The 257,616-nt window shown below is 43.0% G+C and overlaps 2 protein-coding genes across 2 annotated transcripts; both read left to right on the plus strand.

The window, feature by feature from the left end:
• Positions 1-575: 575 nt before the first annotated feature.
• On the plus strand, positions 576-29,798 carry TM9SF2 (transmembrane 9 superfamily member 2). The gene is made up of 17 exons (XM_050906543.1): positions 576-753; positions 5,104-5,171; positions 6,311-6,404; positions 7,124-7,251; positions 11,654-11,783; positions 13,383-13,507; positions 14,396-14,507; positions 17,039-17,118; positions 17,212-17,320; positions 17,444-17,576; positions 17,822-17,941; positions 20,129-20,186; positions 20,840-20,999; positions 22,492-22,643; positions 23,684-23,795; positions 24,417-24,588; positions 28,679-29,798. The coding sequence occupies exons 1-17, from the start codon at positions 625-627 to the stop codon at positions 28,744-28,746; spliced, it is 1,950 nt and encodes a 649-aa protein (XP_050762500.1). The 5' UTR covers positions 576-624; the 3' UTR covers positions 28,747-29,798.
• A 22,519-nt stretch (positions 29,799-52,317) lies between these two features.
• On the plus strand, positions 52,318-234,025 carry CLYBL (citramalyl-CoA lyase). The gene is made up of 8 exons (XM_050903881.1): positions 52,318-52,379; positions 144,647-144,836; positions 204,633-204,821; positions 208,348-208,449; positions 210,272-210,365; positions 211,743-211,910; positions 217,044-217,168; positions 233,426-234,025. The coding sequence occupies exons 1-8, from the start codon at positions 52,318-52,320 to the stop codon at positions 233,519-233,521; spliced, it is 1,026 nt and encodes a 341-aa protein (XP_050759838.1). The 3' UTR covers positions 233,522-234,025.
• Positions 234,026-257,616: the final 23,591 nt, after the last annotated feature.

Here is a 257,616-nt window from a genome sequence, read left to right on the forward strand (position 1 = left end):
GTCCATAGCGAAACCCTTGAGAATTAAAAGAAAAGTACAAAATATATTTTAAAAAGAGCAAGGACCGCTGAACAGCCGCGAAGCCAGCGCAGCCTGACCGGGAGCGGGGCCAGGCCTCGCCGGGACCCCCAGGCGGGGCTCCCAGACGGCCGCTGGGCGCCGCTCCCATCGCCCGTGGACATTCCTCCGTCGTTCCTCGGCGGCCAGGGCGGGCACTCCCGCTCCCGGGGAGGGCCGGGACCGGTGGTGAAGGGGAGGGCCGGGCCGGGCCGGGCCGGCCGCGGTGGCTCACCCCTCCCGCGCCGCTCCCGGCGGAGGGCGCCGCGCTGCCATGGCAACCGGGGCAGGCGGGGCGCTACCCCGGAAGCGAACGGGCCGGGCCCGGCCCGGCTCGTCGCGTGCGCCGGCCCCCGCCCCCTCGCGCTCCTTCAGGCGGTCCGCGCGGGGTGACGTGTCGCGCGCGCGAGAAGCCGGAAGTGGCGGCCGGCAGGGCGGGGGGAGACGAAGCCGCGACCGTTGCCGCCGCGGGCGCGCGCGAGAGGCGCCCAGGGACCCTCTCCCGCCCCGCCCCGGCTCGCGCCGCCGCCGCTCCTCCGCGCCCCCACCCCCCCCCGCCGCCCCGCCATGGCTGTGCGGCGGCTCCTCATCGCCGCGGCGCTGGCGGCGGCCGCGCCCCCCGCCGCCGCCTTCTACCTGCCGGGCCTGGCGCCCGTCAACTTCTGCGAGGCTGGCAAGGAGAAGCCCGAGTGCAGGGTGAGCCTGAGGGGGGCCGGGGCCCGCCGCGCTGAGGGGAGGCCTCGGCGCCGCCCGCGCCCCTGAGGCCCAGGTTGCTGCGCGGCCTGACTCTTACCCTTCTGCTGTGGGGCTTGTGTGGGGTTTTGGGAGGTTTTTGTTTGTTTGTTTGTTTTTTCCCCGGAGGGTTTGTAGCTGCCTCGTTGTAACGTACCAAACGTCCCCGGCGGCCCAGGGGCCGTTGTTCAGGGACTTTGAGCGTGTTTCAGTTCCCGCTGTAATCGTCCATGGTAAAGTGTCCGCGGTCCCTCGCAGGGAGGGAAAGAGCTATCAGTTCATCTCGTGAGTTTACGGTCACGTTGCGGAAATAGGAAGCCCCGGCCGCTTATCTCTCGGGCCCTTTTAAATACTTGTTGGAAAGTCGCAGAAAGTAAGAAGTGCAGTGGCAGGTCGTGCCGGGGATGTGTGTGATTCTTTGCAGGAGTGAGCAGCTGATGGCTGCAAGCAGATATAAAATCAAGGCAAGCATGCGGTGATGCTTTCCTTGCTGTGTCTTCCTGGCTGCAAGAATCTGAAGTGTAGGGGCTTCTAGGCCTCAGAGTCTCAAGTGAAGCTTAAACTTATTTTCATGCCTACATAAGTGACAAGCAAAGTTCACATAACCAAATTACTTGTATGTAAGGATGTTGGCTCGTAGGGGGTCTGTACTTAAAATAGTCTTTGCTCCTTTGGGTGAGCTTTAGAAGTTGTTTGCCACTGCTGTGATGGAAATTACACCAGACTGTGCGTTAAGACTTGAATGAGAAAGTTCAAGACCAATCGCTTTTATGATCCATTGTCTTACTGCTGTTGAAAGTGGCTATCTCACATTTCCTGATCTCTCAGCTTCTGTATTACATGAAACACTGGTCCATGATTCTTCAGAATAAGAGTCTATTTAAAATGTATGCTTTTGGTAAATACCTTGCACTGACTTTATCCGTTTGCTGTCATGAATCAGTAGAGCAGGTAATAAGCCAAACGTGTAATGAAGGCGTTGTTGCTATAAATGTCTTTTCCCTTCTTTAAGTGTATTGTTCCATTCAGACCAGCCAAGTCTTGTGCCTAACACATAGCTGTGGATTTTTTCATTCTTGTTTCCGTGCTGCTTCTGTTGTAGTAGTAAAACATTCTGTGGACATTCTTTTATGGGATCACAGAAATGGTGTTTGGAAGTGACCTCAGGAGATCACATAGTTCAACCTCATGCTTGAAGCACGACTGTTGCCAACACTAGATCAGCTCAGCTCTACCCTTATTTAAGCAAGCCTTGAAAACATCCAAGCATGGAGCATCCGTCACCTCCCTGGGTGGCCTGTTACAGTGCTGCACTACCCTCTTAAGGAATTTTTTTTCTTCATATACAGGCTAAGACTTTCAAGCTGCAGTTTGTAGTTTTTTCACATCATCCCTAAAAAACATTGCTATGTTTGAATTATTCCTGTTTTAAGCTAGGATTGTGGCAGAAAGATTTTTTTTTTTTTTTTTTTAAGTCAAGTAAACCAGATTGCCTACTGTCTTTTGTAACCAACCTGAGACACTTATGGGGTGATCTTTCTCAGATCTCTGTATTTTTTTTCCTCATATAGTGTGTATAAAATGTTTGTCTCCTTATCCTGAGAGTTTATCATTTTGTAAATGTGAAGTGAGATACTTAGGTAATGTAAATCTACCACCAGTGGCTAGCTGAACATTTTAGGATAACCTCAACAGGTGTATGATTGCAGAGTCTCATTCTGAATTTAGCCACCTCATATTCCTCTACCTCGTGCCAGCCAGTTTATGTTCTAAGTGAGACGTAGGCATATGGAGAAGTCTAAATCACTCTTGACATCTAATTCTCTCCATGTAGTCTGATCCTTGATGAGGAGAAACAATATGTGATCAGATAATTGCTATATCATAATATTTACATAAGTGGGTAAAACTAAGCTTCCCTGGACAACCTTAATTTTTTTGCATATTCTCGCAGAGTTCTTACAATTGTCACTGTTGATTATGATGTCAGTAATAATATTGAATTTTCCTCTGCCTTGAGGATTTAGACCCACAGACTAGATCTCTGAATGGTACTATTTGTCTGTTATAATCTCTGTGGATCTCCTGTCCTGTATTGGTGAGATGGGATGGGATGGGATGTTGTTAGTGGGGCACATAGCTAGCAGCACACAGAATGGTGAGACTCATGACTTCCCACCTTCCCCCAAGCTGTCTGCTAATCTGCTTGGGCAAACTCAGTTTGGCTACTATTACTGTTTCTGGTTGGAATATCGTCAGAAATGGAATGTGATCTGTGCAGACTTAAATAGTAACTCTTGCCGGAACATTAAGAATCCTTACTCAGTTTAAAAAAAATACTGATGGCTCCGAAGGGGACTTGCTGTTGTATAAGAAATGATTTATCAAAGATGCTGATCTGCAGTAATGCATATGCTTCTTATGGAAAACTGGAGCATTCAGGTAAATCCTCCTCCTCCAATGAAAAATAGCTAATCTAAGGCTGTGGTTCTGTGACCAGCTGAGGCAGTCTAATTCCTTGCTGCTGGAAGTGAGAGATTTCATTCCTGTCTTCCTCTGGGCAATGTGTTCCTGGCCTCTGTATTGTCCCAGCTGTGTTACTTGTTAAATCCTTTTTTGAGCTTATTAACATGGCAGGAAACTATCCAGCTTTTTGCCAGACTAGTTTTTTTGCTGCGTTAGTGAGTTGAAGTGGCTTACAGAATTATGACAAGCGTGCACTACCCAGAGGTAAGCAGCAGGTCTGCATGGCTTAGGGCAGAGGAGGGAGGAGCAGTAAGGTGTGTCCTCACTTAGTGAGTCAGCCTGACAGCTCACAGCTGCCTACCTCTGATGGAACTGCATCCTGACTTGCACACGGACAACTACAGTGTATCAGTAAAACACAGTACCTGACTGAAGTGTCTGAGCTACAGATATGTGTGAACAATTCCATCTTTTCTTCTTTTTTTTTTTTTCCTCCAGAACTTCTTGGTTTGGCTAATCTTGAGTGAATTTTCATAGGGAGGATAAGCTCTCTTGTTGAGTCATGGTGAGAAAATAGATGGCTTGCTGTTGAAAGGGGGAGGTCTTGTTCCTGAAATCACTCACCTTCCTTTTGCTGTCTTCAGCTCTTGTCTGATTGCACAGTAAGACAGTTCAACTTGCTATGCTGCTAAAAACTGCTCTTTTAAAAATTTTTTGGGGTCTTTTGCTGTCTTAGCCAGTTGAATTGGTTTACTGTGCAAGCAGATAACTGCCAAAACCAGTGTAAGGTAAACAGTTGAAATGCATTGGGGCTGTGGAACTAGAATAAGGGAGGGGATTTTGAGACTAAGAGGGAAGAGTGGGAGACCTCCCTTTCTGTAGCAGCAGGCTACCCCATCTGTAATTAATGTGTATAGACCAAGCTAGTCTGAAACCACAGCAGACTGAATTTCAGGTTCTTACTCAAGGGTTGCTAGAGTTATTGCTAAACTTTTATAAGAAGGTGAATGTGGATATCCTTGCCTTTTCTTTGGAAAGAGCTTCTGTTCAAACTTAAAACAGTGTATCAGTCTGAATACATTGTTTAAATCCTCATAGTTCAGTTTTCAGTTGCTACGTAGATAAAATTGTGGAGCAGCTTAATTATAGGGAGAAGGACTGATCTCATCCGTACTTTCATTCGTGTTCTTTTAAGACTTTTATTACACAGAAGTTGTGGTGATGGCTAATATGGCTTTGACTTGGTACATTAAACTAAAACACTGGCAACTGTGGTAATTATATTATTCTTGTGCATGATTTCTTGCTGTCTTGTAGTTTGAATGGTTATGTGTCCTGGTTTCGCCTGGGATAGAGTTAATTTTCTTCTTAGTACCTGGTACAGTGTGTTTTGGATTTAGTGTGAGAATAATGTTGATAACACGCTGATGTTGTTGCTAAGTAGCGCTTATCTTAAGCCAAGGATTTTTCAGTTTCCCATGCTCTGCCAGCAAGCAGGTGGAGAAGAAGCTGGGAGGGAGCATAGCCAGGACAGCTGACCCGCACGAGCCAAAGGGATATTCCATAATATAGAACGTCATGCTCAGCTGGGGTTAAACCACAACATTATGTTAGCCTTAAAGTGGTTTTGTCATGTGGTCACTGTTTTTGTGATGGTTAGATAGTTTTTTACTTATGCTCTCAGCAGATACAGTTCATTACACAAGATTCTGCGTTCCAAGATGTATAATAACACAAATCTTACATTTTCAGCTTTCCTTTACCTTATTCACACAAAGCTATATATATATATCTGTCAGAATTGAAGAAGTGCTTTAATATAACTGCTGATTATCTCCACTCTTTCAGTCTGGAATCGAGCTGTTTGTGAACAGGCTTGACTCTGTAGAGTCTGTCCTTCCCTATGAATATACTGCGTAAGTATATTATACTGTTTATGTCATTTTAGTTGTCAGTTCTTCCAAAAAAATTAATTTAATTTATCTTAAAGTATTATTTACATCTTGCTATAGCAGTTTGCCAGTGAGGAATGTCTGTCTATTTTGCTAACATAAGTTTATAAATACAGAATTTTCAACGAGCAGATGGATGCATACGTTGCTTCCTTCTTCTCTGTTGTCTTTGCTCACACTTTAGAAGTAGTGCATGGATTCGTAGGACCTCATGTAAGTCGAATCACTGCTTTAGAGTAACTTACGGTTAAAATGGGGGGGGGGGGTATATATATAATACTTACTCTTCTGCATTAGTTGTCATTTTATAGATCAAAGTATTACTGCTGTCTTTAGTAGCCTATAGCCAGATGAGTTAAAGTGGTAATGAGGTGTGAAATTCCCATCAATTATCTTAATGAGGTGTTAAATGTTTTCTTGGTACACATCATAGGAGTGCACAAAATATATCAGTGCCTGGTACAACTATGTGAAGTTGTTGCTTCAAAGAATATTTTGACTGTTAATATTTAAGAGGTTAAGCACTAGTTACGTCTACACTTTAATGAACACAAATGTGATATACTTGAAATTAGGCTGGAAAAACTTGGGGATGTGCTATTAAATGTGTTGGTGAATAAAACTGCAATAACCTTTTTATTTAATAGTGCTTGTTGTAAAGAAGCTGTCTGTATATGGGGGGGGGTGGGGGGGTGGTTTTTTTTTTGCTTTTATTATTCCCCCCGGCCAAGAATCTGGCCTGCATGCTTTTTTTCTCTGAGCTGTCATGAAACTGTATGTGAAGGTTTAATTCTTGGCTAAAATCCCTGTTCAAGTAGGAAACTTCTAATTACTTAAGGAAGCTTTTATGCTACCATGTTTAATATAAACTGAGTTCTGAAATAGCTGATTAAGAGATTTGATTGTTGGTTTTGTTTTTTTCAAAATGGGACTGTGATTTTCACACTTTGCTTTGCAGGTTCAACGAAGAAACTGTTATATAGAAGGAAAGCTGTATAGTTCCTGTACTTGTGATGAAGTTGTTGATTTGGGAGCACTGTTTGAGGTCTAATATTTGCAGCTGAGAATATTTTATTAACTTTTGTATCTTTTCTCTAATTCAGGTTTGATTTTTGTCAAGCGGAAGGAAAGAAGCGTCCCTCTGAAAACCTTGGCCAAGTATTGTTTGGAGAGAGGATAGAACCGTCTCCTTACAGGGTTTGTTCTCTGACAAGGGGTGTTCGTTAATACGTACGTTCAAATATAACCAAAGGAGATCAGAATCTTGAAGATCCCCTTCACAAGGGCTTTATCTCAAAGAGCTTCAAAATCTGAAATTCCACATAATAGAAATCTGTCAATTAACCTGATTGTAACTATGCACCTTGAATCATGAAGCTGTAGCCTGAAATGCCGTGGAGGTTGTCTTCTCTCTTTGGAACCTGCCAAAACCTGATTCTTGCTCCTCAGCTGTCCCCTTGTTAGGGGGAGTTGAGTACTCTTATTTCTTGGAACCAGATCTGAAAATACCGCAGCTGTAAAATGAAAGAATTAGAAATGGTGTTAGCTAGCTTGTCTTTTCTGGTGACTGAAGCTCTCGCCTTCTGTCCTACATGTAGTAGGAGAGAAAGTTATCAATTGAATCTGCCTGGGACAGCATTGCAGCTGTGAGGTCAAATGACTTGTCTGGTAAATCATTGTGGAAAACAAGTTTTAATCGGTAACAAGGAGGTCTTAGTGTAGTGTTCATACAGTAAGCACAGGAGGGTTTTACAGCACACCCTCTGGAGGGTTAATATAGATAGTCTTGGTAATCTGTTAGGTGTTTTTATTATAATAGTATAGGCAATTATGAATGCATAGGGGAAACTTGTTAAATACTGAAATGACAAAGTTTGTTACTACCTTTTTGCTCATATGTCTTTCATTTTTCTTAGTTCACATTCAACAAGAAGGAGACATGTAAATCTGTTTGTACAAAAACATATGATACCACAAAGCCAGAAGATAAACAGAAATTAGACTTTTTGAAAAAAAGTATGCTACTGAATTACCAACATCATTGGTAAGTTGATATCAAAATTCATAGATTGATTAGTCTAGTATGTTGGTGATAATTTAGTTTATCATTTTGTATTTGCCAGTTAATACAGATTGAACACTAGGTATTTGCATTGAATCTATTCCACTTCTGTTCTTGCAAAAGCTGTTATATTGTTTGTTGTCTTCATAAAAAAATTCCTTCACTTGAAGGGTAAGCACCAGGTATAATGGAAATGAGTCTGTTTCCAAACATAAAGCTTTGTGTGTTTTTTGTGCTGCCTGTGTGCTCACTGTAAAATACTGCTGTTTCTTTGCATCTGTAAATGTAGAAGTTAATCCTGCCTTAGCTTGAGAAGAGTCTTAAGGGACCTTCATTCTGTTGGTATGTCATCTTTGTTTTCCTCGAGAGCCTTTGCACTGCCCGTCAAATGTTGTGTCCAGGAGATAGGATCAACGGTTCTGAAAGAGTGTTATGCACAGTTTGTTTCTCTTATAGGATATGGAAGTGAAAAGTGGCCAATGAAAATTAATTAATGAAATAATTTTGAGGAACGCGTGAACACTTGGTCCTTTCCTATTCTCTGAGTCCCTCTGTAACCACCTGAGTCGTCTTGGAGCATGCTGGGGCTCTGTTTCTGCTTGGACATTGAGGTCCTCTTACGATGGGCATTAAGGATGGGGCAAGGCTGAATGTGTACACTGAATCTCATGCTGATTTTCAATTAGGATGTAGCCATGCTCTGCACCCCACATCCAAGAGCTGGGAAATGTTTATCAGCAGGCTCCGTCTTGACATCGGAAATACTCAGCCACGCTATTGGTGTTTGTACAGCGCTTTGTATGTTGGTATGCTGTGCTAACAGCAGCCTTTGGGTGCAAGGGTAGAAGGAACAACTTGGGCATGAAGTTGTCAGTTCCTGTGGCACGTCTTTGCAAGTAATATATGAGCGTAATTGACCGATGTTGTCCATATGGTTCCAAACATGTGCTCCCTGCTTCATGGAAACAAACATTTCAGTCTTCATCTAATTAGATTAAAACTTTCTGGATGTATAAGTAAAAATGTAGGTGAAATGTTGAATGTTGCCACTGTCATTAAATGTTTTTCTGTAATGTCATATTCCATTTCTTCAGTTTTGAAACAGCCACCCATGCTGGAAAGGCAATGAGTGCATTTTCTACTGCTCTTGGGAACCGATATGGGATATCCCTTTTAGGGATAAACTATGGCTCACTGATGTAAATCTTTCTGGGAACCTCTTGAAAATTAGTGTAGTTGGAAGTTGATAGATTAGGTCAGAAGGCTTCACAGGCGATAGCCATATGTTCATGTAGGTGAACCAGGAAGTAATAAAGAAACCCTGAAAGGTACAGCTACTTTTGCAGGGATTGAAAGTGTATATGCCTAATGCTGAAATAAGTAGAGCTTCAAACATGCTGGATTTGGTTATATTCCTATTAAATACTGCATATATTTATAATATTTACACCACTTTGAATTTCAGTGATGCATGTTGGTCTGGCATAAAGCTTCAGCTTTAAAAGTTTGTGTATGTTTTGGTGTATAAATGAAAAATAGTTTCCCAAGGCTATGATCCTATCACTCTTTGAAAGAAATTAATTTTTTTTAGGAAAGCCCAAAACTTAAGCTGACAGAAACTGAAACAGAACTGTGTAAAACTAATCACACAGAAAAGTACTTTAAACTGTTTTTTTCCCCTTAAATTGTTTTACAAATATACTTAGTGTATTTAAGTATATTTTTTAGCCTGTACAGCTAACTTGATAGGACTGTTCAGATTTTAGTAAGATGTAGTTCTGTTTTTCAGTGTGAAAACTTCCCTTTAAATTTAGGGTACTTCTTATATTCTTAGTTCTTTTAATAGTACTTCTACTTTTTTTTTTTTTTTTTTTTTTTTGCTAGGCCCACTGCCCTAAAACTTTAGAACCAGTGGCATGAAGAATCCCTGTTTATGTCTGTATGGTAATGATAGCCCTCCTCAGCCACAGCTTCACAAAGTGGAAGTGGCTGGATTTTGTGATGAATGATGCATGGTCCAGGAGTATGGTACAGGGGTATGTTGTACAGGGATCAGCAAGGTAGCATGAGGATTTAACAGAGGTTTATTATCCAGCTTCAATTTATCATAAAATTCCTGGGGAACACAGATGGTGCAAAGTACTTGTAAGGTTTTAAAAGCCACTTAATAAGATTAGAAATTGACATACTGAATTGGACTCAACAGCTATACTGATATCTTGGCTGACAATGTTCATCACCAGATGTTCTTGAGAGACATATAAGAACACTGTTGTATAGCATATTTGCCCCACATGTATAATCTCTTCAAGTCATTTTAAATTTGAAGATTAACTGTGAAAAATTATTTGCTGCTTAAACTATCAGTTTGTTTCAGCATTGCTGCTTGAAGGCAGCTCAGTATGTCTTTGCTGCAGAAGATGCAAGGGAAAGCCTAATGCTTCACCTGCTTTTGATTATGAAATTAAAATACTAACAAAAGCAAGAGGTATCTCTAGCATATATTGTGGAGGTAAAGTTCCAAATATGGTCCAAGTGTAACAAATCTGCGTCTGGAATAACTCCTAATTAGCAACTTCATTGTACCCTGTAGTAGCATGGTGAGGTGAGTAGGATCTGGTTGCTGCTGCTGCTGCTTGCAACTATGATAGTCTTTGGAATCTCCTGAGAACCTGGAAACTGTGTTTTTTGGAGGGCCTGTCTTCACCTCTTCCACTGAGTCAATATGAGCCAAGAACATTGCTTCTTATTTCTGCCTGGTAGCTAATGGTAGGGATAATACAGATCGCTTTATGTTGTGTGAACAAAGGCAGCACATACCGTTCTTTTTACCCCCATCTATTGATGCACTTTAAAAAATAGTGCTACTTTAGAGACTGTTACAATACGCAACAGACTAAATAATGCTTTGGTTTTGTTGTCTGAGGTCATATTTCCTGTGTTTAATTAGGTATTTAAAAGTACCTAATGAGGTATTATCAGGTATCTGTTAACATTAATAGCCTAGTGGTTATAATGATGAGACGTTTAATTGTAAAGGATATTCAGTAGCTTGAGAAGTTTTAAAAAAAGACATGTGGTGTTAACTTGCAGTGGGATGTCCTTTTTTTGGTCTAGTGATGTACAAAAAGTGGCCGTTGTCTCATGTCTTCATGTGTGAAGTTTATTAACAGATCTTTAAAAACATACCTTGGAGCAATTAATGTTGCCCTAAGGACAGCTACTGAATTTTAAGTCTTCTTTGAATGACTTTCTTTTGGGATTTATCTTTCAACTAGTTAAAACAGTTCATAACATAAACAGGTTTGTTTGGGGGGTTGGGGGGGGGTTATAGTAGTCCCTTTTACAAAGGGACAGATCACCATGTTGGGTACCTTTCTCTATGTTTAAAAGTATATTTTTGGTTTTGACATTTGTACTGTTTGTAGCATGTTGGATACTGTTTCTATCTTACTGTCTAATAATTTTCTGCAATTCCTCATGGGAGTGTGGGGTTCCTCCACACATTTTTCATTGAAACTGAACTATAAACCTACTGGGCTCAGGACTTTTAGGTAATATGAATATGAATCTTGTGAGGCAATAATATAAAAGCAGCAGGTAGACAATGGAGGGAGGTTTGAAAATTATTACTTTCCCATGTAGTGGCTTACAATTTTTTGCTCATGTAAACCATCTAGTTAAAATATTCCATACTCTCAAGGAACTACAACTGAGGTCAATGGTCAGGAACTCACCTAAATAGCAAAAAAAAAAAAAACAAACCCCAAACAAAAAAACTCCCTTGCACTTCAGCTTTAATGCAAAATAAAAGTTTAGAGAGTGCCATGAAAAATGTATTTTGCAATGGAATGAGAAAGCTGGAGAATTAATAATATGTGTGTGTAGGCAACTTTTTTTGTTTTGTGTTTTGTCTTAAACTTGAAATTATCAAGTTCATTTTAGCTGGTTTAGTGGATGATTTTGGCCATTTTTAAAGACAAAATAATGAAATGTTAAATTGTTATGACTTTGGAGTGGGAGAGTTTTATGTATTGAGCTATATTTGTAAGGGGACTATAGAAACCAGTCCAGTGAATAGAATGTTTTGGTGGTCACAGAGTAAGCCTCCTATTTCCAAGCCACCTTCTGAAGAAATAGATTGATTTTTTTAAATATTTTTTTTCTAAAAAAGATAAAGTTTCAGTTGAAGAGCTACATGCTTATTTGGAAATGGGATTGGCAGTCAGTGCAATTCCATGGGTTAAGATCTGAAAGAAGTATTATTCTTGTAGATAATCTTCCAATAATGAATGTAGCAAAGTTAGATTAATATTAATCTGGTTTTGTTTCCATTACACTGTGTATTTTGAAAGATTGTGAAGTGTCACTACGCTTTTTACAGGATTGTGGACAACATGCCTGTGACCTGGTGTTATGATGTTGAAGACAGCCAGAGGTTCTGCAATCCTGGTTTTCCTATTGGCTGTTATATTACAGAAGATGGCCGTCCAAAAGATGCCTGTGTTATTAATGTATGTTTATGCAATTATTTTTTTTTAATATCCCCTTTTTACTAATTTAAAGACTGGCATTTCTCCTATGTCATGTTTCTACGGTGAGTCCTCACTATCTTAAGAACCTTGTTGCCTAAAACTAGGTGTTTTGATGTCTCTGCAAGTACCACAGTTTGTAAGCCTCATCTACGCCTAAGAACTTTGTCTCTTCTGTTGCATAATACAAAAGGGCTCTAGAAGATAGAGAGAGGAGAGGAACGTGCATAGCATTTAGTACATGTAAGGGGTGAAGGAGAAGAAAAACATGTCATCCTTCATTGCCTAAGAAGTCTAAGTATTTGCAGGCTTGGACTTTACTTTTTTGTGGGATAGAAGTGTTTTCATGGAAGCAGGTTTGCATAGAAATGTTTGTACCTCTGCATGGAAATGAATACTTCTTGAAGGATTGCTTTCCCTAAAACTGTGTAGGCTAATGGAAGAAGGCAGACGTAAGATTTCTGAGTGAACAAAGTTTCTCCTGTGAGAGACAGATCTATTGGATTAAGTGATGGAGGTCCAGATAAATGCACTGTAAGAATTATGGAGATAAGAATGCAATAGAAAGTCCAGGATGTCTTTAGATTACCGCAGACCTCTTCCATGGAGAGGTTGCTGAGAACCTGGAAGAGGGTTTTGGTTTTATCAAAATGGTTAGTTTTACTTAATGGATCTTACCAAAGATGACAGTTTCTGCAGTTTCTAATTTTGTTTCCTTGCCTCCATAATGAATTGGTTTCAGAGGCTCCATATGAATGGATGCATTTATGATCAAATACGTAATCTGGCAGTGTTCTTTTAATCTTGTTTAAATATTTGTTTTTAATAAAAGGAGAATAACCTTTGAAGGCGTAACTGAAGGACTGCAGAAGAACACTTTGTTTATAGAAATATTCTTATAATTAGGGTGCTTTGTAGAAAGGGGTGGGGATAGAACCTGAAGAAGTACTAATTGAACTTCAGTAGATATAATGCTTGTGATTTAACATCATCTTTAACTGAGTAAATTCCAAGCTGATGTTTCCCTTCACCTGAGATTTGTATTCAGCATTCTTGGCTGCTGCTTGCAGTTCATCCCTGTGCATCTTTGGTTTCAAATGTCAAGGTGGTTTTGTCACAGAGAGTAGTTATTTGCATTGTTTGTCTTGGAATGTTCTGTTTAATCGATGAAAAATATACACGTTGTTTTAAAATAGCTGATGCTTATGAAACGCTTCTGATATGAAAGTTGTCCCATAGTTATCTATTCAGTTTGCTACTTCAATTAAATAAATGGGACATCTTCAGTTACCAAAATATTTTAATAAATATATTTATAAATACTTTTTATATTTAAATACATTTTTCTACTTTTCAACTGTAGTAAGACAGTTCTTAGCATTAACTTTTCTAGTTTGTCTTTTTAACGCAAGGCTTTAATGCAAAGACTTTACTATCTTTGTATTCCTAGAATCCTGCATTCATCTTGTAGAACTTCTTGACGGAAAAACTGTACACAGTCTAAAATTCTGTTGTGTAAGCTTCTGCCTAAGGCTTTTAGATGTCTTTTTGATTGTTTAACATCATCTTTTAACATTGCAGTCAGAATTTCATGAAAAAGATACTTTTTATATCTTCAACCATGTTGACATAAAAATATATTACCATGTCGTGGAAAATGAAGCTCTGGGAGCAAGACTAGTTGCTGCTAAACTTGAACCAAAAAGGTTAGTACTCGGAAGTAACTTGTCATCAAATAGTGGTCCATCCCAAGATACTTGCTTTGATTTGGGAACCTGTTGCTAGTCAGAAATGTTTTCAGATATGTGACCTGTAGATTAGCTTTCCTCTTGATTGATGTAGTGTAACGTAGGACAGTCTAACATAAATCTGTTCTGAATTCGATAGATCTTTGTGCACTATTTCCTATTTGGGCCAAAAAAAGATATGATAAAACCTGGAAGTGGTGTGTATTCAGTGAAGCAACCCTCATTTCCCTACTGGGGAACATTTTGTCTTGTGACAAAATAGGCCACCAGTGCCTGATGCAGGAGTAATCGGGGTGCAACATTTGATGTCTTCAGCAATCGGGATTTGAATGGAATCATTTGACAAATATACTCGTCAGTTGTTCTGGTGTCTGTGTGGCTTTTGCACGACTGATGTCTGTTTTATTATTTCTTAGCATCTTGTCTTTCCTTTCTTTTGTATTCTTGGTATAACTGAGCTTGTTGCATTGTTGGTCCAGCATCATGATGAAAGTATTTTTTTCTGACAGAAGTTAGTAATTCTGTTGTTGTAACTTTTTGAGTGTTTTGGAGGTTCTTAGCGGTACTCAGAGTTCTTTAATTTTTGGTGCTCTGCTCTAAAGACTCTGTTCTCTATAGTTTTCTTTTTAGAAGAGACAACTTTTGTTTAAAAAGTTCAAGTATCAAAAAGTCCTGTGCTTATGATATATTCCTTATGAGTTCTGAAATTTATGAGCCATTAAGAACGATTTTTATATTTAAGGGAAGAATCCTGGATGAAACTGATGCTTTTGTAAGATAAATGAATTCTTTCTTAAGAGTGTTGTCAGTGAAGCAGCTTTCATTCTGTGTTTTTTCTTCCTGCAGTTACAAGCATACTCATCCAGACAACCCTGATTGCTCAGGAGTACCTATGGATATAAGTAATAAGGCTAACGGAGAAGTCAAAATAGCTTACACATACTCTGTTTCTTTTCACGTGAGTACCAAGCTTTCTTTAGTAGTTAACTCTTAAAATCATGCATTAATACTTCAAATTATAAAGATGGACAACTAAAATTATCCCAAGTAAAATTGTGGGTTTAAAACTTTATTTGAACTGGAATGTCAGAGATGGCTTGGGATTTAACCACACACTTTACAATTTTGCATACCACCCCCCCCACACTGAATGTGAAATGCATATGTGTTTTTTAAAGAATCACACTTTCCATGTTTACCTAGGTTGTCTGGTAGATTATTTTTCAATCCAAGCTCTTAAGCCTGAGAATTTGTGTGTTTCAGCAAATCACTGTTGTAGTTAGGTTGAAGCTGATCATTTTCTGCTCTCCTGCTGCAAGAGCTTTCTTCTCTCCAAGGTCTTCTTCTCATGGAAATCTGCAAAAGAGTAGGACGCTGGTATTCTTTGTTCCTCTATTCTCTATTTAAAAGCAATATATCAGGCAGCTGCAGGGAACAGTGATACTTGAATATGTCTCATTCTGGTGACAAGCAAGAGTTTTTTTTTTTTTTTTTTTTTAAATGGAGTTTGCTGGACAAACTGTTTTCTAAAGTTTCCCACTCTTTCCCAAACTGTTTCCCTATTAGTCTAAGACCTCAAAATGCAAGTGACTTGCTAAAAAGAGTGCAGATTATAGCTAACTGGATTTCTTGACTCCATGTGTATTGAGGGAATAGCTCACACACAGCAGTTCATTTTTTCAACCTCAATAATTCTGTGATTCTTCTGGATATGAAGGAGTCTACTTTTTTTTTTGTCATTATGGACTTTAATCAAAATCTTGGCAATTAATAGATTTAAAAAATAGCAATAAGGCAATTTTTATTTTTGTTTAACCTTTCTCTTGTTCTGATTGCAAGGTCAGTGGTCTCTTTCAAAATGATAGGCCATTGCTATATCAAGGCTGTTCATATATCTTTCTTAATTCTAGACTTACAGCCTGCTGTAGGATTCAGTTCAACTGTGGTGAAATGGAGACTAAATAGTTGATCTTTAAAGTTAGTTGGAGGGTAGCATTGAGTTAGGGTGTGGGATCCATTGCCACTGTCATAAGAACTACACAGTAAAGCACTGGTCTTACAATATCATTACATTGCCACAGTTTCTCAGGCATGAACCCCTTTTATCTCTTATAAGCTGTTATAGCAGTGTTTGTAGAATTACCATGATCATTCTTTAGTAATGTACTGGATTACATGGTAAAGTTCAAAATACAATAAATAGTATAAGAAAAATATTCAGAAATGGTTATATTATGTATGACTTAATTGTATTTTGAGAAATTACATCAGTTATGATGCTGAAATTAATTTGTATACTGAAAAGTACTTCTGTAAACCTGTGAGAAGTTAGTAATTAAGAATGACCTTAGCTTCACGCTATTATATTGTTTCTCTTTAAAAAATTACATGCCCAACTGTGTGTGTGTGTTACTGTCCTGTGCACAATGTTACATCACATGGAGGTCGTCTTCTGAAATTCCATCAGGTTGGCAGATCGGGTCATGTCAGGAAGACAGAAAAAAGGCATTGTAGGTATGGGGGAAAATGCAATTCTATCCTAGAATCGTTGATACTGGTTTAGAAACTTGTTGCTTGCTTTGAGACCTAGTTGTATTATCTCAGTGAACTAGATATTTGATCTTGGCTAAATTTTTTAACTCGCTTTTTTTCGTATTTTCAAAACCTGGCTTTACTGGAAAGCACTCTTGTATGTTATAAATTACTGAAATAACATCCTGTCAGAAAGACACCAGGCCATTTTTATTAATTGATACTAGTGTTTATGGTTTGTTTAACAGCAATCTTCAGGTTGATCAGCACTGTTTATTCCTTTTTTCATGTTTATTCTGCAAAATAAAACAAAGAAATGCTCTTTTTGAAGTGTTTCTGATCAATGAATGTTCAGTCTGAATAAGTATAATCCGTTCGAATGCCTGAAGGAATAATTTGTTTCCCTCTACTAACAATGTAAGTTCTGTAGTATTGTCTCCCCATCTGTCTTGCAGGATAAGCTCAACGTAATTGGATTGTAGTTGGTACTGAAACGAGGTTGTATGAAAGCAAAGGATAATTTGGACAGAGCACTTACCTAGAAAGTGGAATATTACGCTGGAGACTATATAGCAGAGCTTAGTTTCTCAATGTCTGTGGTGTTGACTGACATATGCTAAAAAATGCATGTTCTTTTATTATTCTGCTAGTTATTCAAATTCCAGATGAATTAATTGTAATTCGTGAAAGGAGGAAGCACAATTAAATTAATTTGATAGGCCTTTATGTCTTAAGAAGACATGGGTGTTCAATACTATTCAGAAAATATTTTGGTTTAGATTCTATGGTCAAATCTTAGGTTTGGTTTTAGGTAGCTATTATTAAACTTCCCTTTGAGGCATGCAACGTGAAATTTCCAATTTGTTATGAGATTTGATTGCTTTGCATGACCATCAACTTGTAAATTTACAAGTTGGATACTGACTGTATCTGAAAGTGATGTGTTTACTCTTTCAGGAAGAAAAAAGTATAAGGTGGGCATCAAGATGGGATTATATTTTGGAATCCATGCCTCACACTCACATTCAATGGTTTAGGTGAGAAGAAAGTTTGTCTTCAAGTGTACTGTACTGAAGCGTTTACATTCCAATTTGAATGATGATTTTTTTTTTCCCCCCCTTCAAATTCAGTATTATGAATTCCTTGGTGATTGTCCTCTTTCTGTCTGGAATGGTAGCTATGATTATGTTGAGGACACTGCATAAAGACATTGCAAGATACAATCAGATGGATTCCACTGTAAGTCTAAAATATACCTCCTAAAATTTATTTGGAATGTAGTTTTTTCAGCAAAATGTATTTCTCTAACAGGCTATTTAAATGGCAATCTACTGTATTAAAATAGGTGTATTTCCTTTACAGGAAGATGCTCAAGAAGAATTTGGCTGGAAACTGGTTCATGGTGATATTTTCAGGCCCCCAAGAAAAGGAATGCTGTTGTCCGTTTTTCTAGGCTCTGGCACACAGATCTTAATAATGACTTTTGTTACCCTGTGTAAGTAATAAAGTGGGGAGCAGTTAGTTGAGTACAGATGATTTTTCACTGTTAATTGCATGGTACTAGCAAAAATAGCAGTATAGTTTTTGTCTAGAAATTTCTTAAAAGTCTTAAGGTTAGAAACAGCTGAGCTGATATAGTAGACATGTAACTTAGTATACACAGATTTTAACATAACTGATGTACTGGCTTTAAGTCAAATGTATAGTTACTTTCTAAAATTGTGCATCTCTGCTTCATAGTTTTTGCTTGCCTGGGATTTTTGTCACCTGCTAACCGGGGAGCTCTAATGACCTGTGCTGTAGTTTTGTGGGTACTGCTTGGAACTCCAGCCGGTTATGTTGCTGCCAGATTCTACAAATGTGAGTAAAAGTTATTTAAAATGACAAGGCTTAAGTTCATTAAAGTAAATTATCATCACAGAAATGATTTCTATTTTGCAATACTGTTTGTAGTTTCCCTCAGGGCAAGTTGGAGAAATGTACTTACCTTAACAACAGAAAACACATACAGAACACTGACATGGTTACATTGGTTTTGATGTGATCATGCCTAAAGAACCTGAGTTGCTCTTGCTGCTGCGTATTTACGAATTGGGAAGCAAACTCCATTTTACTAGTACTAAGCTCATTACATCAGACAGTTTTGTACTTCTGTTTCCTATGGGCGGGGGGGGGCGGTGTTAACTTGTATTTAGTTTCAGCCATCGATGTTGCTTGGTAACTTCCCCCCCCCCGCCCCCAAATCATGAACCTCTGTTCTTGCATGCCTGAGATTTGTCACCTCTTTTTAGCTAGTTCCTAGGTCTTTGAGAGAATGGTGCTTATCAGGCAGGGGCGCAGGGGGAAGGATTATTAGGTGTTCTGTAGTTGCAGAAATCAACCCAGTGGTGTTTGGGTACCTGACAGTAGTTAGTTGATACTGTTTTCCTTCACTGATGCCAGCTAGCTATTGTTTCAAGGCCTGCCTGCCAACCTCAAATGGTTTGCCTCTGTACCCTCTGGTTTATTTTAAGGTGAAGCATGCCATTCCGCATACAGCTTGTTTTAATTACCTCACTCAAGGTAAAAGACTCTTTATGACTGACTGAGCTGGATCTTTTGAACTATTTTAGTTCTGAACATACAGGGCTAGAGAAGGAGTTTATTTCTGAACTTCAGCCTGGCAGTAGGCTTGGAGTTCTTTCTTCTAACCATTTTGTAATTTTCATGTGGGGAGAACCATTGGGGAAGGAGGGTTTGTATTTTCTAAGGAGTTTTTCCATAATGGTAGTGATGTGATAGTGAATTATTCCTGTTCCTAATCTTCAAGCCAATTAGACTTAAATGGAAGGAGACTTTAGGACTAAGAGCATAATTGAGGACAGAATTATTCTTTATATCATGCTGTATATTATGTATTTTGAAGGATACTTTGAGTGTATTGATGGTAAATTGAATCCTGTATCTTTGGTGGAGATGTAGCTAATAATAATTACATTTCATATTATGCTTATTGGGAATCATTTAGTTGATACTTGAATATTGTGTTTAACTACTAAGACAGTGAGTGGCTGATCCAGAGATATTCTTGTTATAACATGAGGTGGTCCGTACCCTGTATAGAGCATGTAAACATGAATGTTTCTCCTTATAGTATACAAATAAAGGGATGTGATACATAAACCAAAATGCAACTGAAATGAATATCCAGTTCTAAAACGTTTTTTTTATTTTTTCAACATTGCATTTAAAAAGTGAAACCTGAGTTGAAATTAAATGGTTAATCTTAATAACCGGTGCCATGTTCTACCAAGATTTTATGAAGAAATAGAAACTTAATTAAAATCACTCTAACAATAATCACTTCTGACTCTTGAGGTAGAGAAGCATGTCATTATGGCAGTGCTCCGATGAAATTGTCAGCTTCACTGAATTCCAGCAGGATATTTTCATTTGGAAGTATGCTGACTAGAATTTTTATCAGTGTAGTGCAAATTCATAAAGATTTTCTTAATAAAGCTATCTTTGGTCTTTTGGTATCACCACTCCTTAATGCTGTTAAGACTCAAGAAAGCATCACTACTTCCTGTAAGCGTGTTAGTCCTGACTTTCCTATAAGATTTGTAGAAACAATTATTTCAAGAAAACTGTTAAGCTTGCTTTTCACATATTTATGTATTTTTTCCTACTTGAAACCTGCAGTCAAACGCTAGAAAGCTTAAACTTCTTAATCACTCCAGGTTTAAACTGTTTTTTTAAAGACTTAAAAGTAGTGCAAATCTGCTTCCTCCTTTTAGCAGATAGAGTGGTCAGAGACCCAGTTTATTTAGTTGGATACTTTTCCTGACCTTGGTCTGAGGCTTTTCTTTGCTTTGAAGCTCTGTGATTAAGCAATACGATGAGGAAATTCAGTTTTATTACTGAAGAATTAGTTTACTGTTTTAAATTTGGGCATGATAGCACATTATTTGAGTATTTGCAAGCTAAGTATAACAGGCAAATGGACTGGAAAATTAATAGTTGTGAGCTTAATGCATGTTTTGATGACTGTCAAATGTTTTAATACAGCATTTGGAGGAGAGAAATGGAAAACAAATGTCCTGCTGACATCATTCCTTTGTCCTGGGTAAGTTGAGAATATCGCCACGATTAAAAGAATTAAATTGCTTCTTTGATATGCATAGCTAATTTTTAAGTTTCAGCTATACAATTAAATCTTATTACATCGTCCCTTTATTCCAGAAGCTACAAGAATATCACGGCGCTTTTGACAGAGATGAATATGTTAATGGCATATCAACCTTAGATTTTTTTTTTTTAGTAAGCATTTGTTTACTCTCACCACATGAAAAGGTTGATTAAGAAAGAGCATTATGATAGTAGTAAGTTTTAGACAGGCACACTTTTTCATTGCTTTCTTTTACTCTCTAGGCTGTTTCTCTGACCACACTGTAGTTGGTCTTATATAGTGTCATATACTGTATAACCACTGTGATAAATTTTTCTACTTAATCACAGCAAGCAGTCTTACCCTGAAGTGTAGTTAAGACAAGCGTATATGTGAAATTGCTTAGTTGGAACGTCGGCTCCTGCTGGAGTTCAGTCCCACTAGATTAATAAAGAATTGCTTGTTTGACCTCTTCATTTTGATATTTTGTGTGTGTCATTTGGTTTTAACAGAGATTTACACTAAAATCTTAATACAGTGCTATTGTTTTGTTAACATTATTAAATATTGAGGAGTATTTCTGTGCTTTAAGTGTGTTATGTATTTTTCAGAATTGTATTTGCAGATTTTTTTATCATGAACCTCATTCTCTGGGGAGAAGGCTCTTCAGCAGCTATTCCGTTTGGTACTTTGGTTGCTATTTTGGCACTCTGGTTTTGCATATCTGTACCGCTGACGTTTATTGGTGCCTATTTTGGTTTTAAGAAAAATGTAAGTGGTTTTGAGAAATTGTTTTGTAAGTGTGTGTATACATATATATTTTTCGCTGTACAGACTATGACTGAGGTAGCACCTAAGCTAGTTGCATTGTCAGCTCCAGTTCCGTTCAGTTACTTTAGAGCTGCATTAGATATCCAGTCTTGGGATTCCAAGACTTTGATATTCAGTTGGTTGTTGGTGGTGATATTTCTCCACAATGATTAGGTTTATCATTGTATTTAATTGAGTGACTGCTCCAGGTAAAGCAGTGATTTGGGCATTTTTATTTTAATTAGCATCTCTTTCATTACTAAAAAAATTAGTTGGCCCAGCCAAGCATAAGGGAAAGCAACTTAGGCATTTCTGGTTTTCCCCCATGTTTTTTCTTCCTGTCTGCCCTCTACACTGAGGATATTTTCTGATCAAATTGCTAGAATTCTTGTGCAATCTCTTTGCATAAGTGTTCTGTAGATGGTTATCACTGCTTGACAGACATTAATTGGGATTTACTCCTAAACTGATCAATTTTACTTATTTATATGAGGGCTCTGTAACACTGGTGACCAAACCTTCTTAAATAATGAAATCGGTTCTTCTCTTCTTGCTTAAAAAGTGGTTTACTGTGCCCCACAAACTTAAAGATCTATAGGTTCAGATATTTTTGTGGGTTTTTTTCCTGTAGAGGAAGCCAGAGTTCCAGCTCTCTGTAGCTCTCATGGAATACCTTCAGAGAATATTTAAGTATCTTAGAAGGCACTTTTTAAGTCGATTGTAGTTATACCATTTTTCTTAACCAGAATTCAGTGTATTTTTGTGATAACCATGTTGAAATTCCAGCAAACCGCCCTGCATTGTACAGAGGCAGTTCCTTTAAGAAAGGATTTGATAAACTATAAGGCAACGTGACAGGTGTCACAAATACGTTAAAATCAAATCAGAAAGCAAGTCCCTAGCAAGTATCTATTGATGGTCTTGATGTAATCTTTACGAAAGGGAAAAGATGGCAAAGTATGCATTTTTCTGCCTTAAATTTTTTTCTCCCACCATACTGATCTATTCATGCATCTTAAATTAGGATTTAATTGCCAGATTGAATCCTCTCAGTTTGTAAGTTTACCCTAATGTGATTCTTGGAGTAAATCCTGAAAAACAATGTACAGGGATTTTTAGAAGGGGAAGAAAGAGTCTGCACCACCTCTACCCGCCAGCTGAAAAGTGAGAAATCAGCTCAGGCTCTATAACAGATCATAGATGGGTAATCGTGAAAAGGGAAGTCCAAAATATCTGTTGCTATGTTTTCAATAAGAGCTGTCTTTTAGTTTGTTTGCCTAGCAAATGTTGGTAGCTAGGCTGGTAGCGAAAGCAGATGTAGTAGTAGTTGGGTATGCGCATGCTGAAAACAAATAGTAGACTTTTGCTACCACTCATTTCAAAAAGAAAGCAAAAAGGTGGCGCTGTAATTTGACATGTTATTTATTTAGCATTTTCTTATTTTTGTTTAAAGGCTATTGAACACCCTGTTCGCACAAATCAAATTCCTCGTCAGATTCCTGAACAATCATTCTATACAAAGCCATTACCTGGCATTATCATGGGAGGGATTCTGCCTTTTGGATGTATCTTTATACAGTTGTTCTTTATTCTCAATAGTATTTGGTAAGTTAACTACAATCTCTTTGACTTTTCTCTGTCATAAAAGGTGGTCATTTCTTTGTGAAAGTTTTTCTTCAAGAGATGCTTTGACTGATTTGTGGTGATACAGGGTTACCAGAATACTGGTTCAATAAAAATTTAAATGTTAACATCTTGTTAATGTTTTGTGGTTTAGAAGATATTCAGTGCCTGTTTTGCTTGTCGAGGTGTATAGAGAAGTGGCTGTGATATGCTTAGCAATTTACAGCTGACCTACAATATTCAAATAGCTAGTTTTCTCATGCTACTTCTCTGACTTCACATGGAAGTGGCTCTGAAGCTGACATGGCATATAACTTGGGAGTTGTAAGTATATTAAAATTGACTTGAGGGTTTTTTGGTAGTTTTTGGGCTAGAAAAGTGTTACTACTCCTGGGGAAAAAAAAAGAAACAAAACCAAATTTTGTGAAATCTTTATGAAGGCACCAGAGAGTAATTGTTTTCAAAAATAAAGCACCAAAGACTAGTCCAGTGTAACTGAATTCTGATGTGAGCTCATAGCACACTGACAAACTAATCTACTGTGAGGGATTTGTCTTCCTTCTGGCACAATTTAGGTATTGGATCTCGTTAAACTGTTTCTGAACCTTGAATAGGTGTCTCTACCCAACGTAGACAGCTACAGCATTTGACATTTCTTGTTATTTTGCAGCTCTGCCTCTTTGATTGAAATGTGAGGTGAAATCCAAGTTCTGCTGAAGTCAGTGGAAGAGGTCATGTTGACTTCACTAGAACTGTAATTTCATTCATTATGTCTAGTCAGTTCTTTCCCTAAAATCCCAACCAGGACCATGCTTTGGGCTTGCTTTCTCACTGTTATCAGACCGAGCTGCCAAGGCTCCTATTCTTCAGAAAACAAGTTAGCCAATTGTATGGCCACACAACTGACAGTACCTCAGTAGGAAGGGGAATACTTAAGGTGAAGGTGATATTACTGCATATGAAGAAATAATATTAGCACAGTGTCCATCTTAATTTTTTTTTTTTTAAACTCCCTTTTATAGGTCTCACCAGATGTATTACATGTTTGGCTTCCTGTTTCTGGTATTCATTATTTTGGTTATTACATGTTCTGAGGCTACAATATTGCTCTGCTACTTCCATCTATGTGCAGAGGTAAGAAATATTCTTCAGTATTCGTACTTGATATTGTTTTAAGGATGCCTCCAAAAAATGTTAAGGCTTTTGTAATTGGAAATAAGTATTTCAGAATTCAACATAAACACCGTTACTAGATGTCCTTAAACCATGTCTTTAAAAAGTGAAGCAGAAGTGAAGCAGGCTACTTTTGGCAAAACTTGTAACAAATATTAAAACACTGCACTGAGTACCATTGGGTCAGATATCTCATCTTTAGAGTGACTCCCTGTTTTCTGAAGATGCTAAACTAATCCATTAACTTTGTTCAATCAAAGTCCATTTTGGACATGCCCAACCTTGGGGGAAAAAAAATCTGTGGCTGCCAATAGTAGGTCTGGCTTATTTGGGTTTTTAGATTTTTGCCTATTTTATATTGATCTTTAGGTTTCTTATCTCTATTTGTGAATGGTGTAGTTAAAGCAATGTTGATTATATATAGGTTTTTTCCTGTAGATAAAAACCATAAAAACTCACTTTTGGATAAAGTGATAATAGAAAAAGTAGCTCTGCATTCACTAATAGGGTCAGTGTGTTAGAGGCGTATGGAATATTACTCACGTTTTGTTTTTTTTTTTTTCTTTTCCCCACCCCTTGTAGGATTATCACTGGCAGTGGCGTTCATTTCTCACTAGTGGTTTCACTGCAGTTTATTTCCTAATATATGCAATACATTATTTTTTTTCTAAACTGCAAATCACAGGAACAGCTAGCACCATTTTATATTTTGGTTATACCATGATTATGGTTTTGATCTTCTTCCTTTTCACAGGTAAGTATATTGAACCTTAATTTTAAATTTTGAGTCTACGTTTAGCTTTACACAGTAGAATCCTTTGATTCTTGATCCTTTGAAAGACATCATATGTCTTTGATTTTTTTCCAGGTAGTTGTGTAGCATTTTGCAACTCTGTGATCACAAATTTTAGTGAAAGAGATTAAGTGAGGATGAGGCAAAACTACTGCTAATGTGAGATGTGGCATATAATTAGGTCTTCAAATATGACACCTTTAAACACGATAAATACTTCTCCAGGTTTCATTCCTGTGTTAGCCGTGTGACAAACTTGATTTTTTAAATTAGTTGTCTTTGGAGAAACACACTTCAAATCACACACAATCAAGTATAAAGTTACAATGTCAATTAAGGAAGAAATTTCAGCTTTTGTGGAATAGGAGGAAGGAAGAGACAGGAGTAAAAGTTCACAGAGAATACTTCCTTTTTTTTTTTTTTCTCCCCCCTTCCATTTGCTCTCTTCTGGAATTTCTTCACCTTCTTTCCCAATTGCATTGAAGTGGCAGACAGAATTTCTTAACCATTTTTTTATGCAGTCCTGTCAGAACCTTGTCATCTTTATTGTGAGCTTTTGGAGAAGCACCTGTCTTAGGTGCTGCATTTCAATTTCCTCTTCAGTAAGTGAGATGAGGTCACAAAATCTTCCTTTGTCATCTTCAGTACTAAGAAGGAATCTTCAGTCAGACACACATATCCCTTGTTTAGGGTGGAAGAATGGCAGTGAAAATGCAAGAAGTCTCCTTTCAAACTCTCATGCAAGCAGGCAGCAACTGCCAGCTCCTCAAAAATCTTAAAAATACTAAATTCTGTTCCAGCAGAATGTAATCTGTCTTTGTGGACTTTACCCTACAGAGCAGTATTTTTGAAACTATTTTGAACTGATTGATGCTTTAAATTTCAAGCTCCACATTTATGATGAAGTGTAATGATTCCTAAGGCTTTGATATGTATACAGCTATACAGGCTATATTTTGAGGCCTCCGAGAACACAAATGGCTTGTCATCAGAGCTTTTAATACAGATCTCACTATAAGTGGAATTTTCATTTCCACTTAACATAGGAGAACAAAAAAAATCTAGTGGGAAAAGAACTGACACTTGAGAATGGTGTCCATTTTAAGTGTAACTGAATGTTAATGTCAAAGACATTGCCACTTCAGCTTAGGAAATACTGAAGCTGTTTGTGCACCACGGCTGAATGCAGATGATGATGAACAGGAGCAAGAGCCTGCAAGGAGTTTCTTGGGTCATTGCCTGTTAAAAGGAGGGAATGGGACTTAAGTACGTTATATAATCTCTTTGAAAAGTGATCAAGCTGTGTTCCAAAAGTGGTTAGTTTTATCTTCCATCCTTCTTTTTAAGTCAGTCTAATGTGTTTTGGCATTGCTTGCGGATATTTTGTAATTTGCACATCATCTCTACTTTTATTTATATTTTGTGTACTGGTTAGCGAGTCATTCTGAATGCATAGATCAGAGATTCTGCCTCCCTTTCTCACTCCGTCTTATTTCTCACCCTGCCTTTCTCTTAACCTTTAGTTCTGATCTGGGTTTACTAATAGTCTCATGAATTTAAGAATGCATGGTAGTTCAACTAGAAATGAATGTGTACTGCTGTATGTAGATCAATTTTAAATGCGGTGCAAGCTTACAAAGTAGCATGAAAAAATAATTAGGCCTTACATAAGTGTAAGGTCAATTAATTTAGTTTCACTAGCTTTTCCAACAGATATTCGGCATGTCTGCCTTTAATAGTAAACAGTTTTGGCCAAAACCAGAGTTGTCTTTACCCTGTCTCCTTTGTTCAGTCTGTTTACTTTGGATGCATGCAGTAATTCTGGAGTGCACACATTCAATATAAAGGGGATTTACAGTAAATTTTCTCTCCTGAGACTTGGCTTAGCTGCCCTTCTGCACCTAAGGTACCCATATAATTTCCATCTTTTGCCCTTATTCTTTCAAGTCAGTCATGTCGCATGACACTGTCTAGAGGCGTTAAAATGTGTCCCGTGCGTCCCCCTTTTCCTTTGCTCACACATTCACTTTCAGTTGACCAATCGGCTGTGCAGTGCCTGCCAGCAAATTTGGGGAGTCCTTTTCAGGGTAGGTTCACAAGCACACAAAGAAGAGGTGGTTTACTCTCCGACCCCTTAAGATGCTTTCTGTGGTAGTCATTTGTATGTAATTGAGGCAGTGGAGATGCGAGTTATGCTGTGCAACTTGAACTAAGTTTTCAGAGTTTGTATGCTTTTGTTTTTTGAAATTTTCAGTTTCTATATTGAAATTAGGGGAGAATACATGTGAAGTTAACCAAACGGTTAGAACTTTGAAACATCATATGCTTAACGATTTTTTTATCTACTTCCCACAAGATTAAGTGCAAATTATCCTTTAATTTGAGGGCATAGTCCTGTTTCTTAAGATTTAAGAAGAATTTTGTCCATTTAGGTTGATATGCATTCCAAGGTGAATATGTTCAGTTCTCTGAGATTTACTGAAGTGCTTTGAGATAAGGTTTTACAGAAAAAGTTAGAAGCAGGGTAAAGGGATAGGCAGTTCTCCAGTTTCTTAAACGAAAAAGCATATTAGCAATTTAGCAAAAACTGTTCCTAAAGCCAACTGACTTCCTATGTCAGGATGATAAAGAAGCTAAAAAGAAAAAATCGTAATTGTTGTATCAAAACTATTCTGCTGCTTACTCATCTGGTAAAAATTGTCAGTATCAGGAAGGGTTTTGACGGTGCCCTGCTGCTATGTCAGTGCAACACATGCTTCAGGCACTTGCATCCATACTGCATTCCAGGTCATTGATCAGACTCAGCAGGCAAAATACCGGGAGCTACATGACAAATCTTTGATTCACAGCTGGGACCACAACTACGTATCATAGTAAATGAGTCAGTTAAACATCAGTAGTTTAGCAAGCGTGAAGGAAAAAAAAAAATTACTGTGATATCATTCATGGTTCCTTCCAAGCTTGTATAGTGAATGAGTTAGCACACAACTTTCGTTGTGCCTCTTATCAGATCTAAAATAAAGGCTGTTTTTTTCTTTAAAGAACTTACTTGGCTCTTGCATAAGTTAAGGCTGTGATTTTAGAAAAGGTACTCAGGCAAAAATCAGATAATCTTCAGGGCTTTTTTCCTGCCCTAGTTTTTGTGGGAAACGAAGGTTCCTGTAACAGGTGTTCTGAGCTGCTGAGTCCATTATCGTTCTGATTGAGGCTGCATTTTGAAGTAATACAGTTAGATTAACAAAGCCCAACCGTATTAACTACTTTGCATTCAAAAGAATATTTTTGTTAAAAACTTCTGTTGGAGTTTCACAAAGAGAAGGGGTGGAGCTATTTTTCTTCAGCTAAAAGGCTTAAAGTTATCAGGGAAACAGTCTTCGTCCTTAAATTTCAGTTCAGGTTTGCTTATACCTTTTGACTGCCTTAAGTATTTCAGAAGTGTTTATTTTTAAGGTATGTAACACATGTTTTCAATAGGAAGTACAAGTTGTGTAGTGACGACACTGTGGTTTGAAATTTTTATGAAGTTGATTTACGCAGAAATAAATTACGCAGAAATTTACGTAGTGCTCTAATTTTCCAAGACCTTAAAGTATAACTAAGAAACGGGAACTCCTTTTGATGCTGTCAATCTAATTGGTTTATTAAATATAATAACAAATTCTGACTAGCTGAGCAGATCATGTGAAGCGTGTGACTAGTCACTGAAGAAGGGTGAAATGGAGCAATGTGAAGGAGTTGGACTGGGGAATAATGAAACAACAAAGCACAAATATGTAGGAAGAGAAATAACACAGAAACAGCTTAAAACAAGAGTCTTCCACATGATCAGCTCTATGATTGTGAAAGTAATGAGATAACTTTATATAGTAGTTGATGCCTATAAAGACCAGGTACTATCTGTAACTTTCCATTATCTGTTCTGATGGATGTACTGAGGACTAAAGACAGCAGATTGCATATACATATGTCCTGATTTATGAACTACAGATAGAAATTCGTGTCTCCTGTGTCAGTTTTCCTAATGTGTAAGTTTTTTGTTTTTTGTTTTTAGGGACAATTGGATTCTTTGCATGCTTTTGGTTTGTAACCAAAATATACAGCGTGGTGAAAGTTGACTGAAGAAACCAATGTAAAGAATTAACACAGAAGAGGTTTAATCTTCATTAACGTAACTTAAAGAAGTGGTCTAGTTGATGAACTTGAGCTTTATCAGAAGTATTGGCTTCCTGTTCTTTGAGAATGATACTGAATATGCAGCTGCCCCAAACAGTTTTTCCACTAACACGTTTGTATTGTGACTTAACGACCTGTTTTCATTCAGGTCTTAATGAAGATCAGAGTTACAGTATTTATGCATTTGTAAATACAACTATACTTTAAAAGAAATGTTAAATTCTAATGGCAGAGTAGAAGTGGCTGTATTACACGACTTAATGATACTTCTGATCAAAGTACACCTGTAAATAGTTTTTTCTAGCTTGGTAGGTGGGATGAATTATTTTTCTTTGAGGGAAATGAGAACTTTTTATTATGCTAACTTTGAAGGATGACTCTTAAGAAGTGTTGCTTTTAGTTTGGATGTGATTTTTATTTTTTACTGGTGTTACGTCCATAAATATTCTGATTTCTGTGACTTCATTAGTTTCGGTGTTCTTGGCCTTTTAAACTATGTGCCTCTCAGTCCTTGAATTTATAAATTCATAATCTAATAAATATTGTAAAAATGTCTTCAGTGGCTTATTACATATTACAGGTTCATAAAAATATGTAAATACAATTATATTGAAGACGGATGCTTAAAGATTGCATAGAGTATTTTATGGCATTTTCTATGGTTTAATGTATATTGACACACTCTTAGATCTGCAAGAAATGTTACTTGTGCTACATGGCTATAACACGGAAATGTGATTGTGGCGCATGAGAATTAAATTATACACACATTTAACAAAACCACTCTGCAGCATTAATCCAGTCCTTAACCCAGATGTGTTTTCAGAGATTGCTATGGAATTGTCAGTATGTTGAGAAGATCTTACAATGCATGAGTCAGCATTCTCTGCTGATCTTGCTTTTAAAAGATGTCGATGATGCATATTCTATACGGCAACCATTGCTGATTGTACTTAATGTAGGTTAAAAAATAAAAGAAAACTACTATTTTTGCCTTATATTAAGAGACTAATGTTGATTTTGGATGACTAGCATTAAACCTATATTTGATTTTTTTGAAAATGGAGTATTTTGATCATGTCTTGTTCGGTAATTTTAGACTCGTAACACAATCTGGCTTTTGCCATGTTTTCACAAGCCTGATAAAATTTTATTTAAAATTAAACTTCATGTACCCATTGCCATTCATAAGGTTGGGGTTTTTTATTCTTAGCGGTTTATTTTTCTAAAAGACCTTAACCTAATGATGCTTGAATACTGAATCCAATAAAAATATCTTTGGTTAAGGTAACTTGTCATTATTAACCTCCTAAAAGTTGGCATGTAAAAAGGCTTCCGGTGACGTTTCCTCAATTGCTGTGCTCCGCAACCCCTCCCAGCTGAACCGCACCACTGGCGTGCTCTGCCTGTCCCCAACCACAGCTCTGCTCAGATGTTGTGGACAGGTTTGTTCTTGTGCCCCTCCCCACATGCAGTCGCTAGGAAATGCTAGCGATTTCAGATAACTCTTCCATGTTTTATGTTCAAAACAGGAAAAGGGTGAGTGTGGTAAGCGTTTGTTCTTTACTAATGCAGTGAGCTGTAGTGTGACTCTTGATTTACATTTTTAAAAGTATAAAATTGAATATTCTTAATCGCCCTGGGTTTGTGATCACCTACCGTATGTATAGTCACTGCTCAAAATCATCAGTAGTTATTACACAAATGGGAATGCTTAGTTTGAGAAACATGAATCAGTTGTCTGTTATTGAAACATGAATATAATAGGTGCTCCAGAATTTCAGTGTAGTGATATGAAAACAGATTTTTGTGATGTATTTACAACTGCTGTTTAAAAATCAGATGCATAGAAGTGAGATGTAGCCACTGTGGTACGTATATGGGTTTGAAACTGATGGGTGTATTTCCCTGTTTGGTTGGGGTTTTTTTCCTACAAACTAGTTGACAAGTCATGGCAGCTTCTCAAGTATCTTATTTTCACCTTTAAAGGCAGTTTGTGAAGTGTGTCATTATCTTCTGGAATCTAAACCTACTGCATACACAATTTTTCAAGCAGCCTTGCCTTGTAATAATTGCAGCTGTTCTGGAATTTGAAATGGTTCGGTTTCAGTGGGCGGTACGTGAGACAATCCAGAAAGTTTAATACATCCCACATTTTACAGAAGAGCTATTCTAAAGTTGTCCCCTCCCTTGAAACCCGTTATTGCCTCAGATAATTTTAAAAGTTTTTCTAGTATTTAGGCTTCTGGTGTGTGTTAGGGCATCCAGATGTTCTGCTGTGGACCATATCTGTTCTTCAGATCTCTTGGGAGGCCTGGGTTTTTGTCTAAGCTTTCAAAATACTGGCCTCTTCCAAAATCTTTCTATACTACCAGGTATTTTCTTAAAATGCACTTATTGCATGGATGTCTGAGAAAATGTAAATTAATAGGGAGGTTAAGAGGTAGGAACAAATTGCTGAGCTGCATGAAGACAGAGCAAATTTAGACAAAATACAACACTTCAGACGGGTGTCAGGTTTTTTTGGTGGCTGGTAAATAATTTAAAAACTGGTTCTTCAGAGTCTGAAAAAAGTGACCATCATTGCCAAATTTAGTCTGAAAGTAATCCTCAGTCCAAATCATGTTTTGAAAACATGATATGGGAGTTAGTGGTTTGGTTTTCTTTCTCTAAGAAAGAAGAAATAAAAAAGCAGCCTTACGGCAAGCTGTATCTCATGGCAAGCTACCTGGTCCATCTTTAGCCTGGTAGCTTCACTTCGTACTGAAATGCTTAGCTGTGTTTGAACAGCCATAAAAGTTCTTAGACTTCTTTGCTGTCATACAGATCGCGCGTGCCCTCAGCTGCTTTGCTGGAGTCTTGCAACCATATCACAAATATTAGTTGACTGTGAGCTGTCCATTGACATGGATGATACCTTCACATTTTTTGGGCCATTTTCCAGGTAAAAAGCAGTGAGGGATGAGTGGGATAGGCTGAGGTCGTTAGTGCAATCTCTCCTGCTTACCTTTCTCCCATTTTGCAGTGTTGCTGAGGATTGCTTGAAACCAGATTTCCTTATGTTTCAACCCTCTGTCATTCCCATGAGTGCAAAGAGCAGCGATGACCCTACCTAGCTCTTGCAAATAGCACAATCCTTTTGTATTTGAAAACTCAGCTGCCCAGAAGGTGTGTGGTTACGGGTGTGATGCAGGTGTAGCACCAAGCACAAAGGCGCGGGCAGCATTGTGGAAGCTGGAGGTGTATTCCCACGTTTCTGTAACGCCGCTTCCTGTCCCTTTGTCCTGGTTTCGGCTGGGACAGAGTTAACTTTCTTTTTAGTAGCTGGTACAGTGGTGTGTTTTGGATTTAGTGTGAAGCCCCCCCTTTGGGGCTTGAGACATTCAGAGTGATGGTGTCACACAGAGGTCCATCAATATTTGCGGATGGCGGAGAAAGCCTGTCCTGTGTGGGATGGTGCGAAGAGGTAGGTGAGCTGTCTGGTTGTTGGATACTGAGGTGGACAGAAGGTAACTAGAGTTTCTCTGCGATTGCCTGAAAAATGCTTTAAGTGGGTACTTTAGTCCTGTCATGGGTGGTACCTGTATTTTCTTCAGGAAAAGTAAGTCTGGAAGAGAAGTGAGGAATAGAGGGCAGAGCAGGATGGAATTCGGCAGGCGTCTGAGGTGCTTAGAGTTATACTGATCTGAATAACCGGTTTGAAGGGACAGGAAACATAAATCAAGTCCTGTTTGAACTGACGTGCAAATCAATGTGAAATGTTGTGGATGAGAAATGCTGTTTTACTAATCATAGAATCAATCATAGAATGGTTTGGGTTGGAAGGGACCTTAAAGGTCATCCAACCCCCCTGCCATGGGCAGGGACACCTTCCGCTAGATGAGGTTGCTCAAAGCCCCATCCAACCTGGCCTTGAACACTTCCAGGGAGGAGGCATCCACAACCTCTCTGGGCAACCTGTTCCAGTGGCTCACCACCCTCACAGTGAAGAACTTCTTCCTTATATCTAATCTAAATCTACCCTCTTTCAGTTTAAAGCCATTACCCCTTGTCCTGTCACTACATGCCCTTGTAAAAAGTCCCTCTCTGGCTTTCTTGTAGGCTCCCATTAGGTACTGGAAGGCTGCTGTAAGGGCTCCCCAGAGCCTTCTCTTCTCCAGGCTGAACAACCCCAACTCTCTCAGCCTGTCTTCATAGGGGACGTGCTCCAGCCCTCTGATCATCTTTGTGGCCCTCCTCTGGACTTGCTCCAACAGGTCTATGTCCTTCTTATGTTGGGGGCCCCAGGGCTGAACGCAGTACTCCAAGTGGGGTCTCACTAGTAAAGGCAAAAATACCAATCTCTAAATTAAGAAAAGTAGGCTGGACAACATCTGTACTTCAGGCAAGGCAGGGGAGGAGTGAGAGACCTTGAAAGGGAATGGTTTTGGTGTATCTGACTTTGGTCAGTAGAGTGTGAAATCGTGGCCAAGTATTTCTGCAAAGCTTTGTGGGATTGCAGGGAAGGGGTTGCCGTAGCTAATCCTGACTATGTTAGCAGTGCACAAGAAGTAAAAACTGAGGTTGCTCGGTGAATTATTGTTACTCAGCTGATAGAGTTCTTGAGTTTCACAGGTAAGGAATAAATTGCATGTAATCTTGTAATGGAAGTATGGTAAATCCTTAACAGCTGGTAGAAGTTTTTGGGTTTGGTGATTGATAAAACATTGTCCTGAACATCTTTTCTCTTTTTTCTTTTTTTTTTCTTCTTTTTTTTAATTGAATGTTACTGCAATGTTGGGTTTAGTTTTCCTGCTCCAGGAATGTATGAGCTAGAACTTTGATAAGCTTAGCTGGTGTGGGACACACGTGACCATGACTTTATGCCATGACGTTCTCCATGCCATCCTCTTTCTGTGCCTTACCGGTTTGGACAACAGCTTCATTTCTGGGGGCAGCTGTATCTCCAGCTCCAAGAGCACATCACAACTAAGTATTTTCTTAAAGGAAAGAAGATTACTTGTGCAGAGATGTTCTAGTCTTCTCCCAGATATACTGTTTCCTACAATTCACCTCTAATTTCATTTTTTTTATTCTCAGTATCCTGCTGTTTCTCCTTATGCCAGACAGTTAATAGCGATCTGCTTATTTATGTATCTCCATAAATCTGACTCCTGAAATATTTCTCCTATTACCTCATATATTGACTTTGGGTACATGCGCATACACAAGCGTATGACACTTCAGACTAAAGCACAAATCTTCAGGGACTACTGAGAGACTTAATTTATCGGTTGATTATTGTATAGCTGCCATCATGCACTTTCTTCCTTCTTATTTGAAACATCTGGAACTCACTGTTGATGAGATGAGAGCTTGTAAATCAGATGTGCCAGAAGATTACAAATGAAACCTGTCACACCTGGGTGGTGGCACATTCTTGCCGCTTCACAGGATTCCGGCACTTTCAATGAAAAGGCAGTTTAAATTCTTCCTTCCCTCAGAGGTATTTTAGCATCACCTGCTGGCCACAGCACGTATAAACTTGTGAAGTGCAGGAGCAGAGTTAAGGGGATGATAGGAAGGTTTTACCAAAGTACTCTACTGGAGGGGCTTATTCTTGACATTGCATCTTTAGATATGTATGCTCATTTCAAAGTTTCTGGAAGTAGGCAGCCAAAAATCAAGGCAAAGAACAACAACAGTAATTATACAAATAATTTATCAGTGAAGATGCTAAAAATGTGTCTCCTGCGTCTAGTATGGGCACATGGCTAGCAAGGGTCCTTTAGAATGAACTATATTTCAGATAGACAGCCTTGCTTTATAAGGATGAGTTGTTCTTACTCAGGTACCCACTCTGATACCTTCAAACAGTTTTTCTAAGTTCACTAAAAAAGGGGTGCTTCAGAGGGGGCCCCACAGCGTGTCCTGAAAGGCTGGCCAGCCTGGGCGGTGAGACAGGCTGGAGGCTGTGTCCCAGCTTCATACTTTCAATAGTGTATGCTATTGATAGTATTTTCAATGTATTGATATATTGATAATACTTTCAATAGTCCGCGTTTTTGAACAGTTCGGCGCGACCATTGTTTTGCTACTGCTGTTGCGAGATTTACTTTGGCTTGTGTGGTGGTTTTGTGGGGGGGTTTTTTTGGTTTTTTGTTGGTTTGGTTTGGGTTTTTTTTCATTGATTGTATCAAGTCAAGAAGACAGTAGATTTAATTTTCTTCTCTATGTTGGGGAAATTCTTACGGCAGAGAAAAGATTCTTCCTGATATTTTTCCCAACTTCCCATGACTCTCTTGATTTGTTCACAATTACCTATTCAGCTGAGGTACGTAAAATCATACAATAAGCTACGACAATGTGAGGAAGAAGTGGTGCACGTGGTGACCTCCCAACAGGGCAGAGACATGCACATACACAGTCCGGCCTCTGCTTCCCCTCAGCGTCGCTGAAGACGAGCGAGCTTCTTGTTCGCTGGAGGACGGTGAAGCCAGGTGGGCCGTGTTCTGCTCCCGCCTGTTGCGTGCCCTAGGAATGAGTCGCTCTGGGATATTACCGAGGAAGTCAAGTCGGTAGGCTGGTGCGGAGGCCTGTTCTCTCCATTCGTGGCCCAAGGATACAAGAAGCAGTAGGGTTGTGACATTTCTTCTCCAGCCTTGCTTAGGAGCTACAACAAGGAGCAATCAGAAGGTCAGATCTGTTTCCTGCTTCTTTCTGCAGGTTCTCACAAGGAGTCCTAACCCCTCTTCCCCTGGAAACTGCTCGTCTCTGCCCATGGCGGCAAGGCTAGCGAGACAGCTGAGAAGAAATGGATGTTTTGTTCTGTCGCCCTTTTCCTGCTGTCTCCAGGCCATAGTGACAGCAACAGAGCTAAATCACACAATTATGCGTGTTCTCCTGCTGCATGATGTCGGATCAGTGCAGCCTCGAGGCAGGTGGAGGGCAAGGCAAAGGGAAGCAGCGGGTGGCCTTAAATTTACTGTTTATCCCAGAAAGCAGGGTGACCATAGTAACTCTGGACAAAAATTGCAGAGAGGAAGAAGGAGGCTTCCTTCCCTTCGAGAAGGACAATATCCAGACCCAGGGGGGCAGAGCCCAAACAAAGAATTGATTAACGTACCAGGAAAATGCTGGTTTATTAAACCCAAGTCTTTTCTGTCAGTCTTACCAGTTTCAAGCAGGTTTTTTTGCTGGAAGAGACATAGATGCAGAACAGAATTTCTGAAGAGGGCAAGACAGGCAGACAAATTTAGGCAGATTAGGAATGTGACTCTAAATCCCCAGAGATTTTCTTGACCAGTGGATTATTTTAGGGTTAATATGTTTATCTTTCTGTCTTTCAAAACAGCTTTACTGACAGAGGTTTGTGAAGACCATTGCTGCATAGAATGGGACAGAACTTGAAATCCCGGTGTTTTGTTGGACAGGACACCATCTCCTGTCCCCCTCATCCCTGACACTTCAGAGGATTGCTGGTAAAATAACCTGAGCAATCCGTCTGCCATGTAATTTGATGCAGAAATACACTTCTACATGCTCAAGAGGAGTCCCAGTGCACAATGTCCAAAGAAACAAATACCCAGCAGGAGCCCCTGCAGACAGAGACAGTCTGATGGGCCATCTCTGTGCGGAACCGGGAAGGGAAAATTGTAGCCTTGGAGTCCTCAGTGAAAACACTGCCAAAGAAAAAGGGGATAAATAGGAAACAGAAATTGCATGAAAAATGTTAGAGTTCTAGGGCTGCAAATAGATGACAGCGAAGACAAACACTCCCTCTTGCGCTTTTAATCAACTTTGAATCTCGCAGTCTGAGCAAATACAGAGAATGCTGCAACACTACTAGATAGCAGAAATCCATCTAAGTCAGGGCCAGTCACACCAAAAGAAGTTCATGGACAAACAAATAAATATGCTCTTAGGAAGTTTACCAGAGTCAGTAAAAGACCTCTATTTACTGCAGTTAAGCTCCAAAGGAAAATCTGAGCTGGCTGGAATGAAAGGGAAAAGGAACTGGGATAATTTCAAAACTTAAGATGACGCAAAGTTTAAATTGTATTAAAATCATTTTATTGGTGCAAAGGATTTATTGAATGTTTTTGTTGCATTTCGGTAAATTTATTGGGAATATCAAGGAATTATGCATTTCTGGAAAGTCACGATGCAGAAGCTGATGTTAAAGAAGTTTGTTCTTGTTAACGGGATCAAAAACATAGGACAGAGCGTAAGAAGAAAAGTGCTGTCATAACCCAGCTTGGGCAGGACCACCGTGCAGCGCTGACCCTCCAGTACCTCCAGTCACGGGCACGCTGTTACACAGCTCTGTTGCCTCCTTGAGTTACAGATCCTTGAAGACAGTAAAGAGCCTGAGATCATCCCCTCAGCCCTACCAAGCTCTGCTCTTCTGTGAGGCTGCAATCTGGCCATGTTTCAGACTTTCAGGACCCTTTTGGCCTTCTCTCTCCTTCAGCCCCTCCTTGGGCGCAACGGCAGCAAACGTCCTGCCCCCAGCGTCCCCACCAGCGCAGAGCGGGCCTCCCGCACTTTGCTGCTCCCTAAAACTCACAAACGCCGGGCTTGATGCTTCTACTAGGTGTCACGTGTAGAAACACCGGTTTTATTTCAGGGGCCGAGCTTATGCTTGCGAAGCAGCCAAGGCCAACCGGTCCCCAGCTCCACCCGCGGCAGGTGTTGGCCACAGCTCTCCGCAAGGTACCAAGCTGGCCGGAGCGCAGTAGGCCAGCCTGTCTTGGGAAAGGCCAGGCTTCCCAGACGTAGCACAAGGCAGAGGGCCCGGTTTGGTATGGACGTGTTCCAGCCCTTCACGTTTGTTTGTGTGGGTGCAAACACATATTTCTTCCTTTTATTTTTTTAAGACAGCTTCAGGGCAGTAGCTGCGTATTGATGAGTGGAGGCACAGCAAGAAGCAGGTGTTTGCCACCGCATCTTGCCGGCAGTGGCAACATCCACAGCAGGGGTCAAAGAGATTGGATAGGGCTAAGAAATTAGAGAGTAACAACTATAACCCACCCCTTTCATTACAGCTTTGGGCAATTTGTTCCATCATCTCACTGCCTGCCCTGAGAGCAGTTTTGTGGGGGTTTTTTTGTTGGGTTTTTTTTTTTCCCCTCCCCGTTAGCTGTTGCTTATTGTCACAGAAACTCCCAGAGCTGCCTGCCAAAGTTCTGGCAAGAACCTGCAGGTCAGTGTTAATAATTGACACCTAGTGGTCTTTGGGAAGCAGCGTGGAAGTCTGTAGTAAAGGATCACGGATTGGTGTCATCCAATTGGTAACATTACCGACTAAATTTTGAAAGTTTGGCATTTTTGAGGGGCCAGGTTTATTCCTGTAGATGAATGCTGACAAGATTTTTACACGTGGAAGAGATTGAATTCATACTATGGCCGCCAAGTGTAGCAGTCACATTTTCAACTATTCTGTTAAAAACCGAGCAACTAAAGGCTGCTCCTAAATATCCCAATGCCACGATGGTTAATCAGGCCAACCGTTGTTATCTGGGAGATATACAGGTGGCTGCCATAGTAGCTGTCACTCACAGCAGCACTAAGTATAAATCACAGCATTAAAATAACAAACAGAAGAGGAAAGCTGGGCTGCAGAAGGATTATCCTGGGTCCTGTCCGTACTGAAAACACCACATGACCTTCTTCACGAAACGGTAGCCAAAGAAAATCACTTGGTTGCATGGCAGTGCGCGTTCCCCTGGTGAAACTCTGGAAGGCAGCCTCTTCTCAAAAATACTCCTGCTAGGGATTTTTCTTGTACGCTTAGCGCACAGATTTCTCTTGGAAGTTTACTTCAGTATTTCTGAAGATGATCTTTTTTGGAAGACTGTGTGCTTCCACTATGGATAATAATGGCTTTCAGTGTGGTATATGGTATACATCTACTGGCCAAAATTATTTGTAATTTTTACTTTCAGTTTAACTTAGGTTTAATTGTCTCGATTTAAGCCTCTTGCGCGCTAACAGTAAGCTGCTTTTGTTTTTACTTTGGATCCAATAATTTTAATGTTTCGTCCATATGGCAGTGGGTTTTCGAAGGAAAAAACAAGGTCTGAGACGGAGTTAGTTGAATGGATTGAAATTAGGAAAGTGAAACTAAAAACATAAATAGGAAATACCAGGCTAATGTGACATATATGTAGGGAATTCCTGCATGATATAAACATATTCAAAAATTTGACAAAATTTTTCACGTCTTATGTTCAGCCCTTCTGTATCTACAGTGGATTCGCTACGCCTTCAGCAGCAGCTGGATAAGCAGCACAGCTACTCCTCTGGGGTGAATGCTAGAGAATAACACTTATAAAATACATTTCAGTGATTCTAAACAATGAATTACACCTCCTTGTCAAAAGTATTTTTGTCAAGCGTAACTGGGCTGTGGGCTTATTCTGTGAGTGTGGTGTACTTTGTTAGCCAAGTTTCCTTTATAGTCAGTTGGATTATTAGCATCAGGGAGAAATACAGGTCTGCTGATCCAGTTTTTTAGTCCAGTAGGTATATTGGTAAATATTCTCCCTTTGAGAATATTTAACCATTTGTTAAATTGGTAAAATCAATGTTGCTTTACCTGGAGTCTGAAATCTGGGTCCTCTTCCAGTTGTGGCTGTGTCCTGTGAGGCCAGGCTGGGGGGCTTCACTCCCAAAGGTGGTACATCAGAGACTATATTGCTGTTAGGTCTGCAGGCTGCAATGTTCATGAGACCACCCCGAACTCATTTCATTTCAAACACTCTAGGTTAGCCAAGATCTCCTACTTAAACCAGCTGATTTCAACTAAAGACCTTTGGGAGCAATCGGATGATCCTTTCTCTCGAGTCACCGGGCAGTTCAGGAGGTCCTGCAGGTAGCAGGAGGTCCTTTATAACCACAACTGATGCAAATCCACCTGAAACAGAGTCTCTGCGTTGCTTTAGTTAAAGCACAACTCTCTTTTCCCTGTAAAGGAGATGTGAGATACAGGAGGTGGCTAGCTGGCACGTTTCTGCATCTGCTAGCATTCCTCTACTTGCATTTAAGTTGTAGGTCGCTCTCCACAGCTAGGCTCTAAAGTGGGAAGTTTTTCAGTCCTTGGCTGATCCAAAAGTAGCCCAAATTTTTAAGAGAACAAATTTCCTGCCATGCGATAGCCATATGGAGATCTCTGTGAAACAATTGATGATTCTGGTCTAGTTGATGACAGAAAAAGCTTACATGTCGTTAAAATCGTTGCAACAACCACTACTTCTCGTGCCACGCCAGTCACAAAACTGAAGGTTAAATGGAAAGTGTATTTCCAATACACTCCTGTAATGTCGGTCGCTGTGAGGCTACTTGAGATGCGGGGGCTGTGTGTACCTGTTGGGCATGATAAACGTGGATGACAAAGTCAGCAGTCGCTTCAATTCAGGATCTGGGACTGGCACTAAATTTACATCCGCTTTGTCCACGCGGAGGTCTTTGGGGAGCTCCCGGCCTGATTCTGCTGTGGCGCGCGGCACTGAGCAGAGATGAGTCAGTGAGGGGGCTACCTGGCATTTTTACCTCTCCAGCCCAATGAAACGAACACAAAAAAACCAATTCTAATTCATGCAAAGAGGAGAAAGGTAAATTTAGTCTTTAAAATCCTAGCCAAGACAGAACATGGCATGCAAAGCACTTCTGTGCATTTGCAAGGGGTTCCAGGTTTTCCCAGGGGCCGGAGCCCACTTGCGAACCTGCGTGAAGCCTGAGGGAGTTCTGCTGCCAGCAGTAACAGTCTGTGCTTAAGGACAGGGGTATAACGTAATTATGTCCCACTATTCATCTGATGAAGAGTCTCTGTTTCTTGCTGGGATGCACGGGTACCCAGGTTATGTGAGGAAAGCAAAATCATTTCACTTGATGTTTCACGCGTCAAAAACATTATGAAATCTTATCACACTTGCCAAATCCTTTTCTTCTCTTTATAAAAATGAGAAAATGTCCTCATTGAAGTGATGTGAGACACTAGCCTTTGGATGTTTAATGGTCTTTGGAAAACTATTTTATTTTGAGATACACTGCTTTCTGACATGACAGACAGCAGTAGCATCTAAATGATGTTTATAAACAGTCTATAAACAGAATAATATATTCAGAGTATGCACTGTATTCAGAACACGTATTCTTACCTTCTTGATCTCAGCAAATTTACTGGCTGAGAAAATCTTATCGGAAATCAGTGAAAGCTCTATTTTCTGGTTTTCTTTTTCTACTTTTTTTCCTTTTGGCATTAAAGGATAATGTACTACGTACAGTCTTTTATATAGGGACTTCAGAAATGTTAAAAAATGATGGAAAGTCTGTTAAAGTGGTAGGTGGGCAGGCTAGATTTAACTTCTCTAAGACTTCTTTAAATGTTTCTTTCATTTATTATTATAATGGAGTGTAACTTCTGAAGCTAGCAGCAATCTAATCCAAATTGCTAGTACCACAGGGCTAAGTTACAAAAGACTTTTTAACTGAGGAGAAGTAAAAGCTAAGTTGTACAAACCTTTAGTTTAGGATTAGATAAAAACTGGACACTCCTTAAATGTTGCCTCACAGAGAGCTGTGCAGGGAAGTTGATTCATCAAAGTTCACCAGCTTTTTTCTAGGTGTTTTCCCCTCCAGTTTCCCGGTGCCGATTCCCCAGTTCTTTGGCCACAACTGCTCTTTCAGAGCTGCACTGAAAGGCTGCCAAAGGTCTTTCTTTTCTTTCACATTGATTCAGGTGACACTTCTTAGAATATGAAGGTTTCCCAGTCCCCGCTGCACCACCCTGGGCACGAGCATCATTGCCTACAATAGTCTTCCCACTCGCACGCTGCCAAAGCGACACCTTTGTGGATGCCTTGTGCCGACTCCATTTGCTGTGCCCTTCTGCATGGGGTTTTATAAGCTTCTTACAAACCATGGCATCGTATGTTCAGGGGCTGTACAGATGTAGGAAGTGGACCTGAAAACTAACAGAAACGATCAGCTGACGGATAGTCCATGGACGAGAAACCTCCAGCACAGGCACGCTTGCAGAAGGAGTTTAATTTGCTTGATATGGAAGTGTCTGAACCTCCGTTCAGAAATATACAAACTCTTCTGTAAAGTACAATAGGGAGCTGGACTAGCAACAACAGGATTTAAAAAAAAACCCAAACAACTAAAAGTGGGATTAGAAACAATTTTTTAAATATGACTTGCAGTATAACTGAAATTTGGTACAAACACGTTACACCTTGGGAAAAAATGGCTCTGTTCTACTTACCTTTTAGTAAATATCATACAATTTCTATACACAATATTTTTCTTTTCATGTTGGCACTTCGCTACTGAAATTTTACTTTGCCTACTAGTTCGCTTGAAAACAAGTGTCAACCAGAGTTCAGCTCTCCGTTATACAGAGCGAGCTTTAAAGACAGCGATCTGTGGCAGGCACACAAACAAACCCAAGGGTCTCAGCCTTTTAAACAAACCCATTTCCCTCCCCCTTCCAGCCAGTAAACAGCTTCTGGCTGCAGATTTGGTCCTTTATAGAAGAGATTTTTAAGATGCCAGCTGACCTGTCCAGCAGCCTGGTAATCCTCAAATCATCTGCTCGCCATGCTCATGTGGAGATGTCACCGAAAAGGCTTGTTGACAACCTTCTGTTGCATTAAAGATAAGTCTGTAAAACTGCCACTATCTTACTCAGTTCAACTTTAGCACACGGTTGAATAAAACTTCCCCTTCTGACAAATTCAGAAAGACTGTTGACAGAAGAAAATTGTATGGAAAAAATACTTCTGGTTTCCAGTTCGCTTTGGGTTAGATTAAATTGACACTGATCTATATAACAGCTTGCGAACTCTTTTTAAAAAAAAAAATACTTGACAAGTTATTGTTTTGGAAGTCTGAATACCCTCTCCATGCACATTCTCATACAATGCATTTTAAATCATCTAAATACCATATTTTATATTAGTATGAAGTTAAAATATTTTGATTAGTAACAGATTTATGTCAGTTATTCTGTTTTTACTTTTTCACACAAAGTGATTAGTTTATTCTCAGGTCTTAACAAGAACTCGTATGGCAAAAAGGCAGTAATTTAGTGATCAAATACAAACTGCGATATTATAAGCATCTATGAATCCTTCAATCAATTTTTGCATTGAGTAATAAATACTAATCTCAGCTAAACTGTTTTGTTACATATACAGCATGCTCTGATCCCAAACAACTCCTTAATCCACTATTTTAATAATAGTCTATGGATTAAGGGATCTATACTGTATACTGACACAATGTATTGAGTTCAGGTTCTATAGATGAACATTTCTGTGATCCATTTTAATGGCATACAAGCCATCATAGTATTATAGCGTCAACAGCCTGCAGATTATCTACTGGCTTTCAAAGCATCCTGCAGCAAAGCAAGTTTAATGAACCTCCATAAAGGTGAAAACACTATCAAATCTATGGGGAGAGAGGACTTTGAAATAAAAGCGTAGAGCATATAAATACCAACAAGTGTTTGTATATAATCAGCTATAAGATACACAGAATGTTTTGAGTTTTGAAATCTGTCAAAATAACAATGTTAAGAAGGGCAGTCTGCTTTCTTGGCCCCCTCCTCATCTACACGTGCATCACATTTTTCTCCTAGCATCCTCATTTGCCTCTCACAACTTGCCAGTATTTCATGTAGGAAACCCATCACGATGGATTTTACTTTTTTTAAAATAAATTTGCTCCAAGTAGCTCCATGTCTGTTATATTCCTGCTTCTGAACTATAGCATCGCCTGCCTCTCGTTAAGTAAAACCGCCGGCGCACTGGCAGCAGAGGCTCTGCAGCATCACGTAAGGTAGGGAAGCGTCCCCACTGCCCACCTTCGCCCGGCACCCACGCTAAATGTTTAAGGCTCTTTTTCCCGAGCTCTGCCTGTAGTCGGGGAAAGGACGCGCTCCTGCAGACAGCAGTTCAGGTAAGAGTTGTCGTCGCTCCGAGGTGCCCTCTTCTCCTTGAGCGTGGAAGGTGTCGAGCGGGATGAGCCCCGGCAGGCTGGAGTCAGTGCCCATACACAGCACCGCATCGCCCGGGAGCGGCATCAGCGCCGCTCGCAGGCCCCGCTCTGGGGGAGAGCGCTGGGACTCCCTCTCCCCAGCGGCAGAGCGGGCACCGCGTTAGCAAGCCCAAGGTAACGCACGTCGGGGAGAGCATCCTGAACCGTTCCCCTGCGTCGTTCATCACTAAGTGACTGGCTAACCCTCAGGAAACGGCCCCGCTCCAGTCCAGTGAAAACATCTGCTCAATGCCGAGCACCAAATGAAACGTGGGGATGTATAGGGAATGAAGAAGAAAACCAATACTGAAAGCACACCCCTTTTTGTCATAGATCACCTGCTCCCACCTGGAGGACTGGCAAGCACATCTCTCTGCTTCAAATCCTCTTACAAACTGTTTTCCAGTTGTTTCCCCTTTTTTTTCCCCCTCCAATTTCTCCCAGCCAGTGTATAGAGCACACAGAGTGTGTGCTGCTTCCTGGCATGAAAATATTTTGAGTTTTCTGAATTCCAGTAGCCACTTTTCAGTAATCTTCTCCCAAAGTTGCACAGTATGTAACAGCATCCAAATTGGATGGCAACAAATTCACTGTAATGTCCTCCTGTTGTCTGAAAACAGGCCTCCCATTCTTGATATCACTTATCCAGCATTTTCTTCGATTTATGGCTGGACCTGTTCTCGTAGCTTCTACTCCCTGCAGCTTCACCTCAGCTACTGGTCCTTCATTTTTCCAGATGTTTCTCCCTTTTTTGACTTTCTTGTTCCATCTGTTGGTGATGCTCGCCAACAGCTCCCCTGGGGAAGGAAAGGGTTTGATTTCAAAGGCGGAGAACCGGACTTAGACAAGCAACCTCTAAAGAGCATCTCTGGCGAGGAGGTTGGGACAGGCAAGGGGTATTTACCTTTCCTGAGGAGCTTCCTGTGATCTGCGGAGGATCCGTGGAGGATCTGTGTGCATAAGGCTGCGGAGTTCCCCTGGTTCAATAGGATGGTGGTAGCAGGGGCTCTCTGCCCTCCCCAGGAGGAGGAAGCGACTGCCCGAGCTGTGCTTTTGAGGTGGTTGAGAAAGGGAAGCTGGGGTGCTTCAGGCCCTTCAAGACTGCAGAGAAAGCTTTTCTTGACAAAACGATCCCGTCTCAATATGCCAGGGCTATTCAATCCATTTTCACCAAAATCCACTTTCCATCATGCTAAATGCATAGGCTCCAGATGACATACTCTACATGGATTTATGGTGGATTAAAACACTATGCACTGCTGGGATATGACACGCACTGCAATTCTGTTAAACATAACGGTGAATAGACATTGGAAAATTCATTTTTCACCCATGAAAGCTATTCAGTGTTTGCTGGCTTATTTCTAGTCTTACATCAATACAGTTTTGGGGGAGGTTCCCCAAGATGTTCTTGTTGCTGGAAAGCAGGTTCTTCCTTGGGCTCTCCTCCTCCTATGGGAGGAGCCAAATTGTCCCAGCAGCTTCCCAGGCCCAGCTGCGTCCCTGCACGCTGTTGGCTCTGTGTGGAGCAGCGGGCCAGGACAGTTCTCCCAGAAGATGGGCACACCCGTAACAGCCAGGAGCTGCGGGCAACATTAGGCTGAGCACACGTGGCCCTGGCACCTGCTCCACCGGGGAGCCAGGTGCTACCACGCACCTCACAGCCTCAGCGGCGGTGGAGGACGGGGGTCCTGCCTGGCACGGGAACACAGAGTCCAGCTCAGCCTTCCAGACTATCAGTAAGAAATACGAGGTCTCAGGCAAGGAGGCTGGCAGTACCATGGGCTCCTTTCGGTGGCCTGCCCGTAGATGTCCAGTGCCACCTGAGATGCTCCTAGTGCATCTTGAACAGCTGCTGGGGCTCAAGAAGGGTCTGAGTCCTGTGACGTATCTGCTGCCTGGTGCAGATGTTTCACATGGGACTTAAGGGCTTATATTTAAGTGTCTGCATTGAGCTCTCCATGGATGTCACACCTTGTGTGAGGCCCAGGCATTATTTATGGTAGCCTGGACCCAAGGAAAAGTTTGCTGTCTCAGGCTGTGTCTACGCTACCAGTAGGTCCAAAGCAGTGTGGTTTCAAAGTAAAATCCACCACTGCACTTATTGTGCCCTGGGTTGGTTCTCAAAGCATCTGTGAAATTCAGGAATTGGATGCCTTTTGAAGGAAACTGAGCCAGAAGCTGTGCTCCAGTGCCTCCTGGGGACACCAGGGTCCAGTGTCTAGGGCAGGGTTGAGCTGCACCATCATGAGGTCTCCTAACACAGATGTGCCAACAGGAGATGGCTCTTGCACCATCAGGAACTCCCGGAACACTCTGAAATAGTTCTTGCACTATATACGGGGCAAGTGTGCCGCCCTATTAGCCTTTGACTGCACAAAGTCCTCAGCACTTTATGACTCCCATCCACCTTTCTTCTGGCTCAAAATCCTTTCTCTTCCTTTCCTTGCCATTGCTTAGCCACCTATATTTCTACCACCATTTCTATTATCTCCTTAATCCACTGTCCAGGCCAAGTCAACCCCATCACTCCTCCAGAAAAGCCAGTGAGTCCCAACCAAGGTCCCTTAGGAGATGTCACTGCTGGTCACTGTGCTGTGAGGTCGAAGGCAGCTTCTCAATGGCCAGACAATCCATGGTGGTGCTGTGGAGGTGCTAACCTCCTGGCTGCTACTGGGTCCGAGAGGGCCACATAAAACCAAAGGTGGTGAAGGCAGTGTTCTTCAAGAGTCAGGACACCAGCTGGGTTAGGGGGCCAGAAGTGGCCTGGCAGGCATGCTCCTGTTGCAGAAGCTTGAAGAGATCTTCTGACAGGAGTGTTCCACCAGCCCCAGGGATGGCCACGTGGCAGTGTCTGGAGGGGAACACATCCTCCCATCCTGCTTTTGCAGGAGACCCGAGGAGGGACAACTGGCACCGCAGCCTGCGAAGAGGGCCTCTGTGTGCCCTGCAGAAGGGGCTGGGGATGCAGGGGTGTGCTCTGTGCTCGCAGGGCTGGCACCAGCAGGAGCCAGAAGGAGTGAGAGGCCTCACACAGCCAGTGTCAGCGTGGGCAGAGCTCTGCTGGCACGCGTGGCACAAGGCAGGCAAGAGGCCAGCACAGGCTTCCTGGGGTGCTTGCGGCGGGGAGCAGAGGTTTAGCACCTTCCCTGCGTGCCTTCGTTCTGCAAGCCTGGAAACACAAACGCAGTTTGTAGGGGAGACCAAACACTGCCCATTGCTAGCAGCCAGAGTCTGAATAAAAGACCGACAATGCCCTTCGTCTTCTCTGTGCCGTTAAGCTAGAGCTGGAAAGTATGGGATAAAGACGTGTAACCTGAGGGAACGCCGTGAGCTGTTTGGTGGCGCAGGAGGCACTGCAGGAGAAGGCTCCCACCAGGCGACGAGTGCTCTTGGAGCCATGAGGGAGGCAGCTGAGGCACTCCGCGACTCCCGCAAACGCTTGGCCAGGTAGGCGGCCAGGCCCGAAGCAGTATGTTCACCACAGAGGCACTTTAACACCGCTGGCCAGCAAAAATGAGTGCCTGAGGGACAGGCCCGAAGCGACTACGCTGTAAGCCCGGGAAACACCCGAGAAAGGGTTAAGTCATAGGGAGGGGCCTAGTGTCACGTCCCTTGATTTGACTGATGGATGCCTCGACCACTCCTGGAGCTGGGGTGAGAGAAGATTCCAGAAGTGGGAGGAGGAAGCCCGGGAGGAGGCCTGGTGACTGACGGGTGTCTCAGCCACTCCTGGAGCTGGGGCGAGGGAAGGTTCCAGAAGTCCAGGGCCTAGGGCTAATAAGTAGGGGCGCGAGCCCCACGTTGGGACTCTCCACGCTGAACACTTCCAGCTGGTGGCTTCAGCGCTGGATCCAGGATTGGTGAGATCTTTCTCTCTTTCTCTCCCCCACCCCCGAAGTTGTTAACGTAAGGCTTACCTTGATTTTGTGCAAAGCCGTATAGCTTAGGTATACATATATTTTGTGCATGGGCCAATGCTTACAGAATACTTGTTTTACGGAAGTTTCTCAAGTTTTGCATTAAAGTTGATGTTTTTGTACAGACTTTGACTGTTGTCTCACCTTAGCCCAAACCGAGGGGATTTGTGAATCTGAGTCGCTCCCCCTTCCCACAGGTGGGGTGTGACAAGAGGCACAGAAATCTCAGCGAGGTTGGTGCCAACAGTTATTTATTTCCCGTTTTTGCACAATGAGCTGAGGAGGACATCCTTTTGTGTTCACGATACCAAGAGGAAGGCACGACATCCTTGCCTGTTACAATGCTCATTTCTCTCTTGAAAATTAAAGTAAATGAGTGTCAAGGGGACACTGAAGTGCAATAGCTTCAGGCAGCAACACAAGTCTTTTTTTCTACTCAGACTTCACTAAAAGATTATTTATTTTTATCAGTATGGCTCATTAATAGTTCTACAGTACTTCTGTTCTATACTGCTGCTTTTTCCCTTTCTCATGCAAAAATACCTGCTTTAGTCACTAATCATACCATTAAGATATCATTAAAGAATTAGAAAATGAGTGTAGAACAACAACAACCATATCTTCTTCCAGAATACTTGGTTTGATCTTTCATAGCAACCTTATGCTTTCAACATCTCAGAAGATACTAGACCACCATTACAAAAAAGGTGTTTGAAATACAACAATTGGAAAAAAAAGCGTACATTAAATGTATGTTGTAGCATGTACATAAGGAAGACTGGTAGGCAGTTATCTTTTTTAGACATTTTTGTCTAGTCCATTAAAATTGCTAAATGATTTTTAACAGCACAGTCTGAGTCATTCGATCTTCATGATTTGTTTTCTATCTGAGAAGTTGCAGGATTGCTCTCTCCGGTTAATTTCCGTGTGTAGTTATCACATGTTCAGCTGAAACATTTGTGCAGATGAGGTTCTGCAAGGAGACACAAAAACCAATAGCACCAACAAAAGTATCGTAATATGACTACCAGCCCCAGCTGAGCTCAGTGACCCTTTTCTCCACGTACTCTTCACATACATATGGCTCCAAGGGTCTTAGCCCCAGAGATACTGCTGCTGTAAGACTCACGTCCTCCTAAGCACCTGGGTGCTGAACTCTTGAGGATATCAGTGGGAGTTAGGCTCATAAATACTTTCTGAGCATCCTGGAAAATGTTACGTTGGCTTAATCCAATTAATGGAAAACACAGCATCTTTAAAAGGCTTCCAGTTTTAAAAGGGCAAGACAGATGAACAGTACTTTTCCTGGAATACAGAAGGGAAAAGACAGTAATGAGATTTAATTGATGTCCCTGTGTTCCTATGGTCATTTACAAGTTGAAGGGGCACATGTCATTTGGAAATGAGCAGGCCAGGCTCCCCCAGGCTTTCCGATGCTGGTTTATGCAAAACCTACGCTCAGCTACCAGTGCTGAAAAAAGGGTGTTTGGACTTCTGACAAAACCTGAAAGCTGCTCTGCACGCGGTGGTGACGGCTGTTCCGCTGTCACCACGGTGTCCTGCCTCCACATCATGCTGCAGCACTAAATGCTATTGCTGCAAGGAGATCTGCATTTCAGGGGGGTTGCCGCTGGCTGGCTGTAGCCCTGCTGTCACGCTCTCCAGGCTGGCATGGGGAGCTGTGGAGAGACAATGGCCAAGAGGGTCTGTCAGGGGCCATGCATCTCTCTTTCCTTCCTCACTGCTGGCCAGCCTCATCAGCAAAGTGGGGAAGGAGAGCATTTTGTGCGCCTGGGAGTCTCTGAGTCGGAAAGGGAAAAGACAAGAGAGGTGCCAGGAAGGAAATCCCCTGTCCCTAGGAGGTCAGAGAAGGACAGGAGACAAGTCCCAGGCTCTCCACCACCACCTTGTGCTGTATTGTCCCTCATGAGAGGAGTTCCCCAAGGAGATAAGATTGGCAGGAGGAGAGGGCGAAGGGAGGCGGGCATCAGTGATAGGAAGGAGAAGGAAGAGCCTCTGCCACACGGTTCACTGGACCTATGCTGAAAAGGGTTAATGCTATCATACTACTGGTGATACCAGGAAATGTTTCTTTGTTATCACGTTATGTCAGATTCAAGTGGTATCACCCATGACTAGCACGCAAGATTACAGAGGGGAGGCAAGTTGAGCGCAGGTCACTTTCATGCTTCAGCACAGCTCTTCAAAACAGAACATTTCATTTTGCTAGGAGGGGAAAGTCACGCTTGCTGACACCACTTCCCCAGTAAAGTGATGCTAAGCCAGGCTGGAAAATTTCTACACAGCCCTCTGACAAAGAAAAGCAAATGGCGTGTGTTAAGGGAGAAGCCGCTGCCCAAGCACTTGCACACCACCCAAGACTTTAACTGCTCGGACCGGAGTCCCTTCACAGCGGGCAACTCCAGTGAGCCGATGGGTGCCCCTTTCGACTCCTCACACATGCTCACCCTCAGGCACTTCTTCCCTCAGGCTTGACCCTAGGTTCCCCGAAGCAGAATCTTTAAGCAAGGCCTTCAAAATAAAAAGTGTTGTTTATTCTCTCTATGGTGCACCAATTCAGACAGCTCGAGCTGGGCGCCTCCGGAGATGGACCCCAAACACTAAAATCCCTGGGCAATTATACCCTTGCAATCTAAATTCCTGCCCCTCACACCATAGTCTGGTCCAATGCTAATATTTGGGTCTGGGGTCATCTTCCCTCTCATTGGGTCATTTTTCTCATCTCTGGGCAGGTTCTTTCTCTTTCCTGGTTTTTTTTTTTTGGGGGGGGGGGGGGGTGTTTGTTTTTGGTTTTTTGTTTGGGTTTTTTTTGTTGGTTTGGTTTTTTTTAGGCTAGTTGTTATGATGTCTCCTTTTCCTGGCTCAAACTGGCTCTGGGGCTTCCCAAATCATCTTCTTCCTCCAATCAGGGAATAGGTCAATGTTAAGCAAAAGCATTAAGCAAGGTATGAATTCTGCTTTATCGTGAATGACTACTTTTAAGCAGCTAAACAAAGTCCTTAAAGCCCTCCAAAACATATTAACAGCCTCCATAACTCATATACATTCCTGTGCTATTATAGCCTCACAATCTTATCCCATTATTGCCATGCGCTGTTTGTCTCCTTCGGGTGTGGTCTGCATGCCCATGTAGCTCAGCTTTGCCACCTTCCATAGCAGTGTTGGGGAAAGAACCAGGTTACACAGCAAACCTCAACGACACTAGAAAATAAAAAAGCTCTTCCATGAGGACTTGAGCTTGACCTACGTGGATGTGAGCCCAGGCCATCCGAGGAGTGGGGGCACTGGTTTGGGGTGTTGTTTCATTGTCCTTCTCCTGATTCTATAAAAGCTGTTGAAACCGAATATCTTGGGGTTCTCTCTCTCGTGGCCAGGCTTGGTCCAAAATGGGCACCGTGTTCAGTGGTGGGAGGGCAGGGATGGGAGATGACAGGACAGATAGGTGGCACGATCCAAGCTCTTGTCCTTGGGAAACCTGGCTGAAATACCCATGCTATTGGAGGAGCTTGCTGGGATTATGCTTTGTGGCTACTGCAGCACGTTCCAGCAGTATGGCAAGGAAAAATACATTCTCGGTCTAGCTTTGTACTGATGGAAAATAGAAGATCAGCAGAATTCCTGCTCCATTTTCAGGACCCTTCCCTTCTCGGTTTTGTTTCCTTCCTGCCCCCTCCCCTGCTACTTCATATGTTACCTTTGGCCTCGGCTCCTTATCCTCTGCAAGAATGAACTATTTCCACTTGTGGCAGTTACTTCCACACTGAGGTGTGCGGAGCAGAAGCATCCCAGCCAGAATTGACCCCTGAAGTTGGAGGCACCTGTGCCAAAAGCCTCTGCTGCAGCAGTGGGCCTGGCCCACCGCTGAGGTTCAGTCAGCATTTCCCCAAGGACGCGCTGACTCTAGCAGCCTCACCGCAAATACACCCCAACTGTCTTATGTTTTGCTATGCCCGTGTGTATACCGAGGTGTACACCAGCACCCGGCTGGCTGAAGCTGTGCTGCTGCGATGGCTGTACTGGTACAGGCACCGCTGCGGGGGAAGGGGAACGGACGACGCTGGCGGGTGCGGTTTTGGCCGAGGAGCAGCTGGCCCCCTCGCATGCGCCATCCCTGGCGGGTTTCGGGCAGGCTGAGGCAGGTGCGAGCCCACCTCCCCTTCGGGCCAGCTGGCTCGGAGGAGCCTGGCTGGCTGGCGGGGGAGCTGCGCCTTCCCCGCGGGCAGGGGTCTGTCCTGGCGCAGCAGAGAGAGGGGGAAGGGAACCGCCACCCGGAGCCGCTGAGGCGACCCGCCCCGAGGCGCGCAGGCCCGGGGCTGCCGCCGGGAGCGACTCGCGCCCAGCGACCGGGCCGGGCACCGCGCCCCGCGGAACGGCCAGTAACGGCCGTGAGGACGTAAGGCTCTTCCCTCGGACACGTGGGGGGCGTGGCGCCGGGCACGCCTCCTGCCCCGTTCCTACCAATCAGCACCGTGGGGAGGAGGGGCGCGGCGGCGGGGAACGCCGCCGCCCCAGCCAATGGGCCGTGGGGGGCGGGGCCGAGGCAGTGATGATGGCGGCGGCAGCGGCGTGGGTCTTCTGGCGGGCTGGGCTGCGCCTGGGGAGGCGGAGACTGTGAGTGACGCGAGCGCCGCGCGCGGGGGGGGCGGGACCAACGGACCCCCGGCGCCGCCCCCCCCTCCCCGCTGGAAACCGCGCTCGGGGGTCTCCCGCTGCCTTCCCGCCGTGTGTCCGCCCCCCCCCCCCCCCCCCCGGCCGTGGCGCCCGGGCCGGCGGGAGGGGCGGGCAGCGGGGCCCGAGCGGCGGGTCTCCGGCGGCAGGCCGGGCCGGGGGGTGCGGCGGGTGGCGGGGACCCCCGCAGCCGGAGCGGCTGGGGGCAAGGCCGCCGCGTCGTGCCGGAGCTGGCGTGGGCCCGGCGGGCGGCGAGCCCCAGGCTGCCTGCGGGAGAGGCTGCGGGGGCCGGGCAGGGCCGAGGCGCCTCCGCCGTGCGCCAGCGGGGGAGAAACCGCGGCTCCCTGGCTCTGCCGCTTCCTTGCCTGGCTGAGCCAGGCGGCAGCCGGGGGAACCTCTCAGGGGCGAGCCCCGGCCTTTCCTTCCCGCCGTCGGGCAGCCGCCGGCCCCCGCTCTGTGCCGCCCCGTGAGGGCCGCTGATAACACACCACGCTTGGGCACAAAGAGCGCGAAAACAGAAATTACTTTCTTCCAGTTACCGCAAAATCGCCTCTGCCCGGCTGTCTGCTTTGGTACAGCTCCTACGTGGGGAGCGACCTGGGTCTTCCCCATTGCTGCGCTGAGCCTCTGACCTAGCGGGATCCTCACAGCCGCTGTGCCCCATCTCCTGCAGGGGGAAAGCGGGGCGGGCAAGAGGGGCTGGATCCGCACCGTGGGCTTTCCTCTTTTTAAGAGAATACCGTGTTGCCTTCTCTATTGATAAACCACCCTAGATGGAGCTGAGCATAGGTCGTGATGTGGGCAGAATCGGGGCTGTCAGGAGCCCTGTCGGCATCCCTCGTCCTGGGCTTGGGGAGGCCCTTGTGAGTGCAGAGGGGTGGTGTGTCCCCACACCCCTGCCACGGCGGTGGCTGGACAAGGGAGGGTTATGTAGGCAACGTATGGCCACTTGTAAAGGGACCAAGAGCACCAGGCGCTTTCCCACAGGTGGCTGAATAGCTGTCAGGGCATGGACTTTGGGCAGGATGCTGGGAAAAGCTCCACTGTAAATACTCGATCCCCATGCAGGCCAGTTTGCAGAACTGGGCTCTGAGTGACATATGCTATCTAAGATGAGGGCTCCACCGCACCTCTCTCCTGGACATCTGTGTGATTTTTATGCCCAGCTTTCTGCCTGCAGGTGCATGCCTGCATATTACCTGCGGGCAGAGAATGACTTCTGCCAGAGTGATTGATTGTTGGGTCGGTGCTGATTTAAGGGAGGTTTTCAACAGCACTTCTAGAAGGAGAGCAGATTTTTTTAGTACTGATATTAGGCAGGCAATCAAGTGTTAATTCATTTCAATATTTAAAGCTTTAAACTCTTGCAGTCTCTGCTGAGACCATGACACTGTAAATATTTTATAGTTGACTGACAAAAGAGTATGCAGTCTGTAATAACTGTAACATAGATGTCACCATGAACACGCAATATTGATGCTGGCATTCTTGGGGAACCTCAGGGACAGCTGGACTGCTTTGTGCTGTGCTAGAGGCAGTGTGAAGAGCCCATAAAATCCACGTCGGTCTTTCTTGCCCACAGTAACACTGTCCTGCATAGCACTCAGGGTCGTTTTTCCAGCCTACTTCCTTCAGCTTACTTTTACAGCCTGTTTCTGGGGAAGATGCATGCATATACGTGCCTTTTTTTTTCCCTTTCCTCCCCTCCCCCTCCATATTGGTGCAGAATCGTAAATGCTATGCCTTGCTATTTCTGGTCATCAGGAATTTTGAATATGTACACTGTGGGGAGAAGAGGAGTCTACACAGTGTGAAGGCAATCAGACGATTGCATTTATATGTGCATAGCACCCGTTCAGGGCTGGGAGACAAGGCTGACCGCACACCCGCGGTGAGGCTGCTCTCTTCCAGCTGTGGTCAGAAAGGGCTTCCTTGGCTGGTGCTGCCACGGGATGGGATGTGGCTGCCGAGCAGCCCAGCCCCCTCGCTTGGCTCCCAGGAGACGTGATGGCCTCTCTGCTCTGGGAACTGCCTGCCCCTTGTCATCAGTGCTGCTGTGGAGCCCGAGAGGCCACCGTGCAGGTGGAGACCACAGAATTTGGGGCATCCAAGCGGGCAGAGACCAGAGCAGGATGAGGCATGAGGAGTCCTTGCTCACCTTTGAGCTGGGCAGCCACGTAGCCGTGTGCAGTGGGGGGAGAAAATACAGGGATGACTTCAAATGTCAGCAATCGATGCACGTGTTGGTTGGATTTAATTAGCAGCTCCCTGGTCTTTAGCAGGAGTTGGCAGGTGCGGCTGGGTCCAGACTCTGGTGCCTGTGTCCCACAGCACTTGCCACGCTGTCGGGCTGGGACCCTAATTACAGCAGGTACCTCCGATGCGGTGCGGCTGCCTTTCCAGCTGCCGCCATCCTCGCTTCACGTGGATGTCGCTGCCCCTGCGAAGCCACCATGCAGTGCTGCCATGAGAATGTGGATGGACTATTTGTGTCATTAGCAGGCAGGCGAAACCTATGGTACCCGGAGCTGGTTTTCCTTACTTGTGACGTTCCAGAGCCTTTTAGGCTTTCCCTGCCTGTGAAATATTCTTGTCTTGTTGGAAAAAGTTAAAAAAAACTCTCCTTCCAGCTGTTTTTTAATAACAAATGCAGCTGTTCTTTCTGTTGTTGTCAAGAGCTTCAAATGTGCTTTTAAAGACGATGTTGCAGTAAAGCATTGACTGTAAAAACTTTCTTGCTGACAGATCTTTGTGAAGGGTTCTCTCTTTGCTTGATGATTATGCTGTAAGAGAAGAGCATTGCACACGTAAGCACAATCACGTGTTTGCCCTCAGCTAGCCGAGTGTACGTCTGCTTCACCCATGTACGAGAGGGTTTTTTACGTGTATTTATTTACATGGCATATTCCAGGCAGATCTATACCCATGTGCCCATAGCAAGTCAATCAAAAGCGGCATGGTTGAGCTCACATCTCAGTGGAGCACTGCAGAGTATGGAATATACTGTGTGGGCACCAGCACGCCTGCTAGGAACAAAGGAGCCTGAGAAGAGTAATAACCCCGTGTCAGATCTTGTTCAGGGACTGCGCCTACGTCATCTAAAATTTCTAGTATTGGGAGTTTTTTCTCTCATCTCCGATTGCCATCTTCCCTTCCAGGAATCCACCACTGCTCTGCCTTGTGTTTCACACTCCAAGTTTGTGTCCACTTGGCAAATTAGTGATGATATTGTTTTTCGTGGATTGGACACTGGAGGGTGCTAATGCAATGGGAGCTGAAATTGTTCTAGCAAATTAAAGGGTTCCCCTTTGTTAGTTGTGAAATAGTTTTATTCTTTGTTGCAGTGTTTAAATGGAAAGACATAAATCATGGTCCTTAGCAGTAGCTGATCCTGCTCGGAGTGTGTAGAGCTATAAACAAGAATATCAATAAAGTGTTAAGTCTGTGAGGGATTTCTTTCCTGAACCTCTATCAAAAATATCACTCATTTTATGTTCTACACATTTTTAAGTGTGCCTTTTGAGATTATGGCCTCGGGGTGAAATTTATTTGAAAGCGTGACTTTCTAGTGATAAAAACACTTTATCTGGCAGAACTGTTGAGCCGTATCTGCAGAATCTGCTTTTCTACAAGGTCACTTTGGTTCACCTAAACGAATGTTGTCGTGTGGCTGGCGAGGCGAGAACCTGATAGCGGCTCATGTTGGGGAGGGAGGGGACACCCTGAACATGGCTAATTGAGTCCCCGGCGTTGCAGTCCTCTCTCTGGGGATGGACCTGACGGAGCCTCAGTTTGCCTTGCAACCACCATCACTGGGCCACGCGCGAGGGAGCATGCAGGATGGGGCCTTTCGTCAGCCGTCGCTGCTAGGTCAGGCGAAGCACGTTACAAAGCTGAGCGTTAGCTCTGGTGTTTCAAATTCAGACGTTTTTGGCAAGTTAAAGTTACATTGGGAAGTCTTACGCCAAAGGAGGTATTACCTGTCCGCAGTGCTCCAGCTTTCTGCTGAACCAGGTCTCCGCTCTCCTCTGCCCTTGGCAGAAAGACACGGGGCCGACATAAGCTCCCTGTTGTGCACTCTGGCAACTCCATACTCGGCATTAAGGACTGTAGAACTACTGCCTGAGCCAGTTCTCATCCTGGCAGCAGCAGAGGTATGGTGCTGGCTAATTAATGCTAATGAGAAGCAGGGTGCAAAGCTGAGCATGTCCAGCTAATCACCACTGGCACCCCAACTAGTCTGCTTAAAGCTAACGCGGTTCTGGACAGTCCTGCCTGGTCCTGTACCTGCCTTTGCGGACCTGTTAGCCAAATAAAAGCTGGTATTCATAAAATGTGTGAGCAAAACAGAACTGGGTACAAATACACTTTCCTTAGAAGTCTTTCTTGTTCGGTATGAGTGGCAAATGAGTTACTCCTCTGTCTCGTTCCCCTTTGCAGATGAATTGGGCTGTCCCCTCCTGGAAAACGTTGTTACCTTGCTGTGTTATATTGGTCAGGTTTTGTTCTCTCCCAGGTGTTGCAGTTTGCTTACACACAGCTGGTTTAATTTTTCTTTCTTTTAAAAATACGCATGATTTTTCTCTGAATTCCTCCTTGAACTGAATATGTGTATGAGCATGGAGAAAGACCCCGGGGATAAGGAAACCAGAATCCCCTGCTGTCCTGGTCTGGTACTGGTTGAGACCTGCTGTTCACCTTGCAAACAGGTGCACGGCCAGTTTCACAGCAAAGTTGCTTGGCTGTTTATTGGAAGCAGCAGAAATGTGTCCAGCTGAAAATTTACACTTCTTTGGCAAAAAGAGTTTTAGTAGCTTACCAGAATAGGGTTATAAGGGGATGTGAGCAGAAAAGCTTTTTAAAAATCATTGTAATAAGTAGTGGTACTGAAGACAGTCTACTTAAGAGGAGATACTGTAGTCTAAGCACACGAAAAAAGATCTGGTTGACAGTGTATTCGTCTTGTTTACCAGCTTTTAAGAGAAGACTGCTTCTTCCATCGCACCTCCATGCTTATGAGCAGGGAGCCAGGGTACGCCTCCTGGTGTCATTTCAAGAACCAACGTGCTAGCCGTGGTGCCAAAAGGATTTGCAGTTGTGCATTTTATGTAGGCGGTGTCCTAATTTATCCCGGGAGACCTTTTTCCGGGAGAGAGGGTTAACGGACCTTCCACCAAACCCGCTTGATTGTGTTGAGTTTAAGTGCCGCCAACTGCAGGATGCCATCTTGAGGCCCAACGCCACCCCTGCTCCATGGCCCTGCGTGGGGAAGGAGGGCGCTTGTTCCCTTGGAGGATGCTCGGTGCCTTCCGGTGTTGAGCCTTCACACGCTTGTGCAGTATTTCTTGGCTACTCATAAAGGCTGGGTGAGTGGGGTCTCTGGGGTTTTCATGCCTTTTGGGGAGATGGGGCTGCCGTACTTGAAGTCTCTTCTCTTAAGAGTCATTCTGACAGGTAAAAGCCTCTTGATGCTAAGAGCTTTGTAGGGTTTCTGCTGATGAACCCCAGTGTGGTATTTGCTTGTGTCCTCTGCACATCAGGTGGGCTCCCAGTGGTGGCCTCTCCCGGACCCCTTTCTCACGCCTCCCTGAGCTCTGAGCCCCCTTGTTTGGAAAGGGGAAATACTCAATTTTGCCCTTATTTTGTCAGCCAGGCTGTGCATGGAGGTATTTTTCCAGCCGCTGCCCTATTCACGCTTCCCTCTCCCACCCCGCGAGGCCATGGAGCACAGCAGGTCTGCAGAACTTTGACTGCAAGTGGGTCTGGAGGTCAACTGCGTGATTACTGAGCCCCCGGGTGTTGAACAAGTCCCCTTCGTAATTTTTCCCGTATTTTCTCATAGGTGCTGTATTTACCTCTCAAGTCTCCCTGTGCGCTTTAAGTCTCCTAGCATCATTGGTGTAAATAGGATTTGCCTGTCCCTGTGAAACGGGCATTGCTGTGGCTGCCTGCCTTGCCTTCTCCAGCCCTTTGTGGGCTGGGGTTGACCAGTTGTCATGGGCTGAGCGGCCAAACCTGCTTTCTTCTCTGCCATTTTAATTAAAAATGGTTGGCATCAGGGGCTCTGCAGCAATGAAAGGGAAATGACGAAACTTTGAAGAATTTGGGGCATAAAGTTGATCTCTAAATTTTAATGTACTCATTGCACTTAAACAGTTGATACATTTTATTATTGAGCTTTCAGGTGACCTAATTTCCCTTAGTACTGTACATTTAGCTTTATACATCTGCACCTAATTTGTAAAAAAGGACTTAATGAGAAACTTCAAACAGTTTAAATGTCAATTACAAAGAAAGCGAGGTTTTAAAGTTCCAGTAATCTGTCCATATTGGTCATCGAAACATGATCCCAGGTGGACGTTAATTCAAGACAGATGGCATTCCAAAGGCACAATTACAAAGAGCTTATATATTTTCAACACTAACAAGCTGTCACGCTATGTTGTAGCTACACTTCCAATACTGTATAACCACAATTGCCGCTTTATCTGCTGTGGACTCGGTAATAAAGGGTTTGATTCCCCACTCTTGATATTGTCAGTGGGATTTTTGGGGGGGTGAACTGGAGAGTGGGGATAGTTAGTGTGAATATCTTTCATTTGCTCAGTCTGTTGGGTGGGGGGTTTGTGTTTGTGTTTATGGGTTTTTTAAGTTGGTGAAATGCTCTTCAAAGAAAGGAGGGGAAATACTGAATATGGGCATAGGAAGACTAGCTCATCGCAGACATATTTCTATTTCCTGGCAGCATTAATTAACTTTAGTCTTATCAGCTGCTGGGCAATTGCTATGATGATTTGTTAAAACCCCCAACATCCTGGATGTTTTCAGTTAAAAAGTCATCTGAAAGCCTTTGGAGTAATGCACGTGTTACTTGGAAGACTGAAGTCCAAGGGATTGATAGTGACTTGACTTGCAGTGGTGTAAAGGGGCAGCAGCTCGGCTACAGCCAGGCAGGAGTGCTACACCCTGTGTAAAAGGTGGTTTGAATTATTATTTTTAGGTTTCTGAAAGTATTCTTAAGCCCAGAGGAGGGGCTGCGCAAAGCAGGGTCAAGGTAGGACTTCATTAGGCTGAAGCATCAACATGTGATGTAGTTGATCTAGTTGAAGATGTCCCTGCTTATTGCAGGGGGGTTGGACTAGATGACCTTTAAAGGTCCCTTCCAACCCAAACCATTCTATGATTCGATGTGGTAGATGGCAAGGTTTGTTGTAGAAGGATGACCTTTGGTATCTAGTTAGTAGTTGAGGTGGGCGGTGATCTGCGTAACTGAACAATGAAACATAATTGGGCATAATTTCCATTGATTTTTTTGTTTGTTTCTTGAAACCAGGTCATGAAAAAGCAAGACTTGCACTGCTATGACTAGACAATGTTTTAATAGGCTTTAAAAATTCTGCGCTATTAGAAGCACGATTAATAATGCTCCACAGGAAGGTTTTTAAGCTCCTATGGGCACGTGTATCCTCTAAAGAGGTACTGAGAATGAAGAGCTTGTTTCTGCTAATTTATCTACCTTTCACTGGAAAGTGGAGAAGAAAGCAGAAAGGCTAAGATGCTTCATCCTTGGAAGGTGGGAATTAAATGGTGAGGTTGTGCTCTTTAATTTTTTTTTTGTCATTAATGAATGTTGTAAATGTGTTTTTTGAAAGCATCTTACCCGGCTTCCTTTTTGGGGGCGATGCAAGTGCTATTTGAAATATGCAGCTCACCAACAAGCGAATTGGACTCCTGAGCCACTGTGGTGGTTTAACCCCAGCCGGCAACTAAGCCCCACACAGCTCCTCGCTTGCTCCCCCCTGGTGGGATGGGGGAGAGAATCGGAAGGGTAAAAGTGAGAAAACCCGTGGGTTGAGATAAAGACAGTTTAATAGGGAAAGCAAAAGCTGCGCACGCAAGCAAAGCAAAACAAGGAATTCATTCACCGCTTCCCATCGGCAGGCAGGTGTTCAGCCATCTCCAGGAAAGCAGGGCTCCATCACACGTAACGGTTACTTGGGAAGACAAACGCCATCACTCCGAGCATCCCCCACTTCCTTCTTCTTCCCCCAGCTTTATATGCTGAGCATGACATCATATGGTATGGCATATCCCTTTGGTCAGCTGGGGTCAGCTGTCCCGGCTGTGTCCCCTCCCAGCTTCTTGTGCACCCCCAGCCTGCTCGCTGGTGGGGTGGTGTGAGGAACAGAAAAGGCCTTGACTCTGTGTAAGCACTGCTCAGCAGTAACAAAAACATCCCTGTGTTATCAACACTGTTTCCAGCACAAATCCAAAACACAGCCCCATACTAGCTACTATGAAGAAAATTAACTCTACCCCAGCCAAAACCAGCACAGCCACACTTGAAACAAAATGCCAATTTTACCTACAGTTTTACTAGGTTTCCTGGTTTATGCAGTGGCATTTGAATGGCCTCTAGTAATTGTTTTTAGCAGAAGAAAAAAAAAAATTCAAACAAAAATGAAAAACAGAACCCAAAGCTCATTAGCACTGTATTTGGCATGCCATGAATCGTTAAATCTTTATATAAATGCAGAAGTAATTTGTAACAAACAAAATCTTGTCTTTTTTTGGAAAGACTTCTTTTGAATTTTTGTTCGGACTGCTGAGGTACAGTGTTTTCCAAACGTTGGATGTTACTACCAGAATAGGGGAGGAACCAATTCATGTTTTAATTAAATATGATGTATAATTCTTGAGTGTCAGACATACTTAATGGTGATAAGTGAATAAAATGAGGTGGAAAACAAAAGACAATAAATAAATGCTTAGATAGGGGGGTTTTACCTAACTTTTTTAACCTAATTTTGATGTTAGTGTGTGTTGCTCTCAAGTGGTTTCCCCTTGGATTTTTCCAGTGCTTATCAGGGTAATATACTGCGGTCTTTTTATTTAGATCAGGCTTCGCTTTGAGAGTTAACTTATTGTTCAAGCCCAAGTGGGAAACTTTCTTGCACCTGGAAAATTAGGAGAGCAAAAGCAAGAGACATGTCCGCATCCTTTCCCTGGTGGTTCTTCACCTGCAAATTTGAACTGCAGCGGTAATAAAAGTTTTGTGGACCTCATTTTATGTGAGATCATTAAGCGACAGGAGAATTCAGGACTAGCTGCCCTTCATAATTCAGGACACTGAAAGGTGCCATTTATAAGCTCAAAGTGCCTGCAGGAAGGCAAAACAGGCTTGTAAAACCCGCACTCCAAACCCTGAAAGGGAACCGGTTTGTACTGCTGGTTGCAGCCTTGAAGTGGCAAAATTGCAAAGGTGGTGGGGACTGGGTTTAAAAAAAATGGAAAAACACCTGCCTCTAACAGTTAATGTAATAGCCTGGGTTTTCACACTTCTTGTGTTGATACCTCTTTTGTCCAAAAACCCCCCAAAACGTCCTGGGCAATGATCCCAGTAAAAACCTTATCAGTTGTACTGCCCAGCTGTTGGGCTTATTATCTTTCCTACTGTAGCCCACTGTTTTGCTGAGCTGCTAATTTGGCTATAAAATAAGTTTCTCCTGACTTTTTAATAATATTTTGCAACCGGTGACCTTTGCCCATTATGTGGGCCAGGCATTTTGTAGGGAGAGCTCTTGCCTCCTTATGGCTTGAGAAGGAGTAGCAGTGTGCGCAACACTTGAGAGGTCTTCAACAAAGTGGGTGATATGCCAGCATATCCAGTCTTCATAAAAGTGATTGTTACAGCTATAAACAAGCAATGTAATCTGCTAAATTCACAATACGCTGCAGCTTTATGGACCTAGAAAGCCTGAAAGGCACTAGAGTGGCAGCCCAAGGAAATGTTGAGTCCAGCATTCATTCTCAGAGCAGATACTGCTTTCCTTACGTGCGCCCCTGTTACTCCTCAAATGAGAGTTGGACGAATCATTTTTAAGTTTATGACCAAAATGTAGCAATTGCTACCTCGAAATGAGGCATCCGTATCTGTAATCTTAAATGGCTGGGGCTGAACTCTTCTAGTCCAGCCAACATAAGCCAACTATTCATGGCCTCATTAACGTCCCGTGACTGAAGTTACTTGGGTGCCAGTTTGCACCATCAGAGCCTAAATTCCAGTGAAGACAAGAGCCGACTGCACGTCAAGTCTGCCTGCAGCGTCTTTGCTTTATTAATCTGTATTAGTTCAATACCTGCATGTTTATGCACACTGATTTCAGCAGCAACTGGCTATATGGCACGGTGTCCAAATGGTCATCCCTCTGTACATCAATCACATAGGAGCTAGGGAAGTGGCTGCACTTCAGTAGTGTATTGGTATTATTCCGTTTTCTGACACTGCTTTTGTTGCCTAGATTGACGTGCTCGGGGCCCCAAACACTGCACTGAGTTTAGTATGACCCCAGGGCCTTTGCAGAGTCGACTGCAGGACTCAAACCTTTATATCCACTATTAAAAGGCAGTTATGTGACTGTTTATGTTAGAGCCAGGTGCTTTGTTGCCTGTGGACATGCTGTTACTTGACAAAATTTTTTTTTTTTTCCTTTATGGTCAAAATGTGATAAATGTACTTACCTGAGTACCTTACTCTTCGCAAATGGTCTGGTTGCCTTCAGCAACCACTCGAATTTCTGTGGGAGGACGGGAGTCAGGGTTTTCCAGCTCTCTGTACAGATGTGTCTGTGGCAGCATTCCTGTTACTTCTGTATTTTCTTTGTGAAGGACATACAGTTTCTAGATGGCGTGTTGTCAATATATTTTTAATGACATTTTTTGTGGTATTTTTCATTTAAGTTCACTAATTTGTAGTGCATTTTTAGTTTTTGTGGGTTGATTTATTTAGGCTTTATATATGAATGCATGCTTTGCGGGCTTATTGCATTAAACATTCGCTTATTTCTTGTTAAATCTGTAGCAATACTAAAGCACTGAAGGTGCTTTGGGTTGGGTCACTACTAAATAGTGACTTCAGCATACTGGAAGTATAAAATCTGTTTTCTTACTGACTTTTTCTTTGAGAAGTTGATAGATGTGAAAACCATTTAACAGTTGGTTTTTTTCCTTTCCTGTTAAACTAAGCTACTGAGGAAATCTTCCTACTGCTACACACTGCAATATGTCAGAAACACCGTTATGTTATAGTTGCATCATTATCTAAAGGAAAAATTGAGTGTGGGTTTGAAGTCGACAAGTGATGAAAGTAGCCCTGAGGTTGTCAATTAGAAAGCCAAGGCCTGGAATTGATAAGTTAATGGCCAGTTCCCTTCACGCCCCCTCACTTTGGTGCCTGCTCCCGCCTCGCCCCGCAGCAGCTTTACTGCTCAGAACATAAAGAAAAGGCTCCTGTTGGTTTGGGTCCCAGAATTTCTCTCACTGATATGATTCACTTAAATTCTTGGCTGGTTGCAATGTTCTTAGTATGGACAGATAGTTAAACAGGGAGAAATGAGATGCAGCAGACAGAAAATACAATCTCAAAATGATGACCCCTTTTTGTCTTTTATTATTTATTCTTTGTTTAAATGTTGAACCGTTAACACTGTTGTTTCAGACCATCCTCCTGCAGTACACACAGCAAATTTAGCAGCAGTGCATAATTTAACTTCTACCGTATGTTTGTTTGCAGGTTTTAAAACCTAAAATTTAATGGCAGCCAGTTGGAACCCATGTGTTCCTGTTAAAGGCGGAGGGCAACACGTGCGGTTTTTCCTGAAGGGAGATACTGGTTACCGAAGTTTATGATATAATGTAATATAATACATAGCGTTTCTATTTCACTTGGGTAGGAGGGAACTAACATGTTGCCGTTTCTCCTAAGGAACACATGGGTTTAGATAAATAGGTAAATTATGGAAATAACAAACAGGATTTATTCAGATTTTAATCATTCTTGGTGTGCTGTGTTGTGAGAACAACAGTAACCTTATGAAAAGAGCTTAAAGTAGTATTAGAAGTAGAATATAATTCAAACAGGCATTGTGCAAAGCAAAACATGTAATTCATCTTCAGTTTTTGAAAACTTTATGTACAGTGTGAGTTTTTAGGGCTTGTAAAAGGTTGCAGATGGGCACCCCCTCCACAGCCTGAGGTTTTCTGCTCGTGGCACAGCTGCTTCAGTGACAATGGAAATTCAAGATTTTTTCCACATAGCCCTGTCTCAACCTAGAGCAGATGAGTATGAGCATGAGAAGGCAACTTAATTTGTAAGCACGTTCAGGTTTTTGACCTTTCTGGTGGTTTCACTGTAACCGGCAAACATCTGTTGAATAATAGAAAAATTGCAGTTGCTACTTACCTGCCACAATCAAATGAAACAGGGAGCTGTGAGCATGGACTGCTGCTCTGCAGTCCCTCTCTCCTCCAGCCAGATTTCAAAACATGAAGTAAATCTTATTCTAGCTTAATTCACAGGAAGAGAGATGCGACATCGTATTAAACAATTCAGCATTGGATGGCGCTCTCTCCGCCTGACGTGCTAGCTGTGCCCAAGACCCACGCGGCAGAGCTTTTCCAGTGCTTCACTGGAGGTTCAGTGCACAAGAGGTAGTACATGATTTTCCAAAAGCAGGTGTTCCTTCTGTTCTTGAGATAGATGTCTCCTAGTACCCATAAATAATGAAAATATACAATGACACTTCTAATGAGAGGTTTTGTTTTCTTACACATTGTGACTTCGGTGTTTCTAGTGCTACAGGATAGATAACCTCCTGTGGTGGCCTGTTGCAAGAGAGGTTATCTCAAGATGAAGTAAGAGCATTGTATCTAGTTTAGCCTGACCTGTTCAGGTATCACACCTACCAGAAAGCATAATTCTGGGGTATCCTCCTAAGTTGATCCTTTCCTTGGATTGCAGTTTTGTCTTTGCAGGAATCTTCTGTAGTTATTTTTTGAATGAGGTTCTGAAAGTTAATGGTGTTGGGTCAGCAAAGCTCATCTTCCAGGGGGATAGTCATCTCTTTCTGGACTTTTCTTCTCTTAATCTCTTTCATACACTTATATACCTGTCGGCCCTGCAGGGCTGTTGTGCAAAGTACATTCACATACCATATGGAAGCCAGTCAGCCAAATTTCGGTGGAGCCAGTCACTGCTCTGCAAAAGGCAGACTGATACCAAAAATATCCATCTCTTTCAGTGGGTTGCTGCAGGACGTTGGTCTGTGCTCTTCTGGGTTTTCTTCCCCTCCCCTTTTGTTTTTGCTGTTGGTTAACCTCATTTTCTCACCCATGGTAGTATTTCAGTCTGAGAGTCCCTCTCTTCCATGTGTTTCATTACTTTTGTCATGCCTTAAGTACATCCACATCTTTCAGTGTGGATGCAAATTTGACTTGTGTGCTGTCAGCTCACCAGTTTACACTAGTTACTTCCATACTTCCACAGCCCATGAAGCGCAGAGGTGCTAAACAGTGCCCATCTTAGGGTGAAGGCTGTGGCACTCTACAGAGAGGTTATAGGTTGAATTGGTCTTTTTCCCCCTTTCCCTTCCTAAGGAGGAAGAGCCTCATTTTAGGAGGAAAAGTTTCTTTCTTCCCAGCAAGGCTGCGTCCACATAAACTCTTCAGCTCTCTAGAAGTTTGGTTGCATTGGATCACTTCCATCTGAAGGTACAAAACCATAGTGTCGAGCTTTTGATGCTATAGAGCTTTCTAAGGCTAAAAAATCAAAGGGACTCCTTTCCACCCACATACTTTACCTTTTCTGACAAATACAGCCTGAGCAGTGCTCCTTCCTTCCCACATGAGCGTTCTCAAGCCTGAAGCTCCTGCCCCGCTTCATGTTCATCTGTCCTCAGAAAAATGTTGGAAAGAAATTAAAATTATTTACCAAAAAGTGTTGTGGCATTTCCTAATTTTTTTCATTCCGATATGGAATCTTAAAATAGGGAAAAGCTTGTCTAGATTCAGTAATTTGAAATGTTTGGAATGGATAAAAACCTGTCTTATACACTAGAAATAAAAAGAAAAAAAAAAAGAAAGGAAAACCCAGTGCTTGCACAAAGGCATGTTTGGAGTGGGAAAGTTGACTTGGCATTTCCAGGTTTTTAATTTCTAAAACAAAATCGAAGTCCACTGTTGTCTTTATGCAGTCAAGATAGATCTCCTTTGAGTATATCTGAAATGATACAGAGTTCAGTTAAGTCAACTTTGTCTTTAAGGTCGATGTCATCATCTAAAACAGGTTGTCATCCTGCAGGAACTCAGCACTGATGTTTCTGAACAAGATAAACCAGAAAATGAATATGCTATCAAAGGACTGCATTTCTTTGGGCAGCTGTGGGGGTATTTTATCAGCTTCTTTGACCACTTTTGCCTGGAAAATGATCTATTAACTTTAAAACACAACTGAGAAATGGCAGAATCTAGAAAAGAAAAATGAAGACATGATGGTTTAGGTTTGTTATTGTAATCTGTGACTGTATAAAATCACATATTCGTTATGCAATGGTAGTGGCAAAATTAAATTATTTCGAACCAAATGTAAACTTGTTGGGGGAAACCTGCAACAGTTTTGGGCCTTTCTGGTACTGTAGACCTCAAAGATGTTCGGAGGCCTTGACTTCAGAGACTGAAATATTCACCCCTCCCTGATGCATCTGTTGCAATGCATGACAGGGTCTGCTGTGTGGAGAGGGATGGCTGCAGGATGTCTTCACTCCACAACCATGAAGGGAGTTAGTCTAGAAGAGAAAGACATTGAAGATTTTTAACACTTTAGACACTTCCAGTTTCTTTTTCAGACCACTTTCAGCCTGTTCTACAACTGATAAAAATATTTATTTTCTGGCATTTTTATATAAAATATTTGAGATGTAGATCTTGCTGCTTTTTGCCACTAGTAATGGTAATGCTGATGCATTCCTCCATTAAGAAAAAATAATTCTGGAACTAAATGATAAGCAAAGAGCTGAACCCTGAGTCGATGAGATGGCAAAAACTTAGTGATCAAGAAATAAATAACAAAAACAGTTTTCAAAATTTATGCTGAGTGTATTTCTTCTTAAAAATACATCTATTAGTATTGTGCCAAGGCCTAAGCTTACTGTAATCTGCTCAAATCATAAAAAATAATAAACAAAATAGAAACAATGCTTCCAGGTTGTGGGTCAGACCATTCAACTGATGAAAGTCACTGCCTAAACTCTGGAAACCTGAAGTGTTTGAAGTACTGAGTTGGCTTTTGAGATCAGTAGTCTCTTCTGCAAGTACCAAGAGAGTATTTTCTTCAATATATTCAATTAGCTCAGTTACATGACTAATTTATTCAAACTTGACCAATTGGGAGTTGAAAGAAGCAGAAAAGCTTGTTCTTCTCTACCAATCTGTGAATAAAAGCTAATTATGGGAGGATTAGATTTGCTAATACTACAATATTGAAGGATATTATGACCAAATACTAGATTGGTGCTAAGTCTAGCTAATACAGAGTTATTTTAATAGATCAATTTTTAAATCAATCACAATTTTCTTTAGAAGTCTAGCCTCTTTAAGACAGTGCTATGCAACTGATAAACTGTCTCGCTACATTTTAAGTTGCATTCCAGTTTCCATCCAAAGAAACATAAATTGTAAGTAAACACAAAGGGATCAGCTAGTAAATAAGACTTGTGCCATACATGATTTTCTAACAAAAACAGTAAAATTAATCTGAAAAAATGTATAATGAGGTATAGAAAAGCTTAAATATATATCAGCAGAGCTACTCTATCCTTCTGGCTAGCAATAAGAACTGCCAAATTTAGTGTAAAAGCTATATTTAGTTACAAAGCAACATACTTTAGTGGTTACAAACTGAGAATTAACCTTTCTCCAAGAAAATAACTAAGATGTTTAAATGGGAAAACAAGATTCAAATTAATTATTTAACTCAAGGTTTCCCGCTTGGTAGTTTAACTCGTTATTTTAAAATAAGTGGCTTAAAAGATTTCATCCTGCTGAAAGTCATCGATATCTGAGGTACCTACGAGTGAACATAAACATAAGTGCAAACTTGACATAAGGATCCAGAAATTCAGCCAAGAATGTGATGTCAAGAAAATGGGAATACAAAATTTTCAGTCCTGTCCATAAACATTTGGTATATGGGACACCCCACAATGAAATTTAATTATCTCTTCTGCTGATAGGATCACGAGAGAAACGTTGCTTCGGGCACCAGCAGAATGAGATATGGAGGACAGGATGGAAAGTGTCTCGGTCATCGCGTCTTTGCTACAAAGACACCGGGTCCTGCTGCCATTGGTCCTTGGTGTCTCAAACTTTGAGACAGACACCATCATGGTTCCTCTCCATCTGCTGGTCGCATCGGAAGCTGTTCCTGTAAATGCTAATTTATAATGTTTCATCAAATTGCTTTGAAAAAACACTGCTTTCTGTTGCTGACTATTTAAAAGATCAATTTGGCAGTGGTTAGGCTGCCCATTTTTTATAGCTGTTCCCCCACAAGCGGAGTCTGTGAACGGTGCTGAGTTTCCAAGAGGTGGTCCTTCTCCAGTAGCTTACTTGACAGCATGGCTGGCTGGCTCTTCCTCGCCTCCTAGCCGGGATGAATGACCAGGGCAACAGAGACAAGTGCTTGGTGCAGTGCTGCCAGACCAAGAAGCAAATCTTGGGGTGCTCCAGCGCTGTGCTGTTTGTGCACCTGCTGCTGTGTGCCTGGCTCGACCTTGGTGGGTAGCTTCTTTAGGTTTTAACCTCCCATGAACATGGGCTCCTCATCTTCAGCAGGTCCATACGCCAGCTGTGTAACTTAGAAGTAGCCTATTAGTAAGTAGAAAAGGAATTTATGGCTAGAAATTTTGCTGGGTATAATGGCCTGTTTCCCCAGCTCCCCCTTTTCCCCACAGTTATTTCCCAAGGTATCCCTGTATGTTTTGTCTATGTGTCCTGAGCCTCCGGGAGCCTCCTGCTAATCACTTCTCTCGTTGACGAGCCCAGAAGAGGATTTTCTTAACTGGCCGCCCAGCTCGCTGCCCACTGCTGGAGGCACGGGGATGTAGCAATGAGGGGTACGTAACAGATGAAAAACCTAGATGGTGGCGTTCCCCTCCCCAAAACTATTAACATGAACAGCCTACGGGTGCACCCCAGCCTCCGTTCCTCTCTGCGTGATCTGCCGTCTCCCTCATCAGGCTCTGGGGTCCACAACCCTGCTTGGGCATTCACCGTGAGAGCGATGAGGCTTTATGTGTTTATTGAACTATAACAGCCCGTGTAAAGGATGCTGAGGTAAAGGCTGCATGTTACCTGCCCTGTGTGTCTGCCTGGGGTCCAGATTTTTAAATATGCTATTTCTTTGTAGTCCTTTTCAAGTAAAAATCCAGGTTTTGCCATCTCTCCCTCATGTGCATCCACCATGAAAGATGAGCACAGTATACAGGTTTTTCCAGACCAATTTTCAGGACAACTTGGACCTTTTTTTTCTGTGATGTTTCTAAAACTGGCAGCAGCAGAACTTTTTTTTAAGCCTGCATACGCTGCAAGGAGTATTTTAAAATAAAGATTTTTTTTTTTTTTTTAAATCTTTAAGCGTGTTTAATGCTTGTATAGTGTGCCAGATTTTAATTACAGTTGGCATTTATAAGTGTGGTGCTGGCAATGGCAACCATATTGCTGAAAAAAGGCATAAATTTTGACACTGGCAATATGGGAACCCAGCATATGAGACTGTAAACCTCATTGCTTTCTGTTTTAATATACTAGTTTAAGGGAAGAACTTTTAACAGTTAATATTTAACTAGAATGTTTAGGGTTCGATATAAAGTTGTTCTAATTTCAAACTATTTAGTAATTTAGGTCCTATCAAAGATTGGCTTAGGTAATAACTTTCTATTAAACAGCCTTTAAATAAGCATGCTTAAAGTAGGGAAAATAAGATGCTTCATTACAAGAAATGAGGTTGGCATCTACCAGGTTTTCCATTAAGTTCCAGGTCACAGACAAATAAAGGAAGTATGTTAGGAAAAAAAACCTTTTTAAAAATAATTAGGGAGATGTCTGTTTTGTTCACCAGATGGAAAATCAGTAGTTGTGGGTGGTCTGTGCTGGATGGGGCATCTCACAATTGGCAGAACTATGCCTTTAACTTTTAAAGTCCTGGGACAAAATGTGAAAGTAATTGACTGTTCAGAATGCGCTCTCTCTGGATACCTAGCATGCTTTTAAAACCAAGATTTGGTGAGTTTCTGACTTTTTTTCCCTAAGAATGCTCAAGCTGTTGTGTCTAGTATTAGGCCAATTGGGTATATTTTTGGTAGCTGTTTAGTGAGGCTGTTGTCTTTCGTGCTTACGCCTGTGTGTGCCTGGACTTGCATGCACACAACTGAATTGCCACAGCTTTACAATTCTCCATTAGCATGTTGTGTACATGGTTTTCATAATATTGTCAGTATTTGCTGTGTTCAGGATGTACATAAACTGTTGGTTAACATAATTTGTTTCTTTCCTCTAGTTCATTCCAGTTTAAGGAATTTAAATCTATCAATTTGCCAATATACTAAAGAAACAAAGTTGCAACCTTATTTTCGCAAACAAGAAGAAAATTCCTGTTTTAAAATAATTCAGGGGTTTGCAAAAGTATTTAAAATCCATAGTATTCTTTTTTTTTTAAATCTGAATAAATAAATCCAAATGTCCATGTGTGAATAGTACGTGTACACATATGCATATTAAATACAGTCATTTAAGAATGTGTTAGAATCTTCTTGGTGCAGTTTGTAACTTTGCTTGCTGTTCCAGGACTGATGCTTTCTAATTGCCAGATTAATTTGAGAAAACAGTATTTCGAATGTGGAAGACAAGTTAGAAAATGTTTGTATTCGTGTTAAGAATAACAGATTTTATTATCTGAACTGCAATAAGAATGTGTGCTGTTCAGCGGTGACCTCTCAAAGAATGAGGCAGAACCCATTTATGGCATAGGAGGCAATTGCTTTATATTTACCTTACTTTACAGACAATTTTTTTGCAGTTATCTATATGAATGGTCACAGAGAATTGTATGCATGTGTTATATCTATATTGTAGCTTGTGTTAAACCGATCCCCACACTTGTTATATAGAAGCATTCTTGAAGATAAGTGAGGCACTCAACTTAGTGCCTTCTTTGTAAAATCCCTTTTGCTATGCATGACATGTACTCTGTATTTTTTTCCTTGCAGTAAATTATAAAGCTTTTTTCTTTCCATGAATCTCCTTCCAAGAAAACACATACAGCCTAATGACACTCGCCTTGAGAACCATGCATTGCCTCCACTACAAAGCCGTGTTTTCATTGAAGAGATAATTATAATATGGTTTAATGTTCTTGTCAACCCTGAAACACTGTCCCTAAAGAGTGCTATTCTGGAGGATATCTTTTTGAAGAGAGTTGAATGTAGCTAAGAAAACATACATATAGCCACACACTTTTCTGATAAACCAAGACTGATTTTTAATACAATATGTGCTCTCTGAAAAGAATTATACGTTTTCTAAGGTGTTAATTTAGAGCTGCATCTTCCTCCAGATTTCACTGTTAAAATATAGAAAGTTTGCTTTGATTTATTTATTTTGCTGTCTTTTCCCCCCCTCCAATTATATTATTTATAGACTTTAAATCTATACAAGGACATAAATTCATAATAATAATTAAAATGCTTTTAACGTGCTTTGAGGCACAGACTTCAAATGAGTAAAAAAAGCCCCAACTGGAACACAAATGGTTCTTCCCAGGCAACAAACATGCTTGGCTGTTGATATGCTGTAATTTTCTGCTTTACTTAGTAAAAACAGCAATTACTTAGTTGTTCCATATCCCCCCCCAGCACAGATGCTACTCAGTCTGTCCATTTTCTGAGCGCCGAGCAGGCTGCGTGGATGCGCGTGCATGCGTTCTAATGTGACGCAAGTCAAGTTTTCCCCTTGCATGCTGTACTGTTAACAGCGTTTATTTGCCACTGCTGCCAGTTTACCACCAGCGCAAGACAATGGTGTGCTGGAAGCGGCTGCGGCCGTGAGAGTCTCGCTTAGCAGTCTCTCCTGCCGACGGCAAACGTTTCCAGGTGCAGCTTTGCAAAGCACCAAGCTGACCTTACAAACCAGTGCGAGGACAGATAAAAGCCGGACGGTCACGCCGGTTAAGATTGCACCCCAGTTGAACAAACCTTTAACATCGTTTTCGCTGTATTGTCTTTCGTGGCGGTCTGGTGGTTGTGAACAGTGTCTGGTGCTGCTAAAAGCTACGTAGTCTGAAGCAAAAAGCCTTCGAGGGAAATGAAATCACAAGCTGGTTGAAGGCAATGCAAAATTCTCCTTGGCTTCAGGCCATCTGGGATTTCCCTGTTGGGTTTCAAAGCCCAGTTAAAGGCTGGTAAGTAAGAAAAATGTGGTTATCTGCCGCTCCACAAAAAGTACATATGACCAAAAAAAAAACCCCTGAAAACCTAAGGACATCACAACCCTTTCACTGCTTGTACGGCGAGCGTGAGACTGTTAGCGTATACAAGGAATTGTGTGGCTCAGCACAATGCAACCTGACTGCTGAATCGGGTGCTTGGGATCTTGAATTTAATACCTAATTATTTTTAAGAGCTACCGTTAAATGAGGAATATGAGTAAATATGTTAATTAATTGAAAGGCATTTTATTAAGTATTTAATTAGTATAATTCTGGAGAGGTAGTATAAAAGAAGCACAAGACCTGGCAAAAGTATATCATTTGAATCTTCATTACAGTCATCTCATCATTAGCAATCCATTTGCTTGCTCTGAAGTCAATTGGATTTTTTTTTTCTTCTTTGAGGAGGAATTACAAAGCAAGGCCTTAAATTAGTATTATGAATAATCTCTCGAGAGAAACTTTTCACTGCAAAAACTTCCTCAACAGGCAAGTGTTAAAACGTTTCTGGTGCTGCACAGTTTAAAAATATCCTTGAGATTTTTCCCCTCAGGTTTATATATTCAAGCTAGATAGCCACCGTTCAAAGAATAAGCAAGTGTTTCTGGTGGAATTAACATTTTATAGTCATGTCAAGTATGTTTTGGTTCCCCTACCATTTTCCTTTTGTTTTGTAGTGGAAGGAAAAAATAGCCTAAAAATACAAAGTCGTAGTTAATGAACATAGATGCTAAGTGGCATTAAAAGAAATTAAAAATGCCAGTTTCCCATTGCCCCTTCTTTTCATATCTTTGAATTTGTTACTACAAACATTATTTTTAGAGTTTATTTTCCTTTAACAAGATATGCTGTGTTCCTACCTAATCTTTTTTATGCAACTCAGCACCTAACATTTTGATGGGTATTTCTTAACTTAAATATTGAGTTTGGGGTTGTTTGGTTTTTTCCCCTAAATTACCCCTTTTCTTTTTTGCACAAATAACTCATTGTGGGATTAAATATATTACAAAAACATATAGGACTTTCCCAATAGCTGAATATACATCAGTTTTGTAATTACATTTCTTCATTTTTTTCAGGCTATATATTCGATTTATTAAAAAAGCTGTTTTATTTTAGCTATGATGATGTCACGTATAAATCCATTGCCACATTAGATGCTGCTATGATCACAGCTAAGGCTCAGTGGTCTTTGTCCGACAGACAGGTATCTTTGCTGTTGTATGTCCTCACAAATTTCCCTGAGAAAGACTGTGTGGAGGCATACTTCCAGACGGCCCGTTTTGTGCAGTCCTCCTCCCGCTGCCCAGAGGCACGCTTGTCAAGGCAAATGTTCCTGCTCCACTCTTAACACATCCTTAATATTGCACTCTCCTTTTCCATGTAATTTTGCAGATAAGGAATTGTTAAGCTCTAAATACTCTCGGTGTTTGTTTAAAACCAACTTGATTTTTAACACCTAGTTTTGTGTTTGGTGGCGCTTGATTTCCAGTTTCCACGTCCAAATGTTGAGATGGAGAGAGCAGCTGCATGGGAGGCTGTATTGTTGCGTGTTGATGACTAAATCTTGTTTAAGAAGGTAAATACACTCTTTGACCTCATTTCCTCTGGAAATTCCCATTGGCTGCATATTATTGCCATGGGATATAAATTGATTCACTAGTATTTTCTTGCCTTTTAAAAGACTGGAGCAAAATTTTGCTGAAGTTCTCTTTTGATAATTTTATTATTAACCTTGTTTTCTTTTATGATACTGGCATTCATTCAGCCTCTGTATTTCCCTGCACACTGCATTCTTGTCAGCCTTTTCTCATAAGAGGAGACTGCAAAGACATGCAGCAGCTCAAGACAGCCTCATTAAGGCTGGAAAGTAAAATGTTCAGGAGTTAGGAAATGTCAGAATTAAGATAGCTGATGCAATCGAAGTTCAGCCTGGTTATGTTTGCGTGGTAGCGTAGTCTTTTAATTTCAGGATCATACATGGGTTTTTCCACAGGACCCCTGCCTCAGTAAGTGAACAGGATGGACGATGCTGAGTTAATGAGCAGTTATTCAATATTTTGTTTTCTCCTAATTTTTCAATGTGTAGCTCTAGGCCTTATTTACTGCACACTATTGAAACCCTGCTGTGAAGACAGAATTGTTAATTTCCTCATGAGCTTTTCTATGGCACTTACTGCTATAAATATTTGAATGCTTAACAAACATTAATTAATTTATCTTCAGAAAACCCTCATGATGAAAAGGGCTGGTATTACTGCTGTTTTACAAATAGGGAGCTGAGGCATCGGGAGATGAGCGTGATGAATGTCCCATAAATTTGGGTGCTCGGTTGTCAGCTTACAGTTAAGGAGGTAAAGATCTGTATTTCAGCATTCAGTTTTGAGGCACCTTGCCATCAGAGCTGAAAAGCAGCACTAGGTTAGATAAATAGGCTTTCTCTACTGTTACTAGAAGAGCTAGTGAGGTGAGCTGTGCAGGGAGCACTAATACCATTTATTGCACTAACAGCTTTTATGTGGGGAAAAAACCAGAAGCCTTGGCCATGCAAATCCTCTTCACCTGCACTCTTTTACTTTTGAATGTCTGAATAATTTTGTGTGCCAAGTAGAAACTTCTGAAGAGACCCACGGAACATCATGGCTGCGACTTCACTACACTTGAGAAGAGCTGGAAATACATAGAAGATACAGTGAGCAGGGAATCACCTAAACCTAGACAAGGGGAAATACTACAGAATACTATTCCTTAAATCACAGCCTTTTCATAGATTTAGCATCCTTACTGAGGGTTTCAGGAAAGTGCTTTCTTCCACTCAAGATTCAGAGCTCTTAGCTCTTCAATAGAGTCACTTATCTAAGCTCTTGCTTCCAAAGGCATTTTGGAATTTGATTTAATTAGGTAGGACCCTTCCAGAAGAGTACAGAAACAAAAATGTTGACAGGAGTGTCCTCTTATTTTAGAAATTGTTCTGTGATAAAAAGCAATGGCATCAGTTCTTTATTTTTCAAGCCTATATTTCCAAAACGCTGCTTTAACAAGTAATGGGTTAAACTATGACTTTCTAGATGAATAGGTAGAGGCATTCACTTGGTAGAGGGCAGACCCAGTTCCTGTCCTTGCTCCAGTTAGTTATCCAAGTAATTGGTATTAATCAAGTATTGGTTAAAGTAAGAAGGTAGTTTTTAGATGAGTCTTTATAGACTGGCATCAAAGGTCATGCCTGGGCTTGTTTGTATCCTCTCCCTCAGATCCAGTGAATGTGTAACTGTATGCCAACTGGCACTGCTTCTGCAGTGTGTCCCCAGGTAAGGGCAAGACCTTAAAAAACCTTAAAATGAACACACAAACAAATAAACAAAAAACCTCTCAGATTCCTACAGACAATAATCTTCCTTATCCAGTCATGATTCAGGTGTCTATCCCATAAAACATCTCTGCAGGAATATATTATTGAAGACAGTTTCATAAGCTGTGTGCTCTGAGGGCTGAATTTGGATTACACAGAAACGTCAACTTGGCTATTTCCTAACTTTCTGTTAGTTTGCCTCGCAGTCTTAGCAGTAGTATTTTAATGTGGTTTTCACAGATTGCTAAGAGAACGTTTTAGCCTGAAATGATACTGGACCCCACGTGGTTTTTCAGCATGGCTTGTGAGCTGGAGAACACCAAGCCACGGTGGGCAACGTGCAAGTAGTACTGCAATATTGCACTTACCAATATGCATATGGCACCAAGGTATTAGGCGCTGATGCAGTGTCGGTGTCTTCTGTGCAGGCGTTATGCCTGCTCGGTGTGGCCTGGTGTCACTGAGCCGCTGCCCTTGCCACCTTTGTCCCCGGAGCACGGTTGGTGCCTGGCACCATCTGTGGGGAGGGAAGGGGCTGCGCTCCTTCCCCAGCAAAGGGCCAGGGCAGACAGGCGGGAGCCTTGTCCTCATGGGGGGGTGGTCAGAAAACTGGACTGCAGGGGGTGGAAGGAAAATGGGGATCGTAGTGCCCTTAGGGCCACTTTCTGCCACAGCCTTTCGTCACAACGTGAGTGATTATGAACCCCCAGTACGAGCAGGTCACAGAAGCCACAGCCTGCTGAAGTCCCACTGACTTCCTGTCTAACAATCAAATTATAGTTGGTGGTACTATGATACTTTTTCTGGTTTTTTGGGGGGAATCTCTGCAACTAAAGATGCCCCGGTGCATCAGGGGCCATTGCAGGAGATGTGATGCTTTCTGCTGCAGCTCTGTCTTGTCCTCTCTCTTCCTCAGTGCATTGTTTCAGTCCCATTCCCCTTCTGAGGCTTCTCATTTACTTCTGCACTCTTGCCAGGCGTAGACTAGCTTTCCTCTTAGGGCTCAGCATTTGGGGGAAGATTTTGAGGAATACATAAGCAAAACGCCTTCTTCCCACGTTTTCCCAGAACTGCTGGTAGCCACCGTCATGGGGCAAGAGGTTTGGGGTCTGTACCTGAGCCATACCGTGGAGCTCCCTCCAGGGGACGGGGTACTGCACGGTCTGGTCTGACCAAGGGCTGCAAGTGGAAGGAGCACAGCAAAACATTTAGATTATTACCATCTTAAATGAAACACATCTTCCCTGCCTATGTTGAATTGCAGTTTTTCAGAGGTTTTAACTTGGCTAAATTTGGGTGATTTCTAATGAGCATGACAAAAGACAGACATAAAATACAAGACTCCCAGTCCTCCTTGCTAAGTTGGAAGTAATTTGAAAAGGAACATTTTTGAAGGTCTTGGTAATTTCAATATGCAGAAGAACCTCACTCTTTGAAATCACCTGTTACTACTGTAAAGTTCCCAGAACTTCAGCCTGAAGCGGACACATAGCACAGACAATTCTTGTCCCTGCTGTCGGCAGAATTGTGTGCAACTGAAAACGAGGGGTATCTGGCAAGTTAGTAATAGGCCACAACGTGATCCTACTGTAGATAGTCTACTTCCATGAGGGAAGCCGAATGTGGAGAATGATGTTGCTGTGTTAATGGAGAAACAAAACCTTCTGCAGGGTTCATGGAGAAAAATGGGTACTTTTCCAGTCTGCTTAGGCTGCAAATTCCAGAAATTTAGAAGAAAAGAATGAATCCAAGCTATAGGCAAGCAGAGATCCCTCTCCAGTGCTCAGGTGCAGAGCTAACTAACTGTGGAGGTTTGAGTTTTTTGTTAACAAAAAGACCAACGTTGCTAATGCAGACCCCCTGCTATTGGAACACCAGAAGTGTTGGACTAACAAATTAGCACACAGGAAATCTGCAATTGCAGAAAAACTCGGGTCTCGTGATTGTAGCAATTGTTTACATCTTTCTACAGCAAAAAGGCTGTTTAATCGTGTTAAATTACAACCTTGTGTTCAGATAGTGGGCGCTCACATTATTGTCTTTGTGAAGATGAGTTGTCACTTCTCTGATCTAGGTTGCTCTCACAACAAAGAGGCAGTAAAGCTTTCTGTTTGAAATAGAAGAAATAGAAGAATTTCTTTTGGTGCTAGGCTGTGCAAGTTTCCCTTGTACGAGCCCTAAAGTTTAGCCTTTACTAATTGGTACTGAAATGAAAATTAATCAGTGTGAGGGAAGGGAATTCACAGCTGAATTCTAATTGTTGCAGAGAAAGTAAGCAAAACTGTGCTTGGGCTGCGCGAAAGCATGGCATAGGAGTGAAATGCTTAGCTCGAGCTTGTTAACTGGAACTGATGTCCCGAAACAGCTCTGTGTGTTTGCTCTTACCAGCAGCTGGTAGCTAGGTCGTAGCTGTGCATTTTGGAGCCAGCCATGCTGGTTGAGAATGGCACCGCTCACTGGCTCACTGCCGCTCCAGGAGAGGCGATTGCTCCCGTAGGTCTGCCTCGGAGAAGTTCGATACGCGCTAATGGGGCTCATTGTGCCTGGAGCGAGGTCGGGGGCACTCATGCAACCCCTTTCCACCAGCGTGGTTGCGAAGGCAATTGCATCCGGCCCGTGGGTGATCCCAGGCACCCCAGGTTGATGCCATCTCAGGTTAGGTTCAGAAGAGGACATCTGCCTGCAGCCTTCAATCACCGACAGTAGTAGCTGTCCTGCTGGCAGAGGTTTTATGGCTGCTGCTTAGCACAGTGCTCCCTGGAAAGCATTTCATGTTCCTCTTTTCCCTCTCCCTAGCTGAACTGCATAGGCTTTCTTCCCACATGGGTACTCAGTCAATGGAAACAGATATCTAATCAATTGAATAAAAGTGGGTTTTTTCCGTATTCTCCGTGAAGAATAAATTCATCCACTGGCTGATGTGCTACATCTCTACTAAGTTCCTGTTCAGATAACATTAGAGCCGGTTGAAAAATGTAAAGCAAAATATCCAGAGTTCTGGAAAATGACGCTTTTTTCCTCGATATTTCTGTTGTTTAAAGAAAAATTAACAACGTTTTGTTTTCTTTTTCTTTCTTTCCTCACTCTTTCTTTCTCTTACCCTTCTCTTCTTTTCCTTTTTCTAGTTTGCCTTTGTGAAAATAGAGGGCCAGTAAAACAAAAAGAGTAGATCAGGCTGTGCCCATATTCTTTGCCTTCCGATTTTGACTGAAATAGCGAAATGTCAAAGCTTTGACAGTGGTTTTTTTATTAACTCTCTAATACAAAAAAAATTGAACCAGCTCTAGTGAGCAATGGCTTCACAGTACTCTGGGCAGTTGTTTGTAAGCAGCAGTAAGTGGCGATGAAATTCTGTAGCGGCGGTACGTAGGCTTGTATCCTTCTGGTTTGTGTAGAGGTCATGGGGAAACATGCTGCTCAACTCGTACCCCCTGTGCTATGTGGAATTACTGTTATCGCCAACTTTGGCTGTTTCTGTAAGGAGCAAAATCAACCACAACTGAACCTGTACAGAGCAAGAAAAGATCATGCCTTTTGCAATCTCTTTTCTGATAGACTTGTAAGGATTTGATTTGAATTAGCAAATGGTGATAAATGCCGCCTTTTACAAAAGTCTTTTTTAAAGGACTTATAAAAACTTGAAAATCTGGTGGCAAAAATACAGGTGTCCATCTGATTCTTCAGCATACGCTCACTTCCTCTCTTGTTCTGCTCCGGAACCGTGGCACTGTCTTTGCCCTGCAAAAGTCCCGTAGAGGAACTTAGGCGGGAGAAAACAAGAAAAGCTGACCTTGATAAAAGCTATACTTGGCAATTATCTTTGGCAATGCTAAAGTCTATTAACCGTTGATTTTTTTCAGTAAAAAGTAGAAATTAAATGCTACTGTGCCCATTGGAAGCTTTTTCCAAAGGAAGAGTTACTGATGAGCTATTCTTTCATGACTGTGCTGGTTTCTCCAAATAACAACATCGCCGTGTGTTTTTCTCAAAGTGAGTGTAATTTGCATAGCATGCTTTTGGGGGTTTCTGCTGCCGCCGAAGCTAATTTAATACTCATTAAAGTACTGAGCAAGTCTAATCCAAAGCCTTATAGGCCTTCAATGCAGGCCCATAAAATGTGCAGATTTGCACTTGCCGGGCAGCTCCAGGGGAAGCGTGCTGTGGGAAGAGGGGGTTGGTGTGCATCCTGCTATCACAGAGCTGCCACTACATCGTGAGAAGTTTGGAGAAGATTCCCATCACCACGGGCAGAGGCATATATGCTCTGGTAGCAATCCTACCTCCCGGAGCTGCAAATGGAGCTAGGGGCCAGCTCCAATTATGATTATCCCGTCCCAGTGGGCTGCCCGAGCCATGCGACTGATCCTGTCATCCCACGAGGGACAGCTGGCGTGGGCTGGTGTGACGCCGCAGCTGCCCTTCACCTTGTGCCCGCAGAGGTGCTGGGCTGCTAAGCTGTGCCACCCACCAGCCCTGCTTCTTGGGAGGGGGGCCCAACGCTTGCTCGCCCCCCTGACATTTCCATCTCGTGTGGAGTCTCTCTGCAACGGGTGAAATCATGGCGCTGCCACCAGTTTCCGTGGGGCCGAGGTTTTATCCAGCCTGTTGTAGGTGCCAAGCAACCCAGCTGCCGGTGCTGACACCGGGGCTCAGGTGACCCTCTGCCAGTGCAAGTCAGGAGGTGGCACGTGTGCCATGTGGGCGAAGCCACGCGCCTGGGCGATGCCAGCTGTGGCTTCTCCTGGTGGCGCAGAGCCACTGGGGCTGAGCGCTGCTGGGGGCATGCAGGGGCCGCGACTGCCATTGCCTACCCCAGTGACCTCCCTGCTGGCAGCTGCGATGCTGGTCCCTCTTTTGGCTCAGGTGTGCGCCCCAAACCCGGAGAAGTGTGAAATAGGACATGGCAGCGCTACAAACACCTGCGCAGCTGCGCGGGGGCGAGAGGCGGCCGGTGGCTGCTCCTCCTGGCTCCTGCCACTCCAGCTCCTCAGCGGTGGCGGGCTCGCTCCCGACAGGGCACGTACCCTGTCCTGCAACCCACCCGCACCTTCGGGGTTGTCTTCTTACAACTCACGTCCCGCTGGTTGTTTTCCTGGCCGAAAAATGGGGGTGGCCACAGCGGTCTTCTTGCGGGCATGCCGGATGGGTTTGGCCCTTCGCCCCACTGGTGACAGTGCCCAGCCTGGCTGCCTCGTCTCTCCACTGCTGGCAGCCAGCCCTGGCACTGCTTTGCTTTCTTCCTCCATGAGGCGGCTCTCTCAAGCAGCTGTTCTTGCCAGGGGGAATATGTTGTCCATCCATCCATCCACCCAGGCATGTAGACGACTGGTGAGCGGGGTGATGGTGGAACCAGGTTGCTGATCCAGATCCATCCCGTTCCCCACAGTGGGCGCAGGGGCAGTTAGGGCAGCGTTTCAATGGGCGTCGCAGCTGCGGAGGCTGAGCCCCCCGTGGGGCCACAGGGGGGGAGGAGGAGGAGACCCTGGGGGCCTCCGTGGGGGGACAGGCGTGGTCCGGTCCCTCTCTGGCTGGGAGAGGGGGCAAGCGGCCCTGCGCTGTACGCGGGGGAGGTAAAACTGCGCCGTCCCACCGCTCCCACGGGCTTCCCGCGTGGGCTCGGCCCTCCTCGCGTAGAGCCCCACGAAGGCAGCGGGCGCTGTGCCGGCTGCTGGCGGCCCCGCGCGCGGAAGGTCGGTCGCCTCCTTCCCCTAACGCGACGTGCCCCCGCCGGCTCCCGCCAGCCCGGAGGGAAAACCCGGCCAGCAGCAGGAGCGGGAACCTCCAAACCCCGCCGCGGCCGCGGCCTACCCGGGCCCGGCCCGGCCCAACGCCCGCCGCAGCCCACGGGCGCGGAGAGCCGGCCCCGCTCGGCCGGGCGGGGGCGCCGCTAGATGGCAGTGCTGCCCCGGCGGAGCGGCGCGGGGCGGGGCCGGTAGGGGGCGGTGCGAGGGGCGGGGGTAACGGCTGGGGGGCGCGGGGGGGCACCGCGAGCGCCCGCCTCCGGTTCCCCCCCCCCAGCCGCGCCGGGGTGGCGCCGCGCACCTGCAGCCGCGGCGGGCAGTGGCGTGGCGGCCGTGCTGGCGGCGTGCCCTGCCCTCGCAGGACGGACACCGGCCTGCCTTCGCCTCTTCGGCCGCAGAGCCCTCCGGGAGCCGGCCGGTGCTTCCCGGCTCTCCGCTCACCCCGCGGGAGCTGCCCCCATCCCCAGGTGCAGCCCCGCGCGGCGGGTCCTACTGCCACTGTGCCAGACAGAATGTGTAAATATATAAAAATGTACCGTCGTAGATATGTTTATAGATTGTATTATCCTTTAAACACATGCCTGCACAGTTAATTTCTTCTTTGATCCCAGAAGCTTCTTCCATCACTTTAATGCTATTTTCTAGGGATAACTGCCACAAATACTTCACTTTTTATAGAGCCTTTATTGTGAAACATAGATAAATTGTTGCCAGCTAGTCATATAAATGGCAACGGTTTAGTACCTTTTACAACCAGCTAGGAAAACATTAATACCAAGAGTGTTCCCAGCCTGCTTGATGAAGAAGCAGAGACAAAATGTCAAGTGATACTATCTAAAAGCCATAGGCCTAAATCTCTCATGCTATAAATCTAAACACTGCCATTTAATCCAAAGGAGTTACACCCGTTTATTACAACAGAGAATAGAGCTGGAGAATTTTAAATGTGACCGCAGTCACATAATATTCAGGAAATTCCTAATTTTCTATTGGAAAGGAAGGAACGAGTCTCTTTCAACCATCTTCTCCGTGAAATGACGGCTGGTTGTCTGAGGGAGCCCTGCTTCTGCTGCTTGGTGAGATGTTCGGAGCCTACGTGCAAGAGTGATTCATCTCTGCGCTTCTTAGTTGAGATAACAGCATTGCAAACCCGGCTGTTAAGGTTAACCTGTACACTGCATAAGGACAACAGATGGAAATTCTGGTTTAGAGCCACTGCAAAAAATAAAAACATGTTCCAAAGGGAAAAGGAGCTTGTATTTCTGTGTTTGAACCTTTGATCTTCGTTCACATCTGAAGGGAAGAGTAGACCTTTTGCTGAAGACACATGGTTTTGCATCTGTGAAAACACAGCTGTATAGAGCAAAACAAAACTGGCGCAAAACACAATGGTTTTGCTGTGTCAGTTTAGCTGCTGGCGTTAAAATGCTTTAGAAATAGTGGGGGTTTTGAAGAACCTTTCAGAAAGTCTCTGTCTTGACACAATTGTTTGTTGAGATTTTACTCTGTGGATTTTAAAGTTCGTCAGTGATCAAGAGACAGCTGCTACCTAAATATTTAAAGCGAACTCATGGGAAAGTCTGGCATTCCCTCAACAATCCTATTTTAACAGTTTTCTAAAAAAATATAAATGAAAGCATAAAAAATTACAGGAAAATCCACGCTGGCAAAATAACCTCGATTCAGAGAAAAAATAATCCATGTATCATTAATGCTGTAATTCTTAATGGTGTACGTGCGATATACAGCTATTTCATGATGACATACTGCCTTCCCGGAGTTGCCCCAACGCTCCCCCTGAAAGTAAAGGGATGTCGCCCGGTGCCCTCAGTCGCATCGTTTTGCATCTGAGCGTGATGGCAAAGCTGCTCTCCGATGCCTGCCTGTTGTCTCCTGTCTCCCCACATTTGCAGCGACACATCGCCGTCCCAGCAGTGTCCCCAGCAGCCCCGCTGCCTCACTGCATAGCCCAGCACCTACCTGTCGTCCCCCCCCAGCGCCTACCTGTGTCCCCCCCCAGCACTGCCACTCGCTCACTTATATCAGGACCCTGGCAGTGGTATTCGTTTTCTGCCTTAAATCCCTACTCGCTCCAGTTAGTTTATTACGAAAGATAAAGAGAGGAGCTAGAAATGAGGAAGGCTAAATGCGCAAATGCAAAATTATTTCTTTAAGTAGAAAGAAGTATTCTTTTATTTCTTAACCGCCCGATTCCTTCTTGGGCAGGGAGGGAATGTGACTCCGTTTTTTAATTCTTGACATCAGCACAACAGTGCTTTGCTCTTAAAATTTATCCGTCCTGGAGCCTTACAATGAATTTTCAAATGTGTTTGGGTTCCTAAACATACAGCTGGCGCTTAATGGGATTTTCAAAAGAGCATAAGCAGGTTAGCCATCCTCCCATCCATTGAAATCGGTGGGATTTAGGTACCTATCTTGCTCAGTTGCTTCTGAAAATCCTGCCAGGTGCCTGTCTGCATCTTCAGTTGCCCTGGAAAATCTGGTCCCCATCTATCCCCGTGACCCCCCCGCTCCCACCAGTATTTGTCTCCCGTCTGTCTCCCACACTCTGGCCTGTATTGATGCCGGAGTCTCCTCCTTTGTAGTTCCTAACACCAGGGAGATCCCTCTCCTTTCTCTCTACCAAACTGGCTCTTCAGCTGGTTAAAGGCTCAGTTGAGCAGCTATGAGCGTGCCCAGATTTTTCAAATTGGTTTGCCTCTCCTCCTAATGATTTTTAATTCTTTCTTGGTGGTGTTTTGACTGTGTAAAGCATTTGGGGTTAAAAGACTCGGTGCAAACGGGTATGAATGTGAGGGGAGCGCCCTGTTCCGTCTCTCCTTTAGGTTTTGTGTGTCTCTAGGCTGAATGCAAGGAGATGGGGAATTAATTTCCTGATCAGCCTGTCTCTCCCCGTCCCCTGGAACGGTAAAGTGGTCAATGGGGTTTATATTTAAAAGTTGAGAAAATTAGTATTTTAATTTCTGGCTCGACCACGGATGGGGGTGACTCGCTGGGTCTCCTTGTGCAAGCAGTTCCCCATCCGTAAAACGGATCCCCGCATCTCCGTTTGTTTGCATGGGTATGGAGCACGGGTAATTAATTAGTGTTTGTGCAGCCCTTTGAAAATCCTCAGACAGAAGGTGCTAGAAGATGCTGGGGGTTGGCCTGGGGCTGAAGAGGCTCACCCCGGAGCCCGGCCGCCCTTGGTGCCCCACAGGGCGAGGACGCGAGCTGCAGAGGCAGAGAGCTGCTGGCCAGTTCCTTTTGCCAGAGATATTTTCCGTTTTCTTTGGGGGAAAACAAATTGGAAAGGGAGTTACCGGTGCGCGCGCCTCCCTCGCCGCGCGCGCGTTGCCTCCTCCTTTCCCCAGGAATAACAACAGCTTTATTAGCAAGCTGACCAAAAAAAAGAGAGAGAGAGAGAGAGAGAGAGAATTGAAATATTAATAATAATAATAGTCTGGGTAACGGAGAGACAACTCTCGTCTCTGCCTCATGCAGAAAGTTTCCTCTTTGAAGTGGTTGCTTCCCTCCTCGCCCGCCGGGAGGGAAGGGGGAACAATTGTCGAGATGTAAAGCCAGCCAGGAATGCTGAGCTGATGGCTTTCCTGCCTGCCCCCTGCCTGCCCCCTGCCCGCACCCCTGCCTGCCCATATCCTTGCCTGCCCCTACCTGCCCCCACATCCCTGCCTGCCCCCTGCACGCGTTCCTCTCTGCCCCTGCCTGCACCCTGCCTGCCGCTGCCCGCATCCTTGCCTGCCCCATCCACATCTCTGCCTGCTCCTTCCCTACCCCCTGCAAGCACACTGCCCACACCCCTGCCTGCCACTGCCCAAACCCCTGCCTGCCCCCATCCACAGCTCTGCCTGCCACTGCCCACATCCCTGCCGGCACCCCTCACCTCCCCTTGCCCGCATCCCTGCCCACTTCCCAGCCTGCCCCCTTGCCTTCCCCAGCCCTCACCCTTGCCCGCACCCTTGCCTGGCCCCTGCCCGCACCCCTGCCCGCCGCTGCCCGTCGGGGTGGGGGTGTTCGGGGCGGCCAGCCCGGGGCTGCATTTTGCGGCGGGGTCGGTGGGTGTCACTAGAGCCCCTGGTTTCCCCGCCCGGTGGCGGCGCGGGGCGCGGCGGGCTCGGCCGCCCCTCGCGTGGCGTGGGCCCCGCCGCCCCGAGGGGTGGGGGAGGGGTGTTACCCTCGAGGGGTGAAGACCCCCACCCCACGTAGCGTCCAAAAAAGAGACGTTTCCATATAGACGCATCAAGCGTGGGAGAGGGTTTTAAAGGGTTGGGTGGTTTGGTTTTTTTGTTTTACCGAGGGGGTTGTCGAGGTTTTTCCCCGCGTGGGGAGGATACCCCCTCTTTTTCTGAGCGTGGCGGGCGCCCTCCAACTTGGGCTGCAAAACCGGCTGCTTGGAAAGGGCGCGATTCCCGTCACGCTCCTGTAGCAGCTATAGAAATGCCACCGGTAACAGAGGAAAAGGGATTTTTTCCCCCTCGAAGTGCGGCTGTGTAGGTGTGTAGGTGTCTGCCTGCCATCGGCAGCGAGGGCCACAAATATTTACATTTGGCTTAAGATCATCAGTGAACATGAGCGAGAGGACTCCTCGCCTGGCTTTGACCAGCGAGTGAGGCGGCTATAAATGGATATTTGTTCTTTTAAAAAATATACACTTGAACCATTTTTTTCCCATGAAGTTTCTTGCATATCTCACGGGTACGGTTTCTTCGACGTCCAGGATTATTTTCCTGGAGGATTATGATTTCTCCCTCTCCTTTTCCTTAAGAAAAAAAAAAAAACAACAAAGACAAATACTTTTAAACATCTTCCAATGTTATGGGCTATCCACATTTTGCAATGTATTCCCAGTAATTTGCAACTTTTGAAAGCCGGGCATTGTTTCTCTCAACTTATTGAAATGCACAGATATGTTAAATGGGGGAGGGGGGGGCAGGAACCCCAACCCTAATGACTTCTGTTTCGCTGCATATGCAAAGAGAGGGCAGCTTGACTCTTCCCTCAGCGTTTGTTAGTCACATCCTCTTGGCCATTGTTTTGGTGTTTGTGCTAGGAATCCAATTTATTTAATGGTAAAGAGCCAGGGGTGGGTTTGGGTTTTTTTATTCCACTCATTCTGAGCTGATCTGAGAAAGTAGAAAAAAATATTAGCCATGCCAAGGGGCAGCTCCCAAAGGGAGCTCCACTCGCCTTATGGGAGGGATGAGGATCTTCCAAGTGACCGGATACAGAATATATAGCGCTGTTACACTTTTTAAGTAATTTTTGGTTGTGTGTTTAATTTTTGAAGGTCTTAAAACCCGTCCAGTGGATAGGTGGAGAAAACTTGCCCGTTATTTCAGACGCTGGGCTGCACATACAGTACTTCTCTCCTTTGCATAAACCTTAGGAGGTGGTCCCCCGGCTGCTGTAGGTTGCCTATTTCTTGAAAATCCTATCCCAAGTCCCCCAGAAAAGCTGTTTATAGCAACAGGCCTATTTCCAATGTCAAGACCGGGGGTGGGGGGGGAGGACAGGGAACATCGTTTTCAAATTAGGAAATTATTTTTTTTAGGGAAACAGAAACAAATAGGCTCCTTGTGAGAAAGGTGTGAGCTGCCTAAATTGAGAAACCGTCCTGCCTTTGAAAGCTCCCAAGTCCCAAAATGATTTTATTAAAAAGGACATCGAGGACCAAATTTCTGACGTTGTTATGGCAACAGAAATAGTTGGGTGGCAACGTGGGTATCCAGAACATCAAGATTGTAAGAAACCAGCAAAATAAGCACTGTGTTGTATTTGGAAAAACAAATTGAATGGTGGTGGCCAAGTCTTACACTTCTTTAATTCAGTGCAATCCCCATTTTCATTTGTCCAGCCATGCCGACGGTGCCTTAACGAAGGTGCCAGCAAGGCATTGCAATATTTATTGCCTTTAAATGCGACCTGAGATTTGAGATTGTTGTTTTTGCCGTTGACATACCAGAAGAAGGATGTTTCCCTGTGTTTCATATTTACTCCTTCTTCAGTGCCTCCAACTTTTTTTTTTGCTGCCTTTCTCTAGCGACACGTGCTCCAATCCCTTTTTGTCCCTGCGCTCCCTACCTCGCCTGCCGCAGGACCGTCAGCAGTCCCCCCGTAAAAACAGCTGAACGTGCTCCTCTTAAACCTCTGCAATATTAAAATTTCACCACTGCTTTCATTTTGCTCTAGTTGAGGGAGCCCTGAAACCGCAGCCCCATCTCCCCTAGTTTAGAAACAGCCAAAGTATTTGGGAAGCTTGCAGGTCCCTACTGTAACACGCTTCAGGGAGCTTTTGTACAGCAGCCGAACGGGATGAATTTGCCAAGTTTCAAATTTCAGGGGCAGGCAAGACATTTGTAAGTCGGTGTTTTTGTTATTCTGGAAAAGTTCTTTGATTTGCAGGCTTTTTTTTTTTTTTTTTTTTTAACCTTACCTTTAATAAAAAGGAGATGGAGTGTGACATTAAGCAATTTTACAGCATTAGCAGCTTTGGGCTGTAAACAAAGACAAACGAATCCCGCTTACTTTCAGTCTCTGAAGTTTGCTGTCAGTTGGTCCTAAACTGGGGACTCGATCCTACGGGATGTTATTCAAGCAAAACACGGCTTGAAGTCTCGGAGAGTTGTGCCTGAGTAAGTACCCTGGAATCAGCCCCTCTGCCTGCTGAAAAAGAGAAGTGCTGGTTATCTCCCTTTAAAGATCTTTTCTGCGGCTGTACACTTCATCCTAACGCTTTTGATTTGCTTTGAGATTGCCTTGCTAAGACAGCGTTCTTGATGCAAAAGCTGGAAAGCAAAAGAGAAATCAATGTTTTTTGACTAAGGCTGGTTTTTTCTTTGTTAGATTTTTTTTTTACTTTAAAAAGTCTCCTCCTCCAAATAAAACCAAAAAACCTTTTATCGAAGCATCTGATTTTAATTTGATGTGATTTTTGTTTCGAGGTTCCTGAAAAAATTAAAACATAGTCCCCCAACGTTTCAAGCTTCAATTTTCAGCATTTTACAATGTAAGATTACTTGACATTATTTAATTGGACATGAGGGTGTAATACAGGAATTTCCGTTATGTGATGGATTAATTGTTTTCCTAATACTTTAAAGGCTGAGATCCAAACATTTTTCCATTCTATTGCAAAATTAACTGCAATAAATCTGTCAGACCCAATTATTCATTTAAAACATTCCACACTGATTAAATCTGCACATTTGCCTGCGTGCGAGTGCGAGCGAGGGAGAGGAGGTGTGCGTGGAGGGGGGACTCCAGGTTTACTCCCTCTCCTTCTCAAAACGGCGGCAGTGTTAGAAACGAGTCCTTTAAATTTAACCTGGAAAACGTGATTAGCTAAATAGTGTAACGAGAGGATGAAGCATACGTGGACTCACATCCCTGAGCCTCCCTACCGTCCCTCCTCCTCGCTGCCAGGTCCGGACAGGCAGATGCGTCACGTTTGGACATTTGATGTGATTGAAAAGATCATATTTTACTTTGGGGGGGGGGTGTTTGAGGGGTTTTTTGTTTTTTCTTTAGTTTGTTGATATTTTCAAAGTCTCTAAACAAAGTCAGATGTGTTAACAGTCTTATTAACAATGTTAAAATGGAATTAACAGCTTGTGGATACCTCCGGAGTACAATAGCATGTCAGCCTACCCTGCCCCCTTATAAATCGCGTCCCGCTGTCTTTCTTTTGTTTCGTGCCCAATCAGCAAACTAAAGTTTTGTTGAGGCAGAAGGGCAGTTCAAGTGTCCCTGCTCCGGCGGAGGGAGAAGTGGCGGCGGGGTTTCTCCTTGGCCCCGGCGAGGCCCCCGCGCGAGTGGGGAGAGGGACCGACCCCCAAACCTGCAGGCAGGGCTTTGCTGACCCGCCTGCCTCCCTGACCTCTGCCGTGCTGTTTTGTCAGTTTAAAAGGCTTTGCCGAGGTTGTAGTTTACTTTTATGGGCCTTTCAGCGCGGCTACAAAAGCTTTTGTTTATTTAAGATGTAGCGCGGTTCAGATTTCTATTAATCTTCATATAACTTCGGTGGCTTCGCTGCTTCCATAAAGGTTCGTCGCCGAAATGGTGCTGCGCCTGGTCTTAGGCAGCCAACATCGGCTGGGTAATTACAGTGAGTTTGGGGTATTTCAGAAATTATTTGCCTCTGAGAGTGGAAATTAGCACCAACACATGCTGTTGTTTAACTCTGTTTCACCATAATTTGGGTTCTGTGCTAAAGACAGACTTTTATTTTACCTTTTACTCCCTCAAGGTTACTTCTTGCAGTCAAACTCTTTAGAAACATCACCCAGCTGATTTCAGTGTTAAATGCAAAATGAAGATTTAATGAGATCTGATTTTTTTCATGTGGCTAGAATCACCCAGGCTTAATCTGCATAGAAAATTTATGTAAAACGAGAGGCATTCCCCATAAGGAAAACGCTTATATGTTTTGCTTTCTGGTAATTATATTTTTACTTCTTTCATCCGGTAGTCTCCAAGTATTTACAATTCCTCCTAGACGTGCGTGGCACTACCAGGCAGACACGCATTTCAAGCCCTTTTATCGGTCAAAAAACTGCAAGACACAGGCAGGTTGCCGTTCGCCCAAGGACTGCAAAACAGTTGCCAGCCCAAAATAAGAGAAAGCCGTCCCTTTTGTAGGGGGCCGCAGGCCCCACGTGCTCCCGGCCAGCCCCGCACGCTGCCCCAGCGCCGCCCGTCCCACCCCGCTCCGGCTCCCTGGCCCCGCAGCCGCCCGCCGGACTCGGAAAGCACCCACTGGAGATGTGCCAGCCCACGGTGACGCTCCACAACGGGCAGTCTCCGTGCCCAAAGGCTGCTATCCGGTGCAATGGTTTTGTCTCTGGCAGCCCCATGTGCCGTGCCCTGTCTGAAATAATTTGGCCGAGCTGGGCTACGCTCTTCCCCCGTTTTCCTCGTGCTCCCTGGTGTTGGCTCCTGCTGTGTCCCCACGTGCATCTCGCAGCCCAAGGTGCTTTGCTTTTGCTTTCCGTGGGGGTAGCAGAGGGATTTTTGGTTTCCAGCATCGGAACCACGGCCGGACTGCCTGCCCCGCTGTGGCACCTGGCCCCGCTTCCCTCAGTCCCCTCCGGTGTGCAGACATCTCTCAAACCCCGGCCTAAAACCCTGCTGATCTCCCTTCCCTTCAGTTTACACAGCTGTTCTGTAAGCGGAGAAGATGATCTCAAATGCAGTGCAAACTGATCAGTAGCCCGTAGGCCGTTTGACTCCACGCCGGTGCACGCCGAGCACGGCTCGCCCTCGCCCCAACAACATAACACGAAAACGTTTCCCCTTTCTGAGGATTGTGTCCCCAAGAAGGTGTGTGGTGATGAGGATTAAGTTCAATTCATTATTTTCTTACCTAACTGGTACAAAAACTTTCTCACAGGGCAACTTGTACCAGTTTTGCACATATAAAAACCAGTATCTAGTCTTAATAATGAAAGAACCAGCGTGATAAAGACTAAATTATAGAGGGATAAAATGTGTGTTATAGTATATATATATAATGTTCACTTTACCATGTTGTGAAAATATTATATTTAATAGGCCATCCAATAATATTCTAGTAATTCAGCTTATTTTAAATGCTCAGTGCCTATTTTTACACTACAAAGGTTTTACATCACTTCAAAATTCTACAGATAAAAAGATATATTTTCATCTTATTTTCAAGCTTACAAAACTGATGAACAAAGAAAAATTTGTAACCAGGTGCTGGTTTATTTATAGAGAAAAAAATAAATGCCCATGTTTGGGAAGTGTATTCATTTTTATGCAACATCTGCTGAGAGAACAAACATGTCTTTTGTCTGACTACTAGGAAATTCATAAACAGAGGTAGTGTTTGCTAGGAAAATAGTTTTTGTTGATGGAAAATTTGGATTACAACAATTATGTCAATACTTTGCATTTGTTGTCATCTTCCAGAAATAGGGCATCTCAAAGCGCCGCAGATAAGCAGTCTTCCCAGGAAGGGTGTGTAGGGATGCTGAGGCGAGCTCCGCCGGTCACCATTGGCAATCCCCATCACCTGGGGTATAGCCCGGGCGGGCTCAATTACATATACAGTGCTTCTGTTATTATTCCTGTAAATCTCGTTTATTTTAGTAGCGGATCGATGGCAATGGAGGAGCCCGCGTGCAGCGTCTGAGGAGCACGGAGTAGTAGGGCAGTCCTCGCCGGCTTAACCTTTACTGGGCCCCAGAGCCCAGCCGTCGGAGGTGCTGAGACCTTCCCGGCGGAGCGGCTTCGGCGGAGCGGCGGCTGCCTGCCGCTTGCCAGCTTCAGGCCCTGACGTGGTTTTGTTTCACAGCGGCTTGCTCTCGTGTGCTAGTTTTCCAGATTCCTTGACCTATGCTTTCATTTCTGTGATTATGCAGAGATCATCTTCCTGCTAGACATCTACTGAAAGAAGAGTTAAGAAAAATCACATTTTCCCCTTTTTATTTCTATTCTTTATAATTTGTAGCAAATTCCTATAAGAGATTTGTATTTCATGGAAAACAGTGCGGTCTGTTTACTTTTAACGTACGTCAGTTTTGTATATGGAGCTATGTGGAAATTCATTATATGTACCGTCTTCTTGGTGAGCTCTCGGTAATGCCCACAGGAGTTGCATGAGTTTTCTGAAAGGAGAGCCCCAGAAACTACACAGCAAATTAAAAAAAAAGGAAGGAATAAGCAAGCTTAGTGCCGCTGACTTAAAAGCAATTTTAAGTGAGAGAATGTATTATCTATTTGCTCATCCATTTGGGTCCAAGTAATTCTTCTACAAAAATGTTGAGCAGAAATTGAAGTATAAGAGCGGAGCAGAGCCAAAGAAGTGTTACGTTATGAATCCAGAAAAATGTACCCACATATTCCTTATTACAAATGCAAAGAGATCTATTGATGGTAAAATCAAGATACTGCAAAAAATCTTTCCGGGATTAGGCCTTGATACAAATGTGTCTATTTGAAAGCAGCTATCATATTATACGGTATGATGCTATCTTTTATTTAAGTCTAAAACTAGTAACTTGTACTTTTTGGACGTATTTCCCGCTAATATGTCTGGGGAGCTTCTTCCTGCTGTTGGAGGTAGGCAGGATGGGAAGGCGGACTCAGTTTTAGTGAAGAGTGGCAATGCGAGGGAGGCAGCGGTCACTCGTTGGCTGGAGCAGAGAATGGGGCAGATTCAAACCCCTTGGAGAAGCCCCTTCCCCAAGACCTCGGAAAAGGCCCACCGATTTCCATGGCAATCTTTCCATTGCCCTTATCTGCAGGAAAATCGAGCGCGTGGCTTTGGGGCAGGAGGACAGTGTGGCTTTGACGGGTGCCAATTTTGGGTTTTCTGTTCCTTCGGGTGAGCTGCATACGGGCTGGGCCAGCGTCGGGGCTGGGGTATGTGCCAAGGGCAGAAGTTGCCGAGGACGGAACGTCCGATCTTTCCTGCACAGCAAAAAGAGGTGCCTTGACACAGAAAGCACCATCCTAAGTGGTGGGGCACAAACACGTTTGAGAACCAGACGTCGTCCACGCGTCCGCCCGCCTGGTGCTCAGCCGGGTGAAGGGAGGCACTCGGACCAAACTTAAAAACTCCTGGGGACTTCACCAGAGTATTGCTGGGGTTCACCTCTAAACTTAAACCCCACCTGGCTAAGCTTTTCTGAGGCAAATAGTTGTGTTCATATTCTGTGTTCATCTGTCTTGGATGATTTATTTATTTACCTTTTCCGTGCCAGGCAAGTTTTATTGAAGACATCCTGCAGGTTAACTAGTTGCAGGCAACTTTAGTTTGAGTGGCTTCTGCCCTTGGAGGGAGGTGCAGCGAGGTGGCCGGAGGGAGGTCTGTTGGGAGCCAAGGAGGCTGCATTTCATCCCCAGGCAGAGCTGCCGCGGGGTGGGTGCAGGTGAGCGGTGGCTTGGGGAAGGAGCTAAGGGAGACTGTGGGTGCCAGAAAGGGACTTTGGCTTCCCCAAATCAACTGAAGAGTCATATCACATCGATTCTTTACTAGCACGATATTTTTATGAACACATACTCATACTAGAAATGCCATCTCAAAATGTTTGATCTATGTAGGTATACCTTTATAGAGATTTTTCCATAGAGGTATAATACAGTAATAATTTATGTAAAAGGCATGAGATGCATTTTGAAGATGTAGTGCCTTTAATTCTATATGTTTTCCTATTGCAAGCTGATTTTTAAATTGGGAAACTTGGGAAAACCTTGTAAATGAGGCTGCCGGTTTATTTATTTATTTGTTTCGTTTCAGCTGAGACAGATGGGATTCTCGGATCATGCACTGTTAAGCCTTCCTTTGGAATTCTCGCCAGTGTGGCCACAGAGCCCAGATGGTGCTTAAATCTGTCATTTTTTAACAACCCGACTTTCTTAATTTTATATCCAAACACATTGAGCATTCGAAGTGATTAATTACTGTCCAGATATGTCTGTGCTGCAGCAATTTACTCGTGTGTGCCAAAGATCATTTCGTTCTGGAGTAGGTAGTTTGGTAAGGGCTGAGCGGATGGTGAGAGACTCACCAGCAGATAGTTTACGTTGGAGGTAGCAGCGCGGTGCTGCTTGTATTGTCCTCCCACAGCAGAGGCTTAGCAAAAAGTTTCCATAAGTAAAACAGAATTTTGGTGCATGTTGATATTTTATAGCTTCCGTGGGGGATTTTCACTATTGCCATATAAGCTTCAGTCTCACCAAATCTTCCATTTCCCATCAAAAGGGGATTTTTGGTGCCTGACAAATACCAACATTATCTTTTCAGGATTTTAAGTCCGGACACTAGTGGCATGGCCAAGATTATAACGGCCAAGTATTTAGTAAGAGAAGGCTGAAAGGTTGTCTTCAAGAAGCAGACCTTGCTCCAGAGGTTTCGAGAATTAAATGATCAAATTACTGTAATTCTTCAGAATCAGATGTTTCTCTGGTGGCTTCTCCTCAATTTTTATTTTAAAGTGGTCATTCTTCTGGAAGAGTTTAAATATTATTTGCAAGTCCAACACTTGCATTAATTTTCGTCTTTGCAGCAGGCTGCTATCAATTCCTCGATTTTTGGAAATCTGGGAAGAAGTGATGCTGCATGGTCTGTGCAGCTCTAGCTCTAGCTTTGCTGCAGACATCAATATAGCCCGTCAAAATCCTTGAACCTCTGCTGCTGTTCCCTTTGACCAAGCACCATTAGACAACCATCTGAAGGTTATTTTTGGATGTTACTGCATATTGTTTATTTGGTTACGTGGGTTTGGTGCAGGTGGAAGTGCAGCTTTCAAAAAAACGGGAGAACTGGGAGCTTCTTCCAGTGTGCCTGGAGTCAACCAGGGTTTCTAGGGCTTTCCCGCACTTTGCGAAGGAATTGTAGTGCTCGTGCTATGTTAAACACTGGCAAAGCAGATGTTTAACCCTTTCTGTTACTGGGAGACATTTGGTTGCATCAGGCTGTGTCGCTCCTTCTTCATACTGTCTTTATACCTTGTACAGTCTTAATTGTTAGCACCACTGTTTTCGTGTTTCACCCATCATGCACACCACCGCTGAGGACCAATTCATGAGAAATAAAAAAACAAAGTTGCTCAAGACTGATTTGCACTTATCTGAGGAGTAGAAATTTAGCAGTGATGAATTTTTGTTCTTCCTAAAAACCTAGAGAAAGAACTATTCCTCGCCATATTAACGCACTTTAAAAGGGAAATTTACTTCTGGGAAAGAGACCTTTTTTTTCTCCCATTTTCCTGGAATCTGCATGGAATCAGATAAGTATACGTAATCAAATAATCAGACACCACTGGCCAAACGTGTGGTAGAAGGTTTTAAGGAGTACCTTCTACTAAAATGAAAATGTGCTGACTATGAAACACAGGCAGTATTCAAAGACTTGAATAGCCAAAGTGTAATGTTCGAAGGAGTGACTTCTACAGTGGTAAGACTTAGCTAGATTTTATTGTTTCATTGAAAATAAGTCTCCTACTAGCTGCAGAACAGCACATGCTTGGAACTTTTGCTAATATATATATAGGTATTCATAAACTGAATTTAGACAAACACATGTATAAAGTGAATTTGCACCTATAATAAAGTGAGTGTATTATATTCATATTGATAAACGTGTGTGTGTGTGAGTGTATAATCAGTCTGAATGTTCCCATTCTGAGATATACTGTAGTTTCTATTATTTAACGCACTGCTGTAGAAGGCTTTTATTCCGAAAGCACTACATCTTGGTCCAGACTTTTACCTTGTTACATTTCAGTTGAATTTAATTACTGTTAGTAATTACTGACTGGCGGTCACTGTTGCAAAATTGATAATTAATATTAAACAGCTAATGTACAGGATTAAAAAAAGAAATGCTCTTTTGAGGAGCGAGGTGCCTCAGCACCAAAGCCCAGTGCTGCGTCCCAGCGTTGCTTCTGGAGCAGTGAACATCACCTCTTTCACATCCAAATTTTCCTCCCTGCTTATAACACAGTCTAGGAGGTCTTACAGTAATTATATGAAGTTGCAGCAGTGCTTTGACGTTTGCTTTTGGTTTATGATTTATAAGGCAGGAGAAGGCTGAACGGGCTCTGGTTTTTAGGAGGAGAGATTTATTGGCTTTCTGGGGCAGGGAGTTCAAGTTACTGTGTGTTTCCTCACTCTCTTACTGGTGATATTGGTATCTGGCATGACATTTTTCAGACAGGCTAAGAGTGCTATAGTTAGGAAGGATTTTTTGTGTCCTTTCTGGTTTGTACTCTACCATGTACTAAGAGGTGCGTTCGATGACACCTTCAATAGCATTGAAGTGTTCAGTTAATTTTTATGTAAGTTATGAAACCTGAAGTTTATATAAAAAGAACTGATAAGCCCTTAACCTGACCCCCACTATAAAAAATAACCACTATGCATTGTTAGTATTAGATTAGAATAATCCCGGTTAGTATTTAAATTTTTTTTTTTCTTTGATAAATAATTCAGCTTGGTAGCAACTCTATAAGCTGTTAATAACAAGCATCATAAGTTTCCATTAAAGTGGGTCCCAGTGGTGTGGTGGGAGTTTATCCCTTCACTAAGGAGGTTCGGTTCTCTCCTCAGCTTGCTCCTGGGTATCATAATACCTAAGTTTCAGTAGCCCATTAAATGCCTGTACTAAGCATCAGCAGTTACTTCTGCACCTCCTAGATGCCCCTAAAACGTAATAATCAGAGTTTCTTAGACAATGAAAGTGACAGTTTGGTGGCCTTTTTCACTCTCTTTTATTAAATACAAATACAGGCAAATTTACATCTGTAGCTTCAACTCTGTTTTGTCCTTCCTATATAAAGCACAATGCCTTATATTCCATGGGAAAGTCCCGGTTCTGATTCCCTTTATTTCCAGGTAGATATAGAAAATGATGCTACCAGGTTTGCACTATTCACGATACTTCAGGGCAGTTTCACCCGGGAGGAAATTACTGCTGTTCACACATTAATATTGTATGTTTGGTTTTGGCACAGAAATTACTTGGAATATCTCTATGCCATCTTCCTTAAATCTTCAGCCAGAGAGTGACCTGGCACTGCTCACCACCTTTTGACACTTCAGATGCCTGAGGGTGTCTTCTCCTTGGAGTCTACCCCTCGGGAAGTCCAGGGGTTTGATCTGACTACTCAGAATATAGAAATCCTTTTGATGAGCAGAAGTTAGACCAGGTTATCTAATCAAAAACCCAAAACACAATCAAAAGGATGAAACTCCCAAGATCCCAGTTCCTATCCACCTTTAAAAAAGAGCCCACTTCATCTGACTTCAAATCTATCGCCTTTTATCTTAGTTGTTTCCAGCGCTGAAGGACTTTCTTCCTAGCAAAATCTGTGTTGTTAGGCTAGGGTTCCCATTTTCACCAGTCCTCTGTCATGCAGGATATAAAACTTTAATAGGAAAGACTGCGAAACAAGTTGCTTTTTTCTGCAGCTTACCTTTGTCGTGGGGTCAAAACTTGACGAGGAGAAAGGGTACCCACCCTTAGTAGGGCTCCTCTCTCCTTCCTCCGGGAGCACTTCTTCCCAACACCCCAAATGCTGGACTCTTCGGGATGCTGCTCTAATCGCAAAAAAGCTGTCTTTCACAAGTAAGTCTTTTTAACCTCTTCCTAATGAGTTCCCAAGTGCTTTTTGGCCATAGATATTAAAGCTTGTGTGTTTGCGATTTCCCTGGCAAGCTGCCGTTCGTAAAGAGGATATAGTGTTTTCTTGGTCCTTTGCCCAAAGTAATTTTGCAAGGAACTGTAACTGCATTTAGTACATGTCATTCATTGGAGAGAAGTCATTGTAATTGCATTTGATCACAATCAGTTTATGGCTCTTTTATCATGTTTTCATGCTGCATATCTACTCAAACATCATAGCAAAACTTAATGGCTACTGTTTTACTTCTGCGTAAAAACATTTTATGGCCTTTTTGTGCAGCAGACATCAGGTTTCAATCACCGTTGCCCCATAGAGAGAGAAAAAAGTTGGACGAAGAACTATCAAAAGTCCTTAACCACATAAAATTTTATTTCAGGTCAACTTCCCATAAAAGATATTAAATGTATTTTGTGGTTTATTCTGCACGTTAACAATTTTAGAGGAGCTGCAATATTTTGGGGGAAGCAGTATGAAAGGGGGAAGTTAATTCACAGAAGATGTTTTACATTTGGGGTAGTTTTCTTTTGTAAAAGGATGGATTTGGATGTGGAAGGGGTGGCTGGAGAGTGCCGTAGTCGCATTCTCGGAGCAGCTTTAAAAGCTCACTCTTGCCTCCACAGAATTCAGATTTCTGATCTTCTGCTGAGCCTTTTTAATCATTGCTTTAAATTTTTGATATTCCATTCATAAAACTCAGCACAATTCATGTGCCTTAAATTATATCTTTTGCTGCCTGAGCACTGCCGAAGTTCCCAGCTGAAAAGTTTAATTAAAAGGGAAACTTTGACATGCTGCTGAGAAGATTAGTTCACATTAGAATGGCAAGATAAAAGAAAATTTACTTCTAATCTAATTAACACCAATTAAAAGATGTAAAAGAATTTGCATCGGCCAATTGTTAATTATGCATCAATTTGCCTTTCCTGTGACAAAAAAAGCAAAACGTGACCCGTTTTGTTTTAGGATACCTATAGTGTGATAATATTGCCACAGTCATTTTTCATGCGAATTGGCTAAGATGGTAACACTTACTTCACGTCATCCCGGTGCTTTGGTTTGTGCTCAAGATTTTAGTGGAAGGTTATTTCAGCTTAATTGGTCTGTAACTTCAGAACTGTGTGTAGGGATGATGCAAATGCAAATTAAAATTCCGGTTTTACAGAAACCTAGTGTGTGTATATATATGCTTCATCTCCTTAAATGTATGTACATAATAGTTTGGAGGTGTTAGAAGGATATGCCTGGCCACTTTTAAGTGTGTGTGTGTATTTACACAAGCTTATATTTATTTTGATTCACGGGGTTTTTTTAGATTATATCTGGGATTATCTGGTAATAAATATGGTTTTATTCCACGTGCCTTGACTGCGCTTTTATGCGGGATGTCATATTTCAGGAGAACTGGTGTGGCTTGTGAGCTTCTCAGTTTGCTTCCAGGTGGAAGGCTCAAGATATTTCATCGCTGTATGGTAGGCACTTGCTGCGAGTTTAAAACGTTCTTTATTTTTTTAATGTGCATTTGCTTTTTTCTAATTTTGCTTTTGCAGATCTAAAATTTAAACATGAGATGTTTGGTTCAGTATAAAGAAAGGACCCAGGCAAGACTATGCTGTCTACATTCTGTTAAGCACTTTATTTTTATTGAGGTTATCATATTACTAGATGAGTATAAGATAAGTATATATAATATATACTCAGTATGTAAGTATTGTATATACATATATAAATACGTATATACTGTATATAAGAGTATATAAGTAGATGAGTTATATATAAATACCCTTTTTTTGGTAACACTACCAAATGAACAATTAGTTTATGATGTTGATTGCTGCTTGTGCCCTCAATAACCTGAAGATAAATTTAATACAACTTTCCTGAATTCATGTTTACTTTATACTCTTTTTTAACTCTTTTACTCACGGTCTATCTGTACAGTGGATAGTGTAGATATGATTTGCCTTCAGTGTGACAAGACTAATGGGGTTATGAAGATGTCAGAGCTCTGAAAAGCAAGAAGGTTGCATATTTCTGGTAACCAACTACAGAGGAAAGGAGATGCGTGCTTGGGTCTGAAAGAGCAGTTATGTCAACCCACTTTAGGAAAACGATATGAAAATGGAATTTTATGGCCAAGTTGTTTATTATGGGGACAAAAGAGGACAGGGAACATGTCGAAGGGAATAGAAATATTTGTGTTACAGTATTGCTTGAAATCAAATGGCATAGAGTTGTAACAATGTCTTAATTAAGAATTGCCCTGAATTTGCTCATAATATCAAAAAAACTCTAAGTAATCCTTTACTACTGTAAAAATGTGTCAAGTAACTCTTCTGTATGTCTTCTTATTCATGTTATGCCTTGCTGTGCTGTTCTTTACAGTTTAGATTGCCTTTCGTGAAAAGCATCACGAAGGTTCTTTCTAAAGGAAACAAACCAAGAGCTAGAACATTAAGAGTACATTATATATTTGACCAATCACTTTTATAAAGTCTGATGCAAGTCTTCAATCTGAGATCCTTAGAGAATGCTTTAGTTTTTAATATTTCTATGACCTTCTCCAGGGGACTGAGAAATTACTCTGAAGTATCAAAGTGGTGCATGGAGTTTTAGCTGTGTGATTCCCATTAAAGTCAGTAGGAGCCAGGTAGCTAAAACTCAACACAACTATGAAAACATACTTCTTGTGCAGTGTTAAGTAGTAAAGCAATTCTGTGACATGGCTGTGACATTTTACTGCATTTCCTGGCTTTATAGATCCACTCAAGGCTTGTATTTTTACTGGAGTTTTACTGTTCAGTGAAAATAATAAAGGAATATTCAAAAGCAGGTGTAGGCTATTCTAGTAAAAGGCACAGCTGTTGGGAAAAGCTGATGGCTTACATATATTTTTAATGTAAAATGGCAAAATCCGTTTTGCAAACTCTGAGCTGATCACCTGCGTGCTGGTCGTTCTGTTAGCAGTTGTTTGAGGTGCCTGAAAATACTTTTGTGTACTCTCAGCCCAGGGCCAAAATCAGCGCTCGGTGACCAGCGGTGCTGGCAGGCGATGGGGATTTCTCAGCTCAGCCATGCTCCCGTCCAAGGAGGAAGATGAGCCAGTGCTTCCCAGAGGTACTGACAGGCAAAGCAGCCATCTAGAAGAGAAGCCTGATCTAATTAATACAATTTCTTTCCATCTGAAATACCTCTACATTTGGCAGATGTATCTACAGAATGGGCATCCAGTCTTTGAACCTCAGCAAAGGCAGAGGGATGGGGGGGGGGGGGGGGGGGGGGCTATTTTTTTTTAATATCAGGGTTGTGGGAACCTCTAAGAGGGCAAAATGTTTTTACTTGATGTTGTTTCACCTATGGACCGGGAAGACAAGACTTTCAGTGGGAACTCCAACCATTTGTATTTAGGGTTTGCCCTGAGGATTTGTGCTGGATAGGTCTCCAAGAAATCTGTCACCATATCTTAATCAGACATCATCACCAGCTTCCAACGGCGTGCCTTTACTTTCAGCTCATGGCAGTAAGATTTTTAGTTTTGACTGTCAAAGATCTCCGTATATTGCATTTTATATGAGCTTCTGATTATACTCCAAACCCTGCTGCAATAAGTTTTACCCTGTACAAAACCTATATATATTCTTTTGTGTTGACCATGATAATCTGCCCTACATGTTTTCTAGCAAAGGCAACCCATAAAATCAGAGATGTTAGTCATCCTCATTAACTACCTTTCAGCTCTTCTGGATTTGTTGCTCTTGATACGTTCTAGCTATAGTGTCTGTCTGACTGAGAACAGCTGTTTTTTACAGAAAACCTCTGGTCCCGCCAAATTTACACCAAATAAGTAGCCTGGAATGTGAAAAGATAGTGTCTTCTGCAGACAGCTAATTAATTTCTTTTTGAATGACAGCTAAGTTTCTGTATCAGGTATTCTGAAAGAGTGTGGGAAGTCTGATTTATGATGTTGAGGGAGGAGAAAATTCAATAGTGTCTCTGTTCAGTTATGTCCTAAGGTACAATTACATAGAGGCTTGATCCTAAATTATAAAACCCAATTGCCCTTTTCTAAGCGAAAAGCCTATGCTTATGTTTTTTTGGCTCTGGAGGTGCATGCAGAAATCCGTAGGGTTGTCATACACCAGGGACCAGTTAGAAATAATTGATAATACAGTGGAGTATTAACGATGCTTGAGAAACGAGACCATCACAATCTTTAAGCAAAAATCAATTCCGAGTTTTCCTGCCGAGGTCATCTTTTCTTTGTCCAGTACTTCACAAGAAGAGCAAGCGTTGAGAGGAGCTGGCAATCAGAGCTTCATTCATCTCCTCAAACTTGGGCTTTGTCCAGGCTGGCTTTTGTCCAGTTTGAAGTACCTTTGGAACCAGAACGTCTCCTTTGCATCCTTCTGCCCCAAACCAAAACATCCTCTAAAAAAGTCACAACACAATCAACTTGTTAAGCGTCTATGAAGTTTAATTTACACCAATCTAAGATAAGAAGCCAGGTGTTCTATTCATCTTGCCTAAAATCAGAAAGGAGGATTTAAAGCTTCCAGATCTTGCACTTCACAACAATGTCCAGTAGCCATCTGATGATCTGGACAGCCTTCCAATGGCATTCCTACCTGGGCCTGCCGTGCCCTCCCGAGCAAGGACCAGAGCTGTCTACCAGTGCTGCTGGCTGGGATGTGCTCCTCGATGCAGTATTAGCTCACAGGTGTAGCTTCTGAGAGGAGTCCTCCAAGTTGCAAGAGATGGGTAGAATACCTGATGAGTATTGTCACAAAATGTTGTTGAGGAAATAAACTTATAGCTATCCTATCTGTTTCATAGGCAGCACTGAAAAATCAAAACCAATTACTCCAGAATTCTGGGGCCTGAGTTCATCTCTAACTGACATTACATGCTAAGAAGCCTACAATACTCAAAAGATAAACCTAGCCATTGATATCTGACTACAGCTCCTAGATATGGCCAATGACATGCTGACATTTACATTTTCACTCAAAAATTGTGAAATGCACATAATGCATCACATTACCTCAATAATCCTGCAACTTTTATGCAGCTAGGAAAGTATATTTACAGTGTTCAAGTTCTAGCGTATCACATTTTATAGCATCAAGTGTTTCATCATTAACATGATCATTTCAGTTTTTCTCAAGCTGACTGAGAAATTTCCAGAATTAAATAACATGGAAAGATAGCAGGTAGTGTCCATGGACTAACCTACCCTTAATCCCCAAATTTTTATTGTGTGAGTCTCAGCGCAGTTTGCCAGGAGCTCAAGTGCTAAACAGGGTTGTCAGAGAAAAGTAATGGTAATTCATCTTTAATGTGGGCATATAGTTCCCAGAAGCTACAGGCTTCAGCATATAAAATGACCCAAAGCACAGGCTGCAGAGATAAAAAATCTGTATCAAAGAGGAGTTTTGCTGCACTTCTGTTTCGAAACAGAACGCTGCATTTGGAATTTGTAGCGTTGACTTCCTTGGGTCCATAATTTATATGAATTAGATTTCCTAAGCTGCTTTGATTTTTTTTTTTTAAGTACCATTTTCACACCTTTTGAGAAGGCCATATTTATGAAATACTGACCTGTACTATAGGATCCAGGCACAAGGCCAAGGACTTGCTCTGTTTTCCTCCTCTGCTATCCCATACTGACCTGTTGGGAAATGTATAGTGATATTTATTGCTGTATGACAATAGAGTAACGTTTCTCATGCGGTTAATCCAAAACTATGTTTCTCTACGTGTATGCATGTGCATCTGTATTTGCATATTTAATTCAATTACTAGAAAATTCTTGTAAAATTGAAAAAAACTTGCCCTTGATTTGCGATACGTAGCAAACGTGTCTGAATAACAGAAGAAATAATAGTATCATTACATTAGCTTTATTAGACTTTTCAGGTTTAAAGATGTAAATAGGTTATGATTTTATTTAATAGATTATGATTTTATTATTTATTTCTCTTTAATTAAGAAATATTTTGAAGTGTGCAGAGATTGAATCGGATTTTCATTACATACCTGGTCAGGGACCGGGCTAAATGATTCTTTAAACAGTTTGGAAAGAAAAATGCTCATTGAAGACTTGTTAAGTCGTGTGAGAATATGCATTAAATGCTTATCTCTCCTGTGGGTATGTAGGTATCAGCTACTTGGTTTACTGTGTGAGGTTTAATGCTTTTCTTCTAATTTCTAATGAACTTTACCACCAGACTACTTGATCATGACTAAGCCTATGAACAATGCAAATGGAATTGCCCCCTGATGGTGAGGAATGGGGCCCAGATGGCCCTTAAAAGGTGATAATTAGGAAATATAGCATATCTGAGTAGCTAGAAAGAGAGAAATACATTGAAGACAGTCAATCTGTTTGAAGCAATGGTCTTTTCCTTAATTATATAGATTTTCATTTAGGGCTGCTTTAAAGTAAATTTTCCCAGAAAATTTTATTTGCAACTGGAAACTAGAAACCACTGATTCTGCTTCTCACTGTTTTAAATTCCCTGTGGAACCTTTTCTTCTCATGTTGTCTTCAAAATATGAGTGACAGGCTTGCTGTATATGTTGTGGCAGTATTTTGGGTTGTAGGTATTCTGCTGCAAAATGGCAACAAGATGAGAAGCACCAGAGATAGATATCGGTATGTTGTAAAATATGTGTATTACCAGAAGTCAACTGTAAACTGTACTGGATGAGGATTTGCTTGCTTCTAGAAAGATTTGTCACTGTTTTGAGCGTTTCATTGCCTTTTGGGGGTTTCATAAAGCTCAGACTTTTATTTCTCTATTTAACTTTATAACTTTATTAGAACACTGCAATTTGGAAATATATTGTTGCTTTATATTATAGCTCAGATGCTAATGAAATAGTAGCACAGGTCATTTAAGGCTTTCCATTGTAGCTCTCCTTTTACAGCTGCCTTAGGAAACGAGGTTTTATGTTGATTGTATTTGCTGTGTTGTGAGAAAAATGCTGGTGGGGAAGGGACATCCATATTGCTAGCTTCTGGGAGGATATTATAGGGAAAAGAGACAACTTGCTGGTAATTAATTAATTTTTAATGGTATTAATTTTGTAAACTCAGTAAACTCTGTACCTGGGAGTGATGTGACTCATGCACCTATCATAATTTCAGAGGACAGGTAGACAGATATAAAGATAGAGGTATATAACAGGTAGGTGCATATCAAGTACTAATTTTTTGAACATGAAATCTTCACTTGAATTCCAGAGTCAAATGCAAGCCTGTGACAAGTATTTAGCAGTAAAATCTGTTGGGATGGCCTGCTTGCCTCAAGCTTACATCTGATTCACCATGTCAGAAATAATTCTCCAAAACAGAGGTGTATCTTGCAGACTGTGTTTTGTTGCTGTGGGAGAGGACAGACTTGCTGACAAAGTAGGGAAGGTCCTCCAGGAGGATTGTTTTGTCCCCTAAAATATATGATTTTGTCTCATATTCTGTCCCTTAGGAAACAGTACCGTGTTCTGACCCTGTCACATTGAAATGGAAATACAGGGCTCAGCAGTCACTGTCCTGCCGGGGCCCAAATCGTCATCGCCTGTGTTAACCTCCACCTTATGTTATGTATTGTCCTCTGTTTCTAAATGCATTTTCCTCAGCTTCTCGTTGGCTGAATTGGGATCATCAAAAGGTCAAGTTTCTAGATCTTGAAGTATCAATGCAGTACTGGTTTCTCTTCTGCTGGAGCATCCTCTTCTTACAAGGAACCAAAAAACAGTGCTAAAGGAAAGCCAGCCTACTGAGAGGAAAGCTACAGGAAAAAATATTTTTTCCACAATTTCTTTTGATTTTCTTTCTTCCAAGTGTAAGATACTGCAATGCATAGAATGATACCTATAGTGGGTTATCACTTCTATGTCTAGAAGTCTTATTACAGTAAGTAAAAATATTTCCAAGACTTTGAATATACTTGTAACACCTTGTTTGATGATACAGATCATATTAAATGGTAGTATTAATATGAAGTGTAATTAAAAAATAGTCTTCGTTGTCAGTTTGCTATAGGTTAATCTGAGATTGTTATAATACATCCATAAGTTGTTCCTCAGACTGATAGCAGTTTGAGCTCCCAGATATTTTTTTTTTTAAATTAAGAGTTTTGAAGCATGAAAACAAAGTTTGTGAAACTATTTCACATTTTTTAGGAGAGTTTTAAAACTATTAGAAATTAAGTAGAAAATAATGTAAGTTGTTAAGAACAGCTCTGGCTGGCAGTACTTAAATTCAAATGAATACAGTTTTAGGAGATGTGACTGCTGAAGTGGCAAAAAAGTACCAGCTGTAAGTGTGTGTAGGGGTGGAAACAGTAAATAAACACAGCAGATTTTGTCTTCCCCACCTCACACATCACAGCATACTGTAAATAAAAGTATAACTTCAGCAAGGCCTGTGGGATTCGCCACATGCCTGACCCAGGAGTGGTCCGGACGCAGACCTCGCCGACCAGAGTCCGTGTCTACAGCCAGATCCAGCGTGCGATTAAGAGCCGTCATGGTGAGAATTACCCATGGCCCTCACATAATTTAGACGATTTTGTGAGTGGTGCAATAGCACTGCACATTTGGATAAAAGCAGTTTAGCAAACACATTAAAGTTCTGCTTCTTTATCCCGATCATGACAAGTTCTCCACATGCTCAGCTTTACGCCCATCCGAATCAACCAGCACAGCCAAGTGGATGGAGTTAAAGATGTGTAAACGGACAGCAAAGGAGACAGGCAGTTGACGTCTGCATGTAAGAAGCTGGTTGCCTGTTTGTCAGTTCCAGAAGCGACTTCCATTTGACAAGTCACGTGCGTATCTTCCAGGAGGCTCCCACCTTTCCTTCCTTCTGTGCGCCTGTCCTGCCTACTCCGGGCAGCTGTGCCCCCTTCCCTGCCCTAAGGGGAGGCTTTGCTGCCACCCCGTTACATCTCCCAAGTCTCCCGAGTGCTGCATTTCTTTTTGTTCTGGCTGTTGTAAGCCAAATAAGCAAATCTCATCTGCTAGGCATGATTGCGCTGCTTCCCAGCATTTCAGTAGGGTCGACATTTTGGGCTCCCTTCTGCTTTGAATGGAATAGTTGGGTTTATTCCACGGCTCTTTTGCAGTTGGTTTGAAAAAAAGAGAGACTTACTGATATTAATGTTGGTTGTTATCAAAAAGAGTGGTTTTAGTCTCTCTGTCCATCCCAGCCTACCAAAAACCTTCCAGAACATTCCATATTCTGTCATTTTACAAGCAATTTATTGCAAGTTTAATTTTACATGGCAGGAAGGAGAAGACAGAGGTGGAGGGTTACTGCATGGAACTCTGATGCGATTCAGTATGCTTGTTCTGTTTATTATAATTGATTGAGAATGGTTAAAGTACCTAACAGCTGCCCACTATATTGTACTGATATTTATGTGGTACTTTTATATTCTGTCTGAAACCATAAGCACAAAGGGTTTCTAAAGAATTAATATAAAACTTGCTTGTAAAATTCCAAGGTTTATAGCATGATTCCTTCAGTGCAGACCTGTTTGGTTTATGTGGGTGGACTTAACTCTGCGCGATCCTTTTCTGTGCTTCTCTCACACAGAAAAACTCCAGGTTTTGAAAAGTTTAAAACTTTTTGTCTTACGGAGACAAGCCTACTATCTTTTTGTAAGGAAGTTATTTTTAAAGTAGGTGACACGTATACATGGAAGATTAATGTGGCATAGATATCCTGAAGTACTTTAAATCACTTGGGTAACCAGTGGCAAATTTTCCCTAGCACTTGAAACCTTTTGTTTAGGATTAACTCTTTAGTAGTTTGCTTCTTTTCCCTTTCAAACAGACAGCCTAAGGCTTGATCCAGGAGACGATGCCAGTGCAAACTGGCTCAGGACCATCCTTCCCCTTTATTCAGTGACCACGCTTGCCATGAGGTGGGCCTCTTCTGATATTTTCTCCAAAGCTAAATTTATGGTTTCATGTGTTTTACACCCAACCTTGGGTTTGTGGCTCCTGGTTTCCCGCTTCTGGTTGGGGTAAGCCACAAGCCCTTTATTTCATCGTGAGCCTGTGACCATTGCAAGGCTTCATACCATCTCTACCCAACCGCATTGGCCTGTCATCAAAGGGGCACAATATGCTGGGGGAAAACCTGCAGCTCTTTCTAGGTGCTGGCAAACCTGAATGTCTCAAACACATCCTCTGGAGTCTCTCCCACTACTACTGTGGTCAATTCTCCAATTTCAGTGACTTCCCGGAAGCCACCGTATTTCAGTCCCATAAATAACATTATCCTACTGCCGCCTTCTGCTCTGCACATATACTGATCGTTAACCGGGAGCATGCAAAAGCTGAGAACGGTTGGGATAAACTGAAGGGATCGGGGGAAAGAGAGCAAGCGTGTTAGTCCTGAGCGGGTGGCTTTGCTAAGGGCAAAGGAGCTGTGATGTGAATTTTGTCTGAGTCCCTTCTGACTGCAGGAGGTGGTGGGGCTATCCTGGCCATCTGCACCTCCGGGGAGGCTGGTCTTTCCCCAGCCCGCAGCCTCTTGGGACTTGCCGTGCCTTCAGGCTTGGTGTTCAGCCGTGGAAGACCTTGCAACAGGCAGGCCGCACCTGCCCCATGACAAACCGAGCCTGGCTGGGGAGCAAGTGTGCTTGGAGCCACATTAGCTGTGCATGGCACTGACCATTAGTCCTACCTGGTGCTGTAGCCCTGCTTAGTTGCCCTGCCTCAGTGTTGTGCCTACTGGAGCACCTGAGTCTCTAGTCTCCTTCTTGAATGAGGTTTTAATGAATCCCCACCTGAAACATTAAAACCCACAAGGTTTTAACATGTATAATAATAATGCTAAGAGTATTCTGGTTTTGAACTGTGAGGTTCCCGCATTTCCAAGCTTTTCTCTGCAGTCAGCCGGTCTTGAGATTTACCCTCTTTTAAAAATCGTCATGTAGGTCTATGACTCTCAGAAAGGAAGTGTGAACAAAAGACAGCATACCATGTTTTATAATGCTGATAAATCCCAAGGGCACAGTTAGCATACTGAATGTTGACAAAAAGGAGAAGAGGCAAATGCCCCTATGAGTATGGTTATTTGTGCCCGTGTTTTCTTTTCATGGGCTGGATTTAGCTTTAATGAACGCGTCAGTGTGCCAGGAGCATCAGAGGCGCTCCCTGCCTCTTCCCACCCCTCCCACCCCCGGTCCGGATGTTATTACACAATGTTAAGCATATTCTTTCCTGGACATTTGCAAAAGAATAGGAAGATTACCTTATTTTCATGTCTATAGCCTGCATCACAGATAACTTGTGCCCTGTTAGAAGTACTTATACTTGAAAATAAGGCTGTAGTTAATCTGCACCTGCACAAAACGTGTATTAAATAAAAAGGCAGAAGCAGGGTGGGATTAGAGAGAGGAAGAACTAATTGTTCACAAAGAAGGAGCTCTTGGGCGGGTGGAAGAAGAGTAAGCTCCCCATCACATGCATTCTCCTTATTTTGTTTTGGTTTGTATTTGAACAGCTAACCCGTGGATTGCATACATGAAAATAGGAGAGTAGGAATTCACACTTCGGGAAAGGAGCAAAGCTGCCTGCTTTAACACTGTGCTCCGTAGTGGGATATAAGGATTGTCTTCACTTTGCAAAGCAGTTTTGAGTTCAGGTAGCTAATATACATCTGCTGCGCTCAGGTAAAAACACAGTGAAGACCAGGCACTTGGGTTTTGTTCTGAGGTCACACCCCGACTCCGCATGGAGCTAACCTCCTGATAAAAATGAAGTACCTAGCTTCCACTGTCTTTCTACCTGCCAATATCTGCCATGCACAAGTTATTCCAGTGGAAAAAAAAAAAAAAAAGCTGCTTTTTTATCAGGGAGAAGCCTGAGGCGGTGGAATCCTCAGCCTTACAAAAATATAAATGACCAGACTTTGATTCCTGCAGAAGGTTTAAGGCTGATTATTTTAAGAACCGTTGAAACCTGAAGCCGCAGCCCTCTGATTACAGTCCTAGTCTGTATTTGACATAGTGCAGTAATGATTTCTAACATCTATTTTAGTTTGGATTTAGAGAGAGAGAGGCAACCTACATTGAAGTATATTACCATGCTCTGACTTGTGAGCATTGTGTAGGAGGTTTAAGTCAGATTATTTTAAGAACTCAACAAGCCTGAAACAGCATTTTTATGATTATAGCTTTTTTTCCCCCCATCCTTTCCACCCAGAGCAGTAGTGAATTCTAACATCTCTTTTAGCTGGCTTTAGAGCCAGAGCCAGCCTACACTGAATTGGCCTCTTTTGATGCTACAGTATTGACTGAGGGGAGGGACAGATGGAACAAAAATCCTAATTGCCCAAACTTACAATAGGTTCCCAGCAGCAGCCATCACAAAAGAAATGTTAATGCAGTAAAAGGTAAATGGAAGGAAGCTAAACCCAACTTGTGGACAATTCAAAACCTACATCAATTTATTTTAAACTGCTTCCTGCAGTTTGTGAACACCTTCCTTGTCATAGTAGAATTATATTTGTTTTAACATTAGTCACTGCTCTGCAGAAGTCTTACCATGCTTCTGCAATTTGTAAAGTAAACTGGAAAATGTTGTCTGGCATGAGGAACAAATGACTTCCTATGGTCCGGGGCCAATGCTCTTGAAGTTATTTGTTGCAAATGGTCAACTTCCCTTGCATAGTCTTTGCAGCTGCAGCTGAACGCTATCTTTTCTAGCAGTGAGAGTTGAGGGTATCTGCAAGCACAACAGATGGCAGTAGTATTTTGATGCTTCAGCCATGAAATGAGGGGGCAAAATGTCATTCTCCATCCATCCATCCATCCATCCCACAACAATTCTGTTAACATGTCATTCATCAAATTTATATTTGCCATGTTTTCTGTTCCATTTCATTTTCTGATGCCCTTACCTATGTCTGCCTTTTAAAATGCAGCTCCTGTGGATGATGTTGCAATTAATTAAGAGCATGCTGTAAACTGAAAAGTGCTTTGCAAGAAGCCTGTGTCCCTGTTCCATGCTGTGAAAAGCTCCCGCTCATTAAACAGATTTTAAGAGTTAGTTTCTTTGGCTGACCATCACTACTTTTTCTAATAATGGGTACAGCTGAGCATTTTTTTGCTGGTTCTTAGACTTCCAAACTAGGCATTAATTCAAGATATGACTTTAACATGCTTTTTGCCAGAGTGTAAAGAATTTCTAATCACAGAGGAAGCCCCCTTGTGTTAGATCAAATATTTACTATTTGGGAAGATGATCCATCCTCTAAAGAGACATCAGTCATAACTAATTAATATGTAATTTTCTTAACTTTTGTTTGGGATGATTTTCATAGGCTGTTTGGAGTCCACTATTCTATGGTTGATGGATACCTACAATTACACTCTTAGGAGAAGCAAATAAAACCGTCCCTTAAAATTAAAGTAAGGTGGGAACTGGTCCACATTTAGCACAGAAGATTTTAATTTTTTCCACCCTTTTAATCAAAATCATTAACAGTAAGTTTATAAGGACCCTGCTTGGAAACTAAATCCCGCCATGACTGGCTCAGTACCTTACTGAATTTGGCAGTCAGATTCCTCCCCTTGCCTTCTCATGACTGCACATGTCACACCAGCAAAGTCTCTCACATGGACAAGAGCTGCAAAGGACAAAGTCGTCGGCCAGTGGGCAAGGAAGAAGAAAATGATTTATGCAATTGCGCATTTTAATCAGAAACTTTCTTAGCTGCTATACATACAACTTAAAGGACTCTGCCATCATGATAGTCTTAGAAAGAAAAATACACCTCTCAGATGCAACTGTATTTGTCCAGCCGTGGGGTCATGTTCAGTGACATGGTTGGTGTCTCCCCACTCCTCTGCACCCAGGAGGAGGCAGTCAGAGTCTCGGAGATGAAGCAAGAGATGCCTTCGCCTTTGCTGGTTATTAATGCGAGCGTGCTTACATGGACACACACATCTGACAATCTGTGATGCTTTTATTGCACAAAAAAACCCAAAGTTATCTATATGGTTTGACATCATTCCTGCATTTTCTGGAAAAAAACATGGAAGTTCCGAGTGCAGAAGTCTGACACAGGGTTGTCCTCTAGGGCTTACCTGTGGGTGCCTCGTCAATAGTAAAAGTGCTAAGTAATGAAGCTTCTAGAAATTCCCGCAGAAAACCATGCTGCAGTTCCCTGCAGGGCTCCCTCCCTCCCGAGGTGCTGAGGTGCAGTTGGCGTTTGACGCTCTTGCTTTCACCTTGTTACTTCTAAAGCTCTTCCCCAAAAAGCCCCCCTCCACCCACATTACAAAATTGCTGTTCATTTTCACCCAGAAACCTTTGATGGGACCGCGGTCAGTCGCCACGTCCAACATTTGTCACCATCGCTTTTGTTCTCGTGAACCTTTAGGTTTCCCTCTCCATCCACGGCACGGCCTCAAGCGGGGTGGATGGAGGGGTGCAGCTGCCAGCTCCCCCCATCCCATCCCCTCATGCAGCTCCAGTTGGGTTCAGCAGGATTTAACCTTTAATTATAAAGTGCTCTTTCCCACCTCTGCCTGATTATTAACCCCTTCTTTGCCTGGCACATGCACCACCAGTGGGAACACTGTGAAAATGCCTACCTGGGGTCCCTGGGGAGACACACCTGGTGCAGAATAGCGGAGGGGTCGTTAGCAGAAATGAGGCCCCATCTCGCCTCCTCCCATTTCCCTTTCTGCCTCCTTTTCCAGGTGACAAGTTTTGTAGAGAAACTTGGGTTTTGTGAGCCCAATTATTTCCATCCTGCAGCCGTCCACTACCGCAGGGTGCTCGGTTTCAGTGCCTGGCAGCGGTGTCGCTCGCTGGTCCCCTCCACGGTAACAATTCAAGGTCTGTATGTTTAGTTATAAAAGTCAAAGGTTAAGTGATTTGGGAATAAAATGTCATTTAATGCGACAGAAGCGCGACAGAACTGAACCCACTGATGCTTGCGTTACTCCTGGGGTTTTCTTTTCGCTTGCAGGCTTGGTGTTAAGTAATTTTATTAACTGAGGAGGGGGAAACATATTATTCGCTAACATTTTTATCCTCGTTGCAAAATTTATTGCGTGTTGCTTCGTAAGGATTTGAAAGTGGTGCGTTTGGGAAGGCAATGAAAGTAAAAATAGAGCATGGGTTTTTTTTTTCTTTTGGAGGTGTTATTTAAAACATTGTATGATTAGTCAAAAAGATTAATTGTTGCTTGTGGCTAAGCAGATGATAAATTTTAAAATGATATTATTACAGTGTGTCAGCATAAAAGCTCTGTGTCCCAAGTGTGTCGCCTTTTTATGTTTCTGTTGACAAGGTTCACGTTTTATAGCACACTACCAGAAAGTGTTGACACATATTCAGATCACTGATTAAATGTTTTAAAAACGTGCCACTCAGAAACTAACCCTGATGGTCTTGGAGACAGGCATTTTAGGAGTCTGAATGCATTTCCCTTCATCAGTTAGGCTGTAGCACAGTGAGCAGTATTAATTAACAAATTTTTTTTTTTTTTTTTTTAATTTTGGTACATTACTATTTTAAGAACAGAGCTATTTATAAAATATTTTCAGGCACATATTTTTTTGGTTGTCTTCAATATGGTTTAAAAATTGAATGTTAAGTAGTTACTCAGAAAGATACTTAGGCACTGAAATGGGGAAAAAAATAATCTTTCTCATGTAGGATTTTGTGGAGGTGTTTTTCTGTTTGGAGTTTCTTTTGCTTTTGCTCATTGTTAACACTTTGATCTGTCTGTCTTGAGACCATCGGATGACGGTAAAAAGTAGCAGTCAATGTGTCTGTAATTTCAAGCTGGAGATGCTCTCCTTATTTTGGAGATTTCACTCATGACTTTGTTCCAAGTCCTGCATTCGGATCTGCCACCTCAGACGTTTTCTCCTGCATGGAGTTGCGTGGAGGTGGGCAAGCTCCACTCAGGCCCACAGTTCAGGTTCAGGCTTGCTCCACGGCTTTTTATTGCCTGGTCTCACAGGTTGCTCAGCAGTTCCCATTCCCACTACTTTCACAGAAGGGCTGCTTCTTCCCGCAGAAGAGTCAGAGGATAAAAAGCAAAACCAGTCCTGAAAGCACAGGTTGGGACCCAGACATTTCCTCTCCCAGCCCTGCTCACTTTTGCAAATTCAGGCTTCTTTGTAGTTTCTGCCCCCATCTATTTTCTGTTCGGAAACCAAGTGGCCTGTTCGCAGGGATAACCCTGGGTGTATTATTGCTTGGCTGCAAAAGTCCCTCTTGTGGGTCGTCGTGCTTTTGAGTCTCCTGAACCTGAGCCTAGCACGAGAACCCCAGCTCTTGCTCTGGGCAGTAGCTGGTGGGTAGCTTCTTCACCGCCTAGCCTTCAAAAGAAAATAATTAACCCTCATTAGAAGAACGTTACTTTTCATTGGAGATATGCTGTGAAGCTCAACTTACTATTTTCTACTGGGTTGGGGTTTTTTTTTTTTAGAGAGAAGGTGTTACTGAAATATGAAACATGCCATCTATTAGTGTCTTTTCTCAGCATTTGCAACTCCAGCTTGTCCTGAATGGAGCCGTAGTATTTCTGGAGTGAAAAGTTTAGTCAAGTAAGAATATCTGGTTGACAAATTATCTTGCTATTTCATGGGATAGAAATGTTTAAAACACAGTGAACATATCTTTAATTATCTCATCTCTTGGTTCACTGGTAGATTTTATTGTGCCTATTGTTGTCCATCACACTCTATTCATATTATGAGTGCCATCTGTATTCTGTTTCCTTGTCTTGCAATACAACTATTCAGAGATATTTTTATTCTGGAAAACACTACTAAAATTTTGTGCAAATGAGGAAGCTGACTAGCTGAGTGGAGAAGGAATTTTTCATTGCACTATTTAAAGCCTTTGCATACTTCGTTTCCAAAAGATAATTCATCATGAAAAAAAGGTGGGGCTTCAACTTCAGTTTCTAGTGAAAACTCCCTATAAACATTTTTAAATAAAAAATTTTTGAAAGGCGACTTCCTCCCATCTTTAAGAATTGAAATAACCTGTTGTGGGGGAGATAAGATCTGTTCCCACATCTGTAAGACCTGGAAGGCATCAAATATATGCTCAAGTAGAGCAGATGAAAGAGTCCTGTCATCTCCCTTCTGCTCTTGTGGTGATGTTGACCCACTTCTCATTTTCCTTCCATGTTACGCCACTGAGGAGCACTTTTCTAGTGGCTGGACTGTGAAACAAACCCGGCCGTGGGGCCGCGGTGGAGTCACACGTGCAGCAAGTCCCTCTGGCCACCACCTCACCCAGGAGCCACCCTTCTTGTTTTGCTCCTGCCCTCTTGGGGCTGCCACCCTTCTGCTTGTCCTCTCTGCCAGCAGGAAAGGTGCTACAGCTCATACAACACAGGGTGGTAGGTGTGTGTTAAAGAGAGAGAAGTCATGATTTTCCTCAGGAAGGTAGTTCAGCCCATCCCTGAGACAGCGGTGATGAACTGTCCCGTGGGGAGCTGCCTCTTTCTCCACAGACTGCCTAAAGGAAAGAGATAACTCGCGTAGGCTCGAGACCTGATATTTAGTTGACTAAAGAATTTTAAAAGGCAGACAAGCGAAATCCTGGCTCCGTTAAGTCAGTGACTTTTTTATTTCATTGAATTCAGTAGTGCCGAGGTAATTCACCCCGAGTGCTCTGGAAAATCATGCTCTGGCAGTCAGGTAAATGGCCGAGCATGGGGCACCTGGAGCTGAACCTCCCGTTCGGTGAAGTCACACGAGCAACACAGAAATGCTGGATCGGTGGCCTCAGCTTGGGGTTTTCCAAGATAAACAAGAAAGCATTACCTCAATATTTGCTTAATTTATATTTTTTGAAAAATGAAATACCTTCTGAACAGTAACAAATGGAGCCATCACAGCACTAACAGACATGAAAATGCATCCATCGCTCCACTTACACTACAGAAAAGCCTGCACCCAAACTCCCAGTTGGGTATTATTTCCTGGATTTACTACAAAAAGAACAATGCATGTTTATTAAAAACAGAGTGGCTTTTAGCAGCAGCAGTAGCGCCGCGCACAATACACCAAAGCACAACGGGGGCCTTCTCCCAGCAATTGATGTGGAGAAGACCTTTGGCAGAGCAATATGGAAATTCGCATTCAGTGGCTTGATTAATTTGGAGTTTGGAAGCCACCTTCCCGAGATGGATGACAGTGGCTTATTAAATAAATAAATAAGGAGCAAGCTGAAGTCGCGCCGGCGTTATAGCATCAGATTTATGTCATCTGCACAGGCAGAAAAGGCCTTTGTCGCCGCTATTGTTCGGCCTGTCAGCGGAGGCCTTGGCAGCGGCCTTTTGTCAGGGCTTGTGTCGGGGGTAATAACGGGGAGATGACGGCGGTTGGTCCGTTTGATGTAACCCGGTTTTATGGACGCCAGAGTTGGCATCCGCACACGCGGGAGGAAGAAAATAAGCGTGCCGGGGCGCCGGGCCTGTCTGCCGTCAGCTCCACTCTCCAACGGCCGGACGGGGGAGATGCCGGACGGGGTCCCTGGGGCTCTGCTTCGGCACGGGTCAGCCCACAGCCTTGGGCTGTCACCTGGGGAGTTGAAGGGGGGGGAAAGGCTAACAGCGAGCGGCGTCCCTCGGGACGGCAGGTTGTGCCTGCTCCCAGGCGCCGCAGCTCCCTCCTTGCCCTGAACGTGACTCCGGGGCTCGGGAGCCTGCACGGGTCCTGCGCGAATATCGGAAGCAAGTGGCAGGGTTTGGGGTACGTGTGCCTAAAACTATCTGGAAGTAATTAAGAGCTGTCTGGTACAAATCAGAATAACATGGTATATAATAGTCATCTGGCACACTCAGGGTAGAAGCAGATAGGAATGTTAGAAAAAAAACCCTAACTGCTGCACCACAAGTTATTATATGACATTTTTAGAGGGATGAAGGGACCCTAATTTCACATCTTTTTAGGGGAAACAATCTGCGATCCCTGTGGTTTTTACTAAGATCTTTGTACTTCTTTTCAATTTGATGTTTTTTTGTCTTATCCTAAGAAGTAGAAGACTTAAAAAAGCAAAATTTTATTTGGAGTGCTGTGTGATTCATTTTCTCTACAGAAACATAAAAAAGGTTTATATTGTTTGCGTGGAAGTCACCTAGTTCTTCCACATTAAATATGAAAAGTAGATAGATCACCACAAGTCATCAAAAAATGTGAGCACACCAACCTGAAGATGGGAGATAAAAAAGCAGACTATCAGTTTGCGGCCGACTCTAAGAACAACCCACTTTATTATGCCACAAAACCAATATTGTTGCATAAAAGTTAAAGAATATTTGGCACACATTGAGAGTACCCGTCCAGTCTTAGCTCTGTGGCCGCAGAAGAGTTTGCATGAGGACTGAACAGTTGCCATTAACACTGGAGGTCTCAATGTCCGATTTGCAAGCAGAATGTGAAAGTCATTTAAACTCCACTAATGCAGAATTGAATAGGAATTTATTATAAAGACTTCTTGAACTGTTTTTCCTACTTTGGCCTTTCTTCAGAGGCGGGTAATTAAAAGTGAACTGAGTTTGACACCAGTGAACTAAGTAACCCAATGAGAAAGACTCTTCATCTAGAAGCTTTCTTTTTTTGGTGGGGGCAGGGGGTTAGTTAGAACAAAGTCATCAAGTTTCCTACTTACTTGTTTTGGGAGTAAACTTTATACAAATACAAATCTTACGGTACACAAGTAAAAGACCCACAGTATTAAAAAAACCAACCAAACAAACAAAAATAACCCTGGACAAACCTCTTATCGTAGTGCATCTCATGTCGCTACTAACTACATGCTAAAGAGATTTGCCAGGGTGGAATTACAGCACAGGAGTTTGCTTTAAACTGCACTGGGCAGAATTTAATCTCATTTGTATAATACAAAATCTGTAAAGATACTGGTCATTATTCTGGGTTATGCCCGAATTTCAGTGTTTTTGGAAACAGGGGTGTTAATTCTTTGTGTGTGCATGTAATAGAGAAAAGTGTTTTCTTGAACCAACTTAGTCCCTCTGAAATGGGAGGGACAGCTGAATGTAGAAAAGAAATACATTTTACCGGTTTCAAAAAAGTTAGTACTGTCTCATTAGCTAGATGTATACTCCAGCTGGGCCACTTTGCATGAGGATGCCAGAACAATGTTTGATAAGGTCAGTGATGTTATTAAGATTGCATGGTATTGATTTGGTAAGAACTGAGATCTGTAATAAAGTATTTTCATTTAAGAAACTGCACATTCTGTTCACCTTTATGTGACTGACTGAGTTCAGTGTAAGCAATGCCAATTTGCTTTGAAAAACTGTGTAGATTGATAAGACAGAACTGCTGTGGTAAGCTAAGAAGGTCCATACTACATGAAACATTTAAAGTATAAGGGCTAAACACTATAGGTAGCCATACACATCAATTTAGCCTAAGTCTTGTAAATTCACGTTACATATCTATAACTTTGGAATGTATTTTCGTAGTATTACATAGAAAACATCCTTGCAAGACTTTCGATTAACTCCTGCACACACACCATCGGCTTCTTAAACTGGTTGATGGTTGCCTTGGCGCAGTGAGGAGTTTGTTGGCAACTTCAGTGGGCACAAGTTTTCATGCGCAGTAACCTTCTAGAAACAGAAAATCCTGTTTCCAAAAGGTTGTCTTCACTTCTGTGTGACTTCAGTTGGTGAATTGAGAGCTATGGATGTTTCAAAAGAAGCAGACCTCATTTTGCAGGATTTATCTACCCTAATTTACCCATGTCAAAAAAAACCCCGAAACAACAACCAACCCCAAAATTGTGTGTGAAGCATCCTTCTGCTGTACGTGGTGTGACTTCTCGTTATCTCTGGAGCTATTCTTTCATGTCCTCAGTTGTGAGTGTAAATTAATGTTAGACAATGTCTTTAGGTAGTATTCAAAGTGTTTGAAAGAAATTATGGCATATATCAAATGTAGGGCAACCTATTATGGTTTGGACTGACAGAAAATAATACACTAAAAAGCTGGAATGCTTCTTGGGGTGAAAAAAAGCACATATTTTCACCTGGCAAAAGCATCAAGAAAACTTTCTAACCCTCTCAAATATTACTCATCCACCATCACTGTGAACATGAATATAGGCCAGACAGTACTTCTGCTTACCAATATAACTGTTCAATACCTGCACACGTTAGAGATTTTGTTTGGTTTTAGCAGGCTTTGGATATACCATTGTGTGAAAGCCTTGTGATTATCATTGATTTTGCCATGCATTCTCACAGGTAGAAAATGTATTTAAACAAGATGCTTCTCTTTAAATGTGTCCCAGAGGTTAGCTAATGGCATTTATTTTTTTTGCTATTCAGTCATGGAAATCAATGGGATTTTTATCAGAGCAGTGTTTTATCAGGAATGGTGGGTAAGTGGGTTTCTGAAATGTTCTCCTTTGATAAAATGTTCATTTTTGTTTTCTGCTCTGATACTAACTATATGTCTCTGGTGTCTTTCCATCAGTCTTTTCAAATCTGCTTTTTTCTGCCTATTTGACTGCATTTCCTTTTATACTGTTTGATTCTGTAGGATTTACTCCTTTCTTGTTTGCTTGTTCATAGTAAATAATTCCAGTTGTGTTTGTTGGGGGAGGGCAAGTATTTTTAGGCGAGGATCTGGTCCCCCAGGTACTGAGATCACCATTTTAGTTAAAGCCTGAATACTCAAGCAGCCCTTAGAGTGCAGTCTGACATATATCCCAGGAAACTGAGTTAGCCTCGCTAGTCGGATGCAAAAACGGAGCAAGGCTGTTACCTTGGCGTTTCCTTTGTAGTTCCCTGCACCCCTCTCATCTAGCCAATTTGACTGAATTTTATTAGGAAGACAAATTTAGCACCTACTAATTGGTATTAAAATGTTTTTGGTAAAACTGTATTACACGTCCGTGATGTTAAGGGACTAGAGGCAAAATTAGATTCCAAAACTCCTATTTGACCCATACATTGAGATACCTGAAGACCCAAACAACCAAAAATTCATGGAGACCAATGTCTGAGGAAGCAATGACTGCTGTAGGTGTGTAAGCTGACTAGTAAAATATAACTCCAAATCAGAAAGCTGTGGTTAAAACAATATACTTAGAGATCCTTCTACCACTGTTTTGTAATGTGCTGAAGTGTCTTTTTCTTATTTCTGAGCTACGTTTCTGGATCCTAACCGGATCTTCCAAAAGAGAATGAAAAAGAGAGAAAATCTTTACGGAGTTTGCCCTGACCTATAAAAGCACTGCTCTGCAGGAGTTACAAATGGCTTTTTGGCTAAGTTCAGCAGCTGAAAGGGCCTCTACTTGTTTTGTCTCCAGCTCTGACAATAGCCGTGGAGAAGAATGTCTTCTTTAAAAGTTCTGGGGATCAAGCTGAACCTTCAGCTGCCAGAGTTTCGGCTCTCCTCTTCCCTGCCCCCCCCCTCCCCCCCCCCCAAAGTATGTTAAAGGGCCTAATCCTGCTTCCATTGAAATCGATGTAACTTTGTCTCTTTTCAGTGGTTTTTTTGGTAGGCTCCTCTTTTGGGCTGCTGGAAGTATGTTTTATGCTTTAAGGTTAAAACCAGGTTTCATATTTTACAGTACAATATAAAAACATCTAAGGAAAGGAGACAAGATTTCACTTCTGAAAAAAATGTTCGAGTTTGACCATAAGCAGTAGGAAGTTGGTGTTTTCTGCACAGTCGCGGATGGTGTGAGCTTTCCCATTCTTGTTTGCAAGCTTCTGTATCAGGGCTACGGGCAGCTGTCCCCCAGCACTCAGGATCCAGCACCAGCAGGCTTTCTGGAGTCAGGTAAGTAAAGCAGTTATTCCAAGAAATAGCTGAGCTGTCAGCAGGTCTCCTTAGTTATTTCTTAAAAAAGTAGTGCTTTGGTGCCCACCGTCTTTCCGATATTCCAGTGCTACCCTGCCTGCCCGGGCAGTGAGAGCTGGGCTCAGTCCCACCATCACCCTGAGCAGGTTCAAACACGCCACTCCAAAAATGCCCAAGTCGTCTGGCCGTTTGCTGGTTTGGTGGAGGATCCCCTATTCCTCCTGTTGAAGCTGAGCAAGAAAGAAGTACCAATGGCTTTTTATATGGCCAAAATGTACGTATGCCTCAGCCTTCCCCAAAACAGCTGGTATCCTGGAGAGCAGGATCTCTCAGACAGTGTGGGCAATAGGGGGGACCCAGGCTCCCTTTCCCTGGGACACGCTCATATACACAGTGGCCTGCCCCTCCTTTTGTCAAGCTATGTTTTAGGACAAAGAAGTGCCTGTGAGGGGACTCATCCTGGACTGGAGATGTTCTGCAGTGGGGTGGGGGCCCATCAGAGCACACTTTGTTTCTCCATCCCTGGTCCTCACAAAATGCTGCTGAGGGTGGAGGACACTGCAATACAATACGAAGGGTTAAAAGCCTCCTTAATTGCAATTATCTTAAATTGCTAAGACAGAATCCTTGTGATGTAGCTGTAGCTTTTAAAGTGCAAGTTGTTCGGGTAACTTCTACAGTCAGTAAAGTGAGAGAGGCACATCTGGAGGGCAGGTCCCGCAACCCAAAGATACCAAGCTTGCTTGCTAGATGACTTGTTCTTTGGAAATATCTGATTCTCTTGGTTGATAGTAGGGCTCACCTACACAAGTAATGTTTTAGATTACCAGTGTGAGGTGGGATGAAATCTACTTCTGAATTGGGAAATCATTTAAACTGAAAAAGTAGTGATGCCACTGAAAAGCTGGCAGTCCCGAAGCAGCTGGGGAAGCAGAAAAATCATTCTGCAGCCAAAATAAGTCTCGTGGTTAGCTGATGGAAAAAAGAAAGAATGATCCTGAAAGATGTGGATTTCCAAAGGACTATATCTCTGAATACGTACCTGTGAGCTTGTAGAACTGTTACAAAAATACATTATGTTTTGCAGAGGAATGTAAAATGGGCATCAAATTGACAAAATCAGATTAAAGACAATTTGGAGAGAATTATTACAAGATAGTAATGCCATTCTTGCTTTTCATTATTTGTATTTTCCATATGGAAAGGACAAGCAGGTATCTTCAGTTTAGCAGCTTCTGGTTTTTAGCTTAAAGGAGGAAAAGGACACATAGAGACTTCCAAGAGACTTACCCTGTAGCAAAAACCATTTTGAGCAGAGGCTATGTTTGAAGGATACAATGCAATGTCACGTAGAAATGCTTAAATTACTTCTGAGTGAGCTAGCTCAGGAAGTCGGAGCAACGTAATTGCATTAAGTGCTCTACTCAAGCTAATGTTTCCTTCTGCCTGTACCAGGACAGCTTTGATATGTCTGATGGCATTACATTAGGTGTGTCGACTTGCCTAATGCACAGAGTAATGCGCAGTGCCTAACTAACGGGAAGACCAACACAGGTGCCATGAAAAGAAGCAACTCAGTGCTTCTGACACTGTGTTATTAAACTCACTTTCCTACAGCAGAGAAACATCACGTGTGTGTTTGCGGGTGCTATATAAAATCTATATAATCTATTTCATATAAAGTCAGGCATAAAGTAGGGCCTTGGAGTAGGATTAAATCTGAAAGAAAAAGGAACAAAAGTGGGATCATTTGGCCTCCTAAGGCCCTTAAGGGAACAGAAAACGAGTTTAACAATGAGATGATTGTAGCTCCAAGTTGTCTCCTCGGCATGACACCGTTGTGGGGCTCCCTCATGTACCTACGAGCCGGGGGATTTGCCTGCGCGCCCCGCTGAAGGCAGCCGTGGGTGCGCCCGGCGCCACTCCGAAATCACAGCTCACCGGGATAAAATGGAGAGCGGCGCATTTCTTTAAGGGTAGAGAAGCCCAGAGGATAATGGAGTCATTTAACTGCCTCGCCTGGCTTGATGTATGAAGGTGGATTCACGAGTAGTTCCCATAACATTTTGCTGGTGGTTTAATCATTACCAAGAGAAAAGCCTAAAGAATGCAGAGAACAGGACACTGCGCTTGTGGGGTTTTTTGGGGGGTGGTGTTTTCTTCTGTATTTAAGAAATGCGTGTCTTTGATGAGATATGGCTGCAGGCTACCATTTTACATTTTATGTCGGCTACCTTTTGTCAGCGGCTCATTATTGATGCTGTATTCTGTTTTAATTCACACTTCTCTGCTAATCAATTACAGCATTTATCCATTAATCAGGTATTCTGACAGGGTCAATAACTGCTTTGCAGTTTTGTGGGATGTTGCGCGTTATCAAGCAAGTAGCAACAGTCGGTGAATTAGTTTAGCACGGCGTTGTTTTCGCAGGCTGGTGGACGTTCAGGGGAGTAAACACCTAGTGAGGCTTCTGGCAACTACTCGGCTTTTTGGATTCCTTGTCAAAAACCTCATCTGTTTGCAAAATTCATCCTCACTGGTGGGTGTGCGAGAGCGTGTGCATGAATGCGTGCGCTCACGCATGTGAGCCTGCCTGCACCCATGTGTGCCTGCCTTCCCCCATCTGTGTGTGTACAAATAGACGTAGGTACCCTATAGTCTAAATATCTACCTTATAAAACGTACCAGTTCAGCTCTATGGCTTGTAACAGCTATACTGGTGGTAAATCATCACAAGCATTAAAGGGTTTTTTTCATTTTAGCAAGTGGTGTAGATAACAGAGGGGGCAACATTTAATTGGACAGTTACAGTTTTGGTAGTTAAGTTACCGTCTATAATGATGGTAACAGGTTTCAATTATCTTTTTTATGACAGATGTACCAACATTTAATTGTTTCTCGTCAAGTGTGGAAAGAAAAGACACTTCTGTAGATTTTTCAATTCTTCTACATGTCACTTAGCTGTCTGCACCATTGTTTGAGCTCCTTTCTCTCATCCTTTTTGCAGCAATGAGTTGTGTCATTCCCTCATGATCAGCACTTTTGTTGTCTTTGTTTTTTGCTGTACCTCAGAAGTCCATCTTTTCTTTCATCTCCTTCCCATTCATGCATGAGGGAACAGTTGTGCTCTGTTGTGGGGATGTTCCGCTGGATTTCAAACAGTAGGGTTTCTTTTTATTCTCTTCTAAGTAGTACAATGGGGCTGAATGTCTGTTGCAGAATGCACACACTAATATGCCAGGTTATTTGGTTTCTAAGAAGTCAATAAAAATGCTACATTTAGGTTCAGTACTTGGCTTGCTTTTTTTTGCTGTTTGCCTTTCGGTCTTCAGTTATAAATCTGTTTGTTTGTTTCTGGTCATAAAATATAATCCTCGATATTAAATCCAAGCGTGGAATCAACAAACACTTGGGAAAAAATGTTACTGGCGATGGAGTATTTTCACACTTGCCGATTTGGCAGACTCTGTCTTCCCTGATAAGGAAGGGAAAACTGCCGCCAAATCTAATTAATGGGGTCTATAACAGGGAACGAGAGAGAGGGAGAACGGGACGGGGGGCAGATGCGATCATGAGTTCATCTTGGCAAAACTTTATTGTTTCTTGGAGACTTAGCTAGTCTTTGCATTTAAGAAAAGGTAGCTTTAGTCGATTTCATTTTTAAGGACTTTTTTTTTTTGCTTGTGCAAGTATTTAGTTTATAAACACTCGTTCAAAAGCCATTTGAACAGCAAAAGGCTAAAGACATAAAAAACTAGAGATATCTTCAGACACTTTGTTCTCATATTCAGGAACAATCTTCAAAATCCTTCTTAATGAGGTCATAAAAGAAAAAAAATTGAACAAGTGGTACTTGTGTACCTCTCTAGGATGTGTCATTGGGGTCACTTGCCACTAGGTTATCCTATTTAAAAAGGGATTGGGATAGTTCAATCAAGCATTGCATTAAGAGAGAGACTTTGATTAATTCCTTCTCTTCTCTATTGTGCTATAGATAATTTCAGTAAATTTGTGATACTTTCTTCTTAGTCAGTGTTGAGGCTTAACGTTCTCGATGCGTCATGCTGAGTATTAGCATTTATTGGGCCTATTTGGCTCTAGTAAAGAGGAGTGTAGGCTGCAGACAGCCCTCTAATCTTTGACAAGTGAGGCCATTCTTTCAACATTACCGTTATCTCAGGTCATAGAGAGAAAGTGTTCTCTTACAGGTTTGCTGCAGGAACAAATATGGCATGTAAAGGAAGGGGAAGAAGAAAAAGTAAGTAGGCTGATGATTTATTGCAGATTTCTTTTCGGAAAAAATAGAGGTGACTTTTACGGAGAAAATTACTGTCTCGAATAACTTGTTCGTTTTCTGACACAATGGGAGAGAAGTAAAGAAAGGCAAAGCTGAGCTGTGTTACTAACTTGCGCCGTGGCTGGAGACTTGAAATGCAGCAGAAATGCAACTCAGAACCCAGCTGCGATTGCATTATTTCTATACCTCGTGAAACCTAACTTTTATTTTAAAAAGTTATTGGGTTTGGTGGGAAATTTCCTTTTTCATTTAATTCTCATTTTTTAAAAAAAAGGAAAAAAACCCTAAAAGGACCTGTTCTGACAATAAAGAAATTGCGTTACATCCTATTTCTCAACTAAACATGCACTTTTTTCCCTTTAAACGTAGGTCTTTAGGATTTGCATGATATGTCTTTTATTCATTGTAAAAAATTTCTCTCTTTATGTTGTTTGGTGTAATCTCCCTTCTCTTCACTGGCTCATTTTGAAAACGTGTGTGATAGTCGCTCCGGAGACTCAAGGCCCTGTTGGGTATACACATATTTAGGCGCTCTTTAAAAAGTGGATTTTTGACCTGATAGACCGTAACGGCTCCCAGGGAGCCACTATGGTCATTGTGTAAATCCTTCTTAGTTTTCGGTTTACTCACTTGATATACCGTAACGGCTCTTAGGGCCGTTATGGTCTATTGTGGTAATCCAGCTGCTGCACATGCGCGTGAAGCTTTTGTGCCTAAAAAATGCTCGGGAAGTTTTGCTGGGAGTGTAGCGGGCACATCCAGAATTGCTTCCTTTCTAGTGGTGGGGGAGGTGGTGAAATGGCTGGAGGAAAAAGCAGTGGCTCTTCTTCCTTTCCCTCTGGCAGCAGCCAAAAACACTGGGGCGCCTAAAAGGCTATCAACCTGCCAAAAAGTATATTAAAAAAAAAATCAAACCTCACTACTGTTGGATGCTCAAAATATCATCTGGAAAGACTGATTTGAATCAAAATGTTCACAAGTGTGAAACAGCTGATTTTTATTTATGCATTTGTTTAATGTATGTCTAAGATGTGTGTCAGGCTTCTGCCCAGTGGGACTTTTGACAACTGAGTTATTGATCCTTGAAAACGGGGAGTTGTAAGTGAAAGGCTGATATAGTCGTAACTATAGCAACACTGTCAGTATTCCTGTAATTATTAACTTTTTTTAAATAAAAAAATTAAGAAGCTTTTTCTTTTCTTAAAGAAACCTTTATTGCAAACTGATGGTGCCACCATGGAGATGCGATACGTTGAAAACAATGCGTGTCAATTAGTTACTAAAATAATTAAAGTACTGGGAAAGTATGGAAAAAGAACTAACCATCGTTTGCTTGTATGAATAAGGCCTATTGCTTCAAACTGTTCCTACGAGCCAGTGATGGCAGACAGGTTTAGCCATCACTTTGTGCTGCGTAAAGCTGATGGAAGGCTACATTTTCATGACTTGTGCAACTTTTCATGCCGTGCTGCCTTGAGAGAGCAATGTTTGTACTGAGGCTACAGGCAGAGATTCAGACATTTATTTGGAGTTAATTCTCCGGTGTACGGGGCAGAGTGATTTAACTGTGCAGTACGCGTGCCTGCTCTCAGCACAGAGAGCGGCAGCGTCTCCCACAGATGCAGTTTTACGTGGGCTTCATGGCAGAGAGCACTACAGGATGCCCAGGACTCGACGTGATGCCACCGGGCTGTCAGAGCCACACTAGCCTATGCTACACCCTCCCTCTGCTAAGAGTTGCCAGAGGTTGCAGGTCCTTATCCTGGCACGATGCTAAGGGCATGTAAGACGTATCTCCTTTGTGCCACTTCGGCCGCTTCCCATGCTTTTCTCCCAAGTCTTGCTCCATAGTGGCCATCAGCCGAGGTGGCGCAGGTGGAGCACTTTCAGAAAATGCTGCTGCTGTTCTGGAGTAACCCTTCACCCCCATGGGGACACGGCCAAAGCACTGACCTTCTCGTCCGAGTATGGTTTTCCAGGACTCTATGTGTGCATGTGTTGCGGGGGGAATCAAGAGGGGAGGGAAAGACTGTCGTACTTCAGCAGGATCTCCTGAGCAGCAGACTGCTCGCAGAACCCTGCTACGGTTTTCTAGAGACTTGACAAGTCGCTAAAGCTTTTATTATTGGTCTAGAGTTTGTTTGCATTTTTTAATCCACCTTCTAACAGGGATAAGAAATGCCCATTATGTATAAAATGTGTGCACCTTAATATTAAACGTGAGCACAGCAAGTATTTAATACTGCCACAAATGGCAGCAAGTCCTCCGTTGTCTTATTCCTTAGAATCCAAACTATTGATAGTACTATATTTAATCGAGTTCTTTAATTGCTTCTGTTAAACAATCAGTTGCTAAGCTTTCCTTAGCCAGGTTTTAGATAATGGCTTTTGTTTTTGCTTAGCCATCTGTCTGTGTATTAATTGTCCTTTTCCTCTAGCATCCACCCATAATTTTGGCAAACTGGTTCCCGAGGTTGGTCTAAATTCCTTTTGCCTTATTTTCTATTGTTGGACACCGTTACCTTTAGCATTTCACACATTTAATGGATGCAGTTCTGGCTACTGAAGGGAAGTTCAGTCACTCGCACTGCATCGCAGGGAGCTGAAGTTACTTTATTTTTGTGCAACGTTAAGTGCTGGCAAAACAATGTAGAGGCCTAAATTAAAATGATCACTGGTGTGCGGGAAATCAGCGTGTAGGGCAAGTAAAAACATTTTTCTGCTTTGTCTGCGAAGTGAGGTGACAGGTCACAGTTAGAGGGTTTCAGAAGAACTTCTGCTGGGGTCAGCATCGAAGTTCCCATTTCATTTCCTTTCTGTGTGCTGAACCACTATTTGTTCTGTGTGGTTTACACAGCTTCTTCCCCAGTCTTTGACTGGAAGTCTCCTGAACCAGGCCCTAATTCAGGAAGGTGCTTAGTCAAGTGATATTATTAGAGTGCTCAGACTCTTCACATTGTGCTCAGCTCCTTGGCTGAATCAGGATCCCGCTGTCTCCTTTTTGCTTCCTCCTCCTCCCCTGTACTCCCCATCCTTGACTCCCCTTTCCACTGCTTCATCCTCAAAGACTTATGCCAGGCTACCCTTGTTTTCCTTAAGTGATGCAGCTGGCTGCCCTGAGTTAATACGTTTTCTCTGTCTCTGATGCTGCGTCAAGAGATTTCTCAGTCCCTGCTTTTCATTGATGCTTCCCTCACCAAAATCTCCACTGACCTTGTCCTCTTCTTTTTTTTTTAAATTACATCCTCACCTTACTCTTTTAATCTTGCTTTTGACCTTGTTTTCTTCTGGCTTTCTAAGTGAATACCTACCGTGACTCCCCTTTTGCATCCCTAGTTGATGGTTTGGTTTCTGTTTCACAGTCTTACCTCCTGTCCTTGTCTGTCTCTCCCACAGTCCTCCCCAGTCCTCCCTGATCTTCTCCCATGGTGGCTCAGTTAGGGTCACGTCCTGGCACTGTCTGCCTCGCCACTTGCACAAAACCCGTTCCTCCCTTTGGTGCCCAGGGGCCATCTCACCGAGACCCTATGCATTTATCACCCCTCTCCTGGCCGACTGGGCCACCCTGCCTTGCTGGGTGCTGGCTGTCCAGGATCGCCTCTCTTGCTTTGACTCACCTATAGAGCTGCCCGTTGCATGTCACTGGCTTCAGATTTCGTGTCTGTGCTGCCTAGGTCCTGGGTTTTCCTCACCTCATCCCTCTGCCAGACCTGGCTTCTTGCAGCCTACAGTTCCCCTTTTATTCTCTTCCTCCCATAGATGCTTTTTAAGCTTCTTCCTTACTGGCCCTCAAACGTGAGCAGTCTTACCGAAGTCCTCCATCGTCCCTGCATTCAGAGCCACCCTAATACTCCTTGTGCTAGGTTAAATGTTGGTTTGTTGGTTGCTGGTTTCCAAGCAATGGAAAAGGTGTATAGAGTAATAAAAAACCATTTTGAATCAAGAGGTACACACATCTAGTTGAGTAACAGAGTAATCAACATACTGCAGCCGCCTGAAGCCTTATTTGTCTCTCTAGGCTCTTGTATCTTCACTTCTCCATAATTCAATCCATTCTGGTCTAGAACCTGTCTTCTGTTCACTTTCTTCATGATAGGCAGTATTTTTGCAGAGGTTAGAAAATAATAAAACAGAGTATTTTAAGACTAGTATATCTAAAAACACATAAAACAACTACTGGTTATTTATTTTTCAAACTAATATAAGCTCCTGAGGCATGAATAAATGTACCTACTGATATTTATAATATCCTTTTTGTGGATCAAAATCTAGCAACATCCTTGAAATGCTCAAGTTAGCAGACATGACTGTTATCATGATGAGAAAACAATTTGCATTATGTCTGCTTAGGACAGGAACAGAAGCAACATATCTTTAAAAGACCCCAAAACATAACCATGTATGTTGAAAGGAAAAGCACGGTTTCAGGCCAGACTGTACCAGGTTTCTTTTTATTTTGAGTGTTCTGAATGCTGGGACTTATCTTGTAGAGCATCAGGTATGTCCAGCAATGGAACATTTCCTCTGAAGAAGTAGTTGTTGTAATATATAGTGAAAGAAATTATTTAAATACAGCACGAGCACTGGCAGTGGTGGTAATTACCTTTCAGCTATTCCAAAGCTATACAAAACAGCCTAAATACATATCCATTCAGGTTCAGGTATCTAAGATGGCCGTGGAAGTCTTCCCAGGGACATGTCTCTTCACTGTTTCCACAGGGAACTTGAGTCTGTTTTGCAAAGGGCTCAGCTGTGGTTTTCACAGCCAGCCTGGGCACAGGAACCGTGCAGCCTTGGGAGCAGGGTGGAGAACAGCTTGTAGAATCATTTAGATTGGAAAAGACCCTTAAGGTCATCATGATGAGGGAATGCCCACTGTTGTCCTGCTGCTCCTCAAAAGGTAAGAAAGAAATGAGTTATTTCCCCCCCCCCACTTTTGCAGTGCAGTTTAGTGCCTCTGGCTAGCACTGTAAACGGCTATTTTAGCCAAAAAGTTGTCTTTCTTCCCACCTATTAATGTATAGTGGTAGAGTATTGATGAAACAGCCCCTAAATTCCCTCCTTGCCCTCCAAAATAATCTGAGCAGGGACAGTGAAGGGAGGATATGAGATTGTTCTCTTATTTTTTTATGGCTAAAAATGCTGAGCTCCAAGAGATGAAATGGAAGGTGTGTCACTTGTGTGAAATAGCATGTTGCTTGCTTTGTTCTGGCAGGCATTTGGCAAAGATAGGAAGCAGTAACACTGGGAGCAGAGCTGCTTTGGCTCACTGAGACATGTCTTCAGTCTACAGCAGCTGTAAATCTGCAGGGTCACACCTGTACTTGCAAGATACATAGGATGCCCACAATGTGTGGATGCAAAGTGTGTGATGCAAAGACCACAAGTGTTGCAAAAGCAAGGCACTGTCATTGGTAACAAATGGTGGAACAACCTTCAGTCTAGTGTATGTGGGGTCCTGGGAAGACTTCCTATTTCATTGGAGAATTCCCACTCTAATGCCATTGCTGGAGATGCAGGAAAAGGCAGTTTATTCCAGCAAATTATGAGGAAAATTTGAGACTCAAAGTTGTGGAAAAAACAGTTTTATTACTTCTTGGATTTATGGAAGATAATTCTTTTTGCCACTTTCCATCGTTATGTGCTACTGTTGTACTGTGCCACATTGGGTCTTTTTATATGCATACATGTGTACATATATGCACATTTATATATGCACATTTATAGGTGCATAAATAAATAAATTGTATATGTAGATATATATACAGGCACATAAATATAAGCATGCACACATACAAATAAATGTTCACCTCTGACTATCGTGGTTGCAAGCCAAAAGAAAATCTTACCTTTAAGAGTGGGGATATTGTACTGTCTGTCCAGCATCTCACATTTTGTTCTTGCTGGCCCCCAGAGCTAGTGAGGTGGTTATTTTGCATTTTCTCCTTTAAACTCAAATGACCCAAAAAAGGAGGAAAGACTTTGCCTGCTGGATGTTTTGTGGAGAAGAGAGTGGATATGCCACAATTTTTTCCCCGCGCATCTGATGCTAGTCTCTGACAACAAATCTTGCTGGTACTGAGACACTAGCTCAACTAAACTCTTGTTCAGGAAGATAAAAATTGAAACGTCCATGACATTCTTCCTATCAACAAGGAAACAGATGATGACGAACAAGGGGCGATGTGAGACTAAAACTGATGCTTTGAACCATCCAAATTCCATATATATAATCTCAATTTTGAGAGAGGTACTTCGTTTCTTAATATTAGTACAGATTACTGACATGCTCTGCAGAATTAAAACATATCTCAATGATATTAGTTCACCTTTGTACTGAAGTATATCTAAAATGATACCCGAACAAAAAAAGTAGGCAGATACAGTAATGGAATATTTTTCTCTTTATCCAGTACAGGATAAAATTATCTCATTTCCTTAAGTCTGAACCAGTATTCATGACAGAGTTTGTTAAAGAAGACTTTTAAAGGAAAACCAAGTGATGCCTTTACGTATTTTCACAGGGAGTTTTTTCCACAAGGTTATATATCAGTAAGTTCAAAGAGTCTATATGTTGTTCAGTTTTTATACAGATGTGCAGTGCTATAACAGTTACTTAGAGAAACACAGCTGCTCATTTAAATGTCATAAAAACTGTTATATGGAGGTAGACCTAATCCTATTTCTCCTCATAGCTTTTATTTTCATGTAATCCAGGACTTTTGCTTATCTATTATATATCATCATTATGAACTAAAAACCATTTTCTTTATTTGTGCAGGTTGCAAGGGAGGCAGTGTATTTTTCTTCTTCACTTATTTTTAAATAAATATTGAACAGCTTGTGTCAAGAATTTAGAGAAAAAAAGTCCTCACTCTTAAACTGGGGCAGTCTGGAAGAATTTCTTCTTCACGGCACTCCCGAGCGAGCTGTGTGCTTGGCGACCCCTTCTCCTGCCTTCCTCTTCCCTTCCCTCTCAGCCATGTCCAACTCTTCCGTCCCCACTAGGCAGCCATCAGGGACAGGGCTGTTTTCTAAAATTTGGTTTTAAGGGAGGGGGACCGATGATGATGATGCATGTTGCAATGCAGTGAGGTAGGAAAACCACAATTAACGAAACTGAGGTGTTTGGGGGAAAAGGGGCATCCTGTGAAACAAGGCCGTTGGGGAGGAGAGCAACTTTGACTCTTGAACTTTACCTGAGTTTCAGTTGGCTTTTTCGTGTGTTCACCAGCCATGGTAAATATATGCTGTAGCAAGTGTAACCACACAAGTAATCTCACCTGGGAAATACAGATAAGAAACTCCCACAGAGCGTGTAATAAGAGCACTTGCACTGGCACTTGCACAGAGCAAGGCCTGTCAGGTGCTCTCAGTGCCCCAAAAGGGGCTGCTAGCTGGCAATTTGACTTTTTTTGCAAAAATAAAATCATATTGTTTTGCAGAGAAGTTGATTTTCACCCCGTCTCTCTTCCACTCTTTATGATGATGATTTTTTAAAGTGCCCACATCAGTGACTGACTGGCCATCAAATGGGATGGGACTTACTAGGTGGGGGATCTGCAGTGGGGACCTGGGAGCCATGGTTTTATGACTGGTTTCTAAGTCTCCTGGGATGTAGCAAAGCCAATCTGAAGAGTTCTGTGAAAATGTTTAGGTAATTAAATTATGAAAGTAGCTTAGAAATGGGTTTTTCTATAGCAGGCTTCTGCATTTAGTATTAAAATTTCCTCCATCACACGTTCATATATCTGCCCTGGTAGGTCCAGCACCTTTATGGTCTTTGAGCTTGCCGACACAGCAAAGTCCATCCTCGGTAAGACGGGCTGTGATGATATGGCCAATGTGTGCCTCCAAATGAGTTCCCCGCCATGAGGTGGGGTTCGTCTCCTCCAAGTGTGCTCACCTCCTCAAGGTGCTTAATGAACTGCCTGAGTCAGGAGGAGGGTTATGGCTGAATCCCGCCATGGAAGGTGCACCTGGGGCTTTGACCACATGCCCCAAATATGCACCCATGGGGGCGGCGGGACCCGACCCACCACCAGCTCAGTAGGGTGAGGGGTTTGTCCCTTTCAGGGTAGCGCCGTGCAAAGGCTTATCACTCACTGAGGGGAACTCGGCGGCTAGAGAGGTGCTGAGCCTGGAGAGGCTGGTGGGCGCTAAATTTACCATTTTTAGTTTTCTGACCTTACCAAGGAGACGATTTTGGACGGCTGCTCCTGAGTTGGGGATTGGCATGCCTGTTTCCATGTAATAAAAATATCCTTCAGCTGCCTGTGTGGAAGATCAAAATGAATTGACAACTGTCACCTTTTTTATCATTAGTTTCACAATATTTGGTATTTCATTTAAGCCTGGCTTCCTAAAATCTCACCTTTTTTTTTTTCCTTTTAAAGAAAATTTCTGGCTTTGACTGTTGCAAGGAAAAGCTTGAAAATACAAAGCCAGGGACACAAGAACCAGAAAATATTATTTCCTTGTGCACTTAAAAACGTTGCAATTTTTAATGCATCATGTTGTTCATGATTTTTTGAATTCTTGGTGTTGTTAGCAAACAAAAAATGGATAGGTTTTTTTTAAAGAGATGTATGGAATAATGGGCAGATGCAAGATAACTACTGAAGAAAACCTAAGTGTTTCATCATCATCTGTACAAAAGCAGTAATAATGTTAATTCTTGTAACATACTGAAAAAGGCAGAAGAAAAAGGAAATTATATTATTGGATAATAAAGCTTTGCCAGGTGTTTATTTACTGCAGATGAAGAAAGTTCTACAGTCTCCATAAGGTTGTTTAATCCCACCACTGCTACCAGTTTTGCATGTTTTAACTTTGGATAATTGAACAGGGAGATAGTTAAAGGCATGAAAATGTAGAAGTCGGAATTTTGGGACATTCCCTGCTACTTTTGAAATTAATAAAATAAGATCTGGTTTTCAGCTGATTTCATTCTCCAAGGAAATAGGGCTGGGCTTATTATTGTTACTACCACAACTATCATAGAAAGATTCCTACATTTTGCTAACATTGAGTAGTGATAGGAGCATAGAAAATTCATTTGATCTTATATAATGTTTTCATGGTTAATGAGATTTACATATGACATTTTTGTATGATTAAAAGTACTGGAATTTCATTGCAGTAGGCATTAACTCCTGTGATTGAAGTTAAGGGAGATTTTTTTTTTTATAGCTAATCAACTATATTTAACTGCCTCTGGGGCATTTTAAGAAAATGTTATACTGTACTTAACGAACATTATACTACAAGTAAGAGTGATATTCCTGTAATTAAAACAGTCTGGGTATTGCTTAATGAATGTTTTTCTTATCTTAATGTATAGGCAGTAAGGATTCATGTAGTTGCCTTTATTAACTTGTGGAGTTAGTTAAAAAGCTGGTTAAAACAGTAAGTCCATATCAGGTCAATATAAAATGCTTATGTAGGGATTTCATTGCTCTTATAAATCTGACTAGTTAAAAAATAAACACAGATGCTTGTTTGTGCCATCCCGAGCCATACTGCAGGGTAGTGTTTCTGCCTGTAGACATTTCTAAAGTTAAGTGTTGCCTGGAGCACTGTGGGATTTGCAAGCATTCTTCTTTATCATCCGTTTTGGAAATATTTTAAAATTTCCACCAGGCTTGTCTTCAAAAGCAGAGAGCAGTTGGTTTTCAATTAGTGTAGCTACACTTGCTGTTGAACTAATAGCATTGTGCATTCGTTCTTTTTTCTGTCATATTGCATTAGCTTTGATGTAATTACAACGTTTTATTTTTTTTAATGTAATTGCAGTGCATTTTAGTTTTATAGTTCCGTTCTTCAGCGTTTTCATATTTACTAATTGCTTGCTAAATTGTTCTTCACTGCTCAGTTATTTGCACAGAAACCATTCTGAATAAGTTCAGTTTAATACAGAACAATTCTTCTACATAATCTTCTACAAAATAATGCTTGGCTAATCATAAATCATATTTTTGCTTTTAATCTTATTCTGAAAATACCATGCAGTTTTTTTTTTTCCCCAGCTGAGATCGAGCATCTTTATATTGTTTAAAAGATATTCACCAGCTGGATTGCATCTGCATGCATCTAAGTCTCAATTTTGAACAAGTCTCTGTGCCAAAACCTGAAAATAGCAGGTTGGCCCATGTATAGGCTAAGAACACATGGAAATGGAACAGTTTCATAATCCAAAATTAATCTCCAGTCCTGCAGGCACTTAAGCACATGGTTAATTTTAAGTGTTTGACTAGTCCTTTTGATTTCTCTGGGCTAAGCACATGCTCGAGTGGGTTTACAGGAGCAATCTCAAAGTGCAGAGAAGACTGCAATATTGTTTTGTTTTTCCTAAGTAGTAAAAATGTCTGTGCTTTATTTAGTAGCATAATTTACATACATTTCTAAGTACAGGAATCATCGAGCTGTTTGTGCTTTGGCTAAGTGTAGACTGCCGTAAATTGCAAATCAAGATAAAATACGGCCTATTTAGTGAAAAATTCTCAGAAGTATGATGGGAACCTCAGTTTGTAAAATGTCCCCACCACAACCAAAATTACAAAGAAGACAATTTGTCATAAAAAATCAGAAATTCTGAAAAACCTGAAGTGGGTGACAAATTTCTTCTTTCTTATGACTTCTGCAGCACCAGTATATTGACACTCGATTCATTTCCTTCTGCTAAATATTCTCAGGCACATCTTTAGTGTAATTTTATTTTAACTCAGATGTAACTCAGAACTGATTTTAAGGACTGTACTGTTTTCTTTCACGCTGTGCAGATATGGATATCTAACCTGCATAGGCTCTGGTGAACATAGTGGCTCTGTGTTACAGCAAGGTCATTTAACAGGCAGGAATGGCACTTTATTGATTCTGACTTTATCAAGTGCCTGTTTGTTATTTTACATATAACTCATTAGCAGCCTGCTCCTAAACTGCTTGGGAGGCTGTGGGTCTTTGGGACTCAGACTGTAATCACAGTAATTAGCACTGAATTTTCGAATCCTGGTCTTGATCTTGACCTTGCAGCATTTAGCCAACACGCACACAGCTGGACCAGGGGCGGGAGCTGCAAGAGCTCAGTGGTGGGGATGCTCCCTGTATCCTGGTGTGGGCACCAGGGAAGAGAGGGGAGCGGGGAAGAAAAGGGGGGAAAAGCATGTTCAGTGAGAAAAGAAACTCTGTCCAAACATTGTTATCAATTTTTGTGTATGTGTACATAGAGACATGGGTGGGTGCAGAGTCGGTGTGTGCGAAAACGATGGGGCAGAATTAGTAGGAAGGGAAGTGCCCAACGGTGAGCCGGAGGGGAGAATTGGAAGAGGCAAGGGTGGTTTTGCGGTGACATAAAGAATCTCCTCAAAGTTCAGCTTTTCTGCAGAGGCCACCAATGTGGGTCTGACTCCCACGTTTGACTTGCATAAAGTGCAACCATTACAGATTGGTGGGTTTTATATATTCACTTCTTAAGACAGAGTTTGGCATGCCATGCTTCAGGACAGCTTGGTGGTGATATGTGCCTGATCCTCCTCCTGAACTGGAAGATGCTTGACCCCAGAAGCCATGCTTTTTCCTTTGTGTTGCACAGCCCTAATCACACTTGGTGCATATTGGTTTGTGCACAGCAGTGATAAACCAAAACAAATCATACATCGATGTCATACATCCCAAGTAATCTCTTCTTAACTTCTCAATGCACATTTTAAAAAAGGCTAATTTTATATGTAGTCCTTTCTAAACCTCTCAATATGGTATTGAATCTTCATCTTTATTGTGGATGTTTTTGTTATTTAAAATGTGTTGTAATTTTCTGTCACAGCTGCTAGTTGCAATTCTGTAAAAAATACGTACTGCAAGAGCTTCTGTTGGGAAAATGTATAGCTAAACAAAAGTTTACAAAATCTCTTTACAGTGTTGTAGATTTAAAAAATGCAACATAGAAATAGCATTAGTTAAATACATGAAAGCGCTTAAAATTTACTTATAGAAATTAAAACTTCAAAACTGTTTATATTTAGTGTTTATGTTTACATATCTTTATATTTAGGAAAACAGAGAAATGAATTGTTATCTTAACTACACCTTCCTTTGGTTAATGTGGCAAAGTGAATGTGTCACAGACAGAGTGCTTTTCCCTTGCCATGCAGTGATGTGGGTTTGATTAAGCAGCAGAAAGCATCCCAAGGAGCCAGAAACTTTGCTAATGGTAAAATCAAAGTGAGGCGCAGCTCAGCTCAGGAGTACTTTATGGGCATGACAAGTTATTCAGAGTTATCCACACGGTAAGGAAGGGAGCGAACCCTCAACTGTATGTCACGTATCTTAAAGCTCCCCAAGACAGGACACCAATTAACCTTGGATGATAGCAAACACACACACACACCGGCTGCCCGAGAGAAGCAGCCTGTTGCCATTAGCAGGAAGCAGCAGCCCTTGTCACCCTGAGCCATTATTTAAACCTCTTTAAAAATTCCCTTGTTAAGTCAAAGAACCATAGCACTCTCCTCTTCCTCACAAACAGACTATTTTTGCTGCCGTGAAAAGAGGAGACATTAGTAATATGAGAAGCCAGTGGTCCTTTTATTTTTATCCTCGCTGTCTAATTTGGCCATTTTGAACGGAGAAGAAAAAAATGTCTGATCTTCAGTCAAAGCAATTCAAGGCATGGTGGAGCTCAGAGTGAACCAAAACAACAGGGTCAAATGTAGTTGAAAGAACATGGTGGGGTAAATAAAAGGTCTTATTTTTTTTTTACATTTTGTGCTGGTGGAAGAAGAAAGTTTGGTTAACTATTTAACCTATGATAGCCTTTTATCATTTTATGGCTTAGGGGTCTATGATTTTAAGCCTTTGTCAGGAAGTTCCTGGTTTGTATTCTATATTTTCTCTGGTGTCCAGTTATATGACTTACATCGATTTACTGGAGATAGGAAAAAATTATAAATAGCAGCCAAAGATACATATTTTTCCTAAAATGACTTGCCAGCAATTTTGGATTTGGTTCTCTGTTTCCATTTAAACCCTAAACTGCTTTCTTCCATTCACACTTCTCTGCGTTGTGATTTTTTTTATCAGCGGGTCTCTCCATCCCCATTTGGTTCGCCTCTCTATTTTTTTGGCTATAATGCGATGTGCCCTATCAGTTGGAGCAAGCGCTTGCTAAAGGTCACTTGGAAGCCCCCTTTTCATTTCTCCCCGCTACAGTTTTTCCAGCAGGCAACCGCTCTCAGGAGAGCGACCCCCTCCAATCTGTCCCTTTTGATATCCAAAGCTGGTTGCTACAGGGGTTAAATTTCTTAATTCACTCAGTTTTTGTGAGCACTTCTTCAGCCCACTACGCTCGGTCCCCGTGGCTGGGTGCAGACCGCTTGTCTCCCTAAAGGTGCTGTGGAAGTGTTAGGGTTTATTCTTTCACCTTCTCCAAATTTGAGGAACGGGGGCCGATTTTATACCTGTATAACTCCCATCAGCTTCAGAGGAATTAATCTCCACGTTACATCAGTGTGAGATTGTATCAGCCTTATGGGAGGAAGTTTAAAATCAGACAAAGCCTCTTGCAGGGAGCTTTGACTGGTAAGGAAAGCTGCTTGTCAAAAGATCTCAAACCATGAGAGCTGGTGGCTTCTGCCTGCCCTGGCAAGGGGTTAGGTTTGGGGGGTTTCTTAATTAGTTTTTGGAAGGTCAGGGAAATGACCATAGTGGGTCTGGAACAAAGGAAGAAATCAAAATGTAAAGCAGAGTGTTTGATATGTTGATAACCCCCCAGTTTTAATTTTAGCATAATTGGATCAGGGTTAGTGGCAGTTGTTAGGTAAAGTACCTTCGGGAAGTTCTGGCTTTATTCAGAAGTAAATATCATAGTCCTTCTCTTTTAACCTAAGTCTTTTTCTTTTTTTTGCCCCAAAGAAGAACTGCTCAGTTTACCTCGGATTTATTTCCACTAGGAGAGCGCTAAGATTTCGGGGACCTGTATTCTGATGGTAAAGCTTGTGACATGAGCTTTTGTTTTCCATGCAAGGAAACGTTAGCATTTTTTCACATGTTAACTTTTTAACAATTGCGAGGAATTTATTTTCCTTGAAAACTGCCGTCCTTTTCTTTTTCCTCCTCTTTTCTCTCTTCTTGATATTTTTATTTCCCTTTTATATGGAGACTTGTAGATTTTGTCACTTCAAACGTTAGCTGTTCCTCCTCTTTTCTTTCGCTTTACAATACACACTAGGAGATTTTTTTTTTTGCATATTCCTCCCCTTTCTCTGTGAGATATTGTAGTTGACCAAATTTAAAACACTACAGTATTTAGCATCCCTGCAGTGCCATTTTAAGTATTTGGACCTGGAAAATGCCCCAAGCAATAACTACCTGAATTGCTTTTAATTACACAATATAGCTGCATCATTTTACTTCAGATTCTTTTTGATTGATGCTGTAAGGCAATTGTAACCATGGATGATGGGATTAAGTGCCTCTTGAAGTGACTTTAGCTTCTTGTGGGAACAAAGGGAAAGAAGAGAACACTTAGTCCCTTTTTGAGTGAACAGCCTTTTTTCACTTGCTATATAAAGAAATACAATTAACAAACATTATCCCCAGAGGTGAATTGAAATGTACATGCGGACAATAACCGCTCTTGACTGCAATTAGACATATATGATCCGAGGTATTTTGGCCATTCATTAGTGCTAATTGTTTGAGAAACAAGCCCACAGAACAAATGATTAAAATGTTAGTGCCATAACCAGGATTATTAGCATGTGTGATAAAATGCATGCGCCGCAGCTGTACCAATAAAACTCTCCAGCGAGTCGCTTTGATTCGACAAATACTCAGCTCGGCTGCAAGCCCTTCGTATTTGCACAGGGCCTGCTGATGTTTATAACAAACAACTTATATCTTCTTTTCTTAATTAGAAAGAATTACTATGCAAATTGCGGGGCTTTGTAATTTCGTAGAAGTTTCCTTTGTCTTTGGTGGATTATTTGTGTGTGGTTGTGAGCTACTCCCTAGTAAATTCGACGTAGGAAAACCATTACTCTGGGGGTTTTTTTGCACACATCAGAGAAATAATTTGTAGGAGATTTTGCTGCATTAGCCGGGTCATGTTCAGTGGGGTCTTAGGTCTTGGGTCACTTCTGTCCTTCCGCCACAGCACCACAGATATCCAGGACTGTGGTTGGTACGCAGTTACATGCACACAGGTCAGAAATACACATTGTGGAAGTTATCCCGCTTTCTTAATGGTTTTAGTCAAATGCCTAAAAATGCTTTTTGGAAACACTTTGCCAACACTGTGCCAAGGATTGTAGAAGGAGAGATTTGGCCTGTCGAGCAATGGATATTTTTCCATGCATTAGGCAGATCACGGTGTGGCGTCTCTTCCAAGGATGATTTGATCTAGCAAATAAACAGGGAACAGAGGCACGGGTTAAAGTGCTGATCCTGAAAATCGCTTGTGGGAGTACTTTACTTTGTGAGCTATACATTGTTGGCTCCGATGAGACTGCGCAGGTGTGTGCAGTTCAGTATATGTGCGAGTATGAGCAACGCTGGAATGTGAAAATGCAGTTTACAGCAGGGAAATGTGTATAATTTGGGGTAATTTCACTGGTTGCAGTCACACTGTATGGCTGCCATTGCAAAGTGCAATGTCTCTTAGTAATCAAAAAGGTTTTGTTTTCTCCTTCCTGAGGATGAACTGTTTGCTCTTGGGTGAAACGGTTCTCAGAGGATCACAAGTAACTTTAACTTGCCAGCTACTTTTACATATTTGATGAAGACTTTAGTAGAGTGTTATGTTTGCTGAAGAAATTTAGTTTCATTTCCAAGACCCAAGAGCATTCAGCGTGCTGCTAGATGTTCTGAATGAAAATATGCTGCTGTAAAACAATTTAATGAGCATTACCCAATAGCCTAGTCCTTGTTTTAACTTACAGTGCTTAAAGGAAGAAACATTGTCTTAGCAAATTCACTTGGCTTATGTCCATGTGTTTAGTTTAAAGCATAGTCAAGCTTAGTTTGAATCATTAAAATACTTGCAGTCAGGAAACATATGTAAGATTTTCTTCCTCTTTATGGCATGGGGTTAACAATATAATTGAGATTGCAGTGCTGTGTGGGGTTTTTTGTCCTAAAAAAGTAACTGCTGGGGATGTTTTTATTCTATGAAAATAACAGCAGTCGAGATAATCAGGATAGTGTTTCCTACCAGAGTAGCTAACTGCGCATATGCATAGCACCCTGGGCCTTGCCACTGTTCTAAAAACATCTATAGTCAAATGGATTTCTTAATAAATCCACTTCTTCCTCTACATTTCATTTTATTGTAGAACACAAAATATGACTATGCAAGGAAAATGCACAGTGAGAACAGAAGATGATTTTTTTAAGCATATATGTCAAAATAATAGCATATGAAAACATTTACTGCAGTCACACCTAAGCATACTTGTTGAAAACTCTTATTTTACATGTACATTTCTAGAGCTCTTTGTTTTGAAAGGAGAAGGATGCTGTGTTGGTTCACTGACACCAGTTTCTCCTGTGCATCTTTTTTCCTGGCCATACCTCTTGAAAAAATTATTGCTTCTTCAACTTGCTAAAATGTTCCATAAGACTAATAATTTGACACATTGAAAGTATATTTTTATAATAATCTGTGTCCTGAGAAACCTGTGTTTTAGGCCTGCATGGCTACAAAGTTGATTAGCTGAGGAGGAGATACCAGTAGTCACCAGGCGATAATATTTCTGACATTAAGCCTATTAGGTGATGGTATTTTAATGGATTAAATCTACCACTTCTCTGGAGTCAGGCGGTCTGCTGGGGAAGCCATACTGCTCCCCCATCTAAACGAAAGTTCATAGACCTCAATGGTGACACCTGACTAAACCTGATCTGTAGGCAACGACGGTTTTACCTACACGATACTACACGCCGTTGTGCGTGGTATGCAGAGCAGAGCTGCCTTCGTGGGGCTTGCAGCAGTGAGAGGGAAACCGGCTGGTCAAACAGCCCTTGGTTCAATGACAGCCCAGAAGAAATCCTGGGAAACATGTGTGACAGGAGATACATCTCATCTCAGCATGCTCTGAGATTATGGTGTTAGCCACGTCTATCAGGTTTCTGGCGGGTTGGAGGGTTGGTGAGAAGCAGTCATTAAGGGTGCTTCAGGGGCTGCTTGGCTCTAGGCTGGAGTTAACTATTAATGGGCTGAGCTCTTTGACTCCTTTGTGCCTTTGGGAACTACAGGGTTGAAGCCATCAGAGAAAGAGAATAGAAACTAATCACTTTTGTCCCCTCATATATGTTTAGTGAAGGACTGCAGGCTTCTTTACTGACCTCTGTGTCACACTGAAAAAAGACCCTCCTCTTTCCATTTGAGATAAACCACTCTTCCACCTCCTCCTTGCTCTCCCAAAGTGTACTACTGCAAGAAAATGGGATTAAGTGGATTTAACCAGCAGCCACTTGAGTTGCCACGAGTTGTGTTACCATCCCCACTTCAACAGGAGGCAGGGGACATGAAGTGGTTTGTGGGAGAGGGGCAAAGAGGGTACTTAGGAGAGACTCAGTGGATCTCAGTTGCATATCTCCTTCCAGGTGTTGTGAGGACCTCCACCACCTAAGTCTTGAAGCTGTTGCAGTTAGAGATGAAGAAGATTTATTAACAAGGGTAGCACTGGCACTTGTAATAAAATAACGTGTCATCTCTGTTTAACAGCAAAGCTGCCCCATTTCTTAGGCTGAATTAAGCATTACCAGGCATATTACAAAGAAGAGTCTGGCAGCAGGTTTTTGTGGGCTCATAAAGTGGGTCCACCCAGGACATGCAGAGACACAGCAGAGGAGATGGTGGAATAATTGTCCTTTTCAATTTAGTTTACTGAGATAAAATGTGATAAAAGCTTTCTTCATATTTTTAACCCAAGACTTACATTCCGCTTTTAGGGTGCACACTCCAGGGGAAGAGAGGGTTCTTCAACAGGGTTAGCTTAGAAAGGCAAGTATCGTAGTGGTCTGTCAGCGGCACACCATGTTGGCTCTGATTTAGATTGACTGAACTCATTTCTAAGTGTTTGAGAGGGTTAGCCATGTTCAGTTTGAAGAAAACCCACGTGCGCGTGTAGCCATGTGTCATCCAAGTGTAGCAACTTGGGAAGCATTATTAAGAGGGCCACAGGAAAATGCATGGGTCCCTGACATGATGCGATAATGACATGTTCAGCATGGTGCTAGAAAAGCTTTGCATTATTCAAAGTGCTGAATAATATACATGATAATGCATAATGGTGTTATATGGTAGGATTATTTTGTGGCATAAGTGACTTGTGCTCTGAGTATGAAGGCAAATTGTATTATTTTGTCCTCATTTTTGATGTAGCAGAATAGGCCTGGGGGGTACAGCGTGAAATGGGGAGGAACAGGAGCAGGCAAGGGGTTTTTTTTGGAAGGCCATGAAACACAGTGGCACCCTCTGCAATTTATTTCTCTGTGCTTCTAATTATGGAGCAAAGCAAGCTCCCTACTGCACGCGAGGGTAGCCTCCCCCGGCAGCCCCACTGCCTCCAAGTGCACCAACCCGGCTCGCGCGCGGGGTGGGTTAGCTGGTCCCTCACCGGCAGTACTGGCACGGGGTGGAGACTGCCACAAACCTGATGCCTATGGGCCATATGGATGCCACCCACTCAAGCCATGTGGCACCACAGGCTCACACCTGCAGTAAAGTGTGATGCACAAAGCATTTATAAATTTTAAAAGGCACCGCAGCCAACAACCTGCTGATGATGCTGGTGGGTTTATGAGCTGTGTCGATGGAAGTCTGTGCTGTGGATCTGAAGGTCTGAAGGCTTCTGAGAGGACATGTTGGGATTAGTGAGGTTCCACGTTACATGGGGTTTTCGTTCCTGTTTTCCTCATTTCCCCCTCCATCCATTTTGCTTATTTAAAATTTGCATGCAAATACGTTTGTTGATATAATGCTAAGGTTGCAAAATCAACGTCGCAAACCCATGTTTGTTTTAACCAACAGCCCTGCTTCATTCACAGCATGCTGTCCAGCTCCTGGAGCACACGTGGCAGATAGCGGCCTCCTCCCTAAAGCAGTCTTGATCCGTTCCCAGCACAGCCTCCATCCTATGGAGGAGTCTAATGACAGGGGAAAAAACAACCACCACCCTTTGGTATTTAATACTTGCCACAGTGCACAGAACGGGCAGCGTAGTTAAGGCTGCACAGATAACCTCAGCACTGGCAGTTCTTCAGTTCTGAGTGTTTAAGTTTGCAACTTCTGTTGAACATAATGGTTTTGGAGTTTTATATGGTAATTAACTGTAATACTGGTATCTCCCTACCTTGGCTCTTCCTAAGGAAAAAAAAAACATAAATAACCCAAACCCAGCTACTATCTAGGTAGGAATGTTTCCCTTTTAAAATACAGTCAAGTATTCTTTACAGCATTGTAGCCAAGAGTCTAATTTCAACAATATCCTTTACAGGGTGGATTCCTCCCTGCCAGCTGGTGTTCCTAAGCTTAGTTATCGCTTTGCATCATCTCACAAGTACGTTCCCAGGCGAGCTGTGCTGTATGTACCAGCGGATGATGAAAAGAAGATACGAAAAATCCCGTCACTAAATGTAGATTGTGCGGTGCTGGACTGTGAAGATGGTGTGGCTCTGAACAGAAAGGTAATTAAAAATTATCTGTGTGATACAATCAGCACTAAAGAGAATGTGTGGAAAAACATTGCCTTTGCCTCGGGGAAGTGACAACCAGAGAGACAAAGATAAATCTTAAGATACACAAAGTAATGTAACAGTGATAGGCTTTGTGAAGGCGTTGGGAAAATCTGCTTACCCAGAACTGAAAGAGATCCCATGTGAGTAAGTAGAGAGGGAGTTCTGAAGGAATACAGAGCTGGGCATAAGCTCTCGTCACAGAAGAGTGGGAGATACTGTTATTATTGCTGCATATTTCTTATAGGAGAGGAGGAAATGGACTGTGAGAAGCAAAGCAGGAAAGGAAGGGTTAGTTCAGAATCACCAGGTGGGGTTTTGTTGTTGAAATGAAAGCATTTTCAGATTGTGAGCGAAACGGCGTGGGTTTGGGTTTGAGCCTTGGGGTGTTTAGAAAGATTTACTTACTGAGCTTTTTGGAAGAAATGCTGTTAGGGGTGTTTCTGAAGGAAGAAGTTAGAACCTGAGTGTACCAGGGTTTGGAGGGCGATTTAGATTGAAGGAGCTGCAAGAAAGCAGGGATGGAGAGCAGAGTGGGAGATAGATGTAGATGTGTCAAGTACCAGTGCCAAGTTTTCACTGACACTGAATTGTGAAAGGAGAGTGATCTAGCATGCATTCAGTTTTGCTTGCAAGCAGATTTTTTAAATATATGAAAATAACCATTTTAAAGTGTTTCACATCTTAGAATCATAGAATCATTTAGGCTGGAAAAGACCTTTAAGATCATTAAGTCCAACCGTAAACCTAACAGTGCCAAGTCCACCATTTTAAACAATGTGTATGAGAAACCGGTGTAAATGTTTCCTAGTGAAATGTAAGTTTGCCATCACATCATTTTCGTGTTTGTCAGTTTTCCTATCCATGTCACAGTGCTTCAACCTACCGAAAACAGTGTTTAGGGTTTGAGTATGAATGTGTTGTCCAGGAAGTTATGAAAATAGGCTTGAAAATTTTCCCGTGTCATCTGTCATGGTTTAACCCCAGCCAGCAGCCAAGCACCACACAGCCGCTCCCTCACTGCCCCCCCGCCCCGCCCAGTAGGATGGGGAGGAGAATCGGGGAAAAAAGGTAAAACTCACGGGTTAAGAACGGTTTAATAACTAAAGTAAAATACAATACTAACGATAATAATAATAATGAAATATAATAATAATAATAATAATAATAATAATAGTAATGAAAAGGAATATAACCAAAAAAAGGGGAAAAAAAAGAAAATACAACTCAAGGGAAAAAAACAGTGATGCACAATGCAGTTGCTCACCACCCGCTGACCGATGCCCAAGCAGCGATCCGCCCCTCCCGGCCAACTCCCCTGTTTATATACTGAGCATGACGTTCTACAGTATGGAATATCCCTTTGGCTAGTTTGGGTCAGCTGTCCTGGCTACACTCCCTCCCAGCTTCTTGTACACCTGCTTGCTGGCAGAGCATGGGAAACTGAAAAATCCATAACTTGGGATAAGCGCTACTTAGCAACAACTAAACCATCATCATGTTATCAACACTATTCTCACACTAAATCCAAAACACAGCACTGTACCAGCTACTAAGAAGAAAATTAACTCTATCCCAGCCAAAAACAGGACACATCTCAAAAATGTGGATGAAATTTTATTTCTTTCTGTTTCTTGGGAGTTAATGCTTTCCAGAAGGACTCTCTTGGATAGTGCTCTCTTTAACCTGCAGCTCTTTACAGGTACGTTGGAAAGAAAAAAGGTTACAGAGGTTGCGTATATCTATTTTATTTCTGAAAAGTGAAAATAGCATTGCTGAATGTTCATATGTACTGCTGAAGACAGTTGGAAAACATTTTCCAGTGGCTAAAATTCTGTGTGGAAGACTAAGATTATATCTGCTGTCACAGTGAATTAGTATTGTTTAGGTCATATTTGGGAGGCTGCTGCTGTAAGATGACACAAGACGCAATTGTGTATTAAACTGTAGTATTTTTAGGTGCAGCTTAATTATATCAAACAATTTATAGCAGAAGCATCTATTTGTAACAGAGTATGACAGCAAAACAAAATTTGATGATCAAGGTGACAAAGTTGATAGTAGTAATTTCTAAAGGGTGGTAAAATTCTAGCTCTGTTGAAGTGCAGGGGAGTTATGCCACTGGGTATAAGATTTCAAAGAAATTAGGGGGAAAATCTGTAATAGGAACTTGAGACGACAGATGAGCCCCTGACTGTTTAAATGCAAAAAGGAAGCAGACAGGAGGTAGAAGTGGGGACAGGCTACCAAAAAGCAACACAGAGTGTGGTCCAGGCACATAGGGGCACAATGAGGAAGGTCAAAGCTTGGCTGGAATCAAAACTGGTGAGGGATGAGCAGGACAACAAGAATGGCTACTACGAGTGCATAAGCAGCAAAAATGAGAAGGAAAACCAGAGAAAGTGTGGACCCACTGCTCCATGAAGCCTCAGGCTTTACTGTCAGAGTCTGCTCTCAGGCATCCTAGGTTGTCTCCTAGAAGCAAAACTTGGGGGAGGGAGGTAGCAGCCACAATAGGGGAGGATGGAGTTAGGGTCTGTTTAAATAAGCTGGTCCATGGGGCCAGACAGGACACGCTGGAGGCTGCTGAGGGAGCTGGCTAGTGTCATCCTGAAGCTGCTGTCTGTCATCACTGAAAGGTTGTGGTGGCTGGAGGAGGTTCCTGATGCCTGTTAAGAAAGGCAAATGTTACAGCCATCATCAGAAAGGGTAAGAGTGAAGAACTATGGGCCCATCAACCTTAAGTTAGTCTCCTGGAAAGTGATGGTGCTGATTCTCATGGAAGGTATTTTAGGACCTAGCCAAGGACCTAGCCAGAATGGACCGATCAGGAGCAAATTGTGCCTGCCAAATCTGATTGCCGTCTCTGAATAAATTACTGTCTTTGACTATGAGAGCTGAATAGATGTTGTCTACCTTGGATTTAGCAAGGCTTTTGACATGGTCTCCTGTAATATCCTGGTCATCAGCCCGAGAAAAAATTGACTGGTTGGATAGACTATAGGGTAGATGGCCATTTCGCAGGAATCGGGTGGTCCATGCTGTGTGCTATTTTGCTGCTGGGGCCAATACCATTTAACTTCTTCAGGAGCAACCTGGTTGATGGGATGGAGTGCACTCTCACCAGGTTCATGATGAAACCAAACTGGGGTACAGTTGATATGCTGGAGGGCACAGCAGCTCTTCTGATGGGGCTTTACAGTTGGAGGAACAACTTGACAGAAATGTAATAAAGTCCAACAAAAGTAAACACAAACTCCCAGTACCGGGCTGGGATAACCCCACGCACCAGTACAGGCTGGGGCTGTGACTCCCTGGGGGCACTTCTGCCAAAAAGGCCCTGGGTGCTGTTTTACAACAAGCTGAACGGGATCAGCGGTGTGCCCTTGCAGCAAAGGTGGCCGACCACCTCCAGGGCTGTGCTGGCACGGGTGCAGCCAGCAGGTCCCAGAAAGGGGTCCCTCTGCTGCCCTTGGCTTTTGAGGGTCTGCTTGTGGGGTGCCCGTGCCCAGCTGTGGGCCCCAGGACAAGAGAGAGAGTAACCAACGGGAGGGAGCCCAGGAAGGGCCACCAAGGGGGTCATGGCAGAGGAGGAGAGGCTGAGGAGCTGGGTTTGTTCATCCTGGAGACGAGACGGCTGAGTTGGGCCTTGATGGAGGCTTTGCTGCCTGAGGGGAGCTGGATGGATGGCAGAGCCAGAGTCTTCTGCGAGGAGCTCAGCAACAGGGCAAGAGCAATGGCCACAGGTTGCATGAGGGGAGATGCTGACTGGAGACAAGGGAAGAAGGTCTTCCCCGTGCAGGTGGTCAGACACTGGAAGAGGTTGTCCAGAGCGGTGGTGCATCCTCCATCTGTGGGGGTATTCAAGCCTTGGCTGGATGAAGCCTTGAGCAACCTGGTGTAGAGCAGTAGTTAGCCCTGCTTTGAGGAGGCGGATGGACAAGGTGGTCTCCTGAGGTCCCTTCCAACCTGAATTAGACTGTGTGATTGCATGATCTAGTAGCAAAGCGTAATTTAAAGTGATTGGAAGATTGAATTTCATTTTTAAATCTGCCACCGATACTCAGGAAGACTTTGAGACTTAGGTTCTGTGAATGTGAAGCTGAAATTATTACTGCTCTTGCAGCTTAATTTATTAATGTTTATGAGGTGTTCGGAGACTTTGTGTGAAAGATATGTCAAGAACATGCATTGAAGTACAGTATTCAGTGGCCTGTTGCAAATGGGTCATCTCAAACTGAGGAAAAAAAACCACTGGGAAACACAGCAACACTGAGTCTGTCCTTTAGTCATTATTCTTAAAACAAATAGTACTGATGAATTTGACTAATTATTGCCATGTTTTATATCATTAAAAATGCTAATTATGGATTTTCTTGAAGCTGCTGCAGAAATGTTGGGGTTTGGGAAAATCAGGACCTGGTTGAAGGTTCACAGTGCCTTGGGCCAAACTTCTCTGTCCACAGAAGGGCTTCACTTGCATCAAGTCCGAGCAGCAAGTTTGAACCACATCTTAACAAGTCTATTTTAACAAGATGCTGTGTGGTTTTTATTAGGATTAAGTTAGATTTGGAGACATCAAGAATCTGGAATGTCAGCAGCTCCATTTGGTTGCTCATTTAGAGGTGTCGTGGTTTAACCCCAGCTGGCAACTAAGCACCACACAGCAGCTTGCTCACTCCCCCCACCCAGTGGGATAGGGGAGAGAATCGGGGGGGGGGTGGGTGGGTGGGGGGAACCTCGTGGGATGAGATAAAGACAGTTTAATAGGACAGAAAGGAAGAAAAATAATGATAATAATAATAATATGGCAATAGTAATACTAAAAGAATTAGAATATACAAAACAAGTGATGCACAATGCAATTGCTCACCACTCGCCGACTGATGCCCGGTTAGTTCCTGAGCAGCGATCTGCCCCTCCCGGCCAACTTCCCCCAGTTTATATACTGGGCATGACGTCATATGGTATGGAATAGTTCTTTGGCCAGTTTGGGTCAGCTGTCCTGGCTGTGTCCCCTCCCAACTTCTTGTGCCCCTCCAGCCTTCTTGCTGACTGGGCATGAGAAGCTGAACAATCCTTGACTTAGTATAAACACTACTTAGCAACAACTAAAACCATCAGTGTGTTATCAACATTACTCTCATACTAAATCCAGAACATAACACTATACCAGCTACTAGGAAGAAAATTAACTCTATCCCAGCTGAAACCAGGACAAGAGGGAAACGAGGAAAATGAGCTTCCTATAACTGAAACTGATAACATTTGCAAAACTGCATCTGGTTGCAGTAGCTGCTTTTGAAGCTGCAGTCATAAATTAAAAATCTTTAACTATTTTCTATACAATATTTTCTCTCAAAGGAATTTTGGAAGATACCCTCCCCTGTGCCCTCCCCCCACAATTATGTTTTGTAATGGCTCACAGAGAGCACCAGAAGAGGGGAGCACATACCCATACCCATACCCTAATCTGCATACCATTTTGGTGCCTGCATTTCTTACCTTCAAGAGCTACAGCACTGACCATGATTTCAGGTATTATCTGTTGACTTCTTCTTTTCAATCTTTTTTTCTAGTTGATATTTTGACTAAATCAGAAAAAAAACCTTGCAGCAAGAAGTTCACAAGGAGAAATTTCTTAGCGTATTTTCTGAGGGGAACCAGTGGGAAGAAATGGCTAAAAAGCAAAGTTATAGTATGCTGAATACTAAGCCTGCAAGTAGGGTGAGAGCTGATCCTGGCGTGAGTAGGACACGTGGGGCTTTTGCAACCCGTTTGGGACTGGACAGAGCTGTAGGAAGTCTTCAAAAATTCAGAATAGGGAAGATGACAGGAAGATATCCCAGTGTTGCTGAAAATTTCAGTCTTCTTTTACAAAGTTAGCTTTAGTCTTGCTGAACATAGCCTACTAGTCATGCTGACCTCAAATCCTAATTGGGGCTCCACACACTGTTTTTAGAGGTTCAAATGCATAATGTCACACGGTGTGGGCTGTCAGCTGCTTCTCCAGGTGTCTGACTCTGTAAGACATTGGGAATTTCTATGACAGAAATTTAGTTTTTGGTTGGGGGGAGAATTGAATACTGCTAAAGGGAAATCACTTTCCCTGAGCTACAATTCACAGATGAAGATAGGAGCTCTTCCCCACTGACATAGATGTAAAATTTCTCCAGTGTTGCTATACGTTTTAAAGAAATTACTCAGAATGGCTTACTTGGTGATATTATTAAGTGAACAGTTCAAATAGAAATTCTAAAACTATAGAATTAGAAGTAATACAGATTGCAGTGTTGATATGTTGCAAATGCGTCACACTGTAGAGATTTTTTGTGAAATGGTACAAAAATAGCCTGTATTTATTTTAGCTCTTCGCAGGAGAAGGCCTGAATATTCTATCATTTTAATTGTAAAAAAGAAAAAGATAAAAAAGATGGCTGCATCAACGTGCTTGACCAAGTCATATAAGCCAGTAAGCTGAATTGCATGTTATGCCATTGAGAGGTCTCTGTGTAGGAGCTGAGTTGTCTGAATATATCTCGAGAGCTCTCAGCCAAACCAGCACTCCCTGGTGTAGCTTTCTCTGTACAGCGGCATTACTCACCGTGCTTCCATGCCAGGTGAACCTATTATCAGGTGGAAAAGTTTCCTCCTTCTGTTGGAGAAAGGAAGATTTCCATGCCGATGCTTTCATTTTCCAAGGGCAGAGTGGGCTGAGATTTCGTTGTTAGTTCCCATGGGTCTTGTAAGTTACCACCCTTACAAGAGAGTTTTCTAGAACAGCATTTTTTCCAGCAGGATCCTGTCTTCAGTCCTGCTATTCTTCAGAGCATCCAGGAGGTGTTAGCTGCCAGGTCAGCCTAGCAAAAGACCAGTTGGAGCTGCTACTGTAGTGTTTATGCCTCTTTCTGAGTCCTTGACAAGAGTTTCAGAGCATTTTGATGCCTCCAAACCGGTGCTATTAGTGGCTTTATCTTCACTGAGGTCAGTAGGATGGTTTTGAAAAATTGGGATATACGGCACCTTACTCTCTAGCTCTCTTTAGTGTGCCATCAGGCCAGGCAGGGCACAGTCCCTTCTGCCAAAGATGACCTTTGAAAATTATCTCAGGCAAATTTTGAAGGGGCTAGGATTCGGCCTTTTCTTTCCATGGGGAATGCCAGTGTTATAATTAAGAAGCAAAACAAAACCCCATGTTCCCCCTCGTCACATTTTTTGTATCATCAGAGGTGTAAAAGCAATCCCTTGGAGTATACATATGGCTGAGAAACATCTGTGCTGTCCTCTGACATGAAACACTTGAAAATAGGAAGTTTTATTGTTGTTCCTCTGGAACTAAATAGATCTCATTCATCCAATAAAAGTTATTGATATTCAGGGCTGCATTGTGAAACTATGTAGGACTGATTACGGTTTAAGTTGCTAAGCCCTTTTTGCTGTGACTCGTGACTGTATCACTTTGTCTCTTCTGGAAAGAAGTTGCTCTCTCCTCCAGCACTTGAGCAAGAGAAGCTGGGGAAGAGGAAGCCTCAGCTCTGTCCTTTCCTCACATCCCTTCCTCAAGAGGGGAAACGGCAGCCCCTGAGCCTCTTCTGTTCTCCCTGCTCCCCTCAGCAGCGAGGGGAAGTTCGGTTGGCCTAAGAGGATGGATAGGGAAGGACCCGTTTTGCTTATCCGCAGCATGGCCTCTTAGGGTCATAGCATAAATTTGTTCCTACTTAATATCTTGTAGCCACTTAAAAGATCATCGCTGTGCTGTGCCACGGAAGAAAAAAAAATTCAATTAATTCTTTTGAATCGTCTGTTTTTAAAAATAGGATTAAAGCCTGACCACTTTTCAAACTGTTCCATTATGAATAACGCATACGTAAGAGATGACTCTGGGTTCATTACAGTTAAGAGCAGATCATCCGCATACATGCTGATTTAATGGAGATTTCTCCCCATGAGAATGCCTCCTCCATCTCTCTAGTGATCTGATCCTGGGGTCAGAACAAACAGCACGCCAGTGAGAGAGCATCCTTGCCTACCATTTTTCCCCTAATCTGAGGCCTTCTGACCTTTTTATTCCTTATCACTGATGAGAAGAGGCTCTTGCATATAAAATAACACTTCAACTAAATTTGGGGGTGGAGATAAATACATAAAATGGGTCAGCGTGGTATACCAAAAAAATCCTAGGCTTTCCTTATTGAAATGCATTTCTTTATTGATCTTATTGAAGGCTTTTACAGTATCAGTGGAAAAAAGCGGCAGTTGGTTTCCGTAAATCTCTAGCTACTTCAATTAAAATCAACAGTTTTCCTGTATTATGTGATGATAATCTTTTTTTTTAATAAAGCCAAGTTGGTTAGGATTTGTCAATGCTGCAGATATTTCTCTAGGCTCATAGTGAGAATGTTAGCTAGTACTTCATAGGCACAGTTGCATGAAACATTGATAACTAGGTTATTTTACCAGGTCTTTGCTTTATTTATAATAAATTAGTACTGTACCTAATTGTATTCTTCCTACAGGGAGAAGGCTTGCTGATAAAGTGTGTAGAGAATGATTAAACATACACAGGCGCATAGTAGGGTGACTTCTCTTCAAAAGATGCACAAAATTAAAATGGGAATGCTGCTTTCCCCGGTGGCTTGCCATTATTAAAATTCTCAGTAGCATGGGAAATTTCTTCTGTAGGAATTGGGGAGTCCAAAAGTCTCTCTGGTTTATTGTAGGGAAGCTGAACTGTACAGTGAAACTCTGCAAGGCCTTTTTGATCCTTGAAGAGTTCTGATGAATATACATTTTTATGAAAGTTGTAAAGTGTTTTCATTTCCTTATTAATCCCACCATGGTCCTGGAAGAACTGCCACTCCTGAGTGGTAACTGTGACAATAAAAGTTTTTGTTCCTATTGTTTTACTCTACAAGCCAATCATCTTCCTTACATAAAGATTTGAGGATTCATAAGGACAATCACAATATTCAGCAATTTTCTTCTTAATGAGCTCAGTAATGCCTGTGTCTCTTCGAGCAGAGCCTTTGAATTGCCAGTTATTTCTTTTCCACTGATTCAGATGTATCCAATTAAGTTTGACTTGGTCATGTTCTGATATAACTATTACTGCTGACAGAATGGTGTCTAGAAACTTAGGGAAAATGTCTTGGCGCAGTATTAACAGGGATTTCAGGCAGGAATACATTAATAGACCTGGGAAAATGTTTTAAAACATATGGTTAATGTTTGTATGGACTTGGAATTCACAGTACTTCAACTCTTCATGTGTAGTCCACTGTCCGCAGGCACATCAGCACACCTGGGTACTGAAGGCTAATTGCAGGACTAGAAATCATGTATAGCTACACATTTCTGGACCAGTTTTCAATATTTCATCTGTTTTCATAGCAGGAAGGACCTGGCTGCACAGCCATTGAGCATCTAACTCTTAGTTTGAAGGGAGCCGTTGAGTTTCAAGTGTGCTACAGAAAATCAAGTCAATACAAAAAGTTCAGTATACACGTGTAGCTTAGAAACAATCTGTTGGATCAAATTTGGGCAGACTTTTTTTTGTATGCAGAGCCATGTGTTGGGTTGTGTTGTCAGGGCTGCAGTGGTACTGGGAGTGAGGAAAACATAAAGGTACTGCCCAGATCACAGTCACAGTCACAGGGGTTCTCAGCACTCAACACTATTTGCTCCAGGTCTCCTTTGCTTTTTTGCTGGCCATGAGCAGGCAGAGGAATATGTTTGTATGTCCACGTTTCTATTGCAATTAATCTTGAAACCTAGTCTTGAACCTAAGACTCCATTGTGCTTATAACCGGTAGTCCACCCTGCTTATTCTTCCACATTGCAAGGGCCACATTTTGAAAACAGAGAGGCAGGCCAAGCATGAGGAAACCCACAGACCCCATTAACAGGGACATGGATCAGAAAGCAGTAGGACACACAGAGAATACAGCACTTGCCCTCTTTGATAAACTTTTCTACCAGGTATCTCTACAGGCACAGTCAAGGTAGTGGTCTAGTGGACCTTTGGTCTGATTTATGTAAGATAGGTAGGTAAGGAAAGGTGGAAATGCATGGTACTTTTCCCAGTGCCTTGGTGCCATCAAAGCTGGACCTGTCCCAGGATGGTGAGGATTGGGGGGAACCTTAGAGATACTCAGAAGATTATGGGCAAAATCTGTGGTTTATTTTACCAAACTGTTTAAAAATGACCTGTTTGCCTGGGGTTTAGTAGTATTATTAGGTAGCAAAACAAGGAAGTGTGGCGGGATGCTGGGTAAGAGAAAAGAATTTTTTTATGTCAGACGGAGGAACAGCATAGCCGTACACATGGAAGTTGCAGATGAGGGTGAGGATGTGTGTGGTCATGGCTAGGCTTGGGAATCTTGGCAGGTGTCAGCTGAAAGCATGATATTTAACCTCTGTGCCTTTGGTTTCATCTATTATTCTTCTGGAGACCAGAAAAAAGGATCCTAGCACTCAGTGGTGGGAGCTAAACCACCACTACCTATGTGGAAGCCTCATTTCCTTCCACTGTATGTCCAGTTAGCAATACTTAATGATGCTGCAGATTCTGCAGTCCTTATTCAGATAACATTTCACGATGGATTAAGGACATTTGTGTCTAAATGAGTAACTCAGGATTAAGCCCTTCAGGAGTTTGAGCTTCTTCCTCCTATACACCACTACATATTGAACTGAAGGCATGTGTGCTGTGCTAGTTGCAGTACACACCATTCCCAAAATAAGCATAGAACCATCTAAAAACAGCCTTTTATTTCCACCACGAACTAAGCCCATGCCATGATGTCCCTTCAACTTAGAGTGGCATAATTTATCTCTGTTCAACAGAAGACAAAGCACATGGATTGTGATTGCCTAAAGCCCTGTTTTTTACATATTCTGTGAACGACTTTCTTCTCTGAATTGTGAAAAGACTGTATGTTAAACAGTGCTTTATACACCAAAAGAATACACTTGCATGGAACAGGCTGGTACCCAAAATAGCTACAAAAACACATCTCTGGCTTACCGAAACTGGAGAGCATCCAGAGCCATGAATTCATTGCGCACTCACATACCAGAATAGAACACAATACGCAACTCTCGTGATTTTTCTAGTCCCTCTCATAAAAGCCATAATAAACAGGGACAGAGCGTTAGGAAGTACATGCATTTGTTTACTCACATCTAAACCTGCATAGCTCTGCTGGCTATGTAGTATGCAGCAGGCTCCAGGGGCACAAAAGCTCTTAATGTGTCCCCAGGTTGCACATTGCCATGCCCAGAGTTTGGACTTCCAACCAAGGAATTCTTTTGCAAAGAAGCAAAAAAATGCCGATTTTTTTTGCTTCATTTCAGGTAAGTCAAAACATCTACCCGCATTTGAAAGCTGCTGTTTTGGCAGTGTTTTTTATGTATGTATGGAGCATGTGCAGTTGTTAGCACATCTAAATGCATTGACCAAAGTATATTGTATATCTGTCTCCAAAGACAAATGCATACATCTGCAAATCCAGCACACTACAGATTTGGATGTTAATGTAAACTGCTCTGCTGAGGTTGCCCATCTTTCCTTTTGGCTGTGAATATCACAAGAGAGATTATGATCTGTCTTCTTGTTTATCAATAAGGAAAGGGATAAGCTGACTGTGGAGTCTGATCAGCACTTTGCAACTTTTCTGAAAGGATAAATAAAATCTTAGTGTTTTCTGAGTTTTGACTACAATTTCTATCTTTAAAGCAGCTTGGTTGCTCTGAGATTGCTGTTTCAACTCTTGAATGGCTGCATAACATAGTGCTGTCTACTGTGGATCACTTTAATAGCTCTTTTTGCTATCCTTCTTTCACTGCAGTGCGTTAGGGCTACCCTCTCCAGAACAATGTACTTGCCAGTTATTTCAAGATTGGGAGAAAAGAATTGTAAATTTTTTTTTTTTCATTTCTGATCACTGAGCTCCAGAAGACCATAAATCCTTGTGGTGTTCCTCATTTGGGAGCAAATGGTTGTAAAGATCCTGGCTGTTCATTTTAGGATGATTATAAACCATGGCTTGCTCATTCTTTCCTCCTTACTTGTTACAGTCTCTTACTAGATTGCCTCAAAATAGCTGCTCCTATGCCAAGCCTGAGATAACTTCATCTTCTAAGGTTTTACAATGCAATTGTGTGTTAAAAGGGGATATGTTGAACAAATTGGTATTTTCTTCCAGCTTAGCCAGGTTATTTGGTTTAAAATGGTTCCATTTTAAACTTTGATTCCACACAGACCCAATCTTCCACTCGTTAACCAATTATTTTTAAATAGAATAATTATAGATCATAATTTAGTATGCATTTTCTTGAGAAAAAGGGCAAATTAATACATGTAAACATGGGTGAATCTATTTAAATAAACTGTCCACAAAATCCTTACAATATGTAAACAACATTTGTTATGCCTTGGAGATAGCATGTGATTGGACTCTTGAGACCCTGTTTATCCTACTAAACAGTTTCTTTTGTAACTTCAAACGGAATTTTATATATTTATGGCAATAGCAGGGTGTTAAGTGTAGCTAGACAGAAATTATACCTCAGCTATTTAGTTAATGCCAATAGGGATTAAATTAGATTTTATAGCTGTTAGTAGAAGTCTGTTTTGTAGCTAACAAGTGGGATTTTTAAATCCTGGAAAGCATAATCCTATTATAAAACTGGCAGCTGAATTAACATTATCTAGGAAGCAAGTCTTCACGGATTAACATTTTTTGACATTAACAAAGGAAAACTAATGCTACAGGGATATTAGATGCTTTTCCCAAAAGTGGGAAAAAAAGGAAAGTGAATATAGGACAAGATAAATGGCACAAATACTGCAGGAAGGAAAAATGGAGTGAAATATGCATGAGAAATGAAATCTGGGAGTGGCCATGTTCTGCCTCAAATATGAAAGAAATACACTGGGTAGGAAAAGGCTCTACAATTGGTAATTCATACGTTAGCCCATGCATTGATTTATATGTGCCTTGTGACTAATTCACAGTTATCCAACACGAGTATGGGATAGCCACGAAGGCCTTCTCCTGTCCTGAGGGCTGAGGTCTTTGCATTCCAGCTAGATGCTATAGGAGCCAAAGACTGGCAGCACTGCGGAAGAAAGACTCGTCCCTTTACTGAACAGACCCATAAAGCAGTTCCGCAAAGACCCTGATGAAGTTCTCCTTACATACCTTGAAGGACAGTTATGGGACAACTGCTGTAGGCAGCAGTGCAGGAGATGAGTGGGTCACTGAACTTGCTTGTCTTGCAATGTCTTATTCTAGGCATTGATAGACTAAATAGCTATAAGGGTATATGCCATGTCATATTTCAATTAAAAAATCTTTGTCCCATCAGAGTTGCAGAGCAAACCTTTTATTACTTAAAATTCTGAAGTATGCGTCTCCTGTAAATTATTTTAAAAGCTCTGTGTTTAAAATCTGAGCCCTTATTCACAGCTGCAGCATTGAAATAATGAAAGTAGTATTTTGTAGGAGGGTTAAGAGGAATCCACTTGATAAACTTACCAGTCACAAAAACATGCTGAACGATTTCTTCCATATTTTGCAACATCATATTCAGTGTTGTTGATCCAGTACAGATTTTACTGTAACAGTATCTGTTGGCTGCCATCTCGTCTCACAAATTTCTTCCTTCTTATCAAATAGAGAATTTGATGAGAGCTAAACTGAAACAATTTGTTCTAACTTTGCCTTCCAACTTCCCAGTTTCTTGGTTCAAGTAAAGCAGAACGAGATCTGAGTCACTGTCAGACTGGGGTTTTGTTATCAGAGATTTAACTGTGGCTTTGCAAACCTAATACATGGCTTTGCAGGTTGATTCTTGGTTTGGTGCTTTTGAAATGCTGCATTTTTCCTCCTTGTGGGTTGCTACTTTAACCATTATTACTTACTGGCTTACATTTTTGCCAAGCATCTTTTCTGCCAGAGCATGTGTGTATAGCAGTCATTGCTGTGGTTAAATCCGTTATGAGGTGTGTGGCTGTGACTGCCTTAAGGGCTTTCTTGAATCATGGTTGTGTAGCATAGACTTTACCTTGCAAAGTATATAACAGCACCTAAGCTGTGGAAATAGTGTGAAATTTCTAAGTTGCCAAACTGTCCTCCTCTGAAGTTAGTGCCATGAGGAAGAACCTTGGCACCATTATGTCAGTGGGAAAATTCACACCATTTGGCATCAACAGGACCAAGATTTATCCCCTGTTGTGTGCACATTGCAACAACAATAATGAACGCTAGTGGGAACTGGAAATAGGTGCTTGCCCTCTGTTGTGGCTCTTTTTCAAAAATCTGTCCCCCAAATGCTTTTTTTAAAATTATTTTTCTGTATGTAGAAGTATGCAACAGTCTATAAGCCTGGTGCTTTAAAGCACACAGGTATCTTTTAGCCATTGCCACAGCCCTCTGAGGTGCTGGGCACCTTTGGAGAAATGGGAGTAGAATGTGCCTGTGATTTCTCACATCAGGAAGGACATGAATTTGATGTCTCCCAGAAGCGCATGGTCCTTAGATAAAGGACCTATCTTTCCTTTCCCCTTAAGTAATGAGCAATCCTATAGCATTTTAGAGTTTGTTTCCAGTTTTGCTGTCTGGGTTGGAAAATATATAGATTTGGCCCATAAGACTTGGGTTGTTTTTAAAATGTTTGGCTAGCTCCTCAGCTTGTGTAAATAGGTTTATCTCTTCATTTTTCATACAGTGACACAGCAGGTGAAGCAGTTCTCAAATGAGAATTAAAGAAAGATTATGTGAGAGGAGAGCGTTATATGACCAGGGAGTTCCATCCACATTACCTGGCTGGACACTCATCATCTGCCTCCAGTCTCTGGAATAGAGAGATGGAGATGCGAGGGAGCAACGTGGTTACTGAGCAGAGCACCTTTCACCCTCCAGATGACCCTGCGCCTGCTATGACCGGCTGCTGCTTGACTGTGAAAGAGCTCACTGAACGGGGAGGGAGGGATGAGGGATGCTTGGCTCTGCCACCCGCTGCTCTTGCATCCGAGTATGTGTTTTTCTAGAGTAGTTACTTTGTAGAAGCTTGTTCAGGGCCAGCATGTGGAAAACAGCAGCAGCAGCGCCTGGGCATTGCCAGTCAGGGCACCTGACCTCAGAATCTGGCTTTATGTTGTCAAATTTGCCTGTCATCGGTGAGGTGCAATGGAAGTGCCGAGAAGAAAAAGAAATGCCCAGAAATGTGATGGCGGGTCGTGGGTTTCAGTGCTTGAGGCTGCTACAAATAGCCCTGCACACACATGCTCGATTTTGTAGCTGGGGGGAATTCACTCACTGAGCAACCTCTGACTAGCACTTGATGTGACTTGACAGAAACTAGCAGAAAGAGCAACTGGCTCTTAGCCTGTGAGGGCGATCCCGATCCCCGGTCAGCAGGCATCACCTCTTCCTATATCCATCTCTTCATAGAGGTGTATTTGGTGCTACATAGCAAAGTGCTGCGTGGCTCATGCCCTCCTGGGGATGATGTTCCCTGCAGGAAAAGCAATGACGCTTTGCCGTAAGAGCAGCCAGCGGGCCGAAGAGGTCTCAGAGACTTCCCCTTTCTTTTGCTGTTGAAGCTCTGAGCTTTCTCTGTGCTGCTAAGGGAGAGCAGACCCACAAGGACCACCTTTTCAGGCCATATGGTCTTGGCAAGCAACCTCCTGACTGGAGTCAAAACATACAATGCATATTGTGCATATTTAAGATGCACCTCTGAGCACTGAAGACCAGGTAGTAGCAGAGAGGGCATCTCTGTGAGCTGGCTGTGGCACACTGCATCTGGAGCTGGAGGTAAGAAGGCTCTTCTTCAATATGGTCCAGGAGTTGGTAAGTTGGTAATTTGGACAGGGTGTGAGGAAATGCTAGTGAAGCAAATGAGACCCCTCTGAGGGACAGTGGCACAAAGCAGCAGCTTCTCCACTCAAAGAAGTCTTGCCTGGGCTTTCACCCAAGGCTGCCTATAGGCTCTTTTTTGACTCTCGCTGTTCAAGAAAAGAGGACTTGTGCTAGCTTTTAAATGGGCAAGTTACATGCAGGAAGCTCCCGACTCGTCAGCCGCTGACCTTTTCACACCCAGAACTCAGCAAGTGCTTAGTAAAGTAAATGTATAGTAAATCTGCCATGGCTATCAAGCCTGATTCCTTGAATGAAGCAGAGCATTTATTGAACTGTGTCTTTTTTTTGTTCTACTGATAAATGTATCTGGCAGGGGAAACTAGACCTCCATTTGGGATCATTTGTTGGAGGGTTTTCTGGGGTAACAAGTATTGAGCTGGAGGAGCTGTCGTCATCTAGTTCAGTCCTCTGATCTGAAGCAGGATGAAGCCTTTCCAAAGCACCCCGATGGATGTTTCTGTAACCAGTTGTAGAGAGTGTCCACAGATGTCTCTGGTCCCCCTAATGTCTACTCATGATTTTCTAATAATTTAACTTAAATATTACTTTCGGCAAATGAGATGGATTTTGTTGTCCATGACCACTTACAGAAAGAAAAGCAGAAACCTGTAACCCTCTCCTATAAAACATTATTCTGTGTATTGAATTGTTATTAATGTCTCCTAGAGATTTTCTCTTTTTAGTGAAAGTGACTGCATATTCTTCAGCTTTTTCTAACAGGAGGTGCCTGAACATCTTACCAGTCTTCTTGTAAGCTTGTGGACTCGCTCCAATCTTTTTTCATTTCTGGTCCCCGAAACTGGATATTTCAACTGAGCTTTTATAAATGCAACATAAAACAGTGCAATTACTTCCTATTTTATTATATATGATGTTCCTGTTAATATATTTCCAGAATTGGCTTTGTCTTTTTCGTAATAACACTGCATTGGTGGCACTCATTCACTTCAACCTACTACTCTTAGTGCATTTTCAGCTTTGTTTCTGCCTCTATGTCTCTGTCTCATATGTGGTATTGTTCTATCTTTTTCACTTTTTACTGTCTATCCAGTCTGAGAATGTCTTTGCCTGTCCCTCCAAATGACAAGTCTCTGAAGATACTGAAAATCTAATCTCTCTTGTACTACCCAAGTTGTTAATGAAAATACTGAAATTATGCCCCTTCACCTCCAGGAGAGGTGCTCAGTTGAATACTGGCTGCTACTTTTTGAAGGTACATTTCCACATTAGCACATTTCCTTTGAGGTTGTTACGTGCCGCAGTGTCGAAAGCTTTCTCACATCTGGACCGCCCTCCACAGTTTCTCAACACCTCTCTTGAAGTAGGTGGCCAAAGCTGGAGATCGTACTCCAGGTGCAGCTTCACCAGTGCTGAGTAAAAGGGGACAATAACCTCCTTAGCCTTCTGGCCATTCTCCTCCTAATGTAGTCCAGTGTGCAGTTTGCCTTGTTTGCAATGAGAGCACACCGTTCCCTGGCTGGCCCTCATTCAGGTTGCCACCCACCAAAGCCCCAGGCCCCTTTCAGCAGGCACAATCTGTAGCCTGTCACCTTCGGCCAGGCAGACGTGTGGGGTTATCCAGTTCCCACTGCACAACTCCTTGCTTCTCCTTGCTGAATTTCCTGGTGCTCCTGCTGGCCTAGTCCTCGAGTTTCTCATGGTGCCTCTGGACTGAAACTCTACCGGTCATGTCCCTCTAGTTTGGTGTCACTGGAAAATTTGCTCAGGGCTCATTCTGTGTCGTCACTGAGGTTGATGCAGAAGACGCTGGATAAAATTGGCCCTAGTATCAAAGCCTGGGGTTCTCCACTTGTTACCAGCTGCCAACTAGTCATTGAGCCATGGATCCTTCAATCTTAGCTGTCCAGCCAGTTTTCAACGCATCTAATAGTCCATTCTTCTAGCCCATATTTTCTCAACTTCCAGATGAAAATGCTATGCCTTCTGAAGTCAGAGTGTAATTACATCTGCTGCTTTCTCTTTGTCCATGCAGACATTTTGTCATAAAAGACCATCAGATTGGTCAGGCAGAGATGTCCTCCTCCTATCTCCAACTCACACAGACATCCATTTTCTTCCCTCATTTTGTTGTCTGTGGTTATCGTGATATCGTGATTGCAACCTGTTCTGTCCTCTTTTCTTCTTTACCCAGCTAGAATCAATAGACTTAATGAACAAGAGACTTTATTCTTACTTCATTATATAGCTTCATAGTGTCAGGTGTTTTGAGGTGTCCTTAGCATTGGAGCATATTATACTTTCTGATCATTAAAATTTTAGTTGCCTTGAGTTGACTTTAGACACCTGCACCTGAGAATGCAATTCCCAGCCACACTGCTAATCCCTGCATGTGCTCTTAAGTGCTTGGAGGTCTGCTTTTGTGCATACTCAGAAATGCTTCTGTCCTCTTCTGGCAGTTTGTTGTCTCTCTCATGCCAAGGCTATCAGAAAGATATGTTCTGTCTGAGGCCCTTGAGCAGATGGGATCAAAACTTGCCTAGCAAACTCTGACAGGAGACACATGCAAAGCACAGAAGCGATGGCCTTTCTATTTAAAAATTGCTAGGATAGGAAAGGAGAAATAATGGTCATATCCATGGTGGCATGGGTAACAGGCTCACTATGAGCTGATGGATCAGGGTCAGAGGGGAAGCCAGAACGGGAGAATGTCATGGTGGTGCCTGACCAAGGAGAGACCATGGACAAAGATTTCTTTAAACAACTGAAAGATATATCTCAAATTCCTTCTGACTCTCATGGAGGACTTTAACCATGCCAGCATCTACTGAGAGGACAGTGTGATGGGACACAAGCAGTCCACATTTCTGGAGTGCATGGAAGACAATTTTTTGACGCAAGTGCTGAACAAACTAACTAGGGGAGATGCTTTGCTGGACTCCTGAATGAGAATAAACTGTCAGTCAACAGCAGCCTTGACTGCAGGAGCTGTCAAATGCTGGAGTTTACAATCCTGAAGGCAGTGAGGAAGGCAAGGACACAAGACTTCAGCTGGTAGGCAGCTCTGATCCCATGTTAGGCTGCCCCTGCAGGTAAGGGAGCTCATAAGGGCTGGTCAGACTTCAGTGATAACCTGCTCAAGATGCAAGAAAATCATCTGAAGGGCAGAAGAACAGGCAGGCATGGCAGGAGGCCAGCTTGCTGAGCAGGAAACTCTTGATTTAACTCAAATGCAAAAAGGAAGAACACAGGAAATGGAAGCAGGAATGGGCTACCAAGGAGGAATAGAGAAATATTACCTGGGCATGTAAGGACAGAATGAGGAAGGTCAAAGCCTGGCTGGAGTCAAAACTGGTGAGGGACCTAGAGGGCAACCACAAAGGTTTCAACACTTTTATCAGCAACATAAGAAAGACCAGGGAAAACGCGGGTCAACTACTGAGTGGTGGCCTTTGTTTGCAGGACATATAAGGCTGAGATATTCAGTACTTTCTTTGCCTCAGGCTTTACAGTCAGAGCATGCTCTCAGACCTCCTCGTCATGTCCATGTGTCTAGAAGCAAAACCTGGGGGAGAGAAGTGTTATATGCAGTAGAGGATGGAGTTAGGGTCTATTTAAATAAGCTGGTCCATGGGACCAGCCAGAACACACTGGAAGCTGCTGAGGGAGCTGGCTAGTGTCATCCTGAAGCTGCTGTCTGTCATCACTGAAAGGTTGTGGTGGCTGGAGGAGGTTCCTGATGCCTGGAGAAAGGCAAATGTTACAGCCATCATCAGAAAGGGTAAGAGTAAGGAACTGTGGGCCCATCAGCTTCATGGTAGTCTCCAGGAAAGTGATGGTGCTGATTCTCATGGAAGGTATTTCAAGGTACCTAAGGACCTAGCCAGAATGGACTGACAGGAGCAAATTACGCCTGACAAACCTGATTGGCCTTCTCTTTTGAGAAGACTGGCAGTTTGGATAAGGGGAGAGCAATGGATGTCTTTTACCTTTAAATTAGTAAGGCTTTTGACATAGTGTCCCATGATATCCTGGTAGCCAGCTGGAGGAGAAATGGACCATATAGGCAGACTGCCTGGACTCTAGAGCTCAAAGAATAGTGCTGAGTAGATCAGAGCCTAACTGGTGCTTGGTTAAAAGTGGCGTTTTGCAGATATTGTGTAAAATTTTAATTTGCAGCGTGGGTGATTGCATGGAGCGCATGCTCAGCAGGTTTGCAGGTGATACCACTTTGCAGGGGAATGACTGGACAGCAGGACTGCCCCTTAGAGGAACTTCTACGATCTGGAGGAAGGGGCGGGCAAGATCAAAAGCAAAGTCCCAGCACCAGGCTGGGATAACCCCACGCACCAGTACAGGCTGGGGCTGTGACTCCCTGGGGGCACTTCTGCCAAAAAGGCCCTGGGTGCTGTTTTGCAACAAGCTGAACGGGATCAGCGGTGTGCCCTTGCAGCAAAGGTGGCCGACCACCTCCAGGGCTGTGCTGGCACGGGTGCAGCCAGCAGGTCCCAGAAAGGGGTCCCTCTGCTGCCCTTGGCTTTTGAGGGTCTGCTTGTGGGGTGCCCGTGCCCAGCTGTGGGCCCCAGGACAAGAGAGAGAGTAACCAACGGGAGGGAGCCCAGGAAGGGCCACCAAGGTGGTCATGGCAGAGGAGGAGAGGCTGAGGAGCTGGGTTTGTTCATCCTGGAGACGAGACGGCTGAGTTGGGCCTTGATGGAGGCTTTGCTGCCTGAGGGGAGCTGGATGGATGGCAGAGCCAGAGTCTTCTGCGAGGAGCTCAGCAACAGGGCAAGAGCAATGGCCACAGGTTGCATGAGGGGAGATGCTGACTGGAGACAAGGGAAGAACATCTTCCCCGTGCAGGTGGTCAGACACTGGAAGAGGCTGTCCAGAGCGGTGGTGCATCCTCCATCTGTGGGGGTATTCAAGCCTTGGCTGGATGAAGCCTTGAGCAACCTGGTGTAGAGCAGTAGTTAGCCCTGCTTTGAGGAGGCGGATGGACAAGGTGGTCTCCTGAGGTCCCTTCCAACCTGAATTAGACTGTGTGATTGCATGACTTTCCTAGTGGTTAGAAAACTTGTCCAGGAAGCAGGGAGCAGAGGTCTATTTGTCCTTAGCTGGCGTGACAACAGTACCCTGCTTGCTAAATAGAACTCTGATCTGTATGCACGCCCCTCTGTGGTAGAGACATCCTCCACCTTGCTTTAAATAAGTAGATATTAACTGGGCCAGAGACCGAATCTAGGCCTGAAGCTGACTTTCTAGCTCAGTGATTAGAGCATGAACCTAAGACAAGAGAGACCTGGATTTCTATCTGTGCTCCAGGGAGAGCTTATACATTTTAGCCTGTGGCTTTTTTTCAAACATCACAGTGCATGTGTCCCTGTGTGGTTCTAGTCCTAGTTTACTAATCTAATCAAGAAATCAGATCCTCAACAGGCATGAAACTGGTACCATCGAAGGTACCGGTATACTACCAGGGAAATTTTCATTTATGCTTTTTCTTAACAGCCTGCCACCTCCATGAGCAGCTCTTTCTGTTTAAAAACATTGAAACAATTCACATAGTTTTTACTGCTTTTCTAGTTATAAGTGGAAAATTATATATTTTACTTACAACTGCTGACAGCTATTTTTGCCCTCCCTCTCTACTCTTCCCTCACCTGTTGCAGTTTGAAAAACAATTCAAGCCAGTTCCTCCTTTTGTTGGAAGTGCCTGGATAGAGACTGCAAGGGTCAGGACAAGAAAAAACCAATGTGTTAGAGGTTGCTGAATCCAGCAGCCCATTAGAGCCAGTTCCACCATCAGTGACGCTGAGCAAGTGTTCCCAATAGGCACATGCGTGCACGTATTTACATATATATGTGTGTATATACATATGTATATATACTTTCTGACTGTACTAAATAAACTGAGTGGCTGGCCACTCGATTCAGCACAGTCAGACAGTACTGACTTTACCAGCACTCACGTAAACACAGCACTCATACAAACATGGACAGCATGATGGGCAAATCCTGTTCCCAGTCCTGCATACACTCTCTCTGTATAGTAGTATACATATACACACAGTGTCTTTATAATATATGTCTCTATACACACATGATACAGACCAGCCATATCTGACCTTAGACAGTCAGTATGTCCTGTAGCTGGCCCCAGATCCCCTGATCTCCTCAGTTTCTATCCCCTGGACCTATGAAGCATGGAGGTTCATGGCCCCACTGCAGTTGCTGTTAGTCAGACTTCTTTTCATTAAACACACACATGCACACGCACACACACTGGAGCATTCCTGTAGCTGGCCCCAGATCCCATTAACAGTTCAACTTATTATTAGCCTGAGAATTACCACTTCTTATTGCCCATAGCCATATATATTGTTAGTAAATTAAAGGCAAGGCTTCTCAAAGTCAGAGATTAACGGTAAGAAACTTGCTGTCAGTGTTTTTTTCAATAGGAGTTGGGTGTTAAACTGTTATTCCAAACCCTGTTTATCTACAGATGTAGCTATGAAATGAACAGCTGTAAGTGTGATGTGCTTGAGTGTCCTATAGAGTTAGGAAGGAAACTTCACAGAACTGATATATGTTTTATTTGCGATTAAAAATACAAAGCACTGTATCACTTGGCTGCATTGACCCACATGTGAGGGTCTGTACGTGCAGCATGTTTTACCGATCCTTTTGTAGAAGGTGGAGGAGGAGGAGCAGCTCAACTGGGTTAAGCACAGTAGATGGTATAGATAGGAGCTTCTGGCTACCCTGCTGCTCTTGCAGTTGATGAGCTGTTTTCAGTAATTATGCATTTCCATCAGGGGTGCAATGGTTATCACCTCTGGTAATGAGATTACTCCCATTTCATACAAGTGTAATGTTCTGCCGGTTCCCTTTTGGCACTTTACACGTTTCCTTGACTCGCGCTCTCAACGCTTGCCGAGGTTGCTCACCATATTCTCTCCTATGGACTCACCGAACTGTGTAAATGGGTTCCCCAGCATTTGTCAGTCTCGTGGTAGCAACCTATAGGCATGCCAAGGTAGCCTCACAGCACGTACAGTAAAGAGCTTGCTTTGCAGTAACTGCAGTGAACTAGTTCAATTTTTTTTTGTTGCCTTTTTTTCCAAGTAGCTGCAGTAGGCTGTCACAGAATGGGAATTACATGTTTTTCACTTATGTGAGGCATCTCTGTAACCCATGACATAGCATCCCAAAACCCCCAGGACATGGTTTTGCATCCCATTCACCACAGAAGGAAAACCAGATAAGGCACTATCCTTTCATTACAATATTGAAAAACTTGCAAACTTTGCCGGGATTCCCTAAACGCAGAGTACTCCTTCCCCAAAGCACTGTTAAAAATCATTATTGCCAATTATAGGACAAGCCAGAGAAGTGGATGCTGGTGTTGCATCTGACTTATACAAATAAATTGTCCGTTCTTCTGGTGCTGAGTAATTACCCTGGAAATTTCTTAAACGGGAAGAAAGAGAGATACCCCGATAAAGAACAAATAAATCATTGAAGAAGATACAAAATTGTAATGCACGCTTCTGGAGCTTAACAAAGAGGAAAGAGCGCGCAGTGAAACATTACACTGCATGGAGCTGCAGATTCCAGGCATTCCTTTTGATGGAGCCTCTGAAGGAAGGATAGAGGCTGTGTACCCCTTTTGAGACAGCTTTACAGGTCACAGATCTGGCCTAAACAAAAGTATTTTTTTCTAAACTACTCCTTTCATTTTCCTCCTCCTCATGTCAGGACTCCAGCAGAGTTTTGTAAGCAGTCCGAGGGCCGTCCTGGCAGCATCTACCTCCCTGCCTCTGGGGACCGATTCCAGGTCATAGATCAGAGGGAAGGTATACTTCATAGAGTGCCTTGGCGCAAGCACACCTCCTTTCATAGTTATTTTTTTTTTCCTTCCAGAGTGTGGCATGAAAAGGGCAACACTGTAGGCTACCAATCAACCACCTCCTTAAAATAAACCCCATCGTCACAGTATCTTTCATGTAGACATCCCAGGGAGTAAGCTGCGTGGTGCAAAGAAGGGCATCTGGTTTTCACCCTGTTCTGGAAATCGAGTGAGTACATAAATGCAGTTTTTGCCAAGAAATATAAATGCAAGTGCTTGAGCGGCAGCCTTGGAGCGCAGAGACATCCTTGACTCTCCATGTGGTTCCAGGAGCCATGTGACAAGTTCCTTTAATGCTTTTTCCCATTAAAATTAATCCAAGATCCCAAAAGATAAGCTATGAAATTCCCCTTATGTGTGAAGCTGCCAGATTTCCAAAGGGAAAGACTCTGGTCAGGAGACCAGAAAACAATGCTACCTCTGCAGAAAACCTCTCCTATTGCTTCAGAAAAAGGTCTTCATCCTGAAGGTGCTGCTAAAACCAAGTGCTTCCGAGCAATCGTGTTTAGGGGGAAAGAGATTAAAGGTGCCTTCTTTAGGAACAGGAGGGCCCGAGCCTCCCACGCCAAGAGGAGGCACAAAGGAGCTGTCAGACGAAGCCTGCCGCTCAAGGGAACGGTCTCCTCCCTTCCTGCTTTTCCATATATCCTTTCTTGCCCACGGCCCTTGTTTTCAACGTGCTAAAATGAGACAGGGTGGTGCTCAATCCACTTGCTTTCTTTGGGCTTTAGAGAGTCAGGCTTTTGGAGGCTGGGCACCAGCTGTGAAGTTAAATTGATAAGATCTACATTTCAACAGAATAAGACATATAATTCACCCTTGAAAAGTCAGAAGCCTTATTTCTGAGAAACTACTACTTAAGAGAAGATTTGACTATGCTTTTTAATTCAGTCTAATCTACCCAGTCTAATTATATGCTCATTTCTACTCTAGTTTAGAAGAACAGTAATATAAAAAATCATACAAAATTTGGAATCTTTTTCAGCATTGCATGAGGTCACTAAGCTTGGGTCATGTAAGTGCTGTGAAGGCAACACCATGGAGTTTTCATTGAAAGGGTTTGATAAGGGACTTATATTGTTGCAGAGGGAAGCACACTTGGAAAATCTCTCTATTGAACTTGTTACTTCATGTAAAGCGGTAGCTGCAATAATAAGAAAAAAATCACATCTAATTTCCTGGAAAAGTGGGAAGTGGAAAGAACATATTTTAATAGCAGTCATATTATTAACTCTTTGAGATTCCAGTATATTCCAGTGATCTCTAAACACAGCTGTACAGTACAAGTGCCAGTGCTGGCACAAGGAGCATCTGAGAAAGTTCCCCGTTGTGCCAAGACTGTGACATTGCGTTCTGCTGGAGATCTCTTTGGCTCCGTTTCATGCATACCTAGCAGATTTAGCAGATTGTGAAAATGAATGTTTTCCATTCTCATGGCTGATTTTTGCATGCATCTGTTCACTCATCTAAACCTTAGTTACATGCTGCTATGAGAATGAAAGGCTGTAATTTTTTCCTTGGAAATTGGGATTGTTTCATGCACCACAATTTCTGCTTAAGGATCCTGCACAGAAATTGTGAAACACTTGTCTTACTAATGTCTTAGAAAAAATCGTAGCTACAGGGATGTATTTTTCTCTCCTTCTACATGCATATCTGGGCTTCATGTTGTAGGAATTATGTGCATAAATCAAGAGAAAAGTACTCCCCCTAGAATGGAAAATACCTGTTGGCAGGTACCAAAAGATAAATATTTAAACATGGCATTTGCATATGACATTAATAAACCCACACTGATTATGTCACAAATTCTGTATTGTAATTCATGATGCTTACTTCATGTAGTAGGTTGCAAGTTACTGTGAGTGCTCAGAGTTTGCCAAATTGTTTGAATATTGTAGCTGTGCTGTATTACAGGGCTTACACAGGCATTTATATGCTGAATATTCCTCTTTTTATTTTTTGGAAAAAAAATGGTCTGGCAATTAGCTCAATACAATAAGCTTGAATAGGGTCATGAAAGAAAACTGATGTATGTGACACTCGAGAATTAACAATGTTTATACTCTCACTTTTTAAAAATTAAATTTCTGGCATGTTAGCTTTTTATGCAGTAATTTCACTGTAAGTGTTTACCATTCTAAATATCCTTTAATATGAATTTTTTCCATGAAGGAGGGGTTTAAATGGCTTAACCACATTCTTACAAGACATCTAGGCAAAGACAAAGGCTGAGATTCAGATGACTCTCAGCCCACCCAACCCCTGCAATGTTTCTAGTAAATAGCACACATCGCTTGGTTTTTTCAAAATTATTTGTGCTCTGCAGATTTGTATTCCCTTTGTTGCAGAAACGTACTTTTCTGAGCCTTGTCCCTGTGCCACCAAAATTAATATGCACCATCTAAAAGGTAAAGACAAGGATACAAAGGCAAAAAAGCCATCAGCAGAAGCATTGGGCCCCACAGTACTCTTAAAACATTTGCTTCTTGTGCATCCAAAGCACCCATTAAACCTTTATATCACTCTTCAGAGACTGTCATTTCTTTTTCCACAGCATAAAGTTTACTGGTTCTTCTCTTTTCTAAGGCACTCTCTTTGCTGAGTAGTCACACAAAAGGAACAGAGCTAAAAAGTGAGTCACATTAGTCATGCTGCGTAAGGTCCAGTGAAGTGGATTTCCAATTATTGCTAATTTATTCAAGGGTAAATTGTTGCACTGCGAGGGGGCTAGCAGTAGGGGTGGGTGCAGAGCCACGCCGGCCCAGCAGGCGCCCGGCGGGGCACATCATGCAAAGGCTGTCATGGTTGCTGCATCTCCCAGGGGCTGGCTTCAAAATGCACGCACGCACGTGGAGGGGTCGCTCCGCCGTCTCACAGAAGGAAGAAAGAAAGGTTGGGTTTCGTTGTCCCCTTGCTCCTCTGTGCGCTCTCTGGGGACCCTGGTTGCACGCAGGAGCTGAACTAGACCTGAGCGTTCCCGGTCAGAGGAACGTCGGGTCTGCCCTTGTGGCTGGGTCCTACCAGGGGCTGGAGCCTGGTGCTTCTCATGTGAGTATGGGGTGCTTCCCGCTCATCTGTTTCACCTGAACTGCATTTCCCTTCTGGTTTGGGGCTATTTTGTGGAGGGGAAACAGAGCACCGTGGCCCAAGGCTACCACGTGGCAATGCTGCAGGCAGCCTGCAGGGCCCTGAAAGGTCTCAGGCTGAGCCTCTACTGCCCCACGTGCTTGGCTGGGCCCAGCCACAGAGACACAGGAGAAAGCTTGGCCGTCTGCAACTGTGTGCTTTAACTGGCACTTTGTAGTTCAGGGAGCTCGTAGTCGAGCCCTTCCCTCCTGCCTTGTGCCCATACATAGTGTTGCTCCTTTAGCTTTGTCATCAGCGTGAGTTTCAAACCACTGCACATCTGGCACTGCTCAGCTCTCCATTATCTTCTCTCCAACATCCATGGCTCCAGTGAGGACGTGTAGAAGAATTTGTATTTCATTTTGAAGACCCCGTCCTCTGCAAGCTAGTACATATGCTAGCCATGTTCTGGCAAGGCAGGATAGGGATGTCCCCACTCACCTCATGGAGCAACTAACCAATGCTTTTTTAATGCAACTGGAAAGCTTACATGTGTGGTCTTCTTAGCTAGCATGATCAGATCACTGGATAAAGACACTGTTGCAATTAATAGATATATAGCCTTGTGGTTGAGAACAGCTGGTTTGGTTTTAGTGGCAAGCAGTGTGTTTCTGGCTGGGCAATGTAGCTGACCATGGGAGCCAAGTCCATCTGGGCCCTTCCCCAAGGGCCACTCTCCCTGCTATGACTAAAGGGTATTTCCCCGTCGAGCTTGCCAGCCTTTCTCTGCAAAGGAGGTAGCTACTAATTTTTACATGCTGTGTCATAGTGAACCTTTGGGGACCTTCTAAAAATCTGAGGATATTTTCAATGGAGTTTAGACACACTGCTTTAAAAGTCTCATTTAGCCCATCCAAACCTCTAAGTCAGAGACACTTAAAGTATTGTTTCATAGCAATTTCCTCTGCTCGGTGATCACAGTGGTACTCGCAGAGCCAGAAAGGCTGTATTTTCCTTCTGGGCAAGGAAGAAATACAGTAAAACAGGTGGGGTTTGGTGCTTTACAGGTTGGAAGTAATCCTGCTGTCTCTTGCACTATTAATTTAAAATTTGCATTCTGTTGAATTCAAAGGAAAATGAGAACGTGTTTCTTCAAGGAAATGAAGTGTGCTTAGACTTTTAAGACCCCGCACACTAGGTAATAAATAGCAACAGTAAGAAAAAACAGTCTTATTTTTACCAATTCCTATCTAAGTTATGATGCTTTGCAAAATTTTCCTGCACATTTTTAATATGTGTGTGCAAAATTGTTGTGGAATTGCAGGTGCTGGATTTGGGCAGAAGGTTGTAAAGTGTTTACATTTGTGAAGGTTTTGTTAAACTGGAATGCTACTGTATTCTCCGCTTATCTAATATTTTACATAATGGAGATGTAAGTTTGCTTGCCTTTCTCTTTTTTTTCCATTATAAAATGTAAGAGCTGAGTAGCAATTAGAAATGGTGATTTTCTTTTGGCAACTAAAAACTGTTAATAGTCGGAAAGTTATGTTTGCGGCATAGATTGCTAATAAAATTCGCCTCTTCCTGCCAAAATCAGAGAGTCCAATTTTCGACATCTCCACGGTCTCTCTCTCTGCACGAGCCATTCGCACCGAACTGGCTGCACTTCTGGCTGTTTTGCTCATGCCCTCTGTCAAAAAATATTTTCTGCATCTCTAATTTCATCAAGGTATGCTTGACTGCGAGCATCAGCATCGCCGAGCATTAGTGTTTAATTCAAAATTCGCTGCGTCTGTGGCTGCGGCAGCCAAACAACTGAAATATCAGTGAGGAACCAGACCACCGAGGTGCCGTGGTTTGTTGGCGTGTTTGTGTGATTAGATGGGAAACTTCGCTCTTGTGCGACTGCCCGTGCTTCAGCAGTGTTCCATTGAGCATACAGCGTCCGTTTCTAATATTCACATCAGCAAAGGCCTATATGTAAAAAGTCTCCATTCGATTGTTGAATAGCTTTTATAGAGGCATGTGCCATATTTTCAGAAATAAAAAATACCCTTTTTTCTTCCCCCATTAGTCATAGCAACACATTTTTAAATAGCAGTCTGCAGTGATAATTATATCATCTGTGCAATTTCTAAGGTATTTCTTACACTGAGACACAGTCAGCAGTGTTAAGGCTTTAGGAGTCCTCAAGTCAGACGTGGGTAGGATGGCAAAGGTTGTAAAGAGCTAAGACTTGAAGAAAATAGATGGAAAAAAATTGAAATGTCCGCCTGCCTCTTAAATATGGGTTGGTTTTAGGAACATCAGTTGTTTTTGAAATGAAGCTGTATCATTCATGTTTGATGTGCCCTCACTTTCACTGTTGATTGTGATCTACCTTGGACATACTGATGGTGCTGTGATTATCTCCTGCCCTGGCTATTTTATTATCCTTGTTTTATTGTCCTGCTCCGACAGTTCTTCTTGAGCACTGGTACACCAGGAGAGGTAGATGCCCAGGATATCAAGTAAGTGACACTAAAGCACTGCGCTTCTAACTGAGGTTGCCTTTGGACGTGCTGTTGTACAGTGGAGGGGCACGGGTTGGGAGTGGGCAGCTGCCGGGACCCTCGGAGGTGTGGGGTACAGCTGGGCTGGTGTGGCCCAGCATAGAAAACAGGCTAGTGAACTCAGTTCACATTGTGTGTAAATCCAACCATTGCTGATCTTCCCCTGAATATATTTAGCGAGGGAATTGGGTTTAGTGGGTGATTGTTTTGAATGATGAGCTGTTCATTACATCTGTTTTCCTTGACTGCTGATGTGAAATAATTGACAGATGAAATGTGAGAGGATAATTTCATGTTTCACACCAGTGACTCCATTTTATTTGGTACCCTTCTCACATGATTGGGAAAGACTAGTGTCATATGAATCCTTTGCCCAACTGAATGGTGAATCAGCAGGTCAATGATGAGGTCATACCAAGACCTCCCGAAAAGCTCTTTGTTGTTGTTTTGGTTTGGTTGGGTTTTGTGTAGGCTTCTGAATAGGTTTTGTGATGCAGCATGCACTTTAAGTACTTGTCCCTCGGTTCAGATTTATTCCTGGTTGGCACTGTCAAAGATTTTAACTCTCTGACAGCAACGATCCTCGATGGCAGTCCCTTTTCTGGCAGGTTTAGCAGAGTCACCAGTGGTTGATCGGACATGGACACTGGCCTGTGCTTTCAGTCCAGGGATAATATCTTTGTCTTGGGGCTGAACAGTGCTTGCATGAGCTTGTGTGATACCTTGTTAGGGAAAACAGGGCGCCTGGGCTCTGCCTGCATCAGGCAAACCTAGTAAATCATGGGATTTAATCAGAAGGGAAGGGCCAGACACAGGCGAAACAAAACCTGTGGTGGGTTTTATCCTGGTAGACAGGCCTGAAACATCCTTAACTGCTTGCTTTGCTTCTCCAGTAGCTTCAGATGCCACTGGCTCATAGCAGAGGGCAGCCCTGTGTGCTATGAAATCAAATGACTGATCCAAACCACAGCAGGTACTTATGGTGGAAATGAGACCTTAGTCACCATGAATGGCTCCCCAGTGCAGTCACCAGCACTCACAGGCTGGTGCCGGGGGAGGAGTTTGCAAAGCAAAGCAAAGGTGCAGAAATCCTTCCCCTTTCTCCACTACAGGTTGGAAATTAATATTTGCGTTGTAATCCTAAAGCTGTGCAGCGGTCTATAAAATAGAGTTTGTCCCATGTCTGTCCGGTTACACTTGACACTGAAAAGATAACAGCATTTCCTCCTGCCGCCCCCACAACGGGAGAGGGTGGGGGGCTCAGAGTGCGGCTGCTAACGTGAGCACAACGTTGGCGACAGCATCCTGGCATTCAGAGTGCTAATCGTTTCCATATTTCTGAGGTGCCTGTTGGTAGGGTTTTCTGATACATGGATGCTCTGGGAATAGAGCCGATTTCTAACTTACAGAGGGCTCCGCACGATACCCCCCTTGCAAACTCCTAGCACAAGATAAATAATTGTTTTGCGCTTCTGCTTCCTATCAATGGTACTATTCTTGCGACCATTCCCAGCCCCAATGCTCGGTCTCCCGGCCAGCAGGTGCGGGAAGCTCAGCGAGGGTGGTCCAGGCTCGGCGTGCTCTGCGAGAGTGTATCCTGTGTTTCTCAGTAACAGCCTCTCCAACCGGCGGATGAGCCCCAGAGGGAGTCCTAGACAGTCCTGCATTGGGCAGAAGAAGTTGGCAGCAACACAGGGCCTCAAGGATGGAGTTTGTAAAGCCGGGGAAAAGTCCCCTCCTGTGGCGCGATGCTCCGTGCCAAGGCCATCATCCTTCCAGCCAAGGAGGGCTGGATGTGTCTCCCGTAAGAGCCTGTCAGCCCCTTTCATTAGGCAGCCGGAGGGGCTGCCGCTGAGTGATGCACGGCACCTCCTTCTACCCCGCGCGCGCTCCCCGCCAGCCGGGGGAACAAGAGGCCAGGATTAGAAATCAAACTCCAGGTTTTCTGCATGACTGTGCAGGTCATGTTAGCATTAGACTCCTTTTTTTTTTTTTTTTTTTTAAATAAATATTATCTATTTGTTTTTTCCCAGCATCGGTGGTTTTGTTCTCGCCCCCCTGTCCCCACCCTCCCCCCCTCCACCAGAGGCGTGGGTACACAGGGGATTGTTCTGTGCCGAGCAGAGGCCTGGATGTGAGTTTTGGGGTTTTGTCCGTCTCATTACAGCGAATGCATCACCTGCATGACTCAGTCATTCTTCGGCTGCCTGGGGAGAGAGGCCTTCAAGAGCAGTTGCAACAATAATCCTGTCTCATTATGGCACATGGCACTGCTGCTGTGAAAGTAGGCAAGCTAGCAGATCTCCTTCTTAGAAAATACCAGTCTAGCCGTGCGGAAAAACTACCTTCTATTACTGGGTAGTCAACGCTATGTTGTGGACTTCTGTAGAAGGGGTAATTTCAATCACAGTAATTAAAATGAAAAAGTGATGCCAGGACAGTGCAATACCATTTTGCTTCGTCTAATATCTATCGTGGAAAAAGAAATTACAAAAATCTCTGTTGATAAAAAAAATAAAATCAAACCAGATTTTGCAGCCTGGGGGAAGATTAAATATTTGTAAAAAGCAAATGTGCAAAACTGTTGTATTTCTCTGCAGTTGTCTGATGATTTTTCCCCCTGCATTTGGGGAAACATGCTCAAACTGGATGCATTCAGTGGGCCTTACTTTAAGTCACTAGCTCGGTTCACCACTGTCGCGGTCTGCCATGCTCTTCCAAACCACAGCCCGTTCTCTGGAGTTTCCTTCATGCCTGTGCTTCTTCTGGTGAACTTCCACCCTTCAAGTACAAGGGCTGGGATAGGTTTAGGTAAAGGTTTGGTAAATCTGCTCTGTAAGGAAGAGCTGCAAACTGTCACTGGAAGCTCTTCCTATAAATCCATCTCTTCCTGTAAATCGATAGGATAAGTATAGTCGATAAATCCATCTAGGACCACTGGGAGCTGTACCCCCCTGTTACAGTCTTTGTCCTGCTATAGCCACCATCATGGGGCAGTGTAAAGCTGCTCCCCTCTGCCTGCCCTGCGGCCCCGGCTTCCCCGGCGGCTTTCCCCTTTGCTCACTCCTGGGGCACAGCTGAGGAGCTCCCCAGGGCTGTGCGGGGTCCTCTGTATGGGGTCCTCCCGGAGCCGGAGTTCGGCTTGCTCCCACTGCCGCGTGGGGGCCGGAACGGCACCGCCGTATTTTAGAGGATTCACTGCAGGAACCTCCTCCTGAACAGCAGATGTCCTTGCCAAAGAAGGGTAGTCAAGCTTATGTTTTCTGTAAGAAAGATGTTTCCTGAATGATTAGATTTTTTTTCTCCAACTCTCTGTATTAAAATATTGAAAAAAAGGAGAAAATAGTACTTCACGCATGTGGCTGTGTAGTTTAAATATAATTAAAGGGAAACTAGTCTTTTTTTCTTCCGCTAAAGAGTTGCATTTATACATTTTAATACGAAGATATGCTCAGTAGGGAGCAGGAGCCTATCGTTGGCTCCTACTGCAGGCAACACAAACTGCAAATCTAAAAGAAAGGGCTACGGCACAGAAAGGAGGAAGCGAATTTTAGATGCAGAGGGAGAATACAAGTATTTAGACCATAACTGTAGCTATAAAGCTAGAGATAAAAGGCTTTTTCCTTTATATTTTCTTTTTATTGTTTTTTATAGTGCAGTACAATACAAACATTACAACCTGGCTGACTCCTGCAGAGATGCCAGGCACTAGCATCGTGTCCAAAAATTAGCTTTATACATATGCTAAATTAAAGATTGGCAGCCGCAGCAGCACAAATCCCATATTGGCAGCAGTTTGCAAATCCCACGTTGGCAGTCTTCTCCACATGAAAGAAGAGAGGAAATACAAAGGGCAAAAAGCCCAAGAGACTTTCTCTAGCGAATAGCAGTGAGTGGAACATAGAAACTATCTGCAGGGAAAAAAAATCTCCAAATTACTGAAGATAAAAGAATAAAGCTGAATCTGTGATGAGCTCAAACAAGGGCCCATTTACACCTTTTGGAGAAAGAGCCATTAGTAAGCAAACGTTATTTTGGTGGGAAGGGTGGGAGTCCGGTGCTGGGCAGAGGACGGCACTAGCCCCCATGGGGGCTGGAACCAAGGGGGCTGGGTTCTCCTCTGACAGTTGTGTAAAGCTCCATTTAAATCTCTTAAATTAGACTGGTGCTAAATATATTGGACCTAAAGCATATAGGGTTATTTGAGTTCTCCTTTACAAATTGTATATTTTGATCTATCTGCAGAAAAAAAAAAATTTAATTGTATTTTTTATGAACCAATCAAAATTGTCATTGCTTTTAATTCATTAATCTGAACGTCCATATTTTCATGTTACTTCTGTTTATAACTGCATTCAGAGTGCGTTTTACAACAACAAGTAGTTTCTCTTACATGTGTGGTTGGCAGCAGTTCCTTCTAGGTCTGCCCGGTCGGGATGGATTCCTTAGCTCCTTCAACCTACCCACCTATGTTATTTTGGCTGGCGTTGCTTCCTTCTTGAGAAGTTACTGCATCTGGTACTTTACCATGAGCAGTAAATCCTTCCAATGCTTTGACTTGCCTGGATTTTAGAAGTCACACATCCCGTTTTCAGGATAGATACCTGGACTTGAACCAAGATATGCAGTAGTAAGTGGCTGTGTGAAGGTAAAAAAAAAGGAAGAGCCACAAGTTAAGAGAAATCACCTAATAGTTCTAATGCTTGGCTCTATCAAAAGGTGGGTCCCAAGATGGATGTGCAGAGAAGTAGAATTTGAATTTTTCCAGAGCTTTTGGTTTTGTTTAGTCTTTAAGTCCCTATAAGCAGTGAAGTATTTCATGATCTTCCAAACCCAAATCTTTGCTCTAGAACAAGACATGATTTTTTTTTCCTTCCCCAGAAAGGAATTTGCAGTGAATCAGAGCAGCAAATGATAGAGGTTTAATTCCTTTCCATCTGCATGCCACCTGTCAGATCTCACCACTCCTGTAGCCAACTCCTTCCCAAGCCAATCAGTCCCAGGCCGGCGCTGCAGGATCTAATGCACTGCTGAGTCAGTGGATGCAGTTCCAGATCAGGCACCTCTGCTGAGCAGGGCAGGGCACGTGGGACAGTGTTTTTGCCAGTGTGGGACACAGGTCTGGTGCACGGCATCCCCTGCCCTGTTGCATTTGGCTTGCCCACCCCCTGCAGTGTGGGGCACTGGCCACCACATCAGATAACCTGCCAGAGAAACTCTGTGCCATTTTCAGGATGCCATTTGCTTTTCAGCAGCTCACAAGCTGCAGAAGCATGTGCTGGGGGACAGCAAAGACCCTACAAGTGGGAGCAGGGTTGGGCTTGGAGTCCCCAGCCTCAAGTACCATCTCCTGTGCTGTCCAGACCATGCACAGGGAGAGGCTGCAGGTGGAGCTGGGCTTACAGAGCACTCCAGTGTCTGTCCTGCAGGAGGGGACAAGGACAGGAGGTCCAGCAGCAGCACAGCGAGGGCTCAGCAGCAGAGCAAAAGCTGCAGGATGAGAAGGACCACGTTCGTAGCTGATGAACCCCCTCACAAAGGGGGAACAAAAACACTGCCATGGCCACCTGGAAGCTGGTGATTGCTCAGCTTTCTCTGCTACGCTACCAAACATTCAGGGCTGCAAAGTGAAAGCCAGCAAAGCTCTTGGCCCTCACTTCCCACAGGTAATAGACACATGGGTTGTCAAAGCAGTCTTTGCTTGCATTGGGCTTTCCAGCTGCATCAAGAGATGGGATCTAAAGGCTGGACATGGGATTTTAAGGAGGAGAAAGTGTTGTTCCTGTATTATTCATTAGCTGACCTCTGCTAATCATGTCCTGGACAAAGGCCCTTGCGTTTTCCACTGAGGCACCCACTGAAGCCTGGCTGTGCTCCACACTCATGGTGGCTTTCTCTGCCAAGTCTGATTTTGCACATTCATTCTGTTGAGTCTTCTCTCACCACTACAGCCCTGGTTTTGTTCCCAGGCTTTCTCTAGAGCCTGTAGGACCAGCTGTGTCCTTGAGTTGTCTGGTTTTGGCTGTGGATGCCAAGATGCTTCAAACAAGAAAAATTATCAAGTGGCATGTTCCAAGCAAATCAAAAAGCAGCTCTGTTTTACGCAATGCATAGTTAGGCTTTTTTCCCTTTCGATAGTGTGGAAATGAACATCAGTCCAAAAAGCAACAGAGCATATTCATGAAAGAATCCAATCAAGGACTACTAAACACAAAGACACTGCCTCTCATTCCAGGGATCCCTGATCCAGTGTAGGTAGAAGGGGAAAGTTATTTTCTTCATACTCCTGGGAACAGAGAATTTTTGACAGCTTCAGTGGAAGATGAATGGATCAAGACCAGCTTCCAAAATACAAGAGAGTGAGGAGAGGGTGCTTAGACTGACTTTTTGGTGATCACTCCGGCCATTTGAAGGCACTACACAGATTGGAGGATGTGACTTGGATCCATGCTATTCTAGGCTGATGAATGCGCATCTTCACGCAGGCCAAGCGTACCCTTATTCCATGATTGCATACTGTGCCTGCAGTGCATTAAACCATAAGAGCAGAGATCTGCTCAGGTTTCTCTGGAAAACCTTGCTGTGCTGGGAATCCCTTTTGTTATCTGAAGTTCAGGTTTGATTTTCATAAATCCTGATGCATTAGATGAACTTCAGAGGATGATCTGTAATTATGTATGGGCTTTGCTGTATGAAATTCTTGGCTCTCACAAAGTCAATACCATGTGATTCATGACCATTAATCCTAGGGAGGGCAAGCCCATAAGGAGAAAGGCCTTAGACCCTGGAAAGTTTAGACCTAGGGCCAGGGCCAGGGCTGTTTGGGAGTATGCAAGGCTGAGACAGCTATGTAGGTGTGTGTATGTGTGTGTGAGAGAACAGAGCTGCAAAAAGTTACCTTTTTGCCCAATGCTTCTCAACATGCCCAGAAAAAACGTGAAACAAGGGCCTCCAAACATTGCTTTCACTCTGAGGGACATGGAAGTCAAGCCAATTTCTGGATATCTTGGGAAACCAATGCTTTAAAGACGTTCCCTCCAGTCATCTCTTCTCCATCTATGGTGTGGTCATTAACCTCTTCTGGAAAGAACTGAGTTGTCCTCAGTCAAAGGATGACTGTTTCTCCAGGGAACCTCCTGTTGCATTTGCAGTTGTGTCTGTGTCCTTGTTTGAATGCAGGCAAGCTCCTTGTAGTGCTGACCTTGAATTTCCGTCATTGCCCTTGACCATTTCATAGGCTTAGCTCAGAGCTTTCCCTTGACTGTCTACTGCTCCAGTGTCCTAAAGTATCCACATGGCATGTGCATGGCAATGTCCTCAGCTCCCCCTGGTTGCCCCTGCGTGGCTGCTGCCTTCACAACCCAAGCGCATTCAGTGCCCTGACCAAATGCTGGTGTTCCCCGGGAATAACACTATCAGCACACAGTCTCCATCGTGTTTGGCTGGGGCCACCAGTTCAGCCCCGACACTGGTGATCAGCAGCACTGTGCTACTGTTTGGTGTGGTTGACTTGGGCTGTGGTGTCTTGGGAGCAGTTGAGTCGGTTCAGGTGTTTTGCAGTGGGCAAAAAAAGGTCAAAGTTAAGCCAACTTCCTTATGAATCATCATGGCTCCGCACATAAGGGAGGGCAACCACATCCAAGGGACAACCAGGTAGCTTTGGAGGACTGGGAGTGGAAAGAGGATAAGAAGGGACCTATGAAAAGCCCATGGTTAGTTGAGGGAAGTCCAGTCATTTTTATGCACATCCACAGCCTCTGATCTGGGCTAAAGTTACCCTTCCAGAAAGTATGAACAGCCTTCACCTGGCAGAGGGACCTTACGCTGTGTCAGTGCTTCGCATCATGTGGTCAAAATTATTTTAAAATCTTGGATTAGGTGCTTTAACCATGAGACACACTTTCCCACTGACAACAGCTTTATTTTTTGTAACTTCTTCATAGTACGTATCCAAAATGCTAGTGATACTTCTCTTTTACTGCGTTCAAGCACTTACACTTTCAGTGGAGTGTTAACATGCTTAAATTATTTGTACATGCCTTGTGTCTTAATTACAGTTAAGCCAAACAATACCTATTTATCTCTTTTCATCTCCTTTTTACTTTGCTCCTTCTTGCTTCCGTACAAACCTATTTCTATTTATTATGGTCTCTCTGATGACAAAGTGCCCAGAATTAGAAATAAAGACTGGCAGTACTGTTGTTGCCGAGCTGCACAGAGATGGAGGTGACACGATACAGCTCCATTGGCTGTTTTTTTACTACTGCACAGTCGCATAGCACATCCCTTTCTCATTTGCCGTCCCTGGTTAGCCACACTGCCACTTCGGCTTTGTCTTTCTCACTGACGGTCCGTGGCTTTGAATTTTGTTTTTATCCTTAGCTCTTTTGTATTTAGTTCTCATCCTTGTGCACTGCTTTTGATTTTTTTTCATGTTAGGGTCGCTAGAAAATTTTTATTGGACTGATGTTCACGTTTTCTTCAAGACCATCAGCATAGATGCAAATTAGGAAAAAAAAAATCCAACAGGAGTACCCTGGACATTTTTCTTAGCTTGATCTGATTATTTTATTGTTTATTTCAGCTTATGATCTGCTTAACAATCTTTTCCAGCAACACACCTTTTTCCCCTTGAACATTAACTTTGAGCGCTCAGGTCTCAGAGGTAAAATATATAAATTGCACTGAAATTATGAGAAAGTCTTGAACAGTAAAATGCTGCTATAATACATAATGGTTTGAATTGTCCTCCTGACTCCGCTGCATTATTTTCCTCATATTATATCACAATGGCATGAGCACATATATCAAAAAGCTGAAACGAGTTGGAATCGTGACCGTCTGCTCCTCCCCCATGTCCTGTCAGTTTCTTCATCCCAGATTAGTGTCTGTTGGCTTGGGAAGCAAAGAGGAAGCAGATGGACCACAAAATGAGATTCTGTAACCTTCTTACCCAATAGATCTGCTTTCTGCGTGTATTCAGACATATTTACTTACTGTAGTGACAATTATCAGTTTTATTTCTTTTAAGAAAACCAAACAACTTCAGCTCAGTATGAAAGAGAGCAAACTAAATTGTCTTCTGGCACCGTTACCATCCATATAATTTTAAATCAATTAGGAGTTATGTGGCTGGATTCCAATCTGTGTTATACCTGAATATGCCCATTAAATCCATAGACATGCTTAGGTATAAGGGGACAGACACAGTACGTACAGTCTGTGGACTCTAGATATATATAACTAAGATACATATATATAACTAGATATATATATATATAACTCAGAGAATACTCTATGTTATTGTTCATAACACAGGTCGGAAGAGCACAGTTATTTATTTCCTGGGATATTTTGTTTGAATATACTATTTGGATGGCCAGATGAAGCATCTTTTTACGTGCAAATGAAGGGAGTTGGATACAAAAGTAACCAAATAATAATAATTACAAAGCTTCAAAATGCATCAAATAAAGAATTCAGTTTATTCAGAAACTTGCATGTTTCCTATGCCTTCTTTGAGACACACCCATTCAGAGCACTGGATGTATTTTAAATGAGAGGAAATAAATGTAGTTGGCTAGTGCTTGGTTAAGGTATAGCTGTGAATGAAACCATCTCCCTGCTCGTAGCCATGCAACGTGTCGGTATAACCATACATTGAGCTCATCCTGAAGATCCACTGTTAGTGTGATATTCTTATAGCAGCAAAAGTCTGTGGTTAGACCTTTCATATTAGCAAAACATTGTGTGTCTTATCTGGGATAGGAGCCACCAGCCCCGAAAACACTGAGGTGAGACTCATCTTGCCTGTTGTAGCTCTCTGGGAAGAAGGTGCTCCGTCTCAACTAGCTGCCGAGGCTCCCTGCATATTCAGCCAAGGGAGCTGGGTGCCTCCAAAGAACAAATCATCTCTATGCCTTAGGCAGCTAGTCTAGGAAAAGATAAATCTCCTTCCAGATATACTGACCTCTCACTATTGACTGTAAAAAAACTCTAGGAAAAAAATTAGAGCAGACACCTAACTTTTAGATGACTCAGGCTGGATGCGAGGCATCTAAATATATTGTGACAGTGTATTTGGCCAAATACATTGTGACAAGCTCCTGTACTAAAAAAAAGTGCCTTCACTCTCATGCTGAGCAAATGGGACTTGTCCAACAAGTATATGGCATACATATGGCCACGCACTGGAAACACTGGGTGTCTTCCTTAGGAGGAGAAAGGAACATGTTAAACCTAGCGATTAGGACCTGGAGTTTTAGGAGTTTTAGGTAAAGGGGAAAATAAAACCGAGAGGTAGAGACTCTGTGTACAAGAATTGCCTGGCTGCCTTCTATGCGCGAGTGCATTGCCAAGAGCTGCAGGTGTTCAATCAGACTGCTTTTATTTGAGGTGCCCAACGTGGATTTTGAAACCACCACGTAGGCAACCCGGCTTTAAAATTGACCTTAATTTCTTCTAATTGCATGTCTTGTTCTTCATTATTTTTCTTGTTAGAGACAGAATTTTGAAAGGCGATTCACTAGTGCAGCTATTTTTGACTCATCGCTGACTTTGTCTTACTTCGTGTTATTTAATGGGTTCCAGTGGCCATATGCTGCGGAGAATCCTGGAACAAAGTGAGTAAACTGGGAGGCATTGCTCGGAAGGATAAATTTCACAGTTGGAAACACACTTAATACTAAGCCTTCTAACCAGTTTTTCCAGAAATCGCAAGCTTGATTGCCATGATATCTGAACATGGCATTAGCTACTCTAATGAGGAAAATAATTGATATGCTATGGAAATTAGGTCTAATTAGATCTTGTTAAGATAAATATCTCAGTTCAGCTGAAAACTTGAAGAGATACATTTTGCAGCATTCCAGATTATAAATATGACCCTTGTTCTTCACCCCCCTCTGCGTCTTGGGTTACTACTGGTAGAAGTGAATGTGAAAAGCCTCCTTATCAGAATCACTGCAGTCTGTACCCACTTGACACAGAATAAGTGACAAAGATGCTAGATAGTTTAAATCTTAGATAGCTTAAAACCCATTTATTTTTTACATCAGCTTTACACAAAGCTCCTAATTTCAGAACCATGCAACAAAATGTCTCCTGCCTATTCATTTTCTTCAATTAAAGAAATACGTTAATGTTTATATATTTTCAGGTCCACAGCAAACAATGCTCTTCAGTGCTCTTTAATGCTGTTTTCAGTGACTTTAGAACAACGAGTATACTGTATTATATCAATAGCATTTTGATGGAGGGCAAACATTGAATGTAAACTATAACAAAATCAAAGTTCCTTTTAAATTTTAAAGGACAAAGAAGAAAAAAATCCCAAAAATATATAAGGTGGGCCATCCTGAAGGTGACTAGACTTTGTTAGTATTTAGACTGGGCAGATGACTTACACCTAGACATATACTTTGCAAGGTGCTGCCAAGCAATGGGCCAAACTCATCTTCCCCTGTCACTGGTGGAGTTGCCATGGGACTCAAAGCAGGATGAAACCTTATTGGCAGCTGCCTCGTTTTCTTACAGCTTGCACAAAACACAGATCCAAAATCTTTACTGTCCCGATGGGCTTGAGTTTCCAGCTTGCACACTGACACTCCTTTGGCAGTGCAAAAGAGAAGGGAATCAACGTTCTTGAATAATTTTAGCTTGATATTTTCTCATTTTCACAGAATAAGCTATTTAAAGTGAACCCTTTAAAAGTCTGCCTTCAGATGTTAATTTTTCAGAGCCCCTGAGCTAATGACCTACAAGCCCTAAAACCACTGTATGCATCCTGTAACATCACAGGCCATTTTAAAAACGTAACATGTTAAGGAGCCAATTTCCGTTATTTCCTGCAATTCCTTTGCCGTCAGCCTGGCAGAGATGGCAGCTTTAGCCAGCTGCTCCCATTCCCTGCAGCCGCCAGCTTGCCTTCTGGGGAGCGGGGTGTACTGGGGGGTGACTCTGCAGAGCGGTGGGGACGACTCCTTGGTGCCTCAGTGCCGCTGGGAGCCCAGAGGCATCAGGACAGCACAGGGGACCAGCCTGGGCCAGGGGGATTTGTCCATGAGGACCACCACTCCAGGAGACAGATCCGCCAAGTGGTCCCTGCAAGGATGAGAGTCTGATGGCAGAAGGCACAAAAGCTTCTTCTAGGCAAATCCAGTCCCTCTGGGAAAAAAAAAAAATCCCATCTATATGTCCTATTCTTGGCAAGTCTTGAGCAAGGGGAAAGGTGAATGATCTGATGTTTGCAGTCATGGTTCCTGACAGCTTTTCAATGTCTCTGTGTCTTGATAAATACATACCTCTGTCCACTGACATTTTTTCTTACAAACTGAGTGTGGGGGAAACTGTGGCAAGCTAGTGTAAAATTTCCCTGGATGAAGGAGAATAACAAGTGAGTAAAACAAGATGACTCTTCCTATGACCTTTAAATATTAATAAATTAAATATCCATTTGCATTACTCATTTTCTATTATTAATATATTTCTCTTCTTTTATTCTTGGTCTGTCTGGTCATTACCACTATTCTGCATCTTCCATTTCAGAAAATACTTACAAGCATTGTGAAGATTCCCAAGCCCTCCATGTATAGATGTACATACACAGTCACTGGATGAGATACCATGCAGACCAGCAGCAGATGTATGTAGATTTCTTCAGTGGGAGGCTATTGCAATGATTTCACTATTTAAGTCACACAGCACTAAGGCAGCAGTTGTTTTTTCTTAAAAAATCTATTTACTCCTTTTGTGACAAACCTAATGATTGCAGAAATGAGGAATCAGCCTGCAAACAGTCCAAATTTAAATAAAATCACCCCCACACTCGACTATAACAGTGGCAGATGGACAGAGGAAGAAAGTGTATATAGTCATATTTTTTGCCATTATAGTATAGACCCTTTCAGATTGCAGCAAGCAACTTGCCATCTGCAAATCTGAGTCTTTCCTTTTCTGCTGAGGCACTGATTCAAGAATCATGATTTCTGAAGTTTGAGTTAAAGTATTAAGTGGTTTATCTCTCATTTTAAAGGCATACTGATCTCATGATTTTACTTCAAACACATGGGAAAGGCATCCTGAAAATTTCCCCCGGAGTTTTCCTTAAGACAAAACCCAAAGCCACTGGCTTACACTTAGGTATGCGGTGAGGTAATGGGTTGCGCACATGAATAGCTTTTTGTCAAATAGTCTCTTATTGCTGTTGTTCTCACGGCTTTTGTTTGGTTTACTCTATGGGGAAATGATTTGCTCTATGCCTACATGATAAGTAGATCACACTGAGCACCTTCCTTACTGCAGTACACATACTCAACGGCAGCAATGGGTGTTTGGTTTTAACGTTGCCCCTCTGAAGAGATAAGAATCTGATCACCACATAAATGTCATTGATTTTTAAGGGCCAGATCTTCATGTAAACGGCCGCTGATTTAGTGGGAGTGTCAGTTTAATACAGATTTGCAAACAAAATCTGGGCACATTTAAAAAAACCCTCAGTGTGTCAACCCACTGTTGTTTTCCACAGTTTTATCTGACCGTAAGTTTGTGTAGTGATGCTGAGGATGTGACCATCACAGAGCTCAGACAAACATACGCAAGTTGCAGCCTAGCAGGGTTTCTGATGCTTTCACATTATGGGCAGGGAGTTACTTAATCTAAGGGTCAGGACTCTCACACAGGTTTAACATTTTTTTCCCCTCTGTGTAGCCAGCAGTAACCAAAAAAATCTCCTTTAGGGATGAAAGCCTATTTTGAACTTGTTTAAGAAGAAGAGGATGCAATTCAATTCTGGCAATTTCCTTTCAAGAGGTGCTGCAGTATGCATTGCATCGCAATATTTCTAAGTTTCACCAAATCAGGGTCGCTCTCTGCGAGGCAGAAAGAGGAAAGGTTTCTTTTGTTAATCGCACATGCAAGAGCCATGTACAAAATAAAGTATTAAATACAGTAATTACAGTAATTTTTGTTAGAATATTTCTACACAATAAACCTGTGGCTTTAAAAACTCTACCAGAAGCAAAAGAAAAACAATCTGTAATGAAAAAATTGAAATCAGAAGCCACTAATAACACTAAAGGGAGCCCAGAAGCCAAATTAATGTTTCTACAAAGAAATACTTTCCTACACCAGGCAAATTCCTAGTAAGACTCTTACCTGGGTCTTTATATATAGGATTCAGATTTCATTTTGAAGCATGCTTTTTACAAACTGTTTAGTGTTCATATGTCATTACCACTGTTGGGCCAGATTGCACCTGGCATCGATATAAACAAAGCTTTGGCAAGAATTCTTTCCTTTGGGATGGAGACATCTGATTTTCAAGCTGAAAACATGTCAGTGTTGCAAGACACTCCAAATAGCCTGTTTTACCAGTGCAGTAAATTAACCCGCCTGGTGTAGTGTTAAATGCTTTACAAACATCGACTGAAGGCGAGGGAGGGAAACAGCAAAAAACAAACAAAAACATTTCAATAACTTGTTTGACTAGGAGCAGTGAAAAAAGTACAAGCAAAGCTCGAAGGGAGGGGGAGATCCTTGGGAGACAGGACAGCAGAAGAACAAATTTTCAGAATTTTGTCCTGTATTCAACCCAGAGAGCGTGCCACGGCATGGGAAGACACAGAAGGAGCAGAACGAGTTATATAGATGATAGAAGAGGCATCTTCATTTGAAAAACAGATTAGGATAACAGCAAACAGTGACTCTAACCCATCATTGCCTTGTCTACAGGAGGAAGGCTTTTTGAAAGCTATTACATGCAAGAGGTTCGCCTTTAATGCCGCAGACCACTGGTGGACAAAGACTACGTAGGCAAAACAGAGGATAAAATATTAGGCTATCCCCCTTGCTTCCCCATTGTTCAGGATGAAACAGCTGAGCTGAACTTCTGGGCACGCAGAATTGGCTGAGTGAAAGCTCTCGTCGCTAGATCGTGCATTTGTGCTAAGCCTGAATGGTCTAGAGGACAATGGGGTTCAACCTGCCTGTGGCTCTACAGCGATTCTGCAATATAGATGTGAAACTAGAATAGCCGGAAAGTAGGTCCACATGCGTATGGAGTCGAACAGCGACCTGTCCTGAGAAACACAGGCGGAAGCAGTGTTCTTAAATATATATATTTATATAGCTGTTAGACTGAAGTCATTTTGCTACTCTCGTCTTGCTATTTTAATTATCCTGATAGCCGTCTATTTACAAACATGCATGTAAGTGGGCTAGAATAATTAATTAATATTCATAAGCATTCATAAAACGTGACAAAGTTTATGTTAGGGGGGATGATAATTCCCAAGAGGATTACATTTGTGTTAAGTGTAGATTTATATTAGTAAAATTCAGCATGATTGATTCTTGCTTGGCCAGCGATAGAGGACTTAGCGTCCATACTGGCAGAGATTATATCTGGTCAACAGGAAAGGAAAACTGGCCAAGAAACTGCCAACACAGAATCTGAAGCTGTGAAACCTGGTCAAGAAGAAAGAAAGCCAAATAAGCAACAGATGAAAAATTATCTTAAAGCAAAGATCAAATTACTCAGTTGGAAATGAGAATTGTATTGGAAAAGGTGATGCTGAGAGCATGAAGGGACATAGGAATTTTTTTAAAAATAATATTAATAAATAAACTGGAGTGCTGGATACCAGTAATTTTTTTTAAATGGACCTTAACATTTTTCAAAAGTAAAAAAAGAAGTAGACAGTTTTAATATGCTCGAAGACTTCTGACAAAGAGTAGAGAGGACTTCTAAACCTTGCGAATCATTTGGAAGAGAATGCCAGAGGTCTCAGTACACGAGAGCCGTGGACTTACTGGGGAGAGCCCAGCGAGAGGCTGCAAAGGTGATGAAGGGACTGGAGCATCTCCCCTATGAGGAGAGGCTGAGAGAGCTGGGACTGTTCAGCCTGGAGAAGAGAAGGCTCAGGGGGGGTGGGAGCTCATCGATGTATATGAATACCTGAAGGGAGGGTGCAAAGAGAACAGAGCCAGGCTCTCTCAGTGGTGCCCAGTGACAGGACCAGAGGCAATGGGCACAAACTGAAACACAGGAGGTTCCCTCTGAACATCAGGAAACGCTTTTTACTATGAGGGTGACCGAGCACTGGCACAGGTTGCCCAGGGAGGTTGTGGAGTCTCCATCCTTGGAGATATTAAAAAGCTGTCTGGACACGGTCCTGGCAACCAGCTCTGAGTGGCCCTGCTTGAGCAAGGGGGTTGGACAAGACGACCTCCAGAGGTCCCTTCCAACCTCAGCCATCCTGTGATTCTGTGACTCTGTCTGAAGCCCACTGGGGAAGGTGATAGATCAAATGAGGAACCAGAAAAGAAAGAGACTTTGGTAAGGTACACACTTTAGAACAGTTTTCTGGTACTGTTGTACCTGGTACAGCACCTTCAGACGTTGGAGTGGTCCAGTGGGCTCAAGAGGGACAACAGACTTGTTCCTGCACCTGTGCTGCAGAAACCTACAGCGTCTAAAGAGGAGACTTCCTAGGAAGTTTATTGATGATTGCATGCCAAACGAAAGGGTGGGGAGAGAAATGGGCAGGGAACTCACCGAACAGCACTGATGTCACTGTGTATTTTGCCCTCAGAAAATAAGTGAAGTTCTCTAGATGTAGAGCAAACCCTTGACAAGCGGTGTGAGGACCACTTTGGACTGTACTGGCCACAGCCCCATCCCAAGTGAAAGCAAAGACACCTTAACTAGGAAAGGACCTGAACGACCTGCTGTATCCAGCAGCATAACCACACACCAGCGCAAGCGCCACAAACACGCTAGCAGGGATGATGCCTCGGTGCCCAGCTGGAATGAGAAAATGGAGCCAGGGAGCTTCCGGAGGTTGCAGGGGCAGCTGCCAGATGGACACGATGCTCGGTGGCAGGCTGGCAGCAGAGGGAACAGCCGCTGCCAAGGAAAGGGAAGGGAGCATCACCTGCGTCCCACCAGGGTTAACCTGCACCTGATGCAGGTGATGGGAGTGGGGATTCTGGCTGGAGAAGACGTCTCTGAGCACTTTGGGGGAAAAACTACCTTCTGTTCTCCATACGAAACACATTATTACTGGGGCAATCAAAAAGTGTAAACAGGTTTAGCAAGTAAAACAGAACAGTTTCCCTTAAAAAGTGTTCGTTAGGTAAGTAGGACACGTTTTCATGAATCTCTTTTGGCAGTCCTTCATTCAGATCAAGGGGATTCATATCAAGTCAAAGGGATGAAAAAATTGCTAAATACATATTTAGTCCAGACAGTTACACAACAATAAAGCAAGCTGGGCAAAAATGTGAGAAAAAAAAAAATGTGAGCAAAAATGGCAATTTAATGGGTGTCAAACTTGTGAATACTGAATTCCATTTTATCACTGTTGTTTTAAAATTAATATGATAAAAACAAAGCAGCAGTACTGTATGAATGCAATTATACTGCTGTAAAATCCTGATTGTCTATGAAGTTCATTCACACAGGAAAATAAATTATACTGCTAGCAGCATTTTGGCGAACAGATGCGTGCCAAAGCTTTGCATCAGTTTGATGTTATTGGTGTCAACTAAATTCAAAGTAGTTAAATTGGTACAAAGGCAGGGTCCAGGCTGGCTCCAGCATTTATTATATGTGTTAATAAATGGTCTAAAGCTGAACCCATCTTATTAGTCTTTTATTGACATTACATTTGGCAGAGTCATTGTCCAAAAAATGAGAAAATACCTGACATGTAAAGAATTTGAGCTCAAAGCCTGACAGACTGCTGCAAGTCTTCTACAGGCCACCCAACCAGGAGCACCAAGCAGATGAGGCCCTCTCTAGACAGACAGGAGCAGCCTCAGTTCACAAGCCCTGGTCCTCATGAGGGACTTCAACCACCTCAATATCTGTTGGAGGGACAACACAGTGGGGCGTAAGCAATCCAGGAGGTTCCTGGAATGCGTTGATGATTCCTTCTCCAAATGATAGAGGAGCCAATGAGGAGAGGTACTATGCTGGACCTTTTTCTCACCAATAAGGAGGGGCTGGTGGGGAATGTGAAGCTCAAGGGCAGCCTTGGCTGCAGTGACCATGAAATGGTGGAGTTCAAGATCCTTAGGGCAGCGAGGAGGGCGCACAGCAAACTCACTACCCTGGGCTTCAGGAGAGCGGACTTTGGCCTCTTCAGGGATCTGCTTGGTAGAGTACCATGGGATACAGCCCTGGAGGGAAGAGGGGCCCAAGAAAACTGGTTAATATTCAAGGTTCACCTCCTCCAAACTCAGGAGCGATGCATCCCAACAAAGAGAAAGTCAGGCAAAAATGCCAGGAGGCCTGCATGGATGAACAAGGAGCTCCTGGACAAATGCAAACACAAAAAGGAAGCCTACAGAGGGTGGAAGCAAGGACAGGTAGCCTGGGAGGAATACAGAGAAATTGTCTGAGCAGCCAGGGATCAGGTTAGGTAAGCTAAAGCCCTGATAGAATTAAATCTGGCCAGGGACGTCAAGGGCAACAAAAAAAGCTTCTATAGATACGTCAGTGATAAAAGGAAGACTAGGGAAAATGTGGGGCCTCTCCGGAAGGAAATGGGAGACCTGGTTACCCAAGACATGGAGAAAGCTGAGGTACCCAACGACTTTTTTGCCTCAGTCTTCACCAGCAAGTGCTCCAGCCTCACCTCCCAAGTCACAGAAGGCAAAGGCAGGGACTGGGAGAATGAAGAACCACCCACTGTAGGAGAAGATCAGGTTCGAGACCATCTAAGGAACCTGAAGGTGCACAAGTCCATGGGACCTGATGAGATGCATCCGCGGGTCCTGAGGGAACTGGCAGATGAAGTGGCTAAGCCACTATCCATATTTGGGAAGTCGTGGCAGTCCGGGGAAGGTCCACTGACTGGAAAAGGGAAAACATAACCCCCATTTTTAAAAAGGGGAAAAAGGAAGACCCAGGGAACTACAGGCCAGTCAGTCTCACCTCTGTGCCCGGCAAGATCATGGAGCAGATCCTCCTGGAAACTGTGCTAAGGCATATGGAAAATAAGGAGGTGATTGGTGACAGCCAACATGGCTTCACTAAGGGCAAATCATGCCTGATAAATTTGGTGGCCTTCTACGATGGAGTTACAGTGTTGGTGGATAAGGGAAGATCAACTGACATCATCTACCTGGACTTGTGCAAAGCATTTGACACTGTCCAGCATGACATCCTTGTCTCTAAATTGGAGAGACAGATTTGACAGATGGACCACTTGGTGGATAAGGAATTGGCTGGACGGTCGCACTCAAAGAGTTGCTGTCAATGGCTCGATGTCCGAGTGGAGACCAGTGACGAGTGGCATTCCTCAGGGGTCGGTATTGGGACTGGTGCTGTTGAACATCTTTGTCAGTGACATAGACAGTGGGATTGAGTGCATCCTCAGCAAGTTTGCCGACGACACCAAGGTGTGTGGTGTGGTCAGCATGCTGGAGGGAAGGGATGCCATCCAGAGGGACCTTGACAGGCTTGAGAGGTGGGCCTGTGCAAACCTCATGAAGTTCAACAAGGCCAAGTGCAAGGTCCTGCACATGGGTCATGGCAATCCCAAGCACAAAGACAGGCTGGGTGGAGAATGGATTGAGAGCAGCCCTGCAGAGAAGGACTTGGCGGTGTTGGTTGACAAGAAGCTCAACATGACCTGGCAATGTGCATTTGCAGCCCAGAAAGCCAACTGCATCCTGGGCTGCATCAACAGAAGCATGACCAGCAGGTCGAGGGAGGTGATTCTCCCCCTCTACTCCACTCTCGTGAGACCCCACCTGGAGTACTGTGTTCAGCTCTGGGGCCCCCAGTGTAAGAAAGACATGGACCTGCTCGAGCAGGTCCAGAGGAGGGCCACAAAGATGGTCAGGGGGCTGGAGCACCTCCCCTGTGAAGACAGGCTGAGAGAGTTGGGGTTGTTCAGCCTGGAGAAGAGAAGGCTCTGGGGAGCCCTTATAGCAGCTTTCCAGTACTTAAAGGGGGCCTACAGAAAAGATGGGGAGGGACTCTTTATCAGGGAGTGTAGTGATAGGATAAGGGGTAACAGTTTTAAACTGAAAGAGGGTAGGTTTAGATTAGATGTAAGGAAGAAATTCTTTACTGTGAGGGTGGTGAGGCACTGGAACAGGTTGCCCAGAGAAGTTGTGGATGTCCCATCCCTGGAAGTGTTCAAGGCCAGGTTGGATGGGGCTTTGAGCAACCTGATCTAGTGGAAGGTGTCCCTGCCCATGGCAGGGGGGTTGGAACTAGATGTTCTTTAAGGTCGCTTCCAACCCAAACCATTCTATGATTCTGTAAGTGGATGAAATCCATGTCGGATTTGGACTTGGACGGATCTAAGACTAGGTAATGAAAACACAGGTGAAGGAGCCCGCATGTTCAGGCGTGGAAGAATGTTATGAAGGGAGCAACCTAAGTGAAGGCAAAAGTTGTTTTAGTCAAGTAATCAATGATTTAACAAGGTGCCCTGCTTCCAGATGCCCCAGTCGGTTATGCTGAGGTAACATTATGGGTAAGTATGTATGGATGTAAGAATGGGGGCTCATAGTGATGGTTGTTACAGGATGCAGGCATTTGCTTGAATCCTACCTGCTACTCTTCTCATTAGCAGAAAACAAGTGAAATGATGGGTGCTTAGTTGGTTGGCTCTGGTGGAAAAAACAAAAACAGCTGAAGAAGTTCCTCTTTGCATGTTGCCCTTCCTAGCTGCTTATTGTCATCCTTTGCAACCCCATTGCTTGCAGTGATGCAGTTGTTTGTATGGCCGTGCTGTAAACGGGACTGCTGAAATGGTCTGGGGTAAAAAAAATCCTGCTGTCCCACCCAGAAATAAAATAAACCTGAGTTTTTCTAATGTAATTGCTTCAGTGATCCAGTTTGCATCTTGGCTCGAGAAACAGTTGCATTGGAAATGCTTGCATGGGGAAAAAGTGGGGCATGGAGTGGGAATAAGCAGAAGAGGGTAGGAACTGCTTAGATCTTGCAGAAATAAACATACAGCGATTTATCTTATCCTGTTATTGGGGAATATGCACCAACCTTAGTTTAAACTTCGCAGATATTCCAGAAGCCCCACTAAGGAGCACCTTCTCGGTCAGTCTAGCATTTAAAAATAATTGATTTCATCAGAAAAAAATACAGTTGAAGAAAAGCTTAGGGAAAGAAATGTCACAAGTTCCAATAATTTGTTCCACTGCAATCAGGAATATCTAAATGAGGAACTTAAAAAGGTTTTGAAAAACACCAATAAACAATTACGATTTCTTCTCTACATGCATATAAAGATGTGTATTATATTGTACCAGTACAATACATCTATCAGTGATGTACAAATACCAAACTACAGCCATAGGATTGACACAGGAGATTTGACCTAGAAAATAACCACCTCCTCAGTTCCCACTTGCAAACTGGAGAAAAATCTCAGTTCCTTTAACACCAATCATAGGTCTAGGCAGGGAAGAATTCACATTGTCACGTTTGGTTTAGACCACAGAAAACAAGTGAAGTAATTTCTAAAAGGTCCTTACTCCTTGCCATGAATACATGAGTCATGGAGTTAATCTTATTTTATGTGAGGGCTCAGTCTCTGCCTCAGCTAGTCACTGCCAATGCGGGGACATGCGGGACATGACATTCTGGTGCTGTTTCCCCTCTCCCACTTCAAGGGTGTGGGGGTGGAAAGAAGGGGGTGCAGTTGCTTTTGTACTGCTGCCCGTCCCTCAGAGACTCTGCCAAGAGGGAACAGCTAGCTGTAATGGGCTCCGCCACGTCATTAGGAGCATCTGAGAAAACGTTGCCTACAGGAGGTGCTAAAACCTGCATTTGGGGTGGAGTGGGATGTTTGGGTTCCTTGACTCACCCCAGGCACCCATCCAAGTGGGATCTCTATTAGAAGGAAGCCCTTCTCCTAGAGAAAGAAGGATTCTTCTGGCAAAATCCAGCATAGTGAGGTGGGTCTTTGTTAACATAAGCACTGGCTGAGAAATGCATGTATAAAAGAAGTCTGCTTTGCAGGAAGGCAAGAGTTGTGTCAATCTAGTGCGAAGCTTGTTAGATCAAAGTTTCCTGTGTTGAACATCTCCTAACATTATTCTCCCATGGAAGTAATTACTGCAATTACAGGCTACTTCTACAATGCTAAATGCATCTGATCCAAGGAGAGATCCCTGGTGCCCTCGCCTAGTGGGGCAGAGGGGCTCGTGTCCACATTGCACAGGGGCAAAGCTCTAGAGCAGACTGACTGCAGTGACTGATTGTTTTTCTGGGTGGTTCTTCTTCAGTTCCAGCAGCTGAAATAATATGAGCAGCATGCCATATCAACGTGGGGGTTTTTAACCTTTAGCTGAGCATTTGTGTTGCATGCCCTGGGGCGTGGCAAGATGGCAGTTGTGAGTGTTTGAAGGTACACAGGCCTTGCTGGAGCAGCGTCACAGGACTGAGCAGGGTGGAGGCAGCTGAAGTTGGTGCAGTCCTGCCCATACTGCTGTTTGGGCGTGATGCCTGGAGAAATCCATCTCTAAAACCACATCTGTGTTTTGGTTTGGAGGAAATAGATGATTCACTCCCCCAAAGGAGAGTCTGGATGTAAATGAGCAGTTGTGCCTTGTGGGCAGTTGGGGCCCAAGACCTTCAGGTGAAGCTGGGAGCTGTTATCTGATGGTATAGATTTTCTCAGAGGGTCTATAAACAGAAATAGATACGAATGACATGATCTCACAAGGGCAGGACTACATGAGATAATCTCTGCTTTAAAAAACTGCCTTTGAGATGAGAAGGTTTAAGAAGTCCTCTTCTGGATGGCGCAAGAACCCAGCTGGTGGGAGGACTTCCTGGGGGGCCTTGCTCAGCGTAAGACGCCTGAGTGACCCGTTAGTGTCATAAACCCATTGCATGGAAGCACATGCACCTACAAGGTGACACCACTTAACTTTAAAAAGTAGGTTGAAAATGAAGAGGTGAGAGCTTTTTTGCACAAGTACAATTTTACTGCGGACATGACCTGTAAACGCTTGGACTTAGGGAATTCTGTGGGATTTTGATCACATTACAGAATATTAATTTGCTAATTTACCAATGCAGATAAAGCACTTCACGAGAACTGAGATAAGAGCTGTTAATCAGTATTTGTACAATACCAAAAAACATGTACAGTTGTTCCAAGTTTTCTCTTTGAAACACTTAGTTTTATTGAGACTGCAGGTAGACTGGGAAAAGTTTCTTCCAGAAAAGAGGAAGGATGAAGGAAGCCATGGCACAGCTGACCTGATTTTTCTGAATGCCTTCTTCATTCCTAGGGGCTTCTGAGCAGCTTGGGGCAGATGCTGGCTCCTTCAGTACAAGCAGGCGTAAGCCTCTGGCCAGTTGTTTTCTTTCTAATAAACTTTTATTTGCCTTTAGCTTGTTTTTAACTTTCCACACTGTTTAATGTTTACCTCGTTTGGCTTTAATTATTTTTTTCAAAAAATTTATTAAATAATTGAGGCAGTAATTAAATGGCGCTTCTGATGGTACCCATTTGCAGATCTTCAAAACGTTTGATCCATATCTCATTTAGAATCACCACACCTGAAATCAGCTGCTGAACAGGGATTGATAGTTTGCTAAAGCAGATGTACTTTTGACGGACAGCAATGTATTTCATTATCAGTGTTAACAAAAAGATACATTTATAGAAATAAAAAATGGATGCCTAAATGTACACATTTTCCATAATAATTTATTATATCGTGCCAAGTAAATATACCTTAAACTAGAATATTTTAAAATAAAAAATAAGCATAACATACAGTTAAGTTCATGTGCCAGATGAAAGAAATGTATAGCCTTTTTTTTTTAATTCATACATCAGATTGAGTATTTTGTGGTCTCGTTTCATTATGCAGCAGCTCATTCGGACTGTCCAGGAAGACTAATTGACACTAATGCTTCTAAAGAATTTTCATTTGTGATGCTAATCTGTCACAAAACCAAAAGCATCCTCAGAAAGCCAGGGAAAAAAGTAAAGAGACTACATCTTGCAGCCAGCTTAAATTAGTGTTAGCTTGATTTGTCTTAATTGAAAGGTTGTTTACATCTCTTTTGTAAGTGTTTATAAAAGTTGGCAGACAGAAGAATAGCTGCCTACGTACATGAACAAAATTTTCTTTTATTGAAGCTGTTGTATATAGTACTGTCATAAAAAAACCTTTTGAAATATTTCTGTACACATAGTCTTAAGGTATAAGCCTGTCTCTGTGTTTATGTATACACACACACAACATGCTGTATTATTTTTGCTGCTGAGATATTTATGCTAAGTCCTCATATTACGTGAATATTTCTATGTGCCAATTCATTCTAGCCGTCTACTGGCCTCTGTTTAAATTTCTATGAGATACATGCACGTTGGAAAAAATATCTTAAACACAACTTGTGAAAATGTCTTGCTCTTGCACTAATATATACGTCCTCAGATACCCCAGCTCAGCAGAAAGGTAGTGCTTACATAGCTGAGCACCCCTAAAGCTTTATTGGGATTCCTGAGCCCTGGGTCCTGGAGTGCCGGCTGGGTGGACCTCGGGTTCTTGTTCCCTGGCTCCCCACGTTCACAGCATCTCAAGACAGGCCATCACCCGATCATCATATATGGAAATTGCCCAACTCTGGTGATGTTGGATAGACCCCACCTAATATCTTCAGGATCCACATTGTCCACACTGGTAGAGGGAGGGAGAAGCTTGCTAAGCTTACATGGCAGCAAGCAGCTCTCAGCTATTCATAAACAGCTTTAATAGATCTTGTCCTTTAAAAATACAGGATAAATATTGTTGATATTCCTATTCCTGATGCATTCCTAGACCTTAAATGAAACTTCTAGGAAAGTGGGCAAAGAAATTAAGATTCCTCAGCAGAGCATAATTAAATTGCAGCTTAGTTCATAATGCTGACCACCGAAGTTTGCTTCATTTTAGTGTTGCTAGACCATGTACTGCATGTAAAGACAATTAGCAGAGCAGAGAGAAAAGCAGCAGATGCTAGAGATGCACAGAGTTAGATGACTCATTATGTCATGAAGAATCTCTCTTTCAGAAAAGTGAAAAGATTGGTATAAAAAAAGAAAAGGCTTGAATAGACCAAATAATTATTAAAGAAAGAATTTGAAGATTTCAGGAAAGAGTAGTGGAAAAATCAGAATCTTGCAGTGCTCTAAAACATGTGTTCACCTGAACTGCAGAGGAGAAACACGGACGTACACGATGGAGACCCTATTCTCCCTCCTCCTCCCCACTCCTGCCCCTTCTTTCCTTTAGGATTACATGGTGGGTTTGGCGTGTTCCCTGTTGAACCAAAAGAAAATGTGTTTTAAAACTTCCTAAGTCTTTAAAAACTCCTCAACTTATTATCTGCTCGAAGATAACTATAAGAAAGGATTTAATAACAGCTTCCTGAAGGCTTTGCAATATATGCGTATTTTACAGCAGTTTTTCAGTCTAACAAGACTAACTAGAAATAAGTATTTGCCATTTCAAAGATTTATTGTCACAAGTACCTGATGCATGTAAGATAGAAGGCAGGTCTCGTGAACCAAGCACCTCCTGTTCTCAGAAACACTCTGCTCCGCGCTTACAGTTCTCTTTGTTTCCTTAAAAACAAATGTAATTTGTCTTTTCTCTTGCCAATCTCATCTATGAATTTGAAACTACATGATGTATCATTCTGTATGGCATCACTTCACTGACAGAGAATTAAGCATGTAAAAAATGTCAGGCTTTCCCTCTGTAGAAACTCAATTTTGCCCAAAAACCGCTGTGAGTATATAATATACATGCACTTCTGCAAAATCTTATTTCAGAGACGCATTCGTAGGGTATGCACTAATATAAGCGACAAAAGATTCAGCAATGTCAAGTCCTGTAAACAAACCACTCCAGGGAAGTAACATTAACACATAATTGTATGTTTTTACCATGTCAGACCTGTCACAAAAAATAACTTGAATTGTGATTATAGTAATTAATTTTTCCTCTGCCATTTGAAACATGCAAACTTATTATGGCAATGAGGATGATAGATTCTGGCCTGCCATTTTAGCGCATCATATATTTACATTTCTATATGAAGAATTATTACCAAAAGATGTTAACAGGATGAGATCTATACATAAACATATCTTTAAGTATACCCACTATCTTTACATTAAGACCTGAAGGTCTTGAGAAAAAAAAAGGGGGTAAAACTAGGCAAGAAAGATAAAGCAAAACAGAGATTTTGTCCCCAAAATCAGGCAGGTCTAGAAATCACAGTGCTGGAAAACTGGTTTGTGGGGTATCGTACCAGTTTGAAAAGAAAGAAGAAAACGTCATTTTTCCGTCTGCTGTTGCAGTCCCCAAAATTCTGTTAATCTGACCATCTTTGCTTCATTATTGCTGTATTAACACTGTGTCCAGGGTGAGTGGGTGGCTGAGCTTCCAGCTCTGCGGCATTCCTTCTGTTTCGAGGTGGAAATTTCTATGTCTTGACATATAGCTTAAAGAAAAAAAGGGGGGGAAAAAAGAAAAGAAGGAAAGAAGGAAAGGTACTGATTCAGCTGGTAGGAGACTATGATAACACTGTTACCAAAGGCACCTATTTAGGTACGCTTATAGTGTGTAGTTTTATGAATAAGCCCGAGGGGCTCCTTCTTCACCGCCACCCCCTTCCCCGAGTCTCGCGCTCTGCCTGCCTGATCCCATCCGACAGTAGAGCTGATACCGCACTAATCCCCGCAAGTTTGGGACTAATGAACTAACTGCTGGGCTGCCGCCACGGAGCTTGGTCCCAAACTATACTGTACTTCACACTCGATTTATTCTCCAGATGGCGAGACTGCGCAGCCCCGCCGCGAGGGACCACCTCTTCCACTGGAGTGTAAAAGTGGACGGATGTTGTTTTCTTTGCAGATTTGATAATTCAGAGCTAGGAACTCATGAGGATGGTTAGTTATTAGGTTTAATGGGTGCCAATCGAGCCGGCAACATGCGTATTCCTGTCTTTAATTTCAGTGTCTGTGTGTCTGGGTGGTGGTGGATTTGTCGGCGATGCTGCGTCACTGAAACCTTTATCTTCTCCAGTTGGCGTAGCTGCGTGTGGTAATGAACATCTTCCCGTGTCCTCCTCAGAGTCAAACAGAAGGCGTGCTAAAGTAGCCACCCTGACCAACGTTTTTTTTCCCAGTGGGTTTTCCAGCACGGGTTGCAAATTTAGCGTATTTTAATAATATCACTGTTTACCATGAAGCTCTCTGTTGTCTTTCTCTCTTGTTCAGTTTGATAAAGAACCCAAGCCACATGGGACCCAATGGGGATACCACCATCCCAAGCTGCCTGGGAATGGAATCGTTTACTTAACGATCAAGTTTATTTCTTTATCAGCTATTCATTCATGCCAGAGTATTATTCAATGTTGTAGTTCTTGTGTGAAGAACAGGGTAAATCATTTCTTTCACCGTTCCTTAAAAATTCTAGTTTGACCGTTCTTGGCAGGGACTTTACATAGTGTTTGGAAAACATGTTTATTCTTGCATCTACTACTATAAAGACATTGTTGTATCAAGGACTACTTTTTTCTCTACTGCTACAATGTTGAAGTAGTTTACCTAGCTTGAAATTTTAGCTTTTGCATGGATCCTACAATAAGAATATCATCTACCTTTCCCTGCATAATGAGGCAGGAAGGGCTCTCCCTTTCCTCCCTGTTTTTAGTACATTTAGTCAGAGGTTTTAGTACATTTTTTTATTTACCCATGAAATGTTTTATTGGAAGCCTGGGTAGGGACCTGATACACCCCACTAACATCAATGGGATTTTCTCCGTTGTAGGAAGGATAGGCACTGAGTCAGCCCCCTCACGAGCTCTGACTTTGGCAGCCAGGTCCTCTCAGTTTGTCTCACAATTAAAAATGTAAATTGAGTCCTGATGTGGAAACTGTAGTGACTAGAAGTATTTTATCATGGAAAGGAAACGTTTCCATTCCTGGGGTATCTAGACAGACATCTAAAACGTAGTGGTTCTAAGAAAATGCATCAATTCTCAACCCAACAGATGGCATGGGTGTGTTAACTAACATAGCAACATATTTTCTATTAAAATATGGGAAAAAACAACAACCCCCTCCCCATGTTTGTTGGTTGGTATAAATTCAGTGAAGTTGTTGGTTATTTTTGGGATACGTACCAGAGGGCTGCACATTTAGTTTATGTAAATTGATAACAGCAACAGCCTGTTAATAAGTGTTTTGTATGGAAATATACCTAGAAAGACACGATCTGTCTTTTTTGGGAAGGGAGTTTGCAGCCTGGGGAGAAAAATAGCTAATGAGATGGTCTACTGCTCATTATTATAATCTGAAAAGAATCATAACGAATTAGGCTGTAAGTTTGCTAGAGATGTGCCTTCAGTTGGAATTGGATGCTGCCTTAGTGGATAATTTGGGGAGATCTTTCTTTTGCAAATTGGATCAGTGTGTGCTGAAACAGTGATAACCTGACTTTAATTAAAAGCATAAATTGGTTTGGAGCGTGTTTTTAAGCTACCATTCTGCATCATATCCAGGAACTTTCAGCCCAGCCCTAGAAACCCATTACCCCTGGTTGGAGAAGGAAAACGTAGGGGATTTGTAATAGCCAGTATTGGCATCATATGGTTCGGTTTACCTAATTCGGAAGAACCATTTCAGACGGCTGTGCGCTGGAGCTGTCTTCCAGCTGGACGTGTTTGTAGTAAACTGCATGCATCTTTGTGTGGCTTTCCTAATGGCCCCAGTCAGAGTCCATTCACAGCAGTTCGAACGTTTCGGGTTGTATTTTCCAGAGATTACCTCTGAACGTGCCCCTTGATCGCAGCACAGGGATGTGTACATGTGCGCCTTGTTCCCGTCTGTCCGATTAACGGGCATATGCTCCCAGCCTTCGGAGAAGCACAGCTAGTAGCCCCAAGCTGAAGGCTGTTTGCTTCAGATTTCATTAACTTTCTGCTTCATTATTCCTTCCTTTTAACCAGTTAGAGCCATCACTTGCTTTTCTCTAAACTTACCCTAATTATCGGGGGTCCCAGCCCTGTAAATCAGTACACTGCAGAGCTGTCTTAAACTGGCCTGGGAGACCCTGTTCTGATCGGACCTGACAACTGTAAGCTACTGTTCCCTCACACTGTTTAACTCAGACCACATTGGGAAACCGCCTCTGCCCCTCTCGCCGGCAGAGATTTGCATCCGTCTGGTTTAAATCTACTGTCATGTGCTGTCTTGCTGATTGGTATTAGGCTGGATATTAACTTTGATGATTTTTTTTTATTTTTTCCCCTTGACTTTGCCTGTTTTCTTGAAAAGCATCTCTATTCAGCGACTGCATATTGTTAAAGTCGTTCCTGAACCTCCGTGAGTCAGGAGCTTTAAAGTTTTATTGGCCCATAAAAACTCTTCACAAATGAAATGACTTTTGATAAGTGTGCATTTTGACAATGCAAATTTGTTAGGGGCTGTTGGCGAGTAGAAGGAATTTGGGGTTGAAACTGCAGTTGGTAGAAAGCAGGGAGCCCAGCGCCCTCCTTCCCCACCCCCCGCTTCTTCTCCAGGCCAAGAAATGCATTTCATTTCAGAAAAGCATGCAAGTATTCTTCATGCAAATCAACTATTAAACAGATTTGTAAATTTACATTCACAAAAATAGCAAACGTCCATGGGAAGCACGTGTCTTTGGAGATCTTATTTTGTGCCAGCAGGAGAATAGCTTTTTGTGTGGTTCAAGAAAAATCTTCAAGTTATTTTGGTGTTGTTTTCACATGCGAGTTGTGAACTCTACCACGGGCTTTAATACACTTTGGATACATTGAGAAAAGGAAGATTTATATAGCAAAACCAAAGAAGTATATGTACATCTGTGCTTACTGACATCCAGGCAATATAGAGATGAATTACAAAAATGAATTGTTTTATGCAAATTTAATAACATGCAGTTGTGAGTGCAGACGGTTAGTGTAACACGTTGTGGTTAGTATAAAGATTTGTGTTTGTTAGACACGTTCAGCACTAGTGGACACAAAAGTCTTGTTTTCTACAAGTGGTGGTGTAGAAATACTTCGACATAAACCCCAAGCATTTAATTTACCAGTTATAAAGAAACAAGGAAGGTAAAATTGCGAGGTGCTGGTGATGACTGCTTCAATAAAAGTCCAAGAGTGACAGACATTTTAGGGACACCAATATACTGGCTGTCTAGCTTTTTCCCCACGTCGTTTCAACAAGTTTTCTGCTCAGTGCACTTTTCTGTCAATAGAAAATATGCTTTCTCTTTCTTTCTTGTACCTCTCAACTCACATATATTGTAGAGAGAAGCAAGAGTGACCGTTGTGAAAACCCTTGAAGAGTTTGACTTTGGCCATGCCGAAAAGTGTGTTAGGATAAATTCTGTGTCCAGCGGTCTTGCAGAAGAAGATCTAGAGGTGCTTTTGCAGTCCAAGACCCTTCCTTCAAGCATGATGCTGCCAAAGGTTGAAAATGTTGAAGAAATAAGATGGGTGAGTACCAACAACACAGTAGCTTTTGACTGAAGCTGTTGGGCCAAGTTCACACAGGCATAGAGATGAATACTCTGAGTTGTGAGGAAGGCTGCAAATACCATATAATGTTGTTGCTTGGCTAAGGTAATGGGGAAATGCATCCATTTAAATGTGTGTAAGATGTGCTGTATAAAAAGCATACGTGGAACACCTTGCATTTATAAAGAAAACCAGGTTTATTTCTCCCACAGTTAACGAAGAACCAATATTGATGTCAGAGTATTATCAAAAATAGAAGCATAAGTATCTGACTCTTCTCTAACTATCCTAACAAGCAAAATGAATGTCTCTGTCCGCGAGCCTTAGTTACATGCATTGTAAGCAGGAGATGGGGAAACCATGTTAGCGACATATGAAAAAATGGGTTGGGGGGGAAGGTCACTCCTTGGGGCAACTGGAGGAACAAACAGGAAGCTTTTAACTAGTGTTTTTAATTAGCACAGATATTATTTCCTGAACAGTTCTCTATTTCTTCCTTTTTAATTGCTGACAGGTGTGTTTGTGTTTCACGACTGACTTTTCAGCCAATAAAAACCTGAAATGTAAATGGTTGGCATGTCAAATTACTTAAGAAAACTTTGAAATAGGCCTAATTATGCTATAATTGTTTTAATTGTCAAGAAAGGGGGACGTTTGTTTAGATATACCATTATTGCTGTAACATGCCAGTAAAGGAATAATGCTTAATTATTCACTTCTATATTTTTGCAAACCGCTAGCCGAGCAACTAGCACGCGTGCAAGCTGTGATGAAAGGCAGGCAGACGTATTAGCATCTATTTTAATCTCAGCATCTAACCTTGATCAAACCATTGAGATCGGGCCTGAGCGTACAACTGAGCAAATACGTTGGGTACGTGACGAGCCCCATCCATTCTGTGGCTCTGCCCCTTCGGCCTCCACCTCTCGCGATGGAAGGTACACCGTCCCCTTCCACCAACATTTAATTAAATTAACTGGAGTATACCTCTCAGGGTTTACAGCCGTGTAAGTGTTAGACGTAACTTGTCAGTAATGAATATTCATGCTTCCAAAATGGCAGGGCCCTTGCTGCCACCAAGTAGGTTTTGCGGGGAGGTGGGATGCGGGGGCTCATTGTCCCCTCATCCCCTTCCACCTTCCCTCTCGCTAACTTTGATTTCCGTCATGGAAAACAAGCCAGCCCCAACAACTTCTGCCTCATGGTCCGCCTTTTGCTTCCCTCTCACTTTGCCTAACCTTTGCACACAAAGAGCGCGCTCTGCTTAACGCCGCTGCCTTCTTTTCCCAATCCTCCCAAAATTCACTCCGGCATGATTTTTCAGCCTCCCAGAAGCTGTTTACTCCCCCCCCCACATGCCCCCCCCCCCCCCCCAATTTTATTTATGTGCAGCAGAAAACCTGGAGGCTGATGCACAACTAAAAGATGGGCTTACTTGTTTTCTTTTGTGTGAGAATCTCTTGCTTTCCTTTTGTCCCTAGTGTGGGTACTTGTTTGACTGGCATGGCTTATTGGACTATAACAAGCGTAACTCTCCCTCCTTTGTGGCGGGACAATTCTCCCACAAATCCCGACCAGTGTGCATTCTTCCCGACACACTATTGGGTGTGCACTGGAATTGAAAGAATTGCTGAGGCCTTGCTACTTCATCCCCTCCCCAAGCTTTGTGGGTTTTTTTTCCCTCCGCCTTCTTTTTTTTTTTTCCCCTTTTCTCCCTGAAATGAACACTTTACCGGGCCGGAAACATTTAATCGTCTCCTTTTGAAAAAAAAAAAAAAAAAATTAATTGAAACTTCTCTACTCGTTACCTTTTGTATTGGTGCTTATTGCAAATTTTTTAAAAGGGAGAGGAAGGGAGACAATATTTCATTAAATGTGCTTTTTTTTTCATTTACCTTCAAAACAAAAGATAGCAAAAATCCCAGGAGTGTGACTTCTAAAATATTTTTTTAAAAAAAGAAGAGCTCTGCTGCTTTAACTTGCACCTAAAATATAAACACAGTAGCGCTTTTTACTTTTTTTTGCTTAAGAAATAAAAATCAGATAGAAGTCTTAAGAATATATGCTAATACCATTATATTACCTCATTTTCTGCATTTGCCTGGATGAAGTTCAGTGTTCTGTCACTATAGTACCTGCCATACTGTACACTCACACGTGTGAATTGCATTGATTATTTTTTTTTTCTCCTTGCACATTTTTGGGTGGAATTCTCTTCTCCAAAGAAAAGTTACTGAGAGAGCCAGTGACGATGCAAAGTAGGGATGGGAAGGGCAGAATTCTTCATCAAGAACGCTGTGATTTATTTTGGCCTAATTGTAAAGTTACTGCAAATTGCTGGAAAGCTTTTTTTCAAGATCTGGGTGATTAGATTTTCCTTCTTTTGGGGAGGGGCAGTGGGGGGAAGCTAAAAGGGGAAATAACACCTCTAATCCAGCTTCTGGTAAATAGGCTGCCAGCTTTTAAAATGAGTTTCCTTTCTATTAGTCAGAATATTATGCTAAGCCTTAAGCATTAGTTTTTTATGTTGCCATAGCAGCCTTATTCCTGCAGGGTTGTGACCTGCGATGATTACAGTACAAAGCTTATAGGGTCTTGAAACCCCCTTTGAAGATGAAAAGTCTTTGATGGTTTATATTTATGCAAATCTCTTAGATATGATTTACCCAACTGAGACTGAATGGAGAGATGATTAAAATTCCCTCTCCTTTGATATCCATTAATAGTTGAATATTCCTTAAATTTAAAATATATGCATGTGTTATTTTTGTCTTTATTTACTAACATATTTTCGCCCTACCTGCGATATGTTTATCTCTGCGCAAATTACTTGATCTGGACAGACATAATAGATTTACAATATAGGGCTGAGGGTTCCCCCCCCCTTTTTTTTTTCCCTTTTGAAAGGGGAAAAATCTGTGCAAGAGCTTTTGTATGTTTCCAGATGATAGATTTTGGAATTTGGGCTACCCCACTGGCAGCTCAGAGCTAGCTGTGAACTGGTCTCATGGAAAAAATTGGCAAGCTTTGGTCTTCAAAGAATTAAACTTCCTTTTTAAGGCCTTCCTAGGTAAGCTAAAAAATTATGAAGAAAAGCCTATTGAACAAAAGGGTAACGGTGCCGTAATGAATAATACGGATGCCACTTAGAAGGCTGGGGAGCGCTTCCAGTGATGGCAGTGCTGGACCTGAAACAAAACCGGACCTCAGGTACAGCAGCACTTCATTGTTTTCCAGGGCCCGCGGATTTGCATTTCACTAAGCCAGGGTGAGAGGTGCTAAGCCTGCATTTTTTTTTTGCAAACCAGCCTCCAAACTTAGAAATGTATGGGAATGCTGCGGTTTTGAATCGCAGGCCTTGTTAAAAGCTGGTTTAATTTTTTTAATTATAAGTTTTTGGGGTGGGGAGGGGTGTCGTTACAGCCAGGTGAAAATTTAACGTGTTATATATACATGTAGACTTCTTTTTTTTCTCTCTCTGATAGCTCATACTGTCTAGTTTTAGTTTTCAGACAAATTCTTACATCACCTAAAAGGCCGAACACTTGTAGAACCAATGAATTTTATCCCCTTTGTGGAAACTGCAGTGGGCTTGCTCAATTTTAAGGTAAGCGGGTCTTGAAGTGTTCATATTTTGCCATCTCAGCAAACTAGGATAAGCAGAATACTCCCCAGTCTCCCTCTAATTTCATCAAGGAAGAGAGGTTAAAAAATATTAAACATACTGTTCAATCCCCTAAAACATTTGTACGTTGAACTTTCATGTTTGTATTGTAAAGGCCTTCATAAATTCAAAATATTTCAGTGACAGAACAGTTCCAGATAGTCCATGCCAAATAACAAAACCTCTCTGCATTACTGTTATCATTTTTAACACACTTGGAGTGGAAATGGGCTTCTCCAAAGATTTCAAATACTCACAGTGTTGCAGTACACTTGGCTATTTAGTAGCTATCGAACTCGACTTTTGTATAACATTTAATTAGAAAAAAGAATTAATCATCATTCCACTATTGCTAAACTGGCATCTTTATAATGGTTTCTACTGATAACATTACAACCAAATTTCATGTTACCAGCTTTTTTTGTGTGTATGATGGGATGTTTAATGCTAAGATTTCAAGTATAATTAACTTTGAAAATAGGAAATATCTGAAGAACATGCTCCTTTTTTAGGGTAATTTTAGACCAAATCTTATTTTTAAAGTGCATTTTAATATAAATTACTCCCCAACCTTTACTATCAAGTCCAAGTTTTTCAGAGAGGCAAGGCAGCGTGGTAATGAAACGGAAGATCTCGTGCATGCACCAGGAATTCGGCGTTCCCCTCCCAAGCTCTAAGGGAAAAGTTTCGGACCAGCTGAGGACACACACATCAGAAGTACCTCCAGAAGTACCGGCAGGCCTCACAGGCAGCCTGCTCGTTTGATACAGCCATTTATCTTACAACACACGCGAACGTATCTGGGAACGTAATAAAGCAGTAACCAAATAGACACGCTCCTGTCCGGTGTGCATACACAGAATTAAAACGTATTTTAAACCAGCTGAGGTTTTTCTTCACCTACAGTATTTTATGGTGGAATTTTTAATATTGCAGTTCCTGATGTTGGCAGGAGAGTTGCCTTTTAAAGCACTCTGTTAAAGAATAATTTCTTGTCCCACCAGCTACCATAGAAGAAAACCCATTAGTAGAGCTGGTGATTACATCTGTCTCTCTCCACGTACCTTAGCCTTAAAAAATATTAGTATTATCCAAACATCAATATAAAATAGTAATATTTTGGAAATGCACTTCTTCATAGAATAGCTACAGCAGCAAAATTTTTCTTGCTTTTATTTTAATACTTTTCTGCAGCACTTGTTGCATTTTTAACTTCCTTAGCTAGTTTTTAGTTATATGTAGCAGAAGACTTTAAATTGGCAGCCCTATAAGGAATCCTTATATCCTATAAGGAATCTATAACCGTTTTAAACCGTTCATATTATTTATTTAATAAAAGACATTCTGATCTTTATTTCTGTTTCTCATGCAGATATATTACATGTCAAACTAATCAAATATAATACTTTTTTTTTGCTTTTAAGCAGTATTTGACAAACGTTTTGTTTCATATTGTTACATAAATACCTGAAGTAGTGATCACAGTAATACCCAGGGCATTATGTCAAGCAGAAGGTAGGGAATCTGCTATGATGTCCTGTATTTACACAGTCTAGGCATATAGGTGCTTAGGGAAAGATAATGTTTTCTCCTTTGCTGAGTCATTTTAAAGCACTGTGCATAGTCGAGCACCTACAATGGCTTTGCTTAATAGGAGCAATTTTAGCTGAAAGGATTTTGGTAACACTGAGTTGCTGTAATATCCTCTGTAGTCTCTCTGCGTCCTGCATTTCTGTAGAAATTAATACTCTGTTCTCATTTGAAGGCTGTCTGTGAAGAAGCACTGAGAACAGGATCCCAGGTTGGCTTTCATTTGGACGCAGTCGTCTTTGGAGGAGAGGATTTCCGTGCCAGCATAGGTTGTTACCTGTGTGTTTACTATAAATGTTAACATATGGCATTTGCATTGAAGAAGCCCAATGTGATTTATGGCCATTGCTTTTCCAACAGCCCTAATTAAAGTAATGACAACACTTGATTCTGCATTTTACATTTTTACTTTTCTCCTTAATTTTTTTGAATGCAGAATGTATCACTGGCAAATTAAAATGTGGTCCCTGTGTGTTACAGGGCACTGACACTTTCTTGTGCTTCTTGCCATGCAGTACCAAAAATTAACGGAAAAAAAACCCAAAACCTGTTGAGTCACTGAAATTATTTAAAAATATGATATCCATAAGAAACATGCACATGCTTTTAAGAACTACATTTAAAGTCCTAAAATTCCGGTGTCTGCTTCATCACTGTTTTACAGACAATTATCAGTCAGGCTTTTGACATCATGCACAAATACTCTACTGCTACATTTTGCTTTCATAAATTTACTTTAAATATGTCCCATGTCAATACAGCCATGTATTCATGTGAAAGCACTATTAGCCTTCCTCAAAAATACGAAGTATTTCACAATTTCTTTTATGAGAGGCCGCTTAGCTTCTTATTAATCTGATTCAGTTTAAAGATAAAAGTGCAGAGCTATCAACATTTAAATTAAAAATAAGTACATTAATGTAAAAATTAGCATTGCTTTACTAAAATATTCCTCACAAACTGGAAATCTGTGTCTAAATAGTGACCCTGAAGAAAGGGAACATATTATTATTGTTATTTTTTCACACCAGCCTTCACATGAGTACATTGCTTAGCTTGTGCCCTGTGAGCACATGAAGTCTCGTGAATACTTTTGCTTCTTCTCAGAAGTGATCTAGCATCATTTTTTCATCCAAATACTAAAGCTTAAATATTCAGCTTAGGACATCGGTTGTGACAAGAATCAGAACCAAGGAAAGTGCAATTCTATTCGCAGTGTGAATTTTTTAACCATTTAGCTGTACCCAGTATATCAATTTGTGTAAAGCTTCTCTTGCTGTAATGCTTCTCACTGTACATACAGTAAATAATATAATCAAATAATTACTTCATGTTTGTCCCAAGTCAGCAGTCCTTACCAGCCAAAGCTTCCACTGACTTCAGGCTTACAACTCCTGATTTGAACTAAATCAAAATCTGAATTTTATAAGCTAGTGTTTAAAGAGAGGGTTTGGTTTTTTTTTGCTAAAGCAGCTTTTTTTTTCTCAGAAGAGTATAATTTTGATAATACAGCTTTGCACTCCTCTTTTGTTTTCTAAATTGGTTAAATGAAATCTCAAACTTTCCTTTTTTTAACATAGGAAATACTTAAAATAGAAAGGTTTAAAACACTTGTCAGCTTGTCTTTGTTTTCATTGTTTTCATAGGTGCAACAAGCAGTAAGGAAGCTCACGATATTCTATATGCCAGGCAAAAAATAATAGTCACAGCAAAGGCATTTGGCCTTCAAGCAATAGACCTTGTTTACATCGATTTCCGAGATGAAGATGGGCTCCGCAGGCAATCAAGAGAAGGTGCCTCAATGGGATTCACTGGTATGGCTTTCTGCCGATGTCTCAAAATAATGCATAGCTTCTTCAATTTAACTGTATTGCTACATTTACTGTCACTTAGACAAATAACTTGGGTTTTATTTCAGGTCATTTATTGAAAAACTCAGTAATACCAAGCTCTTCTATGTTTATTAGCACCTTTAAAATTGGGCTGGAAATTTTTCCTGAAAAGTCACAGGCTGCTTTTTAAAACTACATCCCATGAAGCGTGTGATTGTTTTTGAAGAGAAGTTGGGGTAGAGGCTGTGCAGTGATTCCTCCCATCACAGAGCACGGGAAAGACGATACTGTACTCTGCGATGGCCACTCTACAATTGCTTTTTAAAATATTTGGATCCCTTTCTCCTATTTTTTTTAAACGGCAGTTGTTAAGAAATACTTTTTAGGTGAAGGAGTTGAGAAGCAAATCTCATATGCTAATTGCTAGGGGAAAGTTATTTTCTTATTATTTTCTTTGATTTGTTTTTCATCTCCTGGCTCCCCTCCCAGTAAGTGCTGGTGACACCTACGGGTATTGGCAGACAGCAAGAGCAGCAGGCTCCTTGCCCCAGAGTCCTGTAATGCAGCCTGTTACCCTGTGATTGGTGTACCAGATCACTCGGACACCCTGGTGGGACAGTGCAGGCACCAAAGATTGGGGTTTTGCAATAGAAATCAGCCATTTGACACATGCATTAGAGTAATTCTAGCATATAGGACGAACATTTTATATTATTTGTCTCTGACCATCATTCAGGATGTATGTACAGTAATAAGTACATCTCTTGGGTTTTTGTTATCAAAGGCATGGGTCCTGGTGATGCCATCTAGCAAACTATATTTTTACAGTTAGCAGTATATGATATCTTAAAGCACCAAGCAAAAGAACAAGTGTTCTTTTAAGTGATCTCAACGTGCCGGTGAAAGAATAGCAATCGATACTCTTCAGCACAAACTCTGCTTTACTGTCTGTTGAGCTTCAACATTTGCAAAACGAGATCTTGTTTCAGAGGCAAAACAGTTAGCTCCTCACAGCTACATTATCCGTGTCCATGTGGACTTCCACCCTTCATTCGTCTGCAATTGAAGTTGGGAAAATAATAGAGCTCCTGAATGGTAGCACCTGCTGATGGCTACCTAATCTCGACCAATATTTCCTAGCTTAAGGAAAGGCTTGATTTTTGAAAAAAACGTCAGCATCTGAACCTCCTGTTGACAGAAGATGGAGTTGCAGATGCCTAGCACCTTTGAGAGCACTCTTTTTGAACGTTTCATGTGTATTTAAATATTTAACTCGGGCTGCCAATTTAGGAAGTTTAGAAATCCTCAGCATAAACAACGTTGATGGTGCTTTGGACTCCACTGACTTTACGGTGGAAGTTGTCTGACATCAGGACAGGGTCCGGATAGGAGACAAATAAAAAGGTCACGTGTGGCAATTTAGGGTGTAAATTGAATTTCTAACTCGGCCATAGAGGTGTCTTGCCTTTCCGTATGAGGAGTAAACATCTGTAAAAGGTACAAACTTCATTAAGGTGAACTCACAGCTCCTGCTCTTTGCCTCTTGCCTTTCCGCAACTATCATCAGCACATTTCCAAAATCCAGCAAGCAGCCTGACAATCAGTCCAACCATAATTAGAGACGGGGCAATACTTACTTTTCTGATTTGGTGGCCAAAAAAAGAAAAAATTTAAAAAATCTAAGTCAAAACAAAACAGCATTTTTCATATTTTTGGTAAAAAAAGAAAAAAAATATTTGAGGTTGATCCAAAACGTTTCACTTCTTCTTTTGTTTCTTTTGCTTTCGGTTTATCTAATGTTTTTATAATCTTTGTTGCTTGTTCTGATTAAAATAAAATGTCATTTCAAAACTGAAAGCAAAAACATTTTGTTCCAAAACTATATAAATGAAACATTTTAACATTTCCAATTTAATATTCATCACAGAAAATTATAAATGGGTCTTAGCTTAATCCATGACCTTGTATAAAGCAGAACTCTGCGGATCGTATTTGCCACTGACAGTCCTCTGATAACGTGATAGTAAAATACTGAAATGTCGCCTTAATAACAAGTTCAAAACATGCGATTTTTGTTATTTTTAAATATTTAAGATCCCTTCCTGCTACTTTTTCACAAAGAATCAAAATCATTGAAATCAACAGGACTAAAACGAGCTGAGGCTTCCAACTTGCTCCCTTAGCTAGAGAACACACACTTATTTGCATGCATAGGGCCAAATTCACCACCCTCAAAACTAATGCAAATCCAAAATATTCAGCAAAGTTGAATGTCCTTAGATTTTCCCATATTCAGATTTAGACCGGTAGAATTGGCCTTAATGTAATCAAATATGTTCACTCAAGATTAAACAAGCGAAATAATATAATGAAGAATTTACCAGCTATTCAGTTACTATTGTGACCCTCATTGCTTATTGTAGCCAAGTTTTCTTTTCCAGTTATCTTACAAGCAGCCTGTTTTTCCTTCAGTGAGTGTGTTTACGTAAAATCAAATTTTTTCAAATGTAATTTAGCCAAATTAATAGATCTTTTATATGTATATTTATATATATATATATTTATATATATTTTTTTTTTTTAAGGGGGGGATACACACACACACACACACACGCATACACACCCGGCAAGATGTTTTACAATACCAGAACCCGTGGACTTAAAGTCAGCGTGTTGCCTATATAAATGGTCATCAGTTTTAGGAATGTTTATGCAAAAAATTAAGTAAACTTTGCCATAAGCTTTAACAGCTGACTTAGTCATTATAGAAAGTCCTGTGCTACACGCTGAGAAGCCAGATATAAATACGAAACACTATAGGTTTCCTCTCTTTTTGCAGTCTTTTGTAGAACACTAAAATGACACCATCATACAGTTACCTAAAAGACTTGACAGGTATTGATTTAAAGCACGATATATCAAGTGGTACTGTAAAAAGGATTTCATGGTCATAAATTTTAATGTCTTCCAATTTTGCACTCTCTCAGTAACTTGTCAATAACAACAATTCTGTTTAAAATATTTGCTTCATTCCTGCATGGCATTACGTCTATTATACAGTTATTTGGATACATAATCCGTGACAAAAATCAACTGAGTGCTATAAATCAGAAGTTAGATTATATTCTCTGTAAATAGTTCAGTAGTGTTTTAATGATAAAAAGTGTAGCTTACTGCTATAGATATCTTTATCAAAAGCAAATCTTTTTACAGAAATGTTTTACACTTTAAAAAATCATATATAAATATTTTTATTGTTGTTATAATTATAGACTGACTTTAAATGTAATTTAAAATATATTCTACATTTTTCCCAGAAAGTTAAGCTCCTTAGGATTTTGCAGGAATTATTTTTACACCCTTCAATTTTAGAATTAGTAGTTTAGCTAGGGAGAATTTGTTGTATTACAAATAAGGAACATCATAATCTTATTAATGGTGACATTTGATTAAATTGACTAAAAAAACTTTGATTAGACGTCATGTAAAACACATTAGTTAAGGAAATTTGTCTCCATGTAATTTCTTTCAAAAAATATAATTCTTACTGAGTTTTAAACTTTTTATTATTTTTAAGCTATTTTTTAAATAGTTACTGTATTGAAATTTCAAACTGGATATTTGGATGCCCTTAAGATCATAACTAAAGGTTGTTTGATGGGAAATAAAACAAAATTGAGCTACTTATGGCTTTTTAGCAAAGAAATGTAGCAACACTAAAAAATTACTATTTCTTTGCTCATTAGATTAAGTAGATCGCGCTGCTGCATCCCCAGATTTTGTTTGTACTCCAGGTTATCACTCAGACCCACTGCAGTCTGACGAAAGTAATCCCAGTTTTTTTGCAGTGGTAATTTCATTTAAAATAGGTGTATCTCTGCAGTCATGCGCGAGACTTCTGAGACGAAGTGATGGGCTGATTTCTAACGTACGGCTGGCTTAATGTGAGTTAGAACATGGGAGCAGACGCCGTTGTGCGCAGGAAACCTCCGTGGGTCCTGACGCTTCAAACTTCGCCTTGCACGCAAAAATCTCGCTCCCGTGAGAGGCTGCAGCGTGCGGCGGGACGGCAGGGCTGTGGGACCCTCTGTGTGCAGGAGACTGCTCACTTGATGGCAGGTTTGCAGGATCAGGCTCATCCCTCTAACTGGTTTTGTTATCTGGCACGGAGGAGAGTCATTTATTCCACAGGAAGCTGGGAATTACGGTAGCCTCTCTTTATTAAAACACTTTGAAATCAAAGTGCAGGAATCACACCGGTCTGTGAAATTCCCTTAGAAATGAACTAATAATGTCAAATGTTGCACTTTTAAAACTATCAAACAAATTAGATATGTATTTGTTTTAAGGTAGCTAAATACAATAACAGGTCACAACGGATTATGTGGCTGTCTATTCACGTTTGAAAATCTCTAGTAAAAAAAGGCAACGTCTATTTTTATTTTCTTAATGTATGTTTATACAAGAAAGGATAAAAAAAAAGTGCTTCATAAAACTTCAGGGCACCGCTGGTAGTTGTTTAATATACTGATGACTAAATAAATATTGCAACCTACCTGCAACTGCTAACTATTGCAAGAACAATGATTTAAACAACATTGAGGATTTTACGATGCTAAGCCAATACTGATAATTTAGGGCATGATCCTTAGGTGACTGGTAACTTTTCAGTCCTACAAATCTCCTATCATCTTCTTCAGATCTCATTTTCTGAATGCATTTTAATACAACTTATTTAAGAGTGGCTGGAGCTGTTATTTATATAGTTAAATTCAGAGATGTGTTATATTTAAGTGATATTGACTGCCCCGGACAAACAATTGCACCTGAAACGACTGAGAGAAGATGTATGGATTGAAATGGGGAGGGAGGAGAAAGAATCTTTCAAACAATATTGAATGCAAGCATAGCTCAAGATATTTTTATTCTTAAAAAAATCTGGCAAAAGGCTATCTGCCCGTTGTCCAGTTTAAAAAATAAAAGAAACCAAGTAAAATAATTAGTTAAAGAGCAAGAAAGTCTGCAAGGCATATGAGAGCCTCAAGTGGTTGGAACATTTTGCTTGAACATCTGTTTGTCGATGCATGATTCTGGTGTTATTAATCTTCTTTGTAGGTAAGCAGGTGATTCACCCCAACCAAATTGCTGTTGTCCAGGAACAGTTCTCTCCGCGCCCTGAAAAAATAAAGTGGGCACAAGAACTGATTTCTGCTTTTGAAGAACATCAGCGATTAGGCAAGGTAAATACTTTGTTAATATGCCATAGTGGAAACCAAATTTGAATAATATTTAAGATTTAGAAAGATTGGTGATGGCTCTTCGCATTTATCTTATGAAGTGTGCTGTAACTGAGAGTCGTGCTCGTGAAATCTGTGTCTGGATAGACTATAGAGTGTATATTTATTATAAATGTGTCACTTCCCAATATATTTACAAATAGACTGGCTGTCTTTTTCTCCCGTCCGTTTTAACTTTAATTCTTTAATTACACAGCCTTTTGAGTACCTGCATATATCTACAGCATCGGTGAATTAAAACCGCTTCTCCATTATGCCGCAGAATCACGGTGTTACTGTCATAGGAAAATACTTGCAATCAAAAGGCAGGTAGCCTGGCAGACGACTCAGACTGCTTGTGCAGACATCATTTATGGAAAGAAAGAAACAGATTAGGAAGTCTTGTTTTTCTAAAAAATCTCTATGTTGGTAAACCTGTTTCACTTTTGGGGGTTTGATCCCGCTAACATCCCTAGTAGTGAGTGAATTTACTTTTGAGCAGCACTGCTTGCAGATTGTGGCTCTTAATCATTAAAAATGGGAATGTTTTATGTGCATTTGTACCAATTGCTGGACCTGAAATTTGGATAGAGGAGAAAGCAAATTAACACTAGAATATGATTGTTCCTAATTTAGTGCATCATTGAGTCTCACGTTTCCTGCTCTGTGGGTTTCTGCTATGTAAATATTGCGGTGGTGATGCACAATCTGTCTCCACTTTGTGCCAGTAATACTTAAATTAGGGGTCGCCTGAAGGAAGATTTTATGCTAGTTGCGGCATTGTCAGTTAATTATCTTAAAGGTTATTTGCTATAATCCAGTTTGCCTCTTTTTGAAAGAAAAAAAAGTTGCAGCTAAATATGTTTATCTTAGTTGCAGCCAAGCCTGGGCTAGTTAAAAAGCAAAGTCCCGATGTCAGAACGGGGAGTGCAGATGAGCAGGAACGGTTCGCGTGTGCTTGTGTGGCATTCAAGTAGGAGACAAACCTCTTCGGTAGTGAAGTTCATATATAAGACTGTGCACAGGGTCTCACTTTCTCCGGTGCCGTATAAAGGTTTTCTGTACATTTCTTCGCTTTCTGGTGGGTAGAAATAGATTGGGGTGTGTGCCTTCCCCGTTCCCCTGCATTTCTGATACTGCAGATGGTGTGCATTAGAAATGCTAAAAAGGTCAAAGCAGAAATGATGCTTTCATCTCAGGGTAAAAGTGTGACAAGGTATTGGCTATTGCTCTGCCCTTCTCTTTGCTAAGCTATCGCATCCCCTCTGTGGTACCTGGGTGTTTCCAGTATGTCCATGACTACAATATTTGGGTGCTGTCCTGATCAGTTATTTCAGGGTCACTATTAGGATGCTGTATGCCTGTATCTCTTTCTTCTGTTCCCTCGATTTTGAAATGTAGCTGTCTTCATGCAAACGATTTAGAAATAGAAAATATGTGACTGGTTTTGCCTATTATTCTGATTTACAAAGCTTGGCTCTCTTACAAAAGGCATCGTTATAAACATACTCCTGATGCAAATGTGTAGGCAGGTAGACGCAGAAAGAAAAAAGTCAAACGACACAGCCAAATATTGTTTATGTTTATGATGTGTATAATACTATTCATTCAGCTGAATTTAGTGTCAGAAACTCATCTAAGGAATACCCCTGTCATATGAACAATCGATGAGGAGACTGGACTAAATTTAACTCTAGTCCCAATATCACACAATCATCAAGCCAAATGTTTAATATTGAAGAATTCTGTATTGGGCAAGCATTAGTCTTTGGATTTGTTTTGAAGCTGTTATTTTACTGACATAATGCTGCTTTCTTGCTTATATCGGCCATTCAGAGGGGTTTTGTTTGGGTTTGGGGGATTTTTTTTTTTTAATAAATGCTTTTGAAATAGGTTATAAGTTTCTATAATTAGCTGCAAGAACAGATTTGCTGAGGGTTTGTGGTTTGGGCTATTTTTTTTAACCAACCAGGTTGCATGCTTCATATATTTTTGCATATAGCCATCTATTAATAAAAAAGGACTGGCAGGTTAATATGTGAACTTCTGGATCTTGTATCACTGCTGTATTGCCGGGCTTCATTACAAAATGGGAAAAATAGTTTTCTGTGTAGTGCTGCAAACTTCTTAACCGAGTTTGCAATTTGGTATTATAAATGTGTCAGTAAGAAGAGCTTGGACGGTCTGATTACTTAATTTTTTTTCCAAAGCAAACATATCTCACTGAGGGATCCTCTTGCTCCGCATCCTAGCGACATGCTAAAATGTAAGTAATAACTCTTCCCCTACCACCTCCTGACAAATACTCCACACAGCGGTTTTAGTAATCCTCGTGTCCTAATGAAACACCTCTTCTGTTTTCCTTTCCCTTTTATTATATTAAAGCGTTCATGTCAGTAAGACTAAAAATATAGCTGTGGTTAATATGGTTGAGACTTGCATGGTTTTGCCATGTTATTAATCAAAGTTGAAAGCCTGGAAAAAATAAATGTGAAGGATTTGTGCGGCTGTTTGTGTGGTAGATAAGTTACTGGTTTGCAGTCTCTGGGATCATAGTTTGTTATTAATTGGGTTTAAAGTTTGATGCCCTTAGTCAACAATATTTTCTATTAAAATCCAGTAATAAGCTTTTATAATCTATTCCAGTTTGAGAGCTACAATTGCCGTAATAATCTTTCTTTGAGAGACGGCTGAACCAGGCTACTTCATCCTGGAGGCTGAAATGCTTTGACATAGTAGCCCCGAAATGTGAGTACTGAGGTCAGGAAAAATTAGGATCTCGGATGAGCACTGTGGAGTTGGAGATATTGCGAGAGTGTCCAAACAGAAGGAAATTAGAGAGCTAACCAGCTAGCCAGAAGTATTTGGGCTTACCTTACAGAGATAGTCCTGTTTGAGGGGTTGTTTTGGTTTGGCTTCTAGGTTGTTTTGGTTGTGAGTTGGTATTTTTTTTACATTTCTAATCTGACTGAAAAATAGCGTATCTAGGAAATAAATGGTAACGTATTTTGGACAATTAGAAGACAAATGTTGAAAAAGTACATTTTGTATTTTATACAACTATTTATTAAGTGCTGTCTTTTGTCTAGAACTTTGAGATCTAAAAATGAAAAGTGCTTAAAAAGAAAAGTATTTCTGTATCTTTTAAATATTTTTCCAGTAGAATTGCATTACTAGGGGATATGATTTTCAAAATTAAAAAATTCATCCTAAAGAAAGCAGGCATAGCTGTTGGGAAAGTCTAAATATAAGATAAATGTCAGAGTGTGTTCAAAAATGAAAAAGAAAGGTAATAAACATTGTTCTGGTAGTCTAAAGCACAGTTTCTGTTCTAAATTTCTGAAGTATTTGTACCGCATTAAACAGGGAAGTGATCTTATAAATCCAGATTAACTGAGTCCAAGGGGGTAGAGTTAGTGGGAGAAGTTACTAGCATATTTCAAGAAAAAGATCTGACTTCTATCAATGAAGGTACAATAGTCTTTACTATGTAAGTAACTCCTGCGTTTACATTACCAGTACACTGGATACAGGAATATACTCTCTTCTATATGTAGTTAGTGTTTATATAAGACAAGAAGGTAAGACATTGAAAATGCATTTTTGAGCCATTCAACTTGTAAGTACATCAGGCACAATATCATTATCATAACGAGATCTTCCCAAATCGTCTGGTTTTTAAATAATCTTCAGACAGAAAGAAAGGCAGAAGAGTAAAGTAAGAGGTTGCTGACACATTTATCTCATGTATTAATTTATAAATGCTTTCAAAGCACCCGTACATTAAACCAGGGAATAGCTAAATGCTGCCACCGAAGTCGCCTGTCAGGTAAGGATTATTTAGAGTTAAGGTAATTCACAAACCCAAGCTGTAATATGGGTTGAATATTTTAGAACCCACGGGGCAAAACAGAAGAAATATCTGTACATGCCACATACGAATGCACAGAGTGCTTCTAAGAAGACCTTTAGCATATGTTTCTTGCATTATATTCTATGCCATTGTATATCATGTTCCTGGCGGCTGAGGAATAATATATATGAACTCCAGCGATTTGACAAACTATACAGTTTCTTTTACAGACCTTTCCAGGATTATGAAAAATCTTAGGAATGCATTTATTTACACAGCATCTACCCAACAAAGGAATGGAAATTTCCAGCAGTGGCTCCCTTATAATGCTCTTTGTTTAGGAAAAGCTACCCCAAGCCACTGTATCTTGGAGACGACGCGCCCTCGTGCTTGGGCCAGATCCAGCTCCCACCGCCGCCTGGGGAGGTCTCTCCCCGCTGCCCTCCCTCTCCTGGCAGTGCCATGGCCCCCAGGAGGGCTCTCCGTGTACAGCCCCAGCCACGAGGGATCCATCCCGTCCCAGTTCAGCCCGTGGGTGCTGGGAGAGCAGGACCGTGCCCTGGGGGTGGCAGGCTCCTCCGAGCTGCCTCCTGGGAGGGATGCGCTGGAGCATCCCTCTGGCATGGGGCGGTGTGGGACCTCATCAACCCGCAGGGATCGTGTCGCGCTTTACAGGGCATTCTATCTCGGGACTTTACGCGGAGCTGGGGTTGAGGGAGCAGCCCAGCTCCCCACTCCCCTCACCCAGGACAGACTGCAGGCAGAGCTTTGAGGTACCACCAACTAAGCTGGATCCCATCCTGGGGCGATGCCAGCAGCACGGGGTACCTCTGTGCACGCTGGGCTGCAGCGCTGTCAGCCTTCGCTCCGAGGACACAGGGCATTTGCTGTCGTTTATGTTAATTAGGCAATGTATATTCCTCATGCTGCAGAGTGGGGGATTCAGGGATTTGTGATAAATTGCCATCTTTTATGAGCTTCGGCCTTAAGAAGTATAGGCTCAGGTGCATCTCTATGCAAAGATGGAGAGCGCTGGTGGGATTTAAGCATGGGCCACTGTTATGTTGTTTATCTTTTTAAAAAGTGGCCAAGTGAAATTTTAATGTGCAAACTGATGAATAAATAGAGATCAAGAGAGCTCATATTAGTACTTAAAGTCTCTCTATACAATTTTATTATTTGAAAAAAATTTTAGAAGTGTGTTTTGTGTCACGGTTGAAGGCTTTTCGCTTAGAAAGATCCATCTGGGGGCAAATTTTGAACCTTTACAATAGAGCAGAAGGGGCTGTATTAGCTAATTGCTTGTGCTATACTGGTTCCTACACCAGTGCAATCAGTCCTGAGGGAGTTATGCCAGGTGGGGAGAGAAGGAGACAGATTTTACTACATGGGGCTGCAAAAGCTCCTAAGCAGGGCAAAAACTCATACAAAACATTTTCTTGCCAACTCCCCCACACACACACTCCCCAGCAGGCATTCAGTGGCTCTTAATCTGTTTTCCTCCACTCATTAAAGACCTGTGTCCAAAACGCGGGGGGAGAGGGACTCGGATGGCGCTTTGACATTTCCCGCAGGGAGAAGTGTCTCCGCGAGCCGGGAGCAGAAGGACGGATGCTGTGCCCCTCCGTAGCCTTTCCACCCGGAGGTAGCTCCTGGAGGAGGCGGCTGCTGTCCCGGGGGACACGGGCCCTGCAGAGGGCACGGGATGGCACCCCTCTGGGTTTCTCCTCAGCAAGGCACGACCCCTCTGTCCTTGTCGGCTCAAGGAGGTGCGTGCGGGGTCTCGGTGAGACAGGGTGAGTGCCCTTGCTTTTGGAAGGGCCGTGCCGTGCTGTGCCGGCACGCTCCCAATGCAGGCGATGCTTTTTTGTGGGCATGGAGTGGCGAGACACCCATCGCTGCAGACACCTGCCCGCCGTCATGCCAAAACCTGCTCTGCACCAAGCAACCCACCGAGGCAACTACCCACCTCCCAAATCCCTCTTTAAAAAGCATTAACAAGCGCTCACAAGCCTCGTTTCAATTTCCAAAGCAGGATCTAACCAGAGATGTAATGTTCTGACCAGATGGCTCTTTTTAAGGCTTACTGAGGGAATTCAGAAGCCTGTACAGCCAAAATATTGTTTCAGTTAATTTAAGTAGCAGCGGTCTTGCTGCCTCTTCATTCCTCTCTGTGCTAGCTGGCGTTTTCAGGGACCTGGAGAAGCTCTCTGCAAAAGCTCCGTCAGCTGAAATAGAGAATGGCAGTAAAAAATGGCTATTCAATCCTATTCAGAAAATGAATCTGAAATTAGAAAAAATATAGACTACAAAAATAACAGTGATTCCATTCTTGTTGATAGAATGAGCTTCACTGTTTTTACTTTTCTCGCCTGCGTTGTATTTTATAGCTACCTTCCCCTTCGGTACCAAATGCCTTTTGTGTGTCCTGTAGTCATTTACTTCCAGATGAAATTTTCTATATTTGTAGAATATAGAATTATGTAGAATAAATATTGTATATTTAATAAACTGTTTCCATGACTATAAACCTCAAGTTAATTCTAAATGACTTAATTAAGGGCATCTGAGGATACTGAAGTCTTAATATTAGTTAATTTTCATTTTTCCATATAATAACCGTGATGGTCACTAGGGGAAAAAAATGCATGGTTGGATAGGATGTTTGTCCAGGAAGCTGCTTTTGTGCTATAAAATAAAGATTTGCTTGGCAGCAGCAAGTGTGCTCTCTAGGATTCTTCCGTTCCCGATACATTATAAGACGGAGGATAGAAACCAGTGGAGAATATTCCTGATTTCTAGGACTTTCTTCTGTTTCTTTAATTTTATTCTTTCCTACTCTAGAGGAGAACACAGGAAGGCAACAACCACAATGAGAAGGAAATGAAAGAAAATGTAAAGACAGCAATAAAACTCCTCATGTCAGCCTTTCATTCAGGGATCTTAAACAGGCTGTTTGCTCAGTCAGAGGTAGAGACTTTGGTGGCTTGAAGGAGTTTCTGGAGCTGGACCAAGCAGGATCCCCTGGCCCATCTCAGCCTAAATGGCTGTCCTCAGTGGTTCAGGCAGCTTGGGGGGCTGTAAGAGGGAAAAACAGCTTGTCTGGCTCACACAGCAGGGCAAGACCCTTATCCATGGGCTGGGAATGATAATGTCAGGCAGAGGAGAAGTAAAGGACCTTGTAGGTCCTTGTTCTTCATCTTTCCTGCCCCACTGTGGACTTGAGGGATCACAAAGTCCTTACTACCTGTTGAGCTTTAGAAAGGGCTTTTTCTGTCAGAGTTCTTGTACTGCTGCTAGGGAGTTATTTGAGGTAAAAATTAATCTCTATTTCATGTTGTTGTTGCTCTTTCTTTCTCGACCTTTTGTGTCCTTCCATCTGCTCCTAGAGGTAGAAGCCTATCTCATACAAACAGGCCTGCTTCTGGCATTACAAACTGATTTATCCTCTGAACTAACTAACTGCTTCTGCTCTGGTGGAAGTTTACACTGGTGAAAAGAAACAAAAGGTAGTGATATTTAATGTTTTTTTCATATGAACAAAATGGCTGCAGAAACTTGCTGGTGTTGATACTTTGCAGATTTCCCTCCCCATCCATTCCTTCCTTCAACAGATCAGAGACCCACTGAGCAGCTCCTCTTGCCAAAAAGACGTTTTTGACAAACCTTTTCAGGGAGCATTTATTTTCCCCAAAGATTTTGTGTATAAGTGTCTTTCCTCCCATAATGTTGCTACAGAAAAGGGGCAAATGTCAAAGGGTTCAAAGGAGAGGGTATAGAAATACATAACCCAAAAAGCTCTGTTTGTATAGCTTGCTGTGCGTGGAGTCTTCAGTTTGTCATATGTGACTACACTAGTTATTTGGGCATTTCCTACGTACTGCGAAGATGCTAAAAGAAGGCCAAGAGTTGTGTGTCAGCCTGATCTAGAGGCAGGACAGGCCTGAGCAGAGAGGAGTGCGAGATATTATCTTGTTATAGCTTGAAAAATGTGCTCAGTTGACCCAGATATCGTTGAACACCTCGTAGCAGCTCACTAATCTTTGGACGTTCATCACTAAAAGGTGGAATTGTGACCCAGCTCTTTATGATGGCTCTTTGGCTACAACTTGCAGAAGAAAAAAATCAATTAAACCTGCATTCAGCACCATCACAGCTGTTAGCTTATTTCCTACTCTTGACTTCCCCAAAAATATGGTTTCAACCTTCTGTTTCAAGGGAAAGTCATTCCTTTGTAGTCAGGATAATCACTCCTCCCCCAGGCACAGACCCAACACCATTTGCTGCGACCAGGACTCTCTTCTCTTTTGTTCATTACCTGTAAGCAAATCCAAGCATTCTTTTTAAGCCCCAAAGCAAAGATTTCCAAATTTCCTCTGCAGGGGGTCGCTTAAACAATGTGTGTTTTCATTTAATCCCAGGGGAATTATCTTCCTGAATGCCATGCTTTGTAGAGGGACCCTTTGCCATCCACCTGCTTCCTTCCCTCCTCAGAAGAGCATATCTGCCCTTCTTCCAGAACACAACACTCTTATTTCCTTATAGCAGTGAATATTGTGCAGGATTAGAGATAATGTTCTCAGACCCAAGCAGATTTTAGTGGGTTTATTCCATGTATTTTTGTGGTCTCCAAGAAGTCATAACTAGACCTTTGGGTTTTAGAAGTGGGCAAGCCATTGCATTACCATGGAAAGAATCAGAGTTTCGCAGATAACTGTGGATCAAAGATTTCTTGCATCTGTGGACTTGAGGATGCTTGTCTATACGGGTTCTCCATTTCCCCTTGTGGGAGGTACGCAAGGTTTGCACTGGCCAGCTGGCATCGCCCGTTCTGCTCATTTCCATTTAGCCTGGCATCTGCCCACGAGTGCTGATGCAGGTCACAGGGGTTGGAAGGGGACTTACATAATTACTTATTTAGACAATGGCTGTATTCACACACAGCCTCTGGCCCGCGTTACCAGAGCAGTGTGGGAGCTCTGTTTGATTCACGACATCTCCTAATGATGAAGGGGGTGGAGGAAAGAAGGGTGGCTGGCTCACTGGTCCCCCTACGCCCATTTCCCCTAGGTCCAAATGCACATCCCCTCAGAAGGCAACCAAGGAGGACAAGGAGATAACCCGACTGCCACACACTCATTGCAGGGATTTGGTCTGCAAAGGAGAGTATTGCTAGCTAAACTGTTGAGAAAAGTAATTGAAGAAAACCAAATCATCATCAGCGGGGCAGTATTTCTAACCCTGTGACAGCAGAGTGCCATCAAAGGACCTCCCCTCACTCATGAGTTTGCTTGTCTTCTGAGCAACAGTCACCTAACTAGTGGCAGAGATGTTTTTTTGGCAATTCCATAAGCATTAGATAACCCCTATCTTAGACCTATACTTAATTCAAAATTCAGCAGCAAGTGCTTTCTTGTCCGTATTGCAATTTCATGGAACATGACCTTGGCTTGCTTTTCCTTTTGTTCCACTGGCCCAGGTACCCAGAGTCTCCCCCATGCCAAACCCTTACCTACTCACCGGGATCCTCTAGCACCTCCAAGCCTGCCATCTAAATAGCCTGACTAGATTCCCAAAGTAAACTGCTTTTGAAAAAGCTGGCTGTCTCTACATAGTGGCCCAGGACAACCCATACGTTGACACACACAACAAATGAACGTAGCACTATTGGCTATATTCTGTCATCTGATGCAAGACAATTGATTTTTTTCTTTCTACTGTAGACAAGCCACAGGCTTAATATAATCTTTATAAATATTTTTAAGAAAGTCCTGGCCACTGTCACGTGGGAGTTAAAGTTGTTGGCTACATGTATGATGAGATCTGGTAGAACAGGGCATCAAATCAAAGGTTTGTTAGCAAAGGCTTGCCAATGATTGAGGTAATTAATAACAACAGCAGTGGTTCCCAAGACACACCACAGAGTTCTCACAACCAGTGCTCATGTTTGGAGTCCCATCTGCCATCAAACAGGAAGCCGGTAGACTTTTTGGAACTTACAGGACTTATTTGGTACTTCGAAATTTATATACTTGCTACGCCTTAGGAAAGCCAATCCTCACATTCAGTACCAATGCAGGTGATTAATAGATTCCAGTGGTCTAAGAACTGAGGGTCTGCCGTGACCCTCTTAGTGAGTTCATTGCAGTCATCGGGATGGACGTGGATAGAGGCACAGATAACCACAGACGGAGCAAATGCTGAGGAAAAAGCCACAAGCATTCCCAGGTGTGGGACGACATCTAATTCTTCCATCTTGTCAACCATAGGGGACTAGCTTGTCTGATCACTGTCCCACATGTCCCAGAACAATTATTATTTTACTTTAATTAACTCATGTACTTTAATCCACAGCTCAGAAAGAATTGTGTCGCATAACTATGAGGTGCCTTGAATGTTCTGTATCATGATAGTTTTAGCCACCTTGCTTCTCTTGTTAACCCAGTGGTACATAAGGAAACAAAAGATGGTGGGAATAAAACCCCACATAACATTGTATATTATATAAAAAGGTTTCAGGACAAATGAAGAAGTATGAAATTTTACTTTCCCTGATCTTCTGGAAAAACATGAAGGGTACCTCACTTGTGATCCTGTCCATCCCCTGTTGTAGTCAAAGTCAACACAATTCTACCACCCATGATAAACACCAGCAACAGAATTGGCTGTATTGTTTCTTCCCCTTTCCTGGTTCCACGAGAACATATTGTCGTGGTTTAACCCCAGCCAGCAACTCAGCACCACGCAGCCGCTTCCCTCTCCCCCCTCCCAGTGGGGTGAGGAGGAGGAAGGGGAAAAAAAAAAAAGTAAAACTCGTGGGTTGAGATAAGAACAGTTTCATAACTAAAGTAAAATATAATACTAACAATAGTAATAATGAAATATAATAATAATAATAGTAATGAAAAGGAATATAACAAAAAAAGGAAGGGGGGGGGGAAGGAAAAAAACCAGTGATGCACAATGCAGTTGCTCACCACCCGCTGACCGATGCCCAGTTAGTTCCCGAGCTGCAATCCCCGCCTTCCGGCCAACTCCCCCCTGTTTATATACTGGGCATGACGTTCCATGGTATGGAATACCCCTTTGGCTAGTTCAGGTCAGCTGCCCCAGCTATGCTCCCTCCCAGCTCCTTGCACACCTGCTTGCTGGCAGAGCATGGGAAACTGAAAAGTCCTTGGCTTAAGAGAAGCGCTACTTAGCAACAACTAAAACATCAGAGTGTTATCAACATCATTCTCACACTAAATCCAAAACACAGCCCTGTACCAGCTACTAAAAAGAAAGTTAACTCTGTCCCAGCCGAAACCAGGACACATATCAATCCCCAGATGACACAGAAATCATGGACTCTGAATCCCATCCATTTAACTTCTAGAAAGGTAAGATGCTTCTTGCCATTAAAAAAATTATATTCTGTTTATGAGATGGTTGTATAGATTTACCAAGCTCTTAACTACTCCCAAAAGTTTCACAGAGCAAATGTTCCTGGATGCTGCCACACATAGAAACACACAAAAAGAAGAGGTCTTCATGTTCCAGGAAATACTGCATTAATGTGTTCATCTTTTGGCCATGGCAAATAACAGACCAACACTGAGACTCTTTCTGCGACTTGATACATGTCATTTCTTACAGGTAAAGGAAATCTTTAAGGATGACATATAGATATGACAAGAGCCATGTCCAAGATCCATGGCAACACATGGCCAGAGTTTGTCTTCTAAGTTGTCAAAGAAGAGCCCTCAATTATATGTTGAGCTTGGCTAGATCTGAGTTGGTTTTGCTAGTGGCTGCATTTATCCAAAAGGAGGTTCATAAGGTACAAGCATAAGCTCTGCCAAACTCATGTGTTACAAAGTTTGGTTCTGCATCTCTTTGGTCTCTCCACAGCCACCTGGAAATTTATTGCATTAGTTATTCCTACTGCACAACTTGACTTGCCCCCTTTTTTCATGAGCCTATATCTTCAGCTCCTGACCTGTGAAAACGACTGTTCTGTCAACTCTGCCTTATTGCTTCTCTTGTCTGTAGGCTGGATCTTTGTATCACTTGGGGCTGACCATGCTCCAATTCTCTTTTTTCCAAGACTATCATTTTTTGCTGTTCCCTTCTGAAAAAAAAAAAAACTAGCAGCTTTCTATAATTTTAATTCCCTTCCGGCTGTTTTCTGTATTTGCCAAAAGCCTTCTCTGTTCCATTGTCAAAGCACTTTAGGACATATTGAAATTCAAAGTAAAGCTGTTAAGGCCTTACTCAGCATGGCCTGCATCTTGCATAAATAGCTGTTACGTTTTTTAAAATGTTACTACTGTTTTAACAGAACATTAAGTATCATTGTGAATTTATTGCATTCAAATACTACATGGTTCCTGGGGGATGCAGCAAATTGCACAGTACTGGGCCTGCATCCTTCAGCCTGAAGAAGGTGGTCTGGTACAAGAGACGGAGATGGGGAAACGACGACTTGGTGGGCTCTGTGGGCAGCTGCAATAACCAGGCGGAGAGAAGAGGAGCTAGATGGGTCTGCCGCCTTCTTGTTGCTCTGCTCTCACAGAGCTATCCAGAAGGAAACACCTTTGAGTCTTTCCTCGCTTGTCAGTCAACTGGGAAGGACTCTTAGGTAGTCTGCATGATGACCCGAACGGGAAACGCTGCCTGTTCACTTTCTTCCTTGCTTTCTCCCTGATAGTCTGCCCTGACAGAGGCATACAGTCATCAGGCTGAGGGAAGGCAAAGGTTGTGCAAATACAAACCCCTCTGCTGTGTTGTGCTGTCTTCACAGCTGTACAGCATGTGCCAGCCAAGGCACTCTTACAGCTCCCATACCCTACAGGCTGGTGAGTGCCCAAGTCACCCTATTTCTCACAGAGCTTCGCCCTTAGCACGTTAATTGTGTTGCTGCATGAAGGATGGCACTGGATAAGGACAGTAGAGTATGTGCTGCATAATGCTTAAAACAGGGGCAGTGTCTTTGGCCCACAGAGCCACCCATTCCTCAGAAGGGCTGCGCCTCCAGCCTGCTCTCCGGTGAGTGCCCCAGTTGTCCTCGGTCCCCCCACTTCTCATCCCACACGAGTTACTTGCACCCGTGCATTGTCACCCGAAGGCTGCGCCCACCGGCTGCGGCTCTGCCTCCCGGCTGCTCCTTCTCCCAGCTCCTCCATCAGCCTTTACCTGGAGGGCCTGTCTCTTCCCAGGGCAGGTCTGACACGTTTGACTCGCCTGATGGCAGGGTCCTTTTACAGGTTTCTGAAAAGGCTCCCACTGAACGATTTATGTGGTTACATGGCGAGCGAGAACCACAGCCACCGAATGCGATGGATGCAAACCCCAGCCTCGCACCGCGCACCCGCCGTCGCTCCCATTCACGCTGCAAGCTTCCTTAAGAACAGACCTTTGGTCTCACAGTTGAACTACTGGAAGTCTAAGTACAGGCTGGAAGCGTGAGATTATTGAGAAAATTCGCCAAAAAGAAAATTTAGATCTATGACTAAATTAATCCCCAGATGAATGCTATCAAAGCAAATGGTGTTTATAGAAAGTCTTGTTTTCTTTATATTCATGCAAGAGAAAATCAAAAGAATGCTAAAGGCAAATTTCATCTAGCAGAACTGGAAAAGAGAACGTGGGGACAAAGCTATAATTACTGGTATTTCCTATCTGTTGAAACCTGTGGGTGGAAAGAGAGGCAGTGAATAGAGTATATTCCATGGCATTAAAATGGGTTTCTTTTTCTGGACTTCAGCTCAACGCTGCAAATTAGCAGGGAGAAAATAAGCCTTAGAGTGAACAGGCAGAGAAGCCAACTTCTTCGTGTTACTCTTTGCTGCTAGGAAAAAAAAGCATTTTTTTCCTTCAAGAATTCAAATTCCTAGCAACCCAAACTACAGCTGCACACTGACAAGAAGAGAATGTATGGCAGATCTCAAGTGGTTCAGTGTTCATGTGTCCACGCACGCACTATTATCCTGGTTTCCCTTCTAAACATGTTATTTTAATGAGGAGAGGACAGGCATGCTGTTTAATTAAAGCTTCTAAAAAAGACGTCCTGACCCAGATTCATCATGCTCCAACTTAGGCACCTGCAGAGGTACCTGACTTCAGAGCATCCTGTATACAGTCAGTGGAAGGGATAAGACCCTCCCGTTCATGACTCGGCCCGCCAGAGATCAGAATTGCCACTCCTAGATGCCCATCTTTTTCTGCGAACTATTGGAGGTACTTAGGATAACTGTGCTCCTCAGTCAGCCATTTCACAGAACTAGGAAGGATGATTCCAGACCTTAACATATCTCCGCTTAGCACTGTCATCCCACATGCAAACTTCTCTTTTAAGCAATAGCTATTATTTGACTGAGTGCCTATAGCAAAAGAGGCACAATTAAAACATGTTTTTCTTACAGTGAAAAACATGTGTCTTGCGGTTTGAGATCGCTGCGTAGACCTGAATTATTCTGAAGAAGTCCTATGTCATAAAATGTTTACTTAGTTCCCAATTTATTTTCACAACAGTTAATAAATGGAATAGTTTGAGGCTGCATTTTCTGTAAAGTTTTAAAAGTATAAGTGAAAATGGCTGAGATGTAGCTGAGATTAAAAGTGGTGTATTATTATTAATAATAGTAATAGTATTAATGTCATTGTTGTTGTTCTTGTTGTTGTTGTTGGGGTAATGTAGGGTTGATTGGTTGCTCTGTAAACAAGAAATTTGATTTGAAGCATCTACCCTTGAGTATCTGTCAGTCCCATTATTCTCCAAACCCACCTAAAATACTGCAAGCTATAGTAGGAAGTCCTACTTCGAATAAAATAATAGTTTTAACTATTAGGTTTTTAATGGCTTTAATACAGCCTGTTCTTACATGCAATGATATTGATTTGTATTAGATTAGTGTTTAAGGTGGATTTTTGTCTTAACGGTTCTAGAATGTGATTTAGTATTTAATTAATACTGCTTCAGTCACACTAGACATGTTACTGGAGCAACACATTTCCTAAACATTTTTGTAAATGGGTTATATTTTCACTTTACTTACTAGAGTCCTCTATTTAATTATTATCAAGCCTTAAATGAAAACCAGAAAACAACAAACGGCTTGTTCTCCTCTGCGTTTCTCTCACTATGCATGCACAGACACACATGCCGCTATCGTTCTTACCCTGTTCTTGGTTAGCCTCGCTCGCTGTCAAATCTAAGGCCGGCCTGTGATCCCGTATCGATTGCAGCAGGACATTAAAAGGGTGCGCAGTGCTTCACAGAGATGCCCGACACAACACTGGGGCCAGGCCTTCAATTCTGAATTCTTCAGGGAAGGGATTGCATCTTTGTATTTGTTTTTTTCAAGAATGTGTCGAAGTACTGTCAGAATTACAAATAAGATTTTTTTTTTTTGTCTGCTGAACTTTGGCATGTCTTGATGCACAGTGTTTTATCTTCAAAATCCTACCTCAGCAACACATGAGTGGATTAAAGCATCCAAAGGAACAAGTCAGGTTTGGCCCTATTTAAAACATGTGTCTTCTGTTTAAGATTTAACTACGATTCATAGTTAATTATTTTAAACTTGTCACTATGGTACCAACACGCAATCCCTAGAAATACAAAGTGACTTCTGAAACCTGCCCTGGCTCTCAGATGGCCACCGCTGAGGCACACTGGCTAGTTCTGCATCCGCTCGGGGAAATTCCCTATATGCAGTGCTCAGGCGGGCTTTACCTTGGCTCCAAAGCAGATTTGGGCAATATTATCATGCCAGCCGCGTGGTTTTTTCAGCTTTCATCCCAGCCCCTGGCTCTAAGCACGGGCCCAGCCTATCTGTAGCACCAGAGACCTGATGGAGAGGTGCAGCAGCACAACCTCAACACGCCCCCAAGTCAGGAAAACTTCCCTCCACCCCCCCAAACGCCTGTTGCTGTTTCCTGACAAAGATAACGCTTCTGCCTTTGCTCTCCGTCCGCAGTTTCGCGCCGGCCCTGTGGCACAGCCCCAGCGCTGGAGGGTGATGCTGGACGTGGGGAGCAGAGCTGCCCCCCAGGCGCGGTGTCCACCAGCCCCCCCGGCTGGCACGCACGGCCTCGCTGCTCTTCGCCCTCGATGTTTGCCAGCTAGAGAGGCTGGAACAGGCAGGCTGCACGCTGGGCTTCTCTTTTCTCTCTCTTTTTGCCTCCTCTTTGGAGCACTCGGCACCCACCGCATTTCTTTAAACGCATTTGCCCCGTCTCGGTTAGTTTGTCTCCTAAAACTCATTCAGGATTCCTCTGGGAGCTGATGTTTCTTGGCGAACGGATGTGTTTTTAAAGAAAAAGACAAGCTGACTACGATTTGCAGAGGTCCTCTCAGGAAGTTTATATTCTCTCTTTTCTAGGGAGCGTTTACTTTCCACGGGAGCATGATCGACATGCCATTACTGAAGCAGGCACAGAACATTGTTACGCTTGCCACAGCCATCAAGAAAAAATGAGCTGGTAAATGAAGCTCTCGCCATGGGGCCCCAGTAGCTGTTTTAAAAGATGACTATAATACTTGGGGGAAAAAAAATTAAAGACGTCAAGCTTAAGCAGAAATTCATTTCCATTTTGCAGATCTGTCATAGTTTGCTTGCCAGAATTGCTAATTACTAAAACTATTCCCGACTCAAACCGCTGCTCGCTCCTGCACGGCCCATGTACTACTCATAGCCTGCAACAAAGTTACATCACCGACCGTGTGACATCACGATAATTACTACGAATGCGGGATTATGACTTCACTGAAGGAGAAAGGCAAAACGTAAGCTGTGAGCTCTGTTAAAAGAGCAGATGAAAACCGGGTCAATCGCTTCTATTTGTATCTACGCTTCTTCCCGCTCCGGTGCAGAACTCCCGTCAGAAAGGGCAAAGCCTCAAATAATTACGCACCGGTTGAAATAATTGTGACGAAAATCGTTACCCTGTGCGGGCTTCACATTCCTCCCCCCCCCCTTCTGTAAATGTGCAACAGCCATTAAAAATATTGCTCCAACAATGCAGGACTCTTGACTTTCTTCTCTTTTTTTAAGCGGTCGCTATTCAGAGCGTTTCCTCCTGGAAGCGTCCAGCCCGGGAAGGGTTGGACGGCAATAAACTTGTAGTTTTCGGAGACACAATGCAGCAGAACTTGTGCATATGGTCTCGAGTCAGATTTACATCACATTAGGGATACGGCTACAGGTCATGTGGGCCGTGTGGTTAACGGGCTTAGTAAAGCTGTTTTGAAGAGGTTAACCCAGCTTGTAGTAAGGGTAAATAAACATAACAACCAGGCATTGTCCTCTATTCAGCATGTACTCTTATATGGAGGGCTAAAGGGTATTGAAGCTGCAGAGGATCAACTTGTGGTTGCCAGAGGACTCCAATGAAGTTTGAAACACCAACAATCAGAGATTTTGTTTCTGTTCCTCATTAAATCATGAGCTTTTGTGCTCAGACTATGAACGACTGTTCTTTAAGAAATTAACAGAATGGGAAGTTTTAAACTATGCACCAACCTTTTCATGACCTACACAGCAGCAATGCTGCTGCACTTAGACAAACACCGCGGGGAAGGCTGTTCTGTTTATTTAAATTTGTAAATAGAAAACAGTTGTTTTTTAGTTTCGTTTTTCACCGCCTCCATGGCCATTTTACGTATGGAGTCACAGTGGCTTATTCCTCCCATCTGCTCGCTTAGTATGTTTCCCCTCCGTCTGCGAGCAGCGATTTTAAACGTTTTGGGTTATTTTTGGTTTAATTAAGGGGAGAGGAAAGGAGGGAAAGGAGAAGGGGGGAAAAAAAAAACCAAACCCCAAAACCAAACCCCACCGACCAACCCGCGCGGAAGCAGCGAGGAAAGGGAGGGCGGGGGCGGCGGGAGCGCCTCGCCGCGGCCCCCCGGGAACGACGGGGACACGGCTGGGCTGGCCTCGGCCCGGGGAGCGGGACGGGGGGCGGCACACACACACCCCCGCACACCCACAACCCCCCACCCACACACCCCCCCCCGGCGCCCCCGCAGCGCTCCCGGGCCCGGCCGGGGGGCGGCGGCAGAGCCCCCCCTCCGCGGAGTTTGGGGGTGAGCAGTGCGGGCCGACACCCCCACACACCCCCCCCGGCCCCCGTCCGAGGCGCTGTGCCGGGTGATCCCTTACAGCGCGGGGACCTCCAGGCTAATCTGATTAATTAAAGACTACCTGTTTATATTGCGCCTCGCAGCTTCCCCCCCCCCCCGTCCCCCCCTCCCGTCCCCCCCCCCCGTTCCCCCCCCGTGTGTTTCAGGGCACCCTCCGTTATTAATTCTTGGCTGACTAAATTACGGGTAACACTATTAAAACATTATCAGAACTAATGAGAAACAATTACTTAGAAGATGAGCTGGGACAAGCCGGAGCCGGGCACATGTGTAGCTATCCCCGCAGATTACGTTAATAAATCATCAGGTGCAAGGCAAGACGGAGGCGAGGCCTGGCGCAGGGAACGGAAAATGAAATTTATGAGATATAGGGGTTTGGTGGGGTTTTTTTTTTTGCTTTTCTGCATAATTTTTTCATTAATCTCAATAGGACCCGTGTGGCGTAGATTGTTTTATTCCCTTAATACCGCGCCGGGGGGGGGAGGGGGGAGGGAGGGCGCGGAGGAGAGAAGAGGATTTCAAAAAATAACGTCTTCATTGTTTTACTGAAGTCTTAATGACAACGCGTGACAAGCCCGCGGGAGATGCGCGGCCGCGGAGGGCAGCGCGGGGGGCGGCGGAGGCGCGCCCGAACCCCGCCCGCGCCCGCGCCCGCGCCCGCCGCCCCCGCTCCCTCATGAAAACCAAGAAATAATGAGAAGCGCTCTTGAGGTGTTTACGCGCAACCTCTCGCTTCCGCAGCTGACTGCTGCAGTAACTTCATTTCGTGACCCGTACGCGGAGAAATCGAATATGCAAATAAAATGTTGGATATATTCAGATTTCCCCTTAAATTTCCCCGACACGCCCCCCCCCCCCCCCCGGAAAATCCTGCTCCCATTTACCAGTCTCACGATTTTCGCTTTATAAGAAATAAAATCCGATTTATTTGGGTTTTTTTTTCATTTACTTTAGGAAGCTTTCCGTGTTTTTCCGGCTTTATTCTTCTCCTCTTTCTTTCTTTTTCTTTCTCTCTTTTTCTTTCCCGCCTGGTGCTAGGCAAGCAATTGATGAAACAAAACAGATTATAAGATTAGCAGCAGGATTTTGTGCATATTAATGATAGGGAAGGGCACCGAATGGGTTTGTAATTGCAGATCTTGCGCTTGGGATTGGGAACTGTAGCCCTGCTACAGCAAAGACCCCCCTGTGAGGTTTTCACATTGGAACTTAGGGGAAAAGTGAAAAAGTAATTACCAGAGCACAACACTCAAATGTTAAAGCACTTACTCTTTCTTTCAGCGTTCTGTTTTAAAGGAGGAAAACGGGCAAAATGGAAAATAAATTACTTTCAAATAAGTAGGTTAGCACCTGAATGCTGGTGCGCATTTTCCCGTCTTTTTTTTTTTTCTTTCTCTCGCTCTTTTTTTTTTTTTTTTCCTTTTCCTCCCCCAAATTCTAGCAATTATTTAGCAGGGTATTTGCTTCTGAACCTAGCATCCAAGGAGCAGAAACGGGGGGAGGGAGGGCAGGGAGACCTCGGGAACACAGGGGCACTCCGCCTGTGAGGTTTGAAGCAAATATCGCCAGGAAAGCTGTTCAAAGCTGCAGTTTGAAATTTAGAGGGATTTTTTTTTTGTTGGGGTTTTTTTTTCCTTTTCTTTTGGTTTTGTTTTGAAATCGGGGCTTAAAAGGAAAAGATTGTTTTGGTTTCCTCTTCGACACAAGCATCAAACGGTATTTCAGCAAGGGATGCATTTCACAACCACAAATCCGTTCCAGGAACGGCGTGTTCCCTGCAGTATCGAGGAGTAACCTGACACTGAATTTTAACTCTTATTAAGGGTCCCTCCTTGTTTCTGGGGCTGCTTCAACCCTCCTCCTCCGAGCTTACTCTTCCTAAAAATCCGGATTTTTACGCTTAAAACACAGTGCTCCCGTACCGACTTTCCTAATCATTCTCTACTGTGATTAACAGCAAAAGATGGCTTAGGTTTAATGGCACCTACTCGCGCGTATTGTTTTAATTCTGCTTTCAACGGAAAATAAATGTATCTGGTGGAAATTAGGCTTTGAAAACTTTTTTTTTACGAGCCAATAAAACGGAGTATCTGCTCCTCAGGCAGTAATTTCTGATTTCGAATTGCGGGGGGGGGGGGGGGGAGAAAAGAAAACCCAACTTTGACCGCATTTCGTCCATTCCATCGCTCCAACCCTCTCTTCTCCCACCTTCACCTCCCTCAGGTTCAGAGCACGGCAAAGCGCCGAGACGGGGCTATTTTTTAACTACTATTTTAAAGATTTAAAAAGGCGGGGGGGGGGAGAAGGGAATAAAAGCCCATGAGGGCAGTATATTATTTTCTATTTTTCCCGGTGCCCCGGGGCTTGGGAGCCGCGCACCCCCGGGGGAGCCGGGGCGGAGGGAAGCCCCGAGGCGCAGCGCCCCGGCGGGGCGGGCAGGGCTGGGCGCCGTTTTGGGGTGCCGGGATTTGCCGGAGCTGCCGCGCTGACGGGAGGGGGGAGTCGTCGTCGTCGTCGTCGTCATCCCCGGGTTCGAGAAGCTGCCAGCGGCTCCCGGGGCGGCGGGAGGGGACCCCCGCAGCGCCCCACACCGCCGCGGGGCCGCCGGGCTGCAGCCGCGGGGGACGGATGGATGGGTGGGTGGGTGGATGGATGGGTGGGTGGATAGGTGGATGGATGGGTGGGTGGAGGGCGGCCCCTGGCCCCGCGGACACCGGGACAGCCCCGCGCCTTCCTGGGCTGCTGCCAGGAGCCCCGGACACCGTGGAGAAAGGGAAGGGGGAAGGGGAAGGGGAAGGAGGAAGGGGTGCCTTAATCACACCCATTACACCGCCACCAGAACGGTCTCCTGCGGCCGCCCTCGCGCCCGCAGCACCCGTTCAGCAGGGACCAGGGTGCCTGTGGAAAGGCCACCTGCAGAGAGGTACACACACACCAGCCTGGCACCACTGGTGCCTGCAAGGGCCAGCAAAGAAATTAGTGTCCTCCATCTCCTTTACCCCTTCCTTCCCCCTCACAGTCCCCACGGGGTCTCCTTGTCCCCTTGGTGCATCCCAGGCCTCCCTTTGCCCCCCAGCAGTGGGCGTCCCTCACTGGGAACAGGAGGGGGGCGTGCCTCCCCACGTCCAGGGGTGCAGGGAATGGGATGCAGAGCGGAAATGTCCTGCATGTGCCCATACAGCAAGCAGGGAAGAGATCAGATATCCTCACTGTGTTTGGGGTTATTGCTTCCCAAATTAAGCCTGAAGCTCCCAAATCTGTGATAGCAAAGCCAATACTGTAGGGTGCTGCTCCGAATGATGTCTTTAGAAATGCAAGAGGCCCGATTCCTAAAGCTGTTGTAGGTGCCCACTGCCTGCTGGCATCATTTGAAGCTGATCAGCCTGCTGAGAATGAGGAGTGCTAAATGCCTTCTTGGGCCTCTGTAACTTGAAGTGTGGCTCCACATAGCTTTGGGTCTTAAGCATATAATTTTATTCCTATTTCTGCTAGCGCTGCTAATATTATTAAAGTTGTGATATCAAGCACATCCATCAGTTAGGAATTTTCCAAAGTGAAGCTTGCTGAAGGTAAAAATGTTGTCTCTGTGTGAGGCATGCCTGCAATAGCCTAGAATTTATGGGAGACATGTTCATGGTGCTGGGAAGACCTGGTCTAGGCTTCCTGATACCTGACTTCATTCCTAGCTTGCTTTTGCAGTAGTGCCTAATATATAGCAGTGTTTATGCAGGTCTGGTACACTACGGGATGCCACTGGAAAAGCTTCATGTTAACTCTGCGTGTCCTGTCCTATGTAAAAATGCAGCTCAGATACAGTCGGTAGTGCATGTATCGCTGCAAATCTGACAGCCTGCCTCCAATTTTGTCACCAAGAGGCCTGTGGTTGGATAAAACAGAATTAAATACTTGCAATTGAAGGGGAAACCAGTGCTAGAGGATGTGCAAGGGCTGTACAGTTACATCGCTGGTGTTGCTGTGTGACAGCACAGGTGGGAGAACAAAATCACTTCCACCCTCATCGGTCATCAGAGCTTGGGCCGTCAGTAAAGGGTTTGTGTTTTATTTTAGAGTTTAAGAAGGTCCCCCAGGTCTGTGGTACTTGGTCTGAGTGCAGGGGAGAGCTGCGGTCTCTGCCCACGAGATGCCTCAGAAGGAGCTCGCCTGGCAGAGGCTGCCCACCCCTGCCTGCCCCGCGGCGGTGCCGTCCCTCGACCTCAGTACTCGTGTGACTGCTGGGGTACAAGCAAAAGCCTACCTGTGCGTTTGAAAGCGTTCAGGCACTTGCAGCTCCACATCATGACGCTCTACTCAGAGACCACTTAAAATATACAGTAGGCAGAGACATCTATTGATTTCTTTACAATCAATTTTGAAAAAACAGTTCCTCCTGGAAGAAAAGGCCAGTCCTGTACTATCGGCAAAATCTCTATTGGTGCAGTTCTAAGATTTTGCAAGGAGTTACAAAACCCAGAGGTGAACTGGATTAACTGACTTTACCATACAGATTAATTGGTGTCTAATATTTTGTTGAATATTAAGGATACGCCAAATTTACAGAAAAAGGCCCACAGTAAGTTCAGTAATAAATGTAAATATGTCTCTACATTGTAGCTATATTAGGCAATTCTTTCTTTAATGTTTAACTAGCATTTGTTAAAGTGGGTGTGTGAGGGCGATGTGTACAGTGCACGTTTGCTGTCAAAGCCTAGGGAAATAAGTGTGTCTTTGTGCCTCGGTTTTCCTGAAGTACGCACATTCCCGAGTATAGGCAGACGGAGAAAATTGGAAGGCTGTCCCATTTCCCGTGGAGGGGACATATAAAGATCTGTGCTCAGTTCCTGGCCTTGCTCCCCCCTTACTGACATCAGTTTGTGTCAAGTTTACCAAAAAACCCTGCTGCTGTAACACTCCATTTGAGAGGCGGGGGGGAAAGGATAATAAACTTTTTTTTAATTGCTTCCCTGGCTATAAATTAGCATGCATTGGGCTAAATTTTTTTCTGTGAACAAAAGCACAATTGACAGCGAAGCTTAGGGAAAGTAGGGAGGGAGCTCTGAGCCCCAAGGCTCCCCTGCGTATTGAACCTGAGCAGGGGGAGGCCTTGTCTGTGCCCAGAAGTTGAAGGGCACTGAGAACTACAACAAAACAATAGAGATTTTTATGTTTCACTGACTGTTTTTGCAGCTGCATCTTCCCCCCTCCTCCTCTCCCCCCCCCATTATTTCATGTGAGAACCAAGTATGAAAATAGAAGCCATGGCTTTCCCTCCTGCCACAGCCCATGTGCATGAAACCGGGCCAGAAATCACCAGAGATCTGAGGTTAGTTGTAAGTCAGTGTTACGGGCAAAAGCAGAAATTGTTTTGTGCTTCTACACTGTATTTCATTTCTGTTATCATGGACGTAAAGACAGGGCTGAAGCCCACCGACTGCATTGTGGGTTCAATGTGATCATCTTCGCATCCCCAAGGCTCCCGATGGCATTTGAGGAGGAGGTGGCAGAACCCACTGAGTTCTGCCTTGCAGCTCCCCCTCCATGCACGCCTCCCATTCAGCCCTACAATATCTGATAAACTGTCTCTTCCCACGGTAAAAGCTCCTATAAGGTGATTTTTCTCCGGAGCTGTCTGTGGAAGCCCTTACGCTACTTCTCCTCTGGTGCATCCAGTTACTGACCTGAAGAAAGAGCCGACTACAAGAAGTAGGCGGGCATGGACCACGAGCTGGAGAGCAAATGTTAACAGAGAGGTGGCCTAAGGAGTGGGGAAATACTGGTGGAGAGTGGCTGAGAAATGGCTGAGGGATGGGGATGGAGAGGACAGATGCTTGCCTGTCCTCTCATACTCTGCGGTGGAGTCATCCCTTGTTCTCCACGTCCATAGGCAGAAGGATAGGCAGAAATTGGTTTAATTTGCAGCAAAAAGGAAAGTGTGAATATCTAACTATTTGTAAAACAAAAAGCCTCTTTAATTGAAGACTAGTTGCACAAAAAAAAAAGAGATAAGTCACTAAAGGAAAGGGATGAGGTTTCTTTAAAGCAGGTTAGGTAAGTATCTGCTGCAGGGCCTTCATGAGGGGAGTGGACTAGGTGAACCCTGAGGTCTTTTCTAGTGATTTTTTTGATGCTATAAAATGTTCAGAGGTGCAACAAAAGTGGGGGGGGAAGAAGAACCTTAGAAAATGAACACGGGGAGAATAGGGAACTTACTTTCCTACCTCTATATTTTGCCAAGCTGTGCTTGCACCTTAGTCTCCTGCCTAAACATCTATGCCAATGGACTCTTTCCCCCTTGAAAAATACTTTTTCTTTCTTTCCTTTGGTGAGGAAGGCCTACAACAGTGCTATTTAGAGAGATGAAGAAGTCTCTGTATTGTCACATGGAGCCTTCCTGACTTCAGTGTTCTTATCTGGGTGCACCTTTGCCTCAGGGAGCAGACTGTGGTGGGCTGGAAAACCCAGGGTACGGTCTTCTGAACAGGCAGGTATGCCGCCTCATCCACCACGCATTCACTTGCGGAGCTGGTCTGTCTCTTGGGATCCTTTCCCTTACCATTTATAAGGAGCCATGTGTGAAGGGCCCCCTCCCATGAGTTTGTCAGACCTCCCTCCAACCAGAAACCCCAGGAGATGCTGAAGGTGTGACTGGGCAGTTGTGACTCCCAAGGTGTGTTTCCTAACAGGTACTGATTTCATTTTGTGTATCAGTGACACAGCAATGAATCCAGAGCACCAACTCTTTCATGTTAAGGCACGCTCCTCCCGTTGCCGTTCAGGTTATGACAAGGTTTGTATCCTTTAAAACTTTTTTTTTTTTTTAGTTTATACCTTATTTTAAAATAAATTTACCCCAGATGCAATGTCATTTTGAAAAGGCAAATCATTCTTTTCTCCTTGTATTGTAGAATGGATCATTTGCAAAAATCATTAAAACTCTCGCGTTTGAATCAATTTCAGGCTAGTGTCCTGTTATCCAAGGCTGTCAGGGGTTTTTTTGGTATTATTTTGGGTGATTTTTAAATTGGTGTGTTTACTGCTGTTACTATTAGAATTGTATAAAACATCTTGTTTGCAGAGCTGTGAAATGCTTTAAAGGCATCAGTTGAAATGACGAGGCATTGTCCAAATTGAAATTTATTTCCTCCAAAACAGTGTCCTGAACATCCAGGTGGTAATAAACATTTTTCAACCATGTACAAACTGTGAATTGTATTTGAAATTAAATCTCCGCATTAAAATCTGCATTGCGGAACCTCCCACTGGCAACCCCTGTTCTCCTGAAAAGTGACATCTTCCCTGGCACTGATGGGGCGGGAGTTCTCACGTGGATATTACCGAATGATTTCCTATCGCTCTTCAGATATCGGGGCGTTATAGCAACGTATACCTAAAAAGTGCAAAGGATGCAAGGTGTGTGAGGAATACAGGAGGGGATCGCCTTGGGTTTAGTGAGGATAGGTGTTTTTGTCCTGACACACAAGGGTGGAAGCTGTTTTACAAACCTCTATTAAAGCAGCATATTGCTGATGTCACAAATTATGTCATTTTTCAGCAAGCTGTTAGGTAGCAGCAGGATACTTAGAGGTCCCAATCTGAGTTCACAGCTTGAGGCCTCATCATCCACTGAAGTCAAGGAAATACTCCGGTCCCCTGGCCCTCTGTTTACAAATAATATATCAAGAATCAGGATGCCCACAAATGAACTTTCAGGCACTGAGCTAAAGGAAATACGTTTGTGTGTATATATTTTTATATATATACATACATACTATATATTCGCCTATGTGTACATGTGCATGCGTGTATTTGTGTGTAGTACAACTGAAGTCTGCAGTTTGCCATTAGATTTTCTTTAAACAAGGATTTTTCTTTATTCCTTGCTATACAGAACTGATTCTTCATGACCAATTTCGCACACAGAACCCCCACCAAAGTTAGACATATCCGCATAGAAAAGGGCTACAAAGTACTCCTATTCATTTCTCCTTTTTAAAATAGTGAGGTTTTTTTTAATATCTAGTGCTTCTATAATATAAAAGAGCTCTGATTTAATAAGGTATACATAAGAAGAGACTTGTCTATAATGGAGTTGAGTGAATTGTGCAAAATAAAATCACGGGAATGTTTATACACGTACTCATTAGTGCAGCAGAACAGCTTGTTGGAGGCTCTCCTCATCCCCTGGATGAACCATATTTACACATAGGTGTGTATTTCCCCCCACTAGAGTGGAATATGCCATCGTGTTCTTCTGACAATGCACGTATACCTGGGAGACCACAGCCTATGTTAGAAGACATAAAATACATAGTATGTGGCCTGAGGTTGTGAAACAACCCAAGAGAAGGAATTAAATTCAAAGCTAACGGTGCCAAACTCATCAGTGGGTGCTTTATCCCCCCTGTGTATTAGTGGGAGCCAAAGATGGAGTGTCAAGGCACAGCTTTGAATTCCCTGACTTCTGCCAGTGTGTTAACGTCACTCCCCTAACAGAATGAGGGTACTGGCAGGGAGATGGATTAGATGGCCAAACAAGGCATTTTTATCCCCCTCGCTCTCTCCCTAAACTGATTCCAATATTTTGCTACTTATTTACTGGTGTAGTTGGCTGTAACTTCCTCTACTGGAAATGATATTACAGGGTTGGATTAGCTTCTCCTCTATGGCGTGTCCCTGATTTAATTACCACTGCAGCTATCCCCCACTATCTGCACAATAAACGCTGTTGCTTACAGAAACATGATTACAGGATTAGAATTATTGGGCCCTCGCCCAGACGAACGCGGTGACATAGCATAGCACTGGCACCTCTGAAAGCTACACTGACCTCAGGCATCTCTACATCAAAGGCCACGGCCACAATCTGAGCTTCATTAGCTTTCAAGGCTGAAGTTACAGGAGCAGTACTTCCTCAGCCACTAATGGGAAACACTCTCCTCCATTTGCTGTTGAGGTGTTAAAAGTTCCTCTTAACATCAGTTACTGAGCTACAGCTTCACTGGTATCCCAGTAAAATAAAAATGACTTGTGGAGTGGGAGCTGAGTTCAAATTGAAAGGCGAAGTTGGACATCCCTTAGTCAAGCAAAGGGCATTCGCCGGCGCAGGGATGCTTCGGGAGTGAGGACTACAGCGGGAGGTGCACCCCAGATCCCAGACTGGGAGCTATAGGGAAATTCCCGCAGCTCCTGAAGGGTTTCATATGGTTGTAACCAACTGTTTAATGACTGAGGTATCTGAAGGACGCTCTGGTTTTCATTTGTAGGATGTGATGCAGATGATTATGCAAACAGGAAGAGCTTGGCAGCTAGCTGCAGCTCAGAGCACGTGCATCATCGGGTCTGCGCTCACGGTGAGAAATCTGGGAATGGTGGTGATAACTCCTCTAGCCCCCCTGGTTGATCTGCACCTACAAGGAGCGGACTTGGGAGGTAACATTTAATCCCACAGAGAGAAAAGCTAGTCAGAGAGAGAACCACAAGGTGGCAAAGCACTAGGTAGGATGAAATTGAATTTTTGCTTCTGGCATACACTTCCTATGTGGAAATGTCTCTTAAATGTCAGTGTACCTCAGTTCCTCTTTACACAGCTGGAACATTTGTATTTCCTCTGTCCTGTCTATTTAGATGATGCATTCTGGGACACAGGTCACCTCTTACCATGTTTGCACAGTCCTAGCATAGTCATTTGGGGCTTGCAGTCGTTACCCCCATTGAATAGTAATATACAAAGGATGAGACTACATTATTTACTTACACAGAGAAGCCAAGCAGTGGCTAGGTGGTGTGGAAGAAGCCCCAAAGTTTCATGACTGTCTGTCCGGAAGGGGGAAGAAATACGTGTTCCATGAAAATATTTGCAAATGGTAGGACATAGCCCACCACGGTGAGCACAGAGAACCAGGACCTGGCTTTACATGAGAATGAAATGGCTGAAATACATCGTTTGCATTAAAAGACCTCAATACGACTAAAAAAAAGAGGAAAGTAGAAGAGAGCTAGAGGGTTTACACTGAAGGGCTTGCTTTTCTTTCTTCAGTCCAACTAGCTTTCTCTGGTGCTTTGCCTATGGGATTGCCATTTCTACTTTTTAAGCTGGTGCTGAATAAAGTGGCTTGCCCGTGAGCCTCCAGGCTGGGCCAGCTGGATAAGGTGGGCTGGTCAGGTGCTGCCAGGGATAAGGCTAAGGAATTACAAGGCTGGCCTCTGGAGCTAAGCTGCTCCTTCTCTTCAGGAGGCAGCAGACTTCCCCAGGTCCGAGGAGCTCCTTGCGGCTGGAAGATTTAGTGGGCTCAGATATTAGCAGGATCACATGTTGGCTCTGGAGTTTTCTCCAGCTTGCATGTTTGATAAAGCTCAGAAGCTTGCTTCAGCTGGCAAATTTAACTTAATCTCTTGGGTTTGTTCTGCCCTAAGCAGCCTGTTCATGTTGTCAGAGCTGATTTCAGTTTCTCAAGCTTTAGGCTGGGTTAGGAACTAAGGCAAGATTAGAAACCAGAGTAAGAAGAATTCAGCTGATTTTCGGCTAAGCACCTTTGCACCACAAACAGAGAGTTGCAAAAAGGCATTTATTTCCTAGGAAGTTGTCACTGGATTTCCTTTTAAATTAAATTATCGTCATTCAAAGAAATAGGAAATTCCTCCTTATGTGTACATTTTTCATTAATTACTGATTCTTTCCAGGCTTTCCCTTTGCCACATGCCCAGGGCAGTGACCCCCAGCTCAGGCACTGCAACAGCTCTCTGACCAGAGATGGTTTAAGTATCGCAGCAGCCACTGCTGTTACAGCAGAAATCCAAGCCCTTCGCTTTGCAAACTTGGGAAGTATGTGATGTTAATTAGAAGCACTCACCCCCCCTTACTGAGTAACATCAGGGGTGGTGTGTAGGCATAGGTTGACCCAGGGAGGGTAAAGAGGGCTCTTCTCCCTGTCAGCACCAGGAGCTGCAGCCCTTACTGTTATTTCACGACACAGATGCAGCTCTACAGTTATTTTCATTTTCATTTTCATTTTCATTATTTTCATTTTCATTATTTTCTCATCTGTCTTTCACTTTGGGCCAGGGCAGCGTGTGATGCGTGGTAGGGTAAGTGGACACAAGAAGGGATGACAGTGGTATTGTGGTCCAGGCGAAAGCGTTGCTCTTTAGAGCTGGCATGTTTATTAGAGGTGATGTACACCAGTCTTTGGTGTGACTGTCCTATTGTCACTAATGATTATTGCTGTAATGATTTCAAGGTGCTCAAGGCTCTGTGGGAGGGTCTAATCCAAAGCCTAGAAAGGTTGACAGGAATTTCGGATTGAGGGGAGCCCAGAAAATACAAAGTTTAAAAGATCCAGAAATGCAGATTTCTAAGATTGTCTTTAAATAAGAAAATAAAATGGGGGAACAAAACAGCTTTTCTCTTCCTCTGGCTTGCCAGCATGCTTTGATGAAAAACAGGGAGGTGATCTCAGGAACACTCGCTCCAGCCTCCTGTTCATAAGTAGCAGGAAGGCCTGTCAAACCTGTCAAACTCCCTGAGCTCCTGGGGTTTACAGACTTCTCTCAGCTACCCCAAGCAAAACCACAATCCCATAAAGAAGCCTTTTCAGTAAAACCTTCTGCCATTTGCCTGAAGCCAACAAATCACTTGTTTAAAAAAAAAAAAAAATCTATTTCTCATTTGGAAACATCCCTTCCCCCCGTGCTCGCTCTCTCCTGGTGAAGCCCCAAGCAATGGCCTTGCAGCAGAAGTTTTCTGCAGAAACCTGCCACCGCAGGGTATGTCAGAGCCCAAAATCTGCAGTCCGTACAGAAACCAAAGTCTCGCTGGTCCAAGGAGATTCTGGCTTGGGTAAGGACTGCAGAAATGACCACCTGGCTTCAGTTAGAGCTCAAGGTCGGTGTAGGATGGCTTGCATTCCTTGTCCCTTGCACTGTCCCTTGCCTCTTGGTGGACTTTTCTGAGCTACTTGGCTCCGGCTAGCTGCCAAGGTGCGCGTCCCACACCATTTGCCGAGAGGTCTAGAAGCTCTTTGCCCTTCCTTTCATTCTCTACATTGCCTCATTCTTTCCCTGCAAGTGGGTGTGAAAACAGAAGCTCCCCGATCATCGCCACCAGGCCCAGCCTTTGCCCTCGTGCTACACCCACTGGCTGCCGGTCTCCGAACTCACCTCCGTCCCTGCCCCGCCAGCATACAGCCGATGGAAAGCTGCAGTGCCGCTGATCCAAGACTCCAGTTGGCCACGGCGCGACCCTCTGCAGTTCTTGGGACCAGCGCTAGGTTATGGTGTCAAATACAGTGACAGGAAAAAAAATGTAGCCCCAAAAGAAGAGGGCAGATGTGAAGCAGCAGACGCTTTTGGAAGCATTATTGGATTTAGTTGAATAGAGTTGCAGGGGTGCATTCTGCCCTGAATTATATGCCTGAGCATGGGTTTGTCAGCTATTTTTCAACATCATTTTGGGCTTGTCCCAACCGGCATATGTCTTTGGCAATTATCTGACTAGCTATATGTCAAATCATATTGTTTGATTTATAGGTGGCAGATCAGAGGACAAGACACCATAATTTTTTCATGTACTTGCTGAGAGTAGCAGAATCATATTCAAAGTCCATCATGGCAGAACCATAGCAACACCATAATAAATAAAACAGCGATTACTCAATGGGAGCAAAAAGTGGCAACTTCAAGCTGCAATTTATTCACAATACGGGAGACGCGCTCTGGCAAGAGTTAAGCAGTCATCAATACATGTATCATAAGGGCAGAAGTATAGCAGAAGCAAAAGTCTGTTGACAACACAGTAAACAACGGTATTGTGAAGACTGAAGCAAAACTTAAAACATACCCTGAAATACAGGTTTTGGAAACTGGCACTTAGCCTATGCTACAAGCTGAAATCCTGTTTCATTTTACATCTATTTTAACTTCGCATGCAAAAATCCACCCATGACCATCTGATTCAATGCTTGAAAAACCCAAACCATCTTTAAGGTCTAGTTTTCCAAGATGTATTCATGTGAGGCACAGAGGTTGTTTTTCTACATCCTTAGAAATAGCTAAAGACTATTCAGCAGAGACTGCGATGCTCATACTATGTGAAAAAGCAACAGTACATGGACAATATTAGACTTGTTCTTCTCCAAAGTGCAAAATATGAAAACAAAGTGAAAGGGAGAGAAAAACAATCTGACACACATCCTTGGACCTAGAGCTACTGACTCCATAAGCAGGCCCCTTAACAGACGCAAGCAGAAATATGACAGAAAACATGAATCAATCTCCAGTTCATTACCCAAGTTCCCATGGATTGGGACTTCTCCATGGCAAAGGGACAGAATACACGTGTTTCAAGATAAGATTCATCCACAGCCATGGATTTCATCCAGAAGTACCACATAGCCCTATATATTAGAAAGCAGATACAACTGCTATACTTGTTGATTTTATATATGTACATATATGAAAGAATAAGAATGTAGCAAGCACAACTGACAGGAATATTTAAGATGCACTGACAAAAAACTGTTGCCTGTCTTGAATCTCTTTTCCCTTATGTTTCATTCTTTTCTTATTTAAGAACAACCATTGTAGTTCAGGATGGATAATGGCCACCAAGCCAGGAATCCTGTCTCCAAGGGTGCATGTGCTGGATGCCTAATGAAGAGGATAAGGGCATGCACGGACACTTCCAATGCACTTCTACAGCCCACTCACCTTCTCCGTCTGTAAAGGACAGCGAGGTACCCCAGCTCATTGCACTGTCTCAGACCCTGCACCAACAGTCATCTGTATTTTGTAAGGACCAGAGTCGTTACAAAAAGTGCGCAAAACTAACAGTGAGGACAAACTATCCATTTATCGGTGACCTAAGCAAACAAGATGAGTAGTCACTCAGACACAATCATGTGGAAGTCTGTGCTTGGGATGTTAAGTCACATTTTTTAGTATATCCAGGCTTGAAAAGGTACAGGGGAAAGTTGGAAAAAGTTTCATAGTTAAGATAAAATGAGCAATGTCCTCAAAATTGTATTTATGAGAAAAAAATAGCCAGTACGTTGCCTCAGGTTCATGCATGATGTACTAAAACTGAGGGGTGACACACAAGTGGATTAGGGGGACGCAGAACAGATCTCAGGACTGTTCACTTTGTCTAGGAAAGAGTTGACAGGATACACAAAACTGATGCACGCTTGAGGCAGCCATGTTGGCTCCTGCTCCACTGGAAAGAGAAATGTTTGCCACATGGAAGCAGAAAACATTGGCAGGAAAATAACTTTAATTTCCAAACTTGAAAAAGAGTATTGCAAGCAGGAAAAAAAAAAAAGGAGTGGAATAACATTCACCTGGACTCTCTGATTTCACCTTCAGGCTCTGACCCTATGATGGGTATGTTTGACAGTAATTAATTTGTGAAAGAGAGCTTAAAGGTGACTTCTGAATGCAAGATAGGGAAAAAGCATGTGCACCCGTCACCTGTGGGCTGGGATGAGGATGAGCGAGGACTCCTTGGAGGAAGGCAACACAGCTTTCCCATACCAGTTACTAGCACAGAGACCTGGCTGATGTTATAGATGTATATGGCATGCATATGTAGTTATAGACATACATACTGGGAAAAGGCAGTGGAAGAAGCCCCAGCTGTAACATGCACTCTGCAAACGCTCATCCTTCTGCATTTCTTCTGGTTTGAGCCTTGTATCAGCTTAGGACCCAGGAGAAAGACAAAAAGGCATATTTATATCTAGCCAGTGCCGTGAGAGAGTGACAAAACCTTATGAGACATTTTGTCTCATCTACTGCCTTCCACGCCTGTTGTCATTTGCCTCCTGAGCCTAATGGAAACCTGCCCCGGACGGTATGTTCGTTGTTACTGTTTCAATTTCCTTGTCTTGTATTTATTTCCCTTGCCTCTCAAGAGCCGTTCGGAGGTCCCATTACTTCCTGCTGACCAGGGAAGGCTATGAGAACAAATAGTTATAGTGGATTAAAATACACACACTGTCACAAGAAAAACAGAGGGAAGGGGGGCAGGGGACTTGCTTAGCAAAGGGTGGTGGAAGTTGTGGGACGGAGAGCTGCCAGAAATATTGCAGTGGGGTTTTATGTCAAGATTTGTTTTAGACTTGATATCTGCGAGGAACAGAGCTTCTGAATTCTTCCTGTGGCGGTACTGCAACTTGAACCTGCATGTATTGAATCAGTTCAATGTTTCCTTTGGATTTTAAATAAAAGTTTGTTTGAAAAAATGCAAATGATGGTTCTTGGCAGTGTGGATTCTCCTACCCGTACTGGTGGAGGAGCCAGTCGCTGTTACAGCAGAAAGAGGAGAGCTTGCACACAGCATGCTTCCCCTCTGCAGCAAAGGCAGTACGTTGACCATCATCTTCAAGGAAGACAATATTTTTGCTAAAACGATGGACATCATTAGCCCCCCATCTCTAGGGCAAATGAACCCTCTGGTCCATGCTTGACCCAGGCTACAGCAGATTGTATCTGCTGTATTTGGAAGTATTCCTTTCTAGCATCTGTTAAAAAATTATTAGCAGGTGCTGAAAACTGTGGCCTCCAACCCACAGACCTAGAGCCAAAATACCAGAGGGGAAAAAGTCAGTTCTTGACAACCGCCTGACTCCGGGGTTGGACGAGCCAGAGAGACAATCTGCTGCTACGGGAGATGCCAGATCAGACGAGGGAAGTGGTAGCACCTCATGCAATTAGTCTAATTTTTTTTTTTTTTTTTTTTTTTTGAAGCTACAGGTGGCAAGGGCCAATTCCTTGCCTCTGTGAAGTTATAAGCCTGGCGATCCCCTCTGGTGCCATAAAAGAGTTAGAACAGCTTGCAGCTGATCAAAAAAGGTTAGGCTACCTGTGCACCACCCAGAATAACAAACTAAAGTTATTTAACATTTGCTGTGTAAATGGCACACTGCTATGTATGTATATCCCACTGAACACAGGAGAATAAATTCTTATGTGCCATGTAATTACACACACACTCATGTAGAAATGAGCTGATATAAAGTAAATATGCATATAGCTATGCCTATGCCTATTCCAGCCTCCACTACAGGGTTATTGCATTGCCAATGTGTTGACATAAAAATGCAGTTTTATGGATTACATCTAAATAGAAATGTGTGAAAAGGGATTTTGTTTTGGCTACAGACCAGTCTCTTAATATAATTATAATTACTATTTTTACTACTACTGCTACTGCTACTACCACAGTGAATTGGGAGCCCCCTTGGTTCTACCCATGGTACAAATAGCAAGAACAAACCTGACCTAAAAAAAAAGAGAGCTGAAAGAGGGAGAGAGGCAACGGCATTTCTCCAAGCTGGAGTAGCAGGACAGGAGGTGGATGTAGGATTCACCTCCCTTAAATTCCAGTCCTCGGTGTAGCCTGGGCCCCCACTGCCTCTCTGCCATGATTTCATACATGGCTTTCTCAGTGAAGACAAGAAAAAATGTACTTTATTGATGCAATGGGGAGAGCGGCTTTTGTTATTGTTAGGGTGGCTCTGCTTGGCATTTTACAGCAGAGATGGTGGTAACCATCAGTGCAGGTTGTCCTGGGTGGCCAGGACTGGTGGCCATGGCCGTGGTGGGGAGGAGATGGCCACGGTGGGGAGGAGGTGGCTGCTGCTGGACACTTTCCCTGTGACACTGTGGGCCACCGCAGTGGCAGCCATGCAGCAGAGGTATCAGCTTGCTCAGGTCGCAGACGTGATGCTGAATGTGTGGAGGCGGGAGCTGAGCAAGCATCTCTTTTCCCCTTTCTTTTTTCACTTGCCTGCCTTTATTACGGCCATAATGCAAGTCGTTGTGCTGTGTTTCAGCCTGAAAATCAGAAATACATCTCTCCTGTTTGCTCCTTGACAGTTCGTCAATATAGAAGAGTTTTTTAAAAATCTCTCCAAGGACAAAAAATTGCACTTTCGAATGCCATTTAGATGTTTCCCAGATCTCTTGTCATTTCAGGCCAGGGTCTGCTGGGTGCTTTACGAAAAAGCCTCTATAAGTGCCACTTTCTTTCCAACACCGATCTTAAACGAGACAGGCGCACAGCCCATGCAGCCGGGAAGCATCCCCACCACGGCCATCACTCTGTACCAGCTGTGCTTGTTCAGAAGTAGCTATTTTCTGCCAGCTCTGGGGCTCGAAAAATGAAACAAAATAAAACCAGAGTGTCCCTCCCCCTCAGAAAGAAACATTTTGAGAGGAAGGGGCCGAAAACACAACGTAAGCCTACCTGGCAAACGGCAGCAGGCTCACAAGGACTATGAAAACTGTTTGCCAGGAGGCCAAATGGTTTGCCTGCAGCTCCAGGAAAAGAGATGTTATTTGGTGCTCGAAATCGTTTAAAGAAAACAAAGGATGACTGCTACATGCCTGCCCATGATAGTCTGGAGCACCGCGCTGTTGTGGGATCTTTATGCCAACCAAATGGCAGCAAAATACCAGCGCGTAGATCGGGGCGAGCTGGTTGTACACAGGCATGCCTGCGGGACCAGCCTCCGACAGCTCAGCACACACTAGCTAACGCATCGAACCCCAAGGAAGGGGGGACGTCGTTCTCATTATCTCCATTTTACAGGTGTTGAAAGGGAGGTTGGGGAGATTGGCCACCAAGGGGGTCTGTCGGAGCCGGGATTAGTGGTTATGGGTCCCAGCTCTCAGCCCTGTGCATAGACCATGCCTCTTGGAACAAATTTGGGGGAAGATTTTTATTTCTCTGACACAGGAGAGAAAAAACCACCTTCCAGCTTCCACTAAGGGAATTATTTCTTCCTACCAATGCCGTGTTGATTTGTCTTAAGGGCACTGTTAGGATTAGCCGAGTTAGAAATCCATATTGTCAATTAAAATTTAATATTGTCCCAAAGAGACCCAAAAGAAGATAGGCTTTCGCAAGCAAGAATAACGAAGTTTGCACAACAGCAGCAATAAGAAGCATCATTTAGGAAGAAGTCCTTTAAATGATCCTGCTCTGCTTTCAGTCTGTGTCCATGTAGGCACATATATCAAGTGATTTGCACGTGTACAACCAAAAAAACCCACTTTGGTCTACACTGCCCCCAAATACTGCTCTCATTTTGGACTTTCTCTTTCCAGCCATCCAGCATCAATCCTGCTCTGAATCCCTTCGACGTCAGGAGGAGCATGAACATTTCCTACCTCATTACTGCCTTTCAAAGGCAGCCACAACCACAAAAACTAGACCTCGGGGAAGGGGGCGGGAGGGGAGAAAATCTCTGCACGCACAAGCAGAGCCCCACCTGCCAGTTATCCTCTCTTCTTTGTGCTTTGAAGAGGCATCTCACCTCTTACATGGGAAACAAGTTTGTCGTGGAGGGAGATGTGGTTAGTAATTCTGTCTGTGCTTCCCTCATCTCCTCTGAGCTGACAATGCCGTGGGCCCGGCGCTCCCTCCCGTGCTACAAAAAGAGAGAGTCGGTACTGAACCAGACCGACTCCCTGGCATCGCTGGTTCCTCCCAAGTCCCGTGTTTCCCAAACCGTCCTTTAAAAATGTAGTGCTGGTGGCTGAAGAGATGGTTAGCCAGCAGCGACTGGACCGTGACAGAAATGTGAGTTTATAACCTGGCAACGCAGATTCGGCTCTGTAATGTAACAGATCCCGTTCTAATCTCTGCGTTGAAAGACAGACTTGAGGTTTAAATAATCTTTGATTGCAAGATAGAGTCCTGAGTGTATTTCAGCTTTACTGAAGTTTAGTACACGATCTGTTCCTGGCCCTTCTCAGCTATGGGAGACATTCTCCCATTGCCCCACTTGCTGCTTTAACGCCGTCTCAGTTAATAACACCTGCTGGAGAGACAGCAGCATCTCTTGGCAAACTAAACCTGCACAGTCTCAGGAGTCAAAATCTGAATATGTATAGAGAGTGTAAGTAATCATTAATGCATAGCACGTCCCCTCTGGTCATTTAAATAAATTATTGACACCGGCATCACCAAGAAACGAACCCGGTGCCACCTCAACGGTTGAGACCCTATAGGTAAGTGTAAATTATCAGAGTGCTTCAAAATTTCGAAACCCTCCGGAAACAAAAGAATAATCACGCAGCGTTGGTTGTAAAGGCGTGTGCGTGCACATACGTGTCTGTGTTTGTGCATGTGCATGTATGCACACCTTAATGGTTGCACACCGTAATGTTGTGACCTTAATCATTTGTTTTAAATGGCAGGTGAAGAATCCCTATAGCATCTATATATGTATATCCGAGTTCCGCACTTGCCGTGCCAATTCTTATTGCCACGTAGTCTACAAATTGCTTCTGGAAAAGTGTAATCCTGGTTTTACCTCTGTATTTTAAAAATCATTTCCCCATGCATTATCTCTTCGCAGCTTTATACATTTATGCTTTTACTCTCCAAATGCCTTGACTAGAATGCTATATCCCTGAACAGAAATATATTCCCCCCTGCTATTTTTCTGCAGGAGCCTGGTTCATTCAGAAACAAGGAAAAAAACACGAATGATTGTTTTTAAATTCCCCGACGTGCAGAGCTCAGACAAGCCACAGATGCAAATGTGGAAAGCAAATCTAGTGCTGGCATTAGGAAATGGCTGGATTCGCTGCGCTTGTAAGCAAGCACGTTTATTTAGGCATGGTTGTAAGCTGCCATTTTGAAATAATCTGTGGTTTTCTGGACCAGGTACGCTGAAGCTGGCACGACACATCTACCGTACCTCCCTGTGATACCCAGCCATCAATCAAGCACCCTCTGCCAGTGCTGATCTATGCTCGCTTCCCAGAGCTGGCAGCCACGGACAAGCCTGCGCATCCATGTCACCGGCAGCCCACGTATCTGTCCCTTTTGTCCTTGGGGAGCACCAGGGCCCCGTGCCAGCCCAGCAAACGATACCGCTGCCCTCCGCGAGTCGGGAGCTCGGTGTCGGCGTGGGGATCCCGAGCTGGAAGGTGTTGCGCTGTGTCGGAGCCCGGGCACTGCCCCAGGGGTGCAAGGGTAGAGGCCGGGTCCTTTTCGCAGGAGGTGAAGGCTGCCCTCCTCGAAGGAGCAGACAGAAGGCAGTATACAAAAGGTGCACGTCCCTCTCCCCTGAGGAGGTCACAGGGGCTGCCTGGGGACCAGCAGGGGCTCTCTGCACATTCGTGTCCGTTCAGTGGTTACCCTTTCCAGCCCCACATCTGGGCTGCCCCTACCCCTCCCGAGCCAGAGGATGGGACACGTGTTTCTCCCCCACCCCTGTCCTTGCCAGCTTGTCAGACCCACGGGGCCTTTAGGGAAAGGGGAAGCTGCAAGTGATGCTTCTGGCAGGGCAGTAGGTAAGAGAGGCTTGACCTGGGCAGGACAGCATGATTTGGCCCCACCTTTGCTGAAGCTCGGAGCATTTTTTTTTAAATAAAATGTTCCACCCACACCCCCCTTTTAATTTGATTCAGATCCAATAAATGGGTATTGTAAAAGTCTTAGTTCCTCAACAGATGGACAGCTGAGAAAGGGAGGGAGCAACTCCTTGACTCCTAGGAAACTTGGGACTCTGCTTCTTAAGTGGCAAAGTAATAAAATAAAGCAAACACTACAAAACAGGCCATTCATATAAAGCCACATCTGCCATTAAAGGGGACCTTGCTGTCACCCTGTGCCCTGGGCTCTGCGCAGTGATAAGGGGTTGGTTGTGTCCTTGGAGAGCTCAAGGAAGAAGGCGGCTGAATGCCAGCAGCTTTGCCTTCCTTTCAAGGTTGGGGTTTTTTTCCCCTATATCCTGGAAAAATCCCTGTGGATTTTACTCTCCTAATGAGCATGATCTGAGGGTATTTGGACGAGATCGGTGTCCGTGGGGGGAGGGTTGGGAACCAGGTGTGTGTATGTGCACGTGTCATCTGTGTGTAGCGGGTTTTTAGTTGCAATTGCAGAAATGGTCTTTCGTTGGGGAGAACACAAAGCAGAACTGGAGCAGCCAAGAGGCGGATAAACTCAAGCTTTATGGTGGCTTACAAAACAATGAATGTAGCTCCATTTACATGGCTATAAAATGCTGCTAAATCCTTAGCTCGCCAGCTCATGAACATCTTGGGGAACTCAGGCCATTCACCTCCCTGCTTCGCTACCCCACTGGAAGAGCTCTGTGCCCGCAGTTCCTTTTTGTATTTGGGCTTAAGATCTTCCCATTCCCCCTCCTTTCTGTTTAAGACCAGCCTGGTGCAGGATTGCACGCACCCAGCCCAAAGCCTCATCTCCAAGCCCTGCCTGGCAGGCTTGTACCCCTGGGAAGGTCCTGGGTGCCACCTGCAAGCATCAAACCCCACGGCTATGCCTCCAGCGATCGGAGCAGGTTAAGCTCAGTCCTGGGTTGTATTTCTCTAACCTCTGCAGGACGCACTAGATGGCAAACGCATCTGGCATACGAACATTGCCAACTAGACAATAGAAGCCTAAGTCCTGATGAAGTAAATGGTGGGGGGGAAGATGCTGGTAAAATCCTGGGCAGATTGCCCTGAGCCCTTGGTCGGGTGATGGCACAGCATAAAATAATCCAAGGTTCCCAGGGACTGCATGATGCACAGTTTCAAGGGAGGCTTTTTTTCTGTGCTAGAGGAGAGGGGAAAAAAAGATCCAAGGGCTGTCCCCAACCGTCAGGCACTCGTGGGTACGGCTGTTGAAGCCAGCGGCTGGTGCTGCCCTGGCTCGCCACCAGCAAACTTGGAATCTGAAAAGCTGCTCTGGGCCGAGCCTGCCTCCCTGCCCTGCAAGAAATGAGAACATAAAAGCCTAAAGGAAGCCCCCTGTGAGGGGATCTAGGCTGGAGTAGAGTCAAGGCAGCAAGCCCCTACCCCTGGCCTGCCCTGGCCCTCGGCGAACCAGGGCTGGGACCGAGGTTGCACCTAAGCCTGGGCTGAATTGGGTTGGTTTGTGTTTGGTTATGGTTTTAAAAGAGAAGTTTTATGTCACCGTGGAGACTGCATTTTTGTGGGACTCAAATAGTCCTTAATTAGGTGTTGTCTCTTAGCAGAATGAAAAGAGGGCTTTTATTTCATTTTACTTTGCCATTTTAATTTTCCTCCATTCGTGTTTAATAACTGGGTAGGGGAATGTTAAACAACTGCTGTAAAATATTTGGTAGCACAGCCCCAAGTTTCAAACACTATCAGCCATCCAGGTTGGTGATGGTGGGCATCCGGGGAGCCCCTTCCAGATTTGGGAGAGGGAAGAGCTGACTGGGTTTGTCCTGTTGAACCTCCTTTCCTCACCCATTTCCCACGGGAGGCAGCTTTCCTCCTCCTTATTAAAGATTAAAGGGGCGGCTGCGAGAGGGTGCAGCCCCCGATAAATATATATTAACTCCTTGCCAGCGATTAACAGCGCCAGCTTCAGAGGCTGACGGGCGGCTAGTCCGAGAGGGCATGCCGGGGAGGTGCGGGCAGGGCAGGCAGGGACAGGCAGGAGAAGCAGGA

This window comes from Gymnogyps californianus, chromosome 1 (genome assembly GCF_018139145.2).
Source record: "Gymnogyps californianus isolate 813 chromosome 1, ASM1813914v2, whole genome shotgun sequence".
NCBI lineage: Eukaryota > Metazoa > Chordata > Aves > Accipitriformes > Cathartidae > Gymnogyps > Gymnogyps californianus.

Coding starts and splice junctions, on each gene's coding strand:
- TM9SF2 (XM_050906543.1), top strand. CDS start 625: ATGGCTGTGCGGCGGCTCCTCATCGCCGCGGCGCTGGCGGCGGCCGCG. Junction 17,942..20,128: donor TGCTGCCAGATTCTACAAAT/GTGAGTAAAAGT, acceptor GTTTTAATACAG/CATTTGGAGGAGAGAAATGG. Junction 22,644..23,683: donor TTTATTCTCAATAGTATTTG/GTAAGTTAACTA, acceptor TCCCTTTTATAG/GTCTCACCAGATGTATTACA.
- CLYBL (XM_050903881.1), top strand. CDS start 52,318: ATGGCGGCGGCAGCGGCGTGGGTCTTCTGGCGGGCTGGGCTGCGCCTG. Junction 144,837..204,632: donor GTGTGGCTCTGAACAGAAAG/GTAATTAAAAAT, acceptor CATATATTGTAG/AGAGAAGCAAGAGTGACCGT. Junction 211,911..217,043: donor TGCCTCAATGGGATTCACTG/GTATGGCTTTCT, acceptor TCTTCTTTGTAG/GTAAGCAGGTGATTCACCCC.